At 36.3% G+C, this 211,714-nt stretch overlaps 1 protein-coding gene and 6 pseudogenes across 11 annotated transcripts; 3 read left to right on the top strand and 4 right to left on the bottom strand.

Moving 5' to 3' along the window:
- Nucleotides 1–22,125: 22,125 nt before the first annotated feature.
- THOC2 (THO complex 2) lies at nucleotides 22,126–122,220 on the bottom strand. 11 transcript variants are annotated; one of them, XM_016119929.2, is made up of 40 exons: nucleotides 122,068–122,220; nucleotides 106,515–106,573; nucleotides 102,880–102,971; nucleotides 100,668–100,719; nucleotides 97,760–97,795; nucleotides 96,776–96,846; nucleotides 95,865–95,986; nucleotides 95,180–95,313; nucleotides 87,119–87,285; nucleotides 76,332–76,424; nucleotides 73,156–73,311; nucleotides 72,382–72,554; nucleotides 70,967–71,162; nucleotides 60,434–60,475; nucleotides 59,863–59,993; nucleotides 59,663–59,764; nucleotides 56,265–56,361; nucleotides 55,567–55,660; nucleotides 55,078–55,158; nucleotides 53,439–53,535; nucleotides 51,429–51,546; nucleotides 50,753–50,932; nucleotides 49,831–49,995; nucleotides 45,156–45,431; nucleotides 43,992–44,133; nucleotides 43,476–43,633; nucleotides 42,439–42,567; nucleotides 41,956–42,087; nucleotides 41,685–41,869; nucleotides 40,857–41,035; nucleotides 40,514–40,616; nucleotides 39,415–39,842; nucleotides 39,153–39,211; nucleotides 37,608–37,739; nucleotides 33,410–33,547; nucleotides 33,007–33,076; nucleotides 32,767–32,924; nucleotides 30,860–30,936; nucleotides 30,363–30,406; nucleotides 22,126–22,931 (listed from the first exon to the last, which is right to left on the bottom strand). In XM_016119929.2, exons 1-39 carry the CDS (start codon nucleotides 122,136–122,138, stop codon nucleotides 30,379–30,381), a joined length of 4,923 nt encoding a protein of 1,640 aa, XP_015975415.2. In that variant the 5' UTR covers nucleotides 122,139–122,220; the 3' UTR covers nucleotides 22,126–22,931; nucleotides 30,363–30,378. The 11 variants fall into 11 exon arrangements, with proteins under 11 accessions (XP_015975415.2, XP_015975426.2, XP_015975414.2 ...); XM_016119928.2 differs by lacking the exon at nucleotides 22,126–22,931 and adding an exon at nucleotides 24,100–25,003; XM_016119932.2 differs by lacking the exon at nucleotides 22,126–22,931 and adding an exon at nucleotides 24,100–25,003 and having other exon boundaries at nucleotides 37,608–37,724; nucleotides 122,068–122,219.
- Nucleotides 22,337–25,182, top strand: LOC107497744 (annotated as a pseudogene).
- Nucleotides 41,217–41,335, top strand: LOC118608207 (annotated as a pseudogene).
- A 21,219-nt stretch (nucleotides 122,221–143,439) lies between the features above and the next one.
- On the bottom strand, nucleotides 143,440–143,558 carry LOC118608277 (annotated as a pseudogene).
- A 6,020-nt stretch (nucleotides 143,559–149,578) lies between these two features.
- LOC118608227 lies at nucleotides 149,579–149,696 on the bottom strand (annotated as a pseudogene).
- A 10,997-nt stretch (nucleotides 149,697–160,693) lies between these two features.
- Nucleotides 160,694–162,062, top strand: LOC107497746 (annotated as a pseudogene).
- A 4,079-nt stretch (nucleotides 162,063–166,141) lies between these two features.
- LOC107497743 lies at nucleotides 166,142–167,510 on the bottom strand (annotated as a pseudogene).
- Nucleotides 167,511–211,714: the final 44,204 nt, after the last annotated feature.

Consider the following 211,714-nt stretch of genomic DNA (forward strand, 5'->3'; position numbering starts at 1 on the left):
CTGCACACTAGGAAATCTGAGCATAGGATCTGCACATAAGAGCTACCATAGGTCAGACCCTAGATGTCGGGAAGTGGACTGGGAGAAACAAAGAAGCTACCTCTCACAGCCAGAGCTCACTGTAGGTGGAGGGGGAAGGGAGAAGGTGCAGCAAATTCCCTGAACAGCCCTGACTGGGAGAGTTGTGAGCTCCATGCAGCCGGCAGCAGGGCTCAGTCATCAGAAAGCAGAGAAGCAGGAAAGGCAGAGAAGCAGAGATGGTAGAGAAAAAACAGTTGATTTTACCAGCTGTGGTTGCAAAACCGAGGCAGAGGCACAATCCTCATTCCTCAACCAACAGTCCCCCTACCCCCATATCCTCAGAGACCAAATACCATGGAGCCCCAGGGGAATCTGAGCAAATGGTACCAAAACTGCTGCTAACACAGACAGGGACTGAAACCGAGGGCAGTGAGCATGACTAAACATCTATAAGAAAATAAAACATTATTAAGACATTATATAAGGCAGGGATCCAAGAGGCTTAGACGCCACCTACTGGAAACCAATAGAAAAATGCCTTCTTTGCAGCAGGCGAAAGAGAGACCTTATAATAAATCTTCTTTCTGGAAAAAAAAAGCAGAACACACTTCCATTAATGCCCAGGCAGAGAAAAAGTCCATTAAACTCCATGAACAGCCAAGGTAACAAGTCGTATCAGGAAGAAAGGAAAAAAAAATCCATAAATTAAGCTTACAGACATAGAAATATACAATTTAAATGACAGAGAATTTAGGATGATAATTCTGAAAACACTCAGTGAATTCCAAAATGAGTCATATAAAAAATTTTAGGAATTGAAAAAAACCTAGATGAGCAGAGCAAGGAGACTGAAACCCTCAGAAAGAACAAAATAGAAATTCTGGAGATAAAGAACTCACTGCAAGAGTTGAAAAATGAAATACCAAGCTTGGGAAATGAAATCGACCAAATGAAGAAAAGATTCAGTGATAGTGAAGACAAAAATCTAGAAATAAATCAGAAGGAAGAAGAATGAAACCAAAGAATGAAAAATAATGAAAGAGAAATTCGAGAACTAGCTGATACCATCAGGAGAGGAAACGAGAATAATGAGCATTACCAAAAGCAAGGAAAAGGAGCAGGGATTAGAAAGCATTTTCAGACAAATAGTTGACAAAACTTTCCCAAATTTAAGGAATGAGCTGGAGCTTGGAATTCAAGAAGTCAACAAAACACCCAATTATCTCAACACAAAAGGCCTTCACCAAGACACATTGTATTAAAGTTATCAAAAATCAAGGATAAAGACAGAATTCTCACAGAGCAGCCAGGGAGAAGAAAATGGTACTTATACAGAAAAACCCATTAGATTATCCAGGGACTTCTCAGTGCAAATCTTACAAGCCAGAAAGGAGTGGAATCAAATTTTAAACTCTTAAGTGAAAGGAACTACCAGCCAAGAATAATGTATCCAGTTTAGCTCTCCTTTAGATATGAATGAGAAATTAAGACCTTTCCAGACATAGAAAAATTGAGGGAATGCTCCACTATGAGGCTTGCACTACAGGAAATACTGAAAAGGGTCAGCTCACCTAAAATAAAATGATCAAAAAAAAACATAATTGGGAGTAACATGAATATCAGGCAAATAGAAGCAGAGTAGTACCACCCTTACTAAGAACAGGGCATTATAAGCTTAAATAGTAAGGAGAGAATTGTTATGACAAAATAGTAATGAAAATTCAGCATTCATAGCAACTGAGATAACAATGACTGAAAAGGGGAGGATTCAAACATCCCAATTCGCAAAGGGGAATGGAAATAAGGCACGTGCAAAAGAAAATCTGTGACTATATATATATATATATCCCTATCCTTTACATATTCATAATGATAACCACACACCAAAGATTCAGAACTGAAGTATATAAACATAAAAGAAGAATAACCAGAGGCAAAATCCACAAAAGCTGACCAAAATTAAGAAAACAGAAACACAAGGACAAGGAAACAATGGAAATACTGAGCTACCAGAAAGCAAAGGGTAAAGTAATTATAAAAAGATCTCCTATTTCAATAATCACCCTAAATGTAAATGTACTGAACTCACCAATGAAAAAGCTTAATGTTGCAGAATGGATCAGAACAACAAACCCACCCATATGCTGACTTCGGGAGATGCATCTCATTTCTAAAGACAAATACAGACTCAATGTGAAAAGGAGGAAAATGCTTTTTCAGGGAAATGACATTCAGAGTAAAGTGGGAGTAGCAGTATTAATATTGGACAAAATAGACTTCAAAATAAAAAAGGTAAAGAAAGATAATAAGGGACACTTTATAATGATGAAGGGAATCATGAACCAAGAAGACATAACACTTAATAATATCTATGCTCACAATCAGGGAGCCCCAAAATATATAAAGCGATTACTAACAGAACTAAAGGCTGAAACAGACCAAAACACTATCGTTGCAGGGGACTTAAATACCCCACTGTCAGATATGGACAGATCATCCAAACAGAAAATCAATAAGGAAATCACATCCTTAAATGACACATTAGACCAACTGGACATAATTGACATATACAGACCTTTCCATCCCCAAACAGCTGCTTATACACTCTTCTCTAGTGCACATGGAACATTCTCAAGGATCGACCACATACTGGGACACAAGAGATAGCCTCAAAAATTATAAGACAGTTAAAATCATACCAAGCATATCCTCTGATTATAATGCTTTGAAACTACAGATCAACTTAAAAAGAAAGCAGAAGAACCAGAAATACATGAAAATTAAACAACACACTACTGAAATATGACTGGATCAGAGAAGAAATTAAAAGAGAGATCAAGAGATACATAGAAATGAATGATAATGATAGTACAAAATATCAAAACTTATGGGACACGGCAAAAGCGGCCATAAGAGGAAAGTTCATATCATACAGGCCTATCGCAAACAACAAGAACAAGCCCCCCAAAATGACCTAACACTTCATCTTAAAAAACTAGAAAAGAACAAATGAAACCTAAAGTCAGCAGAAGGAAAGAAATAATCAAAATTAGAGCAGATATAAATAAAATTGAACACACACACACAATAGAAAAAATAAATGCAAAAAGAGTTGGTTCTTTGAGGAGAGTAATAAAATTGACAAATCCCTGGCTATACTCACTAAGGAAAAAAGAGAAAGGACACACACACACACAAAATGAACCAGGGATGAAAGAAGGGAAATTATGACAGACACCACAGAAATACAAATAATCACACAAGAATACTATGAAAAAGTGTTTAAAACTAAATTTAATAAACTAGAAAAAAACTCAACTGAGCTTCATCCCAGGGGCACAGGGATGGTTCAACATACACAAATCGATTAATGTGATACACCACATAAACAAATTAAAAAATAAAAATCATATGATCATATCAAAATACAGCATCCATTTATGATCAAAACACTTAACAAAATCAGTATAAAAGGAAAATACCTTAACATAATAAAGGCCATATATGACAAACCATCAGCCAACATTATACTGAATGGCGAAGAACTAAAAACCTTCCCTCTAGGATCAGGAATAAGGCAAAACAGTCCACTATTTAATATAACATCGGACGTCCTAGTACGTGCAATCAGACAAGAGAAAGATATAAAAGGCATCCAAATAGGAAACAAAGAAGTTGAACTGTCACTATTTGCAGATGACATTATTCTCTCTATAGAAAATCCTAAAGACTCCACAAGAACACTACTAGAAACAATAAATAAATACAATATAGTCTCTGGATATGAAATCAATGTTCAAATATCCATAGCGTTCCTATACTCTAATAATGAAATGTCAGAAAAATAAGTAGAAAAAATTCCTTTTGCAATTGCAACAAAAAGAATAAAATGCCTATGAACAAATTTAAAACATGTGAATGACCTACCTATATAATAAAAACTATAAGACCCTATTAAAAAAAGTCAAAGAAGGTACAAAGAAATGGAAAGATATGCTGTGTTCTTAGATTGGAAGAATCAACATAGTTAAAATGACCATATTATCTCATATTAGCTAAAACATCATACAATTTAAAGCAATCTCCTTTTTAATCCCTCCCCCCTCTTCCACACTTGGCCTATGGATATTGCCATTTTCCCTTAAGAACTGTATCTATGAAGGCAGGGTGTCTCCACCCACATGTTTGAGGTGTGCGCCCAGGGCCTGGTGCACTCGGGAGTATGTTCTGTGCCTCCACCTGGGGCATGAATTCAGGCCCTTCTGCATGTAAAGAGACATGTTATCCACTACACTACACAGTCACACACACCCCCATTGGCATTTTTTGAAGAAATAGAACAAAAAATAATCAGATTTGTATGAAAGCACAAAAGACCCCAAATTGCCAAAGCCATCCTGAGAAAAAAAGATGAGGCTGTAGGCATCACTCGGCCTGACTTCAAATTATACTACAAAGCGACAGTAATCAAAATGGCATGGTATTGGCAGCAAAACAGATACACAGATCAGTGGACCAGAATCGAGAGTCCAGAAGTAAACCCATATTTATATGGGGAAATAATTTTTGACAAAATAGCCAAAAACATACAATGAACAAAAGAAAGCCTCTTCAATAAATGGTGCTGGGAAAATTGGAAGGCCACCTGAAAAAGAATGAAACTAGACTGTTGTCTATCACTACACACCAAAATTAACTCAAAATGGAAAAGGACCTGAATATAAGACCTGAAACAATAAAATGTATAGAAGAAAACATAGGAACTAAACTCAAGGACCTTGGTCTTAAAGAGGATTTTATGAATTTGACCTTAAAGGTAAGGGTAGTAAAAGCAAAAATAAATGAATGGCACTACATTAAGCTAAAAAGCTTCTGCTCAGCTAAGGAAATTGGCAACATGGTAAGGAGACAACCATTTGAATGGAAAAATATATTTGCAAGCGACATCTCTGATAAGGATCTAATATCCAAAATATACAAAGAACTCATACAACTCAATAACAATAAAAAAAAAAACAAATGATCCAATCAACAAATGTGCAGAGGATATGAACAGACATTTCTCCTTAGAGGAAGTACAAATGGCCAACAAATATTCGAAAAGATGTTCAACATTGCTAGCTATTAGGGAAATGTGAATCAAAACCACAATGAGATACCATCTCACAACTGCTAGAATAGCTATAATCAACAGAACATGTAATAACAAATGTTGGAGAGAATGAGGAGAAAAAGGAATCCTCATACACTGCTGTTGGAACTGCAAATTGGTACAGCTACTATGGAAAACAGTATGGAGGTTCCTCAAAATACTAAAAATTGATCTACCATATGATCCAGCAATCCCTATACTGGATATTTACCTCGAAGACTTAAAAACTCATATCCGAAAATATATTTGCACACCGATATTCATAGCAGCATTATTCACAGTGCCCAGTACATGGAAGTAACCAAAGTGTCATACAATAGATGATTGGCTAAAGTAGCAGTGGTACATATATACAAAGTAATAATATTCAGCCATAAGAAAAAACACCGACTTTTGCGACAACCAGGATAGACCTCGAGATAATCATGCAATGTATGTGCAATAAGATAGACAGATAAAGTTGAAAATCACACGCTATCTCTTGTATGTGGGATATAAACCTAAAAGCAACAAATGAACAGGACAAACAAACATAGACTCATGAACATGGACCATAGACTAGTGGTTCCCAGAGGACAGGGGGTGGGGGGAGGGGGAGGTAGATGGGGTAAAGGGGGTCAAATATGTGTTGACAGAGAGAAATCTAACTATGGGAGGTGAACACACAGTGTAAAAATATATATGCCTTAGTGTTAAAGTGTACAGATAAAACTTATTGGATTTTGTTAATCAATGTCACCATAAAAATAAATAAGTAAATATCAAAAAAATAAAAAAAAACAGTGACAATACTAAATGCTGGAAAGGATATGAAGCAACAGGATTCGCATACATTACTGGTGAGAATGTAAAATGGATGATTATGCCTTGGCAGTTTCTTATAAAACTAAACATTCTACTGTCATACAACCTGGCAATAATACTCCTGGGTGTTTATCTCAGAGAAGGAAAAATTTACATATACAGAAATACCTGTACATGAACCTTCACAGCAGCTTTATTTGTAATAGCCAAAAACTGCAAACAACCAACATGTCCCTCTATATGTGACTGGTACATTTATTCCATGGAATACTAATCAGAAATAAAAGGTATGAAATAGTGAAAACACGTGGATCTCAGGGGCATCATGCTAAGTAAAAAAAAAAGGTTAATTTCACAAGGTCAAAAACCTCACATGCTGTACGATTCCATTTATATAACATTCTCAATGTGACAAAATTGCAGTGATGGAACATAGATTAGTCGTTATCAGGAATTGGGGGTGGTGGGGAGAGGAGGGGTAAATATGAATATAAAGGGGTAGCACAAGGGAGATCGTTGTGGTGACAAGATAATTCTGCATTTTGAGTGTGATAGTGGTTACCCGAATCTACACACAGGACGAAAAAACATGCAACTATACCCACACATTCTATCAACGTCAATTTCCTGGTTTTGATACTATACTATAATTTTGTAAGATGTAACAATTGGGGGAAACTGGAAGAGGGATACATGGACCTCTCTGTACTATTTTTGAAACTTCCTGTGAATCTATAATTGTTTCCAAATAAACAAGTAAAACAAAAAATACAATGTAAAATACACCTCAATAAAGTTACTAAAATAAAAATGTAAGGCTAAGCCAGATGCACAGATCTTGCTCTATGTAGCTCCATATTTCAAGTGTAGCTTCCTCTCTGGTCTTTACTTGTTTCATGTTGGGTCTCATGAATTCTCTCTTGCACATGTATAGTTTAGCTGTAAAGAGGATTTGGGCACAACTTATATTTGAAATTTGAGTCTCATTCCTTCTATAATTCTCTTGATGCCAGGATTTCCCCCCTTTAAATTTCTAGCTGATTTTCCAGCCTTAAAGCTACCTTAAGCCAATAGGCCATGTTTTTCTACAGCTGTTTCTTTCGGCCATAGCCATGGGGGAGGGAGGATCAGGAAATATCTTGAGACTAGAAAGCTATAAATTCACTACTCTCACCCCTTACAGTCGCAATGTCTTTTATTTTAATTTTGTGCACTTTCCAGTGTCTTTAACAAGTTTTTTAAATCAATTTTTATAATTGTTACCTGTAAGAAGTTTTATGTGACCACTTCATTCTTCCACAGTTACTGGAAGCCTATGTTTTGTATTTTAAAATTATATCAACAGCATTATAAGAGCTTCCTTGTCATCAAACACACAATATAGGAAAAGTTTCCAAATAAATAAGAGAAGCTCCAATTCCACCAATTTTTTTTATAGGTCAAGTGTTCTTAACATATCAGCTACTATATTTCTCATGAGAGAAATATAATCAAGCTCATATGCACTGTTAAAAAAACTGACTTTTGGGATGGTAACAGCTTTATTGAAATATAATTCACATACCACATAATTCACAAATTTAAATTGTATGGTTCTAGTATATAGTTTTATAATCGTTACTATGATCAATTTTAGAACATTTTTATCACCCCAAGAAGAAACCCTATACCCTTTAGCTATTATTCTATTATCCCCCAATCTGCTCAGACCTAAGGAGTCATTAATCTACTTTCAATATCTATAGATTTCCCTATTCTAGACATTTCATATCAGTGGAATCATATAATATATAATCTTTTGAGACTAGATTCTTTGACTTAGCAAAATGGTTTCAAGGTTCATCCATGTTGTAAACTTCATTCTTTTTTATGGCCAAATAATATTTATATTATGGATATAACACATTTTGTTTATTCATTCATCAACTGATGAAGATTAACTCTACTTTTTGAATATTACGAATAATGCTGCTATGAGCATTTGTGTATAGGTTTTTGTGTAGAAGACTGTTTTCAATTCTCTTAAGTATATATCTAGAAGTGGAATTGGTGGGTCAAATGGTAACTCTATATTTAACTATTTGAGGAATAGCCAGACTCTTTTCCAAAGTGGCTGTACAATTTTACATTTTCACCAACAGTGTATGAAGGTTATCATTTATCAACATCCTGTCAATGTTTGATTTCATCTTTTTTATTATAACCATCGTACTGGGTGTAAAGCAGCATCTCATTGTGGTTTTGATTTGCATTTCCCTCATGGCTAATTATAATTAAGCATCTTTTTGAGTGCTTATTGACCATTTCTTTGGAGAAATCATTTCAGATTGCTTTCTCATTTTTTAATTGGGTTATGCTTTTTTTTTATTATTGAGTCGTAATTCTTTTTATAGTCCCGCTACAATTTCCTGATCAGATATGTGATTCACAAATATCTTCTTCCATTCTGCAGGTTATCTTTTCACTTTTTTCCCCCAGGCTTTATTGAAATATAATAATATAATAATAATATAATAATAGACAATTATTTGCTTGTTTTTACATTGTACAATTGAATAAGCTTTTTAAAAATTATAGTTGGCATACAATAATATACCAGTTTCGGTTGCATATCATAGTAATCAGAGATCCACATAACTCACAAAGTGATCACCCCACTAAATCTAGTACCCCTCTTCTCCCTTACATCTTCCCCATGCTGCACTCGACATCTCCATGTCTACTCTGCAACTATCCATTTGTACCTCCTAATCTCTTTGCCCCCAACACCACTCCCATCTAGTAGCCCTGAAAATATTCTCTGTGTCTATGAGTTTATTTCCATTTCTGTTGTTATTTTGTTCTTTAGATTCCACATGTACATGAAATTATGTGATATTTGTTTATATCTCACCATTTCATTCAACACAGTACCTTCTAGGTCCATCAAAGTAATATCTTTTTCCATCCCCTTCCTTTTAGTCTGTGTGTCTTTTAATCTGAAGTGAGTATGCAGCATATGTAGGGGGCTTGTTTTCTTAGCCATTCGGCCACTCTATCTTTTGATTGGAGCACTTAATTCTTTTCCACTTGAGGTACTTGTTAATAGGAATATAGTTATTCCCATTCTTTATTCCTGTTTTTGATGTTTTTTCTTCCATTTTTATGTTTCTTATCTCTTTGTTAAAGTTCTCACTGAATTCATCTATGCTTCCCCTAAGTTCATTGGGCATTTTTATAACCATTGTTTTGAACTCTACATCTGTTAGATTGCTTGATTCTATTTTTCTTGGATCTCTGTTCTGTTCTCTCGTATGATTTCTGCTTCTTTGTCTTCCCATTTTGGCTGGCTTTCTGTGTTTCTGTGTACTAAGCAATGCTCTTAAGTCTCCTGTTCTTATTAGTGTGGCTTTGTGTAATAGGTGTCCAGTGGCACAATCCTAAGAAGGGGTCAGCTGCAGGCCAAGTTTAGCCCTAGCCTGTACCCCTCCAGGGCTACCTGTTAAGATTCAGCCAGTAATAAGCAGATGTTGTGCTTATAGTTGCCTCAAGAAAATACACCAGAAACTGAGTCTAGCTGCCACTAGTGTGAGTTTTGGCACTGTTCATCAAGGAGCATAAGATTCGCTGAGGACACACCTGGATGTGGCTTGGGTGGGACCGTGAATTGGGTGAGGTGAAGTTTCAGGGCATCCTCTGGGTGGAGCAACCTCTGTTATCCAGTTCCATGAGGTCTCATCTATGGCGGCACTGAGTCCATGCACTGGGAGGGGGTAGGGCTCAACAGAAGAACAATGGATACTGCTGGCATTTTTGTACAGAGCAAGTTTCACCTCGACCCTCACTCTGACAACTCAGTGTCCCCTTTGAGTCCCTGGTGCCCCCCGAGCAGCTGACCAGGCTCTGGTGTTCAGAGTGAGCAGAATGGTCACCACCAAAGTCACTTGCCCTTTTAAGAGGGGTCTGCAGCTGTCAGCTGCTGCTGCCACATGCTCTGTCCCACTAAGTCGCTAGGGACCGGGTAGCCTTGTGTCCTCGCCCTGTTCTACCTCCTCCTGTTGCAGGGTGATTTCTTACTTCTTTCCCTAGTTGTAGAGCATGCTCATCTAGATTCTAGGTGATTTTCCCTGCTTTTTGCTCCTTTTTTCTGTCACAATTTTGATTTTGTCACTGGAGGAATGAACAGAGCCTCTATCATCTACACCAATTTCTTCTCTGTCTTTTCACTTTTTTGATAGTATCCTTTGAAGCACAAAAGTTTTTACTTTTGATCAAGTCCACTTTATCTATTTTTTCCTTTTTTTTTGTTTATGTATGTGGTGTCATATACATGAAACCACTGACAAAGACAAATCCAAGGTTATGAAGACTTACTTCTATGTTTTCTTGTAAGAGTTTTATAGTTTTCACTGTTATACTTAGGTCTCTGAACCATTTCAAGTTATTTTTTATATATCATGAGAGGTAGGAGGCCACCTTTTTTTTTTTAGGCGAGGCAACCCTTGGTTGGCCTCACAGATTGCAAGGACAATGACTGTTTAGCTTACAATTCCTTATTTTTTTTTATTTTATTTTTTACGCCTACAGCACCTGGTTTTCCTAAGTGGTCTCCCTTCCAAGTACTAACCAAGCCCGATCCTGCTTAGCTTTTGAGCTTGTTCAGGGTGGTATGGCCATAGACCACCTTCATTCTGCATGTTGATATTCAGTTGTCCTACCACCATTTTCTGAAGAGACTATTTTTTTCTCATTGAATTGTTTTGGCATTCTTGTTGAAAATCTATTGACTATAAACATGAGTTTATTTCTCAGTTCTATTCCATTTATCTTTATGTCTATCTTTATATCAGTGCCACACTACCTTGATTTATTTTTGCATTTTAGTCAATTTTGAAATTAGTAAGTATGAGGTCTCCAATTCTGTTCTTTTTTTAACACTATTTTAGCTATTCTGTCTGGCTCTTTTATACTTCGATATGAATTTTAGGTCAGCTTGTCAGTTCTTACAAAGAAGCCAGCTGGAATGCTGATAACAATTGGGTTGAAACTATAAATCATTTAGGGAAGTATTGCCATCTTAATGATAGTAAGTCTTCCAATCCATGAATATAAGATGTCTACTTATTTACATCTTGTTTCTTTCAAAAATGGTTTACAGTCTTCTTTTAATTTTTATTTTTTAATTAGAGTTGACATTCAATCTTATTTTCTATTAGTTTCAGGTGTACAACATAGTGGTTACACATTTATGTGACTTACGAAGTGATCCCCTTGATTATTCCAGCACCCACCTGACACAATTGCCTGGTTATTACAATATTATTGACTGCATTCCCCATGCTGTACTTTATATCCCCATGACTGTTTTATAACTACCGATTTGTACTTCTTAATCCTTACATTTTTTCACCCAGACCCCCAAACTCCTCCCATCTGGCAATTACCAGTTCTATGCGTCTATGAGTTTGTTTCTGTTTTGTTTCTTTATTTTGTTCCTTAGATTCCACATATAAATCATATGTTGTCTTTCTCTGACTTATTTCACTTAGCATAATACCCTCTAGGTCCATCCATGTTATTGAAATAGTGAGATTTCATTTCTATGGCTGAATAATACACTGTTGTATATATGTACTACCACTTTTTTTAACCAATTCTCTATATTTATGGGCACTTAGGTTGCTTCCATATCTTGGCTATGATAAATAGCACTGCAGTGAACATAGGGGTGCATAGATCTTTTCGAATTAGTGTTTTGGTTTTCTTTGGTTAAATGCCCAGAAGGGCAATTTCTGGGTCAAAAGGTAGTTGTATTTTTAATTTGCTGAGAAACCTCCAAACTGTTTTCCAAATTGGCTATACCAATTAGCAATTCTGCCAACAATGCACAAGGGTTCCCTTTTCTCCACATCCTCACCAAGATTTCTTGTTTTTTGATGTATTGATGATAGTCATTCTGACAGGTGTGAAGTGATATTGCATTGTAATTTTAGTTTGCATTTCTCTGATGATTAGTGACATAGAGCATCTTTTCATGTCTACTAGCCATCTGTATGTCCTGTTTGGAGAAATGTCTGAATAGGTCCTCTATCCATTTTTTAATTAGATTGTTTTTTGTTGTTGAGTTGTATGAGTTCTTTATAAATTTTGGATATTAACCCCTTATCAGATGTATCATTGGAAAATATCTTCTCCCATTCAGTAGGTTGTCTTTTCTTTTTGGTTTCCTTTGCCATGCAAAAACTTTTTAGTTTGATATAGTCCTGTTTCTTTTTCTTCTGCCCGAGGAGATAGATCAGAAAAAAAAACACTACTAAGAGCAATGCCAGAGAGTCTGTTGTCTATTTTTACTTCTAGGAGGTTTATGGTTTCGGGTCTTGCATTTAAGTCGTTAATCTATTTTGAATTTATGCTTGTATATGGTGTTTGTAGTCTTAAGAATATAAGGTTCACACTTTTGTTAAATTTATGACTATGTATTTAAAAATTTTTGATACCATTATAAATGGAATTGTTATATTTTCAATTTTCCCATTGCTATTGTACAGAAATACAATTGATTTTTGTATAGTAATTCCGTATTCTCTAACTTTGCTGAACTTATTCTAATAATTTTTAGTGGGTTCCTTAGGATTTTCTATATACTAAATGTCATCTGCTAATAGAGATGATTTTACTCCTTTTACAATTTAGATGCCTTTAATTTCATTGTCTTGTCTACTTGCCCTGTCTGGAATGCCAGTACAATGTTGACTAGAAGTGAGAGTGGACATTGTCTTTTTCCTGACCTTAGAGGGAAGTCTCAGTGGCTCACAACCTTTATTTTATTTTTTTGTTCATATTACATGTAAGCCATAGTCTAACAGCAGGTCAGCTGCAACTGTGCTCAGTTCTTGGCTCAGTTCTCCATAGCCATAAATGTCTTTTCTTCTAGGACCCTGCCTGAGGCCTTACTTGGACTATACTGTTCTCTTGGCAGAAGGCAAACACGAGAAGCAAAGCGAAACCAAGCTACATAATCACCTTAAAACTCAGGTAGGTGTGGCATATGAAATATCCACTCATCTCCTTTTCCAAAACATGTCATTTGAGCTCAAACTCAAATCTGTACTCCTCCCACAAAAGACATGGAAAGTCATCCGGCAATAAGCAGGGATATATAATTCTCTTACAGGAAAGGTGGAGAGTAAATTGCTGTGAAGAATAATATCATCTACCTTATCGAGTCTATATGTAATTTCTATTACCTCTAAGAATTATAGGAAATTATTAACTCGGCAATAAATTCAATTATCTGGACACAAAAACATAATGAGAACAGCTTTTTGTAACCAAGACCACTCTTTAGAAATTGTCCAAGGTCACAAAGAAGACTATATAGGAAAATTAATCTAAAATTTGAAAATAAGGAGAAAAGATGATCACATGACTTTTTAAATATAGTGGCAACATACTTTCTAATAAGCCCGTAGGTCACCTGACTCTCAGGGTTTATAACTTTGACTATTATTCACAACTCATTAGGGTCCAGAGAATTTTAGTCTTATAAAGTTAGAGGTCACCTTGCAGAAAAATACTAAGATGTGATTTACCTTTTGGAGGGTGCTTGGTTCAGTAAGTAACTTCTAAAGTTTCAGTTTATTACACTAGAAAACATTAGACAGTTTTAAAATTATTTTTCGGTTAGAGTTGACATTTGATATTATTTTATATTAGTCCAGTACTCACCTGACAGTATACATGGTTATTACAATATTATTGTTAGTCAATAATATTCTAATACTGTTTTTAAAATGCTCTTCGAACAAGCGTTCTTGTATATCTGATTACTTTAGTAATTGAATATAATTTTGACATGTGCTAATAAATTACTTTGTCTGAGACTTGTGCTTTTATAGATGTCGCCTGCTCCAAGCAATTTTCCCTGAACCCCTTGTAGATGAAAAAGAGACCATATGCTAAACCTGACAAATTTAGAGGAGGCCTGCATGGTGAGTCTTACAAACTCAGAGTTGGAAAGTAACCATGTAGGATGGGCTAAACATAAAAATTCCTAACTAAAAGAAAGTCATGGGCAGAAGTCACATCTTGGGCCTGTAGTTTCCTTGACAAAAGTCAATCTTTACCTCAAGCAAGCCTGTCTACTGTCTTTTTGCATCTAAGATAACATATCCTTGTAATGTCAGAGTAATTTCCTTTATCTAAACTCTTCAGGGTACAAACACCCACTAGAGCAGACCACTTAACCCCTCACTGTTATCTTGTTGCCTACATAACATTACTATGTGCTGTAAATGTTGACTATCCTGTACCCACCAATGTAAAAGTATGTGTCTCTTTTGCTTTTTATTCAATCTCAGAGATTTCTCTGCTATGCTTTCTCCCACTCCCTAATCTACCACCAATGAATTTTATGTAATCTCCCTTATGTCTCCTCCTCTGATTCTAATGTATAAAATAAGCTATGAAACTACCATTTTCCAGAGCATTTTTTTTTAATCTGTTGAGGTTTTGCTACCCGGCAATTGTCATTGGTTTGACTCAAATAAATTCATTAAAATTCTCTACAGGTTTGAGTGTTTTTTACATCAACACCCTCTTCCTACAATCTCCCACTCATCTTCTGTGCTTTTCATATCAAAGCACTATTCACACTGCATAGAAATTGCCTACTGATTTATCTTCCTCCCTTACCAGACTGAGCACCTTGGCACAGATCTTGCTATGCTTGATTATGGATCCCCAGGGCCAAGTATAGTGTCTTCCACATCCTACATGATCAACCAACATTTGTAAAATGAGTGATTTCTCTGTAATTGTTGCAAGTTGATGACAAATAACTAAAATAAATAAATGAAGCAAGAAAATTTGGTCCCTAGAATTCAGAGGGAACTATCACAATAGACATAATAGCCATGGGGAAAAAATTTAAGAGAAAATATAGCTGGTCCTCACTTTCAGGAATACCAATATATGAAACTCAAATTTAGGACACAAGAGTACACATTCATTTTCCTAAAGCTTCTTTTTTAATGAAATAATTCACCAGAGTTCCCTGAAACAATGGGATCCTCCCTCTGTGCTTAAGTACCTTTTATTAACTATCTGACTGTGTTAGTTTTAGAATATGTTGACAAATGATCAGAATTGAAAAAAAAATTGATTTATGTATGTGTGTGCTCTAGAGTGCTTTACAGAATCATATTTATTGTACAAAGTGAACCACGAGTACCCAGGGTAATGAAGGATTTTAGCTTACAGGCTAATAGTCTCTGACCTCTTAAGGCCTTTGGATAAAAAAGTTGGGGGGGAGAATGATAGGATAAGGCCAAAAACCTAAGTTTGGAGCTCAGTTCAGACAAGGTGAATGGTCCAAATGAGATGAGTTGAAGAACAATGAGGGCAGGGACTCAAACAGGTGATAATGATCTAATTTAAATGTTCCTATTCATTTGGAGGAAATGACAAATAGGTCAAATTTTTTATTGAATACCTATAATAGCATACACTGTGTTATGTTCTGGCATTAAACAGTTCCTGCATCCATGGAACTTATGTTCCTCATTAGTGTTGCAGAGTTCATAGGAACAAAACAAAACCTCAGTGAAGAAGCAAAAGAGGGAAAAGCTCAACTGTTCTCAACCCACTGCCACTTAGACTTCTAAATCAGTCACTTCATATTTTGGGGGTGTGTAAAATGGAAAGTATGATCGAGTCATCTACTACAAAAGTCAAATAGTTAAATATCAATTACTCCTACAGGGAAACTGGAGGAAACCAACAAATAAAAAACCAGAAGTTTAACTTCACAAATAAGCCCAAGGTAAAACCAAAAAGGCCAAGTCCTTTTTGGGAACTTTGTCCTACCTCTCCTTTGACCTTCAAGTAGCCATTGGAGCTGGCCACTGTGGTGCTCTCCCAGGATCAGGCTATGTCCTTTTCTGACTTTTGCCTAGACAAAACTTCTCAATACTTTCCTAGGGAATATAGGAGCATTACAGAGTATCATCAAGAATCATTTGCACTTCGGTGCTAGTGAGAAAATTGATTGCCTCTTCCTATAATGCTTTAGCTTAAAGAATATGTATATTTCCAGAAGTTTTTATAAAGTGCTTAATTGTGAGAATTTCACCACAGCTAGCCAGTAGGGGAGATATTTGGAACCATGGCTTGTCAGTGTCCAAACTACACCTGTAGACAATTACCTACCTCACTCATGTAGGTACATATCAGGTCTAGAACCAAAAGCATTTGGAGAGTTGATATCTCAAGTTCTCTGATTTAAAATATATATAAAGCTATATAAATATGTACCAAGCACCATTGTATAAGTTATCATATTTAATCCTTGGGACTACCTTATGAAATGGTAGTTATTATTAGCCTCATTTTACCAATGAGGAAACTGAGGCACAAACCATCTAAAAGAAGGCAGGAAAAGAGGAAAAAAAGAGAGACAGGACAAATAGAAAACAAATAGCAAGATGTTGGAATTAAACCCTATCATATCAATAATTACAATAAATGTATGGTCTAAATACTCCAATTAAAAGTAAACAATTGTCAAATTGAATTAAAAGGAAACCTATTATCAATATGAAGGAAATAGATGGAAAAATATACCATACAAATACAATTTTAAAAAGCTTGAGAAACTACATTAATATTAAAGTAGATATTAGAATGAGGAATATTACCAGGGATAAAGAGGGATATTTCATTTTGATAAAGGGGTCAACTCACCAGGAAAATATAAACCTAAATATGTATGTGCCTAATAACAGTTTCAAATTATATGGTGCAAAAACTGACAAAACTAAAATAATAAGACAAATCCACAATTTGTAAATTTCAGTACACCTCTCTCAGTAATTGACAGACCAAACAGAGAGAAAATCAGCCAGGATACAGAAGATTTGCAATACCACCAATGAAGTTTACCTACCTGGCATTTATAGAACACTACATTCAACAAAAACAGAATATACATTCTTTTCAAGCAATGTGGAATATTCACCACGGTAGACCAGCTGCTGTACCATAAAACAAGTCTCAGTAAATGTAAGAGGATTTAAATAATTCATAGTGTTCTTTGACTACAACAGAACTAAATTAGATATTGTTAACAGAAAGATAACCCAAAAATCTACAAATATTTGGAATTTAAGTAACATACTTCTAAATAAATACATGGGTCAAAGAATAAATCACAAGGAAGCTGGAAAATACTTTGAGTCAAATGAAAATGAAAATACCACATCAAATTTGTGGGATGCAGCTAGAACAGTGGTTAGAAAGTTATAGCATTGAATTATTAAATGTTTATGCACACACCCCCCAACTCACTGATATCAGGATATTATGCAAGGAAAAGGAATGGAGAACAAAACTCAGCCCTGAACCAACTCTGATCATACAAAGAGAACCACTACAGATAAAAATTAAAGGAGGAAGTATAAGTGGTATCAAAAGTAACTCTGAACTCCAAACTGCTTACCTTAGTAGTAGATGCTTGCTGACAGTACGTGTCTAGGCTAACAAGAGGTTAGATCCAAAAGGTCAGTGAAGGTAGGCTGGAGAAGACAGGGGGTTGGAGTAAACAAGAGCAACATGGGCCAGGGCAGAAGCTGTTGCTCTTGCTTTTAAAATATCTCTTGCTAAAGATGGGTTGTCTCTGGAACCTAATATACTTATCCCCCCACCCCAAAATAAGGAGCCTCTGGATGGATTCTGGCCCTAACTGGGGTAAGAACAGAGATGCTGGGATCACGGGCTGGTTAAAGTTTGTAATTCCCAATTATCGACTCTACATTAGAATCACGTGATGAATTTAAACTAACTATCTCCCTCTCCCTCTCTCTCTCTCTCTCTCTCTCTCTCTCTCCCCCCCCCTCCCTCTCCCTCTCCCTCTCCCTCTCTCTCTCTTTCTCTCCAGACTCCTAACCTCAAGAGGATCTGACTCAGTATATTTGCAGTAGATGGCCTAAAGTTTCCCAATTATTCTGATGATTCCCAGTTTGCAAACTACTGGTATAAATATTACCGCTAATAACAATAGCTAACAGTTATTGGGTGTACCATGCCAGGTGCACAATACATGCTTATAATAGATTTAATTTATTAACAAAAAGACATTGTGAAGACCAGGTGAGGAAGTACAAGTGGAGCTCACTCCCAGAGGAAACAAGAAAAGTCATCTTGACATAGAAGCAATAACTTTTTGATTACCCATAAAGATAGGAAAAATGTGAATAACACTGATTAAGACAATAAAAAGGTTGATGTCAGGCTTAGTCATAAAAAAACTGAAAAAGGAAAAAGTCTTGAGGCAGCATGGAACAGTATCCAAAGAGGTAGGGAGCACTTGCTTCTCAAATATAATCTAATCCCGGGCTAGTATGATAATAGGTTTATCTTCAAGAATTCTGCAGTATGCCAGAATGGGTCTGAATTCCAAGTTCAGCATTGTCTCTCCTCCAGTGCCAATTTAGTGTTAAACCAAACCCAAAAACACACCCTCTAGGTCTGAGTAGAAATAGATTAGCTTATTGAACATCCAAATCCTTCATGAAATCTTCCCAGATCATCTGCTGAGAACAAGATTTTCGAAAACACGCCTAGTCTAAGGTTGTTCTTTCCCTGAGTACTCACCATTATCTTAAAATATAATGCCCCCAGATGCATGTGGTATGAAAACCTTACTCATTTTACATTTCATTTCCTGCTTGTAACTTGTTAGCATGATATTTTGTCTGTATTACTGATATCTTGGATCAGTTACCCCGGAAAGCATAAAAGGATGCCAGCAGTGGTATATCTGATGGCAATTCACATTCTTTGATGTAACCCTAAGAAATGAATTCCCCTACACACTGCATAAAATTAGAATCATGAAGCCCTTGAATATAGTACAATATCATTCTGGTTAAAATTTTGTAAGTAGCTCTTCATCAACCTGATACTCAAGTCCGAGAACATCTAGCCATCATCTGACAAAAACTAGAATTCAGAGTAAGCTAGACGTTAACACCTAGGTCATTTCCTAGCTCCTATGCCTGAAACAAAGGTTAAGTCTGACTTATGACGATGCATTTCTCAAGTTTATGTGCCCTGTCCTCAATCGAAAGTCTCCTTTCCTTTTTCCTCTATTAAATACTTTCATTTAACAACATATCAAAGGAATTAAGCTGTTAGCCTGACCCATATAGAAATAATGGTCATTAGAGCTTAAAACAGTACCTAAGAATCAGGAACAAAAAGTAATTATTCCTAAAGTATATCTTCTCAGATTGCCATACTTCCTTTAGTTACTATTTACAATATCCCTATTGTTATTTATATCAATTTACATCATAAATACAATACTCTGTATTCAATTAGCATTAGTTAGCATATTTTAAGCAGCTCCTCTTTTTTTCTCAACTCGACACAAAATCGTTGACCTTGACAGTGTGTCTAAAAATGGTTACTTCAATTTAAAAACTTAAACATTTAAACCATGCTTCTGATAAGTGGTAAGAGAATATTAAGCAGCTGTAATATTATAAGCTTCATTCTATCTAAGAGGTAGCCTTAGAGATCAGTATCCATTAAAAAAAAATCAAAGTCCTGGTACAGCACTTAAACTAAAGAAGTCTTGTTTATGTTAGTTGTTATCATGGGAATGAAACAATGGTCAAGTGAGTTTCTGAGCTTTACAAACATGCTTATAAAAAGTAGGCCATCGTAAGTCCTAGCTGAGGAATCTTTGTCCAAAATACTCAAAAATGTTTTCCTGGACTAAACCGAACCATCAGAGACCTGCATGCCTGGACTACATATTTTAGTGTCATTGTAGATATATCCTTACTAGAATGAGTTGAAGTGTTGGCCATCAGCTGACACTTAGGGCCACTACAAGATACTTACATACCCTTGATTTACTGAAAAGGCGGGGCTGCTGCTTTATGAGGATGAAAAGTTTTTCGGGCTTCACTGCCAGAAAATGTTCTTCTCCACCATGACTGGTTTTTTATTTGATGGACACTATAATTACTGTTAACTGATACATTACTTTCTCCTGTGTGGCCTGCCAGGTTTCTCGGAGCCAATTAACAGCCCAGGTGCGCATGACATTTTGGTATATTAACCTCATTTTAGGTATTAATTTCACCCAGAAATCGAATTTTCTCATTTACTTTTTAAACACTGTACTGTACATTTTTCCATAAATCATTTTTGGAACATAATAGGTAGAAATAAAACAAATAATGGGGAAAAAATAAGGCTACTAGAACTTCTGCCATATGTGGCTAAAGTGCTTCCTCAAAAGAGAAAATGGCCCTATATCATGGACCAGCAATTTTCCAATAAATTGAAAATCACTTGCAGATCATTTGACAAGGCAAGATGTTCTAACTTTTGCCCCTACCATTTAGACAAGGCAAAGGATGGATGACTATCTTCCAACTTCTCGCCAGCTCGAGACAGACAGGTTCAGGGTTATAAAAGTTCGAGTTATATGGAACAAGACCCAGAAAAACCAACTCACCACCTTAGATCTATCTTTTTGAGAATCAGGTGAAAACTACAGACCCCCCAAAATGCATGTAAACCACAACTTCTGGGGTGGGAGAAGGTCCATAGAAATCCTCCAAGTCCATTTATGAACCTAAAGAACTCCTCTTTAGAAAATGACTTAGACAAAAGCTTAGACACCAGCCACTATCACTTAGAGCCTAGATCCTGAGAAATCCTGCACATTACATGATTTTCATGTAAGTTTCAAAGATGGGTGGAGGATTAGGGATATCTCCTGTTCATATTACTTAGTAATAAAATATTCATACTGTGTTAACTGCCACAAAATGTCCTGCTTTGCCTATCTTCACTCCTCATGATCACTCTGTATATAAAAAGCAGTAAGCCCTGCCTCACCCAACCTCCTTATCCAGGTTTATTTTTCTTCAGAGGACTTCCCTCTACCAAACATTAAATATTTGTTGTTTGCCTCCACTGACTAATGGAAGTTCCATGAGGGCATAGGGACTTTGTTTTGTTCATGGCTGTACCTTTGGTGCATTAGTCACTCAAATATTTGTTAAATAAACCTCTATAGGATTATCTATAACGGATTTTTGTAAATCAAGTTTTACTGGAACTCAGTTATGTTCATTCATTAACATATCATCTATGGCTGCTTTCATGCTATATAATCACAGAGCTGAGAAGTTGCAGTTGGGTTTACATAGCCTGCAAAGCCTCAAATATTTGTGACCTGGTCCTTTACAGAAAAAGTTTGCCGACCATTAATAGCACTCATTTGTCTCTAAGTTCTCAAGCTATATTAGAAGCACCTAAGTACAGAAGTTAGGTCTTAATACTCCTTTGTACCTAGCAGAGAGTAGATGCTTTAAAATATCACTACACAAATACAGATTTGTTACCTCCAACACAAATTATTTTTGCACAGTTAAATCCAAAGTTAGCATTTTCCATCCTCAATAAATTTCTAGCAAGGCCACAACCAAAGATTACCTGTATTCAATAATTTGGGTGACAAGAGATACTATGCTAATTAGTGAACTTTCTCATTCAAACTCCCAATCATGTAATATTTAAAATATGAATACAATGTAACAACTGATAAGCTCTTCCCGGATGTATTTCAGACAAATGATTTTTAAGGTAAACCAGTTATTTCCTCAATGTTAAAATCATTCTAAAATGTATCATTTCTTTTTATGCCAGGCATATTACGGATGCTCAAGAGTCACTGAATGGATCACTTCCCATAAATAATTACTGTGGTCATCAAATTTTGCAATTACAATTACCTGAAAAGGGCCATCAAGATTTATATCCCTTTGCCAATTCTAAAATATGTTCAGCACTGGCTAATCCTTTTAAAAGTTATAACCTTTGCTGTCCTTTTCTTCAAAAATTAATTTGCATAGATATCATTGGTTCCAAGTAATTGAAGAGTAAATGGTAATTCTTGACATGATTTCACCCTTCTGTTTATCCCAGGTGCAGAGGTGAGCAAATAGGATTTTTTCATATTATTGAATGAGCTGTCATTTGAAAATATTATAGTTCATGGACTAAGACAGAAAAGAGAAAGGGCTAGGAACCTTAATGAATTATCTTTGCTAAGTTATTTTGAATAAGCAACAATATATACAATGATATACAATCATTTGAAAAAACTATTGTTTATTTAGAAAAAAAGTTACACTGGTAGAATTCAGTAGATAAAAAAAATTTTCTTTTAAAAATGTCACTGCGAAATTTTTCCAGACGAAAGTTCAGCAATACAAAGCTCCTGAAGCTGTAGAATTAAAACACAATTAACTTTTGATTTCCCCCCTGCAGATTTCTCTAACATAATTATAAGAAAAAATGGCAAGGGACAAGTAAGTGCTGGTACCTTTTTCATTTTTAAACAGGTTTTAATATTGTACATGTACTATATAAAGTGATTCCTACACATTGCATTAGAACTGCTCCCACTTTGTTTTTGGTGAGTACTATTAAAAACAGGCCAAATAATAAATTAAAACTGAGTTTTAAAATGAGGTAAATTCAAAATGGTTCAATAATTATTTATTTTCAATTTCAAACAATAAAAAGGAAGCATTTCAGAGTCGGGGCGGGGGGCAACTAAACCCAGGCATATTTAGTTAACCTAAAGTGAAATTCCATACACATGTAACCTTATTTGCTAGCTGGAAACTGTATGCAGCACATTGTGCTAAAAATATAGAATAGTGAACACTTTCAGCCATTTACTGAAAATAAACATGTAGAAACTAAGCAACAAGTTAAATACAGTAATGCACAACTCAACAATTTTAAGTTTCAACATGTAGCAATAAAGCAGATGACTGAATAATTTAAGGAGATGCACATGGGCCCTCTTCATTCATAATTCTTGGCAATCTACTCAGGAAAATAAATTTCTGGTCACAGGTGAACAATTTCATTCCAATCTCACCTGAAAGAAACAAAGTCATTATATTGATAGGAAGGAAGGAAGGAAGGAAGGAAGGAAGGAAGGAAGGAAGGAAGGAAGGAAGGAAGGAAGGAAGGAAGGAAAGAGGGAGAGGGGAGGGAGAAAGGACAGGAGATGACAGAAGGAGAGAAGGTAAAGAGGAAAGAAGGCATGCAGGCAGGCAAAAAGGAAGGAGGGAAAGGAGAGGAAGGAAGATTTAAGAAAGAAAAATCAGTGAGTTCTGTCAATAGCAAAGGCTTGAATTGAGTCCCTAGATAAGGATAAAAAAGGATGAAATATTTGCGTATTACTTATTGCCCACTCTCATAAACCATTAAAGATAGGCACACTATGATGACTTTTAAAAAATCTGAACATTTTGTCTGTGAGAGAGGGAGGGGTTGGGGGAAGGGGAGGAAGGAAAAAAATTAAATCAAAACAAGTAAAACATTTCACAGGGGCAAGCAATAAATAGCTTGTCAAAAGTAAACGAAATGCATAGCAATGAAAAGAAACCAATTTTACATGATCAACAAAAAAAATGACATCACATTTTTCACAAGGACACGATTTTAATAGTGACTTATATTAAGATGCAATGTTTGCTAAATTATAAAAATTGCTTTAAAAATATATTGACTTAATTATACTCCTTTCCTTTATGTATTGACATTTTTCAAATACTGCATATTGAAATTAATTCAAAACATGATCATTACAACATGTGGCAAATAACTTATCTGCCTAACATTGTTCTCATTCAATTTTTAAACTAATGCTTAACGCATTAAACTTTATTGATGAAAATACTACATTCACATATTTCATAAAACCAGGGCTAGAAGAGCCTTAGAAAATAATCACACTTGCATGAAATGCTGACAAATAATTTACATATCATTTCTATACAGCATTCTGTTCACACCATGTATAATCTTGATATTATCAATTATAACTGTGGATACACTAATGTTGAATTTAACAATTTTAATACTTAAAAATCATTGCTCCTATCCATCACTGATGAATGGATAAACAAAATGTGGTACACATTCATACAATGAAATATTATTCAGTTATAAAAAGAAATGAAGTTCTAATACATGCTACGACATGGGTGAACCTTGAAAACATGATACTATGTGAAAGAAGCCAGACACAAAAGGCCACATATTGCATGATTCCATTTTTATGAAATGTCCAAAACAGGCAAATCTATAGACAGAAAGTACATTAATCATTTCCAGGGGCTGGAGAAAGGGGAGAATTGGGAGTGATTGCTAACAACTGTGGGGCTCTCTTTGGGGTGATGGAAATGTCCTGGAATTAGTAGCGATGATTATACAACATAGTGACTATACTAAAAACCACTTTAAAATGGCAAGTTTTATGTTATGTGCAATTTTTTAAATGGCAAAAAAGTCCATGTTCCAATAAAGAGTATCATGTTATCAGTATAACTCAAATAAGAAATGGGTTCTCAATCATGAGGATGTCACAATAGGAGAATCACTGGGCAAGGGAAGTTTTGACGAGATATTTAAGGGTACATTAAAGGATAAAAATGCTATTGCTGTTAAAACATGTAAAGATGACCTTTCCCAGGAACTGAAATTAAAATTTTTACAAGAAGCCAAAAACTTCAAGCAATAATCACCCCAATATTGTCAAACTTATAAGAGAGTTCACACACAAATACAGCCTATCTACATCATTAAAGAACTTGTTCCAGGAGGCGATTTCCTCTCCTTTCTGAGAAAGATGGATGAACTAAAACAGTGAAATTTTCATTAGATGCTGCTTCTGGATGGCGAATCTCAAGTAAAAATTATATACACAGGGACCTTGCTGCAAGAAACTGCCTGGAGGTGAAAATAATGTTCTGAAAATCAGTGACTTTGGAATGTCTCATTAAGAGGATGGTGGTTTGTATTCATCTTCTGACTTAAAGCAGATTCCCATTAAATGGACAGCACCAGAAGCTCTTAATTATGGGAGATATCGTTCTGAGAGTGACGCATGTAGCTTTGGCATCCTCCTCTGGGAGACCTTCAGCTTAGGGGTCTGTCCATATCCTGGAATGACAAATCAGCAAGCACAAGAGCAAGTGGAAAGAAGATACTGGATGTCAGTCTCTCAGCAGTGTCCAGAATGTATTTATAAAACAGTGCTGAAGTGTTGGGATTACAAACTTGAAAACCACCCTAAAGTGAACTTCAGAAAGAAAACTGCCATCAAGAAGAAAGTCACATAGTGATGAAACAGTGCAAACTCAGCCTTCAGGACTCTATCTTCCAGCAGAGCCATATTTTCTCATTAACAATGAGTTTATACCACATTAACTGGAACATTCTCTAAGGTTTTTTCTTAACTTTTTTAAAACTATGGGCCACTTTTAACCACTGTAAATAAAGCACAGGCTCCAAACGCAAGGGATCACACAGATCTACCATTTTTTACACCTAGGACAACTGATGTTTCTTAAAGGGTTATACTTCAGTCTCAGTTCAGAATTGGCTGCCCTCCACCCTAGACACCTCTACTGTATCAGTACTATAAACTGTATTGGTAATATCATGTTTGTAGGACACATTGCAACAAAAAGTGGCCCTCCACTCTGCTAAGACAATTTATCTTTGTAAACATCACTTTCTGTTGGGAATTATCTAGACATCCTGTGTGTGTGTTTTCTTCTTTCTTGCCAGAAATAGGCCCTGCTGTATTAGTAAGGTTGTCACTTGCCTATGTTCCACCATGCCCTACTCCTTTGTCAGGGCATCAGAAAACGTCATGAAATGACCTCAAAGCATATCCTTCTCAGGGTTGAAGCAGCTGATTTTAAATGATATTATTTTATAGAGAGCTGTGACGGCAAGAAGCAAATTTGAAAATTACGGTAGTCTGGAGAAAGAAGCAGCTAGACTGGTGATTGAAGAAAGGCAAATATAAATTCAGCCTTCTTATCAGAGGTATGCTTTTAGAAACACACACAAAGACATACATACTTTCTAATTTGTTTCAATACTTTATAGATTTCTTATAAAAGAAGACTCAATAGCAAAAAAAAAACTGATTTAGAGAAACTATAAAACACAAGCCCATTGAATTAATAGATTATTTTTGGTTAAGCATCATCACCTCAAAGAAGGTACCCCAGAATTTAGTTCCCTTCATTTTTACCAGTGTCTGAGGCTGTCAGGATTTCATGATGCTAGTTCGTTCACTCATTCACTCTCACACTCATACACACACACTCCAAGTTGAAAGGCATATATGGATGAAGTTGACAGCTAAAAAGTCAAATGAACATTTATGAGGAAGAAAGGAGTTATAAGAGAAAGACATAAGGACAGCCATCCTAATTTCACTTTTCTACTTCATTGATCCCTATATTGCTACCTAGGAATTCTTAACACAGCAAACACACTTCCTGGGATGTTTCACATGGATAAAATGTGACTTAGAGTTAAAACTGGATTTTGTTGACCTGAATCTAAACATACTCAGAGGTGTCTCTCAGGATAAATGCATGTGTACAAAATAGTCACGCTCAGGGCACAGGAGCATTTTGTAAGTGCTCGTGCCTATGTCCAGACAAAAAACAGCACAGCACCTTAGTGAATATTTGGTCTACCTTAAGTGGAAGAAAGGAAATAGAAAATTCCTCCTGTTCTCTCCACCTGTATGGTGCCTATGAATATCAGTGCACAGAACTCAAACCCAATACTTTTAAAAGTATAAAGGATTATAATGAAGAAAAACATAGCTTATGTCCGTCATTTCAATCTAACAAAACTTTTGTGCAATTTCAACAATTACTACATACAGACCCAGATGATAGCATAATAAACTTGCCCTCAAAAAAATATGCTGCAGCACACAAAGCAACTTCCTTTTAAACAGTGTACTAGTAAACACTGTAAATAAACTAAACATTCTTTTTTGAGGGTGAAAAAAGTCGATCCCAAAGAGATATACTTAATCTTTGTGTACATAGTTCCCCACATACAGTTAACAGAGTAGAAGAAACTTAGTAGGTAATAAAAAATACTTGGCTGTTTGATTAGAAGGAATGGAAGTTACTGCTTTCACCAAGATCACATTCTAAGAGAGATATGTAACATACATATACAGAAGAATCAGTGACTAGGACTCTGTAGGCAAGGCTACACACACATGCGCGCGCACGTACATGCACGCACATAAGCAATAGGAAACTACTGAGAAAGAAACTTAACAACACTCCCTACTCCAACACATATTACCAGCAACTAGGACTATGCCTAGACATGGCAATATGGTCCCAAAATAAGCAATCTTTGAGTGCTTAGGAGGTCAGTTTCCAAGTATGGACCGAAGAAACAAGGCTCATAACAAGATGTACAAAATTGATTGTTTACAGGGGTTAGCATATATTGGAAACAAATTAAGTGAGCTAAGTGGGGACTGAGGTAAACTATAAAAAATAACCCACTCTCTATATAAAGGGGCAGCAGCACCTAGGCAGGTCTAGTTCATTGCTGCCATACAGAAATCAGGACAAGATATTGCCAGATGTCCCAATTCTTCAAGAGAAACTGAAATTTGGATTTTGTCAACTCTTCTGGTTTTTAAAGGTGACTACTTTTTAAAAATGTTAAATATTCTTGTGAGGCCCAAACGGTACATCTAACAAGCCATATTCTGCCCAAGGGCTAAGAATTTACAACCTTGGGTTTAAAGGATAAAAGTATTAGGTTACATGTAAATATGTGACTGGAGGTAAAAGATAGACCTGCAAAAATATGTCAGGCCTCACTGGAGTGAAGGATTAGAATACAAACGAAGCACATTCCAAATACAGATGGATAGGATAGAGCTAACTGCTAATGTTCTTTGAAATGAAGAATAAAGTCCAAGAAGATTGACCTTCTCAAAGTCTGAGAGCAAGTCTCAGTTTAGCACAACATGTGGTTTATAGAAAGACTCTCAATAAGTCACCTGAACTCAACATTCATGAATTGAGGATCACATGTATGAAATTTAAATTGAGAAGTTAAAGGATAGTTCTAAAAAGAAAATTTTAATAGGCAGAAATTTTTAAAGATTAGAGGAAAAGGTTAACAGCAAAGCATTTAGTAGTGTTCAAGGGACTAAATCAAAGAGAGATAAGGAATTTGGATAAAGACTTTAGCAATAACAAGTAACAGAAAATATAGAGAACAAGCAGAAAGAACTGTGCAATCAAAAATTATGAGACAGGAAAAGAAGATAAAAGACTTTTGAAGGAATTTAATCTGGGTCACATTTATACACTATATTTTCTTAACTCTAATGTGATCATTTTAATGTTTCTGAAATCAGGGTGGATACTGACAAATAATGCAGCTTCTCTATTCACTCTTCTCAAAGAACAGTTCTAGAAACCAATAATGAATCTTACAATTAATGACACCTTTGAGTCACAGAAATCCAACATACACAACAACTCTCTTTTCTCTAGAATGTAAAATAAATAAAAAAACGGAGCAGGGAACAGCAGATTTGAAGTAGCCTAAAGGTAAATGGGGCAAATATGAAAATGATAAGGCTTCTAAAGATAAAGGAAGAACAATAGAAAGACTTGACGTACCCTAGAATATAACTAATAGGAAGCAGCCAGAACAGCCAGAAAAAGGAAATTACCAACCAGAGTCTCACAAAACTAAGAGTCTACCCAATAAGAAAGTGCAGTTAATTGTCAACAAGAAACTGAAAATGATGAACATCAAGCTAAATGTATCTTAAAAGGGTATCTGAATTGAGTAGCTCAGCTACAAGACCACCAACTTAACATCTAACACCCAGGCCAGTCTTTTCATGCCTTTGGTCCTGAGAGATGATATAGAGAGGTAAAGTACAAAACCATGGCCCATATGAAGAACTCAAATGAATCTATAGCATAACCTTCATATATCAAAGAATAATATTTAAGTACTGAGTAAAGAGAGATGGATAAAATCACAGTGAAAGTTTTCAATGACTATAGTTGGCCCATTTCTAATGAAGATATATAAGATGTAGGTGTTTTTGGTTTTCTTTAATAAGGAGACTAGTTGAAAACAAGAAGTAAAAAACTTAATACCAAATTCTAAGAAAGGTTAACGTAAAGAATTAAAAAGAAAAAGATTAAGAGTTTATAATTTGCTGGGGTAGGGGGTGGCTAGAATTGAAGAATGGGCAATAATATTTCTTTTACAATATTTCTAATTTAAAAAAAATTACTAAATTCTAAATGTTCTCATTTTACCCTACTCTACTACTTAGATAACAAGCACAGAATAATAAAGCTGAAAAAGCACGCCTCTAGTCAGGAGGTTACCTATCTAGAACCCTCGAATCCCTGCTCTGCAGGTAAAATAACTATGACAAAATCTATACCCTAAAGCTCATACCCTTATACAGAATGGGCTCTCAGACATTTCTCACTCTTAAACAACTGTAAAAAAAGCCTTAGTAATCTATCTGGTTTCGTAAAAGATTAGAAGCAGCAAATAATATTAGGGAAAGGGTATAGACAGCAAGTATACTTGATATCATTAAGAATTGAGAGCTAATATGGAAGCAAGAAAATGAGACTATAAAAAAAGTTGACAGCTTCAAATACAACCATTCTGAACCACTGAATGTAGCGGGCAAATCATCCTACATACCCTAATAATCCTAAGACATCACAAAACTATTCAGATTATGACCTTGAGTGCTCAAAAAAGTGTATATATTAGGTTCTGAACACTCTGTAGGACAGAGTGGATTACTGTCCACATACAATTTATCTAAGGTGGTTAAAACACTTTTTAACTCTCACATAAGGCTGTGAAAACAAAGCTGCATATTTTAAATTCCAGAACTAAAAGCACAGACCATATTTTTTGGCTTTGCAAAACTTAGGCAGTGGTAGAAAAAAAGACATAAAAACTTAAAACAAAAATCTCTGAATAACATGTCTGCATGAAAGAGCCAAAAGGAACAGAGAACACTGAAGGGCAAGAAGATCTATGTGTAGGTATTGGCTCTGTCCACTAGTATCTGTCACACTCTTTAATTTAACCTCTCAGAGTCTCAGTTTCTTCACCTGTAAAATGCAGATGTCATCATGACCTACAGGGCTATAGGCACTTAAAAAGGGTAATTATCATCCTGAGAAGATGGGAATGAGTGGTGAAGGGAAAGCCTGATGTTCTTAGATACGTCTTGGTGCTAAAAAAAATGCATAGCTAATCAGCAAGCTTAAAATGAAAATAGCTCAGAATAACTGCAAATCTTGTTTTACATCTATACCCAAAGAACTAGTCATTACATTTAGGTGAGAAATTCTAGTTGTACCTTACAAAATGAATCTAGTTTCTTCAGCATTATCAGACCTCATTTTGTAAAATTTCTCTTTAAATAAAAAGGAGGTAAGAGAACACTCACCTTGATTGAGTCTTCATTATCTGTGCTTGTCCGAGGACTTATGAGTAGATGACAAATTAAGGGAAAACAACTTGGAAAAAAAGAATGGTGTACCATCTTTTAGTACAATCCCTCAGCTTGCAGGCCTACTTGGCTTTGACCAGTCTAGTGGCCTCAAACTCTACCAGCTCTGCTCATCTGCTGCATCATTTGCCCTTCAATTCCCCATGCCCCTAGCCCAAGGCACTCTGTTCCCTTTCTTCCTCTCAGTGATAATACAGCCAGAGGGGCTCTAAATCCTCTGGTGGCATAAAACAACCTCAGTGACCAAAGAAGTTAAAAAATGTCTCCCACTTCTATCTACATTTTGTACATTTGAGAGGATTAACTGGAGAGACCACTTAAAAGCTCTTAAGCATTTAGACCACATACTACTACAAAGGTGAAATTCTAAATATGACCAGTATCAAAGCTTTCCATTACACTGATTTAAAGTATCAATTAGATGAAAAGGATATTGTTTCTTCTCCTCCTTTCCTCCTGAACTGTCCCGTTTCTCTTTCTTTTCTATCTTTTCTTTATCATGCCTGGACTCCTAAAAGGAATGGTGGAATTAGTCAGGGAAGGGAAAACCAACTATAAAAATCAGCTCAAAATCCCTTTTCAATCACCCACTAGTCATAAATTTTTCTTCAAAAAGTTATTTAATATGTCACCAAAAGCACAATCAACACCAACAAAATTGGACTTCATCAAAAGTAAAAACTTTCATGCATCAAAGGACACTATCGAGAAAGTGAAAAGACAATGTACTGAATGGGAGAAAATATTTGCAAATTATATCTCATAAGGGTCTAGTATCAGACCCTTACAACTGAGCAACAAAAAAACAATCCAATTAATAAAAGGCCAAAGCATCTGAATAGATCTCTCCAAAGATATGTACAAATAGCCAAAAAACACATGAAAAGATGTTCAATATTATCAGTCATTAAGGAAATGCAAAATCAAAACCACAACAGATACCACTTCACACCCACTAGGATGGCTATAATAAAAATAAATAATAATAATAAATAAATGTTTAAAAACAGAAAATGACAAGCATTAGCAAGGATGTAGAGATATTGGCACCCTCATATAATGCTGATGGAAATGTACTGTGCAGTTACTGTGGAAAAGTTTAGTAGTCCCTCAAAAAGTTAAACACAGCATTACCATATAACCCAGAAATTGTGCTCCTGGGTATACACTCATGAGAATTTAAAACAGGTATTTAAACAATACTTTAAAGTAGCACTATTCGCAACAGCCAAAAAATAGAAAACGACACAAAAGTCCATCAACTGACAAATGGTAAACAAATGTGGTATGTTCATACAATGGAATATTTAGCCATATAAAGAAATGAAATATTGATACATGCTACACCACGGAAGAGTCTCAAAAACATTTTGCTATGTGAAAGAAGTCAGACACAAAAAGCCACATTATTATACAATTCCATTTATATGAAATATCCAAAACTGGTAAATCCACAAAGACAGAAAACAGATTAGTAGTTGCCAGCAGATAAAAGGAGGGGAAAACAGGGAATGACTGCTTAATGGGTATGGAGTTTCCCTTTGCGGTGGTAAAAATGTTTTGGAACTAGATACAGATGATGACCACTGAACTGTATACCTTAAAATGGTTAATTTTATATTATGTGCATTTTACCTCAATTTAAAAAATACTTATTTAAAAGGAGCAACTTCCTTTTTAAAGCTTATAGAAATTTAAAAACTATCACCTTATAATTTTCTAAAACTGCTTTTAAGAACTATAAATACATGGCATATATTTTGAATATAAACAATAATGTTTCATAAACACTTTACATTTTAGTAATGACTTGCTTCCTTTATGACAGATGCATGAGATATATTCTGAATCTCATCCATTAGTATCTAAAAGAATGCACACTGCACTTAATTTGAAAATCAAATACAAACTGCAACCACAAATTAGGAGAAAATATTATAAAATGTTTGAAATCACAATTAATACTTTATGACAGTGGAATGATCAAGGAGAATACATGTAACCATATTTTAATTTCATGAATGAAAGGAAACTAAAAGTATTGTTGGTGGAGAAAAAAAGAAAACACAAAATGAAAGGCTGAAACTCAATGAACAGAAGTAGATGGGAGTAGAATGGAGAGGAAAGGCATTACAAAGATAAACTAAGTGTACCCTCCAGTAATTTGGGACTGAACTGGCTGGAATTCCCCAGATAACCTGCACTCCCCTAATGCCTCATCTTCCCATCCCCAAATAATTAACAAAAGACCACTTGCCTACTAAAAAAGCAGTATTTGCTAAATTATCAAAGGGTTAATTTTCTAAGAAAAGTATATTGTTCCTTTGTTTTCCTTATTTACCTTTTTGCCACCAGAGGAGATTTTATCCATCTTTTCAGATTTAAATGAATCACCACCTTTTTCTTTGCCTGAAGATTTTGACTTATTTTTTTCTTTGTCTTTCTCATTTGAATAAGGAGACTCACATGGACTTTCACTTTTGTGTTTTGAAACCCCCACTAAAATTATAAAAGAGAATCATGAAATCCTTTTCCAATTCAGTTTGATGATTGCTTCAAAAGTATTAATAAGTCTACCTACTTGTTCCATTTTCCTCTTTTCGCCTCTTGGTTAAGTCCGGCGGCACTTCACGGTCATTATTTGAGTGATCCTAGAATCAAGAATTGTGAACTACATTGATCAAGAGTTTATGTTTTAGTTTTAAAGTATTACTTTTATACGAGAAGGGCACAGCTAACCAGCATTGGAAAATATTTGTGGTTGTTTCACATACTTGGTAAAATGACATTGAAAAATAGCAGAGTTGGAAGAGATTATTAGGCTGAAGATCCTTATTACTGTAGAAGATTCAAACACGCTTTAGGGTGAAAATATCAGTTAAACACTAAAAGATTGCCATGCAACAAACTAATACTTTCAAAAAGGCAACACATTACTGTACATGATAATGAGCTTTCCAAACTAGTTTTTAAAAATTACAAACCCTTTTCCGCTCTTTCCTGTCCTTTTCATCTTTTTTCTCTCTTTCTCTGGATCTTTCCCTTGACTTGTCCAAATCTTTCTTGTCCATTTCTCTCTCCTTACTCTTGGACAGTGGTGGAGGAGTATGATTAAGGTAGAGCTGTTAAATTAAGGCAATATTACTAAAGATTATTAGTTTTCCAGTATTGATATCATTTGCTTGATTGTTTATTTAATGAAAGACAATTGGTAGTTAGACCCAAAGTCAAAACTGGTCAGCTGTCTGGATTACAAGAAGTAAAATAAGAGAGCATGGCACAAATTATACAAAAATTTCAATTCTTGGCTTAATAAAAGTTACCATTTAAACCCAATCTGTTCATTCCTGCTTCAACTGAAATTCATCAGTAAATTCATAAGCTACATTTTCTTTTATAGTTCTAGTGTGAGGACTTATAACCACCATTACAAGAATCTATATGTGAAAAACAGTTGCTGTACTTTCTCTACTGTAAAAAAATAAAAAAATAAAAATAAGCCTCTATACAATCATGGAAATTTTAAATAGTTTTACCATCTACTGATAGGTAATCAACAACAGTGAGCAAAAGTGTAAAAAGCCCAGCCATGACTGACTGATCGGTCTTTTCTCCCTCAGTATATACCATGTATAGATTATCCTAAATTATTTTTACAAATGTAAAGGCTGCATATTCTCTACTTCTGAAAGCACTGCAATTTCTATCAAATAATCACTAGTGTGAAATTTGTCCTCCCAGTTCCACATAACTCAGAAAATCACACGGTCAGCTGAGGATGATGAAACAACTCAAAGACTGAAAAATGATGAACTGATATTCTCCTCTGCCTATTCTTTCTCCACCAAAAGGTTCATTGGCAATAAAACCACCAAAGAGCAAGGATTTCCTAACTCTAAATAAGAGATATCTTACTTATGGAAGGTGTAAATATGGAAATCCATAGTAAAGAAAATATTAAGGAAATAATCAGATACTTAACCTTACAGCATTTACAACTGTGCTACGAGCTTATGTTTAATTTAAGACATTAAAAGTATTAGGCAGCAGAATACTGAATATAACTTGCTACATAACTACACAATTCTAGCTATACCTTAGGAATGAAAAGAATAGTCAAAAGTCAAATCTTTTTACACAAGGAAATCCTTTGGTATTCAAAGGAGTAAGTGAAAAAAGACAAGCATCAATTTGAGAATTAGACACTTATTTTTTAACACCACCAAATATTTTCAATTCAGCTGGCTCAGAAATACTGCCATAGCAGTGCAGAAGTAATTTTTTTAAATGTTTAAAAGTTGATGGTCAACTGAAATAGACAAAATGTTCATTAATAACAAAGAGCAAGAGAATGAGAAACAGTCATAAAAGTGCTTGTCCGAAAGGTACTCTTGCTGGGTATAACACCCTGAATGACATTTCAAGATGCTCTAGTCATGTTGATATTATTCATAAAGCTGATAAAATAATGTGTCTTTTCAACTTTTATATACTTACTAATATCTTGTACACACATGAATACTCAATACATGTCTGTCAAATAAAATCAACAATTTGTTAAACTGATCTGCATGTTGTGTTGTTGAATTTTGTTTCTGATTTGCTTTTGTTTTTGACACTGGAATCATTAGGTCCAAAATACAATTTGATTGATTTTCAAAATCTGTTTACGAAAACACTGCTACATTTGACTTATTAAAGCTACAATATATAAAGATGGCCTCACTTGTAGGCTTGGGTTTGGTTGTAAATCCTTGTTTTAAGATGGTGAGCAGAATTAAAAGTAGCATTCTTTTTTATGGTGGCTACTGCTGCCCTCCTAAATTACAAAGATGCTAGGTTAAAGAAGCATACTTTTCACACATTCTTCATCAGATGTAGCTGACAGGATTGCTGGGTAAAAATGCAACTGACCAAAACTGGAAATATGCCAATCGGAAATTGGGAGTGGAACGTGAACTGAAAAAATATTTAGATACTAAGCTAGATTGTTCTCCCTTTAACTAATCCTACTTGAAAAGCCAAGTCCATGCATTACATTTTACCATGAATTAGAAAATGAAAATAGTATGTAATTTAATAATAATTAAAAAAAAAAGAATCCCAGGGCATAACTTTACATGTAAGGGCAGGGGAACGATTGTATATTTAAGAGTGACAAGACAACAAGAAAAAGTAGACACACGTCTTTCAAGTCCTCTAAAAAGTAAAAGCTACCTCAAGAGCAGTAAATGTATATATAGATCAATTTTAGAGATCAAAGTTCAATAAAATTTTTTCTAAGATATTCACATACTATTAAAGTTTCCTAGAAACATAAAAATGTAACATCAACTATGCAGACCAGTAAACTTTGGATGCTTTACCAAAGTCCAAAGGCCTAGGAATTCATTTCAAGTATTTACTGAATGCCAAATAATATTGCCAGATACCATACAAGCACTAAGGATCTGAAAAGTGGGCTGAATCACATAATTTTTAGAAGTGTATTTATGTGCCATTTTTTAAAATTTTCTGGTTGAATGTGAAATAAATCTATTCAATTTTAAATTCTTAAAAAGTCACCATCTTTTTTAAAAGGGCAGGAGCAGGAAGGCTGAATCATTATAATTTTTTTTTTAAAAAGATAAACACACTAAAAGACTTAGGAACTCTGTCAACTACTGTTGAAATAGGTGCTAAGAATCAAGGAACCATAATTTCTTTCCTTGTAATTTGTTTTCATTGTTTTAAAAACACCTGAGGAACCTTACTTATAGTCCAAATTTTTGTAATGACAAGTTAGATGCCACTGGCAAGGGATTATGAATTTTTTTTAGTCTTTTCTTTGTCAAAAAGATACTACCACCTGCCCTATCTACCTCTCAGCACTGTATTGAGCATGAAATAACATATGTTTCTCTCACATATGTGTTATTTTCAAAAGGCTTTCACAAATGTAAGGAACCATAATCTTCATCATTGGTTAGAAAATCCAGTTAACTGTAACAGCAGGTATCAAACTGCTTCAAAGTATGTTTCAGGAAATAAATACAAGGTAACATTGTTAACCCAGAATTTAAAATAGCCCACACAAGCCACTGCGGTTAAGACTGACATACACAATCCCAAACTGGTTATGAAAACCTAGTATACTGCAATACATGTTTAACTTAGCCGATAAAAAGTTTTACTTTAAAAGAAAGCATTGACAGTACAACTGATACTCTTGATTAATACAGCATATTCTGAAAATAATGCTACAATTTCAGGACACACGCACATTGGCTAATCTAAATTATTAAAAATTAATGGTTATTTGCCCAATATCCACAGACATTTCAGTTTAAAGCTTCAAATCTAAAAGCAGTTAGTAATGTCAACTGGCTTTGTTTCAAAATTTCATTTTGTATTGGTCCATCAGGAAAAGAATCATACTTAGCAAATATAAGAAAAGGCAAAGTAGAAAATGAAAGTAAAGGAGGATACAAGTTTTATAATAATAAAGACAAAATAACATGAACAATGGACAATTTAACTATAATAATGAAATGAACTCTATAATAAGATACACAAACTACACATTATTTTAGCAGCAGAATATTCAAGAAAGCTGAGTAATAGGCAAGAAATAATACTGACATATAAACGCAACCATCAAGTTGAGTACTCCCCTCCAGGAAAACGACTAGTTTACATTAACCACATTTCTTGATATTATGCTACAACTACCAAAAAGGTAGCTCAGCAGAGGCAATGAAAATAATCTTATGGATTGAGATGGGCTCAGTTTTTAGAACAGTTATGTGAACGCATCAAATTTAGTTTTTGGTCTTTCAGGTTGTCTAAAAAAGCCAGGAAACAGCCTAAAAAATTTGTTGGAAGAAATTAAATAAGCCTACTCTCCAAAACAAATCAACAATGCCTTCCCCAAACCTTGAATTTATTTCCAGATTTGAAGCATAAAGGATAATTCGTAACACAGCTGACAAGGAGAGATTATAGAAATGATGCTATATTATGCACATTTTATAACAATCTCATTAAAAGTGACCATTGTCATCCATTGTTTCAGTTTGTGATAGGTGTTTTTAAAGGTTATTCTACTAGCTTACTGAATTTACTAGGGCGAGAGTATCTACTAAATATATGAAGTAAGGAATTTTGCTTTACTTAGGCATGATGATTTTAAAAGACTCAAACCTTTGCTGAAGACTCCTTGAGTTCGATGAGACTGTCCTGTAGAAAATGAATGGAGATGACAGGTGAGCTGGCATAGTTCTCAGAACCCAGAGGAACTTTGGAAAGTATGGCTGTAACCTGGAAATAGACCAGCTACTTCTTGTGAGAATAAATCTCATGATGTCATTATTATATGAATATCAACAATAAAAAACAAAAGCAAAACCATGTAATGGAATTGTAATGTTAAAAAAACTAAATTATATGTACTCAATGTAACAAATAAAAATCTATGCTCAGAATTTAAAAATAAATGTCATTACACTGTACTTAAGCTACAGGTAATGTTAAAGAGGCTTAAAAATTTAAAACATTTTTTTTCTCCACAAAAAGTTTAAATTAATGGAGGTCACTGTGGAAGAACACTGTCTTATGTTTTCATAGTTTTTCTTTAATAGGGAGGTTTGGATTTTTACTTTACTGTGACTCTAACATATACATTTTTATGCTAGCTGGAAAATTCAGTGGCATTATATTAACAACAAAATGTATTCTATAAAAGAGTAATCACTTTTTTTGTGGAACGTGCCTCTGACGGTGAATCTCATACCCCCTACACACACACACACACACACACACACACACGCACACACACACACACGCACACACACACAAAATCACTTAAAGGAAAAAGAAATCAATTATGGAATTCCACCACAGTGCTCTTGATGAAGAATTAGTTAACTTACAGTTTTAAAAGTTCAACGTACTGCAAATTCAAAGATTCCATGAAATTAGATGACTTTAGAATTAAAATTAAATATGGAGCAAGGAATGGCTACCCTGAGTCTTCAAGAAGGCTACACCCACGATTTTGTGCTGCAGTTGAATGCCTGGGGTTTCTCTTTGCTGGGTGGTAGGATTGGATGCCACATCTGCTTTTATCGTAACGCAAGGTTCAACTTGTTGGGAACCCAATGGGTATAAACAAACCTCCAAGGGAAGATACAACAGAAGCTGCATGCTCACTGAATATACACAACTACAGGAGAACTGATCACCAAGGAGACTTTAAAATGGAACTCCTTTCAAGACTCCTTCTTAGAAGGCACACATCGGTATGATGCTCATCAAGAAGCTTGATGAATTCAGAGGTATCTTGTTTATCCTGTATCATCCAGGAAGTCTTCAGTGCTATATATTCTTCATTATTTATGCTGAAAAATAGGCTTCATTCTGCTGAAAGGATTCATTTGCTTGTAGCCACCATTGCACTCCAAAAAGACTGCTTAAAGCAGTGAGGCACTTCTGGGTAAAATTTCCTTGTACTTTCAAACACTACAAAATTAGTGCTAGGTCCTTGAAGTTTTAACATTTTTATTACAAAAATACTCAACAGGAAAAAAAATATCAGTCCACCAATATGTAAAAAATTCATTTTCTAATGTAACATAAAACCTCCAGTGGCTCCAGTGAATACTTGGCACAAGACTTGAAGGAAGTCAGGACACGTATTCCAAACAGGTGAGCCTAACATGGACGCTGCCTTCGTCAGGCTATACTAACCTTTACTGTTGAGGAATGTGATGGAGAAGGGTGGGTATCAATTTTGCGGCGTTTTTGTTCTGTTGGGACAAAAAGAAATAGTCACAATAGGGTATAGTTCCACTTTTTCCAAACACTTCAAAAAAAAAAAATCACCAACTTTTAAAGTCATCAAGTGTTAGTTGCCCTCAGTGAAGTCCCTAGATAGTTTGCCAAAACAAGGAGACAAAACTCAACTGTACGACAACCAAAGGTAAACAAATATAAATAAAGGTAAATTTACCCCTTTCAGGCTCAGCAATATCTGATCGGGGAACAGGTGACTTCAAGGACCCAGAAACTGGTGTTTTTTCTCCTCCTTTAACATTTTCCTTTGATTTCATTTCCTTTGCTATATCTCTTTCTCTGGATGGCTCCTTCTCTCTTTCCTTTTCTTGAGTCGATTTTGATTCTACATTGGGGACAGTGGTCTTAAATTTCTCATCTTTAGCTTTTTCTTCCTTCTTGAATTTTTCTTTCTCTTTGTCAGACTTAGGTGTTCTTTCCTTCGTCTCTCTTGCTTTTTCATCTTTATTTGGCCGCTCTTCCTTTGGTTTTTCTTTACCATCTTTACCAAGTACCCTGGCCTCTGGAGTAGTAGCTGGAGTCTTTTCTTTTTTATCTTTTTCTTTCTCCTTCCCTTTTTCTTTGTCATTTTCTTTAACAGTTTTGCTATTTAAAAATAAAAATATAAGATTTTTAGACAGTCATAAAATATATTTCACGTTTTAAATCAGTAAGGATTTCTTACTGACTTCAAAAATTACAGAACTAAGAATGCCCTTTGAAAACTAACAGACAACTTTTAGACAAGTAAAAAGGAAATATTTCTTTGTCCAGTAAATAATAACCAAATTAATGAATAGCAGATTAAAAAGAATGATCAAAGTGATGCCAAGCCCTTCCTTTGTATACTTTCATAACCTATGAGGACTACAAGGTAACAACCAAACATTACCCCACAAGCCAAAAGCCAACCAAGGGTGCTACTATCAGGAACTGAATGACTTGGCTGGCAGGATCACTGATCTAAATCAGTATAGGCTTCTCTTATGTTGATTATCTTTATCCAGATTGTCCACAGCAAACGTTAAATCTCGAAATGTTTTTTTTTTTCAATTTCACCACCTACCTTTCCCTACGTATCCCAGCAAGGGAAACAAAGTCAGTCTCAACATCATACAAAACATAATGAGGATGGTAAGGACATCATCAAAAGGTCAAAGTCCAACATAAATGACTTCCATAGTATTCAGCTACTACCCTCTTTTCCATTCATGTCTAAAGAGATTAGTCAAATAAGAATTCAGAATTTTGACATATCGCAAGCACAGTTGTCCTACCTGTTAGAGCCACTATTTCCATTGCTTGAATTCCCTTTCGGTGTGGCACTAGAAGCTTTATTAACAGCTTTCACACCACACTGAGATCTCTCCCTTGATTTATCTGAAATAAAGGTAAGGTTTTATTTGGCAAGCCCCTAAATATAAGTAAACTACAATTTCACAGCAAAAGGATTAGAGATTAATTAGAAAGAAACAAAGGATTGATTACTTGACAGTTATAAACTACCTAGTGAATATAAAAGTAATACTAAGCCAGCATTTTACTTGTCATGTGATACAAAACATTTTAGTTTTGTTGAAACAAAACATATCACTTATAAATTTCTACAAATAAGCATACCAGTCTCCTCAGTACTGCTTTCATCCGATTTAGATGCACTTCCTATCGATGATGAAGAAGGCCCACCACCAGGCCCATTTTGTACACTGGCAACTGCATTCCTCGGAGGGGGGTCTTTGTGATGAAACTCATTTTCAGGTATCATGTATGACTTTCTACTTTTCAACTGCCCAGAGTAGCTGAAAGTCGCACAAAGTTTTTAAATATACAAATACAAATCAAATAGCACAAACATGGGATTTAAAAGAATAAAATTAGCAAGTTATTCACTCCACTACTTGGTTCCAAGGAATAAAAAAATATTTTCAGTAAGTTCTTGTCTTTATAGAGCTCTAGTTGCTTTCTTAAAAATAAAAATTTCGCTACGGCCATGCCACCCTGAACCTGCCAGATCTCGTCTGATCTTGGAAGCTAAGCAGGGTCGGGCCTGGTTAGTACTTGGATGGGAGACCACCTGGAAATACCAGGTGCTGTAGGCACTTAAAAAAATAATAAACAAACAAACAAAAATTTCAATGTAAACTAATCCTTAAACTAATATGACTTTTTTACTACTTAAGATCTGATAACCCAACGATGATAAAATTACATTTTTTCCAAACCAAGACATATTATGTATGACTTATGAAACTGTCATCCAGTATAGACTGGAAGCTGTTAATCAGAAGTGACAACTCTCACCAGCCTTTGGGAACATGATCGCATAATCTCCCATAATCTCCTGAAGTAAGGCAGAAGATAAACTTCAACACTGTAAAACATTTTAAAGTCTTCAGAATCCTTCTGTCATCTAGTCTCATAAATCACATTAAAGTATAATTGTGTTACCCCATAGCCAATGCATAGAGATCAGGCCTCTTCTCTTTTTCTTCTTGGCAGATTTTATGCACTCTTCTTTCCAAAGCCTGACCCAGATTCAAAACTTTTGGGTACCAAGGAAGTATTTTTGTTAACACAATCAAAATATTCCTGATGTGAGTATATTCGCCTGTTTCAAGGCAATGCACCGATGCCTACAACAAACATTTTAAGATCCATTATTATAAAAGTCTATGTATGAAAAGAAAAAACCACCTTTGAGAAATACATTTTTTTTTACCTTGGTTAGTTTGTAATGCCATTTATGTACAACATGTCGAAAATTTTCATAGTCTAATTGATCAGCTTTATTTCCACCATCGAATCCAGTTGCTCTTAATATGGTAAGGAATCCCGGATAATTTCCACATTCCTAAGGGAGAAAAAAAAGGTTGTTACTTTTAAAGAAAAATTCTGTCCCCCAAAACAGCAGAGGCTGAAAGTGAAGTAGACTAATGATTCCATGTGAAAATATGATGTGCATTTGAATGACAGGTAGTTTTCACAGAAAGGTTTGCCTTATTCAATGATACTAATTTGGAACGTTGTCAGTTTGAGATAGCACTTTTTAAAAATGGATGAATTATGCTAAAATTTTTAACATCATTTTACAACTAAATCTTAAACTCAGCTTCCCTTTTAAAATTAGAGATTTTAACCTAGAGATTACTGGAAGTGGTCACTATATGCATGGGTAAAATATAAGCCTACTTATTAGTCATACCTTTTCATATGTGGCTCTATCACTGTGCCACCTGGTTACAGTCTCTAACATGCAGCAAAGAAATCTCCCATATCGACTAGCTTCATTTTCAGTACAGCTTGCAACTGTGTAAATTATGTCGGAAAAAACCTATAGGAAAAAAATGTTTGGAAAATAAAAACAAATCAAAATTAGTTCAAAATGTTAAAAGATCGTGTTATAGCAAATCATAATAAACTAAACAGGTAAGTTTAGTCAAAATGTATCTTCTCCTTTTATAGTCACAATTCCATAGACCTTTAAAGATTTTAGCTTTTGTGAAGAAATAGCATTCATAAAGCAATAATAACAAAAAACTTTTATAAAGAAAGCTGATTTACAATGACAAAAAAACTATCATTATTATTACATTATAACTTCTTTAACAAACATTTAGCCATAGATATTACTGGGATTAGGGGGACAGTAAGCAGAGGCGAGGCTGACAGACACTAGAAATTAGGCAGCTGGCATGCTGTAACATATATTGCATTTTAAACCACAAAATGCAGTAATTTATTAAGAAAAAAGCCAGAGGCAAAAATCTGTGAAGGTAACCATATTGTAAAGCAACCCTGCTTTAATGAATTTGTGAAGGTGTAAGCTTTTTTTGTTTATGAGGGGGTGAAGATTAAAAATGGGAGAAGAGAGTTCTACCTATTATGACAAGCATAAACCCAAATGTTGAGTTAATAAATTAACAAGGGGTGCTTATTATGTATCAGGAACTATTCAAAGTGCTTTTGTGTGTAGTGACTCACTTAATGCTCACAACAATCTTCTGAAGCAGGTACTAGCATCCCATTTTATAGATAAGAAAACTGAGGCACAGAGAGGTTAAAAAAACTTGCCAAAGATCACGTAGCTAGAAAGTAGCAGAGCTAGGATTCAAGTTCAGGCACTTGGCTCTTGAGTTCATGCTTTTAACGACACACACAATAATACCTCTATAGATTAGAATGTTTCGCTATCTTTGTGTGAGACTTTTTTTTTTAAAGGTTGCAATAAAAAGAACTTACTCGATCATAGCAAAGAAGTGTGGAAAAATTTGGAGTTTTCTGTTGATGTACCAATTCAACAAAACGAGCACAGTAAACAGCATCAATTGCTGAAAAAATACATCGAGGAAATATACACAGCTGTAGAAATTTTGTGATGGTCTCATTTTTGGTAGATTCTAAAAATAAGGGAAGAATATATTAAGTGGTAAACTTCTTCCTCAAGTGCCTCAAGGCTACTAAACATGACAACATATTAACTTTAGTGTAGAGAATGCTATAAAACCACAAACTATTTATAGTTTGTAACCAAAAGGCCTGGGATAAGACTTTCATTTTCATTCTGTGGATACTTTTGTATTTATAATTTCTCCAGAAATATGAACATGTGAAGTCGACTCTGCCTTAATGAATAACCAAAGAATGGGAGAGTGAACAGAGCTGAAATACAAACATAATACACTTCAACACCTCCAAGGCTAAAAAGATTTGCTTTTGCAATTTAGCAGTTACAGGAATGTAACAATTCCAACTTACTTGCTAAAAGCCAGTTGTCCTTTTCCAGCTTCAGTCTCTGTAGAACTCGCTGTACATGTTCCATCTGTTTCTTTTCTTCTTCAAGAAGCTTGTCCTGAAGAGCAGTACAACGCTCCTTCTCCTTTTTCTTTTTATTTGGAGGCTACAAAGTATAAGTTAGATATTTTTCTAACTACAGGCACATTACCCCCCTTTATTTTAATTAAAAATCTCAAAAAGGGATAAATACTGGTATTTTATGTTCATTGCTTCAACAGGGATGTTTAGGAGTCTACTTAGATGTACTCTCACCTTCATTTAACAATTTCAAGACAAAGTCATCCAATCTTCGTACAGGCTACCCTCACAACACTGGTACTCCAAGTCTGAGGCATGGAGTCATCTTTGACTCTTCCTTCTCCTTCATTCCAATATCTCAATTGTTTATAAGTCTTGTGTATTCTCACTACCCCCACCATAGTCTATGCTCTCAGTATTTCACAATGAATTACCCAAAAAGCCACCTAGCTGATCTCCAGCCTAATGCCAGTCCCTGCCCCTATAAAATGCATCCCTCATACCGCTGCCACGAATAATCTTTCTAAAGAACCATCTTTATCATTATCAAGCTCTGGCTCAGAAATCCAAAACTGCTCTCAATTTTATCAAGTCCTCTTTTCTAAGATTCGCTGCCCTATATACTCTGGCCACATCCCAACCATTCCAAATTTATCACTAAGCCCATTTGTTATATTAAAAGTTATCTCCTTAAACCCTGGACAACTTCACAGCTTTGCTGAAACTCTAGAGTAAAAACCAATTTGCCTCCACATTTTCAAACTTAATCTCGCTTTAAGACCTACACAGCTGAAGACTCACCTCTTCAATAAAGCCTTCTCCTAAAGAACTCTCTTTTTGGAACTCCTATTGCTCTTGCAGTTGGAGTCACAGATCATTTTAAGTTGCTAACACAGCCCTCAGTAGAAAAGCAAACTCATACACCTTTGGATTGATCAAAACTTCCACGACTTGGCAAGTGCCTGCCCCTACCCATTAAGAGATCACCATTAAATCCACTTAGGAAAATACTATATAGCAATAAGACTGTAGCTTTAAGAAAGTATGGGTAATGTTGAATTAATGCTATGAAGTTATTGTACTTGAGCTACCAGAACAAAAACTTACCATTTCCTGATTGTCATCAATTGCTTTCATCTGGACTTTAAGTTTATTGACTTCCCGTTCATAGCTGGTGTGTGGAACTGCAAGATCATACATTGTCAATGACCAGAATGTGGCATAGAATTGAGGGCTGATATCATCCCAGACTTTGGAAACATGTAAGGAAACCACTGCTTCATGGACAGGAGCCATCACCATTTCACATGATGTAATGTACTTGTGAACTTTATGTTGTTGTTTACTTCCTTTTTCTGATTTTTTAAGTTCATCATACTTGGACTAGAAATAAAAAGTAAACACACACATAATTTATAGCACTGACTTTCGCAGTGTAAAAACTTATGTTCCCTTTTCAAGAATCAGAAGATGGCCAATCAAAACTGTTGTAGTAATTCTAATTTCTTACTAACATTCATTTTAAGGTAAATCATCCCTGGAAGCTATTCCACTCACTCCTTAGTCCTGTGTGTGCACTAGGAGCTTTCAAAAAGATACTTATTGAATCTGACCTGCTGAGTAAGTGAATAGGGTATGTGTGTCCTCGGTCTATTCCCCCCACCCTATTCTCTCTTACTGCTGCATCAAAGATTGGACATGCAGGGTTTCCACTCTTGCTTTTGAAATATTCATGGGAACCAAGTACAGGGTCTTAACACTAGTAAAGAGGCAGAATGTAACTAGTGACAACCAGCCAAGACAGAATGTTTTATCACTACATGTAGTTCCCACTGGCTATTACAATTTGTCATTTAAGAAGCATCAACGCTAAGAAAGGTTATGAGAAAGTATCATAAGACTGCTAAGTAGGGTAACCAACTGTTCAGGTTTGCCAGTGATTGAGGGATTTCCTGGCATGCAAGACTTTAGTGCTAACACTGGGAAAGTCCTAGGCAAATCAGGACCAACTGGTCACCCTAATGCTAAGCTAAATGAGATTTTCTATGAATGGTTATGGTATACTGGAGTATAAAGTGTATGGGAACTGACAATGCAGCTTTTTTTGGTCTGACTGGTTTATCCTAATGGGGGGAGGGTCAGAGGAAGGCCATACTCTTAAACGTATGAGAAAAAAAATCTGTTAGTACAATGGGAAGAACTACATATTAGTTCACAGAGTATATGCCAAATGTCAAAAAGAAAATAATAACCAAGTGATTATTATTGTCTCATGACCTTCAGTCTCTAGGATGAAAGAGCTCTGACCCAGAAAATTTTGTTTGACTTAGGCTTCATCCCTGAAGATGAACCTAAGAGGACATCTAAAACTAACTTTTTCTTTGTTAGAAAAACACTTAAATCATTCAGTTTGTGCTAACTGTGGAACCCAGAACTACAAGGTCAGAAGTGAAAGATTCTGCTTTTGGTTTTACATCGTGATAGGAAGGAGTCTTAACTCCTTATAGTCCAGCTGCCTTCCCTCCTGAGTGCCACTATACTCCAGGCTCACTGGACTTGAAGGCATACCAAGTACTCTTTGCATCTTAAGAGGCTCTGAGAATTGTACAATTATTCTAGAAGTGGGAATATTTGTCTCTCATTATCTGCATTTTAGAGATCACACTGATAACTACTAAGACCACACAGGTGACAAAGATAAAAAAGAACATTACTTATGAGAGAGAAGTCTCAATTACATCAGGGACCTGAGAGACAGGCAGTTGGAATAAGAAAAGGTTTTAACCCATTTCCCATTTAGAGAAAAAAGTGCAGCTCACTGCCGGCTTTAATTTAATTTTACATAAACATACTCTTTGAGACGGAAGTGAATGACTGGTTTTTAATGTGAAAATAAAATATAAAAACTGTTCTTGGAGTTATTTCTAAACAGAACTTGCCTCTAATCCTAATGTAACGGAAATGTATACATAAATCAGATTCATTAAATGATTCTCCGGCTAACAACTGTTCAAGAATAATGTTAATATCAAGTGGAAAAATGCCATGTTTTCTAGGATTTGACATTTTCAGCAAATGAGAATTACTATATTTGGTAATTGGAAATACCACTACTAAAAGCAGAATGCTATAAATAGAATGATCTCATTTGTTTTCGAAGAATATCAATAATATTAGAGCGATACGATAATAATAATAAAAGCGAGATATTTCGTGGCAAACTTTAGGGGTAAGGCTAGGACTGTAATCCGCGAATTATCTTGGGGTAAACACTGCAGCCACAAGTGCTGCCGGAGAGTATTCTCAGGGAAAATGGGAAATGGGTTAAATTTTTGAAGTGAATTCTACTGATGGTAACTAATATGTGAGCAGAATGACATCCGCTAAGGTTCTAAGAAAAAAAAAAAACAGGATAAAATAGTTCTGAAACTACGTGTATAAGATAGCTTAGCTAACTGATTTGGGTGAGATCTAAATTATTAACTTGGGGAAAGCTTTTCTTTCACATCCATGTTGCAAAGTAGGTCTCAGCAATTAAAAACTGGAAATCAAGTTATAGGTATGAGAGGGTTATATGATAGCCCCTGTCTCTCCAATCCTCTGATTCTGAATCTGTGAATTCTATTGCTAGGTATCCCACTATTCCCTATCTAGTTAAAAAAATAGGCTTGATCAGAAAAGACACCTACATTTCATATTTACCTAGATGAATATTTTCTTGTCTAAAGTCAGTTTAACTCCCTCGTCAAGCTCACATCTTCAGTCAAATGGAGAGGCATAATAGGTCTACATCTCAAGTCACCTTGAGAACTAGATCTAGGGATAGAACTGATATCAATAGTTATTGCTGTACTTCTCATTACTGTTCAAAAAGGTCTTGTTGGCCCAACAATCTGAGCAGTGTTTGGTTGGCTAAATTATTCCTATGAGAGCCTGCTGGTAGTCAATTTATGGAAGCGACCTCCAATACTCAAACTCTCTTATCAAAGGCTCTTCAAGAGAGGCTTTCACCCAAGAAGCAAAACCAAGAATCCCTGGAGAAGGTTGGATACCATCCAGTACAACCAAAGTTGCCACGGAACTCCCTTTCCAGAGGGTAGCATGTGGCTCATCCCTGACTTGACTGTATAGCCACCTCTGTATAGTTTTCTGTTTTCCTCTTCAACCCAGAGAGGGAAGGAAATGACATTTCTGTTTAGATTTTTGTATCTCTTAAATGACAAAGACCTAATATTTTATACAGGCTACAGAAAAGGTAGCTATTGGTATGAATGACCTGCTCCATTTTCTGACCTGGAAAAGTTCAGCCAACCTCAGGCAACCAGGTGTTCCTGTTTGCTAGGGTTCAATATCGCTGATTACTGTGTTCTCGTCTCAGTATAGCAAAGAGCAGGTCAGAATTCCTGAGAAGAAGAAATTCTCCCACCTCAGTCCTTCAAGAAATCAGGTCCCCTGTTGTATAGCTGAGACTGATCTACTGTGGGGTGGGGCGACAACAGAAGACATAACTATGCAGAGAGCATACAATTTTCTGGATTGAGAGATTCTAAAGGAGAAGAAAAGGCCTAATCTTACTTCCCTTATCTCTTTACCCTCTAAAGAGTATAGCACAAAATAGCATCATAATGCTAATACGGTGATAATTAAATCATTTAACATTCAGTTAGTTGTTACATGGAGGTGTGAGACCATAGCAGTTGATATGTAAACACTAAGAGCTGATGGTCTCTTAAATGATCGATCAGCACTTTTTCCATGCCTCTACTACAGAGCCCTGTATCCCAGCTGGAAACAAAAATGGGATCCTAATTTAAGATAAGGACCAAGATCTTCCCCCAAAATCTGTAGTGAAACCTGTACAGTAGACTTACAAACAACAAATAAACAGAAGGGCCAGAATCCAAGTCTACACTAAAATGAAGAATATGTTGGAACTCCAGTCAAAGTGGAGGACTGACCATGGCCCTGAAGGAAAAATGTGAATTCCCATTAGGTCACTGCTTTGCAAAGAAAAGTCTAGGTGTCAGAACACAGTACAGAGGGCTGTCTCCTCTTCTCCCACATCCTTACTTGAATTTGAATACAATCACCACTGGAATAGCCTGCTTGGGAAGGCTCTAGATTGCTTTTGTTGTTGATTTCTGTTTTTAATTGCTTCATTTAGGTGGAGAGAAATAAAACAAGAACCCTAGATACACCTTTCCGAGGAGTTACACAACAGAGACGATAGAGTTTTTAGAATGTTTGGGATTGGTTAAGTCTTTCTGTCCGTATTTCCTTCAAGGCAGTACGATAACAGCAAGTCAACTATCCGACAGGAATATTGTCATTGATGAAACAGGACCCTATTCAACAGGAGTGTTGCTCAGAATAACATACCACATTCACCTGTTTTAGAATCATCTAGTGCTTGTTAAAAAGTAAATGAAACAAATTCCCAGGTACCATTCGAATTACTAAATTAAAATTTAGGGACATGAGATTGAGTTTTTAAGATGCTTCCCTGGTAATTCTCATCTACACTAATGTTTGAGAACTATAGTTCTAGAAAGCCCATAAGACATCAACCTGAACTGGTGGCTAGTAACAGCAAAATTATAGAACTAGTTATGACTTACTTTTAAAGAGGGCATTATACACTGCTCAGAGCTGAGTATTAACAAAACGGTAACTCTCCAAGAGACATATCTATATCTATTTCAAAGTAAAATGCATTTACAAATAAAACAGCTAAAGTAGTTTGGAATCATTCTTGAATGGAAGCAAAGATATTTATACTTACTGAAATATGGTGTGCATACATTGGTCTAGACAGGAAAAATGCTGCATCATGGGGTGTATGAAATTCATTACAGAGTACATCAATTGAAGGCACTCGCTTTATATAATCTTCTGTGCTTAGATTAGATGCTAAAAACCCACCAAACTGTACCAGGGTGTCATGACACTAAATTTAAAAAATAAGACAAAAAACACGGATGTGCTATCATTTTTAAAAAAAACATACATTTTCCAAAATAATTAGGATGCCATTTTAACAATATTCTGATTAACAAGAATTCAAATTTTACAAATTGAAAGAACTTTAGAGACAATCTACAAACATAATCATATTACAAAAAACATGACGAGGTCCTGAAAAGTTGACTAATCAAAGGCTTTAGTACCAACCAGGCCTCAAGTTCCAAGCTATTGTTTTATCACCTTTAACAGAATGTTATTTGAGTCACATACAACAATTTTATGTATATAAAAGTCAATCTCCTTGCCCTTAAAAGATGAAAACTTTATAAAATATATATGATCTTTTTTTCCTTGTAACACAGTGATAAACACATTTTGTAGGCTGCCCATAGGTTTTGGTGATTAATATTTATAAATATATTTCACAAATAAAGATCAATCTACTTTGTTGTGCTTGAAATTCCAGATTAACAGAGATCAGGAAAGACAGAACAAACAACTTGAAGTTATCTACTCAATTGAAAACCTTATACATATTATTACATCTCCTATAGCCATCACTTAAATATCATAATTTTACACAGAAATCGTCCACATTTTTGGAATATCTATTTTACATTAGAGCTATTTCACACCCACATGATGTGCAAAATGACATTTTTCGAGTTATATAATATTCTATGTTTGCCATTATCTGGATTTAAAAAATCCATATAAACACAAAAGCCACTTCAACTTGCCTGATCATAGAGCTTTCCCACAAGTTTCAAATGTTTCTCTCCACCTTCCTGAAAAATTACTCCATTCCTCTGCTGAGCCATAAGCAAACAGAGAGGAAGAGCAAGATCATGGTCTAATAGTGCATCCTTTAATCTCTGTGAAGATTTTTTAGTGTTTCTGATCTGGCCGAAATAACCACCCTGCACAAGAGAAAATATAAATTTACCAGTGCACAATACACAACACATGCCATCTGATTTGAAGAAGACAGAGAAAGTTCACTTACAACCCTGAAGATAAAAAATTCATACAGCCTATACCCTTCCTTTTCTTATAAATTTACATTTGTGACACGAATACTGGTTATAGTCACTGGTTTAAAGATAACTGCCAATTGTCTTGAAACTTCTGCATAATTTACATTTTCTACTTTACAGTCTCTTATAAACAATTATTCTTTATTCGGTGTGGAGCAGATTCAACAATGGAATAACTATGTTCAGGTTTATGTCAGTTAGGATATCAAGGACCACAAAAGGTTTGATATTTGTTTCCCTTACAGATGTATTAATTATATTCTTTTATACTTCGTTTCACCTTTTTAAAAAGGTAGTTATGTATTGTTTGAATTCTTTATAATATGAGCATGCATACACTTTGAATTTAAAAAGTGAATAAAAAAATAGCAATTCTCACCTCAGCTTTTAGTTGCTCTCCACCAGTCATGGCCTCTAGTTGCTCCATTGTCATTTCTTCCGTAATTTCTATTCCTGCCATTTTTTGTACCACTTCTTTCAATATCAGCAAGTCAAAACTATTTAGAAAAAATAAGAAACAGTCTATAGTTGAAACTTCCACATAACAGTGACAACATATTATAATTAATAAAATCCCTAAATAATCCGTATATAAAACTGAGGGGAAGAGGGCTAAAGCTGTTTTTAAAGAAAAACTGCATTCCTAGAACTATACTGAAAAATATTTGGGCCAGGTAATATGTTTATGTTTATTTTAACTTTTTACTTAGAAATAATTTCAAACATACAGACAGCATGCAAAAATAAAAATAATATAAAGCACACCAATGTATACCCTTTACCTCAACTTCACCTAACATTTTACTATTTCTCACTTTATCATTTGTATCATTTGTTTTCTCTCCTTCCCCTCTCTCTCACTCTCTCTCTACACACACACACACACATACACACACATACACACACACACACACACACACACACTTTTGAACTATTTAAGAGTAACTTACTTAGTAAGCAACATCAACTTAGGGGTACATTTTACCCCTAGAATTCCTAAGAATATATCTCCTAAGAGTGTATTTCCTAAGAAAACCGCTATTCTCTTACATCAACCACAGCATAGATCAATTTAGTAAATCTAACACTGATACAATACTTTTATCTAATCTACAGTTCATATTTCATTTTTATCAGTTGACCCAATAATGTCCTACACAGCAGTTTTTAATCCTCCGGTACAGGATGGCTAATATATATACTTTAATGGCAATAGAGTCAACTCTCTAAACAATGATGCACACTTGGGAGGAAGGGAGGAAAAAAGGAATGGAATGGAAGTTCTAAGTTATGGTGTTTGAGCCTAAGATGACAGTTTAGTGGCCAGCCTTAAGCAATTTATTACTGTGCCAACAGTCATACATTTTAATTCTCAAAGTTTAGGACTGTCAATGGAAATAACACTTATGACTTCCAAAATCTTCTTTAATTAAGTAATGAAGATAAAGTGAAAGCATTCTTTCCTCCAAACGAATATAGATATTTTCCCAATGGTAAAGCTAGACATACTCAAGGCACAAGTCAATAGACAAAAGAACAGTTTTCTAAGATTCTTAATGTTTATTCTCTCAACTGGCCTTGTCTTCCCTAAACAGTCTTTGAAGAAAAAAAAAAAACCTCATAGAAATTAGTATATGATAAGTACCAATGAACTATTTTAATTTTTCTTTAAACTATCTTTTAATTATATGGTCACAAAAACTATTCATGGTACAGAAAACTGATTTATAGATTTAAAAATAACATGCTCTCCTGACCTATAGCCACAGAAGAGTAAAATGTATAGGAATGACTGACAGATAAGCATAGAGTAAGTGATATGTTGATAAAATCCTGAGTCTAAATATTATTTTTTAAAGTTTTCTCTAAACCAAAAAAAAAAGTCAAGAATTACTGATATTGGTCCAGAACGATAAAACTCAATATTTGTAAAGAAAAGGTGACACTGCCCAAAACATATGTAAGCTTTATGTCTGAAGCTCAAATTCCAAAAAGAATTCCTCAAAATAAACATGTTCCTACCAAATGTTTAATGTAAAGGCCAATTACTGTTCAGTAGCATAGTCAATAGTGAAATATCTTTTGTCATAAGAGGATTTACAATATACCATATTAACCATTTATTCAAAAGCTTAACAGGTAGTCAAAATGAGTTAGTCTTTTGAGAGCTACATATATAGCCAAACATTAATTTCATTATGCAAAATAAGTATTTGTGTATTAAATTATAACTTATTTTAATTAAAGAATTCCACATAAATAAGTGAAGAACTATTCTACTTAAGCCTACAATCAACAAACAGTTTTTCAGGATAACAGTAATTTAATATCCCATCATCACCAGAAGTACTCTATTCAATATCATTTACATATAATTTGCTATAAATACCTTTTGCCCGCCTTTAGCTGATTAGCCACATATTGAAGAAGACCAGCAAGATCAATTGGATATTTACGAAAAACTGCACCACAAAAACTAGCCAGACCTATATGAAATTTAAAAATAAAATGACTTTTTAAAAACAATTCATAAAACAAAAAATACAATATTAAGTGTCATTTCTTCAACTAACTCAATTTCTAAAACAAAATGAGGTGGGAAATCATTACATTGCTGATGCTACTTAATGGAATTTTATAACTGATAATATTTATTGGGCATATATATGCCAAACACTATACTAAGTACTTTATGTAACTACCTCATTTAATGTTTACAATAATCATCTCATGTTCATATAAATCTATCAATGATGAAAATTTAGAACATTTAATTTTCTCAAGGTCACATAGTTGGTATGAGGTAGAGCCGTGATTCAAATCTATATGGCCTGATTCCAGAGCCTATGACATTAATTAGGCCACAACAAAATCTTGGAGATCACTCAGTAAACAAAACACCTGCCCCTCAAATGTATCAAAAAAATCTCTTTTTATCTGGAAATATGCTACTAGTTGTGGAAGGGCAAGGAAGCAGGTAAAGCATTGCTAGACCAAGAAGCAGACAAAAGACCATCTTAACCTATAGTCATTATCACATCATGAATAGAAAGAAAACCCAGCCAAGTCAAGAGGAGGAGATCCTAGTAAAGTCAAATAGATTATCTGTAGTCTTTTTGACAATTATTTGCTGAGCACCTAAAGGATAATGGACAAAACGCAGGTCCTGCCCTCAAGGAGATTATAGTTTAGTGAGGGATACAGAAAAGTAAACTGAAATTACTATAATGAATAAAAAGTTCCATGGGAGTACAGAAGGGGGGCACCTAATTGACTTTTGGGTGGGAATGTTAATAGAGAAAGTTTTCTGAAGAATGTGACCTCTAAGCTGAAATCTTAAGATATGATGGAGGAGAGGAGTTGGCATGGAAAGGTATTCCAAGTAGAGGGAATAATGTGCAAACAGGCCACGGAAAGTGTAAGAAATTCAGTATTACTGGAACCTAGAATATTGAGTAGGGGCAAAAGATAAGGCTAATACAGTGAGTAAGAACCTAATTCCCAAAGAATTTATGCGTATGACTTATAAGTTACAGATTTCAGACTTTAAACGGCAAAGAAGAGTTATTGCAAGGTTCAGCAATCACACACAACAAGTTCAAAGAAAAGGGAACTGTCTACTAGAAATCAAAGGTACAAGAATTTTTTTTTAAAGGCTGGGTTTTCTGTTTGTTTTTTATTAAACAACCAAGGTTTACTCTTTTAAGAAGACTGGAGCCTCAGGATGGAAATGAAAGGAGACTAGTTCCCTTAAAATTAATTCCTCTAAAATAATAGAAAAGAATTTTTATCTCCCCAGTAATACTTGCCCAAATTCTATCATAGCCAATACTGGCCTCTTGAGTTGGAAAATGAATAAGTACTATATGAACCTCCTTACACAGCCAAGAACTTAAATACTCTGTAGAAAAAGCTGAGTGACTAGAGATTTTCAAGAGCTCTTGCCAACAGACTCTTAGCACAGATAACAGAATACACAGCATGGTTGCTACAACAGATGGAAATTTCATCCTTGGAAAAATACTTACTTTGAAGCCAGCTTGAGATGGTTGTGTCATCATGTTTCATTCTCTCCTTTTCTGGATTAGCTAAAGCTTCAATGATACAATCTTTCATACATTTAGAAAAAATTTTAAGTCACTATATTTCTAACAAAGACCCTTAAAACAACAACAAAAAGCCACATCTTGGAAAAAAACTAAATTGTTAGCTTCAAGTTATTATAAAGTATTGAAAAATACAGTCACTATAATACCAACTTTCCTTCTTTACCCTCTTTTCCATCTTTCAGCAAGCAAAACAGATTCTACCTATATCAAGATGTTTGATAAATGTAGCATTGTCTCTCCCTGTATACAATACAAATACGCACACAAATTCCTGAATGGCCAACCTTCAGATCAGCCAACTGAATCAACCTCAGATGGTTACAAAAGGAATTTAGAATGAAAGTAAAACATTCACCACTAGTATCTATGAAATGTGAAATGTACGTACTACTTCACTTGAAAGGATACAGGCCAAGACATCATAATTCAATGAAGTGAGGTATTTCAGTGAATCTACTACAGGTGTTATTAAGTTATCATACTTCTGTATTTGCGACAAGATCTGGAAGGCGGCAACAAAGAAGAGATGGTATTAACTAATCAAGAGAACTACTGTGCTAACTAAATAATGGCTATACTCTTCATTTTTCAAAAGTAGTTTCCTTCCATTTTATATTTATATAAAACCTACTAGCCTATTAGTTCCTTAGAAAATATTTTCCTAAGCTACATTTTCCAATTAGAATATATCATTCCAGGATATCTAAAGCTGAATTTTGGAATTATAAAACCTAATCTCATGTCAAGTATGTTTTAGAAATCTCTTTCTAAATAATGGAAGTATTACATATAAATCACAATGAAATGTTATTCAAATGTTTCTAACAACTAAGATCAAATAATGAATCTATTAATGTTTCTAAGTCAAAATGTGATAAACAAGATAATGTTATTGTTTATAACAGGAGCATTGTTAAATATCACTAGAAAGTAAATCGACGTATTAAATATTATCTGCTGTTTTGTTTTTAGAATAGCCATACAATGTTTCATTTGCTAAAGGTTTTTTTTCCATAAAACTACCATTTTTAAAACTACATCATTTCATTTCCACTTGTGCTGACTCAAAAACAACAAAAAGAAAAATCCCTTAAAATAATATTAACCTCAAAACATACATAATCAAACAAAATGGTTGGATTGCTGTGGCTCAACTTCCCAATTTGTCTTCCCGAAGGCTTTACATTTTCCTTAGTAAGACGCCTACAGGGGGAGAAGAAAAGGCGACAGGGATCATCTTAAGTAATTTCCTTCATAATAGCTTTGTTACATCATGAAAACAACAATTCCTACCCAAATATTCGAAATGGATCCACGTAAACAATCACATTCATCACAGATTTTACTCTACGACTTGGGATATTTTGACTAGGCATTCTCCCAGAGGGTATTAAGATTTTGGATTAATACTTAATATTTATAATATATACATTTCCATTTTAGAGTAAAGTTTAATAAAGCTTTAAAACTCTTAATGTACTCTACAAGTAGATAAAACTCTTCTTATAGAGAATCATAGTTATTTTAGATTTAGAAGGGCTCATTTATTAATTTAAGAATTAAGATATCCAACCAATTTAGTGTAATGCAATGAAATATATGCCTCATGCCATCTGTCTCAGTGACCCTAACAGAGTAATAGCTAATGCTGTACTCCTTGATACAGTTAGTTCTCTGGTTTTCACATTAAAAGTAAATAATTTTTGAAAAATCAATTCTATTCCTTTCCTTCCTCTTTATCTTCCTCTGCTCAGTATTTTTTTTACTAACAATCTGGAAATTTTTATCTATGAATGCCTGCAATTTAAAACAATGAAAAGCATCTTAAACTCTTCTGATGAAATTATGACATAATAAATATAGAAAATTGAAACTTGAAAAGCTTAGAAGTGACAGGAAGCTTTCTAGAATGAAAATATAATGAAGCAAATAACCAATTCATCTAATAGCTAAAGGAATTGACCACTCTGGAAGTGAGAAATTGATATAATTGTCTTAAGAAGATTCTTATGAAAAAAACTGACCCATCAATCAAAATTATTCCATCATCAGTTGCTTCATCTTTCCATTCACCCTGGCCCAGTTCCCCTCACCAGAAGAGACACCTATCAGTTTCGAACTCTGGCTATACTCCATTTCACCTTCAAACTTACCACCACTTGTCCCTATTTCCAACCCTACTATTTCAAGTGGCCTTCCTACTTTCCAAAGCTAACTCTTCCTCTCTACACTTTTTATCCTGTTCCCTTTTGCCTCCACCACCAAGAAGGAAAAAAACAAACAAAAATAAAAGGAATACTTTCTTGATTATGCCTTCCCCTCAAGCTACCATAGAGTCTGGCACATGGAATACAATCCGTGAGTATCAGTAGAATGAATTATTGGCTGCCCTATAGCAAACTCATGTTTTAAACAGTAATCAAAACTTGTGAGATTCCACAAGTAGTAAATTAATACATTCCATTCTCAACATAAAATGTTCAATCAATATCAATATCATATTGTTCAAGCCAGGTGAAATAGTCATAACTTAAAAATATAACAAAAATCCAAGTACTTAAAAAGTTCTGCACATATTCTGTGACAGGCAAAGTGCTAAGAAAAAAAAGGGAAAAAAGATGAATAACAGCTCCTGCCCTCACATTCAGTCCAGCTTGGAAAACAGATTTAAAACCATTTATTAAATGTTTATATTCTTAAACAAATAGAGCAAATTACGGAACAATACTTACTGTATACTATCAATAGTGTAAAAAGGAGAAATATATTTGTATTCCCTTGTATATTTATAAAAGTATCTGGAAGGATAAATAAGAAGCTAAACAGTGGCTACTTTTTTTTTTCCTTTGAGAGGACTCAGTGGACAGAGGAATAGGGTAAGAGACTTTTTTACTGTCAACCTTTTTATATTTACTGAAATTTAAATCATTTAAAACTATTCAGAAATTAGATGATTAAGAAAAGAAAAACGATCATAGTAATGTACCCAAGGGGTGTGATAGCACTATATGCGTATGGGACAGTGGTGGTACAAATAAAGAACAACCAATTATGCTTGGCAATATGTGCTACAAAACGCTTTACAGAAGAGGTAACATTAAAGCCCACCCTCTGAGCATGAGGTCTCCAGAGATAGAAAAGTGGTAAGGAAAAAACAAAACAAAACAAAACAAAGAAAACATATGCAAAGGAAAAGGAGACCATAGCACATTCAGGGAAACATAAGTGGGCTTAGTATAGCTGGAGGTAGAACTGGCAGGAAATGAAGTAGGAAATAGGGAGGGACAGGTCATGGAGGGTCTCTTACATCACTATACCATAAAATTTGACATATAACTTGTAGGCAATGACTAGTCACCAAAGAACTGTGAAGAAAGAGGATAATAAGAGTCACTACAATACTCCAGATAAAAGAACTAAATTAATAGCAGTAAAGAATAGAAGAGACAGATTCAAGAAATTTAATATTTAATATATTATTAAATAATCTATATAAAGCACTTCGGTATCTGGCACACACAGTAATGGCTCCATAAATACTAGCTCTTGTTGTCAAGCTAGAAACTACCTGGGGAATTCTTAAGACCAGAACTCTTTCTGAAGAATCAGTTTTAATAACTCCTTCCATGCTTTCCCCAACTTCCATAGGGTAAAATAATTCACTCTCTTCTCTATCCTCCTATAAAACTTTATATATACTGTATAACAGCACCTATTAAACAAGACTGTGATTGTGCACATACCTATTTCCCAGTAGACCATGACCAGGAACAATATCATTACGCAAAGACAGTAATGCTGCAAACTGTGAAATCTAGTTAACTAGGAAATATACTACTTTTAATTAGAATAACCATACCGTTGTATGAATGTTAAAGAAATGATAATAGCGTTGCTAAAAACACTTGCAATACAGCAGTATATTTAGTATCTAAACCAATACTAATCTGAAGTATATAACTTTCGTAATTAAACTTCAAACATTTTACCAGGAAGTAAAAAACATCACTCATGTTTTTAATGACATGAAAATAAAGCACACATATAAAAAATCGACATTTTTCTAAAGTTGACCCTATGGAGATAGTTCTGCATCTTCCAAAAAGAAAAAAATATATTATAATAACTTTCAGCAGAGGAAATTCCTAGAATTTTGACTATCTTGTACAAACCATTAAATGTATTCTGCAAATCAAGCAAAGACCACAGTGGGTTGTCTTTTTTAAGAAAACTCATCCTATAATATAATGCACTAAAGAGGATTTTTATAAGATTTCATAGCTATGCAAATACGACAACTACAAAAAACTAACCTTGTAGTCAAATGAGCTAAAAACCACCAAAATTGATAGTCATTCTATCTGTAGTATATAATCAGCTATACTATTGGCAAATATTCTTGGTTTTCCTCAAAATTGAGGCTCAGACATAAGCTGGCTGAAAGAAAGTAAATTAGATCCAGAAATACTTTAGATTAATAAGAAGAAAAAAAATTAAAACTTACTTCATGATATATTTGGCTCTGTCTATTGTTTGAGCTTTAACTTTTACTAAAAGTGGGTGACTGTTATAAGTTTCATTCTTCCACTGGCCATACAGACGATATCTTAAAAAATGATGAGATGAAGAATTAGGAAAAGTTAAACACTTAGAGGTTAATACACTAGAATAGTACTTCAAAATACAAAAATATTATATATTTACCTGTGCTGATATGGAAATGTTTTAAACATTCCCCATAGTTCCTCAGACATACAAGCATTGCAGTCCATCAAAGAAAGAGATGGAAGTAGTACCTGGTCAGTAATGCTAAGCAAACAGCTAAGGATAACTTCCTAAGAAGAATGGAGGAAAAATTATTTCAGTAAGCAGTCCATATTAATCCACCCCCTAAATAATTTATGTCAGCCTTGGAAAAACTGCCATTCAGTGATCTCATAACACACCATGTGTAATTCCCCACACTATCACTGTCCTTTTCACAATAGTTATTTGTATTTCTCCATCTAAAAAAGCAAATGAGGTGAGGAAAGGAAAGGGGCAGCAAGAGAATGAGGGACTTTTATTTTCCCTCCTCCCTCTTCAACATGCTAATCCTCAAAAAACAGGAGGCTGTCAATCTTAAAAGATAATGTATAATATGCCAAAGCTATATTCAGCATGTAACAGATAAAATAATTATTCACACGGGTGACTAAAGCTTGTCCACACTAAAATTTGCAGAACACTGTACTCAGGCAAACATTAGACACATTGGATTTTTGTAGTCTCTTACCGTTTTCTCTTTATCTTCTTGTTTGCTTCCATCAGACTGAAACTAAAATTTAAAAAAAAAACTATAAATGAAATGTAAAAGGTTAAGATTAGGCCATTACAATTTAGTTTCTAATTTGAAAAAATTAACTTGCACATGGTTGTGAATTATTTCCTTACTATTTACACATGTCAGTTTTAAATATAGCCAGTACAGTATTACCAATTAACATTTTTAAATTTCATCTATATTTTTAATCTCCAAATCATTTGTGACATTCATGAGTTTTAAATGTTAATTTTATAAGCCAACTATTTTCTCAACCTCATTATCACAAACCAAAGCATCCCAAAACTAATCAAAGTACTTATTATGAAATTATAGCCAGCATAAATTAGTTATAATGCATTTTTCTATCTAGACATTCTAGTTTTTCCCCTACAGAACTGGTAAAAATCTAACACTAAAGGAACAACAACAACAAAAAATTAAACCCAAAGAAATTTAAAACTATGTTTTAATTCACCACTAAAGTCCTCACTAAGAAATAAGCCCAAAATATTAACAACACTGCTGACAAAGATAAAACCACTGCCTAACTTGGACAGACTGAAAAAAAAAATCAGCCAATACTAAACCAATGATTTGCAGGTGGGCAGCTCAAATGCCATGTTTGACAATGCTGTCTATTCATTCAAAATGAAATAGTAATACTTGTGTGTGTGTAGGCGGGTGGAAGGTAGGGGGAGTTTGCAAAGGCCAAAAGGACAACTGAAGCACTGATATTCAAGGACAATCTAGAGTTCTGAAGTAGGATTTAGAAAGAGGGGAAAAGCCAATATGCAGCTAAAAAGCTTATTTTCTTGGCAGATAATGGTAGTTTGTGCATATATGTTTTCGTGTTTACTTAATTTAATGAGCATAACTAAAGGGAAGTGTCACATCTGTGCAGTAGTTTCATTTCAGACTAATTCACGACTGCCACATTACCCTGATGAGAAAACACACAATCACATCCATTTTAATAAGCAGGATAAAAAGTTATGGTTCCCTTTCACAGAAACAATTATTAAGTCAACATATATCATGTATGAAAGAGTGGCCTAGCAGAAAACAAACTAGATAGTTGCCTTTGTTTTGTTTGGTTGTTCGGGTGGGGAGTAATTCTGACAGCATACTGGTATACTTTGGGAAGCAGGAATAAGGGTATGTCATAATTGGAAGAGTACATTAAGTTGAGGATAAAGGCAATTAAGGTACTTCTTTACTAGGATACTACAATTTAAATAAACCTTAAAAAGCCACATATAGTTTTCTCCAAAGATATAAAACATTTTCTTAGTTACTAAGCTATCCTAATTCCCTTACTAGACAATTATAAGTGGTTCTGATGTCTGTATGTCAGTTATCTTGAGTTCGTAAGCATAAAAATTTGGGGGGGGGGAATCAAGAAATATAGAGAGTAAAATGAAACCATTTAGAAGAAAAGTAAGAAACCTTTCTATCAAAAGCTGATTATAACAAAGATGAACAAAAAAATAAATTGAGGTACATGCAGGTAAAAGTAATTTTCTTTTGTTTGGTAAAAAGATAAAGACACATTCCACCCCCCTGGATGCTTTTACTTTGTTTTTTAATTCAGAGTAAATATAAAATTCTCCATTCCCATAAGATAATACTAGACGTTTTGCTGATTGGCCAGGCCAGGGAAAAAATGGGAGGAAGAAAGGAGGAAGAGAAACAAAAGACATGTATTCATTCCTTCATTCATTTGCTATGTGTCAGGCACTGAGAATTCAAAGATGAACAGGAGGGAGTTCCTATCTTTAAGGAACTCATGAAGATCAAAACTACACTTTCCAAATAACTGGTAGGAACTGAATTTTTAAGTTTGAATAAAATTGAGCACTCACAATTATGTATACACAGACCATCAGCTATAAATGGCCCCAAGCAGGTTCCAATCTTGCCCTATAAAGACTGAGCAGCTGACTAGGCAGCATAACAATACTGGGCACAAAAAGAATGTAGGTCCATTAAGAGGGGGCATCTGAAGAGTCGAGAAATAAAGGATGGGAAAAGATATAGCTACAACTTGATAAATTACTTTTTTATTACTAATGTTCTATTTTTAGTACCTCTAACCCATGAATGTTTCAAATTTTACTTTAGACTATACTTTATCTCAGAAAAGAAAATAATGAAAAATATTAAGAATTGTGACTAAATTGGAACTTTAAGTTACATCTAAGTAAGTTATAGCACTATTTTCACCATATTTTCCTTGTTCTTATTAACTACCATTTGAGTAGTCACTATATGCCATGTACTAGGCTAAGAACTTCACATTTATGTCTTAAAACTACTCTGAGGAAAATCTTTTTGCTAGAAAGGATCCAGATAAAACACATCAAAATAACTTACAAATAGGAAAATATAACCTATAGGTTAAAAGTTACAGGAACATGACTTGATCAAGTCTGAAGAAAAGATAACTAAATTGCCATTCAATGTTTTGGTTCAAAACTTTGTTTTTATTTTTCAATAAGAAACTCTTAAGGCTTTATAAAAACAGTTAAAGGTAACCAGTAATGTTGATACAACATCATTAATGAAAACACAGGAAGATACTAAATGAAAAAAAGTACTATCTTCCATCACATTTCATTTTGTCAATACAAATCCATCCTAAGATGTCAAAGAACTAATAATATACGGTCACCTACACACAGGATGACCACATGTGCTGTTTCTTGCACATGGGTAAATAACAATACAATCTTTCGATCTTAAGAGTCCTAATTTAGACAATAAAGCACATTGTTTCTCTACTAACCACATGGATAGCATTCAAATTGCGGTAAATGACTTGTGGGAGTGGTTTAAATATTAAAATATAGAAAACAAAACAAACTGCTAAATAGCTATGCTCAGTTTCATAAAATTCACCACTCAAAAGTAATTACTTGGTTAAAACACTGGTTATGATACAAAAGTGTGCTTTGTTTTACACAAGCATGGTTCTAATAAGATGCATATAAAAATAAGTATTCAGCACACTTAATGAATATGAATGTGATTTATTTAAATGGTTCTCTTTTTATCATAGAATTATAAAGAGTTCATAATAGAGATAAAAAAAATGGCGTAGATGGTAGAGGCTCTGTTCATTCCTCTGGAGACCAAATCAAAGTTATGACAGAAACAAGAAGCAGCAGCAAGGAAATATCGCCCGGAATCTTGATGAACAAGCCATTCAAGTAGGAAGAAATCTAAGAAATCACCCCGCAACAGCAGAAGGTAGGACGGGGCCAGGATGAGGGGTTTGCTTGCTCCTGAGCTGCTGAGTGAAGCTGCAGCAGCGGCAGAAGCTTCTTAAAGAGGCTGTGTCTGTGAGCGGATTTCCATGGTGACAGATCTGCTCGCTCTGAGCACCAGTGCCAATTCAGCTGAACTCAGGAGGCACCAGGGACTTACAAGGAGATACTACTGGAGCGAGGGCCGAGGCAAGACTCGTTTGGTACAGAAGTGCCGCTGGTATCTACTGTTCCCTGTTGAGCCCTCCGCTATCCCAATGTGTGGGACACAGGGCAGCCATAGCACTGATGTCATCAAACTGGATAACAAAGGTCGCTCCACCCAGAGGACTCCCTGAAATCCCGCCTCCCCCAACTCACGGTCCCACTCATGCCACATCCAGGTATATCCTCAGCGAGTCAGGTGCTCCTTGCTTACACTCACACTGGAGGCAACTGCCCTCAGTTTCTGGTGTGGCCTTTTGAGGCAACTATAAGCACAGCATCTGTGGATTGCTTGCTGAATCTTAACAAGTGGCTCCGGAGAGGTAGAGGCTTAAGCTAAGTTTGGCCTGTAGCTGAACCACTCTCAGGACTGTGCCACTGGACACCTACTTCATAAATCCACACTAATAAGACTGGGAGACTTATGAGCTTTGCTTAGTACACAGAAACAGACACGGAAAGGCAGCCAAAATGCAAAGACAAAGAAGCAGAAACCATATGAGAGAACAGAACAGAGATCCAGATATACCGGAGTCAAGTAATCTAACAGATGCAGAGTTCAAAACACTGGTTATAAAGATGCTCAATGAACTTTTGGGATGTGTAGAAAAAGTCAATGAGAACTTTTAACAAAGAGATTTAAAAAAAAGCATAAAAATGGAAATGGAAATTGTAAAGGGGGACCAGTCATAAATGAAGAACATGTTATCTAGATGAGAAGTATATTAAATGAAATGAGCAGAGTGAATAAAGAAGAGGATCAAATGATCTATCCAGAGGACAGGAAAGCCACTCAAGACACTCAATCAGAATGGCAAGAGATAAGGTGCCAAGACTATAAAAAAAATCTAAGGAGGATATGGGACACTATTTAAGGTTGCAAATATTCATCTGATCAGTTTAACTAAAGAAAATCAAGATGTTAAACAGCTGTTTGAAGAAAAAAATGATGGAAAACTTCCCTAACCTAGCGAAGGAAATGGACATAAAATCCCAGGAGGCTCAGAGAATTCAAAGAGGCCCACACCAAGACACACTATAATTAAAATGCCAAAGGTTAAATACAAAGAAAGTATATTAAAAGCAGCAAGAGAAAAAAAAAGAATTACTTATAAGGGAACACCTGTAAGACTGGCAGCTGATTTCTCAAAAGAAACTATGCAGGACAGAAGGGCTTGACAAAACAATATTCGACAGGATGAAAACCCAGGATTTACAACCAAGAATAATTTATCCAGCAAAGCTATCATTTAGAGTTAAAGGACAGATAAAGAGCTTATCAGACAAAAACAAGCAAAGGGAATTTATCACCACCAAGCCAGTATTACAGGAAATGTTGGAGGGACTTCTTTAAGAAGAAAAAACATGTATCAAAAACAGGAATAAAGAACGGTAACAACTACATTCCTATAAATAAGCACCTTAAATGGAAAAGAATTATGTGCTCCAACCAAAAGATAGAATGGCTGAAAGAATAAGAAAACAAGACCCCTACATATGAAAAGGAAGGGGATAGAAAACGATATTGCTTTGATGGACCTAGAAGGTATTTAAGTCAGACAGAGAAAGATAAACACTATATGATTTCACTTATATGTGGAATCTAAGGAATAAAAAGAACAAACTAATAAAAAAAAAGTTCATAATAGAAATCTTTTATAAAATCAAAAATTGCCCTGTAAATCTATCATTAGGGCAAATTAAGGATTTCATATAGAATTTGTTTAAAGTAATATGCTCCTGTATTTTAGTTTAGATTCTCCCAGAAGCAGACCCTGTTCAAGTTCAGGCACCGTTTGTTTGGGAAGTAATCCTAAGAAATACCAGTAGGAAATTATTCTTGTGGGTAACTGGAGCTTAATTTCAATAAGAGACTCTGAAGGCCTGTGTGAAAATACATCTCAAGGTTATCTCATCTGAGGACAACTCTCATTGTTTCACTGATTGAGAACTGGGGAGATAAGGGAGAGGTAATTTAGTTCCCCAGCATCCAGGTGACCAATTCCTCCATTAACCATGCAGGCTCCCAGGGCCAGAAAAGCCCTCAAAGGCAGACAGGTGCCAGAGTTGAAACCTGGGCTGGGACACACTGAAATGTTAAGGACCTGGCATAAGAGCCAAAGGAATAGGGTAAGATCTGATAGCACCTGCTATACCCTCTATAGACAAACGGCCAAACCTCTAAGAGGTGTATGTTTTCACAAATATTTTTAAATGTTACCTCTCTTTTATATAATTTGAATTTTTTTTTCTGAAACTGAACACTGAGGTTCAAGTTTAGAAAACAGTCCTTGAGAGGAGGCACAGGGGTTGAATCAATTGTTTATAGTGTGGATTTTGGTCCACACTAAAAATTCTACTTTTCTCTTAAAAAATGTACTTAGGAAAATTATAGTTAGTAGTCTTTTAAAAATTATACTGTTTGTACAGTGTCTACATTTGCCTATTAATAGACTTAATATCTGCCTATCCTTAGATGTTTATAGTCTCATTAGGTTAAAAGCATAGCTAATGAGAAAAATTAAGATCCTACTTATAATTTATTACCTTAACTATGATTCTACACCTTGATTAGAATTGTCACATGAAGATATTCAGTAATAGCTAAGGTGACCTTAGTTCAAACCAATTAATATAAGTGACAATATAAGTGCAAATATAAACATCCTAACAGTTCTTCCCTGCTCAGGCTCGTTCAGTAGCAAAGGTGTTGTGGATTAAACTTGGTCTCTCTGACACCTGAGAAACTGAACCAAACAGAAAGAAAAATTTTCTCCAATTTCACCCTTACACCTAGGTGTAAACATTGAGTAGTAGTCTGATAGAACAAGTATGGCTGCATTCACATAAATTAAGCACAAGTATGATGAATTCCACTGTACTTGAACCCTGTACTTTCATCCACAAGGAATATTAATTTTGAGCTCTAATCTACACAACCAAGGTAGATCTTCAATTCTGGAAAAAAGTAAATGGAGTTAAGCAGAATCACAGAGTCTCTGGAGCTCCCCTAAACAGCTGATGAAAACCAAACAAAAAAAAAGGAAATATCAAGCCAAAATTCTAAAGTAGCTGATTCATAAACTAGAGTTTTAGAATCAATGGTCTAAAGTACAATCTCTCCCTAGCAACCAACATTTTTATTATGAAAAATTTCAGGTTTACAAAGTTAAATGTGTTGATTCACATAAAGCTCTCAGAATAGGGTAATAGAGTAATAGATCAGTATTCACTACCACTATGGTAAACAACTTAATTCATTAACATCGGCTGAATGCAAAAAAGCACCAAGGAACACATCTTCAAGTATGTAAGTACTATCAAAAACATTTAAGTATGTCAGGTGAGCACATTAAAGTTGTGTTCTACAATTAAAGAAAATATTAAAAATAGTAAAATGTTTCCATTCCTAAGCATATATTCTATAGAGCCACTCTTTTAAGTCTGAAATAAAGACCAAAATTAGTTAATATACTAGAACAACGGTTCTCAAAATAAACAAACAAAAAAAAGTTCTCAAAGTTTAGTCTTTGAGCATCACCTGGAAACTTGTTAGAAATGCGAATTCTCAGGTCCCGCCCCAGACATACTGAATCAGAAACTCTGAGGATGGGGTCCAACAATCTGTGTTTTAAGAAGACCTACAGATGATTCTGACGCAGTTTGAGAATTACTATCCAGTAAGTTCTCAGTTAACATCATTGATAGGTTCTATGACTTTAAGCGAAACAACATATAATGAAACCAATTTTACTGTAGGCTAATTAATGTTAACAAGAACTATGTTCCTATGGCACCTCATTGATGTAACAAAATGACATTATTCGAGGACCTATCTATACTAGAGAGTCCTATATACTACCTATCTCATATTTAAGAAATACACACACGCAAACACAATCAGTGTGATAATTACAAATAACTATAAGCCAGAAGACTAGTCTGTTAAGTGATAGCTGGTATAAGCATATAAGCTACTTTCTAAAAATATGCATAATTTATACATAAAGCAACATCAAACTTATAAATGAGAGATCTGTTATTGAAGTTTAACTGTAAATACATTATTTGGAACTAAGGTCATATTCCACCTTTAAAAGTAATGTTATAAGCCCTGGTCAAATTCCTAGCAACAAAACTCTTTAAACCTTAAATAGAGAGCAAATGATTTGTTACAGTGAAATATTTTTATGGGTAAAAGAAACCAAAATTCTAAGTCAGATCAGATTCCTACCACAACCTTAGCAATAAGAGAAGACAGATTTCTTCCCACATTGTGATCAAAATAAACATTTTTCTCTTCCCTTCTGCCCCACAAAAATAGAGGCTGGAGCTAGAGGCAGACATCAGGTACAAATGTAATAGAGCAGAGGTAAAGGAGGGCTGCAATGGAGATGGCGGAGAAGGACAACATGACAGTTCTAGTACCTGCGTATCTTGGTAACAATATCGTATATCTGTATACATGTCTATGTAGAGGACACTTCCACAAGTTAGATGTTTTCTCTCCTGCTTATAAGTTTATGATACTTGTAGCCAAACAATTTCAGAACAAGAGACATGAACATTAAGATTTTCAATTAAAAAGAATGGCATTGGTGGGTGAAAGTAAGATGAAAAAGACTATTTACATTGTCTCAAAATATCTCCTCACAAGATACATATTAACAACAAAAGGTTACCAGAGGGGAAGAGGGAGGGAGGAAGAAGACAGGGTAAAAAAAAATTAAAAAACAACAGCAAAGGGGAAACAAGTAACTGTACAGTGGAGAAACCTGGCAGCCATCACCTTAACCAAGTGATCAATGTTAACATCACCAGTAATGAGACAATGAGACAAATTGACTTCACATGCTTCCCAATATGATGCACTGGGAAAGACACAACCTTTTTTTCTCTGAACAAGCACTAGTTAACTAACAAGACTCACCCGTTTCAGACTATAAGCATCAAGGTAATGAAACAATTATATTTCCTCTTTATATGAATGTTATACAATAAATGATATCTATACTAAACTACTTAACAGATTTCCTCAGAGTATCTTTACAGAAAGTAAATTTGTGAGCATTAAAAACACTATCAGCTAAGTGTTAAAAGCCAAGTCAAATATTTCAGGTGTAAAATTTTCTGTGTAGTTACTGTTGTCAAAAATTAAAATTAGAGGCAATCACCAAACACTGGAAAGAACTGCATTGTAACAATTTCTAGATGCTTTTGGTTGCCTTGTTTTACAAGTGAAAAGATATTTTTTATTCTTTTCAGTTTCAAGACCTTGAATTAGGCAAAGATCTCTTAGAACAAAAAGAGCAAACCATAAAAGTAGTACTAGATTGGAATTAATTAAAATTAAAAATTTTTACTTTTCAAAGACTTAAAATGAAAAGGCAAATCAGACTGAAAAATAATAAAAGACAAATAACCAAATTAAAAATGGGCAAGAGATTTAAATAGACAATTCAATAAAGATGACTACAAATGGCAAATAAAAACATGAAAAGATGCTCAACATCACTGATCATCAGGGAAATGTAAATTAAAGGCACAATAGGTAACACACCCATTAGAATGACTAAAATTTAAAAGACTGACAATACGAAGTGTTGATGAGGATCTGGAGCAACTGAACATTGCTTCCAGGAATGCAAAATGGTCATACACATTGAACAATTTGGCAAAAAGATAAAAATACACTTACCCAAATGGCCCAGAAATCTCATTCCTGAGAGAACAAAACATGTGACGGATCCCGCGCCCCCCCCCCCTCAACTAAGACTTGTACAAGAATATTCAGAGCAGCTTTATTTATAATAGCTCCCAACAAAAACAACCCAAATGCCTATCAACTGGTGAATAAACTCTGGTTATGTCCATATAATGAACAGTACTCAGCAATAAAGGAACTTTTGACACATGCAAAAACTTGGGTGAATCTCAAAAGCATTAAGTGGAAGAACCCAGACAGAACACAGTACATTCTGTACAATTCCATTTATATGAAGTACTAGAAAAAGCCTATCAGTGGTTGCCAGGAACCAAAACTGAAGGGAGGGAACTGACAAAGAGGCAAGAGGGAACTTACTGGGGTGATGAAAATATTGTGGTGGTGGATACACAACTGTATACATTTGTCAAAATTCATCAAATTGTACACTTAAAATGGGTGAAATTTATTGCATGTAAATTATAACTCAAAGCTGATTTTAAAAAAAATAGCATAAATGGTTGCCCTTGGGGTAGTGATAAGAAGGGAGTACAAGGGAAACACTGTGGTGCTGATAATGCTCTATTTCTTGATCTAGGTCATAGATACATGGGTATTTAGTTTGGAAAAAGTCACTGAGCTGTACAATTATGGTTTGCGTACTTTTTGTATGCTCTATTTTAATAAAAAGTTTACTAAAAAATTAAATAATGAATCCTCGACAGTATGAGGTTCAAGGGACTTCATACAAATAATGGCAATGGTTCAAAACAGCAGCCAAGAAAATAACTGAGCAAAAGAAAGGGGGAAAAATGCTGAGTTAACCACTAATTATAAGGGAATTCAAAAAATGTTCACTTGTCCAAAGCATGTTTTCCTATGTAGGGGGCTTGACTAATAATCTAGCTAGATTTAAGATCTATACATAGTTATATAGATATAATTATATTATGTATGGTTAGGTCTACGCCATGATACCCTGAACAAGCCCAATCCTGTCTGATCTCGGAAGCTAAGCAGGGTTGGGCCTGGTTAGTCCTTGGATGGGAGACCACCTAGGACGACTAGGTCCAGTAGGCAAAAAAGTAAAAAATAAGGAATTGTAAGCTGACAAGGTCCTCGAAATCTGTGAGCTCAACCAAGGGTTGCCTCGGCAAATGAATGAATGAATGAATAGGATACAATGGACTTTCCCCAAACCTTACTCAATAACCTTTTCTTAGAGTTCACTTTCTATTTATTTCTAGAGATACACATACCACAAATATACTCAGAACATTGTTATTCCAAAATTTAATTTTCTACTTAGAAGAAAAAATTCTTACTAACCTCCTTCATAAATGATTTGCCTATGCGCACCACTTTTGCGAATAAAATGGGATCGTGAGAAAGGTGAGGACCAAGGTAACAGAACATATTGAAGACGTCTCTCCTCAAATCTTCAAAGCTCTCTGCTTGTTTTGGTGCTCTCTTGTTTTGCAAAGCATTAACAGGTGAGCCTTTAGCACCTTTAGGAACGCCAACTCTATAAAAAGCAAAATTTACATGTATACTATACAATACCCCATTTTAAGTTGTCATATTTATCAGTAAAACTTTTCTTGCTCATATTTGCTTTCTGTATTTCAATCATGCCTAACTTTATTATACCAGATAATTTAATTGATAGAAAAAGACAAAAACAATACTTACTTGAAAAAAAAAAGAGCTCAAGAGACTTTCAAATTAACTGCATTAGAAAAGGAAATCAGAGAAATGCAGATTACAAGTAATATTTAACATACATCATATGAATTTTTTAGTTAAGCTTGGCCAATATCAGGAATTTGGATATGGGATTAGCAAACAAAGGACAGACCTCAGAGACACTGAGAGATGAAACAAAAAAATATGACTATAACAACACTGATTCAAGTCAATAAACATTTCTCAATCTGGGTTCCACTACCTAGACTAAGTATAAGGTAGGTGGTCGTAGGGAAGGTGAACATCATAATGAAAGAGGGTGTCGCACTAAAAAGGACAGCATGCCCAGAGTTCTCACCTGCTAAACAAGGTGTCCCACTGTGGAGTCACAGGGGTCACTCTCTGAGAAGCCTTTGTGGTCCACAGCCTAGGTGGCACTAGAGGCAGCAGCTATGCACGAGTTACAAGGCTGGGCTTTTAGAGGCAGACTGTGATGTGCGGGGCTGATACCAGAGCTGCTGCCAATACTGCTCCTAAGTATCCTGAAAGTAAGCTGAGGGCTAGAGGACTGGTCAACAAAGTAACTAAGGATGATGAGAGTAGCTGCATTAGCAATTTCCAGAACAGAAGGCTAAAAGCCATGAGAGAGATGAGGCAAGCAGGAAGCAATGTCCTTACTCAGAGACACTCAACATGGGACAGAGGAAAATTACACTAAGTAAAAACCTTAGGAATTCTCAGCCCCCAAGAGAGGAGGAAAAGTAAAAAACAGAAGAATGGAGTTTTCACTCTCAATGGAGCAAACTCAACTTAAAAGTCTAAGCTATAGTTTTTAGACTACGCTGCAGCACACATCCTCCAACACCTGGTCTAGTTGTTAGGCAACAAATCACTGATTAACACATATCAGACTGATACACTCTTGAGTAATTCTTACCTTCTGATAAAACATACTAAAATATATGCTTGGTTTAAGGAGACAAGATAAATATGCAGACTTTTCTTGTAGTCCTAAACTACTTCTACCTTAATGATTAGTAAAGCATACAGTAACATACCTTCGGTAGAGAGGCTCAATAGTTATGTGAATGAGCTTGCAAATAGCAAGGGCTATTAGCTTATGTGAAGCTGCATAATATGGAGGCATCTGATCCATAATGTTCTGTGCATGCTGCCAATCACCGATCTTTAATAAGGCTTCCAATAAACCTAGTTTTTGGTTGTCAGGTGGCTAAAAATGAACAATCATAGCAAAGATATTCATAATGCAGACACCAATAAATCTTAACATTTTTTCATTTAAAAAAACTGAGCTAAACAACACAATGTATGTCGACAAGCACTGACATTCATGGAAAATGCAACAGTATTTTCCTCAAAGCACAATAAAGTTTGAGCTATTGAAAAAAAAACGGAATCTGTCTTTTCATGTAGCAGACACCATGTCACAATTAACAAACTTGGAATTATATTAAGTTGTACTTAATGTTTTATTGGGCCACAGGGAACTAGAATTCATTCATCTTTGAGAATCCTTTAGAACCTGAGAGACGTTAATATACAGAGTATAAATATAATCAATACGTTGGTGATTTTACTTAGAATACATTTTGAAATTTATGCGAGAAAAAAACATGGCAGCCTCTTTTGGGAAGGTGCCAATCAAATTAAAAACAAAACCTGCCTTTGTAAATTAGTATTCCAAAAACCAGGTTTCACTACAATCAAAATTAAGAAATTCTTCTCCCATATATTGATTAAGCATTACAAGTTAAATTTCATAATTCTAAATCCAGGAAACAATGTTAATTTTATTAGAATGAACTATATACCTTTTCTACTTTCTCCTCTTCTTTTTCCTTTTCTTTCTCTCGCTCATCAATTTTTTCAGAAGACAATACAACCATTGTAAGTTTTCTAACAATTTGCTTAGCTTCCACAAGTTCTCGTTTGTGTTCATCCATAATGCAGTTATCAGCTGGAAGAAGCTAAAAATGGTTTATTAAAATTTCATAAAATAGCTAATACCATTCACACACATGAAAAGCAAACACTACTATCAATTGATAAAACTGTAAATAAGAAGTCAAGATGGGATGGTTTCATAGAGTAGTGGTTAGCACATCTGCTTTACACACAGAAGGTCCTGGGTTCAAGCCCCAGCGGAACCACAGCCCAGGCCCCAGCTGCGCCAAGCCCCCTGCGTGTGCCAAGCCCCGGGTGTGCACTATGAGCGCATGGGAGGAGATGCCCTGACTTCAGAGATCCAGTTCTTAAGGGGAGATGGCAACATACATAGGTCAGGGGTGGAAGGTGGAGGCGGGGGGATTAAAAAAAAAGTCAAGCCTTTTCGTGACCGTGATTTCTCTTCTAAATAAGTTTCTCTCCATTGTTTTCATAAAATCTGACAGGATTAAGTACCTGAATTTTGTCACCTTTTAAAATTAGGTAATATGTCTCCTGTTAAGAGTCCCTAAATTAATATAATACCACAACAGTGATGTTTGCCACTTAATTTATTAGTTTATCCAAGAAAATGTGTACTTGGTGAGCTACTGAATTACATAAAGAGGCAAATTTGATTCCTGTAAATGAAAACTCTCAAGCAGAAAAATTATGAACTTGACATCTCACTTTTCATTTTATAGATACCTATTTGACTTAAGTCACAAACTAGTCTCTAGTTTATTACAAAAGAAAGAGTAATATGTGTATAGTCAGCCCTCCATTATGAAAAAGGATCAATTATCTCAAATATAGCCATCTTGTATAAGTGGAACATGATTAATGTAGACATTTCATAAAATAACCCAGACACAAAGAAAAATACAGCCAACGAACCATTATTTAGTAGTTTCAGCTAGGCACTATGGTGAGCTATAAAAGAAATGTTCCTGCACCTAGAAATGCATAATCTACTTCAGTAGCTAAGTCTAATGCAAAGTAAATAATAAAAGGAAACAGTGAAATATTAAACTACATATTGTAGACTTCATCCCATTAGTCAAAAAAAAAGTGAGGTGGTAGAAGAAAAGTCACCATGGACTGATGCAAGAAGGTAAGCAAGACTTTCTCATTCTTTATACTCTCCACTGGCAATCAAACCAGTTTTTCTTGCTTTACTTATCTGTGATAGGTCCTCATCTTTTACCTAGACTATTGCAATTGCCTCTCAAATCTCCCATTACAATGGGTGAACTATAAGCTTTTTCTTACAGTTCTCTCAATTTCTAGTTTTGTGTATTTTGAGAATATGTTATTAGGTATATAATATAAAGCTACAACTGTTACACCTTCCTAGTGAACATAACTTTATTATTAGGAAGTGACTATCTCTTTTTCCAAAAAGTCTATTCTGTCTAACAATAATAATTCCCCTGGTATATTTTCCCCATCCCGTTACTTTCAACTTTTCTTGGGTTATAGAAGTGTCATGCAAACTGGTTTTGAATTCTGTCTGAAAATCTTTATTACTTTAACAGGTACATTTAGTCCACATGCATTTATTGTTACACTCAAACATATCAGGAATAAATCTATCATTATTTCTGTACTTTCCATTTGTCCTCTCAGTCTATACCATAAATTCATACCTATGTCTTCAAATTCACCTTTTCTAACCAATTTTCCATGTTCTCATTTTGTACATCACTTCTCTACTTTAAATCTTGAATGGCTGTCTACTCCCAACAAGAAAAAATCCAAACTCTTTACTATGGCACTTAAGGCCCTTCACAGTTCAGCCTCAACCTACTTCTCCAACCTCATCTCTCCTGCATACCTAGGCTCCAACCACTCTGAGCTTCCTGATGTTCCCCTAAGGTGACAATGAAGCCCTTTCAAACCTGCAACCTTTATACTCAGTTAATTCTGCCTACAATGTTCCCACCTTTTAAGCATGGCCAACACCTACTCATCTATCAAATCCCATTTCAACATCACTACTTTGAAAAAAGCCTTCCAAAATCCCCCCAGACAGAAATGATCACTTTCTATTGAGTCCCTACAGCACAATGTGAATACTGCCAATACAGTTATTATTATACAATGCAAATATTTTCTCCCTTGCTAGACTATCTATGACCGCTTCCAAGATAAGGTTTTACTCAACTATGTAACCACAGTACATAATGATAGGCAAGGAAGTTAGAAAGTGATCTCAAAGGCAGTGAAGATTATGTCAGTTTTAGACAGGTTTAAATTCATAGATATCCTAATGCACAACCTAATAAAACAGAAGTTTCTATACTATAAAACCTAGTTTTTGCAAACTGATAGGCTGAACTGTTACTACATTAGAGGTTATCAATCACAATCACATATACACTCTTCTAGATCCTGGATCCATCAATAAAAGCACAACACTAGTCATTTATTATCCAGTTAACACACGAAACCATTTTTAAAAAAAAATAAAGATTTCCCCATTCATCCTAAATATCTAAAATTAACATTTTGAGGGGAAGGAAGAAGTATCTAAGTAATCCTATATTTCCCATAATTTGTATAACAGAGAAGTCTAAAACCACATTGGTTAGAATTTGGCCTCTCTCCCCATAAGATAGACCTTGATGAAAATTAAGAACATTAACTTCATCCCCAACCTTGAACTCTGTGAAGGTGACAAAAGATATTTGATTCCCAATAGTCTTCAAAAGAAATACATTCACCTTATAAGGTAAATACAAAGTAATAATGCATTAGGGCTTCAAAAATTAAGACTTGACAATAATATTGTAATAACTATGTATAGTGCCAGGTAGGTACTAAACTAATCGAGGGTGGAGGGGTCACTTCAAAAATTATATAAATGTCTAACCACTATACTGTTCATCTGAAACTAATATAAAATATTACTGAATGTCAACGTTAATTGAAAAAACTAAAAATTAAAAACATTAAGACTTGAGAGCCTAGGACCAACCTTGGAGTGCCGTGTGACTGCATACTCTTTCCCCTCACCCCTGGGATTGACAACCAAATATTCTTAGCAGCCCACTTGACTTACATGTACATAAAGATCATCTAAATCAATAAGATTAAATTGTAGAAGTACTGCTGCAACTCTGTATAAAGATGAAGGAGTCTCTCCATTTGGTTCCTTGAAAAACAAAAGAAAAGTTTCTATTTAGTGCATAAAGTACAACTCGAATCATATCCTTTATCTACCAATATTTAAGAACAATTAGATCACATAACTCTTTGCTCAACAATAAGCTTCACTGCTCTTCCTGAACATACATAACATCTGAATTTAGGGCGAAGGCAATTATGCCAACATCCTTTTTCACACTGGGACATATTCTGATAAACATAAGGAAAGGAGTTTCAAAAATGGACACATTTTACAATGCATGTTAATGTCTGAATAAATCTAAAAATTGAATAGAATAAGGAAGATTTTATATTGCATAATATTTAGTTTAGATTTCTGTTTACATGTGTTTTCTTGTTTTTTTTTTCAAATAGTTCTCAGTGGAAATGCAAATAGACAAGACTGACAAATTTGGAAGTGCAGAACCATCTGTGTCTGCTTTATATTATTCTCCCTAGTCTTTTAATTCTTGGATTTTGTGCTAAGTATATGTGCTTGTCAGCTGATTTCCCCTTCAAAACAGATATATATATATATATATATATATATATATATATATATATATATATATATATATATCTCACATGAATAAATCAACAGTTTAAAACATGGAATGGCCAATTCCAGGTCATCCCCTACAAAGAAACAGAAGGATCTTTGAATACTATCAAGAACACTGCCCTAATTTTTAAATTGCTTGGGGTCAGATGAATGGAAGAGTAAAGTAAGGACAACTGGCAACTACTAAATAGCCAAATGCAAATAAAAAGCAAATGGTGACAACACATTATATTAAGCTTATCAACACTAAAAACCAATTGCGATAGGTATCATGCACTTAACATGTGAAGCTAACCGAACTAATAGACATATAAAAAGGCACTATTTCACTGTAATTTTTAAGACAGTTAAGTCTTCGACAGTAGTTTAATTCTAAATGTTTATAAATGGTTAATATCAAAACATTTTCCCACACATACACACAAAAAAAGATGGTCATGGTTTCAGAGCAAACTCACAAAAGCCAACTACCTGACATAAATCTACCAAGAATGCTCTCATTATTCCCATTATCTCTATTTAAATAAGTCACCACGAGAATCACTGACTCCCAGGCCAAACATCAACTCCCACAATCTAATCCTCACATTGCTCTGCACGATCCCCATTTTGTCCCATCCACATTTCTACATTCTCAAAAAACTTCCATGGAATCCTCTAAAATTCATGATCCATCCTCAGCAAAACCCCCTACCTCTCCTCTAAATGTTCCTTCCACCTTCTGTTCAGAGCCTGGCACTCTCTAGGAACACCAAACCTACTGTAACCCAGTCAAGTGGTGGCTATTTTCCCCAGACCCCTCATGCTTGGCCCAGAGGTGAGGTAAAAGTCATCTTTTGCTTTTTATAGTTGTTTTCAGAAGATTCTCCTTCCACCCTCTCTAAAGTCCACCTAGCTTTTAATTTCCTATCATTTACTATCCCCTCACTATTGCTGTGATCTATTTTCAATTGTTGTCAAAGAAGATAAGTTGTATGATTTCAATGTTTTAAATTTATTGAGACTTGTCTGTGGTCTACAATAGGGTCTGTCCTAGAGATGTTCCATGTGCACTTAAGAATGTATAATCTTTTATTGTTGGATGGGGTGTTCTATATGTCCATTAGTCTAATTGGTTTGTAGTGCTGCTCAAGTCCGCTATTTCCTTATTAATCTTCTGTCTAGTTTGTCTAGCCATTAATGAGAGTGGGGTATAGCAATGTCCAAGAATTATTGGAGAACTATTTCTCCCTTCAATTCTGTTAATGCTCACGTCACATATTTTGAGGCTCTGTTTGGTGCATATGTGTTTATAACTACTATCTTTTTGATGGGTTGACCCTTTTATGAATATATAATGTCCTTTGTTGTCTATTGTAAAATATTTTATTTTTACATAAAATAAATTTCATTTATTTAGTCTGATATTAGAATAGTTACCCTGGCTCTCTCCTGGATACTATCTGCATGAGAAATCTGTTTCTATACTTTCACTTTCAACATATTTTTATCTTTTCATTTAAAGTGAGTCTCTTACAGATAGCAATATAGTTGGATCATGCTTTTTTACATTCTGCTGAACTCTCCCTTTTAATTACAAAGTTCAATCCATTTACATTTAATGTAATTACTGACAAAGAAGGACTTCTGCTGTTTAGCTATTTGCTTTCTATGTCTTATATCACTTCCTCCATTATTGCCTTCTTTTGTGTTTAATTTTATTGGTAGTGTACATTTTGATTCCCTTTTCATTTCCTTTTCTGTTTATTTGTTTTCTTAGTGGTTAGCTTGAGTATCATTACTATTAACATCTTAAACATATAATAACATAGTCTGAATTAATACCAACTTAGCTTCTATAATATACAAAAACTCGGCACCAATACATCTCTATCCCTCCCTTTTATAGTTATACATTGTAGCTAATTAGCTTTATAATTGCTGTTTTATTTCTCTGTCTTTCAAATCATATGGGGGAGCAGGAGCTACAAATCCAAAATTACAATAATATTGGCTTTTATGTGTACCTATGTAGTTACCTTTACCAGTGTTATTTCTTCATATGGCTTCAAGTTACTGTCTATTGTCTTTTTATTTCAGCCAAGACTCCTTTCAGTATTTCACAGGGCAGGTCCACAAGCAATAAACTCCCCCAGCTTTTGTTTATCTTGGAATATCACGATCTCTTGTTTTTGAAGGATAGTTTTGCTTGATATAGAATTCTTGGTTGATGGTCTTAGTCTTTCAACACTTTATATATGTCATTCCACTGCCTTCTGAACTCAGCTGTTAATCTCATTGAGGATTTCTTGTATGCAATGGGTCACATCTGTTTTGCCGCTTTCAAGATTCTTTTTCTTTGGCTTCTAACAATTTGATTATAATATATCTTGGTGTGGATCTCTTGAATTTATCCTGCTTGGTGTCTGTGAAACTTCTTAGATGTGTAGATTCTTATCTTTCATCAAATTTGGGAAGTTTTCAACCATTTTTTTTTCAAATATGCTTTCTATCCCTTCCTCTCTCTCCTCTGCCTCTGGGACTCCATAATGCACATGTGGATACTCTTCATGGTGTCCTATAGGTCTCATAGGTTCTGTACATTTTTATTCATTTTTTCATCTTTCTGCTCAGACTGGATAACCTCAATTGACTTATCAAGTTGGCTTGACTGTTTCTTCAGCCTTCTCAAATCTCCTGTTGTACTTCTCTACTGAATTTTTCATTTTAGTTACTATACTTTTATATTCCATAATTTGTTTAGTTCCTTTTTTTAAATTTCTATTTATTTGCTGATATTCTCTGTCTGGTGAGACAGTGTTTTCCTAGTTTTAGTTCTTTGTCCATGGTTTCCTATAGATCATAAGCATATTTAGGACTATTTACTTAAATTATTTATCCAGTAAGTCCATTGCCTAGGCTTCCTCAGGGATAGTTGCTATTAATTTTTTTTTCCTTGTGATGAGCCATATTTTGTTTCTTTACATACCTCATTATTTCCTCTTGAGAACTGGACATTTTGAATATTATGCAGCAACTCTGAAAATCAGACTTTGCACCCTCCTCCACGGTTTGCTGATGCTGTTTATGGTGGGTTATTGGTGTTTGCTTCTTTAGTGACTGTTCTAAGCTCATTTTGTGACGTCTACATTATTGTCATTATCACCACTGAAATCCACATTCTGTTAGCTTAGTGGTCAACTAACGTTTTAAGTATTCTTAGAAGCCTGAAGCCAAAAGGGAGGGGAGAAAAAGAAAAAGATACTCTCCCACTCTTTGCACACTGGCTCTGTGTTAGGGCACTCCTCAACACTTGGCCAGGCCATTTTTCAACTCTGCCTTTGTCTTCACTTCCTGCCTGTGCAGAGCCGGAAGGCCAGCCAGAGGAAAAGTTCAGGATCTTCTCAGCCTTTTTCTGAGCATGCATCCAGTTCTGGGCACGTACATAGCCTTTCCCCCCTAGTTTCCTAGTATATGCATCAGCTTTTCAAAAGCCATTATTCTCCCGCATATCTCCTTATTCAACGTCTTTCTTCCCAGGCTTTCGGTTTCTCTATTGTTTGTCCAACTGTTGTCTCTTGCTCCAGGCTGCTAAAGTCTATAGCTGTGCCTTTAAATGCTTTGGGAAAAAGCCACTACAGCCCTGGGGATGCTCCTAGACAAGCAAAACAAATATAAGCCCTTGTACCAGTCCTCCAGGGAACAGCCAGATAGGTTGAAACCCACAATTCTTTAAGAACAATTCTTTGTATCCTCTGGCATTAGCAATCTGCATTAGGAGTGTGGGCTTCTTCATAGCCACCATCCATCTGGGTGTGATGGATAGTAGGCAGGGAATTTAAAATGTCACTGTGCCCTTATCCCAAAACAATAGTTCTTTCTTTGCTAAGGCTTTCTTCGGTTGCAAGGTTTTTACTAAATTCGAGAATTCTGTAAAAGTTGGTTGAGAGTTTTTGCTAGCTCACTGGTTACTTTTATGAAGAAACAGAGCTCTGGAGTTCCCTACTCTGCCATTTTCAGTGATGTCCTACTGCTGCCATCTATGGACCCCTGGATCATCGCCCTTCATTTAGCACTGCCATTCTGATTCACTGTCACTCTCTCCCACTCTATTCCTTTGTTAGTTTTTGGAGATTTTCATATACAAGTAAATGATATTTCCAAAGATCTGCTCTTCTACCCTATCTCAGCCATTCACTCCATATCCTAAGTTTTAATATTACAAATAGCTACAACCCCTCCAAAATGTCAATTTCACATATCCACCCTCAAAGTCTCCTTAATGCTGCTGGCCAATCACACTCTATTTCTCTTGTGCAGTCATTCTTCCATTCTCCTATACAACTATTTCCTACTTTCTCTCCTAACCTCCAATACCTCCTCTCTCATTCTCTCTCTCAGCTGAAAGCCTTGCTTTCTATTTCAATGAGAAAACTGGAGCAATCAATGGGACTTCTGTAAACTCTCACCATCATATCTACCCACCTACTAAGTACACCTACATATGCAACCTTTCCACCAGCTATCACAGATGAATTCTCTATGCTCCTATTTAAAGTCAAACCATCAGAGGCCTTAAACCTTTTGAGCTCCTCTTCTTTTGGTCGGGCCCGCTTCCATATCTGGAATTGTACCGTTGTTTTACTTTCCCTTCTAAATAAAGCTATTCTTTTCTGCTGTAAAAAAAATTTTTTTAATAAAAATAAAGTCAAACCATCCACTTATGCCATAAACTCTAATCTCTTTCCTACTCAAGTCTACTCCTTCATCACCAGTCTTCCTCCTTTATACTCAATCATTCCAATTAGCATGCAAATGTGTCCTCTCACCCATCTTCAAAAAACAATCTCTTGGGCTCACTTCTCCTACCAGCTACCACCCCATTGTCTGTGTCTCTTTGTAGCAACTCCTTTATAGAGCTGTCTATTCTCACTGTCTCCAACTCCACTCTCCCTATTCTCTCTTAACACTACCCCAACTCTACCAAAATGGCTAGTTTTGACCTCTCTGCTGATAAATCCAATGATTACTTTTTAGTCCTCACCTTAAATGACCTACAAGACACATTTAACAGAGTTGATCATTCCTTCTTTCACTGAACTTCCAAGATTCCATATTCTCTTTGTTTTCCTCTTACCTTATATGTTCCTTCTATACCTCCTTTTCTGGTTCTTCCTCTCCTCCCAGGCCCTTTAACATTAGCTTGCCCCAAAGCTCGGCCCTTAGATCTCTTCCATTGTCTCTCTATAGCCAGATGATTTCATCTGCTATCACAACTTTAAATATTGTCTACATGCTTTTGATATCCACATTTCTATTTCTAGCCCAGGCCTTTCTCTGAAATACCAAATCTATACATTCAATTACATACTCAACATCACCACATGAATATCTAACAGGCATCTCAAACTTAACATTTCTAAAACTTAATTCCTACCCTCAACACTCCAATTCCATTTCACCTAAAAATTTACTCTATCTCAGTTGATAACAACACCTTTTTATAGCTGCTCAGTCCAAAAAAGTCCTTAACTCTACTTTCTCACATTATGTATCTAATGTATCAGTAAATACTACTGGCACTATCTTCAAAATATATTCGGAATCTCATCAACTTCCACTGCTACCATAACCATATTGATTCTTTAAAAATCTAAGTTGAAATGCAAGTACACCTTTTTTTATTCTTTTTTCTCTCACACACACCCCTCATATCACCATTAGAGTTGGCTACTAAAGAAACTCTTTAATAGCTAATAATTAATAGGGAAAAAAATTAAAGCACTTGTCCTGCCTTTCCAGTAGAAACTGTATTTCAGGGTAATCAAGCAACCCAAGTTGATAAGGAAAAACTCGTCTTTATAGAAGAACAACAGATGATAAATATAGAAGGCATGATAAAATTAGCAAATTAACAATTTGAAACTTTATTAAAGAAATGACTGACTCAGGAAAGATTATCCATATATTCTAAACCACAATGTAAAGCTGATGAAAAAGTGGGTATCCACATGGTGCCAAAGTATCAACCTGCAAATAACCTGCTACTGACAAGAAAGGAAATGTCATTGTATAATGGAGGGATGAGACTGTCATCAACTTACTGGAATATTAAAAGTCAGAGAGACAGTGGATGTTATACAATATAAAAGACAAAGAACAAATTATGAAGTATTTTTCCAATTAAATATTTTACCTGAACATAGTCAAATCAAGTCTTTAGAACTAACTCCAAGTATACAAGGAAAATAGGGGACAAAGAACAAACTAAACCAACCCTGAAAAAGCAATTAAATAAATCCAAAACGTGGGGTCCTGTATGGGAATAGTCTCTTCAACAAGTCAAAATGCTACTAAAGGATGGGGGATACTATTCTAAATTAAAAGAGATTGCAGAATCCTAACAATCAAATACAGTGTATGGTCTTTGCCTGGATCATCTTTTGAACAAACCAGTTGTAAAATTCCTTTGGGAGGCAATTTGGGAAATCTGAATATGGTCTGAGTTTATTATATGACAAGCAATCTAGTTAGGTATAAAATTGGTATCACAGTTAAATAGAAAAATACCCTTTTAAAAAGTAGAAACTAATGTATTTAGGAGTGAATGTTCATGATATTGTAACAAATTAATATTTCAAAAAAAAAGTATACCCACATATTAATAAACTCACTTCTAGGTGATGGGGTTATAGGTATCCATTACATTATTCACTCTTTCCTGTATGTATGAAAATGTTCATAATAAAGTGAAAAAGGAACACAATAAAAGAAACTAAGTCAGATCACATCACTCTCTTTATTCAAAATCCTCCACTGGCTTCACCCAGCATCGAAGTCAAAAATCTTGCACTAGCTCTGTGTGATTGGTCCCTCATCTCCTACTGCTTTCCCACTCAATCACTCTGATCCAGCCACACTGGTCTCCTTACTGTTTGCTCAACATATTGGCATGCTCAGACCTTGAGACATTTGCACTGGCTGTTCTCATTGCTTGAAGACTCTTCCCCAGATACCTGCACAGTTTACACGCTCACGTCCTTCGTTTGTTTAAATCTCACCTTTTCAATAAGGTCTGCTCTCACTACTCTATTTAAAATTACAACCTGCCACTCCAGCACTCCCAAGCTTCCTTATCCTGCTCTATATTTTTGGTTGTCCCATCTTATTGACCAACTTCTATCATACCATATACTTTACTTACAATGTTAGCATCATGAAGGCAAGAATTTCTACCTGTTTACAGATGTAGCCATAGCGCCTAGAACATTACCTGGCACATAAGAGATGCTCAATCAATCTGTCTTAAATGAATGAATTTCAATTATAATAGCACTTAACCATGGTACCACCATTACTACTACTGTATTTTGAATTCACAAATCTAGGGGCTGTGATATGGGTGAGAGTCATCATCTCCTTCCTCTTTCCTGTGGCAAGACAACTCGAGCCAAGTTTGTTGTTTTGATATCCTCTCACTCTCTAGTACTCCATTCTTCCAGTCCTTTGTGCTGCCCCTCACGCTGCTTCTAAATCCCCGATAGCAGCAATCCCTGTTAGGGGAATTTAGCAATGCGCCTGCCTAATTTTCCAAAATGGTCATATGCTCTAAAACTGCTTACATCCCTTACCACCCTTCTAAGTCAAAGCATCTAGTGTAGCTGATCACAGGTTGAAACTAGGATACAATCACTAATTTCGTAGCAGAAATAATTAGTTTTGCCTAGAAGTCCTAACACTAGGGGAGAAAATAGTAATAGCCAATTAATCCAAATAAGTCCTGACAGGTGAAAACATGGGTTGTGGGCCAGAGGAAGTGAACATTTTCAGGTAGTGAAAGGAAGAGGGAAGGGTGGAATAAGACAAGAAACTAACATACAGGGTCACCACACATACCTAGGAGTCAATTCCTAGGATTACATCCCCTAAGCAGTTCTTGATTTTCATGGCTTTCCTTACCTTACCTCCAAGACCACAAATTACCTAAAATTTGTGACATTTCATCCCCTGCCTTTAGTGGTCCTTAAGTCTGCAGATTCTCACAAGATTGCTCAAGTAATAGAAAAAAGGGAATGGTGTCACAGAGAGCCATATAAGGGTTACTCTTCCCAATAATAGGTTATTTCTAAATCAAATGTTTCTTGGTTAGGTATTTCTTATGTAAGAAAAAGGTCCATTATTTATTAAAAAAAGGATTATTCCAACACTGTCAACCCCCAGGGATATTTTAATTCAGCTCAAAAAGCATTACCATTATGAAGAATATTTTCACATAAAATTTTTCATTCTAAAACTCACATTCAACTAACAATACTTGATATTATGCAGTAGATCATTACTCACTGCCTATGCTCTCAAACTCACAGTCTCCAAAGCCCTAACCTATATTCTAATTAATCATGCTCAAGTTAAATTTCAGCTACCCTGTCACTTTAGCAGTTGGCTTCATGTTCTCAAACCCAAAGCTATCATGGTGCTTCTTAAAATCTGATGAAATACTTGAATGTTTCTTTCCTTGTACTAAGAGTGGACTCCATGGCTTCTGGCAGAACAGGAATAGCTGCCATCACTCATTTTTGAACAAAGGTAAAGTGCTCTTGCCCTAAAACCCTGCCATGTGTCTTGTTTGTTATTAAAAAGCTATATGCTTTTAAGTTCTGACCTGATTTCTCTTCTGAAGCATCCTAGAGTAGAAAATAAAAGATAAACAGAGGCAGTAGGTGGTATATCAGTTGAGAATCCTAAAAGAAATTGCCTTACTATCTTGAACTTGAGCTCCAGAAGACAGGAATAGACATGCTTCACCTGAGAATCCTCAGTGCCTAGCAAAGCAACAGCATATAATGAACACACAATAAATGAGTATTTATTGACTAGCTGAGTATCCCAGGCAAGTAGGCAAATTAGGAATGTTATACCAAAAGTATAATGAGGGCCTTGTTACAGCTAAATCCTCCATATTATCAAGTTATCTTCTTAAAACACAGATTGGTCATTTACAATTAGTGAGCATTTACTGTAGACTAAGCAGTAAATTAATCCAGGCAAATTAGTACAACATAGACCCTGCCCTAAATGGCTCATAATCTAGCAAAGGAGATAGGCATAGTTTTTTTCTAATATAGCCTAGTAAGTGCTAGAAGCCTGTGTCAAATTTTATGAGAACAGAGATCAAGAAGTGACTAATTCTTCATAGGTGAAATACCGGCCAAGACTTTATAAAGCAAGTATAGTACTTTATTTTAAAGATTAAATAGGAGTCCACAAGATGAAGACAGGTGAGAGGGCTGGCTAAGAATAGTTTTCTAGTTACAAAAAAACGGCATGTAAACAAAGGTCTATACATAGCAATATCTAAGTATAGGAAACAGCGAATAATTGAAATATGACTAGAATATTAGATTTGAGAGGGAAAATCACTAAAGATGAGGGTGGAAATAAAGAATGGGGATAAACTGTGAAAAGAGTCTTTAGAAATTTGAATTTCATCCTACAGGCAAAGGCTTTGAGCAGTGTGTCAATTAGATCTCTTTTAGAAGATAACAGTAGTAACGATATGAAAGATGGATTGAAAGAGAAATAATCACAGGGCTAGATACCTATTGTAGTGATTTAAGTGAAAGATGTAAGATATGCCTCAATAATGTATTCACATCCATAAAAATTTCCAGTGGTGGCTGTCTATACAATAAAATTATAACTCAATACAGTATTCAAGGCCCTTGACAATCAAAAGTACACCTACCTTTCCAATTTCAATTTCTCCACATTTTACAATCCAGCCACATTAGACGATGTACTATTTCTTCAATCTGTTATGTACATTCATATTGTCACATCTTCACTCTCACACTATGTGTTACTCCTACTTATCCTTCAAGGACCAGGTTTAAAAAAGGTTCTATCTAAAAAGTCTTCCCTTATTTCATCTCTCCCAGGACAAAAGTTTATTATGCTTTCTTCTAGGCTTTCATATCACATCATTCAAACTACCGATTGCATCACATTATTATTTATTGCATCACACTGTTAGCTATCCATTTATCTATCTCTGCTAGAATGGCTAAACTGAAACCAATTATTTACAATTCAAACTTAAATTGTACACATAAAATCATGAAATTAACCTAGATAGAGTTACACACACATTTTTTTTTTACCTGGTAAAACTTGAATTTGAACCCAAGAATATGACACAGTGTTTGCGGTTCACACATACTCATGTAAGATTCTAATAAAGATATAAAGAAGTCATCGTGTTCTGGCCTGCATTCAAACACTTCTAAAATGACATCCAAAACTCTATTGGGATCCAGATTAAAGCATCCTGCAACAAATGAGACATACACAAATTCAAAAATGATTATATATCATTTCCATTAATGCCAACAACTTTGAAGGACAACTTATATTAACAAGATAAAAATGTTTTTAAAAAACAACTTTTACAAGTTTGCTTCCCGAGCCCCAGAGGGAAATCTTCATAGATTTCAAAGTCATCAAGTCCACCCCCACCACCACCACCACTACATTTTACAGATGAGAAATGTAACTTGCCCAGGATTACAAAGTGGGTTAATGATAAAGCTGAGGCAGGAGCCCAGGACCTGCAACACTATACCACACTGTCTGATCAGTTCTTGATTACTCCAGCTAGTGAAAGAAATCCATACTTCTAGTTCTTAGCAAAATATGAAAAACAAACAATGCATTTTACAAGTTAGTCAACTAAACGGTTTTTTAAATGTTTTATGCAGAATTATTTGGAATGTTGGCGAACAGTTCGTGAAAGTAGACAATCATTTCCAGAATCATTTTGTAGTTTATCTTACATATGCAACAAAGCTACAAAATATCATTGTACCACTGATTTATATTTATGGGTTTTGGCAGCATTCTAAAGGGAAAACTAATGAGATAAGACAACACCAAGGAGTTGGGGACATAACAAAGAAGTATATACAACACGAACAAAGAGAGAAGAAAATAGACAATCTAGGTAGAAGAGAAAAAGGAAGGAAAGAAGCATTGAATAGGTGCTGATGGATACCTATCCTTGCTAATCTCCTAGGGTAAACTGTAAAGGGCTCATGGACATGGACTTAATAAACATTCCTATCAGCCACCCTACTCTTAACATTTCTCTTTATTTGTCTCTATTTGCATTCAGCTTCAGTTATTACCATAATTATATTATAATGCAGTACTGTCATATGTATATTTAATTTATGATAATGCAACTATGTATAACAGCAAAAAAAAGATAATTTAAATGATATAGGCCATTCCCTCACCAATCCTCTCAATAAAATGTATGTTTATGACCATGAGTGAGCATGTTCCTCATTTTATATCAGTTCCCACATACCTTCACATCAAGCTGAATGGAATTCTAGTATTTCAAATTACATATTTTTCATTAGACATAGCCCCTAAATGCAAGCTAACCACTTCATTGGAGCAAGCAAATAAACAGTGCTTTCTTCTAATGCTGGAGGCAAAAAGAACAACTGTGTTGAAATTAGGAAGAGATGTTAAGTCGAAACACTGCACCTTATGGATGACTTAGGGGATTTTCCAAAGAAAATTCTTATATATAATCTATTTTATAAGAGGAGATTTACAGAGTTACTTCTATTAAGTCTACACATAATTATATTAAATGCTATAAAACTAATGTCTGATTCACAGTATAGTAAGCCCTCACTTAACAGCATCGATATTCTATAACTTTAAGTAAAATGATATTTCCAATTTTATCACTGATTCATTGATATAAACAGCATCTCATCAACTTTACAATTAAATGATGTTAAATGAAAAAATGTTATTAGGGGACCTGCCATATATTATTACTCACTCAGAAAACCACTCTCCAATGTTTCTTTCCCCTTTTTATGAAACCCAAAGTTAAGCACACATTTTCTTCCATTTCTCATACTAAGGAAAAAAAGGACTAACACAGTGATCATATCTTACTGAAAAGAGCTCCAGATTTTTATAAATTATTCAAAGAGAGTTTTACCTAAAGTTCTGAGAAGAAAACTTGCCTCTTTCTGTACCCGCCAAAAGTACAGCCCATGAATGTAAAAGTGACTCCAAAATAGCAACTGAAATTTTTAAATACTGCTGGTGGAAATATAAAATGGTACAACTACTTTGTAAAACTGGCAGTTTCCTTAAAAGTTAAACTTACACCCACCCACTTCATTCCTAGGTATTTATTCAAGAGAAATAAATATCTATGTCCACACAAAGACTTGTACACAAATATTCATACAAGATTTATAATAGGGCATTCTCAAATGTCCATCGTCATGTAAATGAATAAACAAATTGTAGTACAGTGTAACTATAGTATATATAATGGAATATTACTCAGCAATAACAAGAAAAGAACTATTAACACAAGCAACTACTTGGATAATCACAAAATAATTATGCTGAAATAAGCCAGAGAAAAAAAGAATACTCACTATATGATTCCATTTATAAAAGAATACTAGAAAATGCAGACTGATCTACAGTGACAGAAAGCAGATGAGTGGGTACCTGAGGAAAGGGGATAAGGGAGGGGGATTGAGGAGGGGATGAAATACAAAGGGGCAAGAAGAAATTTGGGTAGGGGAGAGTGACAGAAATGAGCATTATCTAAATTGCAATGATGTTTTCACAGGTTTTACATATGTCAAAACTCAAATTGTACACTTTAATATGCACGGCTTATTGTATGTCACTTATGCCTGAATAAAGACGAAAATAAATTGCTTCCAAATTTCTGTAACACCGATAGATTATGGAAGTAAGGTCTAGCAAATTCTCCAACCTTACAACTTCTCCTACAGTTACAAAATATAAAAATTCAATCACTAAACAAAAATGAATAATACTCTATCATAGAGAATGAAAGAGACACTGAATATAATTTTGAAAAAGTGGCTGACTTATAATTACCCATTTAGCTACATACACAAAACCTGGGAATAAGGACTAGAACAGCACCATGTTACATGGAAATGTTGCGTTTCATTCACAAACTTAAAGAGTTTATATTTTCAATGTGGTACAATGTGAACCACTACATTATGTTTTTTTTTAACAGTAGTACCCCATCAAGGCTATTCTATCATTGATTTGTACTATCAACTACCTACCAATTTCTTTCTAGGTGCAATTTAAGGCAGTTATCTAGAAGAAAGGTAACAGAATCAACCTTTACATCTTTCACAAAAGAAAAACTGGCTTATGAATTGTCTATTAAATGTCTCAGGTACCAAAAGTTACTCCAATCAATTAGAATGACCTTTGCTACATACGATGAAAAAAGTAAATAAACCGAGGATATAGAAAATAATTTTTAAAACCTTAGAAATTTGCTAAGTAACAGTTCACACACAACGAGACTCTAGTAACAATCGGTTAAACTTGAAATGTCCAAAATAACTTTTTTCTAATGGTAGCTGTGGTAGAACGTAGGCACTCTTGTGCTCAAGCATCTTAGAAAGGCTTTTGTCCAGCCCAAGCATCCATAGCCATGTCATCTTGAGAGACATCATAAGCCTAGCCTCCTACCTCTATCACCAACTACATTAAGGGATATACATGCATGTATGTACATAAGTACGTACACACGTACATACGAACATACACACGTATAATACCTTTAAGCCTTTTGATGATCTAAATAGGGAACCATACTGGAAGGGAACAGTGGAAAATGGTGGACCCATAATGACAATGGATTCATTCTTTCATTTATATAAACATTTATTAACTATCCACTGTGTGCCAGGTGCTTGTGATAAGAAAATTAGTAAAATGCTTTCCCTACTATTGAGGAGAGGTCACACCCTTCGGATGATACATCTTTGAAGAAATGCCCAAAAATTAACTGAAGTTTTCCCAAAGACAGACAGACAAGATGGCTAGTATATTAGAGCAAGTGATTGCAACTAGAGGCAAAAGGTATGATTAAACCGAAAATGGCTGTTTCAGAAAACAGGTCAAATTGAGATTGTTAAAAGGGAAAAAAAAACAACAACAAGGTAATACCATAAACTTGACTGGGAGAGACGTCCAGCTTATACCTTTCAGATAACAGGACAACAGCTTCAATCATCATGTTCCTAACAGAATGGACTTTATGAGACAGAAAAACCATGTTTTGTACAAAAGGACATGGTCTGGCTATCTCTAGAATTACTTTAGAAACAGGCTATGCTATGATCTGAATATGTATTGTTGTCTGCCCTCTCCCCACTGCTGCTAGAATTCATATGTTGAAATTCTAATGCCCAATGTGATGGTATTAGGAAGTGGGGCCCTTGGGATGTGATTAGGTCATGAGAGCAGAACACCCATGAATGAAATTAATGCCCTTAAAAAGAGTTCCCTTGCCCCTTCCACCATATGAGGATACAGCAAGAAGATGGCAGGTTCCAATTGAGGGCCTTCACCAGAACCCAAACATACTAGTATCCTGACCTTGGACTTCTGGCCTCCAGAACTGTGAGGAATACATTTTTGTTGTTTATAAGCCACCCAATCTGTGGTATTATTGTATTATAGCATCCCAAACAAACTAAAATAGGCTAATAAAAATCTATGCTAGACTATTTCTAAGAAACAGTATTTGCAAAATACTGCACGTCTCAAGGCAAGAACCACCAGAGAACCAAGATGCAGAGCAATGCACCTAACAAAAAAATATATAACTGTAAAAAATAAACTATACTTGAGAATACCAATTGCTATCATCTTTTTCATAGTAAAGAAAAATAATTTTTTCATAATGTGTGTGTAGTAAAGAAACTTTCAATAAAGCAAAACCTTAGGTAATGGAAACAGTCAAATCACTGCCCTTTCAAAAGGATAGGAGAAAGCCTACACAATAAGATACTTCTAGGCTGAATGGCCCTTATATCCAAACTGTTTCAAAGATAAAAAACTAAATACAATCAAGATAATAATGTAGTGAAAGAGATTAAACGTCCCCTAATCCGCCCAAGAATAAAATCATTTGGCTTAGGGTTTTACATTTGTTTTAAATGTTTCTCTGGTCAAAATGACTTGTTGAGGCTGAAGGGGCAGAGACTCTCTACCCTTCCACATACCCAGCCACATTGACAACCATAGATACCAAGGAACAGCTGAAGGTCCTCAGCGGTTTGGTAACAAGGACTCTGATTCTGGGTGAGAAGAAATGGTTAGTGCCTAGTCCAAAAAGATCCTGGACTACTAAACCCAAAACCAGGAAGAACCATTTTCATTCTATAAAACCTTAAATAAGTTAAGCTTCATGACTAATTTTTAGCCAGAACTTTTGATTTAGAGAAGGAATCAGCAATCAAGGGAGTCCATCTCTGATAGCCTTTCCTATAATTTTTGAAAGATACTTTTTGCCATCTTGACGCAGGGATCATTTGTATGGGGTCTATGACTTGGCAGCTCAAGAGCTTAAACTAATCGCTATCCATTCCTATTTAATGTTTTCAAATTTAGTGTCAAACCTGATATCACAACCATCATGAAGACTCAGAATGGTTCTACTTCCTTGCAGTAAATAGCTCCAGACTATCTAACAGGATATAAACAATGTTTTTGTTTGTTTGTTTTTTGGATATAAATATTTTGATGTGCCAGAATCATCTAAAATGCATATCTCCCAAATTAGATATCTGTTCTGTCAAATGGCTGGTGAAGTGAGAGCAGACCTGAGATAGCTTTGTATGAGGTATTATCTTTGTATGAGGTATAAATTGCTCCTAAAGAGAAAATAATGGGAATAAACAAGGGGAAACATCCAAAAATGCCATGGAATATAGAATGCTGTGTCAGTGAACTGCTCTGGCCAGATGAGACAAGATTTTCATGGAGTCTGCATTGAGGGGGAATCCAATAAATTCTAATACTCACTGGAATTAGAAGTCTTAACCTCAATTTTCATGTCAATGAAAAATTCCTTTTTCGGACAATGGGAGAGATAGGGGAGTTAGCAAGCCAGACGGAAACAAACACTGAGCAGAGCCAGGAAGATGAACTTTCTAAAATCCTCCATTGGCAGGGAAACGAAGCTAAGAATCACTATAAACTCTACCAGAAAAGGAAAAAGATTCATTTTTCAATTAGTATTTATTCAGCACCTGTGTATCAGGCACTGAAGTTAGAGGTACTAAACAAAACAGACAAAAACCCCTGTCCTCATGGAGCTTACCTTCCAGGGGAGGAGGGGAATAAAATATACTGCACATTACATGGTGATAAGTGCTCAAAAGAAAAAACAGTGAACAATAGGAAGTGTTGAGAGGGATGGCCAGAAAAGGCTACACTGAGGAGGTGACATTTGAGTGCTTCTGGCCTAGAATGCTTCGCAGTACACTTGATGGACTAGAACAGAGGTTTAGCTCAAGAAATCAAATTGTTTATACTCATGTAATATCCATGTGTGTCATGACCTTACAGTTGTGATTGTCACTGTTCTTCAGAGACAGTAAAATAAACTATTCCCTATGAGGGTAAAGTTCAAGAAAAGAAAGTAGTGTGCATTTTCCCAGTTAAATAGATAAACACACACGTCCAAGAAAAATCTCTCTTTGAAATGTTCCCAAAATAATGAAGGACTAAAAAGGTATAAACTCACAAGGACAAAAAAAAAAAAGAAGAAGCAAGGCTAGACAAAAGGCAGATAAAATAAAAACAAAAACAAGTGAGGAGCTTACACAGCACAGAATTTTTATGTGGGAATACCATCTTAAGAAAGAAAGTACATGGCTACATGGCAGGATACAAGGAAGGACAAACCTACAGCAAAGCAGTACTGACAAGCATCTCAAGCTAAATCAAAATGCCACAGGAAAAATGTAGAGCCCACCCTGGAAATAGAAAACCCTACAGGAGGACTTTTTTAAATGGGTCACTGCCACACAGGTAAGCGAGAGCTCTGGACCCCTGTGGAATACAGTCTTGCTGATAAATTGCCAACCAGAGGAAGTAACAAAGAGAGCTACAGAACCAGACTTACTTCAAAGAAAAGGGTAAATTTAAATTAAAATCTCCTTACCTTCTGTACCTGTTGGTCACCAAAAGCCTAAGCTAAAATCAAAGATAACTGTAATAAATCTAGTTTTATCTGGGCCCTATACATAGCATTGGAGGAAGTGGCTAAGGATTGGAACACCTCTTTTTCTTAGTCATACATAACTTTCAAAAAAAGAGAAAGAACTGAGAAGCTGAGCATAAGCAACCTCTAAAATATAACCAGTAAAGCAGGGAATATAACTTCTCTGATAGGTCTCAAAATCTAAGACATCTAAATGTTGCAAAATCTTCCCTAAGACAGCACACCACCTAACAAATAATAGCAAAAATTCTTTCCATTCTAGAAAAATCAGGATTACCCTATTTTCTACCATTCATCCTTTCTTTCTATAGAAACCAACCATTTCCTCCAAATGCTCAATGGAAATAAAAAGAATAAATTCTATTTAAAAGGTAGGGAGAATAATAACACTTTCCTATGATACATTTTTTACATCTGCTGGACTTACTTTAACACAGTGGTCCCCAACCTTTTTGGCACCAGGGACCAGTGCTCCTATGAGAATCTAATAATGCCTGATGATCTGAGGTGATGCTGAAGCCGTGATGCTAGTGCTGGGGAGCAGCTGCAAATACAGCAGCTCGCTCACCTCCTGCTGCTCGCTCACCTCCTGCTGTGCAGTCTGGTTTCTAACAAGACACTAACAAGTACCAGTCCATGGCCCGGAGGTCAAGGACCCTTACTTTAACAGAATATTGTAACTATAAAATAAGCTGTGTATCAAAGTCCTTTGTAAAGGTATTTTTTAAATCAAGTTCAAAAAAACTAAACATCTCCATGTTCAAGAGTTCACAAAAAGATTTTATTATAACTTCGTATTTGCTTACTTATTTTCTGCTCATTATAAGACTATTGAGAAATAATTAAAAATTAAACTAGGAATATTAGAGAGAACAGAAACTAATACAAACACCACAGGTAATAGTGACAAATATTTCTCATAAATATCATCTCAAATTTTATTATTACTGATAAAATCTTAAAAGTACAAGCTGGACACTTCTCTCATTTTTAATGTAAAAAAGAAAACTTGTAGGGAATGCACTCATTTCGTCTTTATGGATATTCTTCACAGTTAAAAAAAACTTAGTAACACATTAATATAAATTGATATATGTCTTACCTATTAAAGATTTGATATTTTCTAAGATTAAATCACTAGTAATATTTCCAGATAAATCTTGCCCCAATTCAGCAATCAGCTTGGCATAACCTTCATTCTCCTCTCTTAATAAATTGAATTTTTGCTGCTTATAACTGCAAGTAGATAAACATCGTAAAGGGGATAAAATTAATTTCAATTAGCAAGTTTGCATAAGACTCATGTATTCTCATTGAATTTTCTTATATCCTATATATAATAACCATAAAAATACCTGTTGCAAGTTTACCTCATTGTGTATCTTTTAGGTTAAAAAGAACAGTGGTTTATAAGAGATACCCCAATGTTAATTACAGAGGGAAAACCAGTAACCCAAGGAAAGGATATTGCTAATCCAAGGAACAATAACAAATCACTATTTCCATCACTAAGAGACTAAGAATATACCTAAAGTACAGCCAGAGTTAATTTAAAAGCACTGAGTATTAACTTCTAATACTGAAAAAAATTAACATTGGTTTCACACAGGTAACATTTACTGCTGACTCAATCATAGGCTCCTTTGAAAAGGAAAAAATACTGGACACATGCTAACAGCAACAAAATAAAATCTTCAAACTGCCTTTAGAAACTTCTAGAATTCAAAATAAGAGTTAAAACAAATACTTAGGTACCTGATTTGCAACATAAAGATATGTGTACTTACAAGAGTTTTGTCTTGATTTTAACTGACTTTTGATTGAATTGCTGTGATTGTTTGATAAGCCCTAATGATTCCAATGTTTCTGGATCCAGGCGTTCCTTTAGAACTGTGTCTGAAACTAAATACTGTATTAAAAAATATTAAAGGTAATATATTACTCAGCATTCCAACTATGTATCTACAATCTTAAATATACCCAAAGTGATTAATAAAAATATTAAAATTATAATTTATATTTTAAAAATATAAATTTCAGTTCAAAAACTTGGAACTTCAACAAAAACGACTCTCCAAATACTAAAAAATATAACATATAGTTCTTTTTTAAAAACTCGCTTAAAAAAGTATGCTGTACACAACCTATAAATGGCAAGAACTACAGATGAAATTCTGATTAAAACTGAGTCTGTCAATAGAATTAAGATAATACAACATTTAAACCTTCTTTGTTTTCCACTAAGTCAAATAAATTCTAATACAACAAAGACGAGGACATTCTTCCAGGTCTGAGTAAAGGGATTTCTCCTCGGTTCTAAATTTATGAACATAAAATGGTTTACTAGACAGTAACAAGTTCTAGAATTTATTAAACTACCTCCATTGCTTTTCTCCTTGCCTAATAAAGAGTTTATTAAAAATTATTCAGTTTAAAAGCTGCCCACATCATTTCTACTCATTTGATAGATCAGGAATATCACTGAAGGTTTTATATGTATGGATACTTTAAGTGATACGGTAGCATGCCTATTTCATAGAAATAATTAGCGTATCTAATTTTACAAAGCATCCATTTCAAAACCCAAATCTCATCTTCTAGTCAAGTGAATGCCACTATACTTCTCAATTAACATAATTAACTGTGATTACAATTGTCCAATGTAATATTAAGAAAGGAAAAGTATTTTTTAACTTACCAAACACGCTAATACCAATTGTGTAAAATAGTCTCTCTTGCTTTTTTCTTCTAAACAATTTGTCTCAATATCTATAATGACGAAGGAAAAAAAATTAAAGTTTGATTTTTCTAGACACTCTCCAGTAATATAAGAAGATATTTATTTTCTTTAAAACTAGCTTATTTTAAAATGCCTGATTCTGAATTTGGAGAAAAAAAATTTAACTAGCAAGTATGAGCTGTGCTTCATATATATATGAATGCTTAGCATTAATTTCTTCTGATACTGGAGATGACCCTATGACAAATGGCATACCCATAAAATGATAAGTTGATTACACAGGAGCTATGTGCTGGAAGTAGCTAAGTTTCAAAACATTACTGTTTTCAGAAATGGAAATAGTCGAGCAAAGTTTAAAGGACGAACATGTCAGAGAAGCTAAAGAAGAGATTCCTTCCTTAGGTGGAAAGGTGAACTGGGTGACTATTAATAAAGATCTCTTCCAACACTAAAAATCTTATTACTTATGAGATCGAACCCTTGATGTTGGCCACCTTGGTACCATGTACCATGTTCTAACCAAGCTACCTTGCCACAAACTCTATGAAAAGACAGTATTAAAAGATATTAACATCTTTTGAATTACAATTCTAGGTAGCAAACAAATTTATTCAAGATTTTGGTTTTCTTCCTACTTAAAAAAATGTTTAAAAACTGAGACTTCCTTGAGTTTCAGTAAATTATTCAGAAAATTTCTCAAAAAAATTTTCTAAACTATGGAGGAAATAAAACAATTAGCTCTAAATACCAGCCATCAAAATTTCAACCAGGATTGGCAGCATCACAAGTTGATCTCAGGATCATTAACTGATTACATATTATTATCCTATTTTTAAAGTCAACTCATAATTTAGAATGTGCTATAGAAAGAGGCACCAATTTTAGTGATATAATAAAAATTGTTTTCTCAGGGTGAAGGGTTCCCGCTAAATAGATACCTACCACTGCTTTGCTTCATTTTACCTTCTATTGCCATCACTGAGAATCAAAGAAGAAGGGGATTTATTATCAAATATCGACATTTTCCTGGTTCTTCTCCACTTTCCCTTTTTGGACAGTGCCATTTTCCAACTGGCCACTGTAGTTGAGCACACAATCAGCTCAAGTGTATTTAAGGAATTTCGGGTGTAATTTATGCAATATAAATTACAGTACAGTCTCAATCTCTCAATAAGAGTTTTAATCTGTATATGTAAAATCAATCTCTTCCAGAACTCCTAGTTGTCTCCCCGCTATCCTGTCTTCTGCTCTTGAGGGGTTAGGACTAAACTGGGCCCATTCTTTTAACCAATATCTCTCTACCATCCAAGGCCCCTAATGTCCCTAAGATCTGCCTCCAAGGTTCCTAAAATCAGAGCACCTGGGTGGCAAGTTCATCCTCTTCAAGTCAAGTCTGCTCTTCTCTTAGCCATCTGACCTGATTAAGATATCATTTTCTGTATTCTGACCATGTTAGGACTTGGAAATTTATTGAGGTCCTTAATAGGACCTCAATAAATTTCTTAGCTGAGCTATCTCAACAATCAGTACAGAACTCTATTATCCCGATTATGTTTTCCCCATTTTTCTAATCCTTTCTGTCCTAAGTCATGAATCCTAAGTCATGAAACCATTCTAATAAATTCATTCATTACCCTCATTCCTCAACCCTGAAACAGTACCTAATAGGTTCTCTTTAATTTCACCTATGATTTTACTAAAAAGCCCTCAGCCATTTCCAACTCTAGGTTCCAGTGTCCCCAACCACCTACCCAGGTTAAGAGGTCCCATTAGCGCATCAAGTTATTTCAGACTCCCCCTTAATACAGATCTCAACCCTTACCCTTAAATGACTTAGAAAGACAACATGATGTAGTAAAAAGATCGTGGGCTCTGGAACCAAAGAGACCCAGGTTTAAACCCTGCCTTACTGGCTATTTGGCCTTAAAAAAAATCACTTCTCTGAGCTTTGATTGTCTGATCCATACACCTACCTTACACAAGCTGCTGTAAGGAATGAAATGAAATTAAATGTTTAACATGATGCCTAGAAATAGAAGGTGCTCCAAAAATGGCACCTACATTATTATTACTATTTTCATCATTACCATCATCATTGTTGTTATTAGAAACAGCTCAGTGTTCTTACTCCTATTCCCCTACCTTGATCTGGGGTCACCCTTGGATCTTTTTTTTTTCTGCCAAGGGTGGGGGTGGGTGAGTGAGGGGGCAGGTGAGGGAAATTCTCTTTCCAAGTCTGCCGTCCTAATCTTGCTTGTAAAAATGGACTGGATAGGCTAAAAGAAATTTCCCAAGAGCAACCAAACATCATCTTCATGAATTCATGTTACTAATAAAAAGCAATGACTTGTAACGATAATTCATATTACTAAGTAACTATGAAGGGAAATATATCCTAATAAGTTAATAAAGAAAGTACTAGAACTTACTAGTAAGCTGATAATTAATGATTACCCAAAAAAAGACATAAAATATACTCCTGACACTATCGAGGAATAACAGCTTCCATAAAATGTTACCTACAAATGATTTCAGTCTTACAAATTTATAGGAAAAATAATCTTTTTAATTGAAACGTTTGTTATATTTATTTATTTGTAACAATGTAATATCTGTAGTGCCTTCATTAAAAATTAATATTAAAGGGTTTTTGTTGTTGTTGTCGGCGGCGGCATAAATTAATCAATCCAATAGACAACATGAACATATACTTTATCATCCAAACCAGGATACTTTTAAGATTGAAAGAAAACACGACTAATCATTATGCCAGGGGGAAAAAAAAAACACAAGACTGGGATATATGGTCACCCTATCAATGATGGTCTGCTCTTTTCATTTCTCTCTCACAGTCCACATACATTTGGCCTGTACTGGATAATTACTGCTATTATAAAATCTTAAACATCCTAAAAGATCAAGCACCAGGCATTTATATTTTTTGAGATCAAATTCCAGACTCTCAGTAATATATTTAAGTAACTAATCTATTTAAGTAACTTGTCTAATTCTAGGAATTAAGATTAATGAGCTAAAATAATTCATTTCAGCTTGACAAACTCTGAGGTTAAGTCTTATTTTAAAGTGAATACTATGTCTGGTAATGTTTTCTATTAGACCAAAGTTATAGAAAGCATAAGACTGATGGGGGAAACAGCGCTCAAAGTTATTTTAACATATCAGATCTAAAATTAAAGAAATTTTTAATATACATTATTTTTTTTAAAAATCCATGCTTCCCATGGAGGGACACTACCTTTTGCTCTAAGTCAAAGAAATATTCCTTTTTTTATCTTGCATGAATTCTTATTTACTCTGGACAAATAGAGAAGTTGTTATTTCCAAAGCTGGTTTCTCATCCTCAAAACAAAAGTACTTTTGATAACTTTGGCTCTTCGTGCTCTTTCTAAAATTAAGAATAATCAAAAGATAAAATAGTAAATATCTCTTGAGTGTCCTAAGTTGGAGATTCTGACATTCATTGATAACCTGCATTGAATAAGATTAATTATGTGGTTACTAAAATCTGAATAATTCAGATTAACTTCAGAAAACTTGGCTTCTTTACTTGAAATGACTTAATTTAGCTCAATTTTATATAAAGATACATTCTGAAAAAACTCAAACTATTTGAATTATAAAAACTACAAGCTAGTTTATAAGTGATTATACTCAGTTGACTTATAATACTATATTCTCTATAAAGTACAAAAACAATATATTCTAGATTTGTAGAAACATTTGTACATTTGTAATGTAAAATCCTTAGTTTAAAAGGAAACATTTTAACACATTACATTAATTTACCAAATAGCACTTGATACAGGTGAAATAAAGGCTTAATACCTACCTAATATGCAGAATACATCAGCAAGAATGGAAGGCATATCCTCACGAAATTCCTAATTTTAAAAATATAATTATTCATAATAAATACTAGAATACTATACCAGCAAATATGGCTTCAGAATAACATTTTCCAATAAAACTTTAAAACTAACAAAACCCCAATACCACAGATAAAATTCTTCAAGTTTCATAACACAGAAAATTTTTAAAGGCAGAAAACAGTTGAAAAAAGGTTTAAATGTCTACCACAAAATAACTTGATTAAAAAAATAAAAACCTAAATAAGCACCTCAGGAAATATTAAGAGCAAAAAAGAATAACATTTTTCCAATGAAGTTACATGTTAGAAACCACTGGAATGTTGAGTACCTACATAAGGCAAAACTGTTAAAATGGTATATTTTTCATCCAAAACTTTAAATGTTGTGCTCATGCTCAACTCAACGCTGAACCAATCTATGCAAAAATTACAGTGGTATCAGAAGAACAGAAATCTAAAAAATACAAAAACAATTACGAGATGTTGTTCCATAATTCAAGATTCTCTAAATCTAAAGATGAAAATAATTGGCAAAAATCTATCTTTATTTTCCTTAAGGACTGATGATGCCTTTGGAAACTGACTCAAAATTCTCCCCTCTTTCTGCATGAAAACTTCAGCATATCCCAATCCCATCCCCAATTTTAGAGCCATTTTCTGTTGGTTTGCTGGCACTATTTTTAAAGAAAATAAATTTAATACTAAAGGAAAGAAATTTAAATACTAAAGAACAAACTGGAATCTGTTAGAGAAATGCTTATGTGGGTTAAGTATGGGATAGTGAAATATGGGACTATGAGAAAGCCATGACAAGGACAATCCAGCTGCAGAAATATATGACTATATCACTGAGGACTCCAAGGAAAGTGGAAGGTAAGTAAAAACCAAATACACGTTAAGTTCATTTGGACTATTCATGTTCAATAAATGGGAAAGTACTAGAATCAGATTACATAACATTAAACCCTACATCGATGTCCAATTTACAGAATTAAATAATCTTAATTGTGGACTAGACTTCAGTCTCAAGTTTCTTAAGGACTATGAACTTTGGCTATGTCTACTCGAATGCAAGTACTCAGGATATTTGAAAATCAGAAATCAGAAAATCAGAGTAAGACAAGAGTTTTCAAGCATGGAATATTAGTTGTTTAAGAAACAGGCTACTTCGACATGACTAATGCTGCCGTTATCAGATACAGACAGTTTAGGGATAAAAAAGAAACCCATATTAAACACCTACTGCTCAAATATATGGCCACAGGTGGTGGGGGGGATCACAACAGTTAAACATAGAAGTTCTTTAGGACTATCTTCAGGAAATTAGCAACCCTAACAGAAGGAGGCTACAGAACCTTAAAACAGCACAAAGGAAATTTGTACTAATATGAAGAAACTCCAGGTCCTACATCAGTAATATTTATTATGAAAGCTGTTCGCAACTGGGCAGATAATTTTATTTATACAAGTTTAAAATCCAGCCTAATGATAATAGAATATACCACTTGTAAAAACTCAAACTTAACTACTGGTTTACCAAAAACACCCTTAACACCCTTAAAATCTGAGAGCTCATCTTTCAATTCAAATACCAAACAACAATGAAGAGTATCTGGTTTGAATTTAACTTAAATTCTCCAATAAAAGAGTGAAGCAGAATAATCACTTAAAGGTTAAGAAAAAATACAGTTAACATTTTCTAAAACAACCAAAAAACACATATTGGCATCGAATAAACATTAGAGCTATACGATCTCAATTTAAAATGATTCAATACTCAACTTAAAAAATATATTTAATTTCTAAACATAATCAAAAACAAAAGAAAATGCCCTGATATGTTATATTGGTAGAAAAATAGTCCAGCCAAATTATTTTTTATAGTAGCATTTTAAATTAACTACACCTTGACTTTATTACGATAAAGACTTCGCCTTCCCAGCTTATCTAACATTTTCTGCTTTACTTACAACCAGATAAAAAGATTAAAATATCTTCATTTCTGTTTAGCAACAATGGCTTACCAATATTTCCTTAAGACATTAACTACTATAATTTTGAATAAAATGAAATACAAGGTATACGCTTCAAAGATTTTTGTATCTAAGGCAAAAAGAAATATGTAACAATTATTAAATTAAAAAAACATATACACATATATTTATATACTTACGCTAATGTCATTAAGAACATTAGATGCCTGTTCATGCTTTAGATTTCCTTTAATGACATGGTATGAAAGCTCATAGAGAGCTTGCTGGAAATCTGTTGAACAGAAAAGAAAGAATATAAGGACACAGTCTATTGAGCATGAAAGGTAGACCCTCTGGGGAAGACCTATATTATTTCCTACTTCTTGAAATTATTATAAACATCAATAACATAAAAAAAAATTCCAATGCTTTACTTTAGCAGGTTTTTTTCCTTTCATTTTCACAAAAAGACAATACAAAAACAAAAGTTAACCTTGACTCCACTACTACAATGTAACTAATGTTTGAGCATTTCCTTCCAATCTTCTTTTATACTTCTATATATTTTATATGTTTGCATTCATAACATACATCATTTGGTATTCTGATTCCCCTACTTTTTTAAATGCATTTTCGCATGCTACCAGTCTCCAAAATTATTTTCAATGACTACACAGAACTCTAGCAACTTGATATAAACTGACCATTCCTCTCACCAGCATATTGTACATGTTTTTCTAAATATATTCAAATTATAGTCAATTCAATCCAGGGTTACATTGACAACAGGTAAGGAATAGCAGTAAATATAAAATCATGTTTTATCCATATCCTACTGTCAAAGAATTCTCCAAATCGAAATCTCTTTTCTCCTCTATGTTTCTATCAGAACTCAAACTAAAATAATTACATATGTACATATATACATAAAACGGCAGTTCTATGAGAACCATCGACCACAAGTAGTCTCATTCACTATTAATTAGCATAGCCTCCTCTCCTAGGGAAGGAATTTTTTTTGTGGGGAGGTGGGCTGGAATTAACAGTCAGGTGAACACCTCCTTCTAGCCATCTTTTTCTTTAGCTCCATACATTAAAAACTTTACTTCCTTCCTCTCATTAAAAGTAGGAAAACAAATGTCTTAAAATACTAATGTAAAATAAAGTCAATTTATAATCTCCTTTTGAGAGGAATCAAAAATCTTTCAGGGAAAAATAGCAAGTAAAAAAATATATTTAAAAATCTTCTCCCTTGATTTGACTACTAGTCACAAAAAAGGAACATAATAGAAGTCAAAATTTATATCAATCCCTCTTTGATGAAAATAATATTTTACAATGAAATAAATTTGTCTATTATTTGAAGAAATATAGCAGGATTATCCTAATTCCTTATGAAGATTTAAATATATTTACCTTTTATTATCTATATTCTACCTTTTTTCACAAATATGCCTTCTTATGCTTATAATAAATTATATAAAAGCTAAAATGCAAAGGAAAAACTTCCCACTTGTTAGTATGGTAGAAATACGGAGTCAATACCATGCTTTTGATTTCTGTTAATAAAATTCTTTTACAACAAATAATACTCAAAGTCATCTAGATAAAACTAAGATTTTTTAAAGCAATCACTCTTAAGACAAAACAGCTGAACATAAACTAAATTCCCATAAGAATATGGGCTCACAGGGGCTGAGGGAATTCTAATCTTAATCACAGAAGGAGATTAAAATAGAGAACAAGTGGCCCAGATCATTTTGCTGATACTAAGTAACATAAAAACATTGCAAGGTAATCTACAAAGTAGCAAAAATAGTCCCCAATTCACACGTTATTTAAATGTCCATTTAAGTGGTTAGGAACTCCTACTGTATTTTATCTATAAAAATAGACTAGCCCCACAAAATCCTGTAAAATCTATACTAAAGTTGAAAAAAATTACATTTACAATGAGGAGGAAAACTTACAAAGCTTATAATTATACACACACAAAAAAAAAGATTTTATTTTAATGCTAACATTTCCGAAAAAGCAGTTTTAAGAATAGTCACAAAAGGGACTTCTGGAGATTCTTACATGGTCATTGTTGGATGTGAACACTGAAGACACCAGTTCTTGGTTACCTTGAATATCATTAGGACTACTCTTGTTTATCAGCCATCGTTACAATGTTATTTTACTAAGGGAAGCGATTTATAAAAAGAACAAGGTGAAGTGTGTGTGAAAAGGAAATTGCCTGCCTGCAATGAAATCAATTCAAGGGAAGGGACGAAGGGGAAAGGGCAGAGGGAATACTACCCAAACTCAATCCCCCTTAGAACAAAGGAAATTCTGAAGAAACATTACCTTTCCTGCATGGACTACCAACTGGGGCTCTCAAACCAAAGCTTGACTGTTGGCAAATATCGGTCTGAGTGTATGTGTTGAGGAAGCAGGCAAGGGCAAGCCAAAGAGAGCACCAGCAATTCAGGCAATGAGACCATCCATACTCATAACTACTTTTGGTTTTATGGGTGAATCAGAACAACTGCGCAATGTGATTGTTATTAATGATTCGCATAGCCCTCATTTAAAACTAAAAGAGTAATCAATCAGTCTGTGTTGTGCTATTTATAATTTTCTGAGAATTCTTTCTCTTATCCACTTAAGGTTTCAATCCCAAACAAGATCAGTTAACTGAAAAGTTAAAAACTTGTTTTAAACATGGGGAAAAAAATTATGTTTCCAAGTGCTTTTAAAAAGGAGTCTTTTATTTTTATTTTCTTACACTTCTGGCAGTCAACTGACTTATTCAAAAAAGAAGACATTATACCAACCTCAAAAATCTTTATGATTGGTCACGCAATTTTATAAGCAGAACAATTGGAATATTGAGGACTCAGGTCTTATCCAAATGACAGAAAAAAAATGGCTCATTCATCAAAAACTGCTTTCCACTCAAAACACCAAATCTTCTTTTAAAAGTATATGCTCTCATATTAATATTTAATTTTTGGTAAGACAAAAGTAAATTTATCTATAGAAAAACATTCTGTTTTTAATATACTATTCACAAAGGTGTAATTTAAATAATTACAATGAATTTTATCTAATCATTTTTGGTTTAAAATAGAATACTGGTTATGAATTATTTTTTCCAGATTGAAAAAAAAAGTTACGGGTTCTACACACAGTGAAAGCTTTAAATGCTTTAAACTTACTAAATATAATAATTTTTGGTTTTGCCCCCCTTTTCTAAATCTATATGCCTAATTTTAAATTAACGAATGTTAAATAGTAACAGCTTTCAAAATTAAAATAACTAGAAATTTATAACCTGTTTTTAATTATATTTTACTTAAACCATATTTGTGATTGCAGTAAACAACTCTTTTGCTTTTAATGTTTTCCATGACAACTGCCTTTAACAAGATCCCCAGATGCCACCTAAACATAACCACCTTTAGTAAAAACACTGAGCCTTAGTTTCTGGAAATTTCCCAGTGTAAATAAGATTAAAATAGTTTTTTCTTTCCATGCTTAGTTTTCTCTACTGTTTATGATTGATAAGTACCCTCTGTAATTTTTTAATATAGCTAGCAACTGCTGAAATTTAAATATACTATGTCGCAATTATAAAAGCCAAGCAATATTATGACTATTATAAGGGTCAAATGACATCCTTATACAAAAAATGTATAGTCTTAATTATAATATGTTCATATAAAAGTTTCATATAATGTGAACTATTTATACTTTTTGTTTTTGTTCATAACAATTTGATGGAAAACAAGATATTTGTTAATATTGGCCAAGCCAAAAAAATAATAGCTATGATACTTTTAAGTCTTACCTCTATAGGTTGAACTATCATGGCTTTTATTTTCACTGAGGATCCGGCATAAATGCAAACTAGAATAAAGCAGAAACAGTCTTCATTAATTTCAAATCCTAACAGATGATCTTTACAAAGCAAATTACATCAACTAAAAATACTTGGAAATGTATCAGATGTTTAACCAAAATGAGAATAAAACAAACTTAAAAACCCTAATTTGTCAGAACTGGAAAATGCTAGTAAATCGATTCATTATTTTGAAACTGGTAAAATAAAAAATCAAGCACTTATTTTGCCTTCATATATGAACCAACAGTTGATAAGAAACGTCTCTGTATTGAGGTATTTCAGCTAATAAAGAATGACAGAATTACAGCATCACCATTTTAAGATTCCTAATATACTGAAAGATCCAGGCATCTATCGATAACTGTTCATATTACAATAGACAATCAAACATTATGTGCTTCCTGATCCTAATGGAAGAATACACCACCCACTCATAGGACAATGACCTAGTATCTTCGACAAATATATTGCTATGAAAAATAAATGATGAGGGATCCTCAGAGTAAAAAATGCGTAACATATATCAATCATGAGAGATATATCAATGTGTGGATCCTTACTTGGATTCTGTTTCAAACAAGTATTTTAAAAATTAACTTTTATGAGTCAATTGGAATATTTTATATTCCATCCTTAAGAGATACAGAAATATTTACAGATAACATGATATTTGCTTCAATACAATGGGAAATAGGTGAGGTTATAGATGAAACAGGATTGGCCAACAATTGACAACTATTGAAGCTGGTTAATGATTTCATTGGGTGTATTATACTATTCTACTTTCTCGTCCAATAATAAAAGTTTAAATGCAAAAATTGAATTTTTTTCAAAAAAATTGAAAAAAACCTCGTATTTTGAATACTTCATTAGATTAATTTAAATATAGCAAAGAAGACTAGATATACAGGCTACAGTGAAAACAGGTATGCTTAACTGGAATTCCAGAAAAGTGAAAGAATGGGATGAAAGCAATAGTTGAAGAAATAGTAGTCAAGAATTCAGTTTTTCAGAACTGAAGTGAAATCCACATCTGGGCACATTATAGTAAAGCTACAGAAAACCAAAAACAAAAATCTTTTAAACAACTAAGAAAGAGTATTATCTTAATAACTTCTCAACAAGAACATCGAGTACCAGAAAGAGCTAAAAGATACATTTAAAGGGGTTTAAAAAGTCCCTGACAACCTAAAATTCTATACCCCCCCAAAAAAAAGAGTTCCAAAAAAGAGCAAAATAAGGACTGAACTTCAAACAATAACTGAGTTCACACACTAAAAGAAAAGCTTAAGGAAATTCTTTAGGCAATAGTAACATGATCCCTAAATAGAATCTGCAGCCAGAAATGACAGAAAAAAAAAGTATTAAGTATATGGGTAATTCTAAATGACTATTAACTGAATAATAATAATAATAATAATAATAATAATAGTGTCTTGTGGTATTTAAACATGTGCAATATTAAATATATAAATGGAAAATATTAGAACACATCAAGATTAATGTGGGTTTAACTCAAATATGCGAAGTTGGTTCAAATTAATTCACCAGATTAAACTGACTTTTTAAAATCCCACTATAGTTCAATTGGATGTATAAAACATTTGACAACATTCAATAGTCATTACTGCATTTTTAAAAAAAGACTCTTCGAAAAAGAGGAATAAAGGGGAACTATTACAATTTGATAAAGCAGCAATTCTGATAGTATGGTTCACAAACCCTTGATCCCCAAGACATTTTCTGGAGTTCTGCAACATCAGAAATATGTTTGTAATAATACTAAGTTTTCATTTACCTTTTTTCGCTGTACTGACATTTGCACTAATAGTTCAAAAGCAAAGGAAGACAAATGGCACCTTAGCATGTATCAAGGCAGTAGCACCAAACTGACCCACTTAATTCTCATAATCAAGAAATTGAAGGAAAGAATAAAGCCAATGTCATATAAGATGTCACCAAGCAGTTACATTATATTTTTCATGACTGTTCAAAAACAAAAGCCAGTTTCATTTAAGAATGTCTTTGACAGGAGTGACATCAGCAAGATGGCAGCATAGGAAGCCCCAGGCCTTCCATCCTCCCATAGAAACACCCTGGGTGAGCACTAAACCAGCTGCATCAAAGTGGGTAGGAAAATTCATAACACCCTTTCACCATGATCCCTCCTAATGGCACAGCACCACACAATTGGAAGGAAATTCTAAGCTCCCAAATTCTTCCTGGAGAGAAAAAGAGAAAACTGAACTGTACATCTAACTTTCTGACTCCAGGGAGGATGGGTGGGATAGGCACTGCCTGAGGGTCTAGTTTCTTTCTCAAGCATCTTGGAGCACAGACAGAATCTGGTATACTCTAGGTGCTTAGGGTCTGCTGAAAACAAACAAACAAAAAGAGCTGGGTGGTGAGCTGCAAATCCAGAAAACCCAAAATACAGCAAAGACCAACAGAGCTAAGAAACCTCTCCTCCAGGAGGGAAAGAAGACTGGAGTGTGTCTCACATTCCAGCTTTCGGGGGAACTTCCTAAGAGACTAGCCTGACCTAGAGTGCTGACAGTTCCTGGTGTACTCTAGCTGCTTAGGCACCACTATAAACAAAAAAGAGCTAGTTGATGTGATACGACAGATGGACATCAGAGGATGTAAAAGAGTACACGCTTCTGAAAAAAAAAAAAAAGAAACTGGAGAATCCCTCTAATCTGGAATCAATACATCTAAGTCTAGAGAAGACACATCTAGAGAAAAGGTTTGAGAGGTAGCCAGAATCTGTAACCAAAATGATTAGTAAAGGCCTTTCCATGTACTAAGCCAGTCCATAAAGACTGGGAGAGAAGAGTGTTTTCCAAATGCAATGATACCAACACAAAAGTACAAGGAACACAAAGAAACAGAGAAAATTACCCAATTAAAGGAATAGAATAAGAGGCACATGAATTATCTCACAAAGAATTTTAAATTAACCATCATAAAGATGCTCAATAAGCTCAGGAAACTGATGCATGAACAAAATGAGAATTTCAGCAAAAAGATGGAAAATATATTTAAAAATTTAGAACTAAAGAAGGTAATAACTGAACTGAAAAATTCACTAGACAGGTTAAACAGGACAGCCATATGCAAAAGAATGAAACTGGACACTTATACCATAACACAAATTTGAACTCAAAATGAATTAAGTACATAAACATAAGACCTAAAACTGTAAAACCCCAAGAAAAAAAAAACTAGGAGGAAAGCTTCATGACATTGATCATGGCAATAATTTCCTGGATATGACACCAAAAGCATAGGTGACAATAGCAAAATCAGACAGCTGGGACATCAAACTAAAAACGATGTGTTCCGCAAAGGAAATAATAGGCTGGAAAGGCAACCTACAGAATTGGAAGAAAATATTTGCGAACCATATATCTGATAAGGGGTTAATATCCAAAATTTATAAGGAATATCTACAACTCAATAGCAAAAAGAAAAAAAAACTCATTTAAAACTAGGCAAAGGACTTGAATAGACATTTCTCTAAATACAAATGGCCAATAGGTATATGAAAAGATGTTCAACATCACTTGTTATCAGAGAAATGCAAATTGAAACCACAATGAGGTATCACTCCACACTTGTAAGGAAGCCATTACCAAAAAAAAAAAAAAAAAGACACCAGGTAAGGATTGTTATCCAAAACATACAAGAACTCATAACACTCAACAATAGAAAACAACTCAATTTAAAAATGAGCAAAAGACCTTAACAAACATTTCATTGAAGAAGACATACAGATGGCAAACAAGCATAGGAAAAGATGTTCCACATCTATACCAAGGAAATGCAAATTAAAACAATGAGATACCACCACACACCTATTAGAATAACCAAAATCTGGAATACTGCCAACAGTAAATGCTGGTGAGGATATGGCACAATAGGAGCTATCATTCATTGGAACACAGTTTGGTAGTTTCTTACAAAACTAAACATATTGTAGTTAAAATTTTCTTCTTACAATCCCACTCCGTCGTATTTATCCAAAGGAGTGAAAACATTTCCACACACAAAAACCTGCACACAACTGTTTAGAGTAGCTTTATTTGTAATTCCCAAAATTTGGAAGTAACCAATACATCCTTCAATAAATGAATGGTTAAACAGTGGCACATCCACACAATGGAATACTGTGCAGCACTGAACAAAAAAAAAAAACTATTGAGCCATGAAAAGAGATAGAGGAAACTTAAATGCATATTACTAAGTGAAAGAAGCCAATCTGAAAAAGGCCACATGGTGTATGTTTCCAAGTACATGACATTTTGGAAAAGGCAGAACTGGAGACAGTAAAAAGATCAGTGGTTGCCAGGGATTGGGGGTAGGAGGAAGGATGAATATGTAGAGCACAAAAGATTTTTAGGGCAGTGAAAATACTGTGTTAGTATAACGATGGCTGCACATTATTATACATCTGTCCAAACTCAGAGAATGTACAACACTAAGATCAAAGCTAAAGGTACACTATAAACTTTGGGTGATTATGATGAGTCATGTAGGTTCATCAACTGTTAACAAATGTACTACTCTGATAGGTAATTTTGATAATGGGGAAGGCTACACATGTGTGAAGGTAGGGGGCAAATGGGAAATCTCTGTACCTTCTGCTCAATTTTTCTGTGAAACTAAAACTGCTTTAAAAATCATAATTCTTTTAAAAACTAACATGTGTAGGGAAAGATGTGAAGAAACTGGAACCCCTGTGCTCTGTTGGTAGGAACATAAAATGGTGCAGCTGCTATGAAAAACAGTTTGGAAGTTACACCAAATACATATGATCTAGCAATCCCACTTCTGAGCATTTATTCATAAGAATGGAAATCAGGATCTCAAAGAAGTATTTGCACTCTCACGTTCATTGCAGTATTATTCACAATAGTCAAGAGGTAGAAAAGACCCAAATATGCATCCATAGATGAATGTAGAAAGAAAATGTGTTATATACACACAATGGAATACTGTCCAGTCATAAAAGGAAATTGTGTCATATACTGCAACATGGATGAACCCTGAAGACAGTATGCTTAGCGAATAAGTCAGTCACAGAAAGATAAATACTGCATGATTCCACTTATATGAGGTATCTAAAGTAGAATCTTGATGGTTAAGGGGCTAGGTGGAAAGAGAAATGGGGTGCTACTGTCCAATGAGTATAAAATTTCAGTCGTACAAGATAAAAAAAAGTTCTAGAGATCATTGTACAGCATTGTACTTATTACTGATATACTGTTCACTTAAAATTTTTAAGGTTGATCTCATGCTATGTGTTTTTAGCTACAATAAAGAAAATATCCTAGGTAAAGTAGTAAAAATTATTAATTTTATTAAACTCTAGTTTTTTTGAACATGTATTTTTCATATTCTATGTGACAAAATGAAAAGTACACAGAAGCATTTATGCCACATACCAAAATACTATGGTTGTCTCAAGGAATATCACTTATGCAATTATTCGAATTGTGACCTGAAATAGCTGCTTTTTCACAGAACACCATCTTAACTTGAAAGAACTGACAAACTGGTTATTCAGACTTGTATCTTTGGCAGGCATCTTTCTCAAAAATGAACCAAGTGAGCCAGTCGCTTAAAACAACAACAACAACTAAGAATTTGTTACCAATGATAAAATGTAAGGTTTCAAACAAAAATTAGAATTTTGGAAAACTTGTATTTGCTACCATGGATTTAACTAGTTCCAAATTCATAAGTGATGGTACTAAGCAACATGGTTTTTGATATTATACAATGTATTGTGTCAATATCCGGAAGAGCTGCATGATGTTGCAAAATAATGCATGGGTAAAAGATTCCAAGTAAGAGGCAAATAGGTTTTAATTTAACGAATTACAAAAAATCACTGATGTGGTTTTGGATTTGCCATTGCAACACGTTATTAAGAAACTAACACTTGACAAATTCCGACATGATATCAAAGAAGAATATCTGCAATTATCTGAAAAAACTATTAAAATTCTCCCTCTGCCAACTATTATCTGTGTGAGGCTGGATTTTCTTCATTATACATCAACCACAACAATATTTTGCAACCCCTACCTTCACAGCATACATAAAATATCAACTCCAGTTAGGTAAGACTTAAAAACGAAAAGCAAAATAATGTTTCCAGAAAATCAAAGGACAAGTTCATTAACCTTGAAATGGAGAAAGACTACTTAAACACAAAAGTCCTAATCATAATGCAAAAGAATGATAAATTTGACTAAAGTGAATAACTTCTGCTCATCAAAAATCACCATTATGAGTGGAAATGCTAACCAAAGTATATTTGTCACACATACAGATATACAGTTTGCAAATATTTTCTTCCAATTCTGTAGGTTGCCTTTCCAGTCTGTTGTTTCCTTTGAGGAGCACACAGTTTTTAGTTTGATGTCCCAGTTATCTGATTCTGCTACTGTCACCTATGCTTTTGGTGTCATATCCAGGAAATTATTGCCACAATCCTAGTTTTTTTTTTCTTGGGGTTTTACAGTCAAAACATTGGTGATAAGGATGCTCAATGAACTTAGGGAAAGAGTAGAGGAACTCAGTGAGAACTTTAACAAAGTGATAGAAAACATAAAAATGAAAAAGAGGAATTAAAAAACTATTTAAAGAAATCATGGCAGAAAAGTTCCCCAATCTGGCTAAGGAAAGAGACATACAAGCCCAGGAAGCACAGTCCCAAACAAGATGAGCCAAAACATGCCCACACAAAGACACAACATAATTAAAATGCCAAAGGTTAAAGACAAAGAGAATCTTAAAAACAGCAAGAGAAAAGCAGTTACCTACAAGGGAGCTCCCATAAGACTGTCAACTGATTTCTCAATAGAAGCTTTGCAGGCCAAAAGGGATTGGCACAAAATATTCAAATCACTGAAAAGCGAAAACCTACAACCAAGATTATTCTAAACTATCATTTAGAATTGAAGGACAGATAAGGAGCGTCCCAGAAAAGAAAAAGCTAAAGGAGTTCATCACCACCAAGCCAGTATTACAGAAAATGTTAGAGAGAATTCTTTACGAACAAAATGTATCAAAAATATGAATAATAAAATGGCAACAACCTCATATCAACTAGTTGAAATGAAAAGAATTAAATGCTCCAATCAAAAGATAGGGTGGTTGAATGGATAAGACTCTTACATAAGCTGCCTACAAGAAACTCACTTCAGATCAAAAGACAGACCGAAAGCAAAGGGATGGAAAAAGATATTTCATGAAAATGCAAATGAAAAAAAAATCTGGGATAGCAATACTTACACCAGACAAAACAGACTTTAACCCATGTCACATTTGCTTCAAGAATACTCACTGACAGTTCTTGCAGCTGCAGTGTTTACCCTGAAATAACTCACAGATTACAGTCCTAACCTTACCTCCAAAGTTTGCCACAAAATATCTCACTTTTATTATTATTTTTGCATCACTCTAGTATATCAAGAGTCTTCGGAAATAAATGAGATTATGCTATTTATAGCATTGTTTTTCGCAGTAGTATTTCCATTTACAAAATATAGTAATTCTCGATTGTAGAAAATCTCAAATCCTAGATGTTATGCTTTGTGTTATGTACTTTGAAATTTACCACATAAAAAAAGTATTAAATACTGATCATCATATACATTTGTTACATTAGAACTAGATACAAGTTCTGTTTAGAAATAACTCCAAAAACAAATTTTATATTTATTTTCACATTGAAAATCAGTCAGATTTGCTTTAGCCTCCAAGAGCGTGTTTATGTAAAATTAATGCTGGCAGTGCGATGCACTTTTTTTTTCTAAATAAGAAATGGGTTAAAACAAGAGACAAAGAAGGATGCAGTAATCCCATTTCTGGGTATTTATCCCAACAAACCCAAAACACTATTTTAAAGAGACATGTGCATCCATATGTTCACTGCAGCAGGTATAATAGCCAAGATTATGGAGACGACCTGGATGTCCATCAATGGATGAATGGATCAAGAGATGGTACATATACACAAAGGAATATTACTCAGCCATAAAAATAAATGAATGAATTAAATTTTATCATCTGCAAAAACATGGATGGACCTAGAGGGTATTGTGCTGAGTGGAATAAATCGGACAGGAAAACACAAATGCCATACAATTTCACTAACATGTGGAATCTAATGAACAAAATAAACAAAACAAACTCACATATACAGAGAACATTTTGAGGGTTGCCAGATGGGAGGGGGTTTGGGGAGTAGGTGAAAAAGAAGAGGGGATTAAGAAGTACAAATTGGTAGTTACAAAATAGTCATGGGCATGTAAAGTACAGCATAAAGAATATAGTCAAAATATTGTAATAACTGTATGATGTCAGATGGGTACTAGATTTATCGAGGTAATCACTTTATAAGTTATAGAAATGACTAATCACTATGTTGTACATCTGAATCTCATATAATATTGTATGCCAACCATAATTGAAAAATAAAAAATATTTTTTAAAAATGTTTCTACTGGTGTAGTTGGTAATAGCAAAAAACTCAAAACAACAAATTTGTTCATCAATAGCATAAGAAATCAACAAATTGTGGAACTGTTATACAATGGAGCATCTTGTAATTATGAAAATCAAAAAACCACAAATACTTGCAAAAACATGAATGGATCCTAAAGACAAAATGTTGAGCAAAAGCAGCCAGATGCAATAGAATACACCTCCTCTGATTCCATTTATATAAAGTCTAAGAAAAACAAACTTAAACTTATTGAATAGCAAAACTGAAAATAAAAGCAAGGAAGAAAAAAAACATAAATATCAGGATAATGGCTACCTCAGGAGAAGTAATGAAGTTGCAATCAGCAAAGGAGGTTATGTGGTCTTGACCTAGGTGAGAGTTACATGGGTGTGCATCTTGGAGATTCTTTAAGCTCTACATTTAGGTTTTATGCACCTTTCTGTATTTTTTTTAATTTCATAATTTAGGAAAAGAAATAATCTTATTACAAGTTGTACAAGGCTCTAACAAAAAAAAGAAACAATGAATGCAGATGTTTCTTACTCTTATGTCTAGCAATCCTTTTTCCACAGTCAATAAATTAATTTTAAGACTTATGGAATATGCTTATATATCACACCTAAGGTGAAATATGATGCCATATTACAATCATTCGAAGAGATTATCTACTTCGTGAATTATCCAAGTCTTGAAGCTCACTTCTCTGTCTTTTGATTATTTCAATACTCCATCATCAGGACGAGCAGTGTAAGGTTGTTAAAAGTCAATAAACTTTTCCTGGTCAACATCTCACTTGTAGGTCTCACAAAATTTTTTTAAAAACCAAATAAAAAGGCCTTGCCAATGGAAAACAATTACTGAATTAAATCTGCATAGTATGAAAATCTCATATAGTTATTAGTTTTTAACCAACTCCTATTTTTAAAAGAATTCAGAGAGTACTTTAGGAATGGTAAAATAAACTGATTTAAGTTTGACCCCAAGTACTTTCAACTACTTCCCTGGAGAACTAGACAGACCTTCCAATGCATTGAGAACAGTGGTTAACCTTCTAATTTCTCAAAATATGTTAAACCTACCACAAGTGTGTCCAGAAAACAAAATCAATCTTCCTTCCAACAGGCAACACAGAAATATCATCTGCTTCAGATTAGCATCAGAAAACATAACCTAAGAATGTCTGCAATCTAGCTCCTTTCTATAAAGTATGTAAGAAAGTGTATTAAGATTGCTTGAATATTTGCTATAAAGTGTCAAAACAATTCCCCCTTGCAGTTCTCACTGTCCCCACTGGTTCAATTACCTTCAGAACTAGTAGCAGGAAATGTGTCTTTGACAGAATGCAATGGAATCAAGTAACTCATCTTTCCCTTTGTACCCAGTCTACTAAAAAGCAAGGCCAACTATTGTCTCTTATGGTAAATGTCTGTACTTATTCGCAATGTCAGTAACTTCATTTTCTACTTGTTTTAATAAGCTTAATGCACATGTCATTTATGATAATCCTTCAGCGAAGAGGGGGAAATGTCAGTGTTCCAAATCCTACCTAATCTAATGGTACAGTCATTGTTACATAAGTTTAAGAAATAACTGAAATATAATTCCATCACTAGGATGCAAATGATAATGTCATCATGAACTATTAATTAGCATCTCAAAGATCTGCTTAACTTGTGTAAGGAATCACTGAGGGGTTATTTCAATAATTCACTTGCATAATATATACTTTCATTTCTCTAGCATAAACAGTTCTTTACTTGTAGGAGGAAACTAAAAACAATTGCTAAGAAATTTCCTCCAATCAGCAGACGTATATGTGCTCTTCTCCCCAAGTAATCCATTAACAGATCATGAAATATCCTTAAAGAAACAATTTTGATTCTGCATGCTGCATGTCTTACTACACCTATTAACAGTTTTAGTATTCTACTACATCAGGAGTCCCCAAACCCCAGGGCCACAGACTAGTACAGTAGCCTGTTAGGAACTGGGCCACACAGCAGGAGGTGAGCAGTGGGGCAGGTAAGTGAGCAAAGTTTCATTGGTATTTGTAGCCACTCCCCAGCGCTAGCATCACAGCCTCAGCTCCACCTCAGATCGGAGCATTAGATTCTCATAGGAGCACTGGTTCCTGGTGCCAAAACGGCTGGGGCCCACTGTACTAAATGATTAGGGAAAAAACAAAACCGCCAACAGTTGCCCATTTTAATGTGGCTTAAAAAATAACCAAGTATTGTGTCTAAGTCCAAATTCAAATGACTATTTTAGTCCCTTCATCACCTCCAAATTGAGTTTACCATTTTTCCACTTTTAGAACAGTTTGGTGCTATTGTAGAAATGCTGTCTTGGATCCCTGAGAACAAAGATGGAATTTACTTTCTGTCGAAGATCAATAGAACTTAAATTGAATAAAATGCCTAAGTTCTATCAAGGACTTAAGTATTTTGTGACTACTACTTTACTCATTCCCATTTTGCAGTAGAAAAGGAAACAGCACAAGCTTGAACTACTCGATTATGGTTAATATCTCAAAGTTGGCTTCACATACAAAATACCCATGTCAATCCATGCTTCAATTAATTATTAAAAACAAATAACAAAAAAAGACTAAATTTGGTTAAACAAAGTGCTACCTCTATTCTAGTGTTAGAAGACATAACCCACAGAAATGAATACTGGGACATGTAGTTTTATCTTGAAACATGCATTTATGAAAATGAAAACATGCATTTACAAGGAAAGGTAACAGGAAATGTTAAAAAAACACAATTGTATTAATAGCACTCACTCTACCTTAATATTTAATCACTGAATAATTTAATTTTCCTAAAAACAAAGAAAGTAGTAGTCTAGAAAATCTCCTGGTATTGCTACAATTTCTGAAGAATGCATTTTTCTTACCAAGAAAACAGATCAAGACTTATATTTAATTCATGAATACAGATTGAAATGAGAAAATAAATGCCAAATGAAAACTAAGACATGAAGGTTTCAGATAAAGTCTCAGCTGAATTTAGAACACCTTTTGAAGAAAAAAATTCAACTACCAAAACTAAAATTTCTTAGAATGATTATTTGCCAAACTCCTCCTTCCTACTTCCCTCTAAAAAACTCAGATCAGATAACATTCAATGAATATCCAAAGGTACTCAGATAAGTTCTAGAATGTGTAAAATAATTTAGTAGTGGCAGAATAAAAAGAATGGCAACCAAAACATTTGGCAATTAAATTTTAAATCTTTATTATAACCACCAATAATAAGACCTAAAAATTTCTAATTGATATGTAAATTTTTAAAAGAAAAAGAATTAAGTTCTTCAGACAAATAGATGATACTCAACAAATATAAGTATTTCAAAATTAAAGTATTGACATGAGGTTAACACCTTCAGGTTGAGATTAGAATATAAATCCTACAAAAGGTTGCCTGAAACACAAAGAAATGCTGAGCTGTGTTAATGATTTCTACTAAAAACAGAATTCTCCATTGAATCTACTAATACATGCAAGTTTATTAGGTTAATCATGGCAAGTCCTATACTAATATGAAATCATCAAGAAACTAAAACTCTAATTCCAAAATTAAAGTGATTAAATCTATATCTTGTATAGGTTGCGGAATTTGAAAATATTTGTATTTAGATGTGAAACTTGTAAGAATAAATCTGTTATTAGATAGGACATTTAATAATTATGTTTTGGTGGTCCTTCTTTGTCCTTTTGATATTTCCTGGAAAAATTATTTTAAGAGTTCTATAATTTACCATTAAAAACATAAGCAGTTATCTCTGGATAGAACAGGCTAGCTAGGTATGTGATGGACCACTCGGATAAGCAAAATAGGTTTTTCTCCTCATTAACTTCCTAACAAAACTTGTACCTCAAAGCCAAGACTTTCCATCTTAATAGACAGTTGCTCTTCACGAGGCACAATTAAGAATTTGCCCTCTCTTAAAGTTATAAAATGCCCCATACATTTCATGTGTTGCTTTAACACTATTACGCTGAAGTTGACTATAACTCCCAGAATACAACTTATACTGCTAAGAAGTGACAGACAAGAAATGAACTTCACGAAATACATCATGCATTTTTAAAAAAGGGAGGGGGAGTAATTTCTTGTCAAGTTATAGCTCACCTGCTAATTTATCTTGTTAAAAAGGAAATATCAACCCAAGATATAATTTTAAATATTGGTTATATTCTAAAAGCCAAATCTATAAATGTATTCATTAATAATTTGGTGGCACATTACCTTCATTTTAAATGTTTCCAGTTGCTAGTTTAAGAGGCTCTGTTTTCAAAGGAAAGAAACTTTTTTTTATTATTTATTATTATTTATGCCTACAGCACCTGGTCTTCCTAGGTGGTCTCCCATCCAAGTACTAACCAGGTCCGACCCTGCTTAGCTTCCAAGACATCGAGGTTGTTCAGGGTGGCATGGAGTAGACAGACCATGGACTGTGGCTCCACTGGGGCATGAACCCAGGACCTTCTGTGTGTAAAGCAGACATACTAACCACATTATGGAACCATGTCCTCAAAGGAAAGGAATTTTTGTAATATAGTTACACCACCATTTGTTCTAATAAAATTAAAATGCTAATATCTATCTTTAGCATTAGGCTATATGCAACAAAGTTTTCAAAGAGGGCAAAGAGGTCAAATGAAGACTAAGAACTAGATGGTGATGTGTTTGACTAATAAAAGATTTCATTTCGTCCCACAAATAGCAACTTTAAATTCTCTTCATGTGACAATACAATTATAAAACTATTTTGATTTGGATCTACTGTAATTCAAACTACATTCCACAAGCCATGTGATAACTATATACATATAAGTCCTAATTTTGAAGCAGCTCTTCAAACACAGTAACTATGATGGATGGCAAACATAAAAGTGAATCCAAAACACCATTTTGACTAGGTATTTTGACCTACATCACGTTGTTTTTCTCCAACGACTGCCAGTCATAAGCCAAGTAGAATTTCATCTCCTAGCCCTAAAACCACTCATTCCAATGTGGGAGGCACAACAGTAAAACTGTCAAAAACAGCTGGAAGGAGGAAGCTGAACAATCTACAAAAATGACAGCCCTAAATAACTAAGTTGGCTTTAAAAGTAAACAGTGAGCTGATTTATCAGTTTTGGGGGTTGATTTTAATCTCATATAGATGAGGATGGTTTGGTAATTTTCCATGTTGCCTTCCGTGCACATGAGGGACATAACTGGTATTTGTTAACTATCAGTACAAGGATTTGGAAAATGTTCCAGTTAAAAATGAATATTTATCAAACAGACTTCTCTGTCAGTTAATAAGCCAATAAGCACTCTAAGTAAATACTAGAAAGGCTGGGGGGTGGGAAGAGGCAGGGGAGTAGAACAAAATAAATGAGGCAGTCCCCTCTCTTCAAGAGTCTCTTAATTCGTTAGAGTATCAGAGTACACCTGAAAGAGTCAGAGACCAACTAATTGCTAAGCTGGGTGGTACAAACTTAAAGTGCAAGAGCTGTCCAGGAAGTTTAAGTATCTGAAGATTGGAATATTATTTTTAATAGCTTTCACTTGAGCACTTATTACAAGCCAAGTGCTTTACAGGCATTAGTCTTCACAGCAATCCTTATTCCCAGTTTACTCAAGGGGAAACTGTCAAAGTGGTTAAGGAACTTAACCAAGGTCACTGGGCTAGGTAAGTAGCTAAGACGGCCGCTTACCCAGGCAATCCAATTCTAGAGCTCACTGTTAAGACTTCGCAAAGTAGCGCGAGTTAGGCGGGAGGGAGGTGGGGAGGCCATATAGGCAGGCAACATTACAAGCGCCAGATCTCGCAACGCATTCCCCGCGTTTCGTTCTAAGTAACGATGTCCGAAAGATTCGTTATCTTCCGCACCAGCAACCGTAAACTACCTGGGGCGCGCGGGCGCGCGGGCGCGCGGGCACGGGCGGGACCGGAGGGGGGAGGGGGCGATAGTTAAAAATGGCTAACAAGTTAACTCATACGGGATAGGGCATTCTCTAATAAAGCGATTCAAAGTAAATTAGAAATAAGTTGTTTCTTTTAAATCTGGGGTTTTGCTACCTAAACATTTTTTTTTTCTGAGAGCGCTGAAATTTTAGGCAGTGGGTATGGCAAGTTACTGTTTTCTGTATTACGGGGGGGGGAAGTTTTATGACTAAAGGAAACGCGTTATTCTAGGTACTTCGAGAACCTTGGAGAGTTGCCAAAATTAGTTGAAGTCCCAGGACAAAATGGGGTTTAGGAAACATTTAATTAAAGTTGAGTCCAACCCGAAAGGGCTCTAAGGTGAAAAGACGAAGCAAAGAAATGCCGGTAGATCTTCGGGGAAAGCGGCAATCCCTGCTACACTTCTCCCATGGCCAGCAGCACCGCGCGAGGCCGGGACAATCCGAGAGACCGCTCCCCGGGAAGACGAGAGGTGCCAAGCAGGGCTCTTCGCGACGCCCCGGGCTTCGCCACGGCGGGCGGAGGGGAGGGAGTCCGGGATGGTTCGCCCTCCTCCGACTTCGGGCAGAGGAGGCGCCGGGCTCCAAACTGCGGAGTCGAACGGGTGCACAGTAAAGAAATGGGACAGAGATGGAAAGTCCGAACCCACCCGGTGCGGCCCCGTAAAGAGAAAGGAGCCAAGTGAGCTCAAACGAAGAGGGGGACAAAAAGAGACCGAGCAGGACCGCGGGGACCCGCAGAGACGAAACAGGAGCTCTGTTAAAAGGCTAAAGGAAGGTGGGCTACGGCTGGCAGCAGGGATTTCGGGGAGGCCAGGGAAGGAAGGAGGTCGGCGGCGGTAACAGCATCTCTCCTCCCCGAGTTCGAAACTCCTAGCCAACCATCCACACCCGCCGCCCGGATGGGGGAGGGGGCACATCGTCCCCCCAACCTCCCCTCACAAGTGAGAGCGCAGCTGACACCCAGGCCCAGCCCGGCCGTACGCCCGCCTCCAGCCCGGACACTCACAATTCGCCTCTCCCTGATTTCTCCCAGTTCTTTATCCACTCTACGGGAACCACCACAGTTGCGGCCGCCATCTTCCTCTCACTAGTAGCAAAGGCCCGGATGTGTAGCACGCGAGTGAAGGGTCAAAGGGGAGCACCGCCCACTGGGAATGCCGGGAGCTGCGAGTTCACTTTTGATTTCGCGCCCTACAATCCTCCCCACCCCGGCGAAGCCCGAGGCCCTGCTGCCTACGAGGTGCCCCAGACCCGTGGGTCCCATCGCAGAGTGACGTCGCTGGCCGCGCCCTGCGCCACCCTTGCCCTCGCTTCCCTTCAGAACAGGAAAAGTGCCATCTCTAAGGCCGACTCGTAGCCCTTATTTTCTTCCGTAGTATCTACTCCAGGCTACTAATTCAAACATGTATTTTTCAAACACCTAATGTATACTAGACCCTGGAATAAAAAAGCAATAAACCATGATACCTACCCTCAATGAGCTCACAGTCTGTGGGAAAGACAAACCTATAAGCAAATCAATTACAATACACCTTGCTAACTGCTAAGTTACTCGGGAAAGAAGTAGCCATTTACTGTGTGTCAAACGTGCTAATACAGGGGATACAATCTAGCAAGGAAAAGAAAGCGGCCCTAGGAAACACTTGTAGCCACCAGTGCTGACGCCCTACTGTGTCTCCCGTGTCATTGTAACCTTAGGCAAAACTAGGGGGCGCAAGTACCTTGAGAAACAACTTGTTTACATTACTCGCTACAAATTATCTTCCGATCAGATACTATTTCAAAGGACGAAATAGAAACTTTACAGTGAGAAAACAAGGACACCGTTTCATCTGCGGAAGAAAATAAGCATCCCCCAAAACTAGATAAATGGGCATCATGCGCTTCCTGATAAGTGATAAGAAAAACTAACTTTATAGTATTCGTCATGCCAAAAATTCACATAACCTGAATTTAATCATGAGGAAATATCAGACAAATCTACCCTGAGGGATGGTCTACAAAATTACCGTCTTGCACTATTCAAAATCGTCAAGGTCACTAAAGACAGATTGAGAAACTCTTCCAGATTAATGGAAACTACAGAAGTGACAACTGATCTCCAACCAGAAAAACATTTTCTTACGCTAAAAAGGAGCATTATTGTGACAATTGCTACATTTGACTCTGCAGGTTAAGTAATAACATTGTATCAATGTTAATTTATTGTAATACTTGTACTATGGTTATGTGAGAGAAAGTCATTGTTTAAGAAAATACCCACTGAAATATTCAGAGATAATTGGGCATTCTGTTGCAACGTTCTCTAAAATGTTTCAGAAAAAAATGATTAAGGAAATGTAAAATATTAACATTTTAGGAATGTGGGGAAGGACAAACAGGGGTTCTCTGTTCTATTTGTGGAACTTTTCAAAATAAAAAGGTTTTAAAACTACATCTTTGGCAGAAAATTTAGAAAACACAGGCAAACCAAATGAAGAAATCCTACCACACATATATTAACATATGAACTTTAGAACTAAAAGCTTCTAAATTGGGTAAGTTTTGCCAAATGTACTAGGTTCATTTGCATTGTAAAACTCTTCAGGGGATAGGCTGTATAAATTCTGGGGAAATGCTACATTGTTTATGGTCGTTTTTCATCAGCTATATTTAGTCTCCTAATGTTCTATCTGATTTTGAAATTCTAAAATCACCCACTAGAAAATATATACCATTCAGTTTCAATGACATCTCATAAAAACCTTTTGCCATTTCACGGAGATTCAGAAATATGACTGCCCTTTGATCTTCTCATTCTTCATTATTATAAAGTATTTCAAAAGTGAACAGAATGATATGGTGAATACTCATTGTATCATCATCCTTCCCATAAAAAATTGAAATTATTATTACAGGATGGCTTCTGTGATACAAGAAGCACTATCCTGCTGCTTATGGAAACTTCACTGTATAGTCTACAACAATCTGACTCTAGAGCAGATAATTCTTTGCCAAGAGCAGGAGAGGTCCTGTGCATTGTTGGGTGTTTAGCACACCCCTGGCCTTGATCCACTAGATGTCAGTAGCACCCCCCACACCAGTAGTTATAACATCTCCAGGCATTGCTAAATGTCTTCTGGAGTGCAAAATAACCTCCTGTTGAGAGCCACTGAGCTACAATATTTTGCTGTATTGTGGCTTACCTTGCCACTGTATCACAGTGACTTCTCCTTCCAAACACTGAACTGTGTGCAGTATGCATTCTGCTTAGTACACCATGAATGTGGTATGACTTGACTGCACTGATGTCCTTTGAGGCCTTGGTATTCTCTTCTCCCAGAGCCTGCAGAACTATTTTTACATGGTATGATGACTCTTTTAGGAATTCCTCAGAGCTAATTGGCTTTTTGCTCTATAAGACTGCAAAACTATCATATCTTTTGCATCCTCCTTATTGGCTTGCCTGTTCTTTGCTATCTGCTATATCAGCAGCTGAGAGTACTGTCTCTGGTGATCTTACTGGCTCATGGGTATGGATGAACTAGATAGGGACTGAGGTCTGTGATTAAGGCCAAGGATTTGGTAGTTTCACTGTTGATGATCTGATGCATAAACCGATTTTTGGTCTTTGAGAGGTCAAGCAATCTTATCATCTCAGTGAATACAGATAATGGGATCAAGAAGGAGGAACATAAAAGCAAAACAAGATAAAATAAGTAAAATAATCAAAGAATGAATGCAAAAGCTGTACCCTTTGTGGGCCTGTCCCCTGAAATGCTGATTATTGGTAATGAATTTTTGTTAACTAAAGACTTAGTTATTTATGTTAAATATACAAATTAAAATGTCTAGGATAACCACCACAAAAATAAAAAGATAATATATATCTTCCAAACTACCAGAGGAGAAAATCATTGAAAGAAAAAGAACCAATCAATCCAAAAAGGCAAGAAAAAAGAAAAAAGTTTTTTTAAAAGTGGAAGACAATAGAGGAAGATGGTAGATTTAAACTTAAATATGCCAATAATTGCATAAAATATAAATGAACTAAATGCTCCAGTTAAAAATAAAGATTATCAGACTGGATTTAAAGAAGTCTAACTAGTTTTTAAAAACATCCCTAAAATTAAGAGACACAGTTTGAAAGTAAAAATGATGCGAAAAATATACCAAGCAAATACTAAGATCAATAAAAATTAAGCTGTTATAGATAGATTAATATCAGACAAAATAAATTTTAAGGGAAAAAAAATAATCACTAGATTTAAAGAGGATTACTATATATTGATAACATTTTCAATTTATCAGGAAAATGTGATAATTTTAATCTGGAATGTACTCAAACTCTTTGAAATATATGAAGCAAAAATTAACAGAAATACAAGGAGAAATAGACAAATCTACCACCCCAGGGAGAGTCTTTAATTCATCTCTCTCAGAAATAAACAAAGCAGCCAAAAAAAAATCAGTAAAAATGCAAAAAATTTAAACATCAGATGAACAAGTTTGATCTAGTAGATATACATAGGGCACTGAACATAGCAACTGGAAAATAAACACCTATATTTGGAAATTTTAAAACGTACTTTTAAAAAATTATAGGTCAAAGGAAAAGTTCATATTAAAAACTAGAATACTTAGACCAGAACAATATTGAAAACACTAATGAAAAGCATGATAAGTTACAGCTAAAGTGGTATGTACAAAGAAATTTATATCCTTAAATCTTTGTATTATTAAAGAAACAAGGCTGGAAACAAAAAAGCTAAGCAATAATTTAAGGAGTTGCAAAAATAATAACAGTGTAAATGAAAGAAAGCAGAAATAAGAACATTTTAAATAGTAAATACTAATTTAAAAGAAAATATTCAATAGAAAAGATCAGTAAAACCAAAAATTGATTGGTTGAAAAGTCTAATAAAACTGGCACATCTCTGGCAAGACCGATTATAAAAAAGAGGAGAGAAGATACATAGAAAGAAATGTTAGGAATGATATATGTTGGATTCTTGACAGAAAAGAGATGACATACTTGAAGGAGATAAAGAGAATTTAATGAAGGAACCATACACAAGGGTGTGGGCAGGATTAAAAGAAACCAACAAATGGATGGTGAAGCATCTCAGGCCTAGCAACACTGGAAATAGTATACCTAAGCCTGAAGGGACAAGGGGAGAAAATGGTTATCAAAAACTAAGGAGATAAGGAAAAGTAAAATAAAATTAAATAATAAGGAAAGGAACATTCAACAGGAACTATGTGGCCTTCTGTAATGGAATTACTGACAACTCACATCTTAGCAGGGAGGGAGCCTGAAGAATAAATACCCTAACCTTTCTCTTCTTCTGTCATCTGATCTCCTGCTGATACTGCCCATTGGCTGATGGCTACTGGAAGCCATAATGCAATGGAGCCTGGTAAATGTAATTAATAAGGATCAGGGGACGGAGCAGATTAGAGAAGGGTGGAAAGCATATTATGAAAGAAAAAAAGAATTTTCAGCACTTACCATTTCTTTTGCCCCTCCATACTACTCTTGCCTTTTGTCCAGAATAAAAAAGCCATGTCTTTGAATGCAATGTACAAAGTACCATCAGCTAATGTATCATTACAGGGTGGTGCTGATTTATTCGTGCTCCCACATGAAATCTAAATTATTAGCCACCACCAGTGCTTTTCATATAAGGTAGAAGGAAAAAGATTATAAACATAAAACACAGTTGCTATTGTCCCTGCTTCTACATAGTTGGAAGCAAGCTCTAAGTTTATAATCATAGTTTCCTTTTTCTGCTACATACTCCATATTTCCCTTACCCTCTGTCAGCACCTCAGTAGGACAGGATACATTACCTGGTGGAGTGACCTAAACATTCATCCCCACAGGATCTGAATCCTTATAATCTTACCTTGATTGGGTTACTAGTTTTCATTGACCAGTACTATTAAGTAAGGGAATAATGAGAGGTACCCCAGTGAAGCCTCTGGGGTCTAGACATAGTCCTCCTTGCCTCCATTGTGTAGTAGCAACCTAATTTGCCTTTGGTTATTGGAGTAGACCACCCTGGTCTGTACAGTGACCCCTTGTCTGCCTGTTCATTCAACAGCATGAGAAGCACAAAATGGCCAAAAGATAGTGTCAGCCTCTAAAACATCAGAATCCCAACATGTCCCTGGGAGGAGCATTTCTCCCTTGGTCATTAGAACCTCTTAACCCACTGAGTCCAAGATGTAAGAATGGGAAGCAAATATTTCTTAAGTGAGAAGTGTCATTCACATCTCCATCTCTTGAATCCTGGACCCATACATTTTTTTTTGGGGGGGACCATACATTTTTGCTACAAGGGAAATGATATGATATATTGGCTACTGTTTTAAAACATACACTAGGTTCTGTAGGATAGTACCCCGAACTTTCAGATTGTGGTGCCAAAACTAAGCCTTCAGTAGGAAATTTCACCATTCCATCATGCTAGTTGTTTCTGAGTAATGGGACACGTTATAAGGCCAATAAATTCCATGGGCATAAGCCTATCACCACACTTATTTCAGTCTTAACTGAGTTACTTTTTTTGGAAACCATTTTGAGTAGAATACCATGGTGAAGAATCAAGCATTGTGTGAGTCCACATGGTGGTGCTGGCAGAGGCGTTGCCAGCACAAAAAAATAAATCCATATTCAGAATGTGCATTTATTCCTATGAAGACAGTTGGTGTTTCCTCCATGATAGAAGGGGTTCAGTGTAAACAATCTGCCACCAGATGACTATCTGGTCCCCCTGGGGAATGGTGCTATGTTGGTGCCTCAGCGTTTGGTCCCTGCAAATTGACAAGGATTGCCAAATCAAAGTGATGGTAAACAGATCAGCTTTGGTGAGGGAAGACCAGCTGCCACAGGCATTTTGTACACCAATCTACTGAGCAAGCACTAGAGTAGCTGAAGAAAGAGGCTAACATCAACAGAATAGGTAATCTTATCCATCTGATTACTGAGGGTCTCCTCCACAGTAGATTACCTCTGAGGGCAGTTATATGGGACATGAATATCTTTTCACTCTGGCCATTATAAGAGGCCAATGCATATACCTCTTTCTCTAGGCCTCCTTATCGCCAAATTCCTATCTTCTTCTTTCCATATTCTTTGTCATCCAGCCAACTCCTTAGCCTTTGCCTTTGAATCAATCTATGTCAGTATGTTAGACTATTTCTCCTTCCACCAAAGCAGACAAGTCTACTTGGGAGGATTTTACTATATCTCTCTTCAGGGGCCATCTTTGAGTGGGGCTGTTGGACAACTGCAACCCACTTCCACCAGGTGCCAGCCTACCATGAATACTCACCTATAAAACCCATAAGTCTACATTTTCTTTCCTTGTTAACTGATCATAGAGAACTCTCCTTGATACCATCTGTAAGGACGATGGAGAGTCAATGATGCAGTAGGAACAAATACCATGAGAGTCTGAGCCACTTAATCATTCACTTTACTTTTAAATTCCCAATTTGCTGGAATTTGATTTTGTATACAATTTCCATTTAACAATGGAATACTGCTGCACATGGCTGTTTGATGATTGAGTGGACTAGATAACACACAGTCCATAATGGGCAGTTCAAGTCACACGGTCTCTTGGTGTCCTATGGTCAGGAATTCAGTGACTATCAAGACCTAATAGCAACCCAGGCATTGCTGTTAAATAGAGAATAGTCAAGTAAGGAAAGCATGGCCTTACTTCAACACACTAAGGTGCTGTGCTGAGGTTTTTATTGAGGCTTTATAGAATATCTCTGCCATAGACTCCTCCAAAACTATTGGGTCTGCAGGGTCCTAAGGCCCAAGTAACAGGGCAACATGTGCCACAGCCCAAATTTGCTGCAGAAACTGTTCTTGCTTCAGATCCCACTCAAAACTGTAAATGGGTCAGAGCAGCATGCCCAAATATGGTATATGTTGACTTTAAAACCAAAAAGTTTTACCAGGTATTGGTTTCTTGTGTGTGTGTGTGTGTGTGTGTGTGTGTGTGTGTGTGTGTGTGTGTGGCGGTAGTGGTGGTGGGTGGTACAAGGAAAAACAATTTACCTCTTATTTTAGAAGAGATATCCTGACATTCCCCCAGATCACTGGACCCCTAGAAGTACCATCAACATAGCAGGCCCCTGAACTTTCACAGGATTCATCATATATCCTCTGGCCATAATATATCTAAGGTGCTTGATTCTTTCTGCTCCTCAGATTCATTAGCATAATGCCATCAATGTAGTGGATCAGCATTCTGTCTGTGGGATAAAAAGACCATCAACTTCCTTTTGGACTAGATTATGACCAAAAACAGCATAGTTACCCTGAGGCAAGAGAGTGAGAGCAAACTATTTTTAGTTACCTCTGTTGATAATATTTGCTAGTGTAATAGGTGCCAGAGGTTGCATTGATTTGCCCCAGTAAAGATATTGCATTGGGAACAAGAATTGTGTATGATGGCACTACCTGATTAAGTTAACAATAATCCAGAAGCATTCTCCAAAACCTGTATGGCTTGTACCACAAGCCAAACAGACAAGTTGTACAGGGGCTTGTTGTTGGAAACCTCACACTTCTATTTTTCAAGTCCTTGGTGGTGGCTCTTATCTCTTCAGTTGCCCCGGGAATTCGGTATTGCTTTGGTCTACTTTCTTGGCCATAGGGGTGAAAGGAGAGGAAGGTACAGTTCCAGTGAATGCTATTTGATCCTTCCTACAATAAGAGCCCTCCCTCCATGGATCAATGGCTCAGAAAAAAATGTGTGGTTATTCTGTCAAGAAGGGTCCAAACTCCCACTGAAATGAACTCAGACCAAGACTTAATTTATCATCTGACTCCATAAGTCCCTGCTCTGAATATGGACCGCAGTAGCATATTGGGTCTTCAAGAATTAGCATCAGTTTAGAGTCAGAATTTGTTAACTCTCAAAAGGATGCAAAAGATCCTTGTAACAGGCACAGGACATTAATGCAGACACCAATGTTATTACCCTGCTGAGTGTGCAGGGGTGAACTTCTGCAAGTCAAGAAATAGGCAAGTTTCTAAAACAAACATTAGCTGGCCCTAGTCAAACATATGGGGCATTTTGCCCACACGCAATTTTTTAACATTTTTCTAAATGAACTCTTAAGATTTTATGGGTGATTATATTATAAAGTCATACATAGTTCCAGTACAGTTTAATTTATGACTGCCCTGGGTCACCAAAATCTCCCAGGACTCTGCTGTTGGGGCTGCTGCAATTGGAGACAAATTTGCACCAATTCCTCTATAAATATTTTCAGTAGACAGCATTGGCTAGAAAGCATGTGAAAAATGGATTTCCTTTCCCATATACACCAAAGGAAAATTCAGGCCCTCTAGTCTTTTGGATATATCCATTAGTTTCTGGGTATTTCCTTTTCCATGGTCATGGTGCCCTAGTAAATGACCACAGATCCTAGCCTGAGGAATACTTGGAAGATTTATAGTATACATACATCTCTGATAGCATCGCAACAAGGTCCTTTCCCAAAGAGATCTGTCCTCCCCCTTAATTAAGTGGCTCCAGATCTATGAACTGGCTTAGTAGATCTGGAAACAGAGCTAGAGTTCAGGAGTCTGAGCTCTTACTCTTCCCACAAGAACTAGAAATTTTCTGATTCTATTTGTCACATCTATTTCATTCCTAGGGAATTCCATAAACAATCACCCACTGCAACAGATGGAGGTCAAAACACTCTGATTACCACTCTCTCCTTGTGCTTTACTTTAATTGCACCCACCTTAGTTCTAACAGTTAAGTACCATCACCTGTACTCTACCCTTTAGGACCCTATTATTCCTACTGAAATCAAGGAGCCCATTCCACTGAAGCATCTCCCACTATCATCTCTGGCCTACAGAGGATATTCCACAGAGCTTTTCTGTAATGCTGGTGTTCCTTTCATCAATGTATTTCTTTATGCCTTAATAAAGAATGTCTTCCCAGTAAGGTGACCAACTTGTCTCAATTTTTCTGGGACTGTCATGGTTTTAAAATTGAAAATCCCACAATTCAGGAAACTCAACTGCACAGTCCTCCTGAGAGTATAGTTGGAGGTAGGCACTGAGCAGGTTGCACATAATAAGTCCACTTCAACATTCCTTCTCCTTGGGCATTTGGGCATATAGGCTATACTAAAATATAACAATCCTTATGAAGGGAGGTGGAGGCAATGAAAAATTGCAGGGATTGGTCCTGAGAATAATCAGCATTCCTTCTGAGGCAAACACTCTAGCAGAAGTCGCTAAAAGGTTTTTATGCAGAGGAAGGCTGGTACCATTAGACAAGGGATGTAAGACTGTTTCTACTGCCAAAGATGGTTCAGGGGATTAGAAGCTAAGTTTTTCTCAGCTTCATCTGTTTATGCCCTAATATTTCTATTCAATATGTTATTTTTTCCCCCAGGAGTGCCCTTAAATTATCTTAAGAGTCCTAGCAGGGCTGTACCTTTAATTGATGCTTCACCTTTGCAACATTTATAATTAGTCTCTGATCAGTATCTTCAGACCTGTCTGTCCTGCAGCTCTAGGAGAAGAAAGAGTACTTCAGTGGTGGCATTGAGGCTTTTTGAGTTTCCACTGTGATCACAGCAGTGCATTCAAGGCTTTCCATTTGTCCTCTTTCTGTGTAAGCTCTCTAGGATCATCAGAGGCAGTTAGCCCTATCCACATCCTTTGTAATCATCATTGTCACCATAGGGACTAAGAGCTCTAGTCACTTGATTTTCCAAAGTTTTGCCCTCCACTTGTATTCCATTTCAAGCCACCATGGCTGATAGTTTGAGCAATCACCATTCATTGCATGCCTGGCTTTACAAGTGTCCCATTCCCCCCTAGAAAAGTGGTTGTCACAGATTGCATTTTTTAGGAAGCAGAAGCTGAACCTGAATTAGGAGTGCAAAGAGTTTACAGGAAAGTGAAACCTATAAAGTATAATTAGGCAGAGGCAGTACAGGCAAGCAAAACAAACCCAAATCCAAATTATGTATTGATTCCATTAAGGAGAACTCATCGTCCCCTCCAAGGTGGAAGAAATCCAATGTAATTAACTTGCCATAAGGTGGCTGGCTAGTGTCCCCCCAGTAACTGGCACTATAAAGCAGCAGTAAGCAACCTTTATGGCAGGGGCTTGTGCTCCTATGAGAATCTAATGCCTGATGATCTGAGGCAGAGCTGAGGTGGTGATGCTAGTGCTGGGGAACAACCGCAAATACAGATGAAGCTTTGCTTGCTCACCCACCACTCACCTCCTGCTGTGCAGCCCAGGTCCTAACAGGCCATGGACCGGAACCAGTCCACAGCCTGAGGGTTGGAGATCCATTGGTCTCTGCTGTTAGCTTCTTGGGCACTCAGCAGTGGCTGTAACTAAATCAGCCTTGGAGAGTTTAAGCTCATGCTACTAGGTCCATGCATAACCTACCTCCCTGACTGTATAATCATCTATTCATGGCCCCATTGCACAAGCACTGGGTGGCTAAGGAGAAAGGTTGGCTTATACACCTGACTCTTTTTTAATATCCTCTGCAATGAATGCTTTGTGGCAGATATTAATATGATATACAGAGATTGGTACTCTTTGAGCCCATCCCCAAGGGTCTATCTACATATTTCTTTCCTAGACATCCTTGCAACTGATATTCCAGCATTGTTCTCTCTATGCCTCCAATGAGCCAAGATATTTGCCACTTCTCAAGATTCACCATATGTCCATATATCAAGCTTCATCTCCCTCCATACAGTGTGAATGGCCAAAGGGTACTACTGCCTACTGGAATGATTTCCCTTTAGCATACAGGAAAAAGGGCATAAGAAATGGGCAAGCATTTCATGGAAAAAGCAAAATGAATGTAATCAGAAATGCAAAAAAAAAAAATCACATATACACATTATGCCACCAGATAGCCAACAATTCAATTTTCAGCATCCATATGTGAATTTTTATTGGAACACAGCCATACTCATTGATTTTCATATTGTTTATAATTTCTTTTACACTACAATGGTAGAGTTGTGTAGCTTGCATCAGACAGTATGGCCTGCAAAGCCAAAAATACTGTCAGCACCTTTTCTAGACAGTAAAGTTCAAGAAATTTTTAAGTTAAATTTAAGGTAAGTTAAACACAGGATTTTAACATTTCTATTTTATTTACAATATTCTTAGGAGCAGCATAGAGGAAAGAATAGATAAGAGTGTTAATTTCTTTCTCTACCTAGGAAGAGAGCTGGGGGGATGCTAACTAAAAAAGAGAACCAAAGCCAGTGGTTCTTAAACTTTAGTGTGCATCAGAATCAACTGGAGAGCTTGTTAAAAACATAGACTGCTGGGTTCTGCTACCAGGGTTTCTGATTCAGTAAATGGTGCTTGATAATTTGCATTTCTAACAAGTTCCTAGGTGATGCTGACTTGCCAGTCTGGAGACCATACTTTGAGAACTGCTGCCCTCCGCATTAAAAGTGGTTTCTGAATTGAGGTATTTCAGCAATCTGCATCAGAATCAGCTAGTTCCCTGACCTTATGGGGCTTACATCTGAATGGAGAAGTAATATAATAAATAATTAAATAAATAGATTTATAATGTCATATAAAATAAAGTAGAGCAAGGGGATGGAGAGTGATGGGGCACGCTCTATAAGATAGGGTGGTCAAGTCAGGCCTCTCTGAGAACACTGGACAGAGACCTTAATGAAAGGAGGGTGCAAGCTATTAATACATTAATATTAATAATTCATATTCATGTGTTAATATGTAAGGGGCCAGTATTCCAGGCAGAAAGGACAGCTAGCACAAAGACCATGAGACAGGAATATGCTTGGTGTATGTCCCTAGAACAATTCAAAGTGAAGAATTTGACTGTTCTTTCTGGTTCTTTTTCATCCTTTCCCAGGGCAATAAGCTTCAGTTTATTCTCTATCACACGAATAGGGTCATACTGTTTTTGCAACTTACATTTTCCCTTAATGATAAATTATGAGCATTCTTTCATGTCACCACATTTAAGATTGACCTCATTGTTTATAAAGACTGAATATTCATTCCATTGTTAAAATGTACCAGGAACTTACTTTTTAAAAATCAATTATTTGTATAATCAGTTTCCTGTAGATGAACAGTTAGATTATTTCCAGTTCTTAGCTATGACCCCAAAATGCTATAGTGAGTATGCTTGTTCATATGTATGTATGTCTATTTGTCTGTGTACTTGTTCATGCATTCATTTATATGCTAAAAATTTACTGAGCTACTACTATGTGTTAGGTACTGTGTTATATGCTAAAAATACAATGGTGAACATGTGCTCGTGCACTGGCTGCCAAGGGGCAGGGAGATGAAAGATTTCCTCTAAACATTGAAGTGGGAGGTTTGGTACTGCAATCCACCAATGCTGTACACACTGTGAATTTTGCCCCAAATAAGAATTGGGCATTGGACAGCTAAAAGAAAGAGAGAGAGAGAGAGAAAGAAAGAAAGAAAGAAAGAAAGAAAGAAAGAAAGAAAGAAAGAAAGAAAGAAAGAAAGAAAGAAAGAAAGAAAGAAAGAAAGAGAAAAAAGAAAAAAGAAAAAAGAAAAAGAAAAAAGAAAAAGAAAAAGAAAAAGAAAAGAAAAAGAAAAATTCCCTATACATACCTCTTCTGATCTATGATAGCCTCTCATAGCCTCTTATATTTTTACCTTAGTATTCGGGGATGCTTTTGTCTGCATGTGACAGAATATCAAACTATGAACGCTTTAAAATATGGGTCTATGGGTTTATTTTTCTCACAGAACTAGAAGGCTAAAGGTCAAGGGATGCTGGAATTTGCTCAGTAGCTCAACTATGTCAGGGCAGATGGCTTTGCAGTTCTCTTAGCCTTTACCTCAATATCACTGGATGACTTTTACAGATCCACATTCAAGGCAAGAATAAGAAAGGGAAAGGACAACACCTGTATTAGGAAAGCAAAAGTTTTCTCAAAGAACCGATGCATTAGTTTCCTATGACTCCTATAACAAACCTCTGCAAATGTAGCAGCTTTGAAAAACACAAGTTTATTATCTTATAGTTCTGGAAGTCAGAAGTCTAAAATGGGTCTCACTAAGCTAAAATCAGTGTTGGCAGGGTTGCATTCTTTCTGGAGGCTCTAGGGCAATATTGGTGTCCTTGTCTTTTCCAGCTTCTAGAGGATGTCCATATTCCTTGGCTTGTGGCCCCCTTCCATCCTCACAGCCAGCAATTGTATCACTCTGACTTCTGCTGTTGTCATCACATCTCCTCTGATCTTTGGCACTCCATCTGCCACATTCAAGGATTCTTGTGATTATATTGTGTCCACCTGGATATGCTCCCTATTTTAAGATTAACTGGTTAGCAACTTAAATTCCTCTTTGCCATGTAATGTAACATATTTACAAGTTCTGGGGATTAGGATGTGGTGGCAGAGGGCATGATTTGCCTACCACAACCCACTTTTGTCCCACTAGCCAAAATTCTAGCTGGAAGGAAGCTGGGTAAATGGATTTGGCAGTGGGAATTGGATTAGCTGAACAACAGTATCTGCCATACCTTGTTAGCACTCCTCACAGTTTGTAATTTTATATTTGTTGTGTGACTCTCTCCCCTAGTAGACCCTATATCTTATAAAAGCAAGAACCATAATGTTAAAATACTCTCATATGACTCAGGATTTAACATCCTGGCAAGGGCAACTGGAGCCAGTCCTAGTATGCTGCTGAAATGCCTCCTTGAAACTTGGAAACAACAAAGTCTATTTAGTAAATGAAGTGGAATTGTTGGAATTGCCTCAACAAAGGACTGAGGGGAGGGTCAAAAATTTCAGAGAGGTGGGAAAACTAGAATGGCTTTCTTATGTACAACCAGAAAATATACCAGTTGACAATGTCCCCTGGGAGGGCCCAGAGAACGCTTCCCTTATTAAGGCAGTAAAAAATGTATTACGGGCATTGTTGAGAAGCTCCATGGTGGCTGTCTTCTATGAGTCAGAGTTCAAGAAAGGGAAGACTGCTAGGTAATTAGGCTCCTTGGTGTCAGTAGGGATGATAGGATTCTAGGATAGCAGAGGCCAGATAGCGGAAGTTAACTGTCAGAGCCAAGGTGAGTGTGCTAACTGTAATGAACAGCTAGTCTGAAATGGCAAAGATGGGGTTTCACCTGTAGAGGTCTATAGAGCTGACCAGTAAATTATGGCATTCCTAGGAAAAGATAGATGGCATGCTGGATTATTTTGCTAGGGCTATCATAACAAAATACCACAGACTTAGTAGCTTAAACAACAGAAATTTATTTTCTCAGTTCTAGAGGCTAGAAGTCCAAGATCAAGTTGTCAGCAGAGTCTGTTTCTTCTGAGGCCTCTCTCCTTGGCTTGTAGCTGCCCTAACATAGCTGCCCCTCCGTCTGTGTGTTCTCTGTTCTAATTTCTTCTTATAAAGATTCCAGTTATATTGGATTAGGGTCCACCCAAATTGACCTCATTTTACCTTAATTACTTCTTTAAAGGCCCTGTCTCCAAATAGAGTCACATTCTGAGGTACAGGGGGTTAGGACTTCAACATACAATTTCTGGGGAGACACAATTTAGGCCATAACAGAACCCGATAAGGGTACTGCTTATGAAACTGAAAAACACACACACACATCAAGACTAATTGAGCAGTAAACTGATATCTGTTGTCACAATGGAAAAATCATGATCCCTTGCCTAGTTCCCATCCTTTAGCAGTTTCTCAGACCCATTGCTGATCAAGTGAAGAAAAAGCCAGATCCCCTTGAGGAGGGATGCTGTAATGCCACAGCAAATACATACAGTTATAATTTTAGCAATTCTGCCTCAACAAGATGTAGGCCATTTATCTATGTGACTATATAGTGGGGAAAGAGGAATACCTGTATTTTGGGGGTTCATATCAAGGAACCAAAGCACCATCATGGGGTCCCAGTTAGAATAGAATGTATGGAGGCCTGGTGGAAAATAGGATCCTGATTCAAGTCTCACATTGAATCCAGTGAATCTACAGACCCATTCTGTGGTCATTCCTCTGATACCTGAGAGTACTATTAGAAGGGACATACTCTACAGTTAAAAGAACCCTCAAATTTTACTTCACATAACAAGCAAAAACCATTATGATAGAAATGGCTAAGTAGAAGCCTCTGAAACTCCCTCACCTAGGCAAAATAAGAGAAATGCCACATCCTAACATGACCGGCTGGGAGCAGTGCCAGCTTTCTCGCCTCCTGCTCAGATGAGACAACTTAGCAGTGTGTTTACAGTCACCTAGAAATCCGCAATAAGACTGAGCCCCAGTGGCCCACAGCCATACCTGCTCACCAATACTCATTGCATTGGTTTCCTTCCTGCCTGCCTTATTTTTCTATTTCTACCAATAAGTCCTAGGATCACCTCCAAAATAAACTATTTACACTCAGATTCTTACCTCAATGCCTAATTCTTGGAAAACTCAACCTAACACATCTTAATCTCTGGCTTCTGTTTGTACTAAAAAGTATATATATAAGAGGTGTTTGTTGTCATCGTTATCATTTGTTACTCCCAAAAAGATCATGCCATACATACTATTTTGCAATGACTTTTTTTCTCATTTTATAATGCCTCATGGAAATTCTTCCAGTCCAATAAATTATGTATCTAATTCATATTTTAATAGCTGTGCCATATTCCATAGTATGAATATACCATTCTCCTATTGCTAAACATTCAGGTAGTTTTCAGATTTGACTATGAACAATGCTTCCATAAGCCTTCTTGGATGTATAACCTAAATAACTGATACTTTTATTTATATAGGATAAACTCTGAAGTTAAGTATTGCTAGGTGAAAAGATATATGTCTTTCTGCCTCTAAAACTCTACTTTCAGATTTTTCTCCAAAAAGGTTATAGGACCTCAATTCCCATCAGCAGACTTGGCATACAATGTTGTTAGTCCTTTAACTTTTTTTATTTTTCTCATTAATAATTTTTATTTTGACTACATTCTTTTTTCTAAGGTGTAAATAATTTCTTTAAGTTTATTGGGGTAACACTGATTAATACAATTATATAATTTGTGGGTGTACATTATAATTTCACATCTGTATATTCTATTGTGTGTTTACCACCCAAAGTCCAGTTTCCTTCAGCTACCATATATTTCACCCCTTTATCCATTTCACTGGTCCTCTAACCACCTATATTTGAACCCCTTTAACCTTCTACCTACCACCTCCTTCCCGACCCCCACCTTCTGGTAACTACTAGTTCATAGTCCATGTCCATGAGTCTCTGTTTGTTTGTCTTGTTCATTTGTTGCTTTTTATATCCCACATATAAGTGATATCATGTGATTTTCAACTTTTTCTGTCTGGCTTGTTTCGCTTAGCGTGATTATCTCAAGGTCCATCCATATTGTTGCAAATGGCAGTATTTTATCTCTTCTTATGGCTGAGTAATATTCCATTGTATATATGTACCAAAGCATCTTTAGCCAATCATCTATCATAGGACACTTCGATTGCTTTCATATCCTGTCCACTGTGAATAATGCTGCTATGAACGTCGGTGTGCATATATCTTTTTAGATATGGATTTTCAAGTCATTGAGATAAATACCCAGTAGTGCAATTGTTGGATCATATGGTAGATTGATTCTTAGTATTTTCAGGAACCTTTATACTGTTTTCCATAGTGACTCTACCAATTTTTAGTCCCACTAGTAGAGTATGAGGGTTCCTTTTTCTCCACATCCTCTCCAACATTTTTTATTACTTGTCCTGTTGATTATAGCTATCTTAAGAGGTGTGAGATGGTATCCCATGATGGTTTTGATTTGCATTTCCCTAATAGCTAGCGATGTTGAGCATATTTTCAAATATTTGTTGGGGATTTGTATGTCCTCAAGGGAGAAATATCTGTTCAGGTCTTCTGCCCATTTTTTGACTGGATCATTTGTTTTTTGGTTGTTACTGAGTTGTATGAGTTCTTTGTATAATTTGGATATTAGGCCCTTATCGGAGGCATTGCTCTCAAATATATTTTCCCATTTGGCTGGGTGTCTCTTTACATTGTTGACAATTTCTTTTGCTGAGCAGAAGCTTTTTAGTTTGATTTATTTTTGCTTTCATTTCTCTTGCTTTTGAGGTCAAATTCATAAAATCCTCTTTAAGTACAAGGTCCTTGAGCTTAGTTTCTATGTTTTCTTCTGTCCATTTTATTGATTCTGATCTTATATTCGGGTTCTGAATCCATCTTGAGCTAATACTGGTGTGTGGTAATAAACAATAGTCTAGTCTCATTCTTTTGCAGGAGGCCTTCCAGTTTTCTCAGCACCATTTATTGAACAAGCTTTCCTTTCTCCACTGTATATTTTTGGCTTTTTTGTTAAAAATTATTTGCTCATATAAATATGGGAATTTCAATTCTGTTCCACTAGTTGGTGTGTCTGTTTTGCTGCCAATACCATGACATAATGATTACTGTCGCTTTGTAGTATAATTCGAAGTCAGAGTAAAGCAATGTGGTCCTGGACTTATACTTTTTGGTAGGTTTTTGATGATTATTTCAATTTCCATACTGCCAATTGGTCTATTTATATTTTCTAGTTATTCTTGATTCAGTCTAGGAAGGTTGTATTTTTCTAAGTACTGGTCCATTTCTTCTAGGTTATTACATTTGGTGTTATATACCTGTTCATAGTATTCTTGCATGATCCTTTGTATTTCTGTGATGTCAGTTGTAATTTCCCCTTTCATACCTGATTTTGTTTATTTGTGTCTTTTCTCTTTTTTCTTTAGTGAGTCTAGCCAGGGGTTTGTCAATTTCATTAACCTTCTCAAAGAAACAGCTCTTTGTTGCATTTATTTTTTCTAATTTTTCTTGTTTTCAATTTCATTTATTTCTGCTCTAATTTTGATTATTTCTTTCTTTCTGCTAGCTTTAGTCCTCATTTGTTTATCCTTTCCTAGTTTTTTTTTTTCAGATGAAGCGTTAGGTTGTTTTGGGGGCCTCGTTCTTGTTTTTGGAAATAGGTCTGTAATAATATGAACTTTCCTCTTATGACTGCTTTTGCCATGTCCCACAAGTTTTGATATGTTGTATTATCATTATCATTAGTTTCTATGTATCTCTTGATCTCTCTTTTTATTTCTTCTCTGACCCAGTTATTCTTCAGTAGCATGTTGTTTAATCTCCATGTATTTGTGGTTCTTCCTGAGTTCTCTTTGCAGTTGATATCTAGTTTCAAAGTATTATGATCAGAGAATATGGTTGGTGTGATTTCAACCCTCTTATATTTGTTGAAGCTACCTCTGTGTCCCAGTATGTGGTCAATTCTTGAGAATGTTCCATGCGTGCTAGAGAAGAAAGTATAAGCAGATGTTTTGGGATGGAAGGCTCTGTAAATGTCAATTATTTCTGCTTGGTGTAATGTGTCATTAAGGATGTGATTTCCTTATTGATTTTATGTTTGGATGATCTGTCCATATCTGACTGTGGGGTTTTAGGACTCCTACTACTATAGTGTTTTGGTCTGTTTCTCCCTTTAGTTCTGTTAATAATTGCTTTACACATTTAAGGGCTCCTTGATTGGGAACATAGATATTAATAAGTGTTATGTCTTCTTGGTGCATGTTTCCCTTTATCATTATGAAGTGTCCCTCAGTATCTTTCTTTATTGTTTTTATTTTGAAGTCTATTTCATCTGATATCAGTACCACTACTTCTGCTTTTCTCTGAATGTCATTTGCTTGAGATATCATTTTCTACCCTTTCACTTGAAGTCTATATTTGTCTTTGGAGCTGAGATGTGTCTCCTGGAGGCAGCATATGGTTGGGTTTTGTTTTATGATCCATTCTGCAACTCTATGCCTTTTTATTGGTGAGTTCAGTCCATTCATATTTAGGGTGATTATTGAAATATGAAGCCGTTGTATCTTTTGCTTTCTGGTAGCTCAGTGTTTCCATTGCTTCATTATCATTATGTTTCTGTTTTCTTTATTTTGGTTGGCTCTTGTTGGTTTTACCTCTGGTCCTTCTTATTTTATGTTATATACTTCAGTTCTGAATCTTCTGTGTGTGGTTACCATTATGAATATGAAAAGAATAGTTATATATATATATATTATATATTTTTTTTCATCAATTTTCTTGTGCACGTGACTTATCTCTATTCCCCTTTGTGAATTTGGATCTTTGAAACCAAATTTGTCCCTATGTATGCTGAATGTTCATTACTATCTTGTTATAACAATTCTCTTATTATTTAAGTTTATAATGCCCTGTTTTTAGTAAGGGTTGCACTCTTTTGTTTCTATTTGCCTAGTAGTCACTTTAGTTCTAATTATGTATTTCTTTGTCATTTTATTTTAGGTGAGCTGACCCCTTTCATTATTTCCTGTAGTGCAGGCCTTGTTGTGGAGAATTGCCTAAATTTTTGTATATTTGGAAAGGTCTTAATTTCTCCTTCATATCTAAAGGAGAGCTTAGCTGGATACACTATTCTAAGCTGATAGTTCCATTCACTTAATAGTTTAAATATTTGATTCCATTTGTTTCTCACTTATAAGGTTTGCGCTGAGAAGTCCGAGGATAATCTAATGGGTTTTCTTTTATAAGTTACCGTTTTCTTCTCCCAGGCTGCCCTGAGAATTCTCTTTGTCATTGCTTTTTGATAACTTTAATACAATGTTTATTGGTGAAGGCCTATTTGGGTTGAGATAATTGGGTGTTCTGTTGATTTCTTGAATTCCAAGCTTCAGGTCATTCCTTAGATTTGGGAAATTCTCCACAACTATATGTCTGAAAATGCTTTCTAGTCCCTGCTCCATTACCCATGCCCATTATTCTTATGTTTCCTCTGCTGATGGTGTCAGCTAGTTCTTGAATTTCTCTTTCATTATTTTTCATTCCACGTTTTCTCTTTGCCTCCTTCTGATTTACTTCTAGATTTCTGTCTCAATATCACTGATCCTTTCCTCCATTTGGTCAATTCTATTTCCCAAGCTTGCTATTTCATTTTTCAACTCTTGCCGTGTGTTCATCTCCAGACGTTCTATTTGGGATTTTTGTGTAGTTTTCAATCTCTTTGCTCTGCTCATCTGGTTGTTTTTCTCAATTCCTGGAATTGTTGATATGACCTGTTTCAGAACTCACTGTGGTTTTTCAGAAGTACCATCCTGAATTTTGTCATTTAACTCGCATATCTATGTCTATAGGCTTATTTTCTGGAGTTTTATTTTCTTTCTTTCTGAGATGCCTGTTCCCTTGGTTGTTCATGGTGTTTAATGGACTATTTCTCAGCCTGGGTATTAATGGAAATGTATTCTGCTTTATTTCCTAAAGAAGATTTATTATATAAAGATGTCTCTTTAGCCTGCTGCAAAGAAGGTGCTTTTCTTTTGGTTTCCAGTAGGTGGCGTCTAATCCTCTTGGATCCCTGCATTATATAAAGCCTTAAAAATGCCTTTTTATTTTGATAGCTATTTAATCATGGTCGCTACCCTAAGTTTAGTCCCTGTCAGTGTTAGCAACAGTAGTGTTTACTCAGATTCCTTTGGGACTCAGCGGTGTAGAGGGTATGGGGGATAGGGGCCCTCTGGGTTGGGAGTTCGGGGCTGCAGGTCAGCCTCGGCTTTGCAACCCGGCCGGTGAAAATCAACTGTTGTTTCTCTGCTCATCTGCATCTCTGCTTTCTGTCCTGATGACTGGGCCCTGTAGCTGCCTGCGTGGAACTCACAAACTCTTCCAGGCTGGGGGGTGGGGGGGAAGCTGTTTGGGAACTCATAGTTAGCCACACCTTCTCCCCTCCCCCTCCTCCTACAGGGAGTTCTGGCAGCTGCGGGAGGCAGCTTCTTTATAATTCCCAGTCCACCGCTCACCACCCAGGGTTCTGACCTGTGGTAGTTCTTATGCATGGGTCCCATGCTCAGACATGCTGGTGTGCATTTTGTGTGATTTTTTGCTGAGTTTTAGATGTTCAGCTTATTGTTGTTTCAAGGGGAGAGATCTGGGGACATCTCTCACTCTGTCATGTTTCCCAAGATCCCTTTAACTTTTATTTTCTACATTTGACATTTAAAGATATAACTAGAACTTAACAAACCTAGGAATCTTTTTAAAGTATAAGGATATTAAGGTACAAATTTGAATCTACTATTACATAAAGCCATTTCAAGATTATCTATTAAGTTTAACAAAAATATGATGTATATATTCATTTTCTAGAAGAATCAAAATAAAATATAACAGGGAATGCCATTTTAGAAAGTAGAATAATGTGCCATTTTTAAAGGTCTACAAAATTCTTACGCAATTTATTTTAGTTTAGTTTCAGGTACAATGATTAGACATTTATGCTTTTATTTTTTTACACCTACGGCACCAGGTCTTCATAGGTGGTCTCCCACCCAAGTGCTACTCAGGCCCAACCCTGCTTAGCTTCCAAGATCAGACGAGATCGGGCGTGTTTAGAGTAGTATGACCATAGACTTATGTAATTTATGAAGTGATCCTCTCAATTACTCTGTGCCCCATCTGGCACTATACATAGCCATTACAATGATATTGACTATATTCCGAATGCTCTACTCTACATCACCAAAAAATTTTTTTACGATAGTTTGAAGGGTACAGCATAGTGGTTAGACATTTATGTAACTTATGAAGTGATTCCCCTGATAAGTCTAGTACCATTTGACGCCATACATATTTATTACAATATTAGTGACTATATTTCTTAAGTTTGTTTGTTTGCTTATTTATTTATTTATTTACTTATTTATTTTATGATGGCATTGGTTAATGAAATCAAATGAATTTCAACTGTACACTTTAACGGTAAGGCATATATATATATATATATATATATATATATATATATATTTACACTGTGTGTTCACTTCCCATAGTTAGATTTCTTTCTGACACCACATTTTTGACCCCATTACCCCCTTTACCTCACCCCTCTTCCCTTACTCCTCAAATTTCTTTTAGTAGGTATCTGCTGGTAGTAAATTCTTTCAGGTTTTATTGGCCTGAAAATGTATTTATTTTAATGTTTCTACTGAAATATATTTTCACTGGTAACCACTAGTCTATAGTCCATGTCCATGAGTCTCTGTTTGTTTGTCCTGTTCATTTGTCGCTTTTAGGTTTATGTCCCACATATAAGTCATCTCATGTGATTTTCAACTTTTTCTGTCTGCCTTATTTCGCTTAGCATGATTATCTTGAGATCCATTCATGTTGTCACAAATGGCAGTAGTTCATCTCTCCTTATGGCTGAGTAATATTACATTGTATATATGTACCACAGCTTCTTTATCCAATCATCTATCATAGGACACTTTGGTTGCTTCCATGTATATTTCTTAAAGTATATTTCTCATACTTTACATCCCCATGACTATTTTGTAACTACTAATTTGTACTTCTTCATGCTTCACCTTTTTCACCCAGCCCGCCAAACTCCCTTCCCTCTGGCAACCATCAGTTTGCTCTCTGTGTCTATGAGTCTATTTCTGTTTTGTTTGTTCTTTTATTTATTTTTTTTAAATTCCACATATAAGTGAAATCATATGGTATTCATCTTTCTGTTTGACATATTTCACTTAGCATAATACCCTCTAGGTCCACCCACATTATCCCAAATGGTAAGATTTCTTTCTTTTTTATGGCCAAATAATATCCCACCCCTTCTTTATCCAGCAATTTATTGATGGACATTTAGGTTGCTTCCATATCTTGGCTATTGTAAATAATGCTGCAAGAAACATAGGGATGCATATATCTTTTTGAATTAGTGTTTTGAATTTCTTTGGATAAACATCCAGAAGTGAATTTGCTGGGATATAAGGTAGTTCTTTTTTTTAATTTTTGAGGAATCTCCATACTGTTTTCCATAGTGGCTGCCCCAATTTGCAATTCCCATCTTAACTATTTTTAAGCCTATAGTTCAGTAGTAGTATCAATTATATTCACAGTATTGTGCAACAGATCTTTAGAACTTTTTACCTTGCAAAATCAAGCTTTGTTGTCATTTATTTTAAATACATATTTATATATGTTTCACAAGACTTGATTATTGCTATTTTATCCAGTGTTTACTTAGTACCCATTAATTTACCACTTTCTTCTACATTCCTTCTTTGTTATATTTCTGAGGTTCTGTCTGGGATCATTTTCCTTCTGCCTGAAGAATAGTGTTTAAAATTTCCTTTAGTAGGTACCTGCTGGCAGTAAATTCTTTCAGGTTTTGTTGGTCTGAAAATGTCTTTATTTTAATGTCTTTACTGAAATATATTTTCACCAGTATAGAATTCTAAGTTGACAGTTACTTTCATTTAACATCTTAAGGATTTTTCACTGTCTTCTGGCTCCCAAAGTTGCACATGAGAATTCAGGTATCATTCTAATTATTGTTTCTTTTAGGGTGTTAAAGAACAAAATTTATCTGAGTATATTTGAAGATGTAATTGGCTTTATTAAGCAATTCATGAACCAAGGGGTGTCCAATCTATCAACTAGAAGGATGCTACAATGAGTTGTACAAAGTGGAAGGATTTTACAGGCAGAAAGAGAGTGGGACTAAGAATAAAAGAGTGGATTGTTTCAGGCAAGGACACCTTCTTGTAGGGAAAGGCAGGGGGACTTATCAGACAAATTGCCTCTCTAGTGTTGACCAGGAAATTTCGGACTGATTAGTTTAAAGATTCTACTCCTGGGAGAGTCTAAAATTTCAATTGGGTTTGTTAAGTTTTGGTTTGGTGATGTGGCTTAGCAAAAGCAACTTCATTTTGTCCTGTTTCTTTTTTCAACAAGGGTAAAGGGTCTGGATTTTCTGGCTACTTTTAAGACTTTTTTCTTTGCTTTTGACTTTTAGAAGTTTCACTCTAATATGTCAGGTATACATTTATTTATCCCATATGAACCTCATTAAGTTTCTTAAATTTGTAGATTGATTTCTTTAATCAGTTCTGAGAAATTCTTAGTCTATCTCTACAAATATTTTCTCTCACCCTTTCTTTTCCTTTTTCTTCTGAACTCCCATTAAATGTGCATTAGTGCTTCTCTCAAAACCCTCTATATATATCACTCTTTTTAAAAAAATGATTTTATTTTTTAGAGAAGTTTCAGGTTCACAGCAAAACTGAGAGAGAGATTATCCAGGGTCTAGGGTCTACCTTCCTGGTAGCTTCAGTTCACTAAATTATTGTCTCATCTGTCACCCTCACTTAAGTAATACCTCTAGATTGGCTCAATCTACCATTATCTATCTCTTAGACTTAACTGGTTTCCCTGCCTACAAGGTTGCTCCCCTAACCTTCTGATAGAAATGATAGTGATCCTTTAAAAGAAGAAATCAGACATGAAACTTCTTTCTTTAAAACCTCCAGTGGCTTTAAAACCCATTCAGAATAAAATTCAAACTTCTTCCCATGACATATAAGGATTTACATAACCTGGCCTCTGGTTACCACTCAGATCTTATCACCTACACTTCAAACAAGCCAATCATGCTTGAGCCTTACTGCTTTGTACTTACTGCTTCAATGCTCTTTACCCTGATACTTGCATGATTGGTTCATTCACTTCCTTTAAGTTTCTGCTCAAGTTTCACCTATCAGAAAGGGAAGACCACTCAATATAGCATTTCTCTTCCTTCATGTTCTATCTTCCTGTTCGGCTTTGTTTATAGCACTTGTCACTGTATTATATGTTTGTTTTTTAAAATATCATTTTCCTCTCCCTCTAAATGTAAGCATAAAAATAGAAAATTGATTAATTTTTGTGTCCAGCATCTTAAACAGTGCCTTGCACATTACTGGTGCCCAATAAATACTATATGAATAAAGAAATTATATAAAACCTACATGAAGAAAACTAATTTATTTCCAGAGAGACATTAAAGGGTTGAATTCTGCAAAGCATTAATTCTTCCTAAATTGATTTGGAAATCTATAACCACTCTGATTTGAAAATCTCATGGTACTTTTCCAATAGTAGGAAAAAATGACCTTGAAGTTTTATTTCAGTAAAAATATGCAACAATATCTAGGGAATTTATAAAAAATAAGTTAACAGGGAAGCCTAGTGCCACTAGACATTTAAAACAATTGTAAGGTGACAATAATTTTAAAAGTATGATATGGTAATTAAAACAGTATGAAATACAATGGGAAGTTTGGAAACAAATTAAGTGCATATGACAACTTAGATTTTGGTAAAGGTAGCATTTTGAAATTAGTAGAGAAAATATAACATTGTCTAATAAAGGTGTCTGGAAAACTAGCTAGCCAGTTGGAAAAATAAAGATGATGTAAGACGTAATACCTTATTCCAAAATACATTCAAATGCATCAAAGATATAAGAGAACTATAAAAGTAGTATGAGAAAAAAAAGAAAGAAAGAAATGGGTGAAGTTTTTGTAAGCATGGCACAAAACCAAGAAGCTCCAAAGGCAAAAAGACATAAATTCAACTACACAAAAATTTTAAAACCTGCAAAGCTTGAAACAACATAAATAAAGATAAAAAACAAATTGGGAAGAAATATTTGCAACACATATGGCAGACAAGACTTTACTTAATACAAAAGAGAATTCCTACAAATCAATAGACCAACAATACATTAGAAATATGGGTGAAGGATGTGAGAATATACAAATAGTTAATAAATGTATGAAAGATACTCAGCTTCATTAATAACAAAAAAAATGCAAATCAAAATATTTCATCTGACCTATCAGATTAGTAAAGATTTAAAATACTGACAATTTCCAGGTTTGGCAAGAGTGTAGAGAAATAGCCACTCTTTTAACACTGTGGTGGGATTATACATTAGGCCAATATTATTGGAGTACATTTTGTGTATCTATAAATATTGTACATCTATAAATATTTTAAAGGTGCAGACTCATCGACCTGGCCACTACACTTTGTGAATTTATCATGTAGAAATACTTAAACATGGATATATATTAATGATCATTGTGGCATTATTTGTAAAGATAAAAAATTGATGAAAATCCCCTAAATATAAAGGGCTTGTTAAAGAAATCATAGTAATCCATACGGTAGAATTCTATGTAACTATTAAAAAAAAACAGATAAATCACTAGTGTAAAGTTTTTTAAAAACTTTTTCTAAATTAATAAACTTTATTAATAAAGCAGCTTTAGGTTCACAGCAAAATTGAGCTGATAGTACAGAGTATTTCCATATATCCTCTGTCTCCACACATGCACAACCTCCTGCATTATCAACATCCTGTACCACAGTGGTACATTTGTTATCATTGATGAACCTACATTGATATAGCATTCTATGTATTGTAAGGTTTTTTAAAAACAAGTGTGGAAATAAAACAAATAGGATGATTTCATTTTTGTAAACAACATTACATATAAATATATCTGGATGCATATAATATATAATTTGTGTGAGGGGTATAAAATATGAATGAGAATTTTCCTGTTTTGAAATTTTGGCTAAAGCTCAAAGCTAAGGACAATAGGCAATATATACCTCCACTTCTAAAGAGTGAACCAAGGAACGGTTGAGTACTCCCTCCATAATGCACTAAAATGTAGAACTGGTTCTTCAAACATTATCTGTACCATTCCCCCAAGTCCATATGAAGAGAAGACAAAAAATCTAAGACAATTTTATTAAAATACAAACCAGAAGCCAGATTTATGTTGTGGTTTTCCTTTCAAATGTGGGGGATCTGTGATAACCCCTCAAAAACTAGGGTGGCTGCTGACCTGTAGAAATTTGGAGAATGTGTATTATTATATCTCCCAGTAATTGATTAAACAAATAGACAAAAAAAATGTAGTAAGGACATAAAATATTTGAACAACACAATTAAGAAATGTGACCTATTAACTATATATATAACACTACTCAACAAATATAGGATATATGTTTTTTTCTAGCATCCATGGAACATTTACAAATATCATAATCAAATCTCAACAAATTTCAAAGGACTGAAATTGTACAGATTATATACAATGAATCCTGTTCTCAAACCTCAATGAAATGTGCTAGAAATCAATAACAAAAATGTTGCTAGGAAATGCCCATAAATTTTGAAATTACAAACATACTATGGGTCAAAAAGAAATCATAATGGAAATTGGAAAATATTTCAAAGTGACTGACATCAAAAGCACTAAATGTCAACATTTGTGAGATTCAACGATTAAAGGAAACTGTTTAAAATGTATATATTAGAAAAGAACAAAGGCTGAAGTTTATTGAGCTACGTATCCATTGCATAAAGTTAAAAAAAGAACAGGAAAATATATCCAAAAAGAGCAAAAAGAAGGGAGTCATAAATTTAAAAGTAGAAATTAATAAACCAGAAAACAAACATACCTAGAGAAGATCAACAAAGTGAAAAGTTTGTTTGTTTTTTAGGCGAGGCAACCCTTGGTTGACCTCACAGATTGCAAGGACTTTGTCAGCTTACAATCCCTTATTTTTTGTTTTTTATATTTTTATGCCTACAGCACCTGGTCTTCCTAGGTGGTCTCCCATCCAAGTACTAACCAGGCCCGACCATGCTTAACTTCTGAGATCAGACAGGATCAGGCTTGTTCAGGTAGCATGGCCATAGACAAAAAAAAAGTTGGTTTTTTGGAAAGACTAAGAAAATTGATAAGAAAATTTTACTCATGATGAAATTGATAGAGAAAGAGAGAGAGAGACAGAGACACAGAACGACTCAAAGGACTAATGTTAGAACTGCAAAAGAGGACAGAAATATGGGAGTTGCAGGTATTAAAAAGAGAATAAGACAATATTATAAGGAATTTTATGTCACTAAATTTGAAGTTTTGGTTGAAATGGATTTTTTCCTGGAGAAAAAGAATAACTTGCCAAAGGAAAAAAAAGATAAATAAATGGACCTATAAGTATTAAAGAAATAGAATCAGTAATAAAAAAAAAAGCTTCCTGTAAACTTCAGGCCCTGATGGCATCACAAGTGATTTCCACCACATGTTCAATGAAAAAAACACTGAAATTTCTGTAGTTTTCCAGGAAATAGTTAAGGAGCATGCCTTCCTCAATTCATTTTATGAATCTAGGGGAACAAATCTTCCCAAAAAATAGTTTAAGAAAGAAAACCTACCAGTTAATCTATATCATAAACACTGTTGCAAAATCCTGGACAAATAATAGCAAACTGAATTCCGCAATAGAAAAAAGGATTAATGAGTAAATTGGATTATCAGAAGAGTGTAAACTTGATTTAATTTTACAGTTTTTTAACTAACAACATCTTTTTAAAAAATATTTTTAGTTTATATACAATATTATATTAGTTTCAGATGTACAACATAATAATTAAACATTTATATAACCTATGAAGTGCTCACCCCGATAAATCTAGTACCCGCCTGACACCATACATAGTTATATTCCTTATGCTATACTTTACATCCGCATGACTACTTTGTAATTATCATTTTGTACTCATTAATCCCTTCCCCTCATTCATCCATCCCCCAAACCTTCATCCGATCTGGCAAACATCAAAATGTTCTCTGTGTCTATGAGTTTATTTTGCTTTGTTTGTTTATTTATTTTGGTCTTTAGACTCCACATATAAACGAAATCATATGGCATTTGTTTTTCTTTTTCTAGTTTGTTTCACTGCACAATACCCTCTAAGTATATCCATGTTGCTGCAAATGGTAAGATTTTGTTCTTATTACAGTCAAATAATATTCTATTGTATAATGTACCACTTCTTTATCCGTTCATCCATTGATGGACACACAATATGCCTCCATATCTTGCCTATTCTAAATAATGCTGCAATGAACATACGGACACATATGTCCCTTCAAAGTAGTGTTTTCAGTTTCTTTGGACGAATACTCAGAAATGGGATTACTAGGTATTTCTTTCTCTCTTGTTATAACCTTTGTTTTAAGGTCCATTTTGTCTGGTATAAGCATAGATATTCCAGGTTTTCATTCCTTTACATTTTAATGAAATATCTTTTTCCATTCCTTTATTTTCCGTCTGTGTGTCTTTCAAATGGAAGTGAGTCTCTTGAAGGCAGCATATGTAAGGGTCTTGTTTTCTTATCCATTCAGTCACCCTATCTTTTGATTGGAGCATTTACTTCATTTACATTTAAAGTAATTCTCAATAGATACGAAGTTACTGAATTTTATTATTCATATTTTTTATCTTTTTATTTTTTCATTTTTCTTCTTATTCTTAAAGAAGTCCCTCTAACATTTCTTGTAATACTGGTTTGGGGTTGATGAACTTCACTAAATTTTTTCCTGTCTAGTAAGCTCTTTATCTGTCTTTCGATTTTAAATGACAGCTTTTTGAGTAGAGTAATCTTTACATTTCCTTGCTTTTCAACACTTTGAATATATTGCACGAATCCCTTCTGACCTACAGTTACTGTTGAGAAATCAGCTGACAGTCTTATGGAAGACCCTCTGTAGGTAACTAACTGCCTTTCTGTTGCTGCTTTTAAAATTCTCTCTTTTTTAACTTTATAAAAATTAAGATTATTGGTGTAATATGGGTTAATACAATTATATAATTTTCAGGTGTACATTATAACTTGGCATCTGTATATTCTTTTGTGTGTTTACCACCCAAACTCCGGTTTCCTTCAGCTATCATATATTTGATCCCATTTACCCATTTCACCCTACCCCTACCCCCATATTTGACCCCCTTTATCCCATCTACCTCCCCCTACCACCCCCTACCTCTGGTAACAACCAGTCCATTGTCCATGTCCATGAGTCTCTGTTTGTTTGTCTTGTTCATTTGTTACTTTTACGTTTATATCCCACACATAAGTGATGTCATGTGATTTTCAACTTTTTCTGTCTGGCTTGTTTCGCTTAGCGTGATTATCTCAAGGTCCATCCATATTGTTGCAAATGGCAGTATTTTATCTCTTCTTATGGCTGAGTAATATTCCATTGTATATATGTACCAAAGCATCTTTAGCCAATCATCTATCATAGGACACTTCGATTGCTTTCATATCCTGTCCACTGTGAATAATGCTGCTATGAACGTCGGTGTGCATATATCTTTTTAGATATGGATTTTCAAGTCATTGAGATAAATACCCAGTAGTGCAATTGTTGGATCATATGGTAGATTGATTCTTAGTATTTTCAGGAACCTTTATACTGTTTTCCATAGTGACTCTACCAATTTTTAGTCCCACTAGTAGAGTATGAGGGTTCCTTTTTCTCCACATCCTCTCCAACATTTTTTATTACTTGTCCTGTTGATTATAGCTATCTTAAGAGGTGTGAGATGGTATCCCATGATGGTTTTGATTTGCATTTCCCTAATAGCTAGCGATGTTGAGCATATTTTCAAATATTTGTTGGGGATTTGTATGTCCTCAAGGGAGAAATATCTGTTCAGGTCTTCTGCCCATTTTTTGACTGGATCATTTGTTTTTTGGTTGTTACTGAGTTGTATGAGTTCTTTGTATAATTTGGATATTAGGCCCTTATCGGAGGCATTGCTCTCAAATATATTTTCCCATTTGGCTGGGTGTCTCTTTACATTGTTGACAATTTCTTTTGCTGAGCAGAAGCTTTTTAGTTTGATTTATTTTTGCTTTCATTTCTCTTGCTTTTGAGGTCAAATTCATAAAATCCTCTTTAAGTACAAGGTCCTTGAGCTTAGTTTCTATGTTTTCTTCTGTCCATTTTATTGATTCTGATCTTATATTCGGGTTCTGAATCCATCTTGAGCTAATACTGGTGTGTGGTAATAAACAATAGTCTAGTCTCATTCTTTTGCAGGAGGCCTTCCAGTTTTCTCAGCACCATTTATTGAACAAGCTTTCCTTTCTCCACTGTATATTTTTGGCTTTTTTGTTAAAAATTATTTGCTCATATAAATATGGGAATTTCAATTCTGTTCCACTAGTTGGTGTGTCTGTTTTGCTGCCAATACCATGACATAATGATTACTGTTGCTTTGTAGTATAATTCGAAGTCAGAGTAAAGCAATGTGGTCCTGGACTTATACTTTTTGGTAGGTTTTCGAGGAGTGTTTCAATTTCCATACTAGAAATGGGTCTATTTACATTTTCCAGTTCTTAATTCAGTCTAGGAAGGTTGTATTTTTCTAAGTACTGGTCCATTTCTTCTAGGTCATTACATTTGGTGTTCTATGCTTTTTCATAGTATTCTTGTATGATCCTTTGTATTTCTGTGATGTCAGTCATAATTTCCCCTATAGGTGTCCTTTTTCTTTTTTCCTTAGTGAGTCTATCCAGGGGGCTGTCAATTTTATTAACGTTCTCAAAGCACCAGCTCTTTGTTTCTTTTTATTTTATAAATTTTTTTGTTTTCAATTTCATTTATTTCTGCTCTAATTTTGATTCTTTCTTTCTTTCTGCTGACTTTAGGCCTCATTTGTTTTTCATTTTCTAGTTTTCTTTTAAGATGAAACATTAGGTTTTGGGGGGTCTTGTTCTTGTTTTTGGAGAGAGGCCTGTAATAATATGAGCTTTCCTCTTATGACTGTGTCCCAAAAGTTTTGATATGTTGTACTATCATTATCATTTGTGTCTATGTATCTCTTGACTCTCTTTTTATTTCTTCTCTGACCCAGTTATTCTTCAGTAGCATGTTGTTTACTTTACATGTATTTGTGGTTCTTCCTGAGTTCTCTTTGCAGTTGATATCTAGATTCAAAGTATTATGATCAGAGAATATGGTTGGTGTGATTTCAACCCTCTTATATTTGTTGAGGCTACCTCTGCGTCCCAGTATGTGGTCAATTCTTGAGAATGTTCCATGTGCACTAGGGAAGAAATTATAAACAAGTGTTTGGGATGGAAAGCTCTATACATGTCAATTATGTCCAGTTGGTCTAATGTGTCATTTGAAGATGTTACTTCCTTATTGATTTTCTGTTTGGATGATCTGTCCATATCTGATAGTGGGGTATTTAGGTCTCTTTGGTCTGTTTACATATTTCGGGGCTCCCTGATTGGGAGCATAGATATTAATAAGTGTTATATCTTCTTGGTGCATGAATCTCTTTATTATTATGAAGCATCCCTCAGTATCTTTCTTTACCATTTTTATTTTGAAGTCTATTTTGTCTGATATTAGTACCGCTACTCCTGAATTTTTCTGAATGCCATTTGCTTGAAATATCATTTTCCACCCTTTCGCTTTGAGTCTGTATTTGCCCTTGGAGCTGAGATGTGTCTCCTGGAGGCAGAATATGGTTGGGTTTTGTTTTTTGATCCATTCTGCAACTCTGTGCCTTTTTATTGGTGAATTCAGTCCATTTACGTTTAGGGTGATTATTGAAATATGAGATCTTTTTCTAGGCATTGTATCTTTTGCTTTCTGTTAGCTCAGTATTTTCATTGTTTCCTTGTCCTTGTGTTTCTGTTTTCTTTATTTTGGTTGGATTTTGTGTGTTTTCCCTCTGGTTCTTCTTTTGTGTTATGTACTTCATTTCCGAATTTTTGGTGTGTGGTTAACATTATGAACATTAAAAGGATATTCACATTGCTCTGGTCTCCTAGGTGTTTTTTCAGTTCCTGAAATTGTTGATATGATTCATTTCAGAACTCATTGTGTTTTTTCAGAAATACCATCCTGAATTCTCAGTCATTTAAATTGCATATTTCTATATCTGTAAGCTTAATTTCTGGAGATTTTTCATTTTCTTTCTGAGATGCCTGTCACCTTGGTTGTTCATGGTGTTTAATGGACTATTTCTCTGCCTGGTAATTAATAGATGCGTATTCTGTTTTTTTTTTTCTTCCAGAAAGATTTATTACATAAAGGTCTCTCTTTATATAATAAAGGTGCTTTTCTTTTGATTTCCAGTAGGTGGCATCTAATCCTCTTGGATCCCTGCTTTATATAAAATCTAAATTATGCCTTTTTTATTTTCTTGTAGATATTTAATCATGCTCACTACCTTCAGTTTTAGTCCCTTTCAATGCCAGTGACAGTCTCAGCAGCGTTTCTTCTGATTCCTCTTTGTCTCCATGGTGATTGGTCTCAGAGGGTATGGGGGGAGGGGCCCTCTAGGTTGGGAGTCAGGGGCTGCAGCTTAGCCTCAATTTTGCAACTAGGGCCAGTGAAAATCAACTGTTGTTTCTCTGTGGTCCCATCCCACTTCTCTGCTTTCTGTCCTTATGGCTTAGCCCTGCTGTCAGCTGCATGGAACTCACAGTACTTTCAGGAAGGGCTGTTCAAGGAAGTTGCCACACCTTCTCCCTTCTCTGTTCTCTTGCAGGGAGCTCCAGAGGCTGCAAGTGGTAGCTTCAGTCTCCGCAGTGTCTGCTCAGATTCTCCTTCGGTTCCATGGTATTCGGTCTCAGTGGATATTGCAGGAAGGGCCCTCTGGGTTGGGAGCTTCAGCTCAGCCTCTGTTTTGCAACAAGGGCTAGTAAAAATCAACTGTTATTTTTCTGAGGTCCCATCCCGCTTCTCTGCTTTCTGCCCCAATGACTGGGCCCTGCTGCTGCCTGCATAGAACTCACAAACTCTCCCAAGCAGAGCTGTTTATAAAACCCATTGCCCGCTGCTCCTTCTCTCCTTCCTCTCCTCCTACAGGGAGCTCCAATGGCTGTGAGAGACAGTTTTTTTATTTCTCCCAGTTCACTACCCGACACTAGGGGTCCTGACCTATGGTAACTCTTATGCACAGATCCCATGCTCAGAAGTGCTGGTGTGCAGCTTGGGTGTTATTTTGTTCAGTTTTAGGTGTTCAGCTTATTGTTGTTTCAGGGGGAGAGATCTGAGGACATCTCTCTCTCGGCCATGTTTTCCAGAATTGTAACTTCCTTAATCTCAGAAAACAAAACAAAACCTACAACAACATCAAACATAAAGGAGATATATTGAAAGCTTTCTCTTTATAAATCAGGAATCAGACAACGATATCCACTATAACTATTTCTATTCAACATTATACTGGGCAGAAAGTGACGATAAGAAAACAAAGATTTAAAGATTGGAAAAAAATTAAAACTCATTATTTGCAGATTATATCTTCACATACATAGAAGGTCAAAAGGAAAATATAGCTAATTATTATAATTAATTAGAAAGTTTAGCAAGGGGTTAGATAAAAATTAATATTTAAAAATTATTTATTAAAATATTAGAAGAGTAAATCTTTGTGACTTTGAATAAGAACAATGGTTTCTTAGATACTGCATCAAAAGCACAAATGACAAAAGAAAAAATAGAAAAGTTGGACTTCATCAAAATTTTAAAATTTTGTGTGACATAAGTCACCATCAATAAAGTGAAGACAACCCACAAAATAGGTGAAAGCATTTGCAAATAATGTATGTAACAATTGATTTCTATACAGAATACATAAAGATTCTTAAAACTCAACAATAAAAAGACAAATCACTCAATTTAAAAATTGGCGAAAGCCTCGAATAGATATTCTCAAAAAAAGGTATACAAGTGACCAATATGGACACGAAAAAGATGTTTAACGTCGCTAATAATTAGGGAAACACAAACCAAAACCATATTGAGATACCTCTTCATATCTACTAGGTTGGCTATGATTTAAAAAAGAAAAAAAAGACAGACAAAAACAAGTTTTGGTGAGGATGTAGAGAGATGGGAACCCTCATAGATTGCTGATGGAAATGTAAAACACTACAGCTATTTTGGAAAACAATCTGGTCATTCCTCAAAGTGCTAAATATAGAGTTCCACTATGCCCCAGGAATTTCATTCTTAGGTATAACACAAGAGGAATGAAAACATATATTCACGTAAAAAGTCGTACACAAATGTTCATAGCAGGATTATTCATAAAAGCCAAAAAGTAGAAACCACCCACATGTCTATTAACTGAATAAAGGATAAAGAAATTGTAATATAGCCATATAATGGGATATTATTCACTTGTAAAAATGAATGAAGTACTGACACCTGCTACAACATGGATGAACTTTGAAGACGTTATGCTAAGTGAAAGGAGCCAGTCACAAAGGATCACATATTACACGATTCCACTTATATGAAATGCCAGGCAAGCATTGTGAGGAAGACAGGGGACTTCTGCAAGATATCAGCAATAGTAAAACATAACATCACTAAAGGCCCAAACCCACACACCTGTGGCAGATTCAGTCTGAGCCAGAGCACCACCTGGGATCACATCTGAGGATGACACACCCAAAGGGCTGACTGGGCAGGCACCAGACCCTTGATAAAGAAAATCCTGAACTGTAGGGTCAGCCTTTGCATAACAGCTCCTACACTTGCCATGATCAGTCCTCATAACTAGTCTGAGGGTCAATCCCTCACATTGATGTGCAAACAGCAACCAAGGCTCATCAATTACAATAGGAGAGCACACACAACCTACACAAGAGACACACCTGGAGCACCCGGCTCAGATCACCAGGGAAGACTGTACCACTGGGTCCCACAGGCCACTCTACCAAGACTGGGAGGTATAACAACTCTGCCTAATACGTAGAAACAAACACAGGGAGGCAGCTAAAATGAGGAGACTAAGAAGCATGTCCCAAATGAAAGAACAGAAAAAAGCTCCAGAAAAAGAACTAAACAAAATGGAGGCAAACAATCTACCAGATGCAGAGTTCAAAACACTGGTAATAAGGATGCTCAATGAACTTAGGAGAAGAGTAGAAAACTCAGTGAGAACTTTAACGAAGAGATAGAAGATATAAAAATGAAGATAGAAAACATAAAAAAGAATCAGTCCAAAATAAAACATACAATAATTGAAATGAAAAATACATTACCGGTAATCAATAGTAGATTAGATGAAGCAGAGGATTGAATTAGCAATTTAGAAAAGAAGGTAGCATAAAAAACTCAATAAAAACAAGAAGAACAAAGAATCCAAAAAAAATTAGGATAGTTTAAGGGGACTCTAGGACAACACTGAGTGTACCAAAATTCTCGTCATAGGGGTACCAGAAGGAGAAGAGAGAGAGTAAGGGATTCAAAACTTATTTCAAGAAATAATGACTGGAAATTTCCCTAAGTTGGTGAAAGAAAGAGACATACAAGCCCAGGAAGTGCAGGGTCCCAAACAAGATGAACTGAAACAGGCCCACACCAAGACACACCATAATTAAAATGCCAAAGATTAAAAACAGAGAGAATTTTAAAAGCAGTAAGAAAAAGGCAGTTAGTTACCTACAAGGGAGCTCCCATAAGACTGTCAGCTGATTTCTCAACAGAAACTTTGCAGGGCCAGGAGGGACTGGCACAAAATATTTCAAGTGATGAAAAGTAAGGACGTACAACCAAGATTGCTCTACCCAAAATGCTATGATTTAGAATCAAAAGACAGATAGAGAAAGTTAAAGGAGTTCGTCACCACCAAGCCAGTACTGCAGGAAATGTTAGAGGGACTTTTTTTAAGAAGAAGAAAGGGAAAAAAGATAAAAAATATGAATAATAAAATGGTAATACCAACATATCTAGTAACAATTACTTTAAATTTAAGTGGATTAAATGCTCCAATCAAAATATGGAGTAGCCAAATGAATAAGAAAATAAGACCTTTATATATGCTGCCTACAAGAGACTCACCAGATTGAAAGACAACACACACAGACTGAAAGTAAATGGATGATAAAAGATGTTTCATGAAAATGGAAACAAACAATAAAAAAGCTGAGGTATCAATACTTATACCAGACAAAATAAACTTTAAAACAAAGGCTACAACAAGAGACACAGAAGAACCAAGTTATCTCACTCCGGGGTATTTATCCAAAGAAAGCCAAAACACTAATTTGAAGGAACATGTGCATCTGTATGTTGATTGCAGCATTATTTACAGTAGTCAAGATATGGAGACATCCTGAATGTTCATCAATGGATGAATAGATAAAGAAGAGGTGAGATTACACACACACACACACACACACACACACACACACACACACAAAATGGACTATTACTCAGCCATAAAAAAATGAAATCTTGCCATCTGCATCAATATGCACAAAGCAGAGAGAAGTATAGATTAAATATATTAAACAAGCATTTACAGATATGAAAAATACTATCAGAAATTTAAAAACTCAGAATAGAAACAAACGGAAATGAGCACTGACTGAAAGGAAAGAAATTAAAGAAAAAGACAAAATCATCTCAGAAGACTAAATGACAAAGCACTCAAGTGAGAATGGGTATGTTCGAAAAGTACAGTAAGGGAAAGAAAGAATGAGAATGAAGTAAAGCTAAGAGATCAAAATAAAGAGGTAAAGAGATATTTATAGATAAAATATATCTGAAATCTTTTAAAAAGAAAAACCAAATAACAAAAAACAAGCTAATATCTAATATTTTAATAAAAGTTTTTGGAAATAAAAGAACACTTGATTCTACATATTCAAAGAACCCATTGTGTAATTGAGGAAATTTACTGTCTTCTCTGAGATATAGCCTAGTAAAACAGATATTAATTATAAAGAGACAATCGTTTGGGTTTACAGACCAAAAAAAGAAAGTGACCTGCAAGAAACAAAAATCAGGTGGCATCAAACTACATGACTGGATTATAGAAAGTAAGAATGAAGAAACATTTTTTAAAAACTCAAGTAAAAAAGTGTGAGCCAAGGATTTTAGTTTTAAACTTTCAGAACTCAAGAAATATTGTATTCAAGTATTTTTCTGAGGATTCTACTAGGGGTTAAGTTTCATCCAACAAAGAAATTATTGGAAAATTTTGGCAAAAGAACCAACAATGAGCACTGAATAGGTTTAATTATAAATCTAAGACTAAAACAAATAAAGTTGAAGAACATTCTCTGACAAGTAGAAATACGATTTAAACTGGGAACAATGAAGAAATGTAAAAAAGCTCAATGAGTTCATAGGTCAAATGTGGAGGTCAAAGGATATCATTTAAACTAGCAAAACAAATAGAAACCTAGATGGTAAGGAAAATGCAGAGTAAGAGCTGAGATCCTTAAGTATTCCTATATAGACCACCTCATCTATCCTAGTTAATGGCTTCACTCAAGCATGTCTCTGTCTGTCTTTGTCTGTCTTTCTGCCTCTCTCTCTCACACACATACACACTGCACCAGCCCAGACCATTCATTACATAACACTTTTCGATTCTATGTTTTGTAACCTCTCTCTCTCTCTCTCTCTCTCTCTCTCTCTCTCTCTCTCTCTCTCTCTCTCTCTCTCTCCCCTTCCTCCTTCCCTCCTTCCTTCTCTCCATCTCACTTTCTCATCCCAAAACAACACTTCACCTTCCTGCTCAACCAGCTGCCCCACTTCTATCGAGGAATCCAGGTTTAATTCAGCCCGCCAAAGGGCTTCCATGGCAGATATATTTACACAGCTTTAAACAACACATTTGCCTGGGGCGGCAGCATCCTTGCCTTCAGTTGGTGCCAAATAGTGAAAGGTTATTCTTTAACCCAGGAAACTTTTGAAATTTAAAAAATTTTACATATATATATAAGCTGTAACACTTTGCTTTAGAGCATACTCAGTCACTTGCTACTCAAACCATAAAAGATCAAAAAACTTTTTTTTCCAAGGCGTTTGCTGCCAGAACACAGGAGTCATAAAAACCACTGCAAAATCTAAGCCAAAATGGGAAAGAAAAAGACTCACATTAACATCGTCATCATTAGACACAGAGATTCCGGCAAGTCTATCACTCTACTGTCCGCCTGATGTACAAACGTGGTGGGATAGACAAAAGGACCATCAAAACATTTGAGAAGGAGGCTGCTGAGATGGCAAAGGGCTTCTTCAAGTATGCCTAGGTCTTGGACAATCTGAAAGCTGACCCTGAGCATGGCTTCACCACTGGTATCTCCCTGTAGAAATTCAAGACCAGCAAGCATTATGTGACCATCATTGGTGCCCCAAAAACATGATTACAGGCACATCTCAGGTTGACTGTGCTGTCCTGATTGTTGCTGCTGGTGTTGCTGAATTTGAAGCAGGTATCTCCAAGAATGGGCAGACCTGTGAGCATGCCCTTCTGGCTTACATGGTGGGTGTGAAACAACTAATTGTTGGCATTACCAAAATGGATTCCACTGAGCCGCCCTGCAGCCAGAAGAGGTACGAGGAAATCGTTAAGGGAGTCAGCACATACATTAAGAAATTGGCTACAACTCCGACATAGTAGCAATTGTGCTGAGTTTTGGTTGGAATGATGGCAGCATGCTGGAGCCAAGTGCTAACATGCCTTGAAGGTTCAAGGGATGGAAAGTCATCTGTAAAGATGGCACTGCCAGTGGAACCACACTGCTTGAAGCTCTGGATTGCATCCCGCCACCAACTTATCCAACTGACAAGCCTTTGCATCTGCCCCTCCAGGATGTCTACAAAATTGGTGCATTGGTGCTGTCTCTCTGAGCCAGGTGGAGACTGGTGTTCTCAAACCCCGCATGATGGTCACCTTCACTCCAGTCAATGCTACAACTGAAGTAGAGTCTATTGAAATGCACCATGAGGCTTTGAGTGAGGCTCTTCCTGGGGACAATGTGGGCTTCAACGTCAAGAATGTGTCTGTTGAAGATGTTCATCATGGCAATGTGGCCGGTGGCAGCAAAAATGACCCACCAATGGAAGTAGCTGGCTTCATGGCTCAGGCGATTACCCTGAACCATCCAGGCCAAATCAGTGCCAGATGTGCACCTGTGCTGGATTGTCACACAGCTCACATTGCTTTGCAAATCTGTTGAGCTGAAGGAGATTGATTGTTGTTCTGGGAACAAGCTGGAAGATGGTCAAAGCTTTTGAAATCTGGTGATGCTGCCCTCATTGATATGGTTCCTGGCAAGCCCATGTGTGCTGAGAGCTTCTCTGACCATCTTCCTCTGGGCTGTTTTGCTGTTTGTGACATAAGACAGACAATTTCTATGATGTCATCAAAGCAGTGGACGAGAAGGCAGCTGGAACTGGCAAAGTCACCAAGTCTGCCCAGAAAGCTCGGAAGGCTAAATGAATATTATCCCCAGTACCTGCCACCCCAGTCTTAATCAATGGTGGAAGAACCATCTTGAAACGGTTTCTCTCAATTTGCCATTTAAGTTTAATAGTGAAATACTTATTGATGATTACAATGCATTTAAAACACTTCAGAAGGAAAGGAAAATGTTTTTGAGACCATTTGAGATTTTTTTGTGGGTGATAGTTTTTAAGTTATTAGTTTTTAAATCAGTACTTTTTAATGGAAACAACTTGACCAAGTATGTCACAGAATTTTGAGACCCATTAAAATAACATTTGATGATAAAAAAGGCAAATAAGAGGTAGTTCAAAGATATATAAAAGATGTTGCTGGCTTTTTGTTTGAGGTCAATAATTTTTTTATCATGTTAAAGAAATATCCATCTATTCCTGTTTCACTAAGTTTTTACAAAATATAAACACTGAATATTCTCAAATGCCTTTGAGGACATATAATAAGAGCGTCATATAGTTTTTATCTTTTAATATGATAAATATTATAATATTAATATATTTTATCACACCAAAGCATCTTTACATTTCTAGAATGAATTCCACTTGGTCATGGTTAATGCATGATGATATTCTCTTTGTTAGTATCTCATTAGAGTTTTTGCAGCAATATTTTTAAGTGATATTTCATCAAATTTACTTTGAATAACTCATTTTTTTCCTGACTATTTTCTCTATTAAATCATCTCCTTCCGTCAAGAGTGGAGCTCATATACATACCACAGCCCAGCAACCATGCATGGTCCCTGCTCAGTTCATGATTCTTTCACATACCACGTCTTTCCCCAACAAAAGGGAACCCTCATAAAGCCCAGTTCTTAACCCTAGTAGCCAGTGAGCTGGGGGATGGCCTTCTGCCTAGCTCAGGACCTTATGTGGACATATATTCCCCAAATCACTGAGCAGACAACCTTCTAACACATACCAAGTTAGTAGGATTTCTCCTGTCCAGATTAAGATCTATATCCATATCACTATTCAGAAAAGGATAATCTAAACAACGTAAGTCTCACTCATGAACCAGCACTGGAAGAGAAAGTCTAAATCTATGTCATGATTCCCCCCAGACCACGACCATTCTAAAACCACAAATAAGCACACTAAAATTCAAGTCTAAACTAAATCTTCACCATACTACCACTTGTCAAACCAGGAGACAGCATATGCTAAGAACAGGGTTCATATATGTATACCCCACTTCACTCAATCATTCACTCACTCATTCATTAAATCAATATTATTTAAATTTTATTTTATTATTATTAAGTATACAGTACATTGGTTAGACATTTATATGGTCTATGAAACAATTCCCCTAATTGCTCTTACTCTCTTCTGGCTCTCCACCTAGCCATTACATTAATGCTAACTGCATTCCTTATGTCATGTTCCCCATCCTTGTGAACATCTATCAACTACTAAATTGTACACCTTTAACCCTTCATCCTTTTCTCCCAGCCTCCCAACTCCCCTTCTCTCTAGCCACCACCAGACTATCCTTGATATTTATGAGTCCATTTTTGATTAGTTTGTCCTTTTTGTTTCTTAGATTTTGCATATAAGTGAAATCATATGGTATTTTTTTCTCCTTCTGACTTATTTCACTCAGCATAATAACCTTTAGGTCCATTCATGTCATTGCAAATGGTAGGATTTCGTATTTTTAATGGCTGAGTAATATTCCATTGTATATATGAACCATAACTTCTTTATCCAATGGTCTGTTGATGGGCTTTTAGGTTGCTTCCATATCTTGGCTATTGTAAATTGTGCTGCCATGAACATAGGCGTACATAGATCTTTACGAATTATTGTTTTGGTATTTTTTGGATAAATACCCAGAAGTACAATTGCTGAGTCAAAAGGTACATCGATTTTTAATTTTTTAAAAAACCTCTAGATTGTTTTCCATTGTGGCTGTACCAATTTGCAATCCCACCAACAGAGTATAAGAGTTCCCTTTTCTTCACATCCTTGCCAATACTTGTTCTCTGATTTATTGATGATAACCATTCTGACAGGTGTAAGGTGATATTTCATTGTGGTTATAATTTGCTTTCTCTGATGATTAATGACCTTGAGCATCTTTTCATATGTCTATTGGCCATCTGTATTTCCTCTTTGGAGAAGTATCTGTTTAGGTCTTCTGCCCATTTTTTAATTGGATTGTTTGTTTTTTGTTGTTGTTGAGTTGTATGGGTTCTTTATGTATTTTGGATATTAACCTCCTTTCAGATATATCATAAGTGAATATCTTCTTCCATTCAGTCACTTGTCTTTGTTTTGTTAATGGTTTCCTTTGCTGTGCAAAGATTTTTTTAGTTTGACATAGTCCCATATGTTAATTTTTTCCTTCTGCTTACCTTGCCCAAGGAGATATGTCTGAAAAGAAATTACTAGTAGCAATATCAGAGAGATTACTGCCTATCTTTTCTTCTAGAAGTTCCATGGTTTGGGGTATTATATTTAAGTCTTTAATCCATTCTGAGTCTATTCTTGTATATGGTATAAGAAGGTGGTCCAGATTCTCTCTCTCTTTTGTTTTTTTTTTGCACATATCTGTCAAATTTTCTCAGCACAATTTATTGAAAAGACTATCTTTACCCCATTGTATATTCTTGCCTCCTTCGTCATATATTAAGTGAGCAGATAGGCATGGATTTATTTCTAGGCTCTCTATTCTGTTCCATTGATCAATGTATCTGTTTTTATGCCAGTACCATGCTGTTTCAATTACTGTAGCCTTGTAATATAGTTTGATATCAGGTAGTGTGATACCTCTAACTTCGTTCTTCTTTCTCAAGATTGTTGAGGCTATTCAGGGTCTTGTATGGTTCCATATAAATTTTAGGATTGTTCGTTCTAGCTCTCTGAAAAATGCCATTGGTATTTTGATAGGGACTGCATTGAATCTATAGATTACTTTGCGTATTATGGCCATTTTAGAGATCTTGATTCTTTCTACCCATGAGCATGGTATATGCATCCATTTATTTGTATCTTCTTCAATTTCTTTTTTCAATCACTCATAATTTTCTGAGAATGGGTCTTTTACCTCCTTGGTTAATTTGATTCCCAGATATTTTATAGTTTTTGATGCAATTGTAAATGGGATTGTTTTCTTAATTTATCTTTCCCAAAGTTCATTATTGGTGTATAAAAATGCCACTGACTTCTGAATATGAATTTTGTATCCTGCTACTTTACTGAATTCATTGATCAGTTCTAACAGTTTATTAGTGGCATCTTTAGGGTTCTCTACATGCAGTATCATGTCATTGGCAAATAACTAGAGTTTTTCTTCTTCTTTTCCAATTCAGATGTCTTTTATTTCTCTTTGTCTTATTGCTTTGGCTAAGACTTCCAATACATTGTTGAAGAGGAGTGGTGAAAGTGGGCATCCTTGTCTTGTTCCTTATCTTAAGGAAAATGCTTTTAGCCTTTCCCCATTGAGTATGATGTTCGCTGTAGGTTTGTCACGTGACCTTTATTATGTTGAGATATGTTCTCTGTATTACAACTTTGTTGAGAGTTTTTATCATTAATGGATGCTAGATTTTGTCAAATGCTTTTTCTGCATCTATTGATATGACCATATGGTTTTAATCTTTCGATTTGTTAATGTGACGGATCACATTAATTGATTTGCAGATATTGTACCAACCTGGCATCCCAGGGATAAATCCAACCTGATCATGGTGTATGATGTTTTTAATGTATTGCTCAATTTGGTTTGCTAATATTTTGTTGAGGATTTTTGCATCAATGTTAACAAGAGATATCAGCCTATTGTTTTCATTTTTTTGTGATGTCTTTGGTTTTGGAATCAAGGCAATGGTTAGGGAGCTTTCCCTCTTCTTGAATTTTTTGGAAGAGTTTGAGAGGAATAATTCATCTTTGAATGTTTGGTAAAGTTCTATGAAGCCACCTGATCCAGGACTTCTGTTTTTTGAGAGGTTTTTGATTACTGACTTGATTTCGTTGGCAAATTGAGAGAAACCGTTTCAAGATGGTTCTTCCACCATTGATTAAGACTGGGGTGGCAGGTACTGGGGATAATATTCATTTAGCCTTCCGAGCTTTCTGGGCAGACTTGGTGACTTTGCCAGTTCCAGCTGCCTTCTCGTCCACTGCTTTGATGACATCATAGAAATTGTCTGTCTTATGTCACAAACAGCAAAACAGCCCAGAGGAAGATGGTCAGAGAAGCTCTCAGCACACATGGGCTTGCCAGGAACCATATCAATGAGGGCAGCATCACCAGATTTCAAAAGCTTTGACCATCTTCCAGCTTGTTCCCAGAACAACAATCAATCTCCTTCAGCTCAACAGATTTGCAAAGCAATGTGAGCTGTGTGACAATCCAGCACAGGTGCACATCTGGCACTGATTTGGCCTGGATGGTTCAGGGTAATCGCCTGAGCCATGAAGCCAGCTACTTCCATTGGTGGGTCATTTTTGCTGCCACCGGCCACATTGCCATGATGAACATCTTCAACAGACACATTCTTGACGTTGAAGCCCACATTGTCCCCAGGAAGAGCCTCACTCAAAGCCTCATGGTGCATTTCAATAGACTCTACTTCAGTTGTAGCATTGACTGGAGTGAAGGTGACCATCATGCGGGGTTTGAGAACACCAGTCTCCACCTGGCTCAGAGAGACAGCACCAATGCACCAATTTTGTAGACATCCTGGAGGGGCAGATGCAAAGGCTTGTCAGTTGGATAAGTTGGTGGCGGGATGCAATCCAGAGCTTCAAGCAGTGTGGTTCCACTGGCAGTGCCATCTTTACAGATGACTTTCCATCCCTTGAACCTTCAAGGCATGTTAGCACTTGGCTCCAGCATGCTGCCATCATTCCAACCAAAACTCAGCACAATTGCTACTATGTCGGAGTTGTAGCCAATTTCTTAATGTATGTGCTGACTCCCTTAACGATTTCCTCGTACCTCTTCTGGCTGCAGGGCGGCTCAGTGGAATCCATTTTGGTAATGCCAACAATTAGTTGTTTCACACCCACCATGTAAGCCAGAAGGGCATGCTCACAGGTCTGCCCATTCTTGGAGATACCTGCTTCAAATTCAGCAACACCAGCAGCAACAATCAGGACAGCACAGTCAACCTGAGATGTGCCTGTAATCATGTTTTTGGGGCACCAATGATGGTCACATAATGCTTGCTGGTCTTGAATTTCTACAGGGAGATACCAGTGGTGAAGCCATGCTCAGGGTCAGCTTTCAGATTGTCCAAGACCTAGGCATACTTGAAGAAGCCCTTTGCCATCTCAGCAGCCTCCTTCTCAAATGTTTTGATGGTCCTTTTGTCTATCCCACCACGTTTGTACATCAGGCGGACAGTAGAGTGATAGACTTGCCGGAATCTCTGTGTCTAATGATGACGATGTTAATGTGAGTCTTTTTCTTTCCCATTTTGGCTTAGATTTTGCAGTGGTTTTTATGACTCCTGTGTTCGGACAGCAATCCCACTGCAAAAAAAAAGGTATTTTTTTTTAGTTTCCATTTTTCTAACTGTTGCCATTATGTAGAAAAAAATGAATTTTGTGTATAAATCTTTTATCCAGCATCCTTGTTGAACAGTCTCATTATTTAAATAATTTATCTGTGTGTATTTTAGAATACTTACATATATAGTCATGTCCTATGCAAATAATAAAGATTCTGGTTTATTCTCTCAAAGTCTTATACCATTCTCCCCTTACTGCACTGCTAGGACCTGCACTACAACGTTAAAGAGAAATGGTGATGACAAGGGGCATCCTTGTAATGGTCATGATCTCAAAGGAAAAGCTTTCAATTCTTCACCATTAAATATGATGGCTGTAAATTTTTAAATGATTCTTATAAATTAAGTGCATTCTTTCTTTTCTATTCCTATTTAGATATTAGTTTTTATCATAAATAGATTTTGAATTTTATGTTTTTCCTGCACATTCTCAGATTACCACATGATTCCTTTTTAATATGTTATTATCGTCAATCGAAACAATTGATACTGTAATGTGAAAACATTCTTGCATTTCTTGAAATAAACCCAACTTATTCAAGATATATCATCCTTTCAACCATTTATTGCTAGATTTAGTTTGCTAAAATTTGGTTTAGGACCTTTGCGCTCATATTAATGAATGAGATTGCCTTGTCATTTGCCTTTCTCAAATTGTACTAAGGTTGTAGAAGCCCCCCAAAAATGAGTTGAGCTATATCCTATTTCTAGTCTATGAAAGATATTGAAGCTATTTCTTCTTCAAATACTTCATAGGACTCAGCTGTAAGGCATTTTGGCCTGGAATGTTAATATTATTTGACTTTTCTACTTTTTCTGTATCAATTTTGATAAATTTTCACTTCAGAGAAGTCATTCATTTTATTTAAATATTAAATGTCTAACATAAAGTAATCTAAATCTTGAACCAATAAAATGTTCACAATTAATTTTATCTTTAATGGTTTTTAACATATCTTTTTACATGCTTTGACTCTTTTTTTTACTTGTCTTTAGGTGGGTTAGTCTGAATTACCTGGTCTTCCTTTACCTGATGTGGCAGTTCTTGACTTAATGTTTCCAGGTACATGTTCAAAGCTGTACAGTCAAGCTAGTGGGAAGATCAGGAGTAGTGCTTTGGACACATCTTATTTCCTAATTTGGTGCTTCCAGTCTTTACAGTACTCATAAAAATTGATATCCTAGAATACAGCGTGGTAAATGGATAGGCTGTTCATGGCCAGAGGTAGTTGGCCAAAGAACTCTGCCATACTTGTCCTTGTTTTAGCCATCCTAAGGACTGAAGAGAGCAGTACCTCAGGATCCCTAGAGCTCAGAAGAGGCACACCTATATGCAGTGGCACATAATTTAGAAATATTTTCTCTAATTCTTTTTTTTCTTTACCCTCCCCAGTGCATAGTTTCCCCTTTTAAGATTTTCTCATTCAGAAGTGATTCCCCCACCTCATCCCCAAATCTCACGCCTTGTCCTTGGGGTATATACCCTCTCCCCACAATATAATGAAGTCCCCACTCCATCGATCCCTTTTTAAGTCCTGAAAAATCAGCCATTCTGGCTTCCACAAGTTATTGGTGAAAATAGGGAAAAAAAGCCACTGCATGCTTCTACCTGTTTTAAAGCTGTTATTTTTCCCCCCTGAAAGCACCTAAAATCAAAGATAGCTCTCCACTGCTTCACAATGAGCCCTGGAGTAGAGCAGCTTTCAACACACTAAGAGGAAATCTCTAATATGAGGATTAATATCTATAAGCAAATATATCCATAGCAGCAAATTCCTATGCAGTTACCACCTATAATAAGGTCACACACATACATATATCACACAGCAAGGCAGGAAACAGAACCAACTGAGCCCATGCCCACAGAATGGCTCAGAAAACAAAGAAACACCACATAACCAGACTAACCCCCATACCCACCATATGGCTCAGCAAATAAAAGCAAACCATGGGCCACATGGTCTACATCTGGTCCAACACAGGCACCACCAGAAAATAATCTCCCACTGAGACTGGGCCTATGCCTTCCACATATACCAAGCATATCATGGGAGAGCCAGGCCTGTAGCCCGAATACACACCCTTGCTGTAACATGGCAAACTACGTGATGGCCACTGCTGAGAAGAGAACCCATGAACATTTCCTGCCCAGCACATCAAAATGCAGTTCTCATTTTAAAGAGGAGCCATTCACAGGCCAAGAATCAGAAAACAATGTGGCTATCCACAAACTGACAGAATCATGTCATCATTGATTATACAACAAGAAACTCACACTAGGATGAGACCTTCTGTAATGTCCACTATTCAGCACCAAAGGTTGCTTTTCTAGCCCACACCTACTGGACCTCGTTGGAGGATGGGACCCTGGATCCCAACTTCCTCCGTGAAATGCTCTCTTCCCTCAGGCCCCTGGATTCTGCTCCTGCCTTTCCCTACTTCCCAGCATAACCCTTGTGCCATCCCATGCCCCCATCGATACTGTTCTCTGAGTCCTAGCAGACCTCCCCCAACACCCTTTTCTTTGCACAAATCCCGAGTGACCTGCGAGTCTCCTCTCAGGTGTCTCCTCCCCAAGAAGCCCTGGTTGATCCTGCCCACAGTACCTGGACGTGCTTCTCTAGCACAGTGTGACCCTGTGTACGTGGGCACGCATCTCTCCCTCTAGCTCTTAGGTCCTTGTGGGCAGGAACCCCCTGTCGCTCGCCTCTGGGTCCCCAGGACAGGGCTTGATAAAACCGGGTGCCTCTTGAGCTGGAGTGCTGTGCGTCTGGAAACTGAGAGCCCCTGGACCCTGCGTGCGGGATTCCTGAGTTCCCAGGGAATCAGCAGGAGAAGAGACGCTAGCCTGGCCTGTGTGTTGCTGTGGGGAGAGCTGTTATAGAAGGCAGGAGGGGCTGTTGAATCAGGCCCATTCCTGGCAAGGGGCACCAAGGGTCACCTCTAATGACCCTTAAAGGGCCCAGTAAATGTGTGTAGAATCAGCTGAGAGGCGTCAGTGCAGGCTTAGCCATCAGAGAGGCATAAAGGGCCCTTGAATTCCTGCTGTTTAGTAAGGATAATTTGGCAGGCAGAAGAGAGGGAGGCAGCGTCAGTGGCTTGTAGAGAGAAGTGCCCAGCTGCAGGAGAATGAGTAGTAGTGGCCCCACAGTTTCAGGTCAAGTGCAGGGCTCTGATGACTTCTGGGCACAGAGAGGAGCCAGACCCCTCCCTTCACACAGTTGGAGCACGCTCCACAGTAGCGATACACATTCCGTCACAGGTGTGAGGGTGGGCTGTGGGTGACCAACTGTTCCAGGTTTCCCAGGACTGGGGGATTTCCTGAGAAGAGAGACTTTCAACTGGGACAGAGCCCTGGGCAAACTGGGACGGTCGGTCACCCTCAGTGTCATTGGAGGGAGTGCCAGTCTCAATCAGGGCACCCTTCCCTTCTGCTCTTTAGAGCGGAGGAGATTAAGGGGATCCTGGTCTGAGTTACAGCCTCATCAGAATGTGCCCAGTGGGACTATTGGTCTGCATCCTTCTGGGGATGGTGCGGGGAGGAGGGCTGCTCAGAGGTGGCATGGGTTGGGCCCTCTTCTGGAGAGTTTATCCTACAGGAGTTGGGTATCAGCTCAGGTTTGGAGCCACTGTGTTTGATAGATGTATTCATAAGGGCCTGGGACTGAATAGGGACTGAGTTTGGATTTGGGGACCCTGTGCTGGACAAGTATATGCATAAAGTCCTGGGAGCCAACTAAGACCATTGTGCATTGTCTTGAGCTGGGGTCTGTTTTACTGAGTATGGCGCACATCTGTCTTGGATAATTCTTAATCTTATACTATGGATTGGGTTAGGCATGTGTGTGTGCTCAGGCCTATGTTAAGCCAGTGTCACAGTGAGTGTGCTGAGTGAGAATGAAACCAGAGGTAAACTGAGTATAAGGCTTGTGCTACCTGCACCACTCACAGCCAAAAGACCTACACAGGAGTTGGGCTAAACAGAATAAGCATTTATTAGAGAGTTTCAACTCCTGGAGACACAGGCCAGCTATTGTTCCAAAAGCCTGTCTCCCCAAGTGTCTTGGGAGCACCGATTACATAAGTAAATCAGTTGTCATGGAGATTAAGGGAGTGGGGGTGGCCAAAGCCATCTATCTTGCCTTTTCGACCAAGGCTTGTTTCTCAGGCCACCTGGAGGGGAGGCAAGAGGAGCTGGATTTCCAGTCCTGTAATCAGCCACTGCATCATCCCATTACCTTGCTCCTTGGCAAAATTAGCTCATCAGGGGAGTAACTGCCTTCCCAAGTGAGTGAGAGCAAAATGTGCTGCTTAGTTACAGAAGCAGATAGTGTTTTTGAGAACGTCAGACCAGCCGCCTTCTCAAGTGGAACAAACAGATAATGTCCATGGGAATGGGTGAAGGAGCATGCAAGTGCCCATGAGAACAGTATAAAATGTTCTTGGGAGCAGGTATTGCCCTGAGAGTCCTTTGTTCATTGTCTTCCTCTGAACTGCTGACCAAGTAACCCTTTTTGTCTTCTGAGTACATGGAGGGGTTATGCTTGAATTAACCCTATATTCTACCTCAACATAGCTCCTTTATGTCACATTCTTTATGTCAGTTCTTCTGGATAAGGGGTCCTTGTATTAGGTCCTTCTTTAAGAAGGACTTGGCAAAACATACCCCCTCAGTGGAAGCATTAGCAGGTTTCCGAGGGGCAGCTGTCTCATGGTGTATCTAGCTAAAGGTTGGCCATAAACCCTGGTTTGGGCACGAACTAGCTGTGGAAAGTGCTATCTGTGGGTATATATGTGGGTCCTGTCCTTGGGAGTAATGCTGTGCCATGTTGAAATCCTGGCTGGTGATGTCTACCGAGATATATACTGGAGATAATGGTATGGACTATGGTGTTCCCTGGCATCCTGAGAAGTGGTAGTTTTTACAAACTGGCCCTTTTTAAGACAGTGGCTTTCTCAGTGTGTATCTGTCCCCTACCTAACTGATGGCTGACTCATGCTGTTATCTCTGATAGAATTTATGTAGACTGTGCACTCGGAGTTATGGAAAGGTTTTGAGTACCCCAAATAGAGGCTTCCCATATTTATTCAAAAAGGATGAAGAATTTTCTCAAGTAACAACAGGAAGCAAGTCCTGAGTCTTGGGGTAATTTAACTGGAGGGTCACAAGCAGAATCTACTTATAAAGGTTGTGCTGTGGTCTCAGCTTGTGTTAAGGAAAGGCAATTTCTCCTCTTTTGAAGGTAAGCACAGTACAGTTTTTATAAGGGTCTAATCAGAGCCTAGGAATGTGTGTCACTCATCCCAAGTAGCCTAAGCCATCCACCATTCTGAAAAATAAGTGGAGCATCCAAGCATTTAACATGATAAGGATGGAGTTGGCACACTAGAGCCTATGGGCCACTGCCTGTTTTTATGAATAAAGTTTTGTTGGAACATAGCCACACCCATTTGTTTATGTATTGTTTAACGCTGTTTTCACACTACAGCATCAGAGTTGGGTAGTTGAGACAGAGGCCATAAGGTCTTCAAAGTCTCAAATGTTTACTGCCTGGCCCTTTATAGAAAAAGTTTGCCAACTCCTGTGTTAGAGAACTGTTCTCATTAGTTCAGTTTGTCTGGGAGAATAATAGCATAAAAATAGCATAAAATTCAGTCTGTCAACACTTTGACATAGGTTTACATTCTCATCATATTTTATAGATGAAGAAACTGAGATAGAGAGGGGTGGAGTGATACAGCCAGTAGATGCCCAAACCAAGATCTGACTTTGGGCAGAATGACTCTACAGACTGGCTCCTAACTACTACAGAGAACTACCTCCTTTGCAAGGCATACCTAAGAATTCAAACGTTATTGTGTCTTCAAACTACTAGTGTCATCATGATTCCAAAGCCCCATGCATGAGGCCTCAACCTGTGGCTAGACTGAAGCAACATGCTTCCAGAACACCACTGGGACTCTGGCAGACAGATAATTGCATTATTCTTTATCTGCTGTCTGCTTTCCTTGGTCATGTCTGCGGTGTACACCCCTCATTCTCCTCTCCTCAACTGTACGCTCCACGGAGAGAAAAGTACAAAGAATTTCATAAGTAGTGCCCCACCATTAACTAGCATTTTATTATATATACTTCAGAACTTCAGTTATTAAGAAATAAAATACAGCCCCAGTTGGAGCTCCATCTATACTTCTGGATCTCTTTTACTTCCTACTCCAGAGGCAGACACTATACTGAAAATGGAGCTTATCTTTCTTATGCATGCCAAAACTCTTTACTAGCTTGCCTTTAAAAAAATTTCATCACCCAGTGTGGGCAAGAAATACTAGTTTTTCAGGTTCATATAGTTTCCTCAATTATTTTCATCCCTCCTCTGATGAGTTATCCTTTGAACCTGGTTGTTCGGAGTCCAGCGTGGTCTTGATGATCCTAATCTATTCGTGGGTGTGGTTGTCAGGCAAGAGATCGAGTGTAGGTAAACAGAACTGGAGTGATGACTGAGTTAGTCTGACATAAATCAGTGCTTCCCATCGCATTCTATCACATACAGTTGCCACTCAAAGACTGAAGCAAATATAACAGGGGCACTTGCTACAAAGGTCCTTGCTCAAATAGTATTCCAAAGTATATGTTGAACTGGTCAAGGATACCCAGAGCAAATGAAAAATATTGGTCAAAGGGATGAGGAAAGATAGAACCTAGAAGTCACAAGTAAGATGCAGTGATAAACATTAGCTTCCAAAAATGATCTCTAGTTTTACATAAGAAAAGATGGTAAGGTCAAAAACTGCTCAGAAAATAAAATGTAAGTTATGTTGAGACCATAGGCTGTGATGATAAAAGAGTAATAGTGATATGTGCTGCATATGCTTTATTTATTTGCTCCTCTAGATCCATTCTTCACTCTGTTCTGTACTGACCCATATGTATATATACATAAGTGAGCTCCACTACCTCTTGCTTCCAGTTGGGTTTGGACAATTAGGAGGACAGGCAAGAAATTGAGTTGCAGGTATGGTGGAGAATAAAGTTGGGGTACATATTTCCATGACTTTTGCCCTGAGAGGTTTCCATAGGCTAGCTGGCTGTTTCCCTCACCTGAAGGTCATAGCTCCTCCTGTCAAGTAGCCCTTCTCAAGTGGAACTTGCTCTCCCCCAACCCAAGTTCAAGAAACCACTCCTTTCTTTTGTTGCCTCAGGTATCAGGGTATTAATAGCCTTACTAGCCCCGAGTTATGGAATAGGTATCAGGGTATTAACAGCCTTACTAGCCTTGGGTTATGGAATACTACTTGTGGATACTCTACACACTACCTTACCTTTTGTAAGTAGTTATTTTATCAAATGCCTCTTTCAAAAAAGTTCAGTGTACCATCTGTTCCCACTGGATGTTAACTGATATAAGGTTCATTCTTATTTTATTGAGAAAATTCCTGACAAGTTAATTCTATTATTTTATTAATGAAAAGTAAATTTTTATTTAAAGTGTTAATTTTTAACCCAAGGAGGAGATATGTAGAAAAACTCTCTAACTGACCGTTTTGTTAAGCCAGAAAATGTATTCACCCAAACTTACTAAAGAAATAATTTCCAGGAAATTGAGTCTTAAATTTGGAAATCTATTATATCTTTTTTTTAAATGTTGGATTTTAGAAAGGTAATCGCTGATGCACTTACTTGTCTAATGTCTGTCTTTCCTACTAGACTATAAACTCCATGACACCAGGGACACATCTGTTTTGTTCACTGCTATATTCTCAGTGATCAAGACAATATCCCTTAAATAGTAGATACTCAACAAATATTTTTTGATTTAACGAATGAGTGAATTATGGTTCCTTGAAAATAGTCAAAAGCAGTAGTAAAAATAATTAACCATTATGGAATACTAATGAGTCATTCTCTTAATTAGAGGCAGATTAATGAAGCAAGTACTTGTTTGGATAGTTTCCTCAGTGAATTGTGACCTCTTTGTGGCTTATAATTATATCTTTTTGTGAAGGTGGCACGGGAGTGCTCAAAAATTTTTCAGGTTGTCTGCTCAATTATAGAGATGACAGGAAATGATAAATTTCAACACAGCCTGCACAGAATTGTTTGTGCTTTACTTTGGGAAGCCTGAACATATTCAGAACTGAGGAATCCATAAAACATAATTTGCAGAGGTATGCTTGTAATATCAAATGAATTCCTGAAGAGAAAAGACAATAACCTCAAGAAACCTATAAATACTTTTACTAGTAGCATCAGCAGAGATTTCTTGACTTGCTTGAACCTGTGTGACACATCACCCAGAAAATAACCCTCATCAGTATACCCTTTGTAGGACATTCATTTGCAAATGCTTATGGTCAATCAATAAATATTCATAGCTTATCTGCTATTTGTCCTGTCCTGTGAAAACACCCTCTGATCTCAGGCCCTAACAATGGTGAATAAGAGATAGTCTATGTCTGTGATTGCTTATAGACTAGTGGTGCTACAATTATAATATAATATGATAAGTGCTCTAATAAAGCTATTGTTGTTTTTTAAACTTTTTATTTGGAGGTAATTTCAAACTTACATCAAGATTGCTAGGAACCAGGTAAAATGGTGTAGATGATAGAAGCTTCTCTCATCCCCTTTTGCAACCACATCAAAGTTGTTATGGAAACACAGAGCAGAGCACAAGCAGAGTTGCCTGGAGGTCTTGATGAAGGGAAGCTCTACAACTAGGGACAGAAATAAGAAATCACCCTGCAGCAGTTGGAGGTAGGAGGGAGCAGCTCAGTGGAATAGAGGAGGTGGCAGTGGCATCCAGCAGCTGCAGACACCTCTTAAAGGATCCGTGTCTGCGAGCAGGTTTTTATGGTGATGGACCTGATAGCTCTGAGCACCAGTACTTGATTGGCTGCTCAGGGGGCACTGCATTGTCAGAATGAGGGCTGGAGGACAGGCTCTCTCCCAGGCAGAAGTGCCAGCAGCATAATCCGTTGTTCCTCTGTTGAGCCCTCCTGGCTTTTAGTGTGCAGATTAAGCCCCGCCATAGCTGAGATGTCATTGAACTGAAACTCTGCCTCCCCCAACTCATGGTGCTACCCAAGCCTCATCCAGGTGTGTCCTCGAGTAGTCTGGTGCTCCTCGCTGAGCAGCTCCAAGCTTCACACTGGTGGCAGCCGGCCTCAATTTCTGGTTTGGCCTCTGGAGGCAACTATAAGTACAGCATCTGTGGATTGCTTCCTGAACCTTAACGGGTGGTCCTGGAGGGGCACAGACTGGGGCTAAACTTGGCCTGCAGCTGAACCCCTCTCAGAACTGTGCCTCTGGACACCTACTACACAAAACCATGATAATAAGACCAGGAAACTTAGGAGCTTTGATTAGTACATAGAAACAGACACAGAAAGGCAGACAAAATGTGGAGAGAAAGAAACAGAAACTATATGAGAGAACAGAACAGAGACTGAAGAAAAATGGAGTCAAGCAATCTGACAGATGCGGAGTTCAAAACACTGGTTATAAAGATGCTCAATGAACATGGGGGAAGTGTAGTTGAACGCAGTGAGAACTTTAACAAAGAGATAAAAAATGTAAAATTGGAAATGGAAATTGTAAAACGAAACCAGTCAGAAATGAAGAACACATTATCTTAGATGAAGAGTATTTTAGAGGATATCAACAGAGTGGATAAAGAAGAGGCTCGAACCACTGATATAGAGGATGGGGAAGCCAAGGACACCCAACCAGAATGGCAAGAAGAAAGTAACCAAGACTATAATGATAATTTAAGGAGACTATGAGGTACTATTAAATGTAAAAATATCCATGTCATAGGGAAACCTGAAGGAAAAAAAGATGTTGAAGAGCTATTTGAAGAAACAATGATGGAAAACTTCCCTCACCTGTTGAAGGAAAGAGACACACAGCCCCAGGAGGCTCAGAGAGTACCAAGAAAGAGGAACCCAAAGAGGCCCACACCAAGACACATCATCATTAAAATGCCAAAGGTTAAAGTCAAAGAGAGAATCTGAAAGGCAGCGAGAGAAAAGCAGTTAGTTATCCACAAGAGAGCACCCATAAGACTGGCTGATGATTTCTCAATAGAAACTGTGCAGGACAGAAGGGCGTGACACAAAAATATTCAACGTGACAAAAACTCAGGATCTACAAGCGAGAATACTTTATCTTGCAGAGCTATCATTTAGAGTTGAAGGACAAATAAAGAGCTTCCCAGACAAAAATAAGCTAAAGGAATTTATCAACACCAAGCCAGTATTATAGGAAATGTTGGAAGGACTTCTTTAAGAAGAAAAAACAAGAATCCAAAACATGAATAGAGGATGGTAATAACTACATTCCTATCAAACAAGTACCTCAAATGGAAAAGAATTAAGTGCTCCAACCAAAAGATAGAGTGGCTGAATGGATAAGAAAACGAGTCCCCTACATATGCTGCCTACAAGAGACTCATTTGGATTAAGACACATATGGACTAAAAGGAAGGGGCTGGAAAAAGATATTGTCTTGTTGGAACTAAAGGGTATTACACTGAATGAAGTCAGATAGAGAAAGAAAAATAGCACATTATTTCACATACATGTGGAATTTAAAGAACAAAATAAATAACCACAATAACAAAAACAGAAACAAAGTCATAGATATGAAGAGTATTCTGAGGGCTACTAAATGGGAGGAAGGGTTAGGAGGATTGTGAACAAGGGCAAAGGGATTAAGAAGTACAAATGGATAGAGACAAAATAGTCATGGAGATATAAAGTGTACCATAAAGAAATAGTCGACAATGTTGTAAAAGATATGTAAGGGGGACAAGGGGTACCTGATTTAGTAGGGTGGCCACTTCATCAGTTATATAGATCTCTAAGCACTGTGCTGTATGACTGAAACTAATATAATTTTATGCCAACTATAATTGAAAAAAGAGTTATCGAATTGTACATGTAAATACAAGCAACTAATTGTCTATTATATTTCAATAAAGACATAAAAATAAAATAAAATAAAATGTCAAAGGTTAAAGACAAATTGAATCTTAAAAGCAGCAAGAGAAAGGCAGTTATTTACCTACGTGGGAACTCCCATAAGGCTGTCATCTGATTATTCAACAGAAACTTTGCAGGCCAGAAATTTTGGCATGAAATTTTCAGTGACTAAAAGCAAGGACCTACAACGAAGACTACTCTACCCAGCAAAGCTATCATTTAGAAACAAAGGACAAATAAAAAGCTTCCCAGAGAGTAAAAAACAAAAGGAATTCATCAGTAACAAGCTAGTATTACAAGAAGTGTTCAAGGGACTTATTTAAGGAGAAGGGTGGAAAAAGAACATAAATATGGATAATAAAATAGCAATAAATATGTGCCTATCAACAATCTCTTTAAATGTATTAAATCTCTTAAAATGTATTAAATACTCCAATCAAAAACTTAGGATATTTAAATAAATAAGAAAACAAGACCCATACACATGCTGTCTACTGGAGACCCACTTCAGATAAAAAGACATACAGACTGAAAACAAAAGAATGGAAAAAGATATTTTATGCAAATGAAAACAAAGAAAAATTTAGGGTAGCAATATTTGTATCAGACAAAATAAGCTAAATATTAATGAATATAAAGGGAGAGATTGATAGTAACACAATCGTAGTAGGGGATTTAACCCCCTTTTGACATCAGGTATAGATCTTCCAGACAGAAAAATCAACAAAGAAACAGCAGCCTTAAATGACACATTAGATTAATTGGATTTATTTTTTTTTCCTCTCTTTAATTCTCTCCACCACCACTTCCAACCCTGACCTTCCAGCCCAGATGTTGCCATCTCCCTTTTTAAGAACTGGATCTCTGAAGGTGAGGCATCTCCTCCCCCATGTTCGTGGCATGCACTGGGGCCTGGTGCACCTGGGGTATGGTCCATTGCTCCAGCTGGAGCAGAAACCCAGGACCTTCTGCATGTAAAGCAGATGTGCTAACCACTAGACAATGGAGCCACCCCTTACATTAGATGGATTTGATTGATATTTTTAGAGTAGTTCACACAAAAGCAGCAGAATATACATTCTTTCCAAGTGCACATGAAATATTTTCCAAGATAGAGCACGAGTTAGGCCACAGAACAAGTCATGATAAATTTAAGATTAAAGTCATACCAAGCATCTTTTCTGATCACAGTAATATAAAACTAGAAATCAATTACAAGATAAAAAACTGAAAAACACACAGACACCTGGAGGCTAAATAACATAATACTCAACAATGAATGAATTAACAATGCGATCAAGGAAAAATTAATAGATAAGATAAATGAAAAGAAAACACAGTAAGCCAAAATCTATGAAACACAGCAAAAGTAGTCCTAAGAGGGAAATTCATGACAATACAGGCCTATCTCAAAAAACAAGAGAATTTTCAAATGAACTATTTAACTTTACACCTAAAAGAACTAAAAAATTAGAACACACGAAGACCAAAGTTAGTAGAAAGAAAGAAATAACAGAGATCAGAGTGAAAATAAATGAAATAAAGTATAAAAAATACGAAAAAATCAATGAAACCAAGAGCTGGTTCTTTGAAAAGATAAACAAAATTGATAAACCTTTAACCTGACACATCAAGAAAAAAAGAGAAAGGACCCAAATAAAAGTAGAAGTGAAAAAGAAGTGACAACCGACAACACAGAAATACAAAGGATTATAGAAAAAAAAAACACGACAAGCAATTATATGCCATCAAATTGAACAATCTGGAAGAAATGGATACATTCCTAGGAACAATCTTCCAAGACCGAATCTAGAAGAAACAGAAAATCTGAACAGACTCATTACTACTAATGAAATCTCAAGGTAATCTAAAAAGTTCCCACGAACAAAAGTTCTGGACCAGATCGCTTCACAGGTGAATTTTAACAAACGACACTCAAAGAAGAAGTAACACCGTATCCTTCTCAAAACATTCTAAAAAATTCTAGAGGGAAGGCTCCCAAACTTTTCTTATGAGGCCAGAATTACCCTGATTCCAAAACAAGACAAAGACATCACAAAAAAAAGAAAATTATATGCTGATATTCCTGATGAACATAGATGCAAAAATCCTCAACAAATATTAGGAAACTGAATTTAGTAACACATTAAAAAGATCATACACCATGATCAAGTGGGATTTATTTCTGGGATACAAGTTTGGTTGAACATCTGCAAGTCAATTAATATGATACACCGCATTAACAAATTGAAACATAAAAATTATAAGATCATATCAATAGATGCAGAAAAAGTGTTTGACAAAATCCAGCATGAATTTATGATAAAAACTCTCAACAGTGTGGGAATAGAAGGAACATACCTCAACATAAGACAGGCCACATATGACCAACCCACAGCTAACATACTCAGTGGGGAAAAAACCTAAGAAGTGTTTTCCTTAAGATCAGGAACAAGACAAGGATGTCCACTCTCACCACTTTTATAGTATTGGAAGCCGTAGTGTTGCAGGAAATGACACCCAACAGAGGAAATTGGATGTTCAGACAACTTTGTTAGAGGAAGGAGAATTTATTGCAGGCGGAGTGCATGAGGCTTTAAACAGCACAAAGGCACGAGCTCACCCTGGTTAGATTTCTTACAGCTTATATACCTTTGCAGTCTCCATGCAAGGGGTATGTGATTCCTTTATCTGAGGTTCTACGTGTACTTCTTGACTCAGGAGGGGGAGAGGGAGTTTCAGGTGGGAGCTGAAAGGAGGAAGGAATTCCCAAACCACAAGTCCTATCTATTTACAGATCATTTCTCTTGTAGGTGTTACGAGAATTTCCAGAAGGCCATTCAGAGATCTACAGGATGTGGTTAATTTATACCCGGCTGAGTCGGTCATTTCTGTAAGCCTCTTCCTTTGCATTTCTCAGATGGCTCCTCTCTTACTAGTCATAGCAATCAGACAAGAAAAAGAAATAAAAGACATCCAAATTTGAAAGGAAGAAATAAAACTGTTATTATTTGTAGGTGACATGATGCTATATAGAGAGAACCTTAAAGATTCCACCAGAAAACTATTAGAACCTATACATGGATTCAGTAAAGTAGGAGAATACAAAATTAATATTCAGAAATAAATTGTGTTTCTATACACCAATAATGAATTATCAAAAACAGAAATTAGGAAAACAATATCATTTATAATATATCAAAAAAATAATAAAATACCAAGGAATAAATTTAACCAAAGAGGTAAAATACTTGTCTTTGGAAAATTATATGAAATTGAAGAAGATACAAATAAACAAAAGCACATACTGTGTTCATGAATAGAAAGAAATAACATTGTTAAAATGGCCATACTACCCAAAGAAATCTACAGAGTCAATGCAATCCCTATCAAAATACCAATGCCATTTTTTTAAAGAACTCAATAAATAATTCTAAAATTTATATGGAACCACAAAAGATCCCAAATAGCTACAGCAATCTTGAGAAAGAACAAAGTTGACGGTATCGTGCTACCTGATATCAAATTATACTACAAGCCTTTAGTAATCAAAACAGCATGGTACTAGCATAAAAACAGACACATAGATCAATGGAATAGAATAGAGAGCTCAGAAATAATCCCACGTCTATATGGTTATTTAACCTATGACAAAGTAGGCAAGAATATACACAATGAGGGAAAGACAGTCTCTTCAATAAATGGTGTTGGGAAAACAGGACAGATACATGCAAAACAATGAAACTAAACTACCTTCTTGCACCATATACAGGAATAAATTCAAAATGGTTAAAGACTTAAATGTGAGACTCGAAACCATAAAACTTCTAGAAGAAAACATAGGCAGTAAAGTCTTTAACATTGCTCTTAGTAATATATATTTTTTTCTGATATGTTGCCTAAGGCAAGGGAAACAAAGAAAAAATAAATAGGACTACATCAAACTAAAAAGTTTTTGCATACCAAAGGAAACCATCAACAAAATGGAAAGGCAACCTACTGAATGGGAGAAGATATTCTCCAATGATACATCCAATGAGGGGTTAATATGCAAAATTTATAAAGAACTCAGATAAGTTAACACCAAAAAAACCAACAGTCCATTAAAAATTGGGCAGAGGACCCGAACAGGCATCTCTCCAAAAAGGGCATACAGATGGTCAATAGACATGAAAAGATGCTCAAGGTCACTAATCATCAAAGAAATGCAAATTAAAACCACAATGAGATAGCACCTCACACCTATCAGAATGGCCATCATCAATAAATCCACAAACAATAAATGTTGGCAAGGATGTGAAGAAAAGGGAACCCTCATACACTGTTGGTGGAATTGCAAATTGGTGCAGCCATAATGGAAAACAATATGGAAGTTCTCAAAAAGTTAAAAATAGAACTACCAGTGACACAGCAATTCCTCTTCTGGGTATTTATCCAAAGAAATCCAAAACACTAATTCAAAAAGATATATGCATATTTATGTTCATTGCAGCATTATCTACAATAGCCAAGATACGAAAGCAACCTAAATGCCCATCAATAGACTACTAGATAAATAAGAGGTTGTATACAAATATACAATGGAATATTTTTCAGCCATAAAAAGGAATGAAATTTTATCATTTGCAACAACATGGATGGACCTAGAAGGTATTATGCTAAAAGAAATAAGTCAAGAGAGAAAGACAAAAACCACACAATTTCACTTATGTGCGGAATCTAAGGAACAAAATAAATGAAAAAAATAGAAATAGTCTCATAGATTCAGGGAATGAGCTGATTGTTTACACATGGGAGAAGTTGGGGTTGGGGTAAAAAAGGTGAAGGGACTAAGAAGTACAAATTAGTAGTTAAGAATACTCATGGGGATATAAAATAAAGCATAGGTAATACAGTCAACAATATGGTAATAACTGTGTGTAGTGCCAGGTGAGTACTAAACTAATCAGGGGGATCACTTTGTAAATTATATAGATTATATATAAAGTATATAACCACTATGCTGTATACCTGAAACTAATGTAAAGTAATATTGAAGGTCAACTGTAATGAAAAATCAAAAAAAAAAAAAGGGAAGGGGGCAAGAAAGATGAAAGGGGATATGAGGTTCAAACTTCCTGGTATAAAACATTCATGGGAATGTAGTCTATAGCAGCAGTCCCCAAACTTTTTGGCACCAGGGACCAGTACTTCTATGAGAAGCTAATGCCTGATGATCTGAGGTGGAGCTGAGGCAGTGATGCTAGCGCTGGGGAGCGGCTGCAAATACATGGGAAGCTTTGCTCACTTGCTGGCCACTCACCTCCTGTTGTGCAGCCTGATTCCTAACAGGCCATCGACCAGTACCAGTTGCGGCCTAGGGGTTGGGGACCCCTGGCTACAGGATAGGGAATATAGTCAACAATATTGTAATAGTGTCGTACGATGTCAGATGGCTGCTGGACTTATCATGGTTATCACTTCTTTAGATATATAAATGTTAAATAACTATGGTGTGCACCTGAAACAAATACAATATTGTATGTTCACTATATTTTATTAAATATTTTAAAAAAGAAAAAGAAAAGACATCCTCTAGTATCTAGAATATATAAAGAACTCTTACAATGCAACAATAAAAAATACAAATAACCCTATTAGTCTCTATGGAAGTCAAAGTGGGAGTCCTGTTGTTGCAACGTATTCAGTGATGAAGCTGTTGTGTGCGCGGGTGGGAGTGGTGGAAGAGCATTCTACGTTTAGAGGGGTCAGGTTGTAGAGGGCTCCATTGGCAGGCTAATTTCTCATTCCTCTTCCTTTGATAGCGAGTTATTAAAAACTGGGAGGATTAAAAAAAATCAAATAACCCAATTAATAATGGCCAAAGTATCTGAAAAGACATTCTGTAAAGAAGATATACAAATGGCCAATAAACCATGAAAAGATGTTCAACATCATTAGTCATTAGGGAAATGCCACTCAAAATCATGAATCATGAAATATCACTTCACATCCACTAAGATGGCTATATATTTTTTTAATTAAAAATAAATATTAGTGAAGATCTGGATAAATTGGAACCCTCAGACATCGTGATGGGAATGTAAAATAGTGCAGTAACTATGGAAACATTTTGACGATTCCTCAGAAAATTTAAATATAAAGTTGCCATGTGACCCAGGAATTCCACTCCTAGGTATATATCCAAGAAAATTCAAAACATATGTTCACACAAAAACTTGTACACAAATGTTTATAGCAGCATTATTCATTATAGCCAAAAGTGGAACAACCCAAATATCCATCAGCTGATAAATATATAAAAATGTGGTAAATCTATAACTGGAATATTATTTAGCTATAAAAATAAATTAAGTACTCATACATGCCACAATGTGAATGAACCTTGAAAGTGTTTTGCTAGGTGAAAGACCAGTTACAAAGGCCACATATTGTATGATTCCATTTACATGAAATATTCATAATAGGAAAATCCATAGAGACAGAGATTAGATCAGCGGTTGTCAACGGATAGAGGGAGAAATTGGGAACCATGGGGTTTCTCTTTGGGGTGATGAAAATATTCTAGAATTAGATAAAGGCAATGGTTTTACAATATTGTGAATATACAAAAAGCCATTGAACACTTTAAAATGGCAAAATTCATGTTATGTGAATTTATTCCCAATTAAAAATAAATAAAAAATGCTGACATTGTAGGACAAACTGGCTTGAAATTCCTGGGACCCCTGGTCACAAAACCACACTAGTAATTAATGTTACATATTTTGACCAGGGACCAGAGCCAGTAAAGAACTTTGGCAAAACAGCTCAGGGTAATTTCAGGCTTATTGCATATCTCATTATATGCAGCTTGATTCTGAGGCTCTGCCCTTATAAAGGGTTACTACGTGCATTAATTCTCATGGCATAAAGGCCAAGCACAGTGGCTCCAAACCTGAGCTGATACCCAACTCCTGTAGGATAAACTCTCCAGAAGAGGGCCCAACCCATGCCACCTCTGAGCAGCCCTCCTCCCCGCACCATCCCCAGAAGGATGCAGACCAATAGTCCCACTGGGCACATTCTGATGAGGCTGTAACTCAGACCAGGATCCCCTTAATCTCCTCCGCTCTAAAGAGCAGAAGGGAAGGGTGCCCTGATTGAGACTGGCACTCCCTCCAATGACACTGAGGGTGACCGACCGTCCCAGTTTGCCCAGGGCTCTGTCCCAGTTGAAAGTCTCTCTTCTCAGGAAATCCCCCAGTCCTGGGAAACCTGGAACAGTTGGTCACCCACAGCCCACCCTCACACCTGTGACGGAATGTGTATCGCTACTGTGGAGCGTGCTCCAACTGTGTGAAGGGAGGGGTCTGGCTCCTCTCTGTGCCCAGAAGTCATCAGAGCCCTGCACTTGACCTGAAACTGTGGGGCCACTACTACTCATTCTCCTGCAGCTGGGCACTTCTCTCTACAAGCCACTGACGCTGCCTCCCTCTCTTCTGCCTGCCAAATTATCCTTACTAAACAGCAGGAATTCAAGGGCCCTTTATGCCTCTCTGATGGCTAAGCCTGCACTGACGCCTCTCAGCTGATTCTACACACATTTACTGGGCCCTTTAAGGGTCATTAGAGGTGACCCTTGGTGCCCCTTGCCAGGAATGGGCCTGATTCAACAGCCCCTCCTGCCTTCTATAACAGCTCTCCCCACAGCAACACACAGGCCAGGCTAGCGTCTCTTCTCCTGCTGATTCCCTGGGAACTCAGGAATCCCGCACGCAGGGTCCAGGGGCTCTCAGTTTCCAGACGCACAGCACTCCAGCTCAAGAGGCACCCGGTTTTATCAAGCCCTGTCCTGGGGACCCAGAGGCGAGCGACAGGGGGTTCCTGCCCACAAGGACCTAAGAGCTAGAGGGAGAGATGCGTGCCCACGTACACAGGGTCACACTGTGCTAGAGAAGCACGTCCAGGTACTGTGGGCAGGATCAACCAGGGCTTCTTGGGGAGGAGACACCTGAGAGGAGACTCGCAGGTCACTCGGGATTTGTGCAAAGAAAAGGGTGTTGGGGGAGGTCTGCTAGGACTCAGAGAACAGTATCGATGGGGGCATGGGATGGCACAAGGGTTATGCTGGGAAGTAGGGAAAGGCAGGAGCAGAATCCAGGGGCCTGAGGGAAGAGAGCATTTCACGGAGGAAGTTGGGATCCAGGGTCCCATCCTCCAACGAGGTCCAGTAGGTGTGGGCTAGAAAAGCAACCTTTGGTGCTGAATAGTGGACATTACAGAAGGTCTCATCCTAGTGTGAGTTTCTTGTTGTATAATCAATGATGACATGATTCTGTCAGTTTGTGGATAGCCACATTGTTTTCTGATTCTTGGCCTGTGAATGGTTGCTCTTTAAAATGAGGGCTTAATCCAGGCATGCTGAAAAGTGGTAAGAGTTCCCAGGTTGAACCAAGTCTCTTATTTGTTATCCTGAACAGCTGATAACATTGAGTTCCTGTCTGAGGGGTTGCATGTGTACAGACTCTGGTCTAAGTATAATTATCTTGTGCTTTTTAGGGGGACAGAAACAGTAAGGGTACTGTCCTACATGCAGTTATTCCAACTGGTACTGTATCTAGCATCACAGTTTGTTTTGCTGATCAAGTGGTGGGATAGGGTATGGCTTGGGGTTATCTCATGATTTGCTGAACATTGGACAGGAATCTACATCCAGGTCTGATTGGGGAGCCCCTTCTCATAGTATCCCAAACAATGGCTTAGGTAGAACTCATATTCTGATTGTCTCTGTTATGTCAAATGAGGGTATGTGAACTTAGCCGTATACCCTCTGAAGTTGCTTTGTCTGTACCAAGCAGTTGCTTGTCTAGGTCCTGTCCTAGGCAGGAGACTGTGTTCAGTATGCACATCAGTGGTTTGATTCCACAAGCTATCCAGAGACTTGCTGAGCAGAGATTTGTTCACAGGCCTTGTTTTGGGCTGTTGGTTTGTCAAATGGTGGTGTCAGCCCCAATTTGGTCTGGGCTATCTCTTTATGTGTGAAGCACTGATATAGAAAGGAAGAAATGGCTTTTCCCTCAGCAGATACTGCCTCTAAAGGTGCACAGATGTAAAGTAGATGTTGACCTTTGGGAAGAATTAGGCACCAATGGTACTGAACGGGGATGAAGGGATGTGCCCTAGAATCTGGTAGCTGAGGAGTGGGGTTCTCCATATGAGCTGAGTGATGGTATAGGTTTAAGTGTTTGTCTCAATGGGGGCTTTGTCATGGTGTGCCCAGTACTGGTGCAACCACAAAGTGTAGTCTGGGAAGGGACTGCCTTCTGGTCTTCTGGTATATAGATGAGAGGAATGAGTGGAGACTCTGTTCTGGGTTGGTGCTGTCTGATAGTGGCTCATGTGTTTTTGTATGACTGTGTGTACCCATCTGAGATGGATTCTCTGGTGATGTGATAAATAGGGATGTGTTCCTTGTCTGATAAATAGCTATATAAGCTCTATTTGGGGCCATGTATCCTCTCACTATGTTAAGTGGTAGTATGGGGAGTTTCATGGTCTAGTTCAGATTTTGGTTTTGATATTTATAGTGATGTAGGTGTAGAACCTTATCCAAGTGAGGGTTATTTCCTAATAGGCTACATGTGAGTATAATTGTCAGTCTTGATCAATAAGAACTTCCTGTTCAATGGTGGTATATATTATCTCTTTTCTGTATAAGGCTTTTTTTTCTTGGTTTGCTGAGAAGTGATTTGCAATATAGACCCTAGTATTGTTAGGGAAGGTCTCCTAGTGTGATGAGCATTGGAATGGTTTTGGATTATTGTTCTGAGTATGAAGTTCCTGCTGATTTACTGAATGAGGAAATAAATGTGTTCCCTGGTATCTGTCTTGTAATTTCTGTAGAATATTTAGATCTGGGGTAAGTTCAGATAGGTCTTGTCTTTTATGCTAACCTTCCCATGAAGCAGCATGTAAATGTAATAACCCTTGTTTTTGTTTGGGTTTGAATCTGTCCACTGGTGTGCTGACATTGGTATGAATATATGTTCAGGCCTGGTGAAGAGCCGTTTCTTGGAAAACTTTAAAGACATGTGGGTGGAGCCCCAACTGGTTCTCATGTCAGAGCTGTCCCCTAAGGAATGTGAGAGTCTAAGTGATGAGCAGTGATCTGAACAAGACTCTGTCAAGGTGTACTGAAGGTTGGAAAGAGTTTAGGGTCTCATGAGATATGGCTGTTCTGATATATGTTGATAGATAATATATATATATACATACTGTGGCCAATGCATGAGTTTTCATGTAGGCTTGCTAAGTAGTGCTAGCGATATTACATGAGCTGCCTAGAAATGTATTGACTAGCAGTGAGATATAGGGCAAGGTTTATCCTCAAGAGTTAAGTAGTGTCATTTTGTCAGCCTTGGTCTGAGTTTGGATGAGAGTGGTCCTTGCAGTTTCTTAAGCAGGGGTGCAGCTATAGACCTAGCTCTGGGAAGGGGCCATATTCTAATATGCTGAGTGGTAGTAGGATATAGGTCCATGTCTGGGTGGGTGCTACACATCCCATCAGCAGTACAACCGAGCTGCCAATTTCTGCATCCTAAATTTCTTTTGAAACAGCATTAACCCATTCCTTCATAAAGCTGTCCCACTCTGAAGCAGCTATGGTTTCCATACACAATACTTTACTCTTCCCACATCAGTCACATCAATAGCTCCAACTTGAAGGCCAGGGAGTCCTCCCAAACATTCATTCTGCTCAGGTACTAAGAAATCTGGATAACAAACAAGTAGTGAGGAACTTCCCTTTTACTGCTATCATTTACTCTTTGCCTCCTTTCCTCTTTAGCTTCTCTACCAATCATTCCTCTTCCATCCCCAGTGGTAGTTTCAGAAACCCAGAGTACACTTACTATCCTGGTCATACCAACTCTCGAGAGAGTGCATATCTCTTGTGTACTGAGCTGAGTAGTGTCCCTAAAAATTCATGTCCATGTGAAACCTGTCATTGTGACCTTATTTGGAAATAAGGTCTTTATAGATGTAATCAAGTTTAGATGAGGTCATACTGGATTAGGGTGGCTCCTAAATACAACATGTCTAGTGTCTTTATAGGAAGAGGGAAATTTGGACACAGACACATGGAGACATACAGAGGGGAGAATGCCATGTGAAGATGGAGAGAGATTGGAGTGATGCACCTAAAAGCCAAGGATTGCTGGCAACCACCAGAAGTTAAATGGCAAGAAAGGATTCTTCTTTAGAGCCTTCAGAAGAAGCGTGGCCTTGCTGACACCCTGGTTTCAGACTTCTGGCTTCCACAACTGGTAAAGAATGAAATACTGCCATTTGTGACAATGTGGACAGATCTTGAGGTAATCATGCTAAGCGAAATAAGTTAGACAGAAAAAGTTGAAAATCATGTTTTTGCTCACACTTGAGATGAAAAACTGAAAGCAACAAACAAATATAACAAACAAACAGAAATTCATGGACACAGACTATGGATTAGCGGTTTCTAGAGGAAATGGGGAAGGGGAGAGATAGATATTGGGCAAATATATGGTAACGGAAGGAAATTTAACTGTTGGGAACACACAATGCAATATATATACAACATACTGTTGAATTGTAAACTTGAAACTTATTTGATTTTATTAATCAATGTCACTCTGGTAATTTTGAAAAATAAAAAATAAATGTCTATCATTTTAAGCCACAAAATTTGGGGTAATTTGTTATGGCAGCCATAGGAAACTAATACATCATTTTTCCATTTCTTCTTCTTTTTTTTTGTATAGACCTTGCTTAAATGCCAAGAAGTTCTTTTTATTTCTCCAGTGTGTTCATCTTTGGACAAGTGAGTATAATTTAGCCAACTGGATTTCATCAAACATCTATATCTGTCAAGCAACTATGGCTGCTAAAATACTACTAAGTGCATGTTAGCCAAGAGATACCTGTTTAAAATAGGACTAAGATTTTTTTATAGTATAACAAATAAATTTTAATTTTTTTCACTGATTTAAAGCACAGAAACATCTCTTATTCTTAGAGAGAAGGAATTTAAAGTTTCCTGGGGGTGGCTCCATAGTGTAATGGTTAGCATGTCTGCTTTATGTGCAGAAGGTCCTGGATTCATGCCACAGGTGGAGCCACGGACCGTACCCCAGGTACAAGTGCACCTGGGGCGCCAGGCCCCATCCCCGAGTGTGCTGAGGGCGCCAGGCCCCGGGGGAAAGGTGGAGACAGCATTTTATTCGATCTCTTCCCTTCTTATTTGTAGTTATCTGCCATCCTACAAAATACTTTCCCTCCTTTTTCTTCATCCCATTATAAAACACTCCAACAATATGCCTTCTACCATCCTAAATTTCCCCATTCACTTCTCCTTTTGTCAGTGCTCTGCCCTGGCCCAATTTCTCTACTCCCTCTTCCTATCTACTCTTATTAAAGAAACTAAATAAGACTGCCTAGGTTCATTACAAAGTCAGGCCTCCATAATGGGTCATAACAGATAGCCCTTGGAGTCGAACTCAGGTAAAGTATAACCTTTGGGTCCAAGGTGGCCCCCTGGCTAGCACATGGTTTGCCAGCATCTATAACTCCCTTAAAACTCACTGCTTAAAGTTATATGATGTGATGGAACCTCAATTTATTTCTTGAGCTTTAGTAGCTTGCTAGTCTCTCTTTGCTTGGATCTCAGCTCCTATCTGTTTGCTCATCCATTGCCGAGTGCTACCTAACTGTACACCACCTACCCAGGTCCATATCATTTCTCTAGTTATTAAACCTTGCCTGTAGTGTAATGGTTAGCATGTCTGCTTTATGTGCAGAAGGTCCTGGATTCACGCCACAGGTGGAGCCATGGACAGTACCCCAGGTACAAGTTCACCTGGGGCGCCCAACCCTTGTCAGTTGCCTTAACTACTGCCATGCCCAGCCAGGACTTTGTCTTCTTGACAGGTATCTTTTTAAAACTCCAATTTATTGAGCCACATGCTGTGTTAAATGCTTCACATCCACTATCACATTTAATACTCACAACAACCCCATAAGGTATGAATTACCCCCCTCACCTTCAGCCAATGATCCTTCCTTCCTTAGTACAGGAAAGAATGAGGACATCAACATACGCTTGCCCAATTTCCCTCTTCTTCACCTCAAAGTCTCTCTGGATCTTCAACTCCTCCACTTCCTTTATCTCAATTATGAAAACATGTCAAATAGGCAGAAACAGTAATAGAGGGGCATTTGAGAGATAGACATGGTTGATCCATGGTCTCAAGGAGCACAGACCTTAATGGGATCCATGAGAATCTACAAGAGATGTCAAAAAGGAAGCACCGAGAGCCCGCCAACCAAGCTCAGAAAGCTTTCATCCAAGAAGATTCTGAAATCAAAAGATAAAGAAGGAACCCAATAAGGTTTGGGGTTTAAGAACATAACATTTATTGTGGGGCAGCTTACTGATTTCTGAGAAAACACTTCATGTGGAGTCAGCCAATGTGTACAGACTTTTACTCTTTAGCTTTTTCAAGGCACTATTCACCTTCTGCTCTCTACCTTTTCTACCTGCCAAGGTTAATCATTCAGATGGCTTTGATTTTATCACTGCAACCACCACTTCTGTGCTGATGGCTCCAGATCCCTCCCTGATGAGTTTCAAACTAATGACTCTAAATGTCCCAGTCTCCAACCATAGCCAAGAACCTCAGCCTGCCTTAGCTTTGAAGAAAGCTAATATCACCCTTCTTTACATCCTATCATATTTGGCCACATTCCAAGATAAAGACCCCTGATCACTTAACCTCTCTCTTCTTTTATCTCCGCACCACTTTGTACTTTCTCACCCACCCAAATTCCCACTGCACTTTTCCCTCATAGACCTTTCCACTTGGTTCTAGAGAATTCTCAAAGACAGACAAACTCTCTTCCATGGAAACTCTCCTACTTTCTGGTCTTAAATGAAACACAGTTCTCCCCTCAAGACATCACATCCTCTGCATCTCCTTCAGGAAGATGGATGCTCATTATCACAGGACCCAGAAATAGGAATGGCATTCTCCTACTGCTTTGTCACTACTTCCAAGCTATAACTCTTTCAATACTGCTTCTTTGAGGTTCATACTATCCATCTTCTCTTCTTCATTGTGATTGTTTAACAACCTACTAGTCTCAGTCTCTCTCTCTCTCTCTCTCTCTCTCTCTCTCTCTCTCTCTCTCTCTCTCAATGTTGTCACTTAACAAGCATCCACCTTAGGCACCTAATGTCCAGATGTAGGACTCCAAGAAGGCAGCTTTTGAACAGCCTCAGCTGACTGTACCCTGTAGTTTCCTGGTGGTTTCTCAATATGACTTGAATTTTTCATATAATCATACTTGGTCTCCAAATATCTAAGATGGAGAGATTTATGGGAAAGGGTATTTAAGCAAGAGTTGCATGAGACTGAGTCTAATTTTATCCGGCTGGTAGCACTGTATTCACATCACCTCTACTACAAAGAGACTGCCCTCTGAATTAAAGGTTCATGATGTTGATAAGTAAAAAATATTATTTCAACAAACATTTTCTGGGAACCTACTATGTGCCAGGTACCATCCTAGGAACTGAGAAAAGAAAAAAAAATTATTTGCTCCATTGCTTAAATCAGTTTATATCTGTTTAACATATTAATTAAAATGTCAAGCACAGGATTATTTTGAATTTCAAATGAGATAATTCATATAAAGCAAATAGCTCAATAAATGATAGGTAGGTGACTGAATGATAAAGACATGGGGTTATTATGTACTCTCCTGTACCTCCCAAGCGTGACCACCAGGTGTCAGGCTCCCCCAGCCAAACCCTACTAGGCCAGAGTGACCAGGTTGTCAACTCTCTTTATCACCAGAGGAAAGAGTAAAGGACCTTGATGCAACTATTTGCCCCTCACCTAGACCTGATCAGAACTAGTTAGGTGCAGAAGTTTCTTGGTAGTGATTTTAAGGGAAAACTTGTATGCTTCCAGAGTAAGCCCAGTTCCAAGAGTTCTGCAGTCTCCCTAGGCACCACAATTTGGAGATGACCAAGATTAGGTAAAGGAGAAGCAGGAAAAAGACAATCAAGGCAAAGAAGACCAAAGCAAAGCCAATTCAGGAAAAAGCCAGAGACCGAAATAGGAGGAAAGAAGAGACAGAGAGAGGGAAAGATATGTTTCTTTATCACCTCTCCAGGGCATCCCCTAAAGCTTTGCCAAAGCCCTGTCAATTAAACCACGAGCAACCTGAAACCCCCACCTCCCAAGCTCCTGCCACGTGTCAAATCCCTTTTTAATCCTTGTAATCCCTGATTCTCCACCTGGCTTTCCCCTGGATATATTTCAGAGAGGAGCTTTAGAGTTCTTGGCAAAGAACTCATTCTTTTTTAGTCCATGTAATTTCTACTTTGTATCTGAGCTGCCATATTTTCCAGACTTCCCTGTTCTCCTCATTAGAAACTATATTTCCACTTTTTGAAAGACACCCTTTCCCCCTTACAATAGCTTCTTTGACTTTGCTGGTAACCAAGCTACATATTTTATTTTCCAAGTGCATAGTATTTTTTATTGTTGGGATACATTTTATCAGACTTCCAATAGGGTATTTTTAAAATAGTCCACGGATTTCCTGTGTGTTACTGACTTTTGAATATTAATCTTAGTATTTCCTAATGTTTTCTAACATGTGGCATACCCAAACAGAAATAGGCCTTGTTCAGATACCATCCTGAAGTAGAATTATTGACTTAGTCTGCTCTCTTTGGACTGAAACCTGGTTACAACTGTTATTTAGGCCCAACCACCAGTTAAGAGATCTTTGCTCAGGAATTTCTAAATAAAAAACAAAGAATTAATTGAGAAAATGGAACCTACACTCTAGAAAGAACAATGTAATAAAAAGTAAAGTGCATTGCAATTAATATAAAGGCCAAACTCGTAAACTACCACTAATTCCTTCTCTCGCTTAGCAAGGTGTGACAAAGGGAAGAGAATCAATTTCTAGGACAACACAAGGATTCTAGGAACTAACATACTCAGTTACCAGACAAATCAGAACTTGCATTTCCTCCAAATCATGTTCAATCCAGGTCATTGCCAGATTGTTCAGGAGAGGCCTGACTCCTTCCACTTACCCAAGGCCACTGCTGCTATTGTTTCTATTCATTGTCTATAGAGAAATAGCCTTATTAGGGAAATGGCTCTTCCGTGACGACATTGCAAATAATCTCATAGGCAAAGGCTTGAACTACCTGAGTTTTGGTGAAATGCCTTGCTATCCTCCTGGAACACAAGACAGGGGGCTTGTAAGAGCTACTATGAGGTTATCCCCTACTTACCTCCCTACCTCCCCTACAAGGCTGTAATGAGACAGCTTCTCATTGCCTCTCCAGTTCTGATAAGATATGGAGTTTTCTGTCATACTCCTTCAGAATAGAGCTACAGAACATAAAATTCCATAGTGGCAGTCAAGAATGGGCTTCTCAGGAATATCAAAACACTATTGTTTTGGTATTGTCTTTTTTAGTATATGGGACAGGAATAACAGGGAGCTGGAACCTTAGATTTATTCTTTTTCCTTAAATAATAAAATGTCTAAATGCCAAGTCAGTCAGGCCTAGCCCTTGGCCTTGCCTTGTCTCATGTGTGAGCATGATAAGCCTTGAGCCATTCCACACAACAGAGCTGTGATTGCATACAAAGCATGATGGGTTGAGGCTACAATTGATTCCATTGGCAAGGTCTCCTACCCACTGAAGGCAATTGCTGTTTATAACAGTAACTGAAGGGCCTATAAAATAATTTGTTCCCCTTCTATACACCTCAGCTAAGATCATCTCTAAGACGCAACATTTTTAGCATTTTTTCCCATTTTTAAATTGTGATATAATTTACATAAAATTGTATGTAGATTTTATGTGTGTTGCTTGAAGAGTTTTTGACAGATATATTACCCACATAAACACCACCCCTATCTAGATATAGAACATTTTGATCATCTCAAAAAGTTTCCACTTAAACTTGCAACTAGCAGATAAATAAGTCCTGAGGATCTAATCCACAGTACAGTGATTATAGTCAACAAGATTGTATTATAAACTTCAAAGTTGCTATGAGACTAGATCTTAGTTGTTCTTACAAGAAAGAAATAATTGTGTGACATGACAGAGGTGTTAGGTAACGCTACAGTGGTTATCACATTGCAATATACAAATGTATCTAATCAACACATAGTACACCTTAAATTTATACAATATTATATGACAATAATATCTCAATTCGAAAAAAAAGTTCCCACTTGCCCCTTTCCAGTCGATTACCACCACTCTCCCCAAAGGGACAACTACTGTTTTGATTTTTTGTTTATAAATACTTAATCTAAATGGAATCATAATATATGAACTCGCATATGGCTTCTTTTGCTCAACTTCGTTTTTGAAATCCTTGCGGGTTGTTGCATATGTCAGTGGTTTGTTCTTTTTTGTTGCTGTTTACCACAGTTTGTTTAGCCATTTACCTGATGGTGGACAGTTGTTTCCAGTTTTGGGCTATTATTAATAAAACTGCTATGAACATTTACATACAATTCAACATTGTTTTGAATCCTGAAAAAATGTCTGTTTTGCAAACATCTTTTTTTAAATTATCAAACATTTCAAACATACAAACAAGTATGAAGAATAATAAAAGGAATATACCTGTATAACCATCCACTTATTTTTTCCTGTAGATAGACTTTATTTTTAGAGCAGTTTTAGGTTCACAGAAAAATTGAGCAGAAAGCACTGAGTTCCCATATGCCCCCCATCCCCAATGATGCACAGCCTCCCCCACTATAAAGATCCCCCACCAGAGTGGTACATTTGTTACAATTGATTAATCTACATTGACACATTATAATTGCCCAAATACCATAGTTTACATTAGCATTCATTCTTGGTGTTGTTAGACATTCTATAGGTTTGGACAAATGTACAATAACATGTATCCACTATTATAGTATATAAAGTAGTTTTGTTGCCCTAAAAAAATCCTTTGTTCTCTGCTATTTTAGGTCATCAAGAAGAAAGACATGACTACCGCTGACCTGAGAGTTGGATTTGGACAAACAGAAGCTCCTTACCCCCTCCTGTCCGTGGAATGTATGTCCTGCCCACCATTCTCACAGTGAGAGCCTTGAAAGAGCTATGTGTTGTTGAAACCATCTGGACACTATATGTGAATGAAACCAGTTAAAGCCTCTATATAAACTTTTAAGATTCTAGCTGGTGGGTGTGGGGATCTACTCATCTTACAGTCACCCAAAACAAGCCTCATAAGTAAGTTCCCTTGCTTATTAAACTTGCCACCTACCAATCTGGAGTCGTCTGCCTCTTTCTTTGGTCTCTCTTTGCCCTCCATGTACAGGGGCCAGTTTGCAAATCAACATCTGCCTATTCATCCTTCCCTCCCACCTAACCTCTGGCAACCACTGACCTTTTTATTCTCTCCATAGTTTTGTCTTTTCCAGAATGTCATATAGTTAGAAATATACAGTATGTTGCCTTTTCAGATTGGTTTCTTTTGCTTAACTATATGCATGGATTGATAGTATATTTCTTTTCATTGCATAATAATATTCCATTGTAGGGATTTACCACAGTTTGTTTATCCTCTCACATATTGAAGGATATTTTGGCTGCTTCGAAGTTTTGGTGATCATTTGTCAAAACCCAGAGATTCTTACAGCTCAAAGAGTAAACCTTAGTGTATGCAAATTGAGAGAGAAAATCAAATAAGATATCGAAGGAATCCCAAGATGGACTGAAGACTGTAACAAAAGAATCTAACTACAATGTATGACATAACCTCACTAAAGAGGGGGTGGTGCTAACCTAAGTACCTTAAGAAATTAGTGAAGTCTTTAAGACTAAAGGCAAAATAAACTGTACATAAGCACTGAACTCTGGTTGGCAAAGTTGTTTCCCATGGGAATAAGGGTTAACAATCTGAAACTGCTGAATGTGTACATTGGAACTGAACAATGAGTGGATAGTGGATGATAGGAGACATGTTTCTCACTGTTGGATTGAAAGGTTACAGATAACCAAGAGGAAGAGGCTAGAATGATTCATGTGAGGATAGATTTGAAGACATCAGTATGAATTCATATTTAGCTTTACGTAGATCCTGGTGATTACATATAGAAATATTTTTAACGTGCATATTCATGGGTTAGTATACATACATACTAAATGGAGTTTAAAACACCACTAAAGGACATTATTACAATAATTGGAGAAATTCAAATATGGATTAAAATTAGATAATAGCATTACAACAAATGTTAAAATGTCTTGAGTATTATCATTATATTGTGGTTATGTAGAAAAGTGCTTTTGCTTTAGGAAATACATACTGAAGCATTTAGGGATCAAGTGCAATTTACTCTCAAATAATTCAGAAAAAATAATGTATATTTACATATAGATAAATAAAGCAAATGTGGTAAAATGCTAACAATTGATAAAGGGTATATAGGTATTCATTGTATTATTCTTTTAATTTAATATTTTAAATGTTTCAAAATAAAAGATTACTGGAGAAAACCATGTCGCAAAGAACATTCTTGCATACATATTCTTGGGCACATGAAATTCTAGGTTGTATACTTAAAAGAAGAATTTCTGAGTCACAAAATATGAGCATCTTTAGCTTTACTAGATAAATTACTCTCGAAATGGTTCTACTATCTTACACTTCCACTACATTTCACCACATCTCACACAATACTCAGTTCTCATTTATGCCAATCTGATAGGTGTAAGATAGTATCACATTATTGCTTTTTCCGACATTTTATTATGAAAAACTTAAACATAATATAAAATTTTTAAAATTAAAGAGTGAATTCAGGTGGTGGCCACATGAGCATTTTGTCCTATTTGTTTAATCACATGTATATCTATTCCTCTATCCATAATTCAAAATGTTACAAAGTAAGTTGAGAACATCAGTACTGTATACTTCACTCCCAAACACTTCAGCATGCATTATCATTAACTAGAGTTCAATTTTTGCTTACAGACTTTTAAGGTGAAATTTATACACCATGGATTGCCCAAGCCATAAGTGTATATGCACTGAGTTCTAACAAGTACATACACATCTGTGTAATGCAAACCTCCATCAAGATATAAAACATTACCATCATTCCTATATGGTTTCCTAATTCCCCTTCAAGTAAATCACTGGTCCCATTTCCATCAGGTAACCATCATTGTTTTTTTTTTCTTTCTCCATGATAGATATGTTTTGTCTGTTCTAGGTAAAATATATATTCTTTTGTGAAAATTATTTTCAGCATAAAGTTTTAAGATTCATCCAGGTTGTCGCATTTATCACTAGTCTCTTCCTTTTATTTTTGAGTAGAATTCCATTGTATAAATGTACCACAGATTGTGTATCCATTTTTCTGGTGACAGTCACTTGGTCTCTTTTCCGGTTTTGGCTACTATGAATTAGGCTGCTATGAACATTCTTGTCAAGATTTTTTGTGAACAAAAGTTTTCATTTCTTTTGGGTTCTTTTTTTTAAAATTAATTTATTTTTTTATGGTGACATTGGTTAATGAAATCTAATAAGTTTCAGCTGTAGACTTTAACAGTAAGGCATATATATGTTTACACTATGTATTCACCTCCCACAGTTATTTCTTTCTATCACCATGTATTTGACCCCCTTTACCGCATCTACTTCCCCCCTCCCCCACACCCTACTCTCTGGTAACCACTAGTCCATTGTCCATGGCCACGAGTCTCTGTTTGTTTATCCTGTTCATTTGTTACCTTTAGGTGTATATCCCGCACATAAGTGATATCATGTGATTTTCAACTTTTTCTGTCTGGCTTGTTTTGCTTAGCATGATTATCTCGAGGTCTGTCCATGTTGTCGCAAATGGCAATATTTCATCCCTTCTAATGGCTGAGTAATATTCCATAGTATATATGTACCACAGCTTCTTTAGTCAATCATCTATCGTAGGACAATTCCGTTGCTTCCATGTCCTGGCCACCGTGAATAATGCTGCTATGAATATCAGTGTACAAATATCTTTTTCAGATATGAGGTCTCAAGTCTTTGGGGTAAATACCCAGTAGAGGGATTACCGGATCATATAGTAGATCAATTTCTAGTTATTTAAGGAACCTCCATACTGCACCAATTGGCAGTTTCACCAGCAGTGTATGAGGGTTCCTTTTTCTCCACATCCTATCTAGCATTTGTTATTAATTGTTCTGTTGATTATAGCTATTCTAATGGGTGTAAGATGATATCTCATTGTGATTTTGATTTGCATTTTCCTAATAGCTAGCAATATTGATCATTTTTTTCATATATTTGTTGGCCATTTGAATCTACTCTAGGGAAAAGTGTCTGTTCAGGCCTTCTGCCCATTTTTTGGTTGGATTGTTTGTTTTTTTGTTGTTATTGAGTTGTTTGAGTTCTTTGTATATTTTGGATATTAGGCCCCCTTATCGGAGGTATTGCTTGCAAATATATTTTCCCATTCGGATGGTTGTCTCTTTACCTTGCTGACTGTTTCTTTCACATTGCAGAACCTTTTAAGTTTAACGTATTCGTATTCATTTATTTTAGCTTTCACTTCCCTTGCTTTTGAGGTCAAATTCATAAAATCCTCTTTAAGTCTAAGGTCCTTGAGTTTAGTTTCTATGTTTTCTTCTATGCATTTTATTGTCTCAGGTCTTATATTCAGGTTCTTAATCCATTTTGAGTTAATTTTTGTGTGTAGTGATAGACAAGAGTCTAGTTTCATTCTTTTGTGTGTGGCTTTCAAGTTTTCCCAGCGCCATTTATTGAAGAGGCTTTCTTTTCTCCACTGTATGTTTTTGGCTTTTTTGAAAAATTATTAGCCCATATAAATATGGGCTTACTTCTGGACTGTCTATTGTGTTCCACTGATCTGCATGTGGGTTTTTTTTTCTTTTAGCAATATCATGTCGTTTTGATTACTGTCACTTTGTAGTATAATTTGAATTTGGGCAGAATGATGCCTCCAGCCTTGTTCTTTCTTTTCAGGATGGCTTTGGCAATTAGGGGTCTTTTGTGCTTCCGTACAAATCTGATGATTTGTTTGTTCTATTTCTGTGAAAAAAGCCAATGGGATTTTGATGGGGATTGCACTAAATCTGTATAATACTTTAGGTAATATGGTCATTTCAACTATGTTGATTTGTCCAACCCAAGAACACGGAATATCTTTTCATTTTTTTGTATCTTCTTTGATATCTTTTAATAGGGTCTTACAGTTTTCATTATATAGGTCCTTCACATGTTTCAGAATAAGATATATTCCTAGATATTTTATTCTTCTTGTTGCAATTGCAAAAGGAATTTTTTTATTCCACTTCTTTTTCTGACACTTCATTATTAGAGTATAGGAATGCTACGGATTTTGAACATTGATTTTGTATCCAGAAACTATACTCCACTTTCTTATTGTTTCTAGTAGTGTTTTTGTGGAGTCTTTAGGGTTTTCTGTATAGAGAATCATGTCATCCACAAATAGTGACAGTTTGACTTCTTTGTTTCCTATTTGGATGCCTTTTATATCTTTCTCTTGTCTGATTGCACTCGCTAGGGTCTCCAATGTTATATTAAATAACAGTGGCAATAGTGGACAACCTTGCCTTGTTCCTGATCCTAGAGGGAAGGTTTTTAGTTTTTCACCACTAAGTATAATGTTGCCTGAGTGTTTGTCCTATATGGTCTTTATTATGTTAAGGTACTTTCCTTTTATACCAATTTTATTAAGTGTTTTGATTATAAATGAGTGTCGTGTCTTGTAGAAGACTTTTTTGGCATCTGTTGATATGATCCTATGATTCTCATTTTTTATTTTATTTATATGGTGTATCACATTAATTGATTTGCATATGTCGAACCATCCCTGTGCCCCTGGGATGAAGCCCACTCGATCACGGTGTATAATATTTTTAATATGTTGCTGTGTCCAGTTTGCTAGTATCTTATTTAGGATTTTTGCATCTGTGTTCATGAGAGATATTGTTCTGTTACAAATACCAGGTTTTGGTATGAGGTAATATTGGCCTCATAAAATGAGTTGGGAAGTATTGCCTCCTCTTCGATTTTTTGGAAGAGTTTGAGGAGAATAGGTATTAAATCTTTAATGTTTGGTAGAATTCAATGGTAAATCCATCTGGTCCTGGACTTTTACTTTTTGACAGGTTTTTGATGATTGTTTCAATTTCCATACTGCTGATTGGTCTATCTAGATTTTCCAGTTCTTCTTAAATCGGTCTAGGAAGGTTGTATTGTTCTAAGTACTGGTTCATTTCTTCTAGCTTACTAAATTTGGTGTTATATACTTTTTCACAGTATTCTTGTACAATTCTTAGTATTTCTGCGATGTCAGTCATAATTTCCCCCTCTTTCACCCCTGATTTTGTTTATTTGTGTCCATTCTCTTTTTTCTTTAGTGAGTCTAGCCAGGGGGTTATCAATTTTATTTATTTCTCAAAGAATTAGCTCTTTGTTGCATTTATTTTTTTCTATTTCTTTTTGTTTTCAACTTCATTTATATCTGTTCTAATTTTGATGATTTCTTTCCTTCTGCTGACTTTAGGCTTCATTTGTTCTTTTTCTAGTTTTTAAGATGAAGTGTTAGGTTGTTTATTTGGTCTTATTTTTGGAAATAGGCCTGTAGTGATATGAACTTTCCTCTTATGACCGCTTTTGCTGTGTCCCAAAAGTTTTGATATGTTGTATTATCATTATCATTCATTTCTATGTATCTCTTGATCTCTTTATTTCTTCTCTGATTTAGTTATGCTTCAGTAGCGTGTTTTTTAATCTCCATGTATTTGTGGTTTTTCCTGATTTCTTTTTGCAGTTTATCTCTAGTTTCAAAGCATTATGATCAGAGAATATGGTTGGTGTGATTTCAACTCTCTTATACTTGCGAAGGCTACCTCTGTGTCTCAGTATGTGGTCGATTCTTGAGAATGTCCCATGTGCACTAGAGAAGAATATATAAGTACCTGTTTTGGGATGGAAGGCTCTGTAAATGTCAATTATGTCTAGTTGGTCTAATGTGTCATTTAAGGATGTGATTTTTTAATTGATTTTCTGTTTGGATGATCTGTCCATATCCAACAGGGGAGTATTTAGGTTCCCTACTACGACACTGTTTTAGTCTGTTTCTCCCTTTAGTTTTGTTAATAATTGCTTTACATATTCCGGGGCTCCCTGATTGGGAGCATAGATATTAATAAGTGTTATGTCTTCTTGGTCCATGATTCCCTTTATCATTATGAAGTGTCCTTCAGTATCTTTTTTTACCTTTTTTGATTTTGAAGTCTATTTCATTTGATATTAGTACTGCTACTGCTTTTCTCAGAATGCCACTTGCTTGAAATATCATTTTCTGCCCTTTCACTTTGAGTCTGTATTTGTCCTTGGAGCTGAGATGTGTCTCCTGGAGGCAGCATATGGTTGGGTTTTGTTCTTTGATTCATTCTGCAATTCTGTGCCTTTTTATTGGTGAGTTCAGTCCATTCACATTTAGGGTGATTATTGAAATATGAGGTCTTCTTAAAGCCATTTTATCTTTCACTTTCTGGTAGCTCACTGTTTCCATTGCTTCCTTGTCCTTGTGTTTCTGATTTCTTTATTTTGGTTGGCTCTTGTGGGTTTTCCCTCTGGTTCTTCTTGTTTTACATTATATATTTCAGTTCTGAATCTTCTGTGTGTGGTTACCATTATGAATATGAAAAGAATAGTTACATATATATGTATGTGTGTGTGTGTATATATCTATATATATTCAATTTTCTTGTGCATGTGCCTTATCTCCATTCCCCTTTGTGAATATGGATCTTTTGAATCCACATTTGCCCCTATGTATGCTGAACGTTCATTACTATCTTGTTATAACAATTTTCTTTTTATTATTTAAGCTTATAATGAATGCCCTGTTTTAGTAAGGGTTGCACTCCTTTGTTTCTATTTGCCTGGTAGTCACTTTACTTCTAATTACGTATTTTTTCGTCATTTTATTTTAGGTGAGCTGACCCCTTTCCTTATTTCCTGTAGTGCAGACCTCATAGTGGAGAATTCTCTCAATTTTTGGAAAAAAAATTGTCTGGAAGGGTCTTAATTTCTCCTTCATATCTAAAGGAGAGCTTAGCTGGATACATTATTCTAGGTTGATAGTTTCTTTCACTTAATAGTTTAAATATTTGATTCCATTTGTTTCTCTCTTATAAGGTTTGCGCTGAGAAGTCTGAGGATAATCTAATGGGTTTTCCTTTATAAATTACTGTTTTCTTCTCCCAGGCTGCCTTGAGAATTCTATCCTTGTCATTAATTTTTGATAACTTTAATACAATGTGTCTTGTTGAAGGCCTTTTTGTGTTGAGATAAGTGGGTATTCTGTTGACTTCTAGAATTTCAAGCTTCAGCTCATTCCTTAGATTTGGGAAATTCTCATCCACTATTCATCCGAAAACGCTTTCTAGTCCCTGCTCCTTTTCCTTGCCTTTGAGCATGCCCATTATTCTTATGTTTCTTCTCCTGATGGTATCTGCTAGTTCTTGTATTTCTCTTTCATTATTTTTCACTCTATGGTTTCTCTCTCCTTCCTTCTGATTTATTTTTAGATTTCTGTCTTCGACACCACTGATCCTTTCCTCCATTGGTCGACTCTATTTCCCAAGATCGCCATTTCATTTTTCCACTCTTGCAGTGTTTTTTTTTTATCTCCAGAAGATCTATTCTGTTCTTTTTGAGGATTTCAATCTCCTTGCTAAAGAACTCATTCTGCTCATCTAGTTGTTTTTTCAATTCCTGAAATTGTTGATATGACTCATTTGGAAACTCACTGTGTTTTTTCAGAAGTACCAACCTGAATTCTCTGTCATTTAAGTTGCATATTTCTATGTCTATAAGCTTATTTTCTGGAGATTTTTCTCTTTCTTTCTGAGATGCCTTGTCACCTTGGTTGTTCATGGTGTTTAATGGACTATATCTCCACCTGGGCATTAATGAAAATATATTCTGCTTTTTTTTTCCAGAAAGAAGAATTATTATATAAAGAACTCTCTTTAGCCTGTTGCAAAGAAGGTACTTTTTTTAGTTTTCCAGTAGCTGGTGTCTAAGCCTCTTGAATTTCTGCTTTTTATAAAGCCTTAATAATGCCTTCTTTTTCTTATGGATGTTTAATTGTACTTACTACTCTCAGTCTCAGTCCCTGTCAGTGTTAGCGACAGCTTCTATAGCATTTGCTCAGATTCCCCTGGGGCTCTGTGGTGTTCAGTCTCGGAGGATATGGGAGAAGGGGCTCTCTGGGTTGGTGTTGGGAGATACGGCTCAGCCTCAATTTTGCAACCACATCTGGTAAAAATCAGTTATTGTTTCTCTGCCATCCTGCTTCTCTGCTCTCTGCCCTGATGACTGGGCCCTGCCACTGGTTGGGTGTAGCTCACAATACTCCCAGGCAGGATTGTTCTGGGTATTCATTGTGTCTTCTCCCCTTACCCTCCTCCTACAGGGAGCTGAAGCTGCAAGAGACAGCTTCTTTATTTCTCCCAGTCCAATGCCCGACACATGTATTTCTGACCTGTAGTAGCTATTATGAGCAGATCCCTCACTCAGACATGTTGGTGTGCAGTTTGGGTGTTTTTGTTTTATTTTAGATGTTTAGCTTATTGTTGTTTCAAGGGGAGAGATCTGAGGATGTCTCTCACTCCGCCATGTTTTCCCTCCAATCTTCTTTTGGGTTCTTATTGTTTTAATCTGCAAGTCCTTGATTTCCAGTGAGATCGAACATATTTTCATGTTAACTATTTTATTTTATATATTGTATATTTGTATTTTTGTTCACTTTTTTGTTGAACTTTTGTCTTCAATTCTTTCTTGAAGAAGCTCTTTATTCAGATGCTAATCATGTATCCCTTACATGTTATAAATATCCTATTTATGGTATCTATTCTTATGCAGACAAATCTAAATTTAAATATGTCAAGTTTACTAATTTTTCCTTTACGGTTTGTACTTTATGCCTCCTATCTAGGACAATGATCTTTGGTCTAGGGTACACACATTCCCTAGAGGTATGGGAAGACTTTCTAAGGAGTTTAAGACTATAGATGGCTTTGAAAGATTCAATATCTAGATCTTCAACTTCCATATCTATTTTTCCTAAAACTGAAATATTTCAGAATGCAGGTGTGGTGCCCTCATTCCACCCTGTGGTCTCCTTTTCCATCTTTCCTTTCACAAATTCCGGTACGCTTTTTCCCCAACCTGAATCTTAGTATTGTTTTTTGTCCCAAATATAAAACGTCTGGTAACCCAAATAACGGGGCAAATCAAAATTTTGGCATTGGATCTGGCGGAAGATGGCAAACTAGGTAAAAACAGGGTTTGTCTCCTCTCAGGTCCATTGAAATTACAATCAAATTATAAAATAATCAACATGGAGAATCACCTGAAGTCCAGCTGATCATAACACCTATGTCTGATAATATAAAGAAACCACATCAAAGCTGGTAGGAGGGGCCAAGATGCCAATTGGGCAAGACCTGCACCTGAGGGTAGTGGAGGGTCACTGGGAAGGAGAGCAAGGCTGCAGAGGCTCCCTTGAAGGAGAGGAGGGTTTGTTGGAGCCACCAGCCCCCGATAGACACACGGGCCATCAGAAATCAGTGTTATAGGAAACACGCTCTTTATTCAGCCATCTGGGTGTGCCGGGGGTACATAGACCTCAAATTAAGCAGCCCCGAAATGTAAAGGTGCAGGGTTTTTAAGCCCTAAAGCCCATTCTTCATTCTGTTTGAACACACAAGTCTATTTTTCTTCTTTTTACTGTCAACCTACAGGTCGGTTGTGAAAGCGGAGGGTACAGAAGCAGAAAGCTTATTGTTAGAGTGTTACATTCCCATGGGCGATAGCCAAGCAGTAATTTTCCAGCCAGCACATTCCCCACAGGCCTTAGCAGAAAACCAAATCCTTGATTCTTCATGCGGAATTTGCTCATAGCCTCTATTTTGTAATACTAAAAGTTTAATAGAATTCTCTTCTTTATATATGCAAACAAGAAATTGAAGAAACATGGGCCAAAAGTTAATGAGAGGAGGAGGAGGATTAAAGGTCCAGCTATAGCAGATAGAAGGGTTGTTAGCCATGGTGACTAATTGAACATCCTATGAAATCAGTTATTTGATTCTAGTCTTTGTTTTTCCCTGGCATCTAAATTTCTCTGTACTAGTAGTAAGCTTTCTCTAATTATTCCAGAGTTATTGCCATAGAAGCAACAGGTTTCACCCAGAGCCATACATAATCTATCTTGTTCTAAGAATAATAAATCTAAACCTCTTCTATTTTGGAGGATTACTTCTGCTAGTGAATCGACTTGAAGTTTTAGCCTGCTGATGGTGTCTTTTAAGGTCTCGATATCCTTATCTATCTGTATTCCAATTTCACGTAATTCATTTTCTCCCTTGATGAGAGCAGTAGTACCTACAGCTGCAGAGCCTGCTATTCCGAGTCCTACAAGAAGGGATATTAAGACTGGTATGGCCCGTTTTTGTAGCCTGTCCTGGCAGAAGAAGTAGAGTCTGCCTTCCGGCCCAATATAAAGGGACACTTGGGGGAGTACAAGGAGCAGGATACAAATATTAGTCTCACCTGAGTTGAAAAGATCGGATGCGGTGCAGTGAGTGAGCCTGCCATCATATGCTAAGCAAGTATTATTTGGAGCCTTATAGTATTTACCCTCAAATAAAGGTACTTTGATAGTACAATTACAGTTATGGAAGTAAGGTGACTGTGCCAACAGCTTGGAATAGTTCTTTGAAATTAGGCAGGTTCCTTTTTCTTGTATGTTTCCTGAGGTGAGTCAAGGAGTTTCCCATTCACAGCCTCATGCACTGCTGAGCTCAGTTAGGTTTAGGGGAGTTCCTACCCTGACATAATAAGGGGTTATTGGGTTTAGGAACAACCAGCAATCTTGTCCTATGTCTGGGGTGGTCTTATTTAAGACCTTGTGTATTGTGGTTAACATAGTTATTAATGCTCCTTCTGGTTATAGTTGTGGCTGGTCGAATGCCTGGGGTTTAATAGCTGTTAGGCCACTACCTGAAGGGGCTAGAGCTGGAGTTGGAGTTACTCCAGAAACAGAAGTTTTCTTAGGTATAAGACTTTGGGGGTAGTCCTGGAACTAGAAGTGGTTTGTTGGGTCCTATAGGCTTAGCTTTTCTAGGAGGGTCCTTAACCTGTATAGTAAAATATAATCCTGAATTATACCCGGTTTTATATAATCTGATATCCCATGTCTGTCCTGAGAGCCAATAGTATTGTCCCCCAGGACTACTGGTTTTGATTGTGATTCTGATAGGATTGCAAGACCCAAGAGAGCATGTGGAGGGGCTTGGTCCTCTTCTTAATCTAATATGATCATCATTCTGTTTTTTATAATTATCTATAGTGGAGATAGTCTCACAACCCCAGTTAGCACAAGAAAGTTGGCCTTGGCCCTCACATCCAAGTCCCATATTACCCATGCAGCCACACATCCCTGGGTAACATCCTTGAGGACAAATATAGAGTCCTGTTCCTAAGAGGCTTTTCTCAGCCAATAACATGCCACAGCTGGGCCCTCCCTTGTAGCCTAAGTATGCTCCTCCACCTAGGAAAGATCCCTATCCAAGGTGGTGTCCGCCATTGCAATGGCAAGGGGATCTCTGACAAGCCGGCACAAATCTACTTGGATCTCTGGAGTACCGTGGCTGGTGATGTTCTGGGCAATAATTTCACCAGTCTTGGTTACTATAAACTCCCATACTCTAGGCCAGTGTATGTTTCTGTATGCCTGGGCTAAAGAGGAAAAAAAGAAGAAACAGAAGGTTATACTTATGTACGCTTGAGACTAAGTCTTAAGGGCCCATCTTCCTAAGCTGTCTACTCTCGTGCTGCCTTCACGTGGGAGTGATGAATACATGATGGGATGCCATCTACTTTAACTACAGTGGGCATCATCGGGTAGACAGTGAAAGGTCCTTTCCATTTGGGTTCTAGTCCTTTGGAAGTGAACTTCTGGATCCACACAGAGTCCCCAAGCTGAAACTGATGGGGAAGTCCGTTCTCCGGGACTGAGTGGGCAGAACGAACCCAGAACTAAATCTCCTTCTGTACACTTTGAAGGGCCTGTAAAAACTTAAGTAAGACGAGGTTACGTAGTTCTGCCTTTTTCTCATCTTCTATTCTAGGTACTAAAGGTGGGGGTTTTCCAAAGAAAATTTCGAATGGGATGAATCCATTGATATATAGAGTACACCTGGCTCAGAGAAGAGCAAAGGGAGAAGTTCTACCCAGGTCCCACCAATTTCTAATACTAATTTAACTAATGTTTCTTTTAGGATCTGATTCATTCGCTCTACTTGGCCCAAACTTTGGGGCCAGTAGGCGCAGTGGAGTTTGCATCACAAATTTAGGCAGCTAGCCAATTATTGTGAAACTTTTGCTATGAAGGCTGGCCCATTATCTGACTCTAAAGTTCCGGGGAGACCAAATCGAGGGAGAATTTCTTGTAGTAGTTTCTGAGTAACGACTAAGGCAGTCTCTTTCCTGGTGGGGAAGGCCTCTAACTATCCTGAAAAGGTGTCTATAAAAACAAGTAAATATTTGTAGCCCCCTACAGTCGGGGTTATCTCAGTGAAATTGACTTCCCAGTGGTCCGCCAGATAAGTTTCTCTTTCCCTATGCCTAGGTTGTTCTATCTTCCCCTTCTTTGGATTAAATTGGCACAAGCCAGGCATCATGAGGCAATCTCCTCTGCAATTCTTCTCCCTTCTAACAAGTGAAAGTAGGAGTCTAAAGCTTGGAGCATCTTAGTTCACTCTAGGTGTGTATTCTGGTGTTGTTGGTGGAGGAGAATCCTTCCAAGGGCCCGTGAGAGCCCGATTTTTCCATCTGGGGTCGTCTACCACCCATGTTGGTTCCTAGTGGCTCCCTTGTCTTGAAAATATATGTTCTCTTCTCCCATATAAGTCAGAAACAAAGGCAGTTCTGGGTAAGGGACAACAGATGTGGTGCAGGCCCCACTGGCCTTGTGGCCAGTGTTCTTGCCTCTGCATCGGCTCATCAGTTTCCCTCAGCCTCAGGACTATTCCCTTTTTGATGCCCTTTACAATGAACAATAGCCAGGGCCTTAGGCATCCATATGGCTTCAAATAAGGCTAAGATCTCCTCCTTGTTCTTGATGTCCTTCCCAGCTGAAGTCAGAAGCCCTCTTTCCTTGTAGATGGCTCTGTGTACATGTGCAGTGGCAAAGGCAAATAGGCTGTCAGTATATATTGTGACTGCCTTATTCTTTCCCCATCTTAGTGCCTCAGTGAGGGTGATGAGTTCTGCCTTTTGAGCAGAAGCCCTATGGGGAAAAGCCTGTGATCAGATGGTGCCAATTAGAGTTATGATCGCTGCCCCAGTGTACCTCCTTCCTTCCTGCATGAAGTTGCTTCTGTTCATGAACAGAACTTCATTGGCCTCAGGAAGAGGGGAGTCTTTGAGGTCTGGCCGTGAGGAACATACTGTATCAATGAAATCTATGCAGTCATGAACGGGGGTCTTGGGGTCTGGGTCTGGCAATGGATTGGCTGGGTTGATGACAGTAGCTTTGGATAAGTTGATCCTTGGCTGGTCGAGGAGGGGAGCCTGGTATTGAGTGATTCTGGAGTTAGTCATCCATCATTCTGACTACTGCAGAGAAGGGCCTCTACTGCGTGAGGGGCAGTAATGCTTATATTCTGCCCAAGGGTGAGTTTGTCAGCTTCTTTGACTAGGATAGCCATTGCTGCTATGGCTCGTAGGCAGGGTGACCATCCAGAGGCCACCGAGTCTAGTCTCTTTGATAGATAGGCTACTGGTTGGCGCCATGGGCCTAGTGTTTGGGTTAGGACCCCTTTGGTGATTCCCTTGGTCTCACTCACAAAAAAGATGAAATCCCTTGGTGATGTCTGGAAGAGCAAGGGCTGGAGCTGACATGAGTGCCTGCTCGAGAAGGTCAAAGGCCTTCTATTCTGTCTCTGTCCAATTGAGGAGCTGATTTCCTCCTGCAGCTGAGTACAGGGGCTTTGAGATCTCTGCAAACCCAGGAATCCAAAGTCTGCAATAGCCTGTCACACCAAGGAATCCTCTTACCTGTCTCTTGGTGGTGGGTACTGGAATCTAAAGAATGGCTTCAATCCTCTGCCAGGAGAGAGTCCATTTTCCTCCTTCGAGGGTATACCCGAGGTAGGCCACCGACTGGGTGCACAGCTGGGCTTTCTTAGTGGAGACTTGGTACCCATATGCCTCTAGGGTGCCAAGTAAGTCCCTGGTTGCTGTGAGACAGGTCTCTTCAGTTTCAGCTGCTAATAGTAAATCATCAACATACTGGAGTAATGTACAGTCAAGATTACATTGATGGAAGGGATGAAGATCTGCACTTAGGGCCTCATCGAATAAGGTAGGAGAATTTTTGAATCCTTGCAGTAAACACGTCTAGGTTAGTTGGCCCGAGAATCCCTCCTCTGGGTCTGTCCACTCAAAGGCAAAGATAGGCTGGCTGCTGGGGGCTAGGGGAATGCTGAAGAAAGCATCTTTTAAATCTAATACAGTATAAACAGTTCTCTCTGGAGGTAGTAAGCTTAAGAGAGTGTACGGGTTGGGTACAGTCAGGTGGATGGTTTCAACCTTCTTGTTCACTTCTCTTAAGTTTTGTACTGGCTGGTAATCCTGAGTACCAGGCTTCTGGACTGGGAGCAAGGGAATGTTCCATGGCGATTGTCATGGAACGAGAATCCCCACTTCCCGCAGCCACTGGATATTCTTCCTTATACCGATTTTGGCATCTTGAGCAATCGGGTATTGCTTAACCCAGACAGGGGTCATGGTAGCAGTTAAGCTCATCACTACCGGGGCTTGGTGCCTAGCCAACCCTGGGGCATTGCTTTCAGCCCATACCCCTGAATATTCTATCAGGAGTCTGTCTAGTAAGGGCCCCATGGATGGGTCAACATTTTCTTCCTTCTTATAGAGGAGGTACTCTTCAGACAGAGGACAGGTAACTA

The sequence above is a fragment of the Rousettus aegyptiacus genome, unplaced genomic scaffold (assembly GCF_014176215.1).
Source record: "Rousettus aegyptiacus isolate mRouAeg1 unplaced genomic scaffold, mRouAeg1.p scaffold_m13_p_9, whole genome shotgun sequence".
Classification (NCBI taxonomy): domain Eukaryota; kingdom Metazoa; phylum Chordata; class Mammalia; order Chiroptera; family Pteropodidae; genus Rousettus; species Rousettus aegyptiacus.

Bases quoted from the DNA above. Each gene is read 5' to 3' on its own strand.
- THOC2 (XM_016119929.2), bottom strand. From the start codon at position 122,138: ATGGCGGCCGCAACTGTGGTGGTTCCCGTAGAGTGGATAAAGAACTGG. The intron at 71,163-72,381 runs GTATGTTACTGT...TGCTTTTTATAG, and splicing joins ATTGAGCCTCTCTACCGAAG to AGTTGGCGTTCCTAAAGGTG. The intron at 37,740-39,152 runs GTTAGTATAGCC...CACAAGAAGTAG, and splicing joins CACATTCCTCAACAGTAAAG to CTGGTCTATTTCCAGGTTAC.